Source organism: Schistocerca serialis, chromosome 5 (genome assembly GCF_023864345.2).
Source record: "Schistocerca serialis cubense isolate TAMUIC-IGC-003099 chromosome 5, iqSchSeri2.2, whole genome shotgun sequence".
Classification (NCBI taxonomy): domain Eukaryota; kingdom Metazoa; phylum Arthropoda; class Insecta; order Orthoptera; family Acrididae; genus Schistocerca; species Schistocerca serialis.
Genome location: NC_064642.1, coordinates 601,488,440 through 601,776,797, shown reverse-complemented (window position 1 = coordinate 601,776,797; position 288,358 = coordinate 601,488,440). Strand labels below are relative to the sequence as shown.

Sequence of the window (288,358 nt, the reverse complement as noted above, 5' to 3'; positions counted from 1 at the left end):
AAAGCCAGTAACAACTAAAAATATAAAATATAGAAATAGAAAAAAAAATGGTTCAAATGGCTCTGAGCACTATGGGACTTAACTTCTGAGGTCATCAGCCCCTAGAACTTAGAACTACTTAAACCTAACTAACCTAAGGACATCACACACATCGATGCCCGAGGCAGGATTCGAACCTGCGACCGTCGCGGTCACGCGGTTCCAGACTGTAGCGCCTAGAACCGCTCGGCCACTTAGGCCGGCAGAAATAGAAAACTAAAATTGCAACCAAGACTGTTTTTAACCAATACTCTTTATTTATTCTTTTCTCCTCTCTTTCTTTCAGATTCTGACAGAGGCAGCGAGCGTGTAAAGAGTGTACGGAGTTTCCGACCGTTGAGTGGCGCAGCAGCTGAGTGCAGCACGTGGAAGCTTGCTGGCCTTCCGGACCAAGCCGTAGCTGTCTGCCTTAAATTGGCCACCTTGAGCTCGAGAACGGGAAGTTCTGCACTGCTCGGCGGGGATTGATGACATATCCGTGAAGTGGTCTTCTGCTGTTATCAACCGCGGATGTAAAGCTGTAACTCTCTACATTGACTGATTCCAGCCAAAACAGCTCTCTAATACTGTGCTGCTCAAGGCCGTCTTTCGCCGTTCTGGCTGTTTGAATTCAATCAGCAGTTAAGCTCTTTGTGGTCTGTTTGGTGTCAGGCGTGTCGCTTTGGTTACCCGGTACTGGTTCAACCTCTCAATGTTAATGCTAAGTCACTTTTGTAAAGTTTGGGTTGTTATTGGTTACCAAATCATGGGCTATAGCCTCCCTTACTTAAGGGCGACATTTTATATTATGGGCAAGTCTATTTTTAATTGAGCTGTGATCAGAAATTTGTTTTAATCACAGAGCTGTGCGGTTGTTGCTTCCACTGTCTAAAAGTTAGTTGTGCATGTTTATCGTTATTCTCACGAATAGTTATAAAATAAGAGTGAGCAAGCTATCATTTACTTATAAGCACAGCACTTCAAAATATTTTCTCCTTGTGTGCGGAGATGTATGCATACACAGGTTGGTCCATTGATCGTGAGCGGGCCAAATATCTCACGAAATAAGCGTCAAACGAAAAAACTACAAAGAACGAAACTTGTCTAGCTTGAAGAGGGAAACCAGATGGCGCTATGGTCGGCCCGCCAGATGGCGCTGCCATAGGTCAAACAGATATCAACTGCGTTTTTTTTAAACAGAAACTCCCATTTTTATTACATATTCGTGTAGCACGTAAGAAATGTAGTCACAAACATATGGCTCACAATTTTAGACGAACAGTTGGTAACAGGTAGGTTTTTAAATTCAAATACAGAACTACGTACGTTTGAACATTTTATTTCGATTGTTCCAGTGTGATACTTGTACCTTTGTGAACATATCATTTCTGAGAACGCATTCTGTTACAGCGTGATTACCTGTAAACACCACACTAATGCTATAAATCCTCAAAATGATGTCCGTCAACCTCAATGCATTTGGCAATACGTGTAACGACATTCCTCTCAACAGCGAGTAGTTCGCATTCCGTAATGTACGCACATGCATTGTCAATGCACTGACGCATGTTGTCAGGCGTTGTCGGTGGATCACGGTAGCAAATGTCCTTTACCATTCCCCACAGAAAGAAATCCGGGGACATCATAACTGGTGAAAGTGCGGGCCATGGTATGGTGCTTCGACAACCAATCTACCTGTCATGAAATATGTTATTCAGTACCGTTTCAACCGCATCCGAGCTATGTGCCGGACATCCATCATGTTGGAAGTACATCGCCATTCTGTCATGCAGTGAAACATCTAGTAGTAACATCGGTAGAACATTACGTAGGAAATCAGCATAAATTGCACCATTTAGATTGCCATCGATAAAATGGGGGCCAATTATCCTTCCTCCCCTAATGCCGCACCATACATTAACCCGCCAAGGTCGCTGACGTTCCACTTGTGGCAGCCATCGTAGATTTTCCATTGCCCAATAGTGAATTATATGCCGGTTTACGTTACCGCTGTTGGTGAATGACGCTTCGCCGCTAAATAGAACGCGTGCTAAAAATCTGTCATTGTCCCGTAATTTCTCTTGTGCCCAGTGGCAGAACTGTACACGACGCTCAAAGTCGTCGCCAAGCAATTCCTGGTGCATAGAAATATGGTACGGGTGCAATCGATGTCGATGTAGCATTCTCAACACCGACGTTTTTGAGATTCCCGATTCTCGCGATATTTGTCTGCTACTGATGTGCGAATTAGCCGCGACAGCAGCTAAAACACCTACTTGGGCATCTTCATTTGCTGCAGATCGTGGTTGACGTTTCACATGTGGCTGAACAGTTCCTGTTTCCTTATATAACGTAACTATCCGGCGAACGGTCCGGACACTTGGATGATGTCGTCCAGGATACCGAGCAGCAAACATAGCACACGTCCGTTGGGCATTTTGATCAAAATAGCCATACATCAACACGATATCGACCTTTTCCGCAATTGGTAAACGGTCCATTTTAACACGGGTAATGTATCACGAAGCAAGTGCCGTCCGCACTGGCGGAATGTTACATGATACCACGTACATATACGATTATGACTATTACAGCACCATCTATCACAAAGCGAAAAAAGTGGTTCAACTAAAACATTCACATTTCTTTACGTACTACACGAATATTTAATAAAAATGGTGGTTCCTGTTTTAAAAAAACGCAGATGATATCTGAACCTACGGCAGCGCCGTCTAGCGGGCCAACCATAGCGCCATCTGGTTTCCCCCTTCAAGTTAGACGAGTTTCGTTCTTCGTAGTTTTGTCGTTTGATACTTATTTCGTGAGATATTTGGCCCGGTCACTATCAATGGACCACCCTGTACATACCTATCTATCTGCAGGCTGCTTTATTGCTAGCAAATTCTTCTAGGCTACCATTTACGTATATGCGGGTTATGGTACGTCACATGGTTATGCGTTCATCTGTGCGGTGAATCATCCTTATTATCATATGTACAGAGAGTAACTGGTGATGATTGTAGGTTTTAGTGTTCAACTGTAATTCGATTTGTGGCTGTTCTGGCTCGTTATTGATGTGCAGGTCCTAGTTGGGCTGGCCGTTAACCCTTGCCGGCAGGTCCACTGCGCTGGTGTGGTCCGGTGGTTGCAGCGGCGGTGGCGTCCGGGTCTACGTGGGTTGGCCGTTGAATTATCGCTTGTGGACGTATCTTTAAGCACAGCCTCGTTAGATTATTCTCTTGTTTTGCTTCCTTATTGTAGTCTTAACGTCTTTCTTGAGTATTAACTGCTGCATCTAGTGCAATTTTATTGTTTTGAATTTCGGCGTATGTCCAGTCCCACGTTTTCACTTTGATTTGCGGCCTTTTATTTATGGTAAATGTGGCTCCGATCAACAGGAAGCGATTACCTAGCTCCTGGTCCTTTTATGGATTCGTTTTACTGTTTTAATTTAAACTATTGTCTGATTTTTTTCCTCTGTTTATTACTTGTAACTCTTAAAACAAGAATTGTACTACACTTGAATGTTCACTACAGTTATATCTTCTAGTAATAAACTGTTGTGGTAAATTGTGTTCAATTAAACCATCTTGACTAGTCTTTCACGATTCCTGCTTCTCAGGCGCAACCATTTCTGGTTCTTGGAGAGGTTTTAATTACTATTGAGGATTGTTTGTTTTGGTTTGCAAGCCTCTATAGGAAAGCGGCACCACAGCGGTATCAACGCACAGTACTGTAAGTGCTTCGATATAAAAAGAAACATGCGACTGGTTATCATGGAAGAAAAATCAACAAATTCAATACAAGGAGCGCGCCGGCGCGCTCCTGCAGTCAGCGACGAAGGGCTTACCGGCGCGCTCCCCGTATCACTTGTCAGTGACTGAGAGCGTGCCCTGGCGCTCGCAGATCCTGAAAGGGATTTTGAACAGCGTTTCGGCTTTGCATTGTAAGAGTTGATGTCTGATTCTTCATCGAAAATACATAGTCCAACTGAAGTGTAGAAATTTCTGAATTAAAAGTTACCGTTGAGGCAGTTTTCAAGTATATGCCTTTTTCAATTTGAAATTATGGTTTTGATCAATAAAAGAGCAGTTCATATTTCAAGAATTATAATTTGAGTCATAATCAAATGTCAATAAATAATTGTTTTAACTTCTGAAAAACTCGATATGAAATATTAAATTGTCATATGTTTATAATACTGGAAACAGGTTGTTACGCATACCGCTGACATATGTAGGCAGATAGGACAATAATAACAAGTTTCCTGCCAACTCTTTGTTATTTTTCTATCTGTTCCTTCAGCCTTCCCTCATTCTATGGCGAAATGATCAGAGCGTCCTTTGATCCCAGTTCACTTTAAAGTAGGCTCATTATTGGCATCCGTGTAACAGGAGGAAGTAGGGATTTCATTACTGAATTACGAAAGTCGTAAAAAATTTTTTGGCCTATATTTGTTATATATTGTATACGCATTATATAGGCATAAATGGAGAAAGAAAGGTACAAAGCTCACGCCTACCACAGAAGCGCTAGTTTATATGCCAACTAGCTCCGCAGATGATGAAGATATAGAAGTGTAAGATGAGATTAAAGAAATTATTCAAATAGTTAAGGGAGAAGAAAATTTAATAGTCATGGGGGACTGAAATTCGATAGTAGGAAAGCGAAGAGAAAGAAAAGTAGTAGGTGAGTATGCACTGGGGATAAGGAATGAAAGAGGAAGCCTCCTGGTAGAATTTTGCACAGAGCATAACTTAATCATCGCTAACACTCGCTTTAAGAATCGTGAAAGAAGGTTGTATACGTGGAGGAGACCTGGAGAAACAGGAAGGTTTCACATTGATTATATAATGGTAAGACTTAAACTTAGGAACCAATTTTTAAATTGTAAGGTATTTCGATAGGCAGATGTTGACTCTGACCACAATTTATTGGCTATGAACTGTATATTAAAATTGAAGAAACTGAAGATAGGTAGGAATATGAGGAGATGAGACCTAAATAAACTGAAAGAACTAGAGGATGTAGAGATTTTCAGATGAATCATTAGGGAACGATTGACAAGAACAGGGAAAGGAATATAGTAGAAGAAGAATGGATAGCTTTGGGAGATTAAACAGTGAAGGCAGCAGAGGATCAAGTAGATGAAAAGACGAGGGCCAGTAGAAACCCTTGTGTAACACAAAAGATACTGAATTTAATTGATGAAAGGTAATCAGAATACCATATACGTTTAGATAAGGATGTTGTAAAAAAAACTATTTGTCCCAATAAAGTACTGAAATATATGACTGGTCATTGATTAGATACCAAGAGAAGAATTTTTTATTCAAGGATTCAACGATAATAATGGAATCTAAATGCCTAAAAAATGAGCTCTACTTACCTCAGATTTCAGAATTACTGTCGGCGAACTGCAACCGATACTGAAAACGAAGACCTTCTCGTGGTTCCTTAAGCTTACCAGAATCGCTGAAAAATCACATGGATTTTAGCAGGGGACTGTCTGGGAGCGAGGTAAGCGTAAAAGTGAAGGGCGACAAGCGGTAGGCACGCCCTCCAGTCTGGGAAGGGGTGTGAGGAAGTGCGCCGGTGCGGTCTTCGTCGCTGGCTGGGGAATGGAGGGGCGTGCCGGAACGCTCCTTGTATGGAATTGGTTAAGAAGTTTCGTGCAGACCGCTGTAAAAGAGTGTCTGCAGAGAAACTAAGACATAACGGGCGTGAAATCTTCTGTACGCTAAAATAAATAAAGGGCAGGTGGTGTACATAATACATTTCTTGCTAAGGCTGATGTTCAACTAAAGAAATTAGACAATCCAGACAGAATGCCCATTACACCAGACTATCGTATGGTGATTTAGTATTCTTTTGAGTTTCTGATGTTACAGCACATGAATTTTTGAAAAATGTTGCCAGATTTTGGATCAAATGTTGTGAACGCCAGTGCCAAACCTTATCTCCCGGACAGCGAAATAACATTTTAGCTGTGTCTCGGTCTCACTAATATCACAAATTAATTACTAGAAAAACAGTTTTTTGCAGTCCAGGCTTACGAAACGGATTGCGTCAGTGCAATTCCGTCACCTCTTCACGGAAGTGGTTGTCCTTGCTCCTAAAGTCCTGTCTGCGAGAGCACAGTGCCCTCGTCTCGCCCCAGGGCAGTCACGCTCCACAGTCGCACGTTAAGCCTTCCATTTATCGCCTTTCCCTCTCTTCTCTGTTTCTTTTCCCTTAAGACGCACGTATTTCTTTGTACAATAATATTATCTTGGAACTCCTCCACTTGATTCGTGTTTGCATAGAAAAATAGTAATATCACAAATTGAGTCCGCCTTGGTGGAAACACCGTGTTATTTGTTTATTTCTTTATTATCCCAAACTAGTTTCGGCGACAAATATCACCACCATCAGTTCCATAATTTTTTATTCAAGGATTCAACATAATAATGGAATCTAAATGCGTAAAAATTTCATAAACATCACACCATCATCAGTGTTTTTTTTTTTTAATCTAAAACATTCAGAAAATGGTATGGTTGTACAAACACAGTAAAACATATTTACATTTTTACAAATCGTCGTTTGAAATATAGTTTTATATTGATACTTTCATACACCTTATTTATTGTATGCTACAGTATGATTTAAGCTATTATTGGCGCTGTTTGTGACATATTTTCTGTGCTCTTTTTCTGTTGCCGTCTTTTTATACATAGCGAACGTCATGTCATCTGCAGCCTATTGAGCGGCTGTTAGTAAAGAGAGAGATGGTACACACTAACATACAATAACAAAATATCGCATAGAATAGGAAACATCTTAAAAAAGCAAGGGATCCCAATTAAATTCAGAACAACCAATACAGTTCAGAAAAACCTCAGACAAATTCAGCAACGCTGGAATATATCAACTCACTTGCAACTCTTGTCAGGCCCACTACATAGGACAAACAAGCAGAAATTTCCGAACGAGGTACACAGAGCACATGAGAGCTGTAAGAAGTGTCAGCACAAATTCAACTTTCGCAGAACATCTAATGAACAAAAACCATAACCCCACCAATATCGAAAACGATCTACGCATTCTGAGAAACAGCAACATTTTATTCCGACAACTAACGATAGTAGAAAATTACCACATACAGAAGGCTATAGTCGAAGGGGAAAATGTAATAAATGAAAACACAACACTCTGCAATAACACACTTTTTACCGCTCTGAGAGAACTGACCAAGGACACAGAACAGAAAGCACACACACGCAAAAGAACCACCTCCCCATCACAAACAGACACATAAATAATGAACAGAAGTCGTCGTAATTCGCGCTACAGTTTTTCATAGCATTTCTCGCCACTTGCGATACGCCTATCGCGACACACGCGAACAGCAAGATGGCGTAAGATTATGGATCAGAAACAAAGTGCAAAAGTTTTGTTTTTCAGTGTAAAAAGCGGCCACATTGCATCCAACGAACTGAGTACACAAATAGCTAAGCAATAGTTAAGTACACACCAAAATAACTGGTTTCCACAAACACTACCCCAACCACAAGTATATATACTGCTGACATACGAAGATCACCGTTGAGAATTTGTCTACTAACAGCCGCTCACATGGTTGCAGATGCATGATCTTCGCTAAGTATAGAAAGACGGCAACAGAAAAAGAACACAGAAAATATATCACAAACAGCGCCAACAATAGCTTAAAACATGCTGTAGCAGCCGCCCGAGTGGCCGAACGGTTCTAGGCGCTACAGCCTGGAATCGCGCGACCGCTGCGGTCGCAGGTTCAAATCCTGCATCGTGCATGGATGTGTCTGATGTCCTTCGGTTAGTTAGGTTTAAGCAGTTCTAAGTTCTAGGGGACTGATGACCATAGATGTTAAGTTCCATAGTGCTCAGAGCCATTTGAGCCATACATTAAAAAGGTAGTATAAAAGCATCAATATAAAACTACACTCCTGGAAATTGAAATAAGAACACCGTGAATTCATTGTCCGAGGAAGGGGAAACTTTATTGACACATTCCTGGGGTCAGATACATCACATGATCACACTGACAGAACCACAGGCACATAGACACAGGCAACAGAGCATGCACAATGTCGGCACTAGTACAGTGTATATCCACCTTTCGCAGCAATGCAGGCTGCTATTCTCCCATGGAGACGATCGTAGAGATGCTGGATGTAGTCCTGTGGAACGGCTTGCCATGCCATTTCCACCTGGCGCCTCAGTTGGACCAGCGTTTGTGCTGGACGTGCAGACCGCGTGAGACGACGCTTCATCCAGTCCCAAACATGCTCAATGGGGGACAGATCCGGAGATCTTGCTGACCAGGGTAGTTGACTTACACCTTTTAGAGCACGTTGGGTGGCACGGGATACATGCGGACGTGCATTGTCCTTTTGGAACAGCAAGTTCCCTTGCCGGTCTAGGAATGGTAGAACGATGGGTTCGATGACGGTTTGGATGTACCGTGCACTATTCAGTGTCCCCTCGACGATCACCAGTGGTGTACGGCCAGTGTAGGGGATCGCTCCCCACACCATGATGCCGGGTGTTGGCCCTGTGTGCCTCGGTCGTATGCAGTCCTGATTGTGGCGCTCACCTGCACGGCGCCAAACACGCATACGACCATCATTGGCACCAAGGCAGAAGCGACTCTCATCGCTGAAGACGACACGTCTCCATTCGTTCCTCCATTCACGCCTGTCGCGACACCACTGGAGGCGGGCTGCACGATGTTGGGGCGTGAGCGGAAGACGGCCTAACGGTGTGCGGGACCGTAGCCCAGCTTCATGGAGACGGTTGCGAATGGTCCTCGCCGATACCCCAGGAGCAACAGTGTCCCTAATTTGCTGGGAAGTGGCGGTGCGGTCCCCTACGGCACTGCGTAGGATCCTACGGTCTTGGCGTGCATCCGTGCGTCGCTGCGGTCCGGTCCCAGGTCGACGGGCACGTGCACCTTCCGCCGACCACTGGCGACAACATCGATGTACTGTGGAGACCTCACGCCACACGTGTTGAGCAATTCGGCGGTACGTCCACCCGGCCTCCCGCATGCCCACTATACGCCCTCGCTCAAAGTCCGTCAACTGCACATACGGTTCACGTCCACGCTGTCGCGGCATGCTACCAGTGTTAAAGACTGCGATGGAGCTCCGTATGCCACGGCAAACTGGCTGACACTGACGGCGGCGGTGCACAAATGCTGCGCAGCTAGCGCCATTCGACGGCCAACACCGCGGTTCCTGGTGTGTCCGCTGTGCCGTGCGTGTGATCATAGCTTGTACAGCCCTCTCGCAGTGTCCGGAGCAAGTATGGTGGGTCTGACACACCGGTGTCAATGTGTTCTTTTTTCCATTTCCAGGAGTGTATATTTCAAAAGATGATTTGTAAAAATGTAATTATGTTTTACTGTGTTTGTGCAATCATATCAATTTCTGAATGTTTTAGTTAAAAAAAACCACTGATAAGGGTCATATTTGTCGCCGAAACTAGTTTGGGATAGTAAAGAAATAAACAAATAACACGGTGTTTGCATCAAGGCGGACTCAGTTTGTGATATTACTATGTATTTCTTTGTGTCGACTAGAGTGTGTTACTTTATACAAATTGCTCTTATTACGTGAATGGACACTTCCTCTACCGAAACCTTTCATTGTTGTGCACGGAAGGACTACAGCCGTCTGAAATTGTAAACACGAGGTGTGCGCATAACATAAGGGGCTGCCACTGCAAAACAACTTATTTGGAAAACAGACCTAATTAGTTATTGTCACCATAAATTGACGCCCTTCCTCCTTCCTACAACGCTCCATTCGAGTTTTTCTTCCAATGCTTCAACGGACTGAAATTCGGATTGACTTTCCTCACGCTGAGAAATTAGAAGGTGTGATCTGTTTTACTTCGTAAGAACTTTCTACATCCAAGATTATATAAATATTCCTTCAATCACAAACAACCAGTTTCGACAGACTCTGCTGTCATCTTCACGTCTATAACATAGTGAATATACATGGAATGTATCTCTTATCAAAGGTTCTGACGTAATACTTGAAATACATTTTTTAGTTAGGCATTACGAGAAACGCAAATGGAATTTTACACTTACGTATTTTCGAAACTTTATGTAGTAAAATGTGTTCATTTTGAGCTGGACCTCAGGCTAAGTAGTCATGTAGACAAAATGTAGCGCTTAATACAATGGTTCGTCATAAATAGATCCTTTAAATCAAGAAGAAGCTTGTAGGTTCGTCATAAATTGATCATTTAAATCAAGAAGAAACTTGTGCACATGATCATGTCCATATACCTAGTGCTCACTGTTCTTTGTTAGGTCTTGGAAAACACAATTTACGATAAAATGAAAAGAACGTGTACAGATACGGTTAAGTGATGTGATACTGTCCATTTTACTGTATACTATGTTTTTCCTGACGTAACAGGCATCTGTGGGAGCTACATACATAGATTGACATGGCCTTGTGCCCAAGCTGCTTCTTGATTTTAAATGTTCTATTTATTATGAACCTTTATATTATGTGCTATACAGGGTTATTACAAATGATTGAAGCGATTTCACAGCTCTACAATAACTTTATTATTTGAGATATTTTCACAATGCTTTGCACACACATATAAAAACTCAAAAAGTTTTTTTAGGCATTCACAAATGTTCGATATGTGCCCCTTTAGTGATTCGGCAGACATAAAGCCGATAATCAAGCTCCTCCCACACTCGGCGCAGCATGTCCCCATCAATGAGTTCGAAAGCATCGTTGATGCGAGCTCGCAGTTCTGGCACGTTTCTTGGTAGAGAAGGTTTAAACACAGAATCTTTCACATAACCCCACAGAAAGAAATCGCATGGGGTTAAGTCGGGAGAGCGTGGAGGCCATGACATGAATTGCTGATCATGATCTCCACCACGACAGATCCATCAGTTTTCCTATCTCCTGTTTAAGAAATGCCGAACATCATGATGGAAGTGCGGTGGAGCACCATCCTGTTGAAAGATGAAGTCGGCGCTGTCGGTCTCCAGTTGTGGCATGAGCCAATTTTCCAGCATGTCCAGATACACGTGTCCTGTAACGCGTGAAACTTGCCAGCATGCGTTCAACCGTTTCTTCGCTCACTGCAGGCCGACCCGTTGATTTCCCCTTACAGAGGCATCCAGAAGCTTTAAACTGCGCATACCATCGCCGAATGGAGTTAGCAGTTGGTGGATCTTTGTTGAACTTCGTCCTGAAGTGTCGTTGCACTGTTATGACTGACTGATGTGAGTGCATTTCAAGCACGACATACGCTTTCTCGGCTCCTGTCGCCATTTTGTCTCACTGCGCTCTCGAGCGCTCTGGCGGCAGAAACCTGAAGTGCGGCTTCAGCCGAACAAAACTTTATGAGTTTTTCTACGTATCTGTAGTGTGTCGTGACAATATGTCAATGAATGGAGCTACAGTGAATTTATGAAATCGGTTCAATCATTTGTAATAGCCCTGTACTTATCTACATGACAACTTGGCGTGAGGTCCAACGCAAATTGAACTCATTTTATAACATAAATTTTAGAAGATGTGTAAACTTATAGTTCCATTTCTGTTTTTTGTAATGCCCAACTACAACTTTTATTTCAAATATTTCGTCATAATTCATGATACGAGATATATTCCACGTCTATACACTATGTTACAAACCTGAAGGTGACACGAAAGTCTGTCGAAACCGTATGTAAATAAAGGGATGTTTATGCGACACTGGCTTTAGAAAGGTTTTACCAAGAGCTGATGTTTTGTTCCTTTTAATGCAGATTTGACCTTGGTGCGATAGCTAAGTGTCAGTGATATGTTAGGCGAATAAGGTGGTTGGTCCAACACTGGGATGTTGTACTTCGCTAGAAACGTCCTATCAGTGTGAGAGGGTGTGTCGTGTTGATGTAAATCTCACGTCTTGTTCTCGCACAATTCGGGTCGTTTCCTTATTATTTTTTCAATGAATTGACAAAGAACCCCAAGAAAGCAATGTTGATTAATAGTATGACCTTCAGGAACTCAGTGACTATCGAAGAAACAACCACCATCGATTTGATCATAATTTGCTATTTCGCGCTTTTTCGGTCACGGTGGCGTTAGGCCCTTCCAGTGTGTGGATTGGCACCTGATTTCTGGATAACAAGTGAAAAACCAAGATTCGTCACATGTTATCAGTATTTACAAGTAATTACGATCAGTTTCAGTGATATTTAAAGTGTCAGTACAATTGATCTCACCAGCTTGTTTTTGATCGATTGATCTTTCGACACTAGTTTCGCACACACTTTTATCATGTTAATTGGTTATTTAAACTTTGCTTTCGCACTCTTTGTCATTTCTAACAGTATCAGCAATCAATCCAATACTCAACCGATGGTAAGACCCAAACAGTTTACCAACTTTCTCGACATTTTTATCCGTTTTTGATGTTAAATGACATCCCGGACGAGAGTCATCTTCAACGTCTTCTCGGTCATCTTGGAAACGCTTGAACCACTCAATAACAGTCGTACACGATAAACAGTCTTCGTCATATACTTCTTTTGGTAACAGATAGGTCCGGTTGCCGTTTTACCAAGTTTCATATGAAACTTCACAACAATTCGTTGCTCTGTTGTTTCCAATTTATTGGCTTTCGAGAGGTGCCCATTCAGTAATCTCACTAAAGCAATGTCAGTTATGGTGAAACGAACGTAAGGGTAACACAACGCGCAATTCCAGAAAATCTCCGACCTAGCCGGGAATAGAAAACGGGAGCGTTCGCTTCGCAACCCGTCGCTCTGATGGTGCAGCTACCGACGGGGACACTCTATTTTCCTGCAAAACTAAATAATAACTCCTACACAAACGAAGCCCAGGGCCGCAGAATTGTCTACGGGCACCAGAGATGCACCATTCATCTGATTAGGCTTCAAGCTTCACTGCTATTGGTCGTTCATCTTTGACGCATGTATGCTCTGTGTCAGCAACAGTCCCCGTAAATTACCGCTAGCTGCAAGCACGAGTTTTAATTTCAATAATGTATAATTTGTTTCGGGACTGCCAGCCTCATTTTCACAGGCAGCTTGAGCTATACACCTAATCGATGTTAGGTATTATTATTTTGGACAGTGTTCGCAGTATACTGTTGACCGCTTAGGTGTCGTTTTGTGTATTGCTATTGTTATGACGACGACGAACGAATCGTCGCCAGTGTGAATGTGGCCAATGCTAAATAGAAACATATAAATCTTTTCTTTGCATGTACAGCAGGTTTTTCAGTGAAGTCGATAAGGAGCTGGCTGCATGGTCTGAGTCTACAACGATTAAATTATTAGAAGTCGTTTGTAAAAAATAATATATTGTACTGAACTGGTGGTACAGGGGTCTTCATAGTCAGGAGGAATACAATTACAAAAAGAGAGCTATCAAGGCATCACATAGGCCATACTTTAACCCTAGGACTCACTCTGCTAAAATTTCCCTAGTACCCCATCTGGGGTCGTACATGATCCCAATCAATATACAATTGACTGTGTGTACTGATCATTCAGAGAACAACGTACTGTCGTTTAATACTGTTTGTTTACATTTTATTTATTATTTAGTCACATTTCACAGCTTTTTTAACAGGTATGAACGTAGTAGAATTAAGTTACATATGGCAGAGTAATTACATATCAGAGGTTACAATATTACTCTAAGTCATAATTTGTTTCACTCATAAATGTTTCACAATGGCTTCAAATTTACAGAAAATGTGATGAACAGCTCAACAGGAAACATAATTCTAACCGGAATCCGTACCATAGTCATCTGCACATATTTTGAAGTAGCAACTGTGGTGTCACCGCCAGACACCACACTTGCTAGGTGGTAGCCTTTAAATCGGCCGCGGTCCGTTAGTATAAGTCGGACCCGCGTGTCGCCACTGTCAGTGATTGCAGACCGAGCGCCACCACACGGCTGGTCTAGAGAGACTTACTAGTACTCGCCCCAGTTGTACAGCCGACTTTGCTAGTCATGCTACACTGACAAATACGCTCTCATTTGCCGAGACGATAGTTAGCATAGCCTTCAGCTACGTCATTGGCTACGATCTAGCAAGGCGCCATAGAATTTGATATTTATCTTATGAAGCATGTACAATCAAGAGCGATGTTCTACAATTGTGGATTAAAGTTAAGTATTACAGCAACTGCGTCCGTTTTTCTAAGTTCTCATTTCCTTGTAATGTTCCATACCTCACGCCAGTCTGCGTGTAATTAAACGCGTGCATTTCGGCCTCCTTTAGAAACACGGTGTAGGCACTTCTGCCAACACTTCATATGGCGACGAGCTAAATCGCGTTTGTACCAATTGATCTTGCCTAATTTACTTGTGTCATGGCTTCGCCACAATCTCCAGATGTACTGTCCGAATTTTATCGCTTGCAGAATCAGCAGACGCAGGCGTTATTGGATGCCCTTGGACAGCTCGTCCAGGGTCAACGTGCCATGCAAAACGATGCGGCAGCCGCCGCTCCAGCGCTACCGCAGCCACAACATGCTGTTGCACCACCTTTTCGTCCTTTTGATGCGGCACTGGAAAGCTGGACGGAGTGGTCACGCCAATTTGGATTCCATCTCGCCGCCTACAGAATTCAAGATAACGAGCGGCAGCCATTTTTATTGGCATCCGTCGGCGTCTAAACGTACCGAGTGATAGTGACATTATTTCCCCGACGCGACGTATCAACTCTGTCCTACGACGAAATTTTGTCTGCATTAGATGCATATTTCAAGGAATCAGTCAATGTAGTAGCAAAAAGGTATACTTTCTTTCATACAAAACGTACGGCCGGTCAGACTAATAGGGAGTGGTTTGCAACCTTGCAAGGCCTTACTAGGGATTGTGCTTTTGAGTGTGAATGTGGACTCCCTTATTCAGATACTATGGTGCGTGATGCAATTGCACAGAACGTTTCTGATGTTCGTATCCGGGAACAGATTTTGAAACTATTCAATCCCTCCCTTCAACAAGTGATAGACATATTGGATCCGCAAGACACACTTGACTTTGCTCAGGAATCATTTGAAACTTCGCCAGCCGTGTGTCACGTTAACCGGCCCGCCGGGCGAGCTGCACGGAACAGTAAATAGCCCTCGCGCTCGTCCGCACAGTTGCCGCCAAGCTCTCAGCCACGTGTCCCGCGGCAGCAAGCAAATGCAGTGCTAAAATCATGCCCGCCATGTGCAACCAGACATTCGCGTGAGAATTGCCCGTCACGCCAAGCTATTTACTTTTTCTGTAACAAAAAAGGACATGTTCAGAGTGTTTGCCAGGAAGAGCTTAGATCGGACGCTAACAACCATTCCAGGCCCTTTGCTTCGCGCCGGAATCGGAATGGAACCAAGAATACTCAGGCTCGTGAACCTTCGCCCATGGAAATTCATGTCGTTCATTCCACTCCGCCCAGTGCCACTGTCTCTAACAGTGACTGTGTTCGTCCCACAGCTGCTGTGCGTCGACATCGACGGTAATCGCGTCAAGTCGCAAGTGCTTCTGTACCAGTGTCAGTTCACGTTGCACGAGACAGTCGCTCTTGTCGTCAGCAGGACAATAAACTTTTTGTAGACTTGGACATTCATGGCAACGTGATCCCATTCCAGCTCGATACCGGGGCTGCAGTTTCATTGATCAATAAAGACACATACAAACAACTGGGCACACCTCCATTGCGTGCCGCAAATGTTAAGTTAAATAGTTATTCCGGTCAGAATATCACTGTGTTAGGACAGTGCAGCCTTCTTGCAACATAAAAGGGACAAACAAAACTTGTGTCATTTTACGTCCATCGTTCTTCTTCTGCTGTGAACTTGTTTGGTTTAGATTTATTTCAGTTGTTTAACTTGTCTATAGTCAATCAGGTCCTCTCAGTGAACCAGACTGTGCCTTCAGCCAGTGTTTCTCGTCTCTGTGAAGAGTTTGCAGACATTTTTGCTCCGGGCCTTGGTTGCGCTAAGAACTATAAAGCACATTTGGAACTGAAAGTAAACGCGCAACCGAAATTTTTCAGAGCGCGCAATGTTCCTCACGCATTGCGTGATAAGGTCGCTAGAACATTAAACGATTTAGAATCACCAAGGTGTAATTGAACGTGTGCAGGCTTCTCTCTGGGCATCACCATTAGTAATTTTACCAAAACCTTCCAGAAAATTGAGACTTTGTGCGGACTTCAAAGCTACAGTGAATCCACAACTAGTGATTGCAACTTTTCCTTTACCTCGCCCGGAAGATCTTTTTGACAAACTGTGCCCGGGTAAATATTTTTCGAAGTTGGACCTAGCAGATGCGTACTTGCAAATACCAGTGGACAACAAATCCCAGCGCGTCTTGGTGGTTAACAGGCATCTGGGTTTGTACCGATTCAAAAGACTGCCATTCGGGCGTGCATCCACCCCTGCATTGTTTCAGCAAAATCTACAAACTGTTTGAGCGTCGGTCCCTACTGCAGCAAACTATCTGGACGATATTGTGATCTCCGGAAAGTCGGAAGAAGAATATTTAGCCAATCTCAGAACATTATTTCAGGTCTTGCGACAAAATGGTCTTCGCTTGCGGAAGGACAAATCTATGTTTTTTGCTCGTGACTTACCATATTTGGGACATGTCATCAATGCCCAAAGCATACATCCCAGTCCATAGCACCTCCGTGCCATACAAGACTTGCCTTCGCCGCAGAATTTGAAGCAGCTACAGAGTGTGCTGGGAAAAATAACTTACTATAACAGATATGTGCGCCATGCCTCTTCCATTTCAGCTCCGCTTCATCGCTTACGTCGTAAAGGTGTTCCGTTCGTCTGGACGGCGGAATGCGAACGCGCCTTTCGCCAGTTGAAATCGGCGTTGCTTTCCACTACTTGCCTTACGCCATTCGATCCCCAGAAACCCCTTTTGTTGATGGTAGATGCATCGGATTTCGGGATTGGTGCTGTGCTTGCGCACAAAGATGGATCGCATGATCGCCCTATTGCCTTTGCGTCCAAATTGCTCTCGTCTGCGCAAAGAAATTATTCACAGATAGAGAAAGAAGCTTTGGCTCTCGTATTTGGTGTTACTAAGTTTCATGATTTCTTGTATGGTCGTCACTTTACCATCATCACAGACCACAAACCTTTGACATCGCTTTTTCATCCGATCAAGCCTGTACCTCCACGTACAGCGCAGAAATTCATTCGCTGGTCAATTTTCCTCTCGCAGTACCGTTACGATATCTTTTATCGGTCCACTGATAAGCACGGAAACGCCGATGCGTTGTCCCGTTTGCCTGTTGCTGAGGATAGAGCATTCGATTCTTCTGAACTTGCTTGCATGTTCATTGATGCGGAAACCGATGACGTGGTCGCATCGTTTCCGATTGATTTTCGTCGTGTCGCTACAGCCACTGCTGCTGACCCTGTCATTGCTACCGTTTTGTGTTTTGTTGCTACGCAATGGCCCTTGTCAAAGTCATGGATCGAGGATCCGTTGGTTCGCCGATTTTTTGCTCACAAGGAGAGACTTTTTGTTCGACGTGGTGTTTTGCTGTTGCATTCTGATAATGATCAGTCCAGGGTAGTGGTCCCACGTTCGTTACAGTCCTCTCTCTTACGGCTTCTCCACCAAGGAAATTGGGATATAGTGAGAACGAAACAACTTGCTCGTCAGCACTGTACTTGGTTCGGAATCGATGCTGCGATTACGAAAATGTGCTCTTCTTGCATGGCGTGTGCCGAACAACAATTCGCACCACCGCGGAAATTCTTTGCATGGCCAAAAGCCACTTCTCCTTGGCAACGCTTACACATAGATTTTGCTGGCCCATTCTGGAATGCTCGATGGTTGGTTGTGGTCGATTCATTCAGTAATTTTCCTTTTTTTGTCCGGATGTCTTCCACGACGTCATCTGCCACCATCCAAGCGTTATCTGGTATCTTTTGCATTGAAGGTCTTCCACAGACTATTGTTTCCGACAATGGCCCACAATTCATGTCCGCAGAATTTCAGTCATTCTGCAAGGCCAATGGTATTCACCATCTGACATCCGCGCCGTTTTCGCCTCAGTCAAACGGTGCCGCTGAACGATTGGTCCGCACTTTCAAGTCACAGATGTTGAAGTTGAAAGAGTCGCATTCTTGGGAGGACGCGTTATTGCTCTTCTTGTCCTCGTGTCGCTCTCAGGCCCGAGATGGTCGCTCGCCGGCTGAGTTGCTCCATGGTCGTCCTCATCGAACCTTGATGTCTTTGCTACATCCGCCGCATCAGGTTCCTGTGCAGCGGCAGCCACCTGCTTTTGCTCCAGGCGACGTTGTATATTATCGCTACTGTCGAGGTTCACGGCGCTGGCTCGCAGGGCGCATTCTTCGCTGCCTCGGCCGCGCTATGTATCTGGGTTTTAAGGCCTCTGGTGAGGTGCGTCGGCATCTCAATCAGCTGCGCCTCTGTCGTCGCACGGGTTCTGCCGCTCCCCGTCTGCTTTCAGCGACGGTGCCGTCCGGTCAGCGCCCTGGCTCGCCTCATCCCCAGGTGTTACCGACACTGCCTTCCATTTTGCCCCATGGCGACGCGCCGCCGCCGCCGCCGCCGCCGGTCCTCCCGCCGGCGCCGCCCGCAGTGGACGCGTCGCTGCTGCCGCCGGGCGCATCCCTGGGTCACGCGCAGCCGATCGTTTCCCGTGACCAGCTGTCCTCCGACATGGAACTCTTGCCCGCTCCGGACCAGATGACGTCTTCGCTCGTCGGGTGCCCCGACGCGATGGAGGTCGAATCCTCGGCCCCTCCTGTCTCTTTAGAGGCGCATACACCGCATGTTGGCGTGCACCCTGGACTAGGCTTTCAGGCGTTTCCTAGCTCCCCTCGGACCGAATGGCCGGGTGCGGGTGGCACAGCCTCGCCTGTTGTTAGGCTCCCCACCTCGTCGCATACGTCAACATGGGGTCCTCCCCACGGCGGGCGGAAGCCTTATAACACAACCGTTCGCCGATTTGCGGTGGAGGAATGTGGTGTCACCGCCAGACACCACACTTGCTAGGTGGTAGCCTTTATATCGGCCGCGGTCCGTTAGTATAAGTCGGACCCGCGTGTCGACACTGTCAGTGATTGCAGACCGAGCGCCGCCACACGGCAGGTCTAGAGAGACTTACTAGCACTCGCCCCAGTTGTACAGCCGACTTTGCTAGTCATGCTACACTGACAAATACGCTCTCATTTGCCGAGACGATAGTTAGCATAGCCTTCAGCTACGTCATTGGCTACGACCTAGCAAGGCGCCATAGCATTTGATATTTATCTTATGAAGCATGTACAATCAAGAGCGATGTTCTACAATTATGGATTAAAGTTAAGTATTACAGCAACTGCGTCCGTTTTTCTAAGTTCTCATTTCCTTGTAATGTTCCAGACCTCACGCCAGTCTGCGTGTAATTAAACGCGTGCATTTCGGCCTCCTTTAGCAACACGGTGTTGGCACTTCTGCCAACACTTCAGTAACTCTTTCAGAATGTTCCTTGCAAACAAATTTGTTACACTTTTTGCATGTTGAACTAAATTTTGTGTCCTTTGATCGGGGGCAAATGGAGCATCTGGCTCGCTTTCTCTTCTGATTGTCGGGTATTACGTCTGGATGTCCATTGTCTAACAGATCATCAAATCCACACCGTCTGATACTGCTAATAATATCCTTGTTCCTTGCTTGTGGTAAACTCAAACGACGTTCCACTTGGGGCTTTGCCATTTCTTTGGCCAACTTCATTAGAAAAAGACGTCTCTTTGTTTTTTCAACAGCAACACAGAAGAGTCTGTAGGCATTGAGTGCAGCTAGATCGACAAGATCATAAAATACTGCTAATGGCCAACGTTTTGTACCCTTTTTCACAGAATAGTAAGAGCTCATTTGATCTAGCGTATCAACACCTGATTTTGTTGAGTTGTAATACAACACTACTTTTGGTTTTCGTTTCAAGTTGTTTTCTTTGGGCACTTCAAATGATTGATGTTGTGTTGACAGGAGTAGCATAGGCTTATTTCTTTTTGGAACATACAAAACTAATAGGGTTCTACCACTGTATGCAAATCTGGTAGTGCATTCTTCCCTAGTTTTCGAAGGCAAAATCTCTTTTGGAATTTCTTTTCTTGTAGAACGTAGAGTACCTACAAGTATCAACTTCATTTTCAACAATTCTTGGCCAAGGTCATAGCTCGGGGAAAAATTGTCAGTGGTAATATTCCTACCACTGCCAGCCAGATGACGCACTAAATCTAAGACCACTCTCTCGCCTTGATTCACTTCTCTCACATCACCACCCCTTCCAGTGTACATTTGAAGATTTGTCAGATAACCATGGTCACAGTCTACTGCGCACCATATCTTGATGCCATACTTTCCTGGCTTTGAAGGAATGCAGACCTTGAAACTGCACCGACCTCTGTATACGCAAAGATGTTCATCAACAGTAATGTTGCTGGAAGGTATAAATGATGTTTGATACTGCACGGCAAACAAATCAAATATCTCCTGTACAGCTTCAGCCTTATTTCCAGTCCTCTCTTTCCTTTCAAGTCTTGTGATGCGGTCGTCAAAACGAAGTGAACGCAGAATATCCTGATATCGCCTCCTCGACATAGTAGCACGGAATAGAGGAGTGCCATATTCAGAGTCCCAAAATTCGTCAATAGGTTTCCCCCGGCTCTTCTGTACGGCATACAGAATCAGCAAGCCTAAAAATGAAAGAAACTCGCATCTGTCAACTAATTTTCCAGACACTTTCACTTCATTTCCTCGTTGATTTGTGAACTGAACTATTATATCCACCAATTCATTAGTAATAAACTGCCTGAAACAGTCAACAGCTGAGCTATCACTAACTGTACTAGGAATACCTGCTGAAAATCGTTGTATGTTGCGGATTGGAAATCTACGAATTGATGGTTCTTTTGTACTCCATGCAATATCCCGACCCCTGCTTACCAGTACTGCACTTTCATCTTCTCCACTGTCATCATATTCAGCAAGAATATCATTTTCTTCTAATTCATGTAAACAAGTTTCATCACTTTGGTCTACCTGTGTCTCTGTTCCAACATCTTCGGCGTCACTACCTTCTGAATCACTACTGCTACGAAATAAGTCTTCCACAGCTTGTTCTACACTATAGCCAGGAGCAAAACGTTTTCCATCCATGCTGAAATTACACTGCAACAACAAACGTACAACAAACGTACAAACGAACTTCCTGTTTGAGGTTAGTTCTGAGTAACACCTGAATAACACCTGAATTCAGTGTTAACAACTCAAAATACCTAAGAAAGGGATTGATAGTTGATAATCTATACATTCTATGAATGTTACATATAATCTATCTGGGGTCATAATTGACCCCAACAGTAATTTTTGTTAATTATTGATTTAAATGTTGCGTCAAGCACTCTAAAAATTTTTGTGAGAGAACTACAATACTGTGTGGTAAAAGTCATAAAATTCTGGATTTTTACAGGAAATAGAAATATTATTTTATCCATAGTAAAGATGATTGGGGTCACCTATGACCCCAGAGTGAGTCCTAGGGTTCACTAAGCGCCTTGTTAGAGGTTGCTTCCTATCACTTGAAGGCTATACTAGTTTCCTACTTGACGTCCAGAGCAAGAGTGGCCCAGCACAGGCTAGGGACTTGTTGCAAGCCGCGGAGCGGCGCTAGTCTCGACTTGCGGATCCAGCGATACTAGTACGGACCGCGGTCGATAACTACAAGCCCTAACAAGTGTGGTACCGAACGTTGATACCAAAGTTATGGACGCAGGTGCTGCGCGTTTGCTGATCGGTGATGACAGCTCCTTATGAATCTAAAAATGTAACACCTAACGTTGATTACATGTGTAAAATGTACATATGAAGACGGGGTTGGCAGTCCCGAAATCGATTATGCAAAAAAGAAATTAAAGACCTTTCTTGCCATTACAGGTTAATTTACTTGTAGTAGCGACTACTTTTTCGTCTGAACAGAGTTGGTTGAGCGAAATAATATTCTCAGTGAAATTCACGGTGACAGTGACGCCAGAGACATTTAATATGTCCAACAGAGTTTTTCACCAAGAACATACTGGTGCAGACTGCGACGGGGCGGTAAATAAAAGAAGTGCGATTGAAGCGTTCACACGAATGTGAATATACAAATGTTGGTTAAAAAATGTTATTCCAAATTATTGGCACTCACGTAAGTTTCAGGGAATGATTTCCACACTTGGTGCATTGTTCCATACCGCGCATTAGTTATAGTTTTTGAATTAATTATTCATTCAGACATGAGAACAGTTTATGCTAGGGAACAAAAAATAGGCGATTATTATAGCAAAATCAGTTTTTCACGACACCGTTCAACCTATTTATTGGCATTGTCCTTTTCTTCCACACAATGAAATTAGCACTGGTGAGACGGTTTACAGTTTTACTTTAATCATAATTTGACTCCGAGCCCCCAATAGCAGTAATGTAGGCTGCTATAAACGAAAATTAATTAATCAATTCGAACAGAACCACAAGTCCCACTGTCCTCTTTGTTCTAGCAGTTTTGGCTCGAAATCACAGATCACCACATGTTCGCTTACGCCGATGTGTACCTTGTAATTCCCACTCACACAAATAATTGTGGCACTCCCAGTTCACCAAATATATACTTGCACACTTGCACTATTAAACAGTACTCTTTGTCGAAATAAATCGGAGCAAAAAAGAATTCTCAAACGACCACACGGGCCACCCTCAAGTGGGGCTTGCTCGCCACCCACCCTCCAAAACGACTGACAAACGACTGACCTCTGGCCAAGATGGCCGCTCGCTTATATAGACTCGGACGTAAACCCCCTTGGTAATGCAAGTACGAATCTCACCACTTAAGGTTACAAATGTTGATACATACATCCCTCGAGAGAAATAAGTACACCATCGGAACTGCGCTAAAAAGCACATCTTATTTACTACGATGAATTAATTACTAGGATTATTCTATCGCCAGTAAATCAAGTTTTAGTTTTTGCAAAATTTCGCCACTTAGGAAAATTTGTTTGTTACATCTGGGCTGCAAAGTTTTATCGTAGAACTGCATATAGCAGCGTTTTTAGACGTAATGTATAGCGATTTACACATTGCGCCGCTCAAAATCTTCATATCTACAATAATTAGCTAATTATGGGCGATAAATGTTAATAATAATTTGCAAACAATGAAAACTATTGCAAGTTAAGTGTATAGTATAACCTAACTAGTTTAAAATACCTGTGATGCCTCCCAAAATATTATATACTGCCGTTCTTTACGTCAAGAATTTGATGTTGAATTTTATAAACTATTTTCCCTCAAACTTTGTTTATTGCTTTTTATAGGCTTCATTATTTATGAATCCTAACATATGACGATGGCACTCGATCCGCTATGACAAAACGTCTTTAATTAGTGCTCGCTCATCCCTGTAAGTTGTTATTTACTATTTTTATCAATCTTTCAGTACTCGTGATATTAACCGATTTTGAGGTTACTATAACTTTCGCTCCTCGTGACTAGAAATAAAGATCGATCTTTCAGAAGGTGCATATTGCTGACCACAATCCACTGCCGCGTCGCTCTTCACCGTAAGTTACATAGTTTTCGCGCAATGCGCGAAAAACCAAACAATGCCCCAAGCTGCAGGCCACGTGGCCGCCCGGCGGCAGAGACTTCACACTGACCATTGCAGATCTAGCGTGGGCGCGCCACGCGCTTCCGCGAATCGCGCACTATGTAGAGCACTCGCTCTCCACAAAGCAGTCCTTGCATACTAGAAATATTCATCTAGTAACGGGGATTTGTACTCACAACTATTTAAGACTGTTCTTTACAAATATTTCATATAGACCAATGACCGATGATGAACTCCTACAAGAAACGTAAACATAACCAGGAATAACACAATAAATATAATTCTTCATGCTTTCCCGGCGATCTGTTGTCATCTTGGATATTCGGGAATCCAGCCGGATGTTCGCGTCGTTCTCGCACGATATTTCAACAGCGTGCCTCGCTGTCTTCTTCAGGTGCTACCTGAGACTGGTCCTTGGCTCGATCGAGTCCAGTATTTATGCCTGGGAGGAGCTCGGCGTTCCCTAATCGGTCCGCGCCCGGTCGAGTGTTCCATCTGAGGACGGCCAGAACGGGCGCCGACGGCAGTCGGAACATCTGCGACTGGAGGGCTCCATTGAAGCTGAGTCTGGCGGGCGCGGACCACAGATGGAACACTCGACCCGGCGCGGACCGATTAGGGAACGCCCAGCTCCTCCCAGGCATAAATACTGGACTCGATCGAGCCAAGGACCAGTCTCAGGTAGCACCTGAAGAAGACAGCGAGGCACGCTGTTGAAATATCGTGCGAGAACGACGCGAACATCCGGCTGGATTCCCGAATATCCAAGATGACACAATAAATATATCTCACCGCTATCCGGTTTATTGACACAACACTGACAAAATAATTTTGTTACGAAGCACAAAGTTGTAGATGAACAACTTACAGAAATCATATGACGTTATATCAACGTCGAGGAAGTGCAAGTGAAATGCAGGATTCCGCCGGAAATCGCAAGTCCACTGACATACTAAGCCTACTGAACGTTGAAGTAAAAGTTTCAGTATAGCATTCGAATTCTATGTTCAGAGCACAGCAAAATTGACATCGAATAGCAGGTCCACCGCAGCGTAGTACCTCCTGGTTGTGGAGTAGAATACAGCACGATGAGGCCTGGCTTGTAAGCGTCAGTAGCGGCGTTAAATAAGGCTCCACAGTTAATTGAGCCGGCGGCTGTGGTCGCTGTATATTATCGGCTGCCAATAGCTGAGTGTTACAAGTGGCCACTCACTGTGTTTGAAGCGGGCGCACGTGAGGGTGGCCTGCGATGCGCACCGAAAAGGGCGGCCAACGATGCGTTTCTCGGCAGCGCGTAATAGCTCGCCGCTTCTCGGTGCGGAGATCTGATAGTGGAGGATACCACATCCCTTCCCCCTTGAGGGAGCGGGAAGCATCTGCTACGAATGAATGCCACATTGTGACGGTAGAAACCCTCATTACTAGATGGATGGTTCTAGTATGCAAGGATTGCTTTGTGGACAGCGAGCGCGCTACACGGCGCGCGATTCCCGGAAGCGCGAGATTTGCAACGGTCGGTCTACGCGGCCGGGAGACCACGTGGCCTGCAGCTTGGGGCATTGTTTGGTTTTCTGTGCATTACGCGAAAACTATGTAACTTACGGTGAAGCGCGATGCAGCAGTGGATTGTGGTCAGCAATATGCACCTTCTGAAAGATCGATCTTTATTTGAAGTCACGAGACGCAAAAGTTATAGTAACCTTAAAATCGGTTAATATCACGAATGCTGAAAGATTAATAAAAATAGTAAATACCGACTTACAGGGACGAGCGAGTACTCATTAAAAACGTTTCGTCATAGCGGACCTAATGCCGTAGTAATATGTTAAGATTCATAAATAATAAAGCCAGCAAAGAGCAGTAAACAAAGTTTGAGGGAAAATTGTTTATAAAATGCAATAGAAAGTTCATGACGTAAAGAACGGCACCATATAATATTTTGGGTGGCATCACACGTATTTTAAACTAATCAAGTTATACTATACATTTGACTTGCAATAGTTTTCATTGTTTGCAAATTATTATTAACATTTATCGCCTATAATTAATAAATTATTATAGATATGAAGATCTTGAGCTGCGCAATGTGTAGATCGCTATAGATGATGTCTAAAAACGATGCTATATGCAGACCTACGTTAAAATTTTGCAGCACAGATGTCAACACAGAAATTAGCGCTAAGTGGCGAAAGTTTGCCAAAACTATAACATGATTTATGGGCAATAGAATAATCCTAGAAACTAATTTAAATATAGTGAATCAGATGTACTTTTTAGCGCGGTTCCGATGGTGTACTTATTTCTGTCGAGGGATGTATGTATCAAAATTTGTAACCTTAACTGGTGAGATTCGTACTTGCATTACCAGGGGGGTTGACGTCAGAGTCCATATAAGCGAGTGGTCATCTTGGCCAGAGGTCAGTCGTTGGTCAGTCGTTTTGGAGGGTGGGTGGCCCATGTGGTCGTTTGAGAATTCTTTTTCGCGCCGATTTATTTCGACAAAGAGTATTGTTTAATAGTGCAAGTGTGCAAGCATATATTCGGTGAACTGGAAGTGCTACGATTATTAGTGTGAGTGCGATTTACGAGGTATACATCGTCGTATGTGAACATGTGGCGAACTGTGATTTCGCACCAAAACTGTTATAACAAAGAGGACAGTGGGACTTGTGGCTCTGTTCGAATTGATTGAATAACTTTAGATTATAGCAGCCTACATTACTGCTACTGGGGGCTCGGAGTCAAATTATTATTAAAGTAAAACTGTCAACCGTCTCGCCAGTGCTAATTTCATTGTGTGAACGCCAATAAATAGTGATTGAACTGTGTCATGAAAAACTGATTTTGCTGTAATAATCGCCTAATTTCTGTTCCCTAGCATAAACTGTACTTATGTCTAAGTGAATGATTAATTCAAAACTATAACAAATGCGCGGGTGTGGAAGTGTACTAATGCTCCATGTGTGGAAATCATCCCCTGAGACTTACGTGAGAGCCAAAATTTGCAATAACATATTTTTTAACCAACATTTGTATATGCAGTCGCACGTCTTCTTTATTATTTACCGGCCCGTTGCAACATCCATGGGGTCCTCCTCTCGGCGTCGTTCGTAAGTCAGGGCAAAGGATCGTATTGACGAAAATGCAGTGGCCGGGAGCGAATGTTTCATGTTGTGGGATTCGGAAGCGCGGCAGGTGGAGCCACAGTGCAAATTGGGACCCTCATCTAAGCCTTCAGAGCTCACCTTTCCAAATATTCGTCCGTTGAGTAAATATTACCAGCGGCACACCCATGTTATTTCCTCCCACGTAGCATTTTACTGATGCAAGAAACAGCCAAACCAGACTCATAGAGAATGAGCTGCAGAGGTGCAAGATTTAGAGAGGAAATGTCAGTTTTTTACCCCTAAAAGTAAGGAGTCCTATGAAGAAGAAATGATCAGATATATGATCTTCCGGGGTACTCCCGACAGGGATTTCCAGGACGAGGCACCGCAACTAGAAGAACCGTCAATAGTGCAAGTCTTGCACTTAGCACAAAGCTTCGAAGTAAACACCGCAGCAGGCAAGAAACTAGAGTCGTGGATCGACATAGCAGATGTTAACGTAAACACATCCGAGTCAGCATCCAAAGGCCAGACTAGTGGAAATTTCGACGTAGCAACAGTACAGGCAGGACGCATTAACCAACAGCGTCCTCCATCCCGTTCGAACCAATCAAACTGGTCTTGGGGACCGAAACGACTGCCCTCTTGTCCGGATTGTTTTAAGAAACATCGAGTTGAATACTGTTCTGACAGATGGACCTACTGCCAACACTGTTTTTCCAACGGCCATTTAGTCGAAAGTCCCATCAGGCAAGACAGCCAAAGATGCATGTTAATCTAGTAGCCACTGTACACCATCAACAGACCCCCAATAAGGTTTTCGTAGACGTGCAGATTGCAGAGGGATCAGTTCACTTACAAGTAGACACCGACGCACAGTTAGCATTCTGAATTACAGTACGTGTTTGAAACCTGGAGCTCCTCCCTTGCAAGAAATAAAGAGACGTCTAATGGCTTATGATGAACATACCGTCCCAATACGCGGTCAAGTCAAACTGCCAACGACATATCATAATGTCACACGCCACATTACCTACTTAGTCGTTAAAAGTGATTACGCTGAGATCTTGTTTGTACTGGAGTCCTTTTAGAAATTTAAATTTCCAATAGATGATTCTGTGAATTTGGTATCCAAAGACGTTCCGTACTAGTACATAGAGACACTTTATCGGGATTATGAGGACCTGTTCACCCCGTAACTCGGCACCGCAAAGGATTTTGAGGCGCATATCGCATATCGGTACTTTCGAGCCCGCGCCGTTCCGTTAGCTCTCAGAACACAATTAAAGAAAGAACTGGATTGCAGTTCTCAAACCCACTCCTTCTAGTCAACGGGCTACTCCAAAGTCATGGTGCAAAAGCCATCGTGGAAGATCCGCCTGTCCCGCGATTTTAAACTAACTGTCAACGTTCAATTAGAGATTAAGACATATCCTATTCGGAAGCCGGAAGAATTACTGTCAAAATTAAAAATGATAACTTCACTAAAATAGGCCTAGAATCTGAGTAGTTTCTTACACTTGACAAGGGTTTTGTCGTTTGAAACGCTTAATGTTTGGTATAGCAAAAGCCGCCGCCATTTTTCAACAGTACTCAATGTGGATGGATGCATTAACTATTTAGACGACGTCATTGTTACAGGGAGAACCATGGGGGAGCACCTTGGCAATCTGAAATATTTATTTAGCGTCTTAAGCAAAGCTGGCTTAAAATGCAGAAAAGAAAAGTGTCTGCTTTTACCAGCCGGAGATTGAGTACCTCGGACACATTATTTCCAGCTTAGGCATTCGTCCACTGGATAAAAATGTCGAAGCCATAATCAAATCTCCCAGAGCAACAAATCTTAAGCAGCTTCGTTCATTTCTGGGGAAGATATAGTATTACCGAAAGTTCTTATCTGCAGAAGTAAGAGAAATCGCACCCTTGTCCCAATTATGCAGGAAAGGTGTGCCTTTCCAGTGGACATCAGCTTGCGAGTGTGCCTTCCACAGGTTTAAATCCCAGTTGTTAACGGCCCTGTTCCGCGCACAATTTGATCCAACAAAGCAGACAGTTACTGCAACGGACGCATCTGATACAGGCATCGGAACGGTCCTGGCACACAGGGAGGCGGATGGCTCTGAGCACCCTGTGGCCTATGCATCGAAAACATTGGCTGACATGCAACGAAGGTAGTCTCAAACAGAAAAAGAAGCGCTGGCAATCACCTTTGCATTAAGGAAATTCCACGTTTTTCTTTGTGACACAAAGTTTCATCTCGTCACAGACCGCTGATATCCTTATTCAATTCAGCATCAAAGATGACTGCTCACCGCCTCCAGCCCGCCTCCAGCCCTTGTCTTTAATTTAGGCGCGCTACCAGTATGAGATTCACTTCCACAAAACGACTGAGCCTGCCAACAAGGATGCCATATCCCGCCTTCCGTGGGGACGAGATGCAGATTTTGACAAACAAGAAATTCTGTGTATTCACATCCACGAAGAAGAAGAAGCCACCGTAGATTCTTTTCCCGTTACTATCTCGCGGGTCGCAAGCTCAACCGGTAACGACGAGATCCTCTAAGTCGAGAGTCACATACTTCATGGATGGCCCGGACGACAATCTCCCGCCGTGCGGGATTAGCCGAGCGGTCTCAGGCGCTGCAGTCATGGACTGTGTGGCTGGTTCCGGCGGAGCCTCAAGTCCTCCCTCGGGCTTCGTTGTGTGTTTGTCCTTAGGATAATTTAGGCTAAGTAGTGTGTAAGCTTAGGGACTGATGACCTTAGCAGCTAAGTCCCATAAGATTTCACACACATTTGACCATTTGACAATCTCCCAATGCTTCCGCGTCATTCCGTCAGTTCTTCAGTGTCCGTCACAAGTTCATGCTGATCGACGGAGTAATTCTATCTGTTCCCTACGAGGTACGCCCCCGAGTAGTCATTCCTTATCTTTCATGTCAGCACATCCAGCAACTATTACATCTGGGTCATTGGGGGGGAGGGGGTAGCCCAACTAAACTCCTGGCTTGCATGTTCATTTATTCGAGATTGAACGACTGGCCCGAAAGTGTCAATCCTGCCAAAGCCAGCAGGCAGCCCCAAGGAATACGTTTGCTTCGTGGCCACCATGTTTTCGCCCTCAGGAGCGGGTATGAATTGATTTTGCCAGGCCATTGTTTTAACGCCAGTTTCTTGATAGGGGATGATGCTTACTCCAGAGTTCCGTTCACTGTCAGAGGCAAGTCCACCTCAACCACCAACACAATCACTGACTTAAAAGAAATTTTTGCGACTGAAGGTCTGCCGGAAGTGCTCGTAACTGACAAGGCTCCACGATTCCGTAGCGAAGAGTTTCGCACTTTCTGTGACAAGTATGGCATTCGCCACATTCAGACTGCCCCCTTCCATCCACAATCTAATGGAAAAGCCGAGATAATCTAGGGGTTTTCACCGAGATAAAAACAAAGATTTCATGAGGCTGGCATTAGTTACTTTGAATTCGTGGAAATGCTCCAGTAATCTTGATTCGTAGGCTTCCCAGCGCCGGTAAATCCTCATCAAAGGAAGCAAAAGCCGGCACTTGCTGAGTTGCTTGCGTCTGCAATAAGTCTTGAAGGAATGGTCGGAGGGCGTTCAGTAGCAGCTTCTGGTTCTAGTCCTGCTGATGAATAAGTTGCGTGAGTAGATCTTCCAGCGTAGATGGTCCCTAGCTCGTCGCCACTTTTGTTGTATTACAACCAGGAATAACGCAATAAAGGTATCACCGTTTTACGGTTTTTTGACAAAACACTGATACAAAATAATTCTGTATCCAAGCGCCAAGTTGTAGATGAACACTTTATGGAAACCATTGATGGTGGTTGTACTAACGTCCAGGAAGTGCAAGTGAAATGCAGAAATCCATCGGTAATCGCAAGCCTGTTGACATACTAAGCCTAGTGAACGTTGAAAACCAAGTTATTGGGATTCCAACGCCAGCACACAGCTAAATCAACATCGAAGTGCAAAACGTAGCACAATGAGAACTGGCTTGTAGATGTCAGTAGCGGCATTGAGTAAGACTCCGTAGTTAATGGACCCGGTGGCTAGGGGCGCTGTATATTCTGGGCGGCCAATAGCTGAGTGTTACGGGTGGCAAATCGTGTATTGAAGCGCGTGCGCATGAGGGCAGACTGCACGGAGAAGTGCGTCCAACAACGAATTTCTCTGCCGCACGTAATGGAGAGTGTCGCTGCTGGGTGAGGAGATTTAATAGTTACGTTATGTCATGTTAACCGGAGACCTACAAACGACGGAGAGGCTCCGTCCCCACCGCAGCCGCAGTGGTCCGCAACCCTACGACGACTATCGTAGTCCACTTCATCCCTCCGCCACCCTACACCGAACCTAGGGTTATTGTGCGGTTCGACCGCCGGTGGACCCCTCAAGGAACGTTTCACACCAGATGAGTGTATCCCCTATGTTTGCGTTGTAGAGTAATGGTGGAGCATGCGTACGTGGAGAACTGGTTTGCGCAGCAATCGCCGACATAGTGTAGCTGAGGCGGAATAAGGGGAACCAGCCCGCATTTGCCGAGGCAGATGGGAAACCACCTAAAAATCATCCAAAGACTGCAAAGACTGGCCGGCTCACCGGACCTCCACACAAATTCGCCAGGCGGATTCGTGCCGGGGACCGGCGCTCCTTCCCGCCCGGAAAGCCGTTCGTTAGACCGCACGGCCAACCGGACGACAAGATTTAATAGTGGTGGATATCACAAAACCGTAAAACATACCGCAATGAACAACGGATAAGATACGTAATTCATTACTGCAACATCACAACCGATAAACTGAACAATCAACAGCAAATTCGACTCACAACTCACGGCACACCAGCAGTTAAATATGTAAAAACGCCTTTTGTTGATATAACGTCTGACAAAACCAGCTATGTACGATGCATATTCACAAAATAAAACCGTCAGATACCGATCCTGACGCATCTAGCATTTACAAAACTACCTGCAGCTACTGAAACATATACACCGGTATGCAACAATGATGAAGCTTGGAAGTTTATATTAGCGGAGATGGAGGTTAGAGGTTTGAAGCGTTAGCGCAAGTGGACGATCTAGATGTGTGTCCGTCATGGAAATGTAATATTGTTGATGATTACATTATTTTTGGAACTGGTTTTCACCGTACGATTATATAATTATTGGAACTGTATGTGACATAATTAAGGTAAAATTTGCTAAATATGTTGTTTGCTCTGCAACAAAATCTTTCTTTTGCTAACCGCATGCCTATTAGAAGTTAGAGCCTACAGTAGTCAGAATCTTTTATTTAGCTGGCTGCATTTGTGCTTGCGGTATCGCTGTAGTTAGTCAAATGAAGATTTTCTGTGAGGGCTTATGAAATGTATAGGTTTTTGTTGGGATTTCTTCTAATTCAGTGCCATTCTTTTGTGTTAATTATTTGAGCAGTCAGACTGCGTTTGAGTTGTATTTGTCACGAATAATTCTGTTGGTCAGATATGAAATGATAAAAAAAATAGTAAAGTGCCACATGCATTCATTTTGACTCCACAGTTTAAGAACATTGAACAAGCATTCAGCAGTTTATGTAAAATCATATTAAGAACTTTCACCTGTCGACCTTTAGCCGAGGGTATCTCACTGGAATCTTTTGATTTTCTTGTAGTCTAAATAATCAGTGCATGATTAGAAATTAGTTATTGTTTACTGCTAGTGCGTAAGTGTATAGAGAATTTCCTTTGTAGTCGTAGTGTCTTATTGTTGTACTGCATTGTGATGAGCAACGCAGTTGTAGTATGGATGTGAATTTGCACCAAGTATCTCGCAGTCGAATTTACGACTAATTGGATATTAATTAGTTTCTGTGCTATTATGGTGAGTGTTTTTTTTTTCAAATTGTGTTTTTTGTGTGTTATCGCGTGAAACAGTGTGACAATTATAGCGTGTGACAAGCGCAACGCTAGACGGAAAGTAAATTGAGGAACGATGGTGACGACGAACCTAGCTTGTTAGTGTCACCTTGTAACAAACTGACTAATGTTTGAGCCAAGTACTTTGATAATTGTGCATACAGACATGGACCAGGCAGTAAATAACGGGGTGTAAATGGAAACTATCAGTGAGCTCGGAACTATTGTCGATCGATTGATCAGTAACTATTCGCCTCAGGAATGCGAAATGACAGAACAAAATCTTGAAAATTCCTTAGATTCAGGCTTTGCGTCATTACCCGCTTCTCAATTTACTCAAGACACACTTTCTGCTTTTCTGTATATAAGTATTGCCGGTGTGAATGCACTGCCGAAAAGCTCAATGGAACATGTTTCAGTCACTCATGCATTGTTATTGCTATTAATTCAAAAGGTTGATCAAATAAACCAGAAGCTTCAAAAGTGAGACACAATGGAACAAAATCAGAAACAAATTCTGATACATCCTCAAAAGCTAGATATAATTGAACAAACGACCATTGTATACGAAAATCATGACTCCTTGCAGGTTAAAATTGACTCTGTTGCATCTATCGATACTGTCACGCAACCTGCAAAAAAATCAGGAAAACTTAAAAGGACACAGTAGATACGATTTCGACACAAATAGACACTCTAAAATTTGTTTCAGAAAACACGTGGAGGAAATCACCACATTATCGGAAAAAGTTGCCGAACTTTCGGATCGGGTAACAAATTTATCTACGCAGGTAGATGATGATCTGAATGACACAGGACCGGTAGCTGTTACTGACATAGAAGAGTACGAAGAAATTATGAAATTCAAAGTCAGAAACAAATCAACACGCAACACAAAAGAGAAACGCTGGAAATACAAAATCAGTTGCCACACGTGATACAAGAGTTACATATTTCAGAGGATACTCGCGTTCCGACACGGGAAGAGAGATTTAGAAATACGGAAGGGTTACAAAGTAATAATTCATGGTATTTCTGAGATTTTGAAAGTTTCCTCTACCTTGATATAATTTCCCATACTTAGTACGTGGTTTGTTTAAAACAGCTTATACCGACAGCCAGAATGTAAATGAATTTGCTGAACTGAATCAATCCCTATGGAGGCTGTGACATTTTGACATGGCATAACATAAAAATGGTTCAAATGGTTCTGAGCACTATGGGACTTAACATCTGAGGTCATCAGTCCCTTAGAACATAGAACTACGTAAACCTAACTAATCTGAGGACATCACACTCATCCATGCCCAAGGCAGGATTCGAGCCTGCGACCGTAGCGGTCGCGCGGTTCCAGACTGAAGAGTCTAGAACCGCTCGGTCACATCGGCCGGCGCATAACATAATTTCGAGCACAATAGCAATACGTTTTACACAGAAAGTTGTAAGGCAAGTGAATACGACAACAGAAATTTGGAGTTTCACATCTAGTACCAAACATTTGCTGATGTCGGTTAAGAGTTAATATCTGTTCAATTTATCTTCGAAATATGAAGAACGTTTTCTATATTGTTACTGTCTGTTTATTAAAAGTAGCTATAGTTAAAACGAACTTTACGATTACTATTTGCCGCAATACTTCGTGTGAAAGATAATACAGGGGCAGGATAAAAATACGGAGATGCCGAGAGAAATGCTTGCTTGAACATAAATGCAGATGCCGCCCACGGCTGCAGTTTGCGCTGTGTTGTATGACCACGAGTGACACCTGTGCAATGTCCTCAATACATTGCGGCTGTCAGAACAGTGTTCTGCGTAACTTTGAGATCATTATGTCTGTCCTAAGTGAATTCTAATATGAGCAAATAGTTGGTGCTGGATTGGGGTCTGATTCCATAACCAAAGGACCCCAACTGCTTGGTGTTTCAAGAAGCACCACGTCGAAGGTTTGTAAAATGTATAGTGAAAGCGGAAAAATATCATCCGCTAAGTCACAAGATGCATGTCGTGTAGAATGATCGTGACAGACGATCATTGAAGAAATCTGTGACAAATAAATAGAAAGATCATAGCTGCAAAAGTCACTCAAGAACTGAATGCCGTATTCGTAAACCATGTCAGCACCAAAATAACACAGTGGGAGCTATATAAGCGAAGAACTGCAGGGTGAAGTGGTTTGCCAAGACCACTAATCAGAGATGGAAAAGATCGTAACAGGAAAGTGCGGTGCAAATGGAGCAATAGAAGAAAGTCATTTGTTGGGATGAGTCTTGTTTCATATGTTTCCGATTTCTCACCAAGTTTACGTCCTAAGAGTGAAACATAGTGCAGGTTCCGTGATGATGTGGCCGGCCATAGTGTGGTATTCCATGAACCACATGGCTACCCAGCAAGCTCACACAATTGCCAAGGATTATTTGGCCAGTTTTGCTGATCACGCCCACCCCACGGTACAATGTTTGTTCGCCAATTGCGATACTGCATTCCAGGACGAAAGGGCACCTGTGCCCACAGCTCACGTCGTCCTGGAATGGTTTAGTGAACGTGAGGATGAGTTATTGCTTCTCCCCTGGCCACTACAGCCACCAGTTCTCAACATTATTATGCGTTTGTGGTCAGCTTTGAGCAAAAGGGTAGGAGGTTGCTATCGACCTCCATCATCGTTACTTGAATTTGTCACAATTTTCCAGGAAGAATGGTACAGGATTGTCTTGAAAGCCATAGAGGAACTGATTCTATCCATTCAAAGACGACTGAAAGCTGTTCTGTAGGGCAATGGGTTTCCTACACCGTACTAGCCGTGGTAATGCGCTGTGTTTTCTGTGATTCCAAAGTTTGTCCATCCTCTACAGTCGTTCATACAGAAAACTGCGATACTAAGAAAAGAGAAAAGCGCGGAATTCATGACAACAATCTGAGAATAAAAGTGAAAATACTGTTGCTTCGTATCTGGTAAATGAACCACAATTTTGCACTGTTATAATGTATCGTTGTACAAGAAAAAAATAATAATGCTAGAAGCATATGTACACACAAGTCTGTACACACAGTCCTCGTAGTAATATCGGTCCCTAGCATTCAGCCAAAACGCAGTGTTGGCAGTTCTAGAAAGGCAGTTGTGCTGAACATCTGTAGAAAAGTTCGTCGTTTTCTCGATGAAAATGGTTAACTTAGTGTTAAATCATTTTCATTATACAAACAATGTGTAAAAAAAGAGTAGACGAGTAAATAATAAAATGAAAGTAGAATTAAGAGATTTAGTAGAGAGTATTTTATTTCAGTTTTTGACTACACGTAATCCTGTATAATATGTACAAGTGTTTCATAAAGTCGTCTTCCTGTCTTGCAAAACAGGGGTGTGTGTCAGTCCACGGACAATTTTTTAAATGAGTCTGCGATGCCGTAGATGCCATAGTGGTTATCGGCGGGGCGTTTGCTCTCGTCTGACATGTACTTGTCTTTCTCCAGCAGCCACTCACTGTTGACCATCTCCCTAACTTTGTCTGAAACACAGAGCACAGTTTAGCTTTCAACCTTACACAAGCAATCCGGGTTTCAGTAGCTTTCCTTTATGTTCGTAAAAAGTAATTTGAGACATTGCTATTATCAAAGTTGTTACGTAGCACTGTTTGTATTTTCTTGAGGAAACAATTCTTGATTTTCTTCCGTAATTATTACTAATGGTGAATATTTTGTGCAAAGCAGTTTCTGTTCTGAATCCAAATGTTAAATGAACAATGGCAATTTTGTAAGTCTGCCTAACGTTGTTATCTATTCGTTAGAAGTCCCTTAATAATTCTGTACGCACTAATTTAGAAATAACGTAATGATTAATCGTGGCAGAAGGGCTGTATTTTCACGAGAATTACCATGAAGATTACCTTTATACCTGATAGAAGCAGTGCTTGTCAGTTCACATTCAGTTGTTTAGTCTCTGTTGCCAGCTAAATGGCTCAATCATTCTTCTACTATATCTTCTTTGTGATTACGGTAGAACTACAAATGTTGAAGACCACAAATTTACAAGACAGAGGCTCTCTAACAAATGGTCATAGTAATTGTTGTTGAATAGTTACATTCATTTTGCACTTTGCAGTCTTCGAGTAGATAGCCAAATCAAGTGCAACGCACATGTGTTACATCGCTTTGGAAGTAGTCCCAAAGATCTAACACCACTCTAACAATCTGGCCACTCAAGCTTTTTTATTACGCGCTAAAATATTACTTTCAGATTTAAAGGATATTACTTTCATATTAAAACTAAGATAATGAATATCAACGTGTTGTGAGTGATGGGATTATGGAGACAATGTGAAAACTTCATGTTTCAATAATTTTGAAAAATTTTTTTTTTGTATGTTAACCGCTAGTGATATGATGGCATACCATTGTCAAAGAGAGAGAAGGAAAAATGGACAGCCCAACGGTCAGTCCGTGAGTAGTATTTATTATGGACTGACTGATTCCTAATTGTGGCAGGGGAGATGCAGTTAACATTAATATATTTTAACGACAGTTTGACAAGTATTAATGAGAGGTACATTGCCTATAATATTATCTGGAAAATATATTTCACTCTTAATTCAGTGATGAATGGTTTAATTTACAGAGTGAATTCGTATGACAGTCTCAGTATTTAATTTCAGTATCTCTGCCTAGTGTAGGGTTCTTAATTCACTGTGTGCAATTCAGTCAAACTTTTGCTCTCTGATTTTTGTGTTCAGTTGTTATATGAAAGATGACCGTAGCAGCGGAATATTTCTTTTTAAATTCACTGCTTTGATTTTTAGCCCCATTTGACTGGGATGCATTTAAAAAAATTGCCTTTTTCAAAACACAAATTGTGAGTAACACAGTCCAGGTCCCTAAAGTTACTAACGTGAAGTTTGAAGAATTTATTACGGCCTTGAAAGAGATACAAGGGAAGTTTCCTAAATTTTTTGAGTATGCTGTTTACGAAACCGTTTGCCATTTCAGTTGAAAACGCCCCTGTGCGTATCTGCATAGCTGATTGACCTTCAGTGTGATTCCCGATTTAAATACAAATCAGTTTACGTTCAAACTCTCCAGGGCGAGTACATTGTTTTACTCAGGTAGAATTTCCACGGTTCCATAATGGGGATGCAAAAAAAGAAAAAAAAATGGCTGTGAGCACCATGGGACTTAAATTCTGAGGTTATCAGTATCCTAGAACTGAGAACTACTTAAACCTGACTAACCTAAGGACATCACACACACCCATGCCCGAGGCAGGATTCGAACCTGCGACCGTAGCGGTCGCACGGTTCCAGACTGTAGCGCCTAGAACAGCTCGGCCACTCCGGCCGGCGGGGATGCAAAAGTGCTATAATACTTCAATCAGGATATGTGTGTGAAAGATTTTTTTTATTACAATAATATACAGGTCACGAATACGTGGAAAACAGAGTGCGAACATCTGTAAAATTGCTCACATCTGTTCGTACGGCGGCAGTTTGTCTATGATAAATACTGTATTACGCCTTCAGTGCGAAGAAAATAAATAAATAATAGTGAAATTCTATTTCGCTCGTAATGTGTGTTGTTGAGAAATATGTAATATGAATCAAAGCCGCATGCAGTGCGACTGCATTGCTGTCTAAATACGGCGCTTTCGTTGTTTCCCCGTCTTCCCCCTCCTCACACCCAGACAGCGTGGCGTGGATGTGTGGGAAGCATCGATCCACGCTGAGCTCTGTGGCCTACGAGCCAGGTACCCTAATAATTAGGGTAAGCAGCCAGATGGGCGTTAAACATAAGAGGATGTGTGGGAAGTCATGAATTTGTTCGCTGAACTATTAGAGGAGTTGCTTACAAGCAAAGTTGTCAGCAGGACCAGCAGTGCCACCCAGCTCGTCTGGCACGCAGTCAGGCTGCACATAGTCGAACAGAGTCGTCGATCCTGGAAGGTGCGCGAACACCTGCAACAGACAGGCGGTATGACACGAAATAGTCCCGACACCGGTATTTTTTTTCTAATGTTCTACTGAGTCAGTGCCACACACAGTCACCTCAACAAACATACATTTCGTGAAATTGAAGTAAATGAGCACTACAGTATGCAATTAGAAATCAAAATAATGATACTGTTCTTAAAAGCCTCATTTTAAGTAGCAGAAACCTGAAAATAGTATTGCGGAGACTAAGCTTAATAATGAATGGGGAAGCAGATGTTTCCACTTACGTCATATCAGTAGAAAAGTGCCTCATTCTAACCTCGAAATATCTGGAGTGTCTGATATATGTCTACATTATGTCTACCTTACATTATGTTATTACTCCGTCTCCAGGACGCGTACTTTTGTAAACTAGAAGTGTCGGCACACATACTTCTGTGGAAGATGCACAGCAATCTGCTGTTGTAGTAATCTCTTTCGTCAGTGGGTATGTATCTCACAGCCTTTATACTGTTCGAAGCAAGAACTTTTCGAGGTTTCTTTTGGGCTGTTGACAAGCCTGTCTCGTCCGCGTTGAATACTGGAGTAGCATCGAGCTTATTCTCGTCAAGAACCCACTCTCACACGTCAAAAAATGGTTAACGATATCTTTTCTAAATCCTCTGGCCTGCGCAAAGGATGTCGGTTCTGACTCACGCGAGTTGAAACCGGGATGTCTCATAAACAAATAACACCACTTCTTTCCATTGAACGAAGCTCTCTCGAAAGCTAGGATGTCCAACGCCCGAGGTGTTATCCCAAACAAATATTCTTCTACTCTAAGAACATGCGACACTAGCTCTTGTTCCAGGTCTTGGGTAGGCCACACGTGCTGTCTGTTCTTTTTTTCTGCTCCACTGCAAAACAGTTTATTCCGTTTAAAGTCTGTGCAGCGCAGCCCTTGGAACATCATACGACCTGGCATCCTCATTCAACCCCATGTCGCATTTCGCGCTGATTCAAGTGGACGACTCACATTATCTTCCTCTCATTTACGAGATTTCGTTCCTAGCGGATTCTAGAACAACACATGAACGGTATACAGTGCAATAACAATGGTTTTCAGTCTACGTATTGACCAAGTACACTTTTAAAGCTACAAGTAGGTGAAAATCACCAATGAAATAATAGGAACATAATTTCAATAAAATATTCGTTACGTTAAAATTAGATTCAAATAATTATTTTTCTGATAAAGGAAGTGAGAAAATTGTGGAATTACTTCAGTTGTCACCTACAAGGTGACGTGTGGCTGCGTAAGAGTGTATATAGGCGCTACGGGAAGGACTGTTAAGGATCGAAGTGTGGAATAGGTGGCAGCGGAGCGAGAACTGTGGACTTGACATTGATTTCAATAACGTATGTGTGCTCTACAAGGAAACCAACATTTATAGAAGAAAAGTCCGAGAGGCGATTGAAATTTCTAACAACATATGTAACTTCATTAGGGAGGACGGCTATTGCCTTTCGAAATCGTGTCTCCCAGCCATCACGGAAGTGAATAGAAGGCCGGGGTGTGCGAGCAATGGAAAGAACGCCCCTGCAGCCACCTCTGCGGGCGATAATATTTTGAATAAAAATTTTCCATCTCTTGATCTGGCGCGTTCGCTTCTATCCCGTGATCATGACCCACCAGAAACATTGTTTCATCCGACATGCATCTCGCCAAATGATAACAACAGGAATACCCCAGAAATTTGAGCTAATGCAAAAGCTTACCGGCTGTCATTCTTCCTACTCGCCATTCAAGAATGGGAAAGGGAAGGTGGCATCAGACGGTGGTATCAGAAATACTCTCGGCCACACACTATCCGTTGGCTAGCATAGAACTGATGCAGAAGTTGAAGGTCTGAAATCGACATTACAGGGTATTGCACGAACAAATGGCTCTGAGCACTATGGGACTTATCTTCTGAGGTCATGAGTATCCTAGAACTGAGAACTACTTAAACCTAACTAACCTAAGAACATCACACACAGTCATGCCCGAGGCAGGATTCGAACCTGCGACCATAACGGTCACGCGGTTCTCGACTGTATCGCCCAGAACCGCTCGGCTACACCGGCCGGCTATTGCACGAACACGCAAGGGAATGAGTTACTAATCCTCTTTGAACTAATAACTAGGTAGGCTAGTGCGGTCATATTTCGGACAGTGACTGAAATGTGACGCTGTTAAATTTGTAGTTCATACAATGGAATGTGAGGGGAAAATCCGTCAGGTTTATATATATATATATATATATATATATATATATATATATATATATATATATCAGGAATTATCTGACAGTGGTCACACGACGGACTTTGTCCGAGGTTTTGGACGCTTTTGAATACTACCGTCCAATATAATGTGAAAATTTAAGGTGTCTGCCCCCAGTGACACAACGTGGACATGACGGCTGAGATTGGTGGTTAATTGGGAAGTAGCATTACAATGAAGGCAGATGCTGCCAGGAGTCTACTCGAAATAATAGTGATGTGTGGAACAGCTCCCATGTACACGCGGGAAGGATGTTTGTTACGATAGCAGCACGTACAAATAAGACAGTATCGTGGCTGGTCAAGTGAAGACGTCCATAGGACCGAACGTCTCTAACACGATGTCAAAGTTGTTTCATGGCGAAGTTTATGTCAGAAATTTTGCCGGATAAGAAAAACCATTTATATCAAAGTAAATTATATGTCATAGACAAAGAGAAAAAAACAATGAGAGATACGCATGACTTACCCTCTTTTGCAACTTTTCAGATAGCGCCATCTTCACTATTTTCATGACTGAATGTATGATCTTCGATGCATTCAGCAAGTGAAGTCCTTTCAATCGCCGGCGGTAAGCAGTCTATACATACCAAATTTATTGATTAGATGAGCACTAATCTCTTTTTAAGGCTGAACACTTAAGTATAAAATGATATGGAAGAATTTGCTTCAGTCATACATAACTAAACTGGATTTAAACGTTAAAATAATTGGATAAAATATTTTAATTCCACATTCGTTTCGTAATTTAATAACTAAACTACTAATGACAATTCGAATAAGATGATTGGTACTTCTTTATAAACCATGAAAGCATTCCACTATTCATAATATACATCTACATCTACATCTATACTCCGCGAGCCACCTTACGGTGTGTGGCGGAGGGTACTTATTGTACCACTATCTGATCCCCCCTTCCCTGTTCCATTCACGAATTGTGCGTGGAAAGAACGACTGCTTGTAAGTCTCCGTATTTGCTCTAATTTCTCGGATCTTGTCGTTGTGATCATTACGCGAGATATATGTGGGCGGTAGTAATATGTTGCCCATCTCTTCCCGGAATGTGCTCTCTCGTAATTTCGATAATAAACCTCTCCGTATTGCGTAACGCCTTTCTTGAAGTGTCCGCCACTGGAGCTTGTTCAGCATCTCCGTAACGCTCTCGCGCTGACTAAATGTCCCCATGACGAATCGCGCTGCTTTTCGCTGGATCATGTCTATCTCTTCTATTAATCCAACCTGGTAAGGGTCCCATACTGATGAGCAATACTCAAGAATCGGACGAACAAGCGTTTTGTAAGCTACTTCTTTCGTCGATGAGTCACATTTTCTTAGAATTCTTCCTATGAATCTCAACCTGGCGCCTGCTTTTCCCACTATTTGTTTTATGTGATCATTCCACTTCAGATCGCTCCGGATAGTAACTCCTAAGTATTTTACGGTCGTTACCGCTTCCAATGATTTACCACCTATGGCATAATCGTACTGGAATGGATTTCTGCCCCTATGTATGCGCATTATATTACATTTATCTACGTTTAGGGAAAGCTGCCAGCTGTCGCACCATGCATTAATCCTCTGCAGGTCCTCCTGGAGTACGTACGAGTCTTCTGATGTTGCTACTTTCTTGTAGACAACCGTGTCATCTGCAAATAGCCTCACGGAGCTACCGATGTTGTCAACTAAGTCATTTATGTATATTGTAAACAATAAAGCTCCTATCACGCTTCCCTGCGGTACTCCCGAAATTACCTCTACATCTGAAGATTTTGAACCGTTAAGAATGACATGTTGTGTTCTTTCTGCTAGGAAATCCTGAATCCAATCACAAACCTGGTCCGATATTCCGTAAGCTCGTATTTTTTTCACTAAACGTAAGTGCGGAACCGTATCAAATGCCTTCCTGAAGTCCAGGAATACGGCATCAATCTGCTCGCCAGTGTCTACGGCACTGTGAATTTCTTGGACAAATAGGGCGAGCTGAGTTTCACATGATCTCTGTTTGCGGAATCCATGTTGGTTATGATGAAGGAGATTTGTATTATCTAAGAACGTCATAATACGAGAACACAAAACATGTTCCATTATTCTACAACAGATTGACGTAAGCGAAATAGGCCTATAATTATTCGCATCTGATTTATGACCCTTCTTGAAAATGGGAACGACCTGCGCTTTCTTCCAGTCGCTAGGTACTTTACGTTCTTCCAGCGATCTACGATAAATTGCTGATGGAAAGGGGGCAAGTTCTTTAGCATAATCACTGTAGAATCTTAAGGGTATCTCGTCTGGTCCGGATGCTTTTCCGCTACTAAGTGATAGCAGTTGTTTTTCAATTCCGATATCGTTTATTTCAATATTTTCCATTTTGGCGTCCGTGCGACGGCTGAAGTCAGGGACCGTGTTACGATTTTCCGCAGTGAAACAGTTTCGGAACACTGAATTCAGTATTTCTGCCTTTCTTCGGTCGTCCTCTGTTTCGGTGCCATCGTGGTCAACGAGTGACTGAATGGGGGATTTAGATCCGCTTACCGATTTTACATATGACCAAAACTTTATAGGGTTCTTGTTTAGATTGTTTGCCAATGTTTTATGTTCGAATTCGTTGAATGCTTCTCTCATTGCTCTCTTTACGCTCTTTTTCGCTTCGTTCAGCTTTTCTTTATCAGCTATGATTCGACTGCTCTTAAACCTATGATGAAGCTTTCTTTGTTTCCGTAGTACCTTTCGTACATGATTGTTATACCACGGTGGATCTTTCCCCTCGCTTTGGACCTTAGTCGGTACGAACTTATCTAAGGCGTACTGGACGATGTTTCTGAATTTTTTCCATTTTTGTTCCACATCCTCTTCCTCAGAAATGAACGTTTGATGGTGGTCACTCAGATATTCTGCGATTTGTGCCCTATCACTCTTGTTAAGCAAATATATTTTCCTTCCTTTCTTGGCATTTCTTATTACACTTGTAGTCATTGATGCAACCACTGACTTATGATCACTGATACCCTCTTCTACATTCACGGAGTCGAAAAGTTCCGGTCTATTTGTTGCTATGAGGTCTAAAACGTTAGCTTCACGAGTTGGTTCTCTAACTATCTGCTCGAAGTAATTCTCGGACAAGGCAGTCAGGATAATGTCACAAGAGTCTCTGTCCCTGGCTCCAGTTCTGATTGTGTGACTATCCCATTCTATACCTGGTAGATTGAAGTCTCCCCCTATTACAATAGTATGATCACGAAACTTCTTCACGACGTTCTGCAGGTTCTCTCTGAGGCGCTCAACTACTACGGTTGCTGATGCAGGTGGTCTATAGAAGCATCCGACTATCATATCTGACCCACCTTTGATACTTAACTTAACCCAGATTATTTCACATTCGCATTCGCTAATAACTTCACTGGATATTATTGAATTCTTTACTGCTATAAATACTCCTCCACCATTGGCGTTTATCCTATCCTTGCGGTATATATTCCATTCTGTGTCTAGGATTTCGTTACTGTTCACTTCCGGTTTTAACCAACTTTCCGTTCCTAATACTATATGCGCACTATTTCCTTCAATAAGAGATACTAATTCAGGAACCTTGCCCTGGATACTCCTGCAGTTTACCAATATTACGTTAACTTTTCCTGTTTTTGGTCTCTGAGGACGGACATTCTTTATCAACGATGATAATGTCCTCTCTGGTAAGCCGTCAGGTATTTTATCGTTTCGCCCAAGGGGGGGTCCCTCTAACCTAAAAAACCCCCGTGTGCACGCCACACGTACTCTGCTACCCTAGTAGCTGCTTCCGGTGTGTAGTGCACGCCTGACCTGTCTAGGGGGGCCCTACAGTTCTCCACCCAATAACGGAGGTCGATGAATTTGCAACCATTATAGTCGCAGAGTCGTCTGAGCCTCTGGTTTAGACCCTCCACACGGCTCCAAACCAGAGGACCGCGATCGACTCTGGGCACTATGCTGCAGATATTAAGCTCAGCTTGCACTCCGCGTGCGATGCTGGTTGTCTTCACCAAATCAGCCAGCCGCCGGAAGGAACCAAGGATGGCCTCAGAACCCAAGCGGCAGGCGTCATTCGTTCCGACATGTGCTACTATCTGCAGCCGGTCACACCCAGTGCGTTCAATAGCTGCCGGAAGGGCCTCCTCCACATTACGGACGAGACCCCCCGGCAAGCACACCGAGTGCACACTGGCATTCTTCCCCGACCTACCCGCTATTTTCCTGAGGGGCTCCACAACCCGCCTAACGTTGGAGCTCCCTATAACTAATAGGCCCGCCCTCTGTGACTGTCGGGACCTTGCCGGAGAATCGGCCACAAGCCCAACAGGCGAGGCAGCCTGTGGTGGCTCGGAAACGATGTCATCACCACTAGGAAGCACCCCGTACCTGTTGGAAAGGGGTAAGGCAGCTGCCACGCGGCCAGATCCCACCTTCGCCTTTCGGCCAGGCACGCGCGAGCCCACCACTGTCCGCCATTCACCCTGGAGTGATGGCTGACCGGTAAGATGCTCACTGCCGGAAGACGCAGCGACATCAGGGGTTCCATGTGATTCCAAGGCCACCGAAGTAGGCATAGGTCTCACCACAGTAGCCCCAACGCCACTACGAGCCGACGCCTGCGCCTCGAGCTCGATGAGCCTAACAGACAAAGCCTCCACCTGCCCCCGAAGAGTGGCCAATTCTCCTTGCGTCCGCTCACAACAACCACAGCCCCTACACATGACTATGTTTACCCTACTCTATACGGTGACAAATTCCCAAGATAATCTTCTGATGAGCTACTCTGATAATCAAGAAACACTCACTGAAATACGAGACGCGAAAACTACGCTAGGTTTTCCCAGAAAAACTATTTAAAAGCTAAGCGCAGCAAATAAGTACAAAAACGCTTTATACAAACAGTACTCGCTGCTGCTGGTGCTGTCGCTCTGGCTGTCACAAGACAACTGCTGATTCAGGTGACTAGTGGCTAACGGCCGCGAAACAAACAAAAGACGGTTTTAGGGCGCTTTCTGTTCTAAACGATCAAGAAAACACTAAGAAATCTAACACGAAAACTACGTAAAGTTTTATCAAGAACTGTTAGTTACTATGCAGAGCAGATAAACACAAATAGAACCCCTTCCTTAGTGGAAGGTCGTAAACAAAATGTAAAATAAACGCTTTATACAAACAGTACTCGCTGCTGCTGGTGCTGTCGCTCTGGCTGTCACAAGACAACTGCTGATTCAGGTGACTAGTGGCTAACGGCCGCGAAACAAACAAAAGACGGTTTTAGGGCGCTTTCTGTTCTAAACGATCAAGAAAACACTAAGAAATCTAACACGAAAACTACGTAAAGTTTTATCAAGAACTGTTAGTTACTATGCAGAGCAGATAAACACAAATAGAACCCCTTCCTTAGTGGAAGGTCGTAAACAAAATGTAAAATAAACGCTTTATACAAACAGTACTCGCTGCTGCTGGTGCTGTCGCTCTGGCTGTCACAAGACAACTGCTGATTCAGGTGACTAGTGGCTAACGGCCGCGAAACAAACAAAAGACGGTTTTAGGGCGCTTTCTGTTCTAAACGATCAAGAAAACACTAAGAAATCTAACACGAAAACTACGTAAAGTTTTATCAAGAACTGTTAGTTACTATGCAGAGCAGATAAACACAAATAGAACCCCTTCCTTAGTGGAAGGTCGTAAACAAAATGCAAAATAAACGCTTTATACAAACAGTACTCGCTGCTGCTGGTGCTGTCGCTCTGGCTGTCACAAGACAACTTACTGCATGAAACGAAGGTAGCACCAAATCGTTGAGGAAATATGTATGAAGAGAAGTGGTAACAGACGAGTTCAAGGTAATACGAGATCCAGGCAACATATGTATACATATACAATTCTTAAGTTAGCTTTGAGGAATATTATTATTATTATTATTATTACAGATGCTGAATAGCAAAAATAATTTCTGGGGTTACTACTAAATGAAAGCAATGAATGGTTAACGCAGATGATGAAACTAACAGCTAAATACACAGGCGATGTAGAAGAAGTGCAATATTGACTGGTATCTGAATATTAGTATAAAATATTAAGTATGAAATATTAGTACTAAATTTGGAAGAAACTCAGGTAATAGTCGAACACTTGAAAATGGGTTGGTGAAAGTACACAGGACAGACCAATTCATTTATTTAACAGCATTGTTTGATAAAAAAAGCTGTATTACATAAAGGGATATATCGAGGATGGATCACGAAGCTACAACAGTATCAAGGTACATTTGCGTCAGGAAAAAGTTCTAGCGAGATGACGTAAAGAGCTCACTGAGATAGAATTAAGAGCTTATAAGACTATATACAAGTGTAACAGAGCACAACTACGAGAGGCGTGGACAACTGAGAACAGTACAAGACAAAGTATAGCTGAAGCAATGTCATCTGCGCTAGGCGTGTAGATAATGTGGATTGGTAAATGAAAGGAGGGAGTATACTTAAAACGACTATTTTTATCAGAAATAAATTCTGAAACACTTAGTAAAAAAACACAGTACAGCAGATTACTTTGAACTTAAGATGACTGTAACTTCTTATGCCGTGATACTGAATACAAACTCGCAATAAAAGAGCGGCAAAAGAATCATTTACTTTAAAGTTTTTTCTTGACGAACGAACGTTGGCCACTCTGATTTGATTGTCACTTAGAAAAAATAAGTTGTCAAACTAATTTTCTGTTTATTGCATGCCCGTGTTGTGGTACACAGTGAAACTCCGCACCACACCTCCGCAGCCTACCCCAGGAGTAGCCTATTTCAGCCATTCTCTTTGTCACCTCTATCGGAGTGCTGCGGTACTTTGAGGAGGGAATTGCACTGTTTATTCGAACTTTAGACATGTAACTATAAGCAAACACGAAATTAGTTACGTAATTTCATTTTTGCGATATTATAATTAAAACTTGATGACTAGCCCTCGTACGTTGACTGTAAGTTTTGCGGCACTGTCGGAAATTTACACTGTGCTCGTTGCACCGGTGCTATCGTTGGGTCTGATTTTTTTCCCACCTTTTACTGCGGATAGGAATTAGTTTCGTCAAGTTTTTAATAAAATGTCGAATAATAATTCGACGATTGACAACGGCTTGAGAAAATGTTAGCAAGAGAGACGGTAGTGTGCACGTCATTGACAACCTTCTTATGTTCTCATTTATGATGAGTAAGCCACAAACTGTGACTCATATGACTGATGAGTCCTGAGTTTTCTGTCTCGATTAACAATAATCGAGCGTGTAAAGAGAGTAATGATCTGCCATTAGCAAAAGCAAACTCAAATGAACGGAAGAAACTATTGTAACAATTTATTTTGAAGAGTAGTCCTATAACACCCCCCTGTTACCCTGGATTTGCGAAATTACAAGTTGACAATGACCGTGGATTATGAATTTTGACCCGCGTTGTGATATGGCATCCGAATCTGAAGTAAATAATGATTATTCCGCGGGAAACAGGAGACGTTACAACTTGATCGTTGTTGAATGAGTAATTTCATTCAATAACGATCGATAAATGAAGTAATGGAAATAATTTGGAAACAAATTTTGCCAGTGGAAATTTTGCCGAAAGAAATGATTAAGTTGTAAAAGCAATTGAAAAATCGGTCACCAGCTCAACTGATGAGCGACAGTACTGTTAAGTACGTAAATAATTGTTAAAAAAAAAAGTTTACCTGTTTGTAGCGCAGCAGGTGGAACGGGAACTTTTACGTAAGTGGTGTGTCAAACAACGTCATAACAATCTAACTACACTTATTTTGTTCATAACTTGTCAGCTAAGTGCAATGCTGACAACACATCTATCGAGATTTTGGATAATGGACTGTCATTCTCTCTTTAAAATTAGGTACTTTGCACAGTTTAATCTACTGATAATGAAATATATTACCAATAATTGATTAACTATGTTTTGACTGATAATAAATCATTAATTAGGGGATTGTCAGGTGGAATAAGCTTTATAGTTTCATGAAATATCAGCTGAATATGCAATGAAATAAATTTTAATAATCAAATTTATTACTTCAGTCTATCATTATGTTACTACGGTTGGCGTAAGCTTGTTAAGTGCAACAATTAACTACGATAACCAGTCTGAAATTTGCTCTTCACCGCCTATGCAAATAATTTGATAATTAACGTATTTTCTCTTGATAATGGCGTGAAACACTCGGTTCAATAAGGTAAGGATTCGAAGGAACCTACTTGGTGTTATTGTCGGGAGGAATGTAACTGCAACACTTCGATTATAAAGTGCTTGTTATTAACTGTTCAACTTCAGAGAAAAACACAGTCACTGGCAAGCCTTCTACAATTTTATCCTACGAAAATTACGTAGATCTTACTTCCGTCGTTGTCTGTGGATCGATGGAAGTCCACGGCAGCGACACAATGTGGCACCGGGCTTTTACTGTTGCGACTTGGGCCCACAGTGCGCTTCACATGTATGTCCTCGTTTCTTCAGCACTATGCCCATTAATCCATAATAACTTGCCCGGCCATGCTTCCAGATATGCCGACCATTACTTTCCCGTCGTACTTAGATCCACACTCTAGCCGTTAGATGTAACACAGCTAGGACTAGCAGCACTCGACTGTACTTCTTACTTCGAGCACAGCGTCACTGCTACTACTACCCGCTGGCGCGCTCCCGCGCCCAGAGGCGCGACAAAACAATCTCTTCTGACTTCAGCGTTAACTAAATATGTCCTGACTTGCCAGTGTTAAATATTACATAATTTAAACATAGTATTTACAATACTTATTTACACTAGACAATACATCGTATACAAACAGTTTCATATGTTAAGCAAGCGAAAAAATTCATAGCAAGGCCTGCGTTGTAGCGTCACAGTCCCAAATACCGCTACTGATTATATACGAAGAGAAATGATAAATTTTACGTACCATATACTCGATCATATTGTTCGACCCAAGATGAACGACAAATAACGAAAAAAGGTACGTGGAAAATCTTATTATTATGTAATTCTACAGTTTCTCTTGATGTATTTTCTGATCGAACAGCCCACTAGTATACTGTCGATCCATAGTGTCCACAGGGCCTTATATTTTGGCGATCAGACATGTTGCTTTTATCAGGAGCACTGATAACTGAGCTCGCAGCTGGCTTACATCTCCTCCCACAGCAAACCGTTCCCGTGCCCTCCGTGGTCCGCGCACGAGGACGCGCGTTCGCAATCACGGAGAAACCATCGTCGGCTCCAGTACTGGCGTCGATGCAGTTGCTCTGTCTGCCCTGGTCGCTACTGCTTAATTATAGCCAGTGCTGAGTGCCAAGCAAGTGGAGGAGTCGCTCAGCGGACACGCTCCACTGGGTCCGCCGGATCCTGCACGAGCACTGTCGGTGTCTGAAGGAAACTAAAATTCCGTTGCCGAGTAAAAGATGCCCATGGGGTGGTATCGATAGATGATACCACGGAAACACACATTACCTCAGTTTTGATATTTTTTTTAACTGTAGTATGCATCAAAGATATTGGTGTAGCTACCCAAGAGGCAAAGATTAAGTCATGTCCAGACGAACAAGATTCAAAGCCGTTCATAACAGGGCGAACTCAGGTATTCGAAAAAATGAAGGAGGGTTGTTAGGAGCAATATACAAATGATAAGGAACGAGACCATTAAAGTCTTTTCTTCAATTTGAAATGTATGCCATCTTGTGTGCTTCTGCTATATATCTGTGTCTTTAACGCGTTATTTATTATAACAGGCGGTGGTCGTGCGGTTCTAGGTCTGCAGTCCGGAACCGCGGGACTGCTACGGTCGCAGGTTCGAATCCTGCCTCGGGCATGGATGTGTGTGATGTCCTTAGGTTAGTTAGGTTTAAGTAGTTCTAAGTTCTAGGGGACTGATGACCTAAGATGTTAAGTCCCATAGTGCTCAGAGCCATTTGAACCATATTATAACAGGAGTTATGTTTTTCTACACACATCGAAGTTGTTTGCTTCATATGTTGTACTGACAAGCTGGTTATGCTTTGCTTCGATTTTATAATGGTCTACTGATCGAAACCGATAGCACCGAGCTTAAAACTAAACAGCTGATGGTCATCTACAATGAAGTTTCACAGTTTTTAAGGAATACAGACGAAAGTATGGCGGATGCACCAAAAGTAAAACAAGGATATTAATGGACACATTTAGGCACAGTATATTAGCAAATGTCCGTAGTAAAAGTTTTTAAATTGTAATATGAAGACTTAACAAAACTGAAAATTGAAAGTACACACCAACACACACAAAACGACTACGAAATAGACTACTCGATGGAAGAAACTTACACTTCAGAAAGTTGGCTTAAAAATGAAAGTCTCTGGGGTCAGAGGGAATATAAATTGAGGGGGGAGGGAGTATTACATCAAAAGCTTAATACTTTATTTACCAATTTTATGGAGGATGGTGGGATACAAAGAGGATGGCGACCTACACAGAGGGCGTCACACGCCATGTGGTCTTCAGCATGGCATCACACGGGATCGCTCGTCACATAACATTAACCACTTTGTGTTTCCATCACAAGGCATTAAAATAGTCCGGCCCATCTGCCAATAGTTCTGTAGTCCGCTATAGAATGCGCTGAATGCAGGCCCTTCGTTCTGCTTTCGAGTAATTTCAGACAAATCGTTGCCATATTCGTAGTTATAAGTGGCTGCCTGGCTTCACTCGGCCAGTTATCGTTCTGGTTGTCAGCAAGCCACCACCAGTCATCGCAATCATAGCCGAGTGTCGCAAAATTTATATAGTAACTGCGTGTGCTGAAACCAGCGGTAGTCGGTACTGAACTGGAATTATACTAGATAGCCATAGTTCACTGAGCGAGATGCAGACTAGAGCTCAGAACTTTTGTCACTTCCACGCTCTCTCGTCAAACTGTAGCTGAAAATTTGTGTACTATTATTTTAATAAATGCCTTCCACAGTCGTACTCCACTGCCCACCGAACCTACACAATATCAACAAAATTTTGAAAAACACAGCCCTCAGTGGCGAACACAATTAATTTGTAACCTAGGTTTCGGTGTCACAAGGGACACCTTCTTCGGACAAAGTTAAAACTAAATGTCACAGCATAACGTACCAAAAAATACGAAAGCTATGGTGATACCTGACAGCTTCAGATAGTTAGTTTTTGTGTTGACTGTAGCAGAGGACGCATGGCAGCCCCTAGTGGCTTGCACCTCTGTTGCATTTTATTTTAATTCTGACTATGTGACGCTGTCAGATTTGACCGCAGCTTTCGTATTTTTTGGTACGTTATGCTGTAAGATTTAGTTTTAACTTTGTTCGAAGAAGGTGTCCCTTGAGACACCGAAACCTAGGTTACAAATTAATTGTGTTCGCGACTGAGGGCTGTGTTTTTCAAAATTTTGTATTATACAACAGTCGCTGATTGACAGCCATGTTAAAACCCCTACACAATATCCTCGTCCATTCCTACACAACTCCTGCTCCCTTCCCAGCCTTATGGCTCATATCCCTGTAACAGAAACAGATGCAAGACTTGTCCGATACATCCTCCACCAAATACTCCAGTCCGGTCACAAGCATCACGTATACCATCGAAGGTAGGGTTACTATTGTAATCAGTCATGTGATCTAGAAGCTAAGCTGCAGCTACTGGCCGACCGGGGTAGCCGAGCGGTTCTAGGCGCTACAGTCTGGAACCGCGCGACCATTGCGGTCGCAGCTTCGAATCCTGCATCGGCAACGGACGTGTGTGATGTCCTTAGGTTAGTTAGGTTTAAGCAGTTCTAAGTTCTAGGGGAGTGATGACCTCAGAATTTAAGTCCCATAGTGCTCAGAGCCAACTGAACCATTTTGCAATTACTGTGCTGCATTTCACATGGGCATGGCAACCAACAAGCTGTCTGTCCACGTAAATTGCCTCTGACAAACTGTAACCAAGAAGCAGCTTTATGACCCCACTGCTGAGCACGCTACCCAACATGACGTTCTTCATTCAATGACTCCTTCACAGCCGATGCCACCTAAATCTTTCCCACCTACGTCAGATTTTCTGAACTGTGCAGATGGGAACTATCCCAGCAACACATCCTGTTTTCCCCTATCCCTTCTGGCCTCAACCTGCGTTAGTCGTCGTAATTATGCACGCGCTAATCGTCCACGAGACTCAGAGGGCCATAGACACGGGTTCCCAGGTAGATGCCGTGTTTCTCGACTTCCGCAAGGCGTTCCATACAGTTCCCCACAGTCGTTTAATGAACAAAGTAAGAGCATATGGACTATCAGACAATTGTGTGATTGGATTGAAGAGTTCCTAGATAACAGAACGTAGCATGTCATTCTCAATGGAGAGAAGTCTTCCGAAGTAACAGTGATTCCAGGTGTGCGACAAGGGAGTGTCGTAGGACCGTTGCTATTCACAATATACATAAATGACCTTGTGGATGACATCGAAGTTTCACTGAGGCTTTTTGCGGCTGATGCTATGGTATATCGAGAGGTTGTAACAATGGAAAATTGTACTGAAATGCAGGAGGATCTGCAGCGAATTGACGCATGGTGAAGGGAACGGCTATTGAATCTCAATGTAGACAAGTGTAATGTGCTGCGAATACATAGAAAGAAAGATCCCTTATCATTTAGCTACAATATAGCAGGTCAGCAACTGGAAGCAGTTAATTCCGTAAATTATCTGGGATTTTGCATTAGGAATGATTTAAAATGGAATGATTAATAAAGTTCATCGTCGGTAAAGCAGATGCCAGATTGAGATTCATTGGAAGAATCTTAAGGAAATGCAATTCGAAAACAAAGGAAGTTGGTTACAGTACGCTTGTTCGCCTACTGCTTGAATACTGCTCAGCAGTGTGGGATCCGTACCAGATAGGGTTCATAGAAGAGATGGAGGAGATCCAACTGAGAGCAGCGCGCTTCGTTGCAGGATCATATACTAATCGCGAAAGCGTTACGGAGATGATAGACAAACTCCAGTGGAAGACTATGCAGCAGAGGCGCTCAGTAGCTCGGAACGGGCTTTTGTTGAAGTTTCGAGAACATACCTTCACCGAGGAGTCAAGCAGTATATTTCTCCCTCCTACGTATATCTCGCGAAGAGGCCACGAGGATAAAATCACAGAGATTAGAAGTCACACAGAGGCATACCGACAATCCTTCTTTCCCCGAACAACACGAGACTGGAATAGAAGGGAGAACCGATAGAGGTACTCAAGGTACCCTCCGCCACACACTGTCAGGTGGCTTGCGGAGTATGGATGTAGATGTAGTCTCTTCCCTGTTCCCCTGTTCTATCAGCCCTCTGTTCTATCAATGCACCTTCAGTCTTCTTATTTCTCTTCTTCTTATTTTCTCCTTTTGCGCTACCCCCTTCTCCTCGCCCTCCTTGTAGCCTCCAAACTGCACCTAGCTGCCCTACCCCACTCTTCATCTCGTCCCTGTATGCTCCCATAAGCAGCTCTTTACCGTCCCCACCCCTACCGTGGTATGCCTCCCCCTCCCTGCCCCAGCCTCCTCCTTACCCTCTCAAACAGCTGACACTCTCATCATGGACTTATGGTTTCACTCTGGCTTCAGCTGCCGGTGACTGTAGTCATGTGTGCGTGAGCTGCGTTGTCTATTTTCGACGAAGGCCTTGTTGGCCGAATGCTCAGTTTCTGACAGTCTTTTTGTTGTGCCTATCTGGGACTCAGTATCTCCCCTACATGGTGAGTAGTAACTATCTTTTTCATAATATTGTCAATGATTGTTATTTGTTATTCATCTTGTTGCCCACTTTCTTGTTACTATTGTAATATATTGTCTTGTGATCAGACAGTTACAGGCTGTAAGAACGCCACCTCAACACAGCAACTAATTTCTGTGGTAAAGGGTTCGCTTCCTGCCACTGTTACGATGGGGCCGAATTTATTTGGAGATCACATAAGGCCACTTTCTACCCATGTTCGATTCCAAGTCTGGTAAATAGTTTTAATGCCGGAAAGTTCCATATGTGTCATTCTTTTAATCAATTAGACCAGTATGGAGTAGGTTTTCAAAATTACCTGATAGCAGACTTCAATATTGCGGACGAGGTTGATATCTGCACGTACGATGTGTCCAGCATTCACGTTGGCCAAGTCGATGATGCCCACATCACCAAGAGAGTATTCTTCAAGCAACATAATTTCCAATCTGGTGGTCAATATCTTACCATAAAGGGGCCAAATTACATTGGTCGGGTCTTCGTCCACTGCGGTCAAGACGTGCACACGATATGCATCCTTTGTGAGTCGTGGCATCACCATCATTTTTCTGTAGGAGACATTATACTCCTGTTAACACATGATTATGAGAAAGAGGATAATACATGCAGTAGTCAGGAAGTTACAATTTACAAAATACAGGAACACACAATAACGTATCCATCCAGAATGAATCCTATGCCCTACCGTAGGGTATACAATCTTTGGAAATATCCCGGTAAGTTAAGGCTGTGACTCTGATCGGGGGTACAGACTCGAAACTTTACGGGTGGCGCTCTGCTAATGTAAATAAGTCCCAATCATGAGCCGTCCTCACAACTGCTCCCCTGTCAGTATGCGAGTCTAGGAATTCCTTCTGAAGTATCACACCAGCAAGGTATGAAGCAGAGCTTCTGTGACGCAGTAATCGTAAAACACCTGTGAGTAGAGGTCAGTGTTGTACCACGTAACACTAACCCACCCTGAAATAGAAGTTTAATAAATATTGTGATCCCATTTTGAAATGATGGCGTACACTTTATGTGGACTGCAGATGGCAGTGGTTTTCTCAAATTGAAAAAATTACTCCACAGCTGTAGGATTCACAACAAATGTGAAAAATTGTTCCAAGGAAGTAACATTCTATTGTGATTGAAAAATGTTCGAATTCGAGATAATTTTTTCAATATTTTATTTAATGTCTATGTCTTACAGTATTACTTTACTGCATGGTAATAATTACTAAGTTAAATCAAACCAAGGATAACTTCTATCAGATAGCAGTAACAGGATTAAAAATTTTTCACAGAGACGCTGTTGGCAACTAATAAAAATGTCCACTCTCGAAACAGGTAAAGTTCTTGAAACATTACAGAGACTCATTTAACTTGCAAATATCACATTTGCACATATTTCATGGTAAAAAGGTCTTTAGTATCAAGCTACAAGATGGTGCACGCCTGACGAACTATGGTTTAACCATTCATGTTGTTGTTGTGGTCTTCAGTCCTGAGACTGGTTTGATGCAGCTCTCCACGCTACTCCATCTGTACAAACTTCTTCATCTCCTAGTACTTACGGCAACCTACATCCTTCTGAATCTGCTTAGTGTATTCAACTCCGGGTCTCCCTCTACAATTTTTACCCCCCACACTGTACTCCAATGCTAAATTTGTGATCCCTTGATGCCTCAGAATATGTCCTACCAACCAGTCCTTTCTTCTTGTCAAGTTGTGCCACAAACTCCTCTTCTCCCCAATTCTATTCAATACCTCCTCATTAGTTATCTGATCTACCCATCTAATCTTCAGCATTTTTCTGTAGCACCACATTTCGAAAGCTTCTATTCTCTTCTTGTACAAACTATTTATCGTCCATGTTTCACTTCCATACATGGCTTCACTCCATACAAATACTTTCACAAACGACCTCCTGACACTTAAAAATGTACTCGATGTTAACAAATTTCTCTTCTTCTGAAACGCATTCCTTGCCATTGCCAGTCTACATTTTATTTCCTCTCTACTTCACCATCAGTTATTTTGCTCCCTAAATAGCAAAACTCCTTTACTCCCTTTAAGTGTCTCATTTCCTAATCTAATTCCCTCAGCATCAACCAACTTAATTCGACTACATTCCATTATCCTCGTTTTGCTTTTGTTGATGTTCATCTTATATCCTCCTTTCAAGACACTATCCATTCCGTGCAGCTGCTCTTCTATGTCCTTTGCTGTCTCTGACAGAATTACAATGTCATCATCGAAACACAACGTTTTTATTTCTTCTCCATGGATTTAATTCCTACTCGGAATTTTTCTTTCCTTTCCTTTACTGCTTGCTCAATATATAGACTGAATAACATCTGGGAGAGGCTACACCCCTGTCTCACTCCCTTCCCAACCACTGCTTCCCTTTCATTCCTCCCGACTCTTATAACTACCATCTGGTTTCTGTACAAACTGTAAATAGCCTTTCGCTCCCTGTATTTGAACCCTGCCATCTTCAGAATTGGAAAGAGAGTATTCCAGTCAACATTGTCAAAAGCTTTCTCTAAGTCTACAAATGCTAGAAACGTAGGTTTTCCTTTCCTTAATCTTTCTTTCTAAGATAAGTCGTAAGGTCAGTATTGCCTCAAGTGTTCCAACATTTCTACGGAATCCAAACTGATCTTCCCCGAGGTCGGCTTCTACCAGTTTTTCCATTCGTTTGTAAAGAATTCGCGTTAGTATTTTGCAGCTGTGACTAATTAAACTGCTTTCTATGGGATTGGAATTATTATATTATTCCTGAAGTCTGATGGTATTTCGCCTGTCTCATACATCCTGCTCACCAGATGGTAGAGTTTTGTCAGCACTGGCTCTCCCAAGGCCGTCAGTAGTTCTAATGGAATGTTGTCTACTCCCGGGGCCTTGTTTCGACTCATGTCTTTCAGTGCTCTGTCAAACTCTTCACGCAGTGTCGTATCTCCCATTTCATCATCATCTACATCCTCTTCCATTTCCACAATATTATCCTCAAGTACATAGCCCTTGTATAGAACCTCTATATACTCCTTCCACCTTTCTGCTTTCCCCTTCTTTGCTTAGAACTGGGTTACCATCTGAGCTCTTGATATTCATACAAGTGGTTCTCTTTTCTCCAAAGGTCCCTTTAATTTTCCTGTAGGCAGTATCTATCTTACCCCTAGTGAGATAAGCCTCTACATCCTTACATTTGTCCTCTAGCCATCCCTGCTTAGCCACTTTACTTTTCCTATCGATCTCATTTTTGAGACGATTGTATCCCTTTTTGGCTGCTTCATTTACTGCATTTTTATATTTTCTCTTTTCATCAATTAAATTCAATATTTCTTCTGTTACCCAAGGAGTTCTACTAGCCCTCGTCTTTTTACCTACTTGATCCTTTGCTGCCTTCACTATTTCATTCCTCAAAGCTACCCATTCTTCTTCTACTGTATTTCTTTCGTCAATTGTTCCCTTATGCCCTCCCTGAAACTCTGTACAACCTCTGATTTAGTCAGTTTATCCAGGTCCCATCTCCTTAATTTCCCACCTTTTTGCAGTTTCTTCAGTTTTAATCTACAGTTCATAACCAATAGATTGTGGTCAGAGTCCACATCTGCCCTTGGAAATGTCTTGCAATTTAAAACCTGGTTCCTAAATCTCTGTCTCACCATTATATAATACATCTGAAACCGTTCACTATCTCCAGGCTTCTTCCATGTATACAACCTTCGTTCATGATTTTTGAACCAAGTGTTAGCTATGATTACCCCCAATCCATATTCACCTACTACGTTTCCTTCTCTCCCTTCTCCTACTCTCGAATTCCAATCACCAATGACTATTAAATTTTCGTCTCCATTCACTACCTGAATAATTTCTTTTATCTCATCATACATTTCATCAATTTCTGCATCATCTGCAGAGCTAGTTGGCATATAAACTTGTACTACTGTAGTAGGCGTGGGCTTCGTGTCTATCTTGGCCACAATAATGCGTTCACTATGCAGTTTGTAGTAGCTTACACGCACTCCTATTTTCCTATTCATTATTAAACCTAGTCCTGCATTACCCCTATTTGATTTTGTATTTATAACCCAACATTCACCTGACCAAAAGTCTTGTTCCTCCTGCCAACGAACTTCACTAATTCCCACTATATCTAATTTTAACCTATCCATTTGCCTCTTTAAATTTTCTAACCTACCTGCCGGATTAAGGGATCTGACTTTTTACGCTCCTATCCGTAGAACGCCAGTTTTCTTTCTCCCGATAACGATGTCCTCTTGAGTAGTTCCCGCCCAGAGATCCGAATGGGGGACTATTTTAGGAACCATACGACTGTCTGGCCTCTCAACAGATATCCCTCCGTTGTGCTTGCACCTACGGTACGGCCATCTGTATCGCTGAGGCGCGCAAGCCTCCCCACCAATGGCAAGGTCCATGGTTCATTGGGGGGGGGGGGGGGGGGGGGGGAGGGGGGGGGGACCATTCATAAATTATATAATTTTCTTTGAAAAATATGATGAATCTTACACCTTGTAAAACTCATTATCTGAGGAATTTACACTACCTCCAAAATAGCTTTTATGTATTATACAGTACTTAGACATATAGAACTCGAAACATTTAGAAACACTGGGCAAAACAAAAACAGTAGAAAAGTCCTTATGGCACGGTCCTTCAGGTGATTCCAAAATCTGTCACTAAAACGAAGCACAGACCAGGAAACATCATGTGTTCCTAGATACACAATCCTCCAGGTCCAACACTTTACCCGTCGCGTCAGTTGCAATGTAACGTAGAAAAACTATAAAAATATTTGAGCTGTGTCTGGCTCATGTTATGCTTTGCATTAAACTTTTATTGCTATTCTGTGATTAGTCTCCCACGGTTATTGCGATCATGCTATTATCCTCTCTCTCTGCGAGTCGCAGCAGCAGTGTGTATCGATATTCGCACCCTTGTACTATCTTTTGCCTCGCGCTTATAGTTTCTGGCTGTGCCGTGTGCGGGCGGTTGGTTGGATGGCGTGTAGCAGCGAGTAAGTCTCCATGGAGCGTGTCTGTCTGGGCCCACTGACGGCGCCCACGTGCGGTCGGAGTGTGAGGTATTGTTCCAATTGCTACGAGTCCTTATTGTCCTTATTGTTTGTTTGTGTATGGTTTCTAGCCGATTTTAAATTAAAGTTGTTTTGCCCTTAAGGCCTGAGATTGTTTGGGCCTTCGGCCTGATTTAAAGATATTTTTAGAATAAGGCCTTCTGCCTTGTGAATTCAAATTCCTGTTTTTGAGTCTTAAGGTATTAGCCTTCAGCCGATTTTAAATTAATTTTGCCCTTAAAGCGTGAGATTGAATGGCGGATTAAGCCGGGAATTAAATTCAAAAATTGATGTTTGGCTTGCTTTCTTTTTAATTTTTTCTCTACTCTAGTAATGTTCGTCAAATGAATAAAGTAGTATGTTCGAGTGCAACTGACAGCCACTCATTTTGGCCCCTTTCCACAAACTAAACTATCTGTCCTGTCCTGCAGGTATAGCAGGGGATCTCAATATTGTTGCAGGTAAAGGAGGAACCAAGCAGAACTAATTGGAAAAACTTGAAGCAAATGTAATTCGTTCACTAAAGAAGCGTCTCAGTCGCAACTCTGACCAATTCCTGAGTATTATTCTTCCGTTTGGGACCATCACCACTTCGAAAAAAAAACGAAGTGAAAGAAAAGACCAAACATACAGCGGCATATTTTCTCACAGTTTCGATTAGAGAGCGACAGAATGTTACGCCTCAAACAGAATGTTACCTCATCAAACTCCACTGGCAGACGCTACAAGCGATACGTTCCACCAGGAGTCGAGTAACACATTAATGTCTCCCACAAACGCCTCCCGAAATAGTAGAAAATCAGATGAATTAGAGGTCACATTGAGATTTCAGTTAAGTTACATCATGGTCAGGCAGAGATTCCGAATTCATAATCTGGAATGTAAGGCGTACCCAGGAGCACAAACAGACTCAGATCACAATTTAGTAGTGGTGAAGAGTAGGCGTAAGTTTAAAGAGACTACTCAGGTAGACTCACTGCGTAAGTAGTGGGATACTAAAATACTAAGAAATGAAGAGACAAACTTGAAGTTCTCTGGTGCTAGAGATACTGCGATAATGAATAGCTCAGTACACCGTCCAGCTAGAAAGGAGAAAATGGAATTCACAGAAGTAGGAAAGAAAGCCATACGAACAGGGAAGGCAACAATGTATGACAAACGAAATACATCGGCTCATCTACAAAAGATGGAAGTACAAAAATGTTCAAGGTCATTCACGAGCACAGAAATACATGTCTTTAAGAAACGAAGTCAGTAGCAAATGCAGGGAAGGTAAGACAAAATGGCTGTATTAAATATATGAAGAAATCGGCAAAGAAATGATTGTCGATAAGACTGACTCAGCATATAGGAAAGCCAAAACAACCTTCAGGTCAAAACAACCTTCGGTGCAATTAAAAGCAAGAGTGGTAACATTAAGAGTCCAATGGGAATTCCACTGCTAAATGCAGAGGAGAGAGGGGAGACCACACTAAAGGCCTCTATGAAAAGGCAGACTTGTCTGATGAAGTGATAGAAGAAGAAACAGGAGTTGACAGTGAAGAGATAGAAGATGCACTATTTGAATCAAAATTTCAAAGTGTATTGGAAAGCTTAACATCATATAAGGTAGAAGGGATAGATAAAATTACATCGGAATCTCTAAATTCATCGACTGGGGGGGGGGGGGGGGCGCAAGTGGCAACAAAGTGATTATCCACGTTGGGGTGCAGAATGTGTGAGTCTAGCGATATACCCCCTGACTTTCGCAAAACTATCATCCATACAATTCCGAAAATTACAAGAGCCAACAGATGCAAGAATTATCACTCAATTCAGCTTAAACGCTCATGCATTCAAGTTACTGACAAAACCAATGTAAGGAAGAATCTAAAATAAAATTGAGGATGTTTTAGAAGACCATCAGTTTGACTTTAAGAAACGTAAAGGCACAAGAGGCTGTTTTGACATTGTAGTTGATGGTGGAAGAAAGACTAAAGGATTTGTCGAATCAGAAAAAGAGTTCGACAATGTAAAATTGAGCAAGACGTTAGAATTTCTGAGAAAAATAGGGGTAAGCTATATGGAGAGACTGGTAATAAACAATATGTACAATAGCCAAGGAGGAACAATAAGACTGGAAGACCAATATCGATGTGCTTGGATAAACAAGAGTGTGACACAGGGACGTAGTCTTCCGCCCCTACTGTTCAATCTATACATAGAAGAAGCAATGAAAAAACAAGAGATTCTTGAACAGGGTCAGAATTCAGGGTGAAAATATATCACTGTTATTCTCAGTAAAAGAGTAGCAGAAGTGCCGGATTTGTTGAATGGAATGAATAGTCTAATGAGTACAGAATAGCGATTGAGACGAAAGCAATGAGAAGTACCAGAAATGATAACTGCATAGCAAAATAACACATGACAAACAGACCACTGATTGCCTACCAAAACCGATGTAGCACTGAAAAAAGGGCATTCCTGGTCAAGAAAGTCTACTAATATCAAACATAGTCCTTTAGTAGATAAAAATTTCTGAGCAAAACATCGTGTGCTAGCGAAACATGCACTGGGAAAACCAGAAGAGAATCGAAGCATTTGAGGATTGAAGCTAGAGAAGAAAGTTAAAATTTAGGTAGACTGACAATATAAGGAATATGGAGGTTCTCTGCTGAATCGACAAGCAGAGCAATCTATGGAAGACACTGTCAAGAAAAAGGGACAGTTTGATAGCATGACAGCACATCTGTTAAGACGTCAGGGAATAAATTACATCATACTAGAGGGAACTTTAGAAGGTAAAAACTAAGGAGGAAGAGATGGGATACATCGAGCAAGTAATTGAGGATATAGTTTGCAAGTACTACTCTGAGTGGATACGTTTGGCACACGAGAGGAACTTGTGGTGGATCGCCTCAAGCCAGTGGTAAATTTTAGCTATTTTACATTGTTTGAAATACGTCTTAGTTTCACTATTACCATTGAAAATCACATTAGCCTTAACGTTAACTGTATAGTGGGTAACAAGTGATACTGCAGCGTTTCAGGTAAGTGAAGATTCACCATGAAGGATGTGAAGAAGCTGATGATGTAAGATATCTTTGAATTCTCAGTATGTAACAGGTATGATAAAGATGAATATGTTCAGAGTTAAACAGCACAATATTGCTGCGAGATGATCAATAAATCCCATGAGAAATGCACCCTGCATCACTTTGAAGCTTGATTTTAGAGTTACAAGAACCTGACATTTAATCCATTGGATTAGATCATCAGACACTCTTTCGTCTGACTAGATTAGAACGTAGTTTACAGGACACATTAGATTCGATTTTTTGAATCCTACGTGAGTAAATCATACATGGAAGCTAAACTGGAAACGACTAAAGAAGATCATAATGCACTCTTACAACTATGTGGCTTAAGACGACAATAGCGTTAACCACAGTGAAAATTTGGTCACTCGTTGAAGTGGTTGGTCAGCACTCCTTTAGCGTAAGAAGGAAACAGGAGTGTCTAGTTCTCTCCAAACCCTATATTAGTATTTGGCGTGAGAGTACGAGCACAGTGGAAAAATTTGTATTTGGGGACAGCAATATCCCTTAGCATCTCAATACACTTAACGTGGAGTGTACAATTCGGTATTTTTGTAATACTGGCCTAATGTCAAAGGATTCCTTCAGTAATCTAGGCAATGACAACAGTCTGAGGGTAACGCCGAGGATCATATAGAAAAGCACTTGACGGTGAAAAAATTACGAGTCATGAACCATCTTCTTCAAAAATAACGTACATTTGATGGAACAAAATTTTGGAAACAAAACCTCTGACCTGAACACAATTATAATTAGAAAACAGTTGCACAGAACGACATTTTTTTCAGCGCCAGCATAACAATAAATTTTGAGTTTTATACAAGACATGTAATTGAAAAATGAAACTAAAAATGATATTTCATTGTACATTAGGGTTCACTATTAAGTGACTTCGCATAGTTGTCAGATTGTTTTACACAACAGTGACGACCTAGGCACTCAAATCAGCTAAAAGGAGGGCTGTGTGTCACTTTGTTGGTTGTTGCCAATGTTGAATAATAAATATACGAATAATGGAAGTGTTGGTCATGTTGTTAAGATATTTAGTAGCAGCAAAACCGTTGACAAGCTAGGGTACAGGAATAAAGTCTTCTGCGTTGAAATGATGATACAACTACTCGTTTATAAAGGGCGTTTCACTCAACGAGTTTTTAAAAAGGCATACCATTTCAAGCAACCTACAACATTATCGAACGCTATGAGATCGAAACATTCATTAAAAGAACTCTCGAATTATAATGCATTACGACTAATAAAACTCACAACTGATCTTTCAAGGACATAATAAATTTGCGTAACCTGTTACTGTACTATGGACATTATTTTTTATTTGAACTATAAGCCTATTTCAGCTATACAATAATCATCATGTTATGTGCAATAGAAAATTTCATATATTTTGGTAAATTTGCTGTATAGTATGGGAGTTACGAATAATAAGATTTTACATGCGTTTATAAGATATGGCTTGCACGCAACATTGTTGTTTCTTTCGTTGTCTATTTGTTTGTGATTATATTTTACGTTATTGTAGCAGTAATACTCATTTTCGTAGTTTGGTCTGACTCTTCGTTTATTAGTGGTCAGAAATTAATCTCAATCTATAGTTAACATTTAGTGAGGCCAATTGTGACAGATTTCAATGACATTCTGAAATTTATTTCTGACCAATACTAAATGAAAAGTCAGAACAAACTGCAAAACTGATATTCTTGTTACATTAATCCAAAACATAATCAGGAACAAATAGACAGCAACAGAAATAACGACACTGCATGGAAGGCTGGATTGGAAACGTATATAAAATCAAATTATTCATAATTCACATGTAATACAAGAAATGTACCAAACTTCATAAAATGTTCAATTGCAAATAATCTGATGATGGTTGTGTAGCTGAAATAGGCCCATAGTTCAAATAAAATGCAATACTCATAACAGCATAACTGGTTATACAAATTTATTATGTCCTTGAAAGACATTTATTACGCAGCATTTCAAGAAGGTTCAAATATAATTTTTAATTTTATGGTAAATTGAAATGCTTAAATACTGTTTTAGTGGCGCAAAAGTCACCAGTGTTTTTCCGAAAACGTACTATTATCAGTTCACGAAGAAATGACAAGATAACATACTCCTACACTTGGCTAGAGTCCAAACATTGGTACATGTGCTCTGCAGAGCTATACGTCCATTACAATAGAGCATTAAAACCGTCTGAAATAATAATAACTCATTATGAATTTAAAAAGCTAAAGACAGGTCAGAACTCACAAGTGCCTCTTTGCAAACTGGAAGTCGCTTACTCCGAAACCTCTGTTCATTAGTAACTCGGGAAATCTGTGATTGAGGGAGAAGTATGCGTCTAATCTCAGTTTCACCTTCTCCATGCTGCACTTGTAGTTGATATACATTCGCTCAATGAGGGAGTCGTCTGGAACACAGAATTCCCGTAGAGAATACGAAGGTAGATTTTTACAAGAATATTAATGACACAGAAAGGATTCTCTTATCAACAGCAATTTTACTATGTACAATTTCCTAAAATAGAAGTAACACGACATGAAATTTTTTTCTGCTACATATCTGTCCTCAAAACGGTTATATGGTCCCATAATCAATGTATTACACTGTACATACGCGTATGAATTCACATTGATAATAAACGTAGTATGCATAATATTAAAGAGAGTAATAGCATTCCGAAGGATTCCTAATCAGTGAACAGATACCAAAGATAACGAGCTGGAAGAGGTCCACAAAATTTGAGAATAAGGTGTGAAGCTGGTCATAGTAATTCCGTATTTGCCATAAGCTAAGATAGAGGCAGTTAAGTAGTAATACAGAATTTAAAACGACCGTAGGTAGTGTTTATTTCCTTCTTAAGTTGCAATCGCAAATAAGTAGAAGAGATTATAACTCTTTGTTTCACAGTGATCATTAAAAAAACCTAAACATCCGTAACGACATATAGTTGAGTTATTTCTGCACTTGTTAAATGTGTAATAAATTGGAGCGATTTTTAGATACAATAATGATAAGACAATGCTGCTACAGACATACTAATGAAAGACACAAATAATATATAGATGTAAGAAGCATTACATCTATGTAATTACACCAATAATGTTGATTGTATGCACATTACTTGGGCGTAATATACGGCCTATAGCGTGACAAACGTACTGACCTACGGCGTCAGGTAAGTGTGGCTGCATCCTGAGCCACTCTCGCAGTGGCTTCACAGCCACCTTGATGTCCTCCTCGTTGGTACCCAGCTGCTTCCTGACGTACGCCACCTCCTCAGGTGTGATCACCAAGTATTTGCCGGTGTCTGCCATTGCTGTAAAGCAGAAAGTAGACACAATCGCTTGAACCAGAACACCAGTTCACTAATAGAAAAACCTGAAGGCGTATGTGACACCCAGCCACTGATTGCTTAACAGAAATCGAAGAAGGCCGATTAGAGTTTATATAGTGGCATCAACAAGGTTGGATTGTTTCCAGGATCTGGAAGGAAATTGGCCGATAGCTTTCAAAGGCATTTGCCTGGAGTGATTTAAGAAAAACACAGGAAACCTAAATAAGGATGGCCAGGCTGCTTTACGTTGCTTTTGAACGAATGTACACTACGGTATTATTATCCATAGATCTCATTGTGAGGTCGGCGTCTTGGGAAGACGGCTCTGTATTCCTACTGAATCTCTTCACTTTAGGTCCGGTAGACCTTTATTGGAGTAAGATTACATTCAGGAAACGTAACAGGTCGAAAATAACCGATTGAATCACTGTCAGAGACGATATACAATACTGTGGCGGGGCCGAGAGCAGGTCAGTTCCTGCATAGGACCGTGAATATGGAAATTAAAAGAAATCTATCCTAAGGATATAAGGTAACATCAGCAACAGCAGAAAATACTAGAGTAACTAGGTTGACTAATTTGGGGGAGGGTACCAAACAGCGACGTCATCGGTCCCATCGGATTATGGACATTTCAAAGGAACCACCCCGGAATTTGCCTGAAGCGTATAGAGAAATCACGGGAAACCTCAATCAAGATGGCCGGACACGGGCTTCAACCGTCGTCCTCTAAAATACGAGTCCAGTGTGCTAACTACTCTGCCACCTCGCTCGCTACGGGAGAAGGATTCCTCATAAATAGGAAGGTGGGGCAGAGAGTAAGTTATTCTGAATGGTTAGTGACAGGATTTTCCTCATCAGAATCGACATGAAACGAACGCCAATAATGGAGAGCAAACTGAAGAGGAATATCCCTAAGAATCCATGTGGAAAGAAGCAGGTAGTGAAGTACTGTGGAATGATGAGACAATATCTCTAAGTGTGTAATATAGCGGTAATGAATACGACAGTAGGATGTTTAGTTGAAGAGGCATTTACACATCTAAAAAAGGAAACCACAGTAATTGATTAGTCAGATTTGGGTAAAAGGAACGTAACTGTGAAGACACCTTGGGTAACAACAGATGTATTTCAGTTGACCAATAAAAGAAGAAGGTACAGAAATCTCAGATTACGACAGAAGTTCAGCAATCAGAGTCGCTAAGGCTTAAGATACGTAGGAAGAGCAGAGGAGCCAAAATGAAATGGCTACACGAAAAATGCGAATAAATCGAGAGAAGAACAGATTCAGCATGCACCTTCGGTGAAATTAAATGCAAGGGCGCCAACATTGAGAGTGCTATGCGAATCCCATTTTTAAACGAAGGGAAGGGAGCGGATACGTGGGATAAGTACACTGATGATGACCTCTACGAGGGGAGGAATTGTATGGTGATACGGTAGAAGAAGAAATGGGAGACGACATGAAAGACAATGGATTAAGTAGCCGAGTTCAACAGAGCTTTGGATGAACTGAGATCTAATCAGGTGAAAGGCACAGATAATATCCCTATGGAGTTTCTAAATTTTTAGGGACGTGTCGCCAAAATGACAATTCAAGTTGCTAAAATCTCTGAGTCTGGAGACGTACCATCAGATATTGAAAGTAAAGCGAAGAAAGACGAGTAGTACAAGTGAGACCGACGTTAAACAATACCGGAACTGGCAGACCAAGAAGTAGATAAGGCTTCTGTTTCCTTAGAAGCAAAATGGTATATGACGATGAAGCAAGGTGGACGCAAAGAAGTAGAGTAGGAGATGCAAGGATTACATCCCTGCTTAAAGAATTCTACTAGTATCAAACGTAAGATTTATTTTAAAGGAGAAAATTTTGAGAACTAGTTTCGCAGCACAGCATTGTATAGAACTAAATCATAAATTGTTTCAAAGACAGAAATGAAGAGAATCGAAACGTTTGAGTTATGGTGCTTTAGAAGCAAGTTGAAAATTAGGTGGACTGATAAGGAAAGAGGAGTTTTCACACAGAATAAACGAGGAGAGAAATATGTGGATATCATGAACAAGAAGAAGAGACAGGGAGATAGGACATCAAGGAATAGCTTCCATAGTAGATAAAGAAGATGTAGAGGGTATAAAAAACAAAGGAATATATGGACTGTCATACACCACAACACAAAAAAAAATGGAAAGCGAAGGTGTGATGTGCTTATACAGGCAAGCAAATGATTACAACTTCAGAAAAGCTGAAATATTTATTCAAAACTGAGTAAACCAAAATCGTTTTGGTCCACCTCTTTGCTTGCCTGTACATGCACATCACATCTACCGATTTCCGTCCCACTCGGATGATTCCTTCGTGGTTCGTCGTATTTTCTTTTTTTTTCCATTTTGTCGTAGTGAGTAATTCGGAGAAATACTTGCGGCTGCCGATTCTGTTACTCTGTGATGAAGAGTTTGACGCAGGAGAGGAATTCGTGATGGGCTGCGTCAGACCATGTAGAAGACTAACGACAAAGAAAAAATCTTAAGGAAATTAAATTTTCCTCTACCAATATATTTTGACTAAATTTCATCGACAACTTCAGAGATGGTACGTAAACTCAACGGAAGGTGAATTGAGATAAGAATTTTGTGTTTAACAATGAGCGGTAATTTTTTCGTAAATCACCTCCAAACGTTGCAAAAATTATAAGTTTTCGTGTAACTAACTGAACGAAATGTAAGGAATAATTTTATGTCTAATGTAGAGATAAGTTGTTTTTTTAAGAGTCAATCTCTGCCAAAAATATTATGAAAAGTCTCAAATTTCTGCCATCAGGGCTCATCATTTATTTTCTGCGTACGGGTTTGGCGACTGCGGAGTTCCTGAGCAGGAGACTGGCAATCATCTGTAGACCTCTGTCACCATAACCTCTGGGAGTGCTAGAACGACTACAGTGCGACGAGACAGTCAAACATTGTGTAGCACAGGGAAGTGAAATCTTCGCTTGAACACCCGGATCGCGAGGATGGTGTAAACATCTTTAAGAATCCCTCCAGTCTTAAGGTATGCTGCAAGCTGTTGAGATGCTTGGCTGTTGAATTGGAACTGTCGTTAACTGACAAACTGAGTTAACTGCCCACATCAGTTGTATAGCTTATTCAGGCAAGTGGAACGGATCTATCTGTTGGCTAGCAGAATACTGATGTAGATGTAGAATGTCCTAAATCATTATTACAGGGTATTGCACGAAAACCCAAGGAAATGGGTTACTAATCCTCTTTGAACTAATCCCTAGGTAGGCTATTACGCTCTTAATTCAGACAGTGAGTGAAATGTGACGCTGTTGGTTTTGTAGTTCATTCAATGGAAAGTGAGTGGAAAATCCGTCACTTTTTTTACACCACTGCCCATAAAATTGCTACACCAAGAAGAAATGCAGATGATAAACGGATATTCATTTGACAAATATCATATACTAGAACTGCATGTGATTACATTTTCACGCAATTTGAGTACATGGATCCTGAGAAATCAGTACCCAGAACGACCACCTCTGGCCGTAATAACGGCCTTGACACGCCTGGGCTTTGAGTCAAACAGAGCTTGGATGGCGTGTACAGGTACAGCTGCCCATGCAGCTTCAACACGATATCACAGTTCATCAAGAGTAGTGACTAGAGTATTGTGACGATCCAGTTGCTCGGTGACCATTGACCAGACGTTTTCTGTTGGTGAGAGATTTGGAGAATGTGCTGACCACGGCAGCAGTCGAACATTTTCTGTATCCAGAAAGGGACGTACAGGACCTGCAACATGCGGTCGTGCATTATCCTGCTGAAATGTAGGAGACGTGTAACCAATGGCACCCCATACCATCACGCCGGGTGATACGCCAGTACGACGATCACGAATACGCGCTTCAAATGTGCGTTCAACGCGATGTCGCTAAACACGGATGTGACCATCATGATGCTGTAAACAGAACCTGGATTCATCCGAAAAAATGATGTTTTGCCATTCGTGCACCCAGGTTCGTCGTTGAGTACACCATCGCAGACGCTCCTGTCTGTGATGCAGCGTCAAGGGTAACCGCAGCCATGGTCTCCGAGCCGATAGTCCATGCTGCTGCAAACGTCGTCGAACTGTTCGTGCTGATGGTTGGTGTCCTGCAAACGTCCCCATCTGTTGACCCAGGGATCGAGACGTGGATGCACTATCCGTACAGCCATGCGGATAAGATGCCTGTCGTCTCAGCTGCTAGTGATTCGAGGCCGTTGTGATCCCGCACGGTGTTCCGTATTACCCTCCTGAACCCACCGATTACATATTCTGCTAACAGTCATTGGATCTCGACCAACGCGAGCAGCAATGTCGCGATACGATAAATCGCAATCGCGATAGGCAACAATCCGACCTTTATCAAAGCCGGAAACGTGATGGTACGCATTTCTCCTCCTTATACGAGGCATAACAACAACGTTTTACAAGGTAACACCGGTCAACTGCTGTTTGTGTATGAGAAATCGGTTGGAAGCTTTCCTCATGTCAGCACGTTGTAGCCGTCGCCACCGGCACCAACCTTCTGTGAATGCTCTGAAAAGCTAATCATTTGCATATCAGAGCATCTTATTCCTGTCGGTTAAATTTCGCGTGTGTAGCACGTCATCTTCGTGGTGTAGCAATTTTAATGGCCAGTAGTGTATTTTAGTTTCGTCCCTTCGTAACGGTTACTGATTCCAAAATCATACCTAAACTTCGGACGACGTATCATGTAACTTAAATACAGATATTTAACATAAGTTGCTATCTGATGGGCACATCACAAAAAAGAACAAAAAAATTAGACGTTACTTAAACCATGATAGTTGATCACTCCATGCTCTTAACCTCACATTTAGATTGTCCGCAGGTCGTGGCATAGTGGCTAGCGTTTCTGCCTCTGGATCACGGGGTCCCGGGTTCGACTCCGTCCGGGTTGGGATTTTCTCTGCCAGGGGACTAGGTGTTCGTATTGTCCTCATCATTTTATCATCATCATCATCTTCATCATCCATGAAAATGGCAAAATTAGACTGTATAAAGTTGGTACATTGTACGTGCGCTGATAACCACGCAGTTGAGCGCCCCACAAACTAATCATCAACCTCATCATCATAATCACATTTAAATTCTTGCACAGCCACACAACGATCACAATGCGTGGTTCCAACAGTTACAAAAGAAATTAATTTATCAACTTAAGCACCTACACACAGATACTTGGTTACTTGTACCTTGTCTGTTTAGGCACACGTTACGATCAGATAGTACATGGCTCACGTAACCCAAGAAGAAGGAAAGCAATGAACTTTGAGGAGCAGGCAGAAACCTTCCGACGATGCCAAAGCCGCCGCTCACCATCAAGATTTGCACGGATTTGAGAAAGGAAGATAATTCCATGCTGCGGTTAGCACCGCAAAGATGTCAAGTGCCAGGCTGGTCGAGTCCACATTGCTGACTGACAACAACGAATATTAGACCAGGTCGCCACTTCTTCCACACTCAGCTGTCCACCGCCAGGGGCGCCTCCAGGTAGTCAATTCAGCTGCCTCCACCATCCAGCCAGCACATAACCTTATGCTTCGGGCATGGACGTCTGTGATGTCCTTAGGTTAGTTAGGTTTAATTAGTTCTAAGGTCTAGGCGACTGATGACCTCAGAAGTTAAGTCGCATAGTGCTCAGAGCCATTTGAACTATTTGAACATAACCTTTGTGGTGTCACCGCCAGACATCACACTTGCTAGGTGGTAGCTTAAATCGGCCGCGGTCCATTTAGTACATGTCGGACCCGCGTGTCGCCACTGTGTAATCGCAGACCTAGCGCCACCACCAAGGCAGGTCTCGTGATACGAGAGAGCACTCGCCCCAGTTGTACGAGAACCTAGCTACCGACCAGATGTACGAAGCCTTTCTCTCTCATTAGCCGAGAGACAGAATAGCCATCAGCTAAGTTAATGGCTACGAACTAGCAAGGCGCCATTAACCATACAGTGATTGTACTTAAAGTCTCCTGTGTATCCTCAAGATCGATGTACCTAAATGATTGAGTAAAGTTAAGTATTAAACCTGCTCCGTACTTTTCTTCCTAACATTAATTACGTATCCTGTTCCAGTACTTCACGCCCGTCTGCGTTAGTCTAGCTTGCCTTTTCAGCCATCTCAACTTCACGGTGTCGGCCCAGATACCGACACAACAACCTTAATAGCCTTAAATCGGAGGCAACCGTCCACCGGCCTGCCACCTCGCGGGACGGAATGGTCTCCCTCCTACGCAACGGCAGAAGACATTCCAAGCAGCGCCGCGACTATCGATATTCGATGGGCACGACAGAATATATAGTTTGATAGAAGGGTCTGCGAGTTTAAAGTACGCAGACTGCGTGCAGTCTTCCTCTCCGCAGTTATAAAAAATCAGTACATCAATCATTACCACGTTAAATGTATGGGAGCTTATAACTAACCACTATAAAATAACCTTAAACTTAACGATATGGTGTTACCTCAAACTTTGAGTTCGATCTTCAGGGAGGAGGGGGGGGGGGGGGGCGTTCTTCTCATTAAGAGTTTTTAAACAATAGTTAATGTTAATAAATTTCATATACTGCATGCATAAATTGTCAAGAAAAGTGTTTTATTTACGGTGATCAAAGGTAAAAGATAGCAGGTTGAACCGCTTGTGTTTTTCCTGCACACAGTTTTGAAAAATCATTTCTGGAGAAAAACTTGTTTAAAGTTTAGGGAAAACTTTCATATGTATGATTAGTTAAGTATGCTTAAAAACATCATATCATTACCTAGTACTGATGTCGCTGAACACAAATCTGAAGATAAGATTTTCAAAACTCAAAATAGCTAATCCAATATGGCGGACCAAAAATTATGCTTTGACCAATTTTGACTGAAATTAGACCAAAAAGAAAAGTGTTTTCGTTACTTGTGTTTATTCTGAAATTTCAGGACCGTACATCACCCTTACTCTATTTCGAAATTTTCCTGGACGGCAATTCGCTCATTCTTCTTGGTGAGAAAAGCCGATCTGGCTGAGCTGGATATACTACGTTTGGCAGCCTGCACACGATGTTCGTTAGGTGTTTCGACGAATATGTATGCATGCATACAGCATGCATAAATCATTCTGTGAAAGCGTATCACGACACGACAAGTTTCCTACATGAGCCAGGCGTCTGCGGCTGAGATCGTTGCACGGCAGAAGTGACACTGCTTCGAACTATGGCCCGTAGAAACTTTTATAACGCAGGGTTTAAAAAACCTTTTCGTCTCAACACTCTAGACAGAGATACAAAATACAATAAAAATTCGAATTTTCAACTATTTTGAATGAGAACGTTGCCTTAAATAAATTGAGAATAGCTCAACTTTTCCTGTTCGCAACAAGATGTCGGAAGGTTTCCCTTGATTGTAAAGCAACTCTTGCAACCAGAATTCCTCTGCATATTATTCCGAAGTGGGATGCCATCTGCCTCACTGCCCATAATCTTTACACATACGGTGGATAAAATAATCATCCGGAAAATCTCTACAATAAGACTGACGTTGTTGTTGGAGCTCTGGTCGGATAGTTAGCGTTTTTATTCACTACGGGACACGTCTGGCGCATGACAAAAGAAGTGAAGCACCCAGTAGATATGGTCGGAAATCACTGTAACATGGCACACGTACACACCATCGACAAGTACTTAAATGATGGGAGTTGCAATTCTCAGAGGCAGGTCGAACGCCTACCAGGGTGCATTAGCTATGTTTCCGTTTAGTATTATTACAAGTCCTGGTAGACTTACGAGAGACATTTGCAGCATCAGATATTCAGTGATCACTGTGAGGGAGGCAGGGAGGCACGGTACCCGCGGAAGACAGCGGTATAAGCACGTGACAAGTCCGAAAAAGGGCCTCATTGTGGGTCAGCATTTGACTGGCTGGTCGGATCGGGCAATATCGAGATCTGGGAGGGGGGAGGGGGGGGGTTAGAGTTGACAGTGTCCAGATGTCGCACTGCATGTGAAAGTGTGGGAATACGTAGTCATCGTCAAGGATAGGGTCGGCCGCGACTAACCGCCACAAGGAAGGGTCGGCGCATTGTGCAGCAAGCACTTCATTAACCCTTTCACACCTGAAACATCTTAGTTTCTCGATTGCACCGTATTCAGAAATGATTACGATTTTAACACGGTAAGCGTAACATGCAGCTTGCCTGGAGCCCCCGGTAAATTATCACATTCATGAATGTAGACAGCTGTTTTGGTAACAGTCTCAGCCAGAGTAACCAGTGGTAAGAGCCTTGAATTTCTTTGTTCCATCTAGTGTTTACATACAGTTATTTACTTACGGCATGTGTACTGGTGTCGTGCCACGATTAATCACTGCTTTGTTGTGGTTAGCTTTGCGCTCTCAGTTGTCATCCGATGCAAGTTCCATGAGTGCTAGATAATTTAATTTACTTGTTAAGTAGGTAATAAAAAGAAATTAAATGTCGTACCTACTTCGTGCAATCTATAATCAAATGGTTCAAATGGCTCTGAGCACTATAGGACTCAACATCTGTGGTCATCAGTCCCCTAGAACTTAGAAGTACTTAAACCTAACTAACCTAAGGACATCACACACATCCATGCCCGAGGCAGGATTCGAACCTGCGACCGTAGCAGTCGCGCTGCTCCGGACTGAGCGCCTAGAACCGCTAGACCACCGCGGCCGGCAATCTATAATCACACTGTTTCTTTGTGACAGATGTTGTTCTTTGTAGTGAAAGAAGGAAGCTGGCAGAATACAATGTAAGTAGAGGTTGTTCTTTCTGGCCCAACCTTGATACATATTCACACGCGGCAAACTGCCATCTTGTTCTCAAGACAAGTGTCACACAATCTAACAGCACAAGTGCCGAAGGGCACATAGGCCGCAAGCTCTTTCGCAAGAACACCTAGACCCTTGAGCCTAAAGGTTCTGAGTTCAACTCCCAGCATGAGCGAGTATCCGAAATTTTAAATCCCGCAGCGTCAGGCCCAAGGTTCGAGCGCTAGCTTGTGTTACCATAAAATAATTTAGTGCTACTGTGATAGCTTAGTTTGCATGTAAATATTGCAACAAGAGCCTAAAGGCTCTGGGCTCAACCCCCACATGTGTAAGTATATTAATTAACCGAATTTTCACTTACAATCAATTGAGTCACGTACGGAAGCTCGAATAGCTTTAAAATCCCGTAAAAAATTAATTTTTTTACGTCTAGTGTTATGCGGTAAGTTTCAGAGCGAACACCTCAAAGCCGGCCGCAGTGGCTGAGCGGTTCTAGGCGCTACAGTCTGGAACCGCGCGACCGGTACGGTCGCAGGTTCGAATCCTGCATAGGGCATGGATGTCTGTGATGTCCTTAGGTTAGTTAAGTTTAAGTAGCTCTAAGTTCTAGGGGACTGATGACCTGAGAAGTTAAGTCCCATAGTGCTCAGAGCCATTTGAACCATTTTTTTAACACCTCAAGCATAGCGTAAATAGTTAAATTTTCATTGCGTTAAACTCCAGAGCTCGTTGAGAGATGCAGTCTCGTGCATATATCATGTGTATGAGACTGTTCTAAAACAGGTTTTATAATTTTCTTTACATCTTCAATACACATGTTAAATCCGCTAAATTCGTCGTGTTCTAATTGTTTCCACATGCGAACACATGCGGAGCGATAAGCGTACGCCCATGTAATCTGTTTATAAACAACTACATACTGTTGAGCGAACCGAACTTCTTCTTCAGTGGGAGAAGCCGTCGTGCCGACTCAACAACACGGTATGGGAAATCGCGTGTCCGCAGTTTCTGATCCAAGCAGTTGGAATACCTTCAAAAGTAAGTCCTGTTTCAGATTTCCGGAGACGGGAATGCTCACCCTCCTGCCCCCAGTTCTTGTGATCAATGTTTCCACACTTCCGACGTTTGACATGTTTCACATAATGTTCAAGGTAAAACAAATCACATGTAATACCGAAATCAAAGTAATGAGCTATACATTGAATTGTTAACATGGAGAGATCTTCATGTCAGTAGTGAAAGTGATATATGCAGTCTAGTAATGTGTAAGTTTATATGGCTGTGAAACAACGATTTTTGTATGTAACATCTATTATTCTTGCAGGTGGTCTCATGGAATACCCGCTAATAATAACAAGAATCCCTCAAGTTATACCAATTTCACTGTACACTGTGACATACAGTTTGGACAGCAATGAAACTAAAACACCGTTTTCTTCAACTATGTACGGTTTAAACAGCAACGATGCAAAATATGTGGTTATAAGAGTGCCTTAAAACTACAGTTTCAGTCCGGTGATTGTCTGAAAACCCTTCATACATGCGGAAGTATACTTTTCAACATATGAAGTACTGTTCTACTGCAATTGAAAGATCTATGGCGCTTAAAAGAGGTTGATAACCGTACGTAAAATATGTATGTGGGAAGTTATATCAAATTTAACTGAATGATATGAATTTAGATCAAGTAGTGACGCGGGTTCCAATCAGGTCACGGAAGTTAAGCGCTGTCGGGCTTGACTAGCACTTGGATGGGCTGCCACGCGCTTTTGTCAAGCAGGGTGCACTCAGTCATTTTCAGGCCAACTGAGGAGCTACTTGATTAAGAAGTAGAGGCACGAAAACTGACAACGGCCGAGAAAGCCGTACGCTGATCATATCTGGCGACTCCTAACGGCTAAGAGTGACACGACAACCGGTCGGAAACGTTACACCTTCAAGGCCTGTCCGGCCGGTGTTCCTTTTGTCTGAATAATCCGTCTCTAAATATTACGACGGTTGCTGGGTGTTTATACGTAACACACCTCACGATTCATACATACAAGTTACAGCGACTAAATCGATATCATACAGGACCGGTCATTAAAATTGCTGCTCCACGAAGATGCTGTGGTACAGACGCGAAATTTAACCGACAGGAAGAAGATGCTGTGATATGCTAATGATTAGATTTTCAGAGCAGTCACACAAGGTTGGCGCCGTTGGCGATAGCTACAACATGGTGACATGAGGAAAGTTTCCAACCGATTTCTCATACACAAACACCAGTTGACCGGCGTTGCCTGGTGAAACGTTCTTGTGATGCCGCGTGTGAGGAGGAGAAATGCGTACCATCACGTTTCCGACTTTGATAAAGGTTGGATTGTACCCTATCACGATTGCGGTTTATCGTATTGTGACGTTACTTGCTCGCGCTGTAGGTCCTGGACGGGCCTTTCTGGATACAGAAAATATTCGACTGCTGCCCTGGCCAGCACATTCTCCAGATCTCTCACCAATTGAAAACGTCTTGAAATGATGGCCGAGCAACTGGCTCGTCGCAATACGCCAGTCACTACTCTTGATGAACTGTGGTATCGTGTTGAAGGTGCATGGGCACTGTATCTGTACACGCCATTCAAGCTCTGTTTGACTCAATGCCCAGGCGTATCAAGGCAGTTATTACGGCCATAGGTGGTTGTTCTGGGTACTGATTTCTCAGGATCTATGCACCTAAAGTGCGTGAAATTGGGTGAAAATGTAATCACATGTCAGTTCTAGTATAATATATTTGTCCAACGAATACCTGTTTATCATCTGCATTTCCTCTTGTTGTAGCAATTTTAATGGCCAGTAGTGTATGTTTAGAAGTACATGTACCCTATCGTTTTTAGAAGACTTCTAAATGTTAAGAGCGACGTGTCTACAGTGCTATCGGTCTCATGAATGAAAAGAGACGAGCTGATTTTCGGAAGCTCTCTGTTTGGTGAATCCATGTTAAGTGCTACAGAGATTTTAATTCTCCAGGAAGGTCATAATTCTCGAGCGTAAGACGTCTTCCATAATTCTTCAAGAGACTGTCAACGATACAGGCCTACATATCTGCGCATCTGTCCCACGGCCCTTACTGAAAACGGGAGTGACTTCTGCTTTTTCTCAGTCGCAAGATAGCCTCCGTTGTTCCAGCGATCTACGATAAACTGCTGCTAGAAAGGGAACAAGTTCTTTCGCATAATTTTTGCGCATCTTACAGGTATCTCATCTGATACTGACGCTCTTCCGCTGATAAGCGACTGTCGTTGCTTATCTCAATATCTGCCATTTAGACTTTCGTACGATCATTGAAAGGATGGACCGTATTACGAACCTCCGCTCTGAAACAATTTCGGGCGACCGAAATCAGTATTTCAGCCGCCTCCTTGTTATCTTCCGTTTCGATCCCAGTATGGTCACTGAGTGACCGAATAGATGATTTTGAATCACTTACTGATTTTACATAAAACCAAAGCGCTTTAGGGTTCGTAATGAGATCGGTTGACATAATTTTTTTCAGAGTCACAGAACGCTTGTCTCATTGCCCTCCTCACTCACATTTTCGCTTCGTTCGACGTTTATGAGTTACGTCCTGACTTCTCTTGAAGCTGTGCTGAAACTACCTTTGTTTACGTAGCATTTCCTAACACGGCTATTAAGCCACTGTAAAGCTTTTCTGTCCATTAAGATCTTGCTCTGAACGTACTTGTGTAAGGCATATGAAGAAAAAGTACTAGCCAATCTGTGCATTTTATCAATTAAAAGAAAAGTGTCAGCTTAAACAGATTTCAACAACATTATTAAGAACGTCAGTAAAATAAAGGCACGAAAACATGAATTATAAAAATATCAATGACAACTACCCTATCGTAACTTTAGTTAGGAAAGTAACTGATATTACAATTGTAAAAGCTTTGTTCACAGACATTTAAAATAAAGACAACTGTCTTTATTACAACCTTGCACTATATCTGATGGTTGCTATGCTTAATAATGATTCGTGTTCTTATATTCTCACCTCTATCTTTCAATATACACACAGTGAATCACCTAAAACCTGCACCGCAAATATTGTACAAATGGAAAGTGCTATTGATGTACACTTTTCACAGATTGGTTTGGTAGTCATGGACTCGTAATACTTAGAAACAGCAATTTTAGTGCAAACAAACTTTTTTATTTGGAACAACGCCTAATAATATTAACAAACTAAAAGTAATACGTTGTTGCATGCCGTCGGGTGTACCTTTTATGTCCTTGTAGACAGCGTGTTTCAGCCTTCCCCACAGAAAGATGTCTACGACGTCAAATCCGGGGATCGGGCTGGCCTAGGTAGAGGTCCTCTGCGGCCAGTACAACGACTTGGAAACAAATTGTGAAGACACGCTGTAGTGCTTCGTGCATTTTTGGGCCGACAGCCACCACGTTTATACCAAATGTTCAACTTAGTCTGTAGAGCACCTTCTTCTGGCACCCTATGGAAATGGTCTGTTACAAGGATGCAATACGTTTGCTTCTTCAGTTTATTGTTTATGAAAAACGATTCTATGAGCTTATGGTTCACTGTCCCGCACAGCAGTTTACACTCCTTGGACGCTGACGCTCCGCCTAACGAAACCAACTGGGTTGTCACAGACCAATAATGCAAAATTCTGTGGTTTGCCTGGTCATGATTGGTAAGTGTGGCTTCATCACTAAACTAGATACATGATACACGTGGAGTACCCTGTCTTAATGCTCACGCACACAAGTTGGCAATATTCTCATAATCGTTCCGATGCAGCTCTTGATGGAGAGAGATGTGATAGGGAGGGAGCCAATGTCGATGGAGAATGAGTACGACGCCTGCCTGACTCAAGCCACTCCCTCGTGCGATTGCGCAGGAGCTAACGTGCGCATCAGCTCCGATAGCAACAAGGATATTATTTAATTCTTTTGTCGTTACTTGTTTTCCTTCTGTTGTCTAGGTGTTACAGTACCAGTTTCGTGTAACAGGCTGATGAGACTGATAAATAATTGCCAAGGATGTTCACGTCTATTGGGATATCTTGCCGCATACACCGTACAAGGACGAAAACTTCATTCTCCCTACACTCTCCATACACCACGATCATGTCGGCTTTTTCTGCATTGTTGAATCCCATCGTGCACTCACGACCTACTGCTCGGACAGTCACACACTAACTAACCAGCAAGTCGCAGTGCACTCAAGGATCACACAAGCACACTGTAAGCAAACATAACAACACCATAAAATGGCTCTGAGCACTATGGGACTTAACATCTATGGTCATCAGTCCCCTAGAACTGAGAACTACTTAAACCTAACTAACCTAAGGACAGCACACAACACCCAGCCATCACGAGGCAGAGAAAATCCCTGACCCCGCCGGGAATCGAACCCGGGAACCCGGGCGTGCGAAGCGAGAACGCTACCGCACGACCACGAGATGCGGGCAACAACACCATATTTCACAACTACGCAGATTGATTGGCACAACGCGTGTCGATGCGTTAATATTTAAAAATGCGGTATCTCGTAAATGATGACCGCTAGAATTCAGCAACAAATACCACTGGCATCCTTATCTACTTTACCTACTTTAAGTTTTGTTGATGTCAAAATGCATTGTTCCATATAAAAATACACTTTCCAGTTTCTATTACAATGTGTTTATTGGCTAACAATACGAGCCATTGACTACCAATTCATTCTGTGAAAACTGCACATCACTAGCACTTCCCATTTACGCAATATCTGCGATGCAAGTTTTAGGTGATTCAATGTATGTCTTACAATTACTATCGCCTAGAAACACATATATTATAAATAGTTTTTTTTATTGGCCATTATGCTTATAATACTTTTTTACGAAATCTGCACTACAAATATATTAGTTTCCAAGCAGATCAGGGGCCTCATTTAGCTTTGCCACCCCGTGCCTCCATTGACCATACTCCATCGCTGGCCACAGTGTCTGTCTAATCACTGAAAGAAAGTCAGTGTTCGGGCCGTACTTCAGGATTTATGCGAGAAATCACGTGAGAATTTATGGTCTGACCTTGTTGAAATGACGACTCATCTGGTGAACAGCGTGATTACAAGCAAGACTTCCTACATTGTTGAATAAACCAAATGCAACAGTTTTTGCAGCTCCACCACAGAGATGTAGTTAAGGGACTGCTGTTGATCAGTAATTCGTAAAAAAAAAGAGCACCAGAAACGTAATTCATCAAAAAATTATTATTATATAGGTAAAATGTTGGATACTTCATGAGCGTCATCTGCAGACCTCTTATCTCATACACACAATAGAGTTGATAATTCATGTTGTCGTTTTAACACAATTTTCTTCTTAATAATGCGACAGGGTTGTCACCATAATTTGGGACATATCTTATCAAATGACGGGGCAAAATCGTGGATTTCTCAACAAGAAAATTAAGTTACTGACAGCAACAACTGTATACATGAACAGCAAACTCAGTTACTGATAATGTTACATACGCTGCAAATGGTATGAATACAGCAGGTTATATGTAAGACTCGTCAAACAATTTGACTTGTTGCAGCTACTTCACTTACACTGAAATTCTCAAGAGCGTCAATAACTGCTTCCTCTAGTTGCTGTGTCTTCGTCGAAGTAAACGTATGATCACAGATTTCCAAGTAACATCAGCTTCTTCAAATACCTCCCCTTTCGGGCCATATCCCTCCTCCCAATCTCTCTAGATACAAACGTTGAATGTTACAGCCTTTACCGTAAGCTAATCCATTTATAAAATGGGCGTCTGCCAACTTCACATGTTTGTATGCTTCAGTTGTACTGTTACGAGAAATACTCTTGCAATGAAACCCAAGGATTACAATCAAAATAGACTTAAACATGTTAGTCTACAAAAGCAAAACAAGGATAATGGAATGTAGTCGAGTTAAGTCGGGTGATGCTGAGGGAATTAGATTAGGAAATGAGGCACTTAAAGTAGTAAAGGAGTTTTGCTATTTGGGGAGCAAAATAACTGATGATGGTCGAAGTAGAGAGGATATAAAATGTAGGCTGGCAATGGCAAGGAAAGCGTTTCTGAAGAAGAGAAATTTGTTAACATCCAGTATTGATTTAAGTGTCAGGAAGTCATTTCTGAAAGTATTCGTATGGAGTGTAGCCATGTATGGAAGTGAAACATGGACGATAAATAGTTTGGACAAGAAGAGAATAGAAGCTTTCGAAATGTGGTGCTACAGAAGAATGTTGAAGATTAGATGGGTAGATCACATAACTAATGAGGAAGTATTGAATAGGATTGGGGAGAAGAGAAGTTTGTGGCACAACTTGACCAGAAGAAGGGATCGGTTGGTAGGACATGTTCTGAGGCATCGAGGGATCACCAATTTAGTATTGGAGGGCAGTGTGGAGGGTAAAAATCGTAGAGGGAAACCAAGAGATGAATACACTAAGCAGATTCAGAAGGATGTAGGTTGCAGTAGGTACTGGGAGATGAAAAAGCTTGCACAGGATAGAGTAACATGGAGAGCTGCATCAAACCAGTCTCAGGACTGAAGACCACAACAACAACATGTTAGTCTATTGAACATTTCACATAAAAAAGACCTTAATGTGGTATTCTGGTACTTCTAAATCTACATCTACATCTACATCCATACTCGGCAAGCCACCTGACGGTGTGTGGCGGAGGGTACTTTGAGTACCTCTATTGGTTCTCCCTTCTATTCCAGTCCCGTATTGTTCGTGGAATGAAAGTTTGCTGGTATGCCTCTGTGTGGGCTCTAATCTCTCTGATTTTATCCTCATGGTCTCTTCGCGAGATATACGTAGGAGGAAGCAATATACTGCTTGACTCCTCGGTGAAGGTATGTTCTCGAAACTTCAACAAAAGCCCGTACCGAGCTACTGGCCGTCTCTCCTGCAGAGTCTTCCACTGGAATTTATCTATCATCTCCGTAACGCTTTCGCGATTACTAAATGATCCTGTAACAAAGCGCTCTGCTCTCCGTTGGATCTTCTCTATCTATTCTCTCAAACCTGTCTGGTACGGATCCCACATTGGTCAGCAATATTCAAGCAGTGGGCGAATAAGTGTACTGTAACCTACTTCCTTTATTTTCGGATTGCATTTCCTTAGGATTCTTCCAATGAATCTCAGTCTGGCATCTGCTTTACCGACGATCAATTTCATATGATAATTCCATTTTAAATCACTCCTAATGCCTACTCCCCTATAATTTATGGAATTAACTGCTTCCAGTTGCTGACCTGCTATATTGTAGCTAAATGATAAAGGATCTCTCTTTCTGCGTATTCGCAGCACATTACATTTGTCTACATTGAGATTCAATTGCCATTCCCTGCACCATGCGTCAATTCGTAGCAGATCATCCTGCATTTCAGTACAATTTTCCATTGTTACAACCTCTCGATATACTACAGTATCATCCGCAAAAAGCCTCAGTAAACTTCCGAAGTTATCCACAAGGTCATTTATGTATATTGTGAATAGCAATGGTCCTACGACACCCCCCTGTGGCATTCCTGAAATCACTCTTACTTCGTAAGACTTCTCTCCATTGAGAATGACATGCTGCGTTCTGTTATCTAGGAACTCTGCAATCCAATCACACAATTGGTCTGGTAGTCCAAATGCTCTTCCTTTGTTCATTAGATGACTGTGGGGAACTGTATGGAACGCCTTGCGGAAGTCAGGAAACACGGCATCTACCTAGGAACCCGTGTCCATGGCCCTCTGAGCCTCGTGGACAAGTAGCGGGAGATGGGTTTCACACGACCGTCTTTTTCGAAACCCATGCTGATTCCTATAGAGTAGATTTCTAAAGTCATTATACTCGAACGTAATACGTGTTCCAAAATTCTACAACTGATCGACGTTAGAGATATAAGTCTATAGTTCTGCACATCTGTTCGACGTCCCTTCTTGAAAACGGGGATGACCTGTGCCCTTTTCCAATCCTTTGGAACGCTACGCTCATCTACGATACACCGCTGCAAGAGGGGGAGGGGGGGGGGGGGCGGGGGGCAAGTTCCTTCGCGTACTCTGTGTAAAATCGAACTGGTATCCCATCAGGTCCAGCGGCCTTTCCTCTTTTGAGTGATTTTAATTGTTTTTCTATCCCTCTGTCATCTACGTATTTCGGTATCTACCATTTTGTCATCTGTGCGACAATCTGGAGAAGGAACTGTTCTTATTTTTATTATTTTTTTTTATTTTTTCATGGTTATGCACTCAGAAGAATTGTAAGAACTGAGTTTTACATGGTGATAAATTATATATGGACGCATATGCCTTCTCATTTCTTATGAGTGAAGAACTTGTTTTGTTGGTTTGACGGTCCACAACATGCTGCACTTCCCACATAGATCTGCAGCTTCTTCGTCAGAACCCTTGCCCAGGAACAGGCTTATTATGACACAGCCATGATCCCTTGTATACGACGGTTTTAACGAAAAATTACTGACAGTTGTGAGAGCTAATAGTTTGGTAACAATTAAGGGCACAAAACCTCACTTCGAGTCGACATAAAAGATTAGAAGGAGTAGTCGTGACTGTGTGGTCTTCGCCATTGGAACAATCGACATTGCAGAACGACAGCATGAAATCTGATCATCTCACAATGCCAGCCCAGGAACTGGAGCAGAGATCAATCCGAAGTGGGAAGTAACGTAATCACACCGGAAAGAATGTCAATCGTTGACTAAGCGTCATTTTGTTTAGTTTAGGACACACCACTAACAGGACAGGTGATACTATAAATCCATCGAATACATAAACTGAACTGCTGTCAAACACAGCACAGTTAAGAAAATATCGCAGAACTCAAGTAACATCCACCCAGTTGGTGAGATACAGACGCTGTTGCGACAAGAAATAGTACCTTAACAAAATTCCAGGCAGCTAAGTAACTTAAGAAATTTTTAAATTACGAGAAGCATTTCATATTAACCTGTTTACAATTTCACGATTACACGAAGAACATTTAAATAAGGTTATCGAGAACTATTGAAATACCAAATTACAATCTGTGAAAACAGGAACACACAGGACTTCTGTTTTAATAATATCGGAATTGAGAAGACAGCTACGACAGTCACAGATACAGCTAATACTGGGGTAATGGAAATTATCTGAACTACTGAAGAAAAAAAGATATCGAAATTGGTGAAGGAACGTAGGGAGTTAAGAAATTAAGTAGAGTTAATGAATGACGAGCACGGGCGGTCGGGGACATTAGATGGAAAAGCAAGATTACAGTGCGAAGACGAACATAACCCACTGCAGAGCAGTAAAGCAAAATATTGCGTCCAAATACATGTGACCATTCTTTCGTTGCCATTCGACACAATTAACGTAAGGACTAAAAGTCGCATACTATTCAGTCATGGATGATATTCCAGTCTTCTACAACGAATACACTTCTTACTGTAAACGTATGTACCGAGTGATCAAAAAGTCAGTATAAATTTGAAACCTGAATAAATCACGGAATAGCGTAGATAGAGAGATACAAATTGACATACATGCTTGGAATGACATGGGGTTTTATTAGAACCAAAAAATCCAAAAGTTCAAAAAATGCCCGACAGGTGGCGCTTCATCTGATCAGAATAGCAATAATTAGCATAACAAAGTAAGACAAAGCAAAGATGATGTTCTTTACAGGAAATGCCCAATATGTCCACCATCATTCCTCAACAATAGCTGCAGTCGAGGAATAATGTTGTGAACAGCTCTGTAAAGCACTTCCGAAGCTATGGTGAGGCATTGGCGTCGGATGTTGTCTTTCAGCATCCCTAGGGATGTCGGTCGATCACGACACACTTGCGACTTCAAGTAACCCCAAACCCAATAATCGCACGGACTGAGGTCTGGGGACCTGGGAGGCGAAGCATGACGAAAGTGGTGGTTGAGCACACGATCATCACCAAACGAAGCGCAAGAGATCTTTCACGCGTCTAGCAATATGGGGTGGAGCGCAGTCCTGCATAAACATCGTACGTTCCAGCAAGTGTTTATCAGCCAGGCTGGGGATGATGCAATTCTGTAGCATATCGGCGTACCTCTCACCCGTCACGGTAGCAGTTTTGCTGTCCAGCGCCATCTGTCGGACATTTTGTGAAATTTGATTTTTTTTTTTTTTTGTTCTAATAAAACCCCATGTCATTCAAAGCATGTGTGTCAATTTTTACCTCTCTATCTACATTATTCCGTTGTTTATTAAGTTTTCAAATTTATACTGACTTTTTGATCACCCGGTATGTTATCCAAAAGTGATTTTCAGCAGTTGATGAGATAAAAACAACAGTACTTCAGTGACACCACTAAAGTTATCAAACAAACACCACTTCGTACTGCAGCACTCTACGAAATCTCCTCTACACAGAGAGATTCAGAGTTGTCGGCAGTATGGGTTCTGTACGACCACTCTGGTTTGTGATTCACACTGCCGAGCTTCCTCATACCGCCATACCGAACAGAATTAATTATCATTAGTGTGTCTCTGTATGTATTCGGTTAGTCTATATCCTTTAAAAGATACAGCAGTGACGCCCAATATGTAAGATGTCACAGTAATGCCGTCTATGGAGAGTAGGTGGCAGCCAAAGACGGTGTAATGCTTCATCTCGTGGTCCAGTGACTGATATTGTACCGTTACGTGTGTGTAGGGGAGCCAGTCGGCCGCCCTGTACTGAGGGCAGATGAGACTACTGTGTGGCTGAACGCTAGCGCGTCCATGGCTCAGGGCGCGCTGGGGCAGGTTCGGCTACGTGACCGGTACGCGCGAGTCCAGGCAGAAAGACAGGCAGCGTCGTTGTATTGTGTGTGTTAATTTGTAAATCATCACGTTGAACTCTCACCTGTTTTGAGCTGGTGAATATTTCATGTTCTGTGATCACGAAATGGACTTAGTTTTCACATAGTTTGGGGATTTCGCTACCATTTGTAATGTCCCCACAGAAAATACCCTCTACTACGCACCAATTAATCATTGTCAATCAAATCATCCACATTCATTCACTTTGGAAAAGTTATCTGATCTGATTTTCTCGTAACATATGCGGCGACAGCTCGACGAGGCCAAAGTATTTTCTGGTGCGTTTATTCTTTGAAATAACAGAAATGCATATATGCATTCTCCATGGTTGTTAGAGTGGTAACTAGGACAGCTTCTGGAGTATTTGTTGAGGGGCTGACGAGTTTCTGAGAGATACATATTCTGCTTCTCTTCTCGCTAAAGCGAGCCAATTAACATTTGTGCCGCTAGCGGTTGTTTGAAGAGAAAGAGACTGTAAACGGAAAATAATTAAGACGTGGAAACACGGGAGATCTGGACATGTAATGGAGATGGACTGAATACACTATTTCCTTCATAAATAAGGTTTGTGACTTTTTTGTTCTGGAGTGAATGAACGAATGAGTTTTTTTCTGAATCATTTGATGATCACGTTGGCCCTGTAATTAGTGGGGAAGTTTCAGCTGTGTCGAAGAGAGCCTGCAATCACTGAGTCTGTGTTAAATCGTCCAAAAAGGCTTCGTACACATCTGGAATTCGCAATCTTTCGTAAAAGGAACGAATTGTACACACGATTGATTCTCCCGACTGAATACAGTGTTTAACAGAAATAATAAATGTAAAGATCTCTTACAGCAAGTCATCCAACAAATGGGAGGCCCTTACTTTACTGTATAGATTTATGTGTGAAGGTGAAGGGATCTTAAAGCCGGCCGCAGTGGCCGAGCGGTTAAAGGCGCTACAGTCTGGAACCGCACGACCGCTACGGTCGCAGGTTCGAATCCTGCCTCGGGCATGGATGTGTGTGATGTCCTTAGGTTAGTTAGGTTTAAGTAGTTCTAAGTTCTAGGGGACTTATGACCACAGCAGTTGAGTCCCATAGTGCTCAGAGCCATTTTTGGATCTTAAAGGCAACAGATACACGTCTATACAGACAAGACATTACACAAAGTTAGCGGTTAGCTGCATTCATCATCTATTCTTAGATGAAGAGATGGCAACTTATTATCCTTAACATTTAAAAAAATGTTAAACATTCTCATAATGCTCTCAACATAGCTTTATTGCATTTGTGAAGGGTATTTTGTTTTTGTGCGTGGTCTGAATACCGTAGCACCACTTCCAGTTTATCTGAGATTCCTTTCTTGATTAAACATTATTCGACATAATTCTCTGTAGTCAGCATCAGTCACAGAATTTAGAATAGACCCCTAGTTATTAAATTATTCATTTAAGTTTTACGTTGTGTGTGTTGTATTAACTGGCTATTCTATACAATTCATGGTCTATTTAACTGGAGCTATTATATGCAGAGGATTATTTACGGGCCATGAAAGCAGACGTGCACAGAGATACTGCGAATACATTTAGCAATTCTCTTGAAACAGGGGCAGGTATAGCCCAAGTACTTGAGTACGAGTAACTCCAGGTAAAGAGGAAACTAGTTTCCTCCTATGGGATGTTGTCTGGAAGAGCAACTACACTAACAGTAACCGTTAGGCATCGTCTCAGAATGTACCGGGAAATGAGGTCTATTAATACGGATCCACAAGTCATCCCAAGAATCGACCATTGCTCCTTACCGTCTGCTTACAATGTTAAAAGTGGACTATATGACCTACGCTAGACTTCAGACAGTGCGTATACAGACCATGCTGCCACAGATCTTTTCCTATGAGCAGACAAGGTGAACTCAATCTACTAATGGCCACTGGCGAATATTGGAACTTGATAGCGCTATCCGCGTCTTGTCACCTTCGTGCTGCTCTCGTTTCCATCAACCCTGACAGTGCCTTCGACAGAGCCCAACACAAGTTTCTCCGCCCCCGGCAGCTGAATGGTCAATGTGACGGATTGTCAAACCTCCGGGGCTGGGTTCGATTCCCGGCTCGGTTGGGAAATTTTCTCCGCCCAGGGACTGGGTGTTGTGCTATCCGCATCATCATCCTATCATCCTCATCGACTGCAGGTCACCGAAGTGGCGTCAAATGGAAAGACCGGCACCCGGCGAACGGTCTGCCCGACGGGGGCACTAGCCATACGATGAAATAAAAAATAAATAAGTTTCTCCTGTCAGCAGTGGCCTGTCTGGGTTTCCCGCTGCCTTTCATCCACGTTCTACGACGAGTATTAACTGATGCGGTCTCCCAAGTGCAAGTTAACATTAGGGTGGCGGTACCGGTGCCTATCCGGTGCTCCCTACGGCAATGATTCCCCCTCTCTACAGTTTTTTGCTCAGTTGCTTTGGAACCGCTCATAGGATGTCTGATAGCACATTTTTAACATCTGACACTACTTGCTCATACCTTTCGCTGTGTAGCATACGCCGACGACCTGCTGCTACTTGTCCAGTTCTGAGATATGCGTAGCGCTGGAGTGGATCTGCCCTACATTGGAGTGTCGCAGGTAGTCTTCGGAACGTTGCCGTCAGTAATGAACATCGGACATGGTCTTCAGGATTGGCCCCTGCTTCAAGTCGATGAACTTTGATACTTGGGCATCACCTTTACAAATAACGGTGTCGTACGGTGTCGACGAACAACCACAGATTACTACAATCAGTCCAGTGCCTCCTACGCAGCCTGGTCTTCCTCCAACGTGAGAACCCATCAATGTTCATGTGGAGTCAAACTTGGTTCACGTAACACAGTTCCACCCGATCTCGGCGGTTCTGGGGCACCTATTACAAGCAGACTTTGGATATTATATCTCTGCGGGGTCTGTATTCAAGGTCCGCTACGACACCCGCTATTTCCCTCCACGTGGGGTTGGTCTCGGCCTCATCAAAGCACTGGCGAAAGCAATGACCTTATACATGAGCACAATGGTGAAACTAGGGACGATACCACAGGACTTCTCACACTGTCCCCTGAACATCCTCATGCCAACTTCTACTTCACTGCCACTAACATTTGCACACGTTGCTGCCTTGTACTCCTACTCCAGAATAGAATACAGCTGTGTATGTGCTGCACTCCCAACCACATTCTCACCGAGGGCGAAGGGTTTTTCCCATCTGCTACTGTGACGTGTTCCCAAAATGTCATGGAAGCTAAGCGTACGGAAGTTCGATGGACAAGAGCATGACGGTTGATCGACATACCCTTTCTTCCCACCGCATCAGGTGTCAATCTCAAATTTGTAACGAAGATCCACCTCCTCGATATTGCAGTAACCAATTCCGGTTTGTACCCGGGATGTCTTAGTCCGGACACTGACGAACACCGATTCACATGCGCAACGTACAGCGAGCTATGGGAATTGTTGACACACATTCTTGCATCTTACTTCCTCGCCCCGCCAGTCGTTTTTGAACCATGGATGCTTCTTTATCCAGCAGACTCACTTTCCACTTGGCAAATAGATTGCACTGTCGTGGTTTAAGGGCTTATGAATATGTTCCAGGATGAGGAGAAAACGAAACTTCGTTACTGGCAATACGTTCTGTACATCCAAGGCATCCTCGAACGCACACGTGGATACCGAGGATACTTCGTCAGCTACCTGCGAGAGGTGCTTTCCAAATCTCACTCCCCATAGTTGGCGGCGCGGGGATCGCAGCGGATCTTTGCACCATGGACCGGGGTGCTCGGGGTGGAAGATCACTAATTTGCGAAGTAGAACATCTTCCACGAATGGGAGGCACGCTAGAAGAATGGCGCCTCAGTGTTTTCCGTATTGCAACTGTCTTTCTTTTCTGGTTCAGTCAGTGTAACACGCCCACCAGTGGCATGCACACAGAGTTCAGAACAGTTCTATAGTTCCACAGCGCTTTCCTAAAAATAAAATAAGACCATATCGGCGTACCTTACTGTTTTTCGGCGTATCCGGCTACACCATATCGGCATATCTTACCGTTTTTTGGTGTATCCTACTGTTTCATTTCCTACTTCCTTTTTTTAATTGGCTTTCCGGGCCATGCCCAATCAGCCATCTCAACAGTCGATTATGACGATACGAATGTAAGGACAACGTAACACCCAGACCCCGAGTGGAGAAAATCTCCGATCCGGCCGGAAATCGAACGTGGGACCCTTCGCTTAGCAAATCGTCACTCCGACAACGTATCTGCTGAGGCAGACTTATTTCAAACTCCATCAACGCGGCTCGTTGGTGGTGACGGGGACACGGTGGCCAAGCCTCGCGTTTTCCACCTCTGCCCACCTAGTAACCAAACTCCTGGACGACCGGTTTTCTCCATTTCGTGAAAAAAACCTGGTTACCATCACCACTTATAGATCGTCGGATTACGTGTTCGATTCTCGGCTGAGTCGCAGATTTTCTTTCCTCGTGTAGTGGTTGCTTGTGTTGTGCTCATCGAAGTGCAAGCTACCAAAATGGCTTCACATTGAAAGACTTGCACGAAACAGTGGAACTACACCAGAAGGGGTCTTCCAGCCAATAACGCCATAGGGCGTTTCATTTTACTACAGGGCAGTTTCATGAACGCGTCACATTCATATCTGCATATTGGTTCTTCGATACGCGTTCTTTCTGGCTTGGATTTATTGTAAGAGGGCTAAGTTTGGAAAAAGGCGGTATCCTATTGTTAAATATGGATTTGGAGGTCTTCTGGTATTGGTATGAATCTGTCATTTTCGCAACCTATGTGAGAGGCATCTGCCAGATTATTTCTTTCCGCCCAGGATGCACAACAGAAAAAAAGGATCGCTGCAGATATGTTGACGACATTATCGTGGTTGTAGAGCCGTTCGAATGCGTTCGAGAATCACGCGAGAGCTGCTAAGAAAGCCAGATTGCCGGATAAACAACATATCGACAGAATAAATACAAAATTGTTGATTGTAAGTAAGAACGGTAGTATTCAGGAAGACTGCCTCCAAACGGGACCTTCAATACAACTCCACGCTGTCACTTAGTCCACAAAAAATGTTCTGTTGCAGTGTCGCAACAAGTGCGCAATAGAATTTAAGAGTACTTACTATACAGCATTCATTATGTCATTGGTGATGGAGAGATGTTACCACAAGCTAAGGTAAACGCCACAAACGAACTATTATGAATGGCGATGGACCAGGGTAAAATGCGATGTTCTACCCCAACATGCATTAACGGATTTCCAATTGAAGAAGAAGAAACTTTGAGGACGAATTATAATTTTGGACACTGTTTAGGATCTACAGTCGTACTTGGTGAGCTATCTTCACGGTGACTATATAAGACCTGTATACTTATCACACGCTCATTCTCAGAATTGTACGCCTAGCAGTCTGGACAATCTGGCGAAATTGTAGGATACGGCGGTTAGTAAAACAATGGGCTATTCTGCTGAGGCTGAAACTGTTCTTGGACCTAAACAAAAGAAAAAAACGGGATATAGGACAGACTTCTTGGTTTTTAATCCGTCTTGTAATGTAAAAGTAAGAGGAAACTTGCGAGTTGTAGGTATGAGGAATGAATGCATCTCCCGAGGCAGTGTGACATATGCTTCCATAATTTTTTTTTTTATGTGACTTAACTTCTGAGGTCATTATGTAGGGAAGCAGCCTACTCATGCCGTAATAAATTCACATCAGTCTTTCCATTTTGTGCCAGGCAGTCCGCTGTAACTAGCTCTGACGTCATAAATGTTGCGCAATACTTTAAACATCAAGTAAATAACCTAAAATGTTTCTAGCATGTCAGGAGTAATACTAAATTAATATGTGTTGAATATCAGTTCGATAACTTTAACCATTTTCGAAATTTGGACGTTTTTCTGTAAAAATCATTGGCGCAACAGAAAAGAGATACACTCAAAAATCTATATTTAGATTCCTTTTTCATAATTATTTAATAGAAACAGTCTTCTGGATCTCACAAATTAAGATTTTAGTTGAAATTCATGATTTTCTGGCTTTTCTCTTACAAATTAAGGAAGCAAGATAGATTAAGTAGGCTAATAAATAAGGCTAGGATGTTTATATTTAAGTAGAATCGAGATCCGCTACAATCATAAAGATGTAAGAAGTTTCATTTGAATAACTATAAAACTATAGCGATAGCGTATCTCCAAAGGGCAAGTTCAGAGCTCGTCTACTGCGTGCAGTGTAATTAAATTAATTCTCTCGCCCAAAATATTTTACTTAGCCTCGTCAAACTTTTATTATGATTACTTACCTGTGTGCTGAATGCACATTTAAATTGAGAGCTTCATCGGCCCTCAGCAAAAGAAGCTATGATTGATTCAATAACTTAAAGTGGTGCATTACTAGCCCAGCGGCTAGTCGGGAGAGCCGATTTGATCAGGCGTTCCCTTAGCCGTCCGCACCGCGGCTTTCTATATAAGAACGCTGCATGAGGAAGCAAGGCCCCAGTTTTCTCCAGACACTGAATAGCACGCCATCTGTGTCGGGAGTCGCGTCACATCGGTATCATTGCTATAAACAGCCTCGGATGCCGTATTAAGTTACTCGGGATGCGCGTAACCATGAAATCATTTTCGAGTGAAGTGTTAATTCTGGGATGATTTTAATTACCTATCTTCAGTTTGCGTATGACGTATTTTCACGTGCCGCCGCGGGACAGACATTCTACCATTATTTAGCGTGGCGTTTGATTCAGGATACGCGTAACCATGAAATCATTTTCGAGTTAAGTGTTAATTCTGGGATGATTTTAATTATCTATCTTCAGTTTGCGTATGTAGTATTTTCACGTGCCGCCGTGGGACAGACATTCTACCATTATTTAGCGTGGCGTTTGATGAACATTATCATCAAATTATGGCGAACATTCATTTAAACATTTAATTTGGACAGTTATAGTTGCATCAGCGCATTAGATTCTGAACTGCTCTGTTAGTTAGATTGTGTGGATACTTTTTTTTTTTCATTTGTGACTTTCAGAATATAGAGAAAGTTTTTTTTTCACGATCGTTTTTGATTATAAATCCCAGGTAATATCCTAATTCCTCAGAGCTATAAGCTGTAGCTATAAGTGTATTTCTCAGATGAAGTGGGCACTAGGAATTCTAATTACAGGCTTCACGTTTTGCTAATCACTTTCTGGTTGCCAACATTGTAGTTAGAGAGCCAGTGTTGAGAACGGCAAACAACAGCATAAATAATAGAAACATTTAACAACAATAATTCCACCCGCCGCCGCACATATGGTTAATCGGCCGGGAAATGAAGTGTTTTTACATTCTACAAACATTTTATATAACAGCAATTAAATATTCGTATCAGCCGCCCCACATATGGTGCATCGGCCGGAGATAAACTGAGTAAAAGTGAAAGTGATTTTTAAATATTCGGATTCGCGAGTGAAATGCGACACGCAACTGAGTAATAGAACAGTGAAAGTGTTACGTGTGTATGTGGACGACGCAATTGGATTAACAACGCATCTGGATTAACGGAGCTGGCACTGAGTCTAGCGGCGCTGCCGGCATCGCGAGAAGCCTGTTCCGCCTCACCGCAGTCATCTGCCCCGCCGGAGCAGCCGGAGCCGCGCCTGCATTTGCGTGCCACGCAAACACACCACAGCTGTCGGAGTGCCGTCTGCAGTTCAGCGTGCTGCGTCGCATCAGTAATCCTGGTACGCCGCGCCGGCAACGCCATACGTCGTGCAGAAGGAACTAAGTTAAGTGAAAAGCTGTTAAAAATTTTACTAACCTGCACTAAAAGACTGTCGGCGATGGAACCGCCAAAAGAAACTGAGGTTTAACTTAAATCAGAACCTATGTCTGTTGAAGGAACTGTAAATCCAGACAACGGTTCAAGTGTAAATATGCATGAAAGTAGTAATGTTAAAGTGAAATATGAAGTATTGTCTCCTGACAGTAGTGTGGGAAGGGGCAATTATTCAGTAATAGAGACCCCTGTAGTAAAGCAGAAAGCAGAAATTGTTAATTTATTGGATGATAGTTCATCTGATGAGTTAAAAACGAAACAGTCATCAGAGGTGGTAGAGTTTAAACAGGAGAAGTTAGATACGACTAATCAATCAGAAGTTTCATTGAGTTTTCATGATTCTGGTGTTGGAGCTAGTTTTTCGTCACCTGAGTGTGATAAAAAGCCAGCTAGTGAGCAACCCAAAGATACTGGGGCTATTGCTTTAAATGTTATATTACAAGCAATAGCTGCCAGTAATCCAAAATTGTCAGCTAGTAATGCCAGAATAACAGCTGAATTAAAGTCTGAAATAACTGAGGTCAAAAGCAGTAATGCTGAATTAAAGTATGAGATTGTGGCCAGCCAAGCTAATTTTAATAAACGGTTGGAGGAAATGGACAATACCTTCAAGGCTGGTTGTAATAAGTTGAAAGAGGATCTGGACAGTTTGAATTATAAAATTGATTACAACCATGAGGATATTAAGAAAAAGGTTGCTCAACTATTTTCTGAAATGTATAAAACAGTAAAATCCGAAGTTGCTGAAGTTCTCAGAGACTTCCAAATGGAAGATGCAAAGCTGGAGCACAAGTTAACAGAAAAGATCGAGGCAGAATCTGAACTGTGCTCAGATAGGTTTAAAGATGTTAATATAAAAATAAACGTATGTCAAGCAGAAGTAGACGCAATCAAAACTGATACTACTCATATTGTGCAAAGAGTAGATAATGTTGAAATGAGAGTAGAAAATATCAGTACTAACATTGCTAACATTGAGAGTAAAGTAGCTTCAGTAACTTCTGGTAATGGTAGTATGCAACAAGTTGTAGCTGCAAACGCCGCTTTTATCGGGTGTCGGCAGTTCTTGCGGTTCGATCCAGATAAAAATATCCACCCGTTAGATTTCTGGAACGATTTTGAAGATGTGATTCCACCAACTTGGTCTGAACGAGAAAAAATCTCATTTATTAGAAGCCATTTAGCAGGTGAGGTCATGCGTTGGTCAGCTGATGTTATGTTGAAGTGTAAAACATTAGCGGAATTTAAAACAGCTTTCATTAATGAGTATTGGTCTAGCAATAAGCAAAATGAAGTGTTGAGAGAATTTTGGAGTGGAAAACGCTTCAATGCAGGCAAGGAATCTATTAAAGAGTTTGCTAGGTCATGGATTTCACGTTTGTCACATTTGGCCGAAAAGCTGAAACCTGAAATGATAATACTAGGTCTTGAAGCCAAACTGCCATGGTATTGGCAAACTAGAATTATATCTGCCCCTAGAGACAATCTGGATCGTTTCATTGAATATTTGGAACGTGTAGAACGTGCTGCTACCAATGAGGAGCAAGCATGTAATAACAGAAATGCTAATAACAATAGTAGTAATTTTAAGAACGAGCAGAATGGCAATGTAAACATCAGAACAATAGGTGTTCGCCATCCTAAGAGAGGTAGGAATTGGAGAAATAATTATCAGAACCACCAATGGCATCCAAATGACAGTAATTTTGTTCCAAACAAAATTATGCAGGTAAACAACAGTACGGTAAGCAATGCTGTGCCAGTTAACTATAATGGAAATAAAGGAAACAGTAGTAGGCCGAGGCAGGAAAAATAGTTCCCGTCTATGAGGACACTGGCGCTCACCAGGCGGTTACTTTTCCAAAGCCAGTTGTTACGGTAATTGGTAAGACAGATCAGAATACTCAAACTGAACATGTGGATGAAGTGTCGGTAGCATCTAAGGATACAACAGAAATAGTAGATCACTCACAGTACCTGATAGACACCGTGTTAGAGACGCTTTCTAAGTGGGAAGAGAAAGATTCATGCTTATATTTACAATGAGGACGATGTGCTCTTATCTAAAGTGCCTGTGCAGGATGTTGATACTGTACTAATAGATTTAGGACAGGAGGTAAGTGAGAATGTAGAGGGTAGCCTGTTGGGGGTCGATGAACCCAGTAGCTGTGACCAGTTGTCACTTGAGAAGGAACCCGACGATAATAGAGAAAGTGGTTTAGCTGTAAGTAGTATTATGCCCGGTCTGGAGGAGCAGAATCGCTCAGACTACAGTAATTTGGGTCATGTTCAGCAAACTAAATGTAATGAAGTCGTCAGGTGTTTCGATTTGAAATTAATAGATAGACTGGAAAAGGCAGCTGAAATGTAATTCAGGAAACCCCTACACACTTCGACCTAAATGTAATGAAGACAGATGTCGATCACTTTAGTTGGAGACAAATAAAAATGGAACTATTGGATGAGTTTGAGGAACCACCTGTACAAACTAGAATAAGCCACCCTATAATAATAGTGAATATGTTGGGTATCAATGTACGTTGTCTCTTAGACAGTGGAAGTCAGGTGAGTGTAATATCTCAGTCCTTCTTTGATGCATTGCCTGGTAAAGACAAGCTTACAGTAATGAGGGTATCAGGACTAAGAATAATTGGTGCTACTGGCAAGGTGTCAAAAACAGTAGAGCAAGAAACTTTGCTGCCCTTTAACATTAATGATAATTTAATTGATCATCCATGTTTAATTGTAAACAATCTCAGTATTGAGGTTTTAATTGGCATAGATTTCTTGTCAAAATATCCGAGTGTTGTTGACTTTGAAAGAAGCCAGATAAAGATGGTCTTGCCAATAACCGGAGTAATTACAGTACCTTTTAGTGATAAACATGTAGTAGCTAATGATGAAACTCGGTAGCTGCCTATACGAGTTCTGAAAAATAGGAGATATTGGGACGAAGGTGTTAATCTTAGTACAAGTAAGCTAAACACAGAAGAAGAAGAAGAAGCAATTATTTTGGACAAAATAGAAGCTAAATTGCAGGAAATCGATAAAATTTCAGCTAATCAGAAGGAAGAACTGAGACAGGTTTTAAAAAGGCATCATAAGGTATTTTCAGATAGACGTGGCGTGGTCAAAGGTTATGAATGAATGCTGTAGGGAGGAGGTTGTTCTGTAACCTCTACGCAGTGTGGCAGCTGTGCAGTCCCAGCTGTGTGAGATCTTCTTTCCTTTTCAGGTCTCACTCATTCTTCATCTTTCCTATCCACCAAAATTTCGACCTCTTCTTTCCAACACATTAAATTTTCCGTAATGGTTCTCAAATCAATAATAAACTAATGAATCCTGTAGGGAGGAGGTTGTTCTGTAACCTCTACACAGTGTGGCAGCTGTGCAGTCCCAGCTGTGTGAGATCTTCTTTCCCATTTCAGATCTCACTCACTCTCTTCATCTTTCCTATCTACAAAAATTTTGACCCCTTCTTTCCAATATGAAAATTTTCCGTCATGGCTATCAAGCCATGAGTTCTGTAACCATTCTATCCACCGATTAGTGAAAAAAAATACCTAATGTGACAAACCTAATAGTGACAAACAATAGAGAAGTATGATGTAATTAAGATACAAATGTATTTGAGTAACTATTATGTATAGAACCCTGGTTATATTGTAAGTACAAAGTGTTGTGTTATTGGAAATGGTCCACCAACAATATTTAATAAAGATGTACAAATTCGTGTACAAGCAGGATCTGAAGTGGCAGTGAAACCTATGGTATGCTGTAGAGCTAAGAGATTGCGTAGTGTTATGAAAAAATATGCAGATAAGTTGTAAGAATGAACTCACCTTGTGTAGCAAGGAATGGCAGTGTAATAGAATTGAACAGCGTTTGTGGTTGAGACGTGGAGGACACGTCCCTGAAGTATTTATAAGGTTGGAGCTGGCCGTTATTTGGTGTAGTGTGTGACAGGACACACCTACACGTATTGAGATTATGACTTGGAGACGTGAATGCGACCATAGGTACCCTTATGTTAGATGAGACAGAGCAGTTCATGGTGTCCTGTAGGTTTAAGGAATTTAGCATTACGCTCGTCCATAATTACTTGATGCATTTTTAGTGGTAGGTCGAGAGAGACTACCTGTGGTTTCAGCGTTCGATCGAGTGGAAATGGATTGCCACGTGAGCAAACTGATCAGCTGCAGTACACTATAGATATGAAATAAATGTGCTATCCTATGCGTTAAATATTAATAGACTGAGTATTACATAAGTACATAAACTAGCAACATAATTGAGTAACACAATGGCAGACATGAAACATTGTTTACAGCTCAGCATAAATACACTTCGATGAAGTAAGTACATAATTGCAGAGGTGGAACTGACACAGCAGCAGAGGACCAATAAATGGGTTTAGTAGGCAGCTAAACGTAGTGTTTTGAACACTTAGAACTGTACTATTACCACAAGTTACTCACATGTACAAAGAAGCTGAGAAAACAACTACTAATCAAATATACTCATACTATCTCTAAGAATAAGGTAATCGAAGATGAGTCAGCTAAGTAAATAAAATACAAATGTATCAGGAATGTACCGAGCATTGGTTCAGTGTTCCGGACCAGAAATAATAAATTCAGATTAATTAGGATTTATGATTGTATGCCTTGAGCATAAATTTTCTCTAGTACGTCACTAACGGCGTTTTTAAGCCATTTGTTTACCGATTTTATGACAATTAAGTACCCACGAGAGTAATATTGAAAAAGTTCTGTTAACTTTGTTCCAGCAAAATATTGAAGGATAAAATGTATATATCCCCATTTCATTGTGACCCACCCATAGATATTAAGTGAACAGAGTCTGAGGCACTCTTTTTGTTGGTTCTACAGGACAAATCAGATAATGGCAGCCTGGTAGCTGCGTGAAAACGTGGAGTGACTTGGACACAACTCACAGTGACCCCTCCCTTTTCCCATGTAATTTAGAGTGAACGTGAAGGACGCACACCATAGCAACATCCCCTCCTCTACCCTTGTGTCCGCAGCTCGAGATCGTGCGGTAGCGTTCTCGCTTCCCACGCCCGAGTTCCCGGGCTCGATTCCCGGCGGGGTCAGGGATTTTCTCTGCCTCGTGATGACTGGGTGTTGTGTGATGTCCTTAGATTAGTTAGGTTTAAGTAGTTCTAGGTTCTAGGGGACTGATGACCATTGCTGTTAAGTCCCATAGTGCTCAGAGCCATTTGCACCATTTTTCTACCCTTGTGAATGGAAGTGTAGAACGTCAGCCAAAGCGGCTACAGCCGCGTGTGTAAAAATGATTTGTGAAATTTTCTTTCAGGTTTAGAAAAGACTGCTAAGATATAATCATCTGTTGTTGTATCATCAATAACTGTGTTATTTTCTGTGAATTTGTGTATGTAAAAATGTATTTAATGGATTTAAGATTTTCATAATTTTACATATTTTTATGTGTTTGTTTGTCTAAGGCAATATGTATGCCAAAGTGTTTCATTGATTTTTCTTAAATTTTGAGAGATAATATTGATTAAGAGGCAGTGATCATGCCAGTAATTTAAATAATTAAAGTAGGTAACCAGTTTTCCATTTAATATTTTTATATGTTTACATTTCAATTTTAATTTTCATAGGGAGTTAAACTGTACTCTTGCTTCCCTTTTAGAAATTAAATTTTTTTTTCATTCATTAACATTCAAAAACCAAAAAATTTAAGTAGAGGGTGATGTAGGGAAGAAGCCTACTCATGCCGTAATAAATTCACATCAGCCTTTCCGTTGTGTGCCAGGCAGTCCGCTGTAACTAGCTCTGACGTCATAAATGTTGCGCAATACTTTAAACATCAAGTAAATAACCTAAAATGTTTCTAGCATGTCAGGAGTAATACTAAATTAATATGTGTTGAATATCAGTTCGATAACTTTAACCATTTTCGAAATTTGGACGTTTTTCTGTAAAAATCATTGGCGCAACAGAAAAGAGATACACTCAAAAATCTATATTTAGATTCCTTTTTCATAATTATTTAATAGAAACAGTCTTCTGGATCTCACAAATTAAGATTTTAGTTGAAATTCATGATTTTCTGGTTTTTCTCTTAAAAATTAAGGAAGCAAGATAGATTAAGTAGGCTAATAAATAAGGCTAGGATGTTTATATTTAAGTAGAATGGAGATCCGCTATAATCATAAAGATGTAAGAAGTTTCATTTGAATAACTATAAAACTATAGCGATAGCGTATCTGCAAAGGGCAAGTTCAGAGCACGTCTACTGCGTGCAGTGTAATTAAATTAATTCTCTCGCCCAAAATATTTTACTTAGCCTCGTCAAACTTTTATTATGATTACTTACCTGTGTGCTGAATGCTCATTTAAATTGAGAGCTTCATCGGCCATCAGCAAAAGAAGCTATGATTTATTCAGTTACTTAAAGTCGTGCATTACTAGCCCAGCGGCTAGTCGGGAGAGCCGATTTGATCAGGCGTTCCCTTAGCCGTCCGCACCGCGGCTTTCTATATAAGAACGCTGCGTGAGGAAGCAAGGCCCCAGTTTTCTCCAGACGCTGAATAGCACGCCATCTGTGTCCGGAGTCGCGTCGCATCGGTATCATTGCTATAAACAGCCTTGGATGCCGTATTAAGTTATTCGGGATACGCGTAACCATGAAATCATTTTCGAGTGAAGTGTTAATTCTGGGATGATTTTAATTATCTATCTTCAGTTTGCGTATGACGTATTTTCACTTGCTGCTGCGGGACAGACATTCTACCATTATTTAGCGTGGCGTTTGATGAACATTATCATCAAATTATGGCGAGCATTCATTTAAACTTTTAATTTGGACAGTTATAGTTGCATCAGCGCATTAGATTCTGAAGTGCTCTGTTACTTAGATTGTGTGGATTCTTCATTTTTTTTTTCATTTGTGACTTTCAGAATATAGAGAGAGTTTTTTTTTTCACGATCGTTTTTGATTATAAATCCCAGACAGTCTCCTAATTCCTCAGAGCTATAAGCTGTAGCTGTAAGTGCATTTCTCAGATGAAATGGGCACTAGGAATTCTAATTACAGGCTTCATGTTTTGCTAATCACTTTCTGGTTGCCAACATTGTAGTTAGAGAGCCAGTGTTGAGAACGGCAAACAACAGCATAAATAATAGAAACATTTAACAACAATAATTCCACCCGCCGCCGCACATATGGTTAATCGGCCGGGAAATGAAGTGTTTCTACATTCTACAAACATTTTAAATAACAGCAATTAAATATTCCTATCAGCCGCCCCACAATCAGTCACCTAGAATTTAGAACTACTTAAACCTAACTAACCTAAGGACATCACACACATCCACGCCCGAGGCAGGATTCGAACCTGCGACCGTAGCGGTCGCTCGGTTCCAGACTGTAGCGCCTAGAACCGCACGGCCACTCCGGCCGGCATAAAATGTTTACTCCTGTTTTATTGTCAATCGAGACTTTGGTCATGAGTGTAAGGGATGCCTGTGTCTGAGACGTTGTTGATAAAAACCTGTAATTAAGAAGCAGATAAATGCCACCTTAAAAGTCGTCTAAGCAAGTACACAGCAACAAAAAATGGCTCAAATGGCTCTGAGCACTATGGGACTTAACATCTGAGGTCATCAGTCCCCTAGAACTTAGAACTACTTAAACCTAACTAACCTAAGGACATCACACACATCCATGCCCGAGGCAGGATTCGAACCTGCGACCGTAGCAGTCGCGCGGTTCCGGACTGAAGTGCCTACAACCGCTCGTCCACCGCTGGCGGCACACAGCAACACATGAATGCTTTGTTGTCGAGAGTCAGTCAACGGAGCGTTAGGGTTTCCCTTTCAGGGAACGTGTATCCAGCGTCAGTTATTTTTCTCGCATTCATATAAATAATTTATTGTTGCTTTGCGAGTTCCCAAGAAAAATCTGTACTTTAAAGAGAATGAATAATATCAGTGTACTGCCGTTGGAAACGTGTGTACTGCAAACAGAGATAATAATTTGCAATTGTGGTAATACCGGTTCCCGTGCGATCCCCAAAGTTAAACACTGTAGGACTTGGCTAAAGCTTGGTTGGGTGACCGCCCGGTCTGTGGAGCGCTATTGGCAGGCAGGGTGAAGCTAACCCTTGTGAGGCAAATTGAGGAGCTACTTGACTCAGAAGTAGCGGCTCCAGTTACGAAACTGACTACAGCCGGGAGAGCGGAATTGTGACCTCACCCCCCCCCCCTCCCCCCCTCCGTATGGGCATCCAGTGATGTTCATCTTGAGGCAAGGCGGTCGGTCAGTCCCGCTGGGTCTTCCGAGACGTGGTCGGGCAGACTCTGGTTTTAGCTTGCTTTACTAAGGTAGGTCCTCTAATTTTGGATTCAATTAATAGAGCCTTGTGTCATACAAGCTGAATGAAAGCGAGCTGATGCGTACTTACACTGTGTGATCAAAAGTATCCGGCCACCGCAAAAAACATACGTGTTTCAAGCTAGGTGCATTGTGCTGCCACCTACTGCCAGGTACTCTATATCAATGACATCACTAGTCATTTGACAGAGCAGAATGGGGCGCTCCGCGGAACTCACGGACTTCGAACGTGGTCAGGTGACTGGGCGTCACTTGTGTCATACGTCTGTACGCGACATTTTCACACTCCTAAACATCCCTAGGTCCACTGTTTCCGATGTGATAGTGAAGTGGAAACGTGAAGGGACACGTACAGCACAAAAGCGTACAGGCCGACTTCGTCTGTTGACTGACAGAGACCGCCGACAGTTGAAGAGAGTCGTAATGTGTAATAGGCAGACTTCTATCCAGACCATGTCACAGGAATTCTAAACTGGAGCAGGTTCCGCACCAAGTACTATGAAAGTTAGGTGGCAGGTGAGAAAACTTGGATTTCATGGTCGGGTGGCTTGCTCATAAGCCACACATCACGCCGGTTAATGCCAAACGACGCCTCGCTTGGTGTAAGGAGCGTAAACATTGGACGACTGAACAGTGGAAAAATGTTGTGTTGAGTGACGAATCACGGCACACAATGTGGCGATCCGATGGGAGGGTGTAGGTATGGCGAATGCCCGGTGAACGTCATCTGCCAGTGTGTGTAGTGCCAACAGTAAAATCGGGAGGCGGTGGTGTTATAGTGTGGTCTCGCTTATCATGGATGGACTTGCATTCCATGTTATGCGTTTCACTATCACAGCACAGGCCTACACTGGTGTTTTAAGAACCTTCTTGCGTCCCACTGCTGAAGAGCAATTCGGGAATGGCGATTGCATCTTTCAACACCATCGATCACCTGTTCATAATGCACGGTCTGTGGCGGAGTGGTTACACGACAATTAAATCCCTGTAATCGACTGGCCTGCACAGAGTCCTGACCTGAATCCTGTAGAAAACGTTTGGGATGTTGTGTATCGCCGAATTCGTGCCAGGCCTCACTGACCGATATCGGTACCTCTTCTCAGTGCAGTGCTCCGTGATGAATGGGCTGCCACTCCCTAAGAAATCTTCCAGCACCTGATTGAACGTATGCCTGCGAGAGTGAAAGCTGTCATCAAGGCTAACGGTGGGCCAACACAACATTGAGTTCCAGCATTACCGATGGAGATTGCCACGAACTTGTAAGTCATTTTCAGCCAGGTGTCCGGATACTTTTGATCATATAGTGTAGCTATGTTTTATTAATAATTACCAAATTTTAAATACCTACAGCAAAAGGGTTCGAATGAAGTGCAAATTAATGAGAGATTATTTATGTGCAAAACGCATTGATTCGTAACATCAGCAGGCAGTAATTTTAGAAAATGTAACTAACTACATATTCGTGTGTTTCAGTTATGATGGCGTTATCTCTTGTGATCCTTTACACGTCGCAACATTTTTTTACAAGTATTTTCTCTAACACCACGACATCCGTAACAGGAGTGCCTATTACTACTGCAACTGATTTTTGCCGTTAAATAACTTTTACACTACTGAACGTCCAATAACAGAGTGATTGTGTATCTAGGCGATCACAGGATTCGCTCTCGCGTGGAGAGCTTTATATATAATTAGTGACTACGTTGAATACTTACTAATAGCTAATCAGTTGACTCTAACTGTGCGATTCAGTCGCTTTCAATCTAAAGAGCATCTAATCGCAACTTGTACGAACTTGTTATCACTGCATTTATAACTGCTGTCGTAGCACGTCGAGTTTGAAAACAAAACACTGCTCAAGGCGTTACACTCACCGTACAAAGCGTATTCAGCAGCAAACCGAGAGCTTCTCTCTCCAAAACCGACGCGAGCAGACTGGCGGCTCTGTCCAGTGAACTACCAGACGCCGGAGGTCAGCATCGGTCGCACAGGTTTTACACGAAACTGGCGGCTGTGCCCGTTACCGTGTGCGTGGCCTTCACGGTAGACCCAAATTGGCATCACACGAATTTTCCGGTTTTCCTGCTGTAAAATATGCGGTGGGTGAAGCAAAGCTCTATCAACTCGTGTGTTTAGTTATTCGGTAGAAGTTCTCTTGTTCCTTACATAATTGGAAAAAAAGCTGCTTTCCGATCCGTGCGTTTCTTCTCCGCGTAATACTTTTCATTCGATTTTTAAGACACTAAATGAATTTTTTCGTGCCTTGCAGTTTCATATCACACTTTATGTTGAAGTTAATGTTTTTTCACAAGTGCATGAGTTAAGAGGAAATGTGAAGTTATTTCAGCCATTACGATACCGAATCAAATTTACAATGAAGTTGGCAAAACGACAAGACACCGACTTTGGTATGGACACATGTACGTGTTGGATAAGGGTGCCACAAAGTGCTTGTATCCTCTCCTGCGTCACGCAACTCATGTGACTGATGCTTGTATCCTGGATAATGGCAGAGTTGACGTCCGAGCGAGCTGCACACAAATTCTGTCAAATGGCTCTGAGCACTATGCGACTTAACTTCTGAGGTCATCAGTCGCCTAGAACTTAGAACTAATTAAACCTAACTAACCTAAGGACATCACATACATCCATGCCCGAGGCAGGATTCATACCTGCGACCGTAGCGGTCGCTCGGCTCCAGACTGTAGCGCCTAGAACCGCACGGCCACTCCAGCCGCACACATTCTGTCGCTGACAGACAGGATATCTTGCTGACCTTGGAAGTACCTCATCATCAGTCGATCGTTTCGACAGACGCATGCCGCGTGTGGATGAGCGTTGTCCAACTGAAAAATGGCACCAAACTACTACCGCCTGAGAGGTAACACAGGCGCGCGTACGTCAGTTGCTCCTAACGAGGGCGTTGTTACCCCCTGAGGTTAAAATGAAATTTTCTGAGGGGTAAAAACTAGGCGATTCGATTCTGCTTCAGTCACAAAACTAAATTATTTTCAAAAGATCATTATTATTGTTACAATTTTGTAAGAGTAGTACTGATTATCTAAGTTAACAGTAATTACTTCCGCTCAATTAGTAACATTAATGCGGTGGAGCTTAAGGGATCATCGTATAGTCTGTCAATTACATACATATGTTGTGCTTAGTCCTGTACATCGGTGATGACAAAACTGAGACAAATTCGTACGAGATGTTAAATATCTTAAGATAATGTCTTCTCTAAGTTGTAGACAGTAATTGCAGTAGTCCAGAAATTGGTTCATTACTTGCTTAGAGACGGATAAGTGAATGAACTGACAGTACGAGAGAGCAGTAACTGCAGCCGCACGGGATTAGCCGATCGGTCTCGGGCGCTGCAGTCATGGACTGTGCGGCTGGTCCCTGCGGAGGTTTGAGTCCTCCGTCTGGCATGGGTGTGTGTCTTTGTCCTTAGGATAATTTAGGTTAAGTAGTGTGTAAGATTATGGACTGATGACCTTAGGTTTTAAGTCCCATAGCATTTCACACATATTTGAACACTTTTAGCAGTAACTGCATAAGGGCTGCCACGGTTTTATGGGTGCGTGGTCAGCGTGACAGATTGTCAATCCTAAGGGCCCGGGTTCGATTCCCGGCTGGGTCGGAAATTTTCTCCGCTCAGGGACTGGGTGTTGTGTTGTCCTAATCATCATCATTTCATCCCCATCGACGCTCAGGTCGCCGAAGTGGCGTCAAATCGAAAGACCTGCACCAGGCGAACGGTCTATCCGACGGGAGGCCCTAGCCACACGACATTTCCATTTATGGGCAGTATTAATATTATTAGTATTATTGTTAATGTAATTATTAGCGACTGTGGTCAGACACGAAGTGTTGACAGCCTGAAGACTTACAACTTTTGGCTGTTCAGAAGTATGGAGTGTAGCAATCAAGTGATTTACGCATAGGGCAAGCAAGTGCAGAATGGAGAGGAGTAACACAGGGGAAGCATGTTTTGTAACAAGTGTCTGTCCTCGCTGTGGATAGTTGTCTTTCTTATCTGAAGGTGTGAAACGTCCCCTTTGGAAAATTATGTAATGAGTGTACTGGTAAATTTCTACGTTATTTTATTTTCAAACAGCTGAGCCAAACTGAAGGTACGCATACGTTTCTCTCTTTACTTATTCTGATCAAAACATTCATGGAAAATGCAATTAAAATATTCACTGTACTAATGTAAATTAAATTCAACTTACAACAGAACCATCGCGACGGCAGTCTATCTTAATAAAGCATTAAGTGTCTGTAAGACGATTGAGCCTATTTTAACACGAATTAGTAGGATATCACCGACTTTTGACTTCATTTCCTGTATCATTCGCAAGTATTATGGAAATGTAGCATTTCTGATCAACACATCATATATATCAGTTCATGACATCCAGTCTTACAAATTTCCTTTTTCTGACGGACACACGTCCAGATCGTCCGCTTTCAAAACTCTGCCATCTCTCTCCCCACATCCACCACTGCTGGATGCTCACATCCAACTGCACAACGCTACGCGCTGTTCACATCCAACTGCCCTACACTACAATAGCAAATATTCCAACAATGAAAATCAGCCACAGACTGCACACAGCACAGTCTGTGATTTTCATACAGTGCGCTACGTGGCGTTACCAGCATAAAAACCTAAACAGCCTACTTAGTGCGTAGTACTTACGATGCACCACGATTTCCTGCGCCATTGACTCTTCCCCTCCCCCCTCCCCCAAACACGCACAAAATAGAGATTATTTACCTTTGATCATTTTAAAAATAGAAGTATTCCATTCTACACTTTATTAGGTGCTGAGGTTGGTATTAATATGGAGGAGGAGGAGGGGGGCGGGGCAAAGACCGGGGTACTAGATAACGTCTGATTGCACTCAGGGGAAACTGTCTAAGATAAGTTGGGTACCACTGGCTTAGGATGTCCGTGACTTTTCGTTGTACCGTCAGAGTTTCCTCAACCACTACCAGGCGTGACCTGGAGTCGAAACCGACGGCCCCCCACACCATAACGCGAGGAATAACAATGGTGTGCCTCTCCAAGTCTTTCGATGAATGGGACCTTTCCCAAGGTTACCTACACATTCGCTGACGGTGGTCACCCGGAGCACTGAATCCGTGACTCATCGCGGAAAACTATTTGAAGCAGTCCGTCAGGAGTCCACGTTCCCCAGTCACGACACCACTCCAAAAGCCACCATTTGTACAGACTGTCTTCGAAAAGTCAGCCAACGCGTCGTACGGTAACTCCCTAGTCCTGCTGCCGCCAGTTTCCTCCCTATGCGACGGGACACATAATTTTGCAGAGAGTCCGTTACTCGTTCTCGGATTGCAGTCGCAGATGTGAAGGTGTTACTGTGTACTTGATGTACAATATGGCGATCTGGTGAAACTTTGAAAATCCTATAAGAAGAACGGAAAATTATGGTCATACGAATTTGTGTATGACTAGTTACGTACAAAAGCGTGGTTGTGAAAATCATTCATATTTGGTGAACTGGAAGCTGGACGAAGATCGTTACGATTTTCCAAACTGAAGTATAATTACAATGACATCATTTCCGCTTCTTTGAAAGTATATACTTTTAACATGAAGAATACGGTTTTATTCTTACTTGATCTCTGGACAATTCGTGCAGTCCACCAGGCAACATGTTTCGAGTCATCAACAGTCCAATGTCAGTGTTCATGGGCCCAAGCGAGGAATAAAGCTTTCTGTCGTGCAGTCACCAAGGAAACACGAGTGGGCCCTCGGCTTCAAAAGCCCATACCAATGAAGTTTCGTTGAATGGTTTGCACGCTGACACTTTTAAATCGCCCAGCATTGAAAGCTGCAGATATCTGCAGAATGGTTGTGAGCCGTACGCAGCTCACGTTTTGCCGTTATAACTTGACGGCCTGTAATAGCGGTAGTTTCGTTTCGATTCATTCTTGTGTTAATGGTGTCACTGAGCTGCCAGTTTTGTTTGTCCACGAGTGGCAGCAGCAGCGGTTATTGATAGCCAGTACTGTGCAACTATCTTTGGTGCCACGGCTAGTATTCCGGGTCGTCGTATTTGTCAGGCAGTTCAACTTCGGACGGAGCGGCGAAGAGGTCCGCAGCGAGGGGTCAGACCGGGACTGCTGGCGGTGTGCAGCTACTGTAGCCGACAACCGAACCCAGGACGTTTGAAGTTGAGTGAACCGTGTCGAGTACTGAAACCTCCACTGTTTGAGATGTCGCTGTTGTTTGCGTTTTGTTCCTCACAGGGTTGGTAAGACCAACCGCAACAAACTGGGTCTGTCAGGTTGGCGGAAGCCATTAGCCGCCTTCTACTCCTGGATGTTAGTTTGGATTTAGTATTTTTCTTATTAGTGAAGAGCAACCAGTGGTATTTTCTGCCTTGTGGCCGCTAACGCCCCAGCGAACTGCTCTGGAAGTTAGTGTACATTTCCGGCAGTGTACCTTTCCTCGTCGTGTTGATGCTGTACGACACGGCGTGTAGTTCGACAGTCTCTTGAATTGTACTGTGCATATGTTTTTGGAAAGTCTACCTTTATTCTTGTGTTTCCTTCGGCCTTAGGTGTTCCTTAAGACGTGGTGCTGTCTGTCTCTTTGCCCTTGCCTAAAAATATTCCATCGTTGTACCGGTGATCGGACGTTAGGCGGGTTAGTTAGTCGGTAGGTCGGCGCTTAAGCTACACCTAGTGTGAGTTGCCATCGTGTTACGTGAGTACAACTCTTGACTGTCTGTCTCACCTCTTACACAGCTGTAGTCACCTTCCACAGGTCGATCCAGGGAGCGCTGTCTGTGGATCACTCCGTCTTATTTGGCCAATTTGTCATAACTGTTAAAAATTTACCCTAATGTTTTAACATGTTATTGCCTTCCCCACTTGCAATTCAGGCCTCCAGCTGTTAATTGTTTGTAACACTGCTTGTGGCCTTGAGATGGCAATTTATTTTCAATTTTCTCTTAATAAGGCCTGCAGGCGTCACTATAGCCTGTTAGAATTCGTTAAGATGCAACTGCCTTCCTTACTTGTAATTAAGGCCCTCAGCCGTTGAGCATTCTGAAAATTCAGCCGTTGATTGTGTGTAACATTGTTTGTGGCCTTCAGTCGATCAATATTTGCAATTTTTTCTTTATAAGGCCTTCAGCAGTTACTATTCCTTGTTACCGTTTTGATTGTTAAGAAGAAAATATCTTAGTATTTGTTAATGTGTAACTGCCTTCCTCACTTGTAATTCAGGCCTTCAGCCGTTGTGTATTCTGAAGTTGCTGCTGGCCTTCAGCCGTTAATTGTATGTAACAGTGCTTGTGGCTTCCAGCTGACAAATAGTTTAAGTTCTGTCTTGCTAAGGCCTTAAGCCGTCACTATAACTTGTTAAAGTTATTAAGATTGTTATAAGGGTTTATGGTATATTTAACGTGTAATTGTCCACATTATTGGTAATTCAGGCCTTCAGCCGTTGTGTATTTTTGAAATTGCTTCTGGCCTTCAGCCAACGAATAATTTTGAGCCTTCTTAATCAGGCCTTCAGCCGTTGATTGTGTCTAAAATTCCTTGTGGTCTTCAGCCGACAATAACTCGCAATTCTTCTAATAAGGCTTTCAGCGCCAGCGTAGTAAAATCTATTAAAAGTGATTGTTGAGAGTTTTGTTTTTTAAAAATAAAGTGAATGTGTTTTCTGTGCAACCAACGGTAACTGATTAGGCCCGGTTCACGCCTTTCCTGCTTTCCCTAAGTCCCACGTTTTAGGTTACACTTATGTCACGTTGAACGAGTCTCTTCAGTCGTCGTTGATTCTGTTCTTGAAGGATCTTTTTCCGGTCGCAGCTATGTTGGCGATCTGAAATTTTACCGGAATACGGATATTCATGGTGCACTCGTGAAATGGTCCTATGGGAAAATCTTCATCTCTTCCTCGGCGGTGCTATGTCCCATCACTCGTATGCCGACTATAACACCACGTTCAGAATCTTGATAACCTGCATTGAAGCAGCAGTAACAGATCTAACAACTGCGCCAAACACTTGTTGTCTTATATAAGCGTTGTTGGTCGCAGCGCCGTATTCTGCCTGTGTACATATACCTGTATTTGAATACGCGTGATTTTACCAGTTTCTGTTGCGCATCAGAGTAGGTGACTACGGCTGCAATAGCGATAAGAAATTACCAATAACTCACCAAGTGAGGTAATTATATGCTATAATAAAGTAGTTAAAAGGATGAGACACGTCATCATTTATACACGGAAACAGTGTTGCGCAGGGACCAATTACCCGATCCATTCTGTACTGTCTCCAGCCTGATAATACCATGTTCTTTAGCTAAGGGGTGGGGGTGGGGGGGGGGGAGCGGCGTAAAATTGCCTGTAGACACATATCTTGATACTTTATAAAAACGATGCAGTCTACGCTATAATTGGAGGTCATCAGAGTGGCCGAGTGGTTCTAGGCGCTACAGTCTGGAACCGCGCAACCGCTACGGTCGCATGTTCGAATCCTGCCTCCGGCATGGATGTGTGTGATGTCCTTAGGTTAGTTAGGTTTAAGTAGTTCTAAGTTCTAGGGGACTGATGACCTCAGAAGTTAAGTCTCATAGTGCTCAGAGCCATTTGAACCATTTTTGGAGGTCATCCCTGGTAAACAGTGAACCCCAACTCTCCTATCTTACAGTTGTAACCGTAGGTGTAGCTGTATATGGGAGATGACACTTCCAAGTGGACGTTACGCTCCACCAAGGAAAAACTTTATAAAATTGCCGAAACAGGTTGGTTTCGTTCAAGCAAGTGTATGTCCTTATTGTTTGTTGAGAATAATCGTCTTTATTAACCTCCAAAGCCTTTAAACACATAAACATATATATTTTACTACTGTTTCAACACCACACCCTTGTACTAACGTTGCATACCCCCTGCGTCGCTGTTTCCCCAGATTTGAAGCAAAACTTCATGTTAAAGTGTTGCTCCAATTTGCCCTCCGTTTTGCAATGACGGATAGTGGCGGATAGTTGAGTCGGATGATTGGTGGCTATATTTGAGAGAATTACTGCAGATCAGCTGAAGGTAAGCAAAGACAGTGTAGGCACTATTGATCAGGAACTTTTGTGGACGTTGCATGCCATGGGACTTCTGGTGACTCTGCAAGAAGCAATAGCTGACAGTCTCCAGAAGAAGAGTGTTGTAACAAATGCTGATTACTTTGAAGGCCAATATACACACTTCATTTGCTCCTCTGTTTTTTTATTTTCTGTGAGCATTCATTGAACTTTCTACGTACATTGTACATTATCTTGTATTGTTAATTTGTATAATAAAACCTACACATAAACAGAAGTTTGCAAATATCGCACGTGTGATAATATCGAATTCTATCATTTTGTCAAAACGCACCGGGAAGGGCCTATGGGGCCTATGACATCGTCACTGTGCCTATTGGAATCTCCAAAAGGGAGCTGTACTGAACACCTGTCGTGGTCTTGAATGACGTAGCTGTCGTAGCCGTGTCTAGTTGCTTATGCTATTTCGTTATATAAATGAGATCCAAGTGTGAGTAAAGCAATAAATAATAAAACTAGAATTACAAGATTTGTTGGAAAACCGTTTATTTTAATTTTAATTTTAATATCTACAGAATAAACTGTACAATATATACATGTGTACAAAACTTTCATCTCTGTCTGTAACAGAAGAGTTGTGTCAGTCCACGGACAATTTTTTAAATGAGCCTGCAATGCCGTAGATGTTGTCGGCGTAGCGGTTCTCGGTGGGGCGTCTGCTCTCGTCTGACGTGTACTTGTCCTTCTCCAGCAGCCACTCACGGTTGGCTCCCGTAATAAGCTGGTCTGGAATAGGGACAATAGTTTAGTTTTCGAACGTACACAACTACTGGGGGCTTCATTAGCTGCCACTATCAGTCCTTAACTATCACTGTGCTGGCTAATCTCTACAAAACATTTTTAAGTTACTTCCGTGCTTTGTGCTACATAAACAATGTGAATTTTGTAAGTCTATCTAACAACGTAATCTATTCGTTAGTTGTATATTCCCTTGTACATTTTTCTTTCCACCCAGATCTTTCCCATTTCCAGTATTCTTAGCTGGCGCAGCCTGCATAATTTCCCGTTCCCCAGAACTGGCTGTATCAGAAAACATCTATATTGTACACCCATAAATCCTTTACTTATCTGTCTCTGTAATTATTATTATTATTGTTATTATTGTTATGACTATTATCGTTATTTGCCGCAGCAGCAGGACAAGTACTGCTAATAGCAACTTTATGTCCATAGTCAGTATTACACTAAAGCGCCAAAGAAAGTGGTATACGCTTGCGTATTTAAGTAAGAGATATTTAAACAGGCACAAGACGGCGTGCTGTCGGCAACGCCTATGTAAGACAACAAGTGTCTGGCACAGTTGTTAGATCGGTTACTACTGCTACGATGAAGGTTATCAAGATTTAAGTGATTTTGAACGTGGTGTTATAGCCGGCGCACGAGTGATGGGACACAGCATCTCCCAGGTTGGGGCGAAGTTAGGTTTTTTCTATAAGTCCATTACAGGAGTGTACCGTGAATATCAGGAATGAGGTAAAACATCAAAACTCTGACATCGCTGCGCCGGAGAAAGATCCTACAAAACGGAACCAACGAAGACTGACGAGAATCGTTCAACATGACAGAAGTGCAACCCTTCCGAAAATTGCTGCAGATTTCAATGCTGGGCCATCAGCAACTGTCAGCGTGCGAACCATTCACCGAAACATCATCGATATGGGCTTTCGGAGCCGAAGGCCCACTCGTGTACCATTGAGTACTGCACGAAACAAAGCTTTACGCCTCGCCTCAGCCCATCAACATCCACTTTGCACTGTTGGTGACTGGAAACATGTTGCCTGGTCGGATGAGTCTCGTTTCAAATTGTATCGAGAGGATGCACTTATACGGGTATGGAGACACCCTCATGAATCCATGAGCCCTGCATGTAAGCAGGTGACTGTTCAAGCTGGTGCAGACTCTGTAATAGTGTGGGGCGTGTGCAGTTAAAGTTATATTGGACGACTGATACTTCTAGAAATGATTCTGATAGGTGACACGTAAGTAAGCATCCTGTATGATCACCTGCGTCCATTCACGTGCACTGCGCATTCTGACGAACTTCGGCTAATCTGACAGGACAAGCCAGCCGCTGTGACCGAGCGTTTCTACACGCTTCAATTTGGAACCACGCGGCTGCTACGGTCGCAGGTTCGAATCCTGCCTCTGGCATGGATGGGTGTGATGTCCTTAGGTTAGTTAGGTTTAAATAGCTCTAAGTCTAGGGGACTGGTGACCTCAGATGTTCAGTCCAGTAGTGCTCAGAGCCATTTCAACCATTTAATAGTACAATGCGACGCCCCACGTCAGAGTGTCCTTAGGACTACACTTCCGCTGGCCACCGAACTTCATAGCCATGAATATTACTGAGCATATCTGGGATGCCTTGCAACGTGATGTCCAGAAGAGGTCTCTACCCCTCGTACTCTTACGGATTTATGGGCAGCCCTGCAGCATTCATGGAGTCAGTTCCCTCCAGCACTACCTCAGACTTAAGTCCATTCCATGCCACCTCGTGTTGCCGCTCTTCTCGAGGCCATACACGACATTAGACAGCTTGTACCAGTTCCTTTGGCTCTTCAGTGTATTTACTTCCATTACCACTATAACATTCAAATCATTCTAATACTGCTTGTCATACCGTAATTGTTATTTGTTAAGCAACTATGATGGAAGAAAGGTACTGCATGAGTGAAATCTTGACCTGACGTAAGACATTAAATAGATAAATAACAGTTCTTTGCACACGATTTATAGCTAATGTAGTGCCTATATGTGGTAGAGCTGTATTTGCGTAAGCATTACCTTTAAGCTGACCTTTATACTTGTTTCAAGCAGCGTTTCTCAGTTCACATTTCTTTATTAGGCTTTTGTGGCTCGTAAAGGAGCGCAGTCGTTCTTCAATCTTCTCTGTGACCTAGACCAAGAAATACAGACGTATACAAACTAACAATCATGCGGCTGTCCAACAGAGGGCTGCAGTAGTTGTTCTTGAATAGTTATATGTATTTTGCCTTTTGGAGTCTTGGAGTAGATGCTGAACTGAAGTGCAACGAAGACGTGTGATATCGAATTTGGAAATAGTCTCGTTGACTTAATACAACTGTAAAAGTCCAGCTACAAATGTTTTTTTTTTTTATTCTCCGCTAAAACATTAATCTCAGTCTTAAAACTTGGCTAATGTTTGCCAAACTGTTACTGAATGATGGTAGAGGTAAGACTCCTTTCACTAATAACGTTGAAACGCTTCTCGTCGGGGGAAACGGATAACAATGCAATGGAGTCGCCGAACAGTGACCTAAGAAGCACGGGGAGTACGACTCGCCTTTATCACAGAAAAAGGAAGGAAAAGAAGTTGTAATACTCATCGTTGAATTGCTTTCGTTCTGGACTGCCTGGTTCCTCATTGTGCGAGGACTTTTGCAGTTGTCATTAATGTGTTTTGAAGACTGCTAGGCAGCTGTGTCTACGAGGTACAGTGCCTGCAGTATTGCGATAACTGAAAAAATATATTCGGCTTTTAGTTCATTGATAAAAGGTAGAGCGTAATTCGTATGGTAGTGTCAGTATTTAATGTCGGTAGGTAGTGTGCAATTTTTAAATCACTGTGTAAAGCTGAGACAAATTTTTAACCTTCTCTTTATCGTTTTATTTCAGTTGTTTTACGAGAGGCGCCCATAGGGGAGATACACGTTTTTTAATTCATTCAGATTCTAAATCTAGGGCCTCCATTATGCATTTTTACTAGTAACTAAAATTTTTCCAGGGGATTCTCATTTAAGTCCTTTTATTTCAGTTGTCCGCCCGAGACAAACTGTAAGAAATAAATTATTATTGAACGTACCGCTTGGTATTCAACCACATTTAATTAATTTCGCGCCTAAATTTTAGGAGAAGGAGGTGTCACACCATCCGCAGCAACTATACAATGCTGTAGATGTTCTGTCAGGTGCGCTGGGTAAAATGATATTTTCTACGTTGTGGAAAAATAAAAATAATGCCTCCTGTACTTTTACATGTATTATACGGGGTATTAGAGACCAGGGCAGGGAATATTTTGTTATAAGAAATCCAAAACCCTTATGTACTGTGTTTCGTAATCTGAAACTATTTCAGGATTAGCTGAAATAATTAAGGTAAGCAGCAGGTAGTTTTTAAATACAGTTGTTAGGCAGCCGCTGACGAATTTGCTGAGCAGTTAGAGGAGTTTCTTACAAGCTAGTTTGTCAACAGGTCCAGCAGTGCCTCCCAGCTCGTCTGGTAAGCAGTCACGCTGCACATGATCGAACAGAGATGTCGATCCTGGAAGGTGCACGAACACCTGCAACAAACACGCAGTATGGCATAAAACAGTCCAAAAACTTTCTAGAATACCACTGAGACATTGCCACACAGCCATGAACCACCTGAATACTCGAACATGTCTTAAAATTGAAATGAATGAACACGAATATATACTATTGAAAAAAGATATGAAAATAATGACAGTGTCCTGAATAACGCATTAGTAGCAGCAATAAATTATCCACGTAAGACGTTGTGTGATATCATTTTAAGGATTTATTGCGGAAACTAAGCTAAGTGGATGTTGTTTCTCATATCCCGTCAATAGAAAAATATGTGCCATTACTCTACAAAAGTCTGGTAAACCTGATATTCTATGTGTATGTCAGTTCAAATGGTTCAAATGGCTCTGAGCACTATGGGACTTAACTTCTGAGGTGATCAGTCCCCTGGCGTACATCAGTTAGAAGTCCAATGGTTTATTACAAAAACAACACTTCCCTAGTACGTCAAATTCGACCTGAAAGTATCCGGTAGATGTCATTAGCTGCCATCAATGCTAATTAACTGCCATCAATGATATTTACGTGCTAACTCGTTCCTTTTCAGTCTGCTATCGAAAACCCAACATATACACAAACCGGGACTACAAATTCGAAACAGAAATCATTCCAAGCATCTAACACTGACTATAACAGCATCAAGTCTTCATAACGGTAGCAGTTCGCTGAGTAAAGGACTCCACGAGATTCTTCAGGTATTCCATGTGCAGCCGAATTCACTACTTAATGACCTTACGCTTTGTTACCTAACTATGGGTATGATGTTTGTTACGTTTCATTTGCTGTTGTAGCCGGCCGTTGTGGCCGAGCGGTTCTAGGCACTACAGTCTGGAACCGCGCGACCGCTACGGTCGCAGGTTCGAATCCTGCCTCGGGCATGGATGTGTGTGATGTCCTTAGGTTAGTTAGCTTTAAGTAGTTCCAAGTTCTAGGGGACTGATGACCTCAGAAGTTAAGTCCCATAGTGCTCAGAGTCATTTGAACCATTTCCTGTTGTAGATAGTTCTGACACCTTTAATGGGAATAACATTGAGTTATACAGTTTTGCAGGCTAGTATAAAAATATAATTATTAATAAAAAAGATCCCATCAATCATCTAAATACGTCAGCTGTGTGGTGACCATGATAAACATCATAGAATTATAAAATGTATTACAAAAGTTTGTAAGTGAAACTGTGAAAAGCAACACAAATTATAGGAAAGAGGGTGTGAGAGTTATACTTAATTGACATTTTATATTTTCATGCTTCTTATATTTTACACTTTTATTACATTAAGAAAGTTGAATTTAAGTTACTTCACGTGATTGTAATTTTATGATTTTACTAATTACGTTTTACAGTTTACACATCCATTGTTCTAAACTATTAATATTTTAAGGACAGCTCTCAACTGTTTTACTCATTACAATTTCAGTTTAAGTCCTTCTCTTTTTTTATCCTAGTAACTAGAGTGTTTTACAAACTGTAAATTCGTCATGACGTCCTTCCCCATTGTTTCCACAGTCTTAATATCTTAGCTATAACTTTGACATAATTTAATCTTTTAAAATTTAGAGTAATGCTCTCTCTATTTATGCAGATTACTACAATGTTTTATCAGATATAAATCTGGTATGCTCATAACACCCTTCTCCATTGTTCAACACTCTTAATATTTTAACAAAAATGTTACATAATTTTACTTTTTAATTATTTTAGGTTAAGATTCTGACTTTTTACATGAGTTACTACAATTTTTTACCGGGTGTAAATACAGTATGCTCATAACATCCCTCCCACTCCCCCTTCCTGAATTTCTACCCCTCCCCCAATTCCCCTCTCCCACGTTTTCTCCCCTCCCACTTTCCACTTTTGCCCCTCTTCCGTCATTCTATCAGTTACCGACTTAAAACATGGACCACAGTTGGGCGTAAAACAGTATCCTGGTGCGTACTTCCGATACAGACGTTTCGGGTTGCTGATGCAACTACATTGATAAATTCAAGAACTATGCACAATGTTTGGCTACATTTTGTCAAATAATCGCTAATACATAGTCAGCTTTACTTTATTTTCAGATCTGAACATGATCCAGGGCGATCGAAACTAGTCATATTATATAAAGATGTGAAACTGCGCCGGGAAATGTATGAAATTTAAAAATGTTTTTAAAATTACTGTTCTTCACTCGACTTTAATTTTCCTGATAGGTGTGATACATTTTCTGCTAGGAATGTTTCTGGATAAGTAAACATTTTAGAGTCTCAGATCCTGCGCCAGCGCGGTAATTTATCTGGATTTTTTTGTTTTCTAGTTATCGGTTTCTCTACCGACACTTCGGATTGTATCTGAATGTGTGTTGTTATCATTAATTTGTGAAGCTTACGAGATTTCCTAGACTGACACTATTTGGAAATAATTTGTAAACATAAGTATTTCATCGCAAGCTTTCACGCAGTCGTATTGCGCAGTTATTTACTCGGACACGGTAGATTAATACAACTCTGTATATCGTATATTGTAAAATGAAATATTGTAACTTGCACTGCTGCGTGTGAGTCATGAGGCTAAACATAGAGGAAAATCTGTGCGCAGCCCAATTGTAGATTGTTAGAATTTCTATGGATTGATCCAAAGACACTCCCTTATATTAAGCAGAAGTAGAAAACAAATATGGATATATATGACTTACCCTCTTTTGCAACTTCTCAGACAGCGCCATCTTAACAATTTTCATGGCTGAATCCATAATCTTGGATGCATTCACGAAGTGAAGTCCTTTCAGCCTTCGGCAGTAGGCAGTCTATATATATCAGATTTATTAGTCAGTTCACAAAGTCTTTTGAAGGCTGAAGTCTTAACCTTAATATGATATAAAAGAATGCTTATTAGTTACAAATAAATAGAAAAACCGAATTTGAACGTTAACATAAGTAGTAGAAAGCTAAAATTCTCTCGAGTTCAAGGTTTTAATGATTAAACTAGTAATACGCAAAAACTCCAGTGTTGTGATGAAGACCTCTTCGCAGCGGATAACATGCAACGACAAAACTTACACATTCTACTGTACGTGGTGAAAATACAACCAAGGGGACGAGGAAATACGTACGAAGCGTACTAAGGTGAAAGTTAGTTTCAGGAGAAGAGTCACAGTCGCATTACAGGTAATTCGAATGGCAGGTATGATAATTTTAACTAGTTTTGTAAAAACATGTTAAGGAGGTAGATAGACAAAAATAGTTTCAAGGATTGCTACTGAGTGGAAGCAGTAAATAGTTTACAAATATAATGTACTAGTAACAGCAAAAAATAAATGAGATACAGAAGAAATGGTCAGGGAGTTGAGAGGAATTCATTGTTGGTTGGTCTCAATATTAGTAGGGCAAAGACGGAGGTGATGAAATTATCTACAATGACAGACAATACTGGAAAAACAAACTGCGTTGGTAAGGTTACCCATATCAGAAAATTCAAGTATTAGGGGAAATATTTGACAAGGAAGAAAAGTCTAAAATGATATCAATGGATGGATTTAGGCAAGACATCTATATGGCGCGAAAAATGGAAATTGACCCTTAATAATGAAAAACATGAGATCATACACTGAGTACGAAACGGAATCTGCTACATTTCGGTTACACAATAAATCACACAAATCTGAAGGCTTTCAATTCAACCAGATAACTAGGAACTACAGTTGGGAACAACTTAAATTGAATCGATTTAATAGACAATGTTGTGTGGAAGGCAAACCAAAGACTGCGTTTTATTAGCACAACACTTAGAAGATGCGACAGCTCTACTAAGGAGACTGCCTACACAACGCCTGTCCGTCCTCTGCAAGTGTATTTCTGTCCAGTATGGGATCTTTGACAGACTGGACTGCTGGAGACCACCTAAGAATTTCAAAGAAAGACAGCTGTTTTTTACTATGGCGAAATAAGGAAGAGAGCGTCACGAATATAATATGCGAGTTCGGATGACAATCATTAAAACAAAGGGGTTTTCGTTGGGGCGAAAACTTTGTCACAAAATTTCAATACCCAATATTTTCCTCCAAAATGCGAAAATATTTTTTTTACCCACCTACGTAGGAAGAAATGATCATTGTAATAAAGTAATAGAAATCAGAGCTCTCACTGAATGATAATTATGTTCGTTTCTCTCGCGCGCTGCTAGAGAGCGGAACAGTAGAGAAATAGTGTGAAATTTGTTTGATGAACGGTGTACCAGGTAATTGAGTGTGAATTGCAGAGCATTCATGTAGATGTATATGTAGGATAAAGATGCATGATGAAGCTATTGCAGTTTAAAGATATGATTACGCCAAGAAACACCTCTGCTAAGATAAAATTAATAGTTTATAAAACTGTATACGTCAAAAACGTTGATCACAACTACGAAAGAGGGGAAAGTGAGAACATGCGATCAGTTCACAATGAGAAATATAAAAAGGCAAAACTACAGAATTTGTTACAGTCAAAAGATTCACAAGTTGCATGGTGATGATGTTGTTTGGTTTGTGAGGGCTCAACTGCGCGGTTATCAGCGCCCGTACAAATCCCCAGCATTTACTCAGTCCAATCGCACGACTTTCATCAGTGATGATGAAAAGATGAGGACAACACAAATACCCATTCATCTCGAGGCTGGTGGAAATCCCTGACCCCGCCGGGAGTCGAATCCGGGACCACGTGTTCGGGAAGCAAGAACGCGACTGGGAGACGACGAACTGGGGACTTGATGCAAGAAACAGACATTGTTCACAAGACGAAGGTCGGAGCGATGACCGTGGAATCAAACTCGGTTGGCGAAATCATTTCGAACAACCAAGAAACAGGAGACTTGATGACGAAAGATTGGACGGAACTAGAAATAGATAACGCAGCGTGGGGAGAAGCATCATTAGACAAATTAAAGCGGTAGCTACTTACGAAGTCGGAACATGATCTACATTATCCTTGATTGTCGAAGTGAAGAAGTGATGGTAAGAGGCTTGTGCAGATACAAGGAGCTAGTGATCTGACGAGTACTGTCTGTCATCTGTGCTAGGCATGTAAGTAATGAGGTCTCGACGATTGGTAAAGGGAAGAACGCTGTACGTTGACGAGAGCGTCGTCAAGGAATAATTTTACAATGCTGAAACATGTAGTCAACCATCGTATAGTAAATACCTTGGACTTAAGAAGATACTAACTTCTTATCCTGCGATATTAACTGTAAACTCGCAATACAAGAGAGGCAAGAGAACCATTTACACCATTGTCTTCCCCCGACATGCACGATGTAGACATAAAGTTATAAATATCAGCTCGAAAAAATAAATTTACCTAAATTTTTTTTTTTTTTTTTTTTTTGTGAAGCAGGTGACAGTCAAACGATTATAGAAGCTGGTTTGTGCAGCCTACGAACTGGAGACACAGCATCAAACTTTCGGAAAAATATCGGCCACACAATCCCGAGAATTGCATGGTCAGGCGTGTGCGAGAACTATCACACAATCAATTTAACAGAACGTGCATTAAAGTTACTGATAAGAATAACATACAGAAGAACAGAAAACAATATTAACGAACTGGCTTTAGGAAAGGTACAGTTTCCAGAGAGTCTGTTCTGAAGCTCCGCTTGATAACGGAAACACAACTTAAGAAAAATCAAGACACTTCTGTGGTGTCACCGCCAGACACCACACTTGCTAGGTGGTAGCCTTTAAATCGGCCACGGTCCACTAGTATACGTCGGACCCGCGTGTCGCCACTGTCAATGATTGCAGACCGAGCGCCGCCACACGGCAGGTCTAGTGAGACGTCCTAGCACTCGCCCCAGTTGTACAGCCGACGTTCATAGTAATGGTTCACTGACAAATTACGCTCTCATTTGCAGAGACGATAGTTAGCATAGCCATCAGCTACGTCATTTGCTACGACCTAGCAAGGCGCCATTATCAATAGATATTTAACTTGTGATGCCTGTACCGTCAGACCGATGTACACCACTTATGAATTAAAGTTAAGTATTACAGCAACTGCGTCCGTTTTTCTAAGTTCTCATTTCCTTGTAATGTTCCAGACCTCACGCCAGCCTGCGTGAGCTTAAACGCGTGCCTTTCGGCTTCCTCCAAACCCCGTGAATTGGCTCCTGCCAATTCACAACAACTTCCATTGATTTTATGGACCTAGAGAAACAATTTGTTGACGGTGCGGAATGTTGCAAGATGTTTGCCAATTTGAAAAAAAGAGTAATCAATAGTAAATTGGAGTAAAATTCTATATGTGCGCCAAGATGAACGATAAGAATGGTAGATCAAGAACTAAATGTTAGTTTTAAAGTCTGTAAGACAGGGATGCTGTCTGTTGCAGCCACTGTTTAATCCATACATCGAACAGGCAGTGATAGGAATCAAAGAAAATTTCAGAAGTGGAGCTAAAACTCAGGGTGAAAGGATGTCAGTGTTAAGATTCGCTGATTATATTGTTATCCTGAATGCAAGTGAGGTAGAATTACAGGACGTGTTGAATGGCTCTGGCTCTAAGCACTATGCGACTCAACTTCTGAGGTCATCAGTCGCTTAGAACTTAGAACTAATTAAACCTAACTAACCTAAGGACATCACACACATCCATGCCCGAGGCAGGATTCGAACCTGCGACCTTAGCGGTCGCTCGGCTCCAGACTGTAGCGCCCAGAACCGCACAGCCACTCCTGCCGGCTTGTTGAATGGAATGAACAGTCTAATGAGTACTGCGTATGGATTGATAGTAAACAGAAGACGAAAATAATGAGGAGTAGCAGATTTGAGATTAGCAAAAAACGTAACACCAGACTTGAGGATCAAGAAGTAAACGAAGTTAAGAAATTCTCCTATCTTGGGAGCGCTATACGTATGACGAATTAAACAAGGTGTACAAAAAAGAAGCAAACTACCTCAGACAAACAGAGAATTCCTGACCAAATCTATTAGTATCAAACAAAAACATTTTGAAGAAGAAATGTCTGGAAATGTACGATTGGAACATCTTATTGTGTCGCATCATGGACTGTAGGAAAACAGGAAAACGACTAAACTGAAACTTCTCTGATGTGGTGCTACAGAAGACTGTTAAAAAATAAATGAAACTACTAGAATGGGAAATGAGAAGGTGCACCGCAGACTCAGCGAAGAAAGGAACATTCGGAATACACCGAAAAGAAGAGGGGCAGGATGACAGAACATGAGTTAAGAGAATGACTTCCATGGTTAGAGTGAATTAAGAGTGAATGACTGTAGAAGAAGACAGAGGTTATAACACATCCAGTAAATAATTACTGCCGACTTCTGTTGCATGTACTACTCGGGAATGAAGAGATTGCTGGGCCGCATCAATCCAGTCCGAACACTGACACCAACAACAACAAAAGGAAAAACACTCTGACGACAGTGAGGTGGAAGTTACTTCAACATTACATTTGTACAAGAGCAATTTTTGGCCTCTCAAACAGTAATTATTCGACCGTTAGAGAAGCTAAGTGATTTGCCAGGAGCGTAGGGGCAATTTCCTGTAACTGGTAGACAAGGCCAGTCAGGTATTGGCAAGCTGACACGGTTGGAGAATTCTCTTATAATTCGCTCGTCAGGCGTGAGGAACTGGGGAGTAGGCGAGGTGTAACACAACAACAACCTCTTTCTCTCTATGAATCTAAGACAACATGCTATGCTCGTCTTTGGCATTCTCTATGCCCTTGTGATATAATTGAAATTATCCGCTATCTTCCTTGTTTTGAAGACCAGTTGTGTATTAAAAGGGTAACTGTCCCCCTATTGCAGGCTTAATTGTCATTTGGACTTAAATTAACCTAATGATTCAGTTAGATTTCGACTACATGCAACAAAACTGTGATAACACTTTAACTGTGTACATAATTTTCTGATTTCTTTGACACATGACACTCTAAAGATACATGTGAATATTTGTGAGAGTATCCCATATAAATGCTCAGTTTTTGTATAAACGCCACATAATACTAACGTTTACTGGAACACAAGACACACCTTCACTGGTACTTCAAACCTGATACGTGGTGACCTGCATAGGTCGTAAAGTTTTAGTTGGTTTACATGTTGTGTTAGGCTGTTAGTGCTAGTGCAGATGTTGCAGGATATCACGTTTCCTCGACCCAAGCAATTGAACACGAGTAAAAAGCTCTAGTTGAAATTAATAATGAATTAATAACTATCATCATATTAAATCATTGTCATCTCATAAATATACACTGCAGGAAGCCTTCAACGCTAGAATAAGGCTAAACAAAGATTTAAAATTTATTTTTGTGATTCATGACAAAGTATTTATCTGTATTTTTAAATATCATTTATACTGCCTTTTATAGTAGATGGAGTTCAGCTGGATCAATGCAAATAGTGATTACAAACGAAAAGGAAACTATGAAATTTTCCATCTATTAATTCATGCTTGAATACGGTCAGTTGTGATCCTCTGCACTAAGTGTCGATTCTCTGATACCAACTTTTGCCTACACACCTCCTCCATATACAAGACGGGCAAAATATGAGTAGAAATGGCCTGGAAAATATTTAGTGCACCTTAAGATAGGCAACCCAAGTTACATCATCTGTCATAGGCAAGGATGATCTAAATTGGGTTACCTGTCTTGAAGTGCATGAAATATTTTTTGGGACAGGCTTAGTTTGCCCACCCCATATAAACACATCGCCCACAGACAGAATGTTACAGAGCTCCCAGCGTAAATTCGCCAGATCATTTACTGAGTGTGCCCCCAAAACTTGGCGATCCAAATTGCGCAATCGTAAACCATTTAATCGAAAATGGGAATTCTAAGCAAATGACTGCTGGAATGAGCAAAATGTGTGTGGCATGATCACATAATTTCGCTTATTGGGCAATGGACAACAGAATGACATTATTGGAAAACTTTGGCACTCCTCCACCCCCCACCCAAACAATTCAGTCCTTCTCTAAGGACATCCAAGATGAAACCTCACTGAACATCAAACCATCCTTTTGGTTTGTACTGTTACTGCAATTTCTGGTCTTGTGTGCTGGGTGGAACCACAAGGGACTGTTCAAAACCATTCGGTGGATTATATATGTGATCCAAAGCAGCAGAGTGTGCTTATGGCTTTTCAGCCCGCCTGTTTCGCTTCTTCCTGTGACATGATCACAGAGATGTGTGAACTTCACATATGTATAAATAAAATGGCAAAGGATCCCTCTTAGACCCCTCAACTCGGCAACACCCTCGCTGCCAATAGTACACCTTTGTTGAGCACTTTAGAGATATACCAATAGACATGCAAACTCTGACTGAGTCCTAGGCGCCTGCAGGCAGACAACCACCTGACACCCTTCCGATTTCATATCCCCAGTAGTAGGGGCAAGAGCAGCAGCGTAGTCTTACACCTCTCGTGAACCTTTCAGCTCTGTCTGTTTTGCAGCAGATGTCGACACTTCTGGTTTAACGACTCGTCGAGCCCAAATGTGACGTCCCAGATCACCACACTTTTGTGTCAGTAAAGAGGATGATTTTAGTGTTCCAAAATTCTTCGTTTAAATGGAACACAATTATGGGGTTTGGAAAAAGTGACCCTAAAATTATGTTATTCAGCGTATTTCTTTCATTTGGAGACCGCAGATTTAAGCAGCTGCACTGCTTCCCTCGGCCAGTCATCATTTCTCCTTGATGTAATAATTTACCAACAGCCGTATGTATGGTAGAAATGTATTTTCTTTTATGAACTTCTATGTGCTACCAGACTGTGTCGCCACGCCACCAAGAGCTGTTGCAGGACGATTGATTCACGGATCCAGCTATATGGCTCCTTCCATGTATAGCGATTTTACGACTATGACGAGTGGTGCCTGAAGATGGCATCAATGTAATGCCAAAACTGGTAGCACATAGAAGTTCATAAAATAAAATAAATTTCTACAACACATACAGCTGATGGTAAATTATTGCATCAGGAAGTTCATGCCAGCCGTCGTCCCACGATCCATAATGGATCTAGAAAGATTAGTCATCTTCTCAGTTGCCAACAACTCCAGTTCCAGAATGAGATTTCCACTCTGCAGCGGAGTGTGCGCTGATATGAAACTTCCTGGCAGATTAAAACCGTGTGCCCGACCGAGGCTCGAACTCGGGACCTTTGCCTTTCGCGGGCAAGTGCTCTACCATCTGAGCTACCGAAGCACGACTCACACCCGATACTCACAGCTTTACTTCTGCCAGTATCTCGTCTCCTACCTTCCAAACTTTACAGAAGCTCTACTGCGAACCTTGCAGAAATAGCACTCCTGAAAGAAAGGATACTGCGGAGACATGGCTTAGCCACAGCCTGGGGGATGTTTCTAGAATGAAATTTCCACTCTGCAGCGGAGTGTGCGCTGATATGAAACTTCCTGGCAGATTAAAACTGTGTGCCCGAGCGAGACTCGAACTCGGGACCTTTGCCTTTCGCGGGCAAGTGCTCTACCATCTGAGCTACCGAAGCACGACTCACACCCGGTACTCACAGCTTTACTTCTGCCCGTATCTCGTCTCCTACCTTCCACACTTTACAGAAGCCCTCCTGCGAACCTTGCAGAACTAGCATTCCTGAAAGAAAGGATAATTCGGAGACATGGCTTAGCCACAGCCAGGGGGATGTTTCCAGAATGAGATTTCCACTCTGCAGCGGAGTGTGCGCTGATGTGAAACTTCCTGGCAGATTAAAACTGTCTCATTCTACACATTTATGTACCCCTTCTATTGTCATTCAGTTACAATGCATCTGATACTGGCAGAAGTAAAGCTGTGAGTACCGGGTCTGAGTCGTGCTTCGGTAGCTCATATGGTAGAGCACTTGCCTGCGAAAGGCAAAGGTCCCGAGTTCGAGTCTCGGTCGGGCACACAGTTTTAATCTGCCAGGAAGTTTCATATCAGCGCACACTCTGCTGCAGAGTGAAAATCTCATTCTGGAAACATCCCCCAGGCTGTGGCTAAGCCATGTCTCCGCAGTATCCTTTGTTTCAGGAGTGCTAGTTCTGCAAGGTTCGCAGGAAAGCTTCTGTAAAGTCTGGAGGGTAGGAGACGAGATTCTGGCAGAAGTAAAGCTGTGAGTACCGGGTGTGAGTCCTGCTTCGGTAGCTCAGATGGTAGTGCACTTGCCCGCGAAAGGCAAAGGTCCCGAGTTCGAGTCTCGGTCGGGCTCACAGTTTTAATTTGCCAGGAAGTTTCAACTCCAGTTCCATTTGGCACACAGTTCTAATTAAGCCATCAGCGACTCACCAGGAGTTATGAAGAAGTATCGTCATATTTTTGCAATCATCACCAAGTATCGAGAAATTTATCCATTAACTGAGCCTGCTGCCAGCAACACCAGTAGAGGCTAAACTACAATTAGATTGGATAGCCATCATCCACTGAGCTAGACTGAGACTTATGTTCTGAACTTCTACATCACTGCCACACCTTCCCCTCGAACTGGCGCCGAATATTTATTTGTGTACATATTACTTTAATAAATGGTTGTTATTTGTTATTCAGTGTGTTTCATTCTTTTTGGTGTAGTTATAAAAGGGTCAAATGGCTCTGAGCACTATGGGACTTAACATCTGAGGTCATCAGTCCACTAGAACTTAGAGCTAATTAAACCTAACTAACCTAAGGACATCAGACACATCCATGCCCGAAGCAGGATTCGAACCTTCGACCGTAGCGGTCGAGCGGTTCCAAACTGTAGCGCCTAGAACCGCTCGGCCACACCGGCCGGCTGTTGTAGTTATACTTTGCATTCCGATCATACAGTTGCAAGTGCAAGTGCGCACCTTAATATAGTAACTAAATTCTGTGGCAGTAGGTTCACTTACTGCTATATTTCTGCTGGGCATCAAACTTATTTGGTGAACATACATGATCCTTTATACCTGCGTTCGATTTACAGTCTGGTAAACGGTTTTAAGGCCCGAAAGTTCCATACATATTACACTTTCAGTCTGTTAGGTATGAATGTAATAGGCTACTGAAATTACCTTGTAGCAGAGTTCGAGATTGCGGATGATGTTGATGTCCGCCCGGACTACGTGCCCAGCATTTACGTTCGCCATGTCGATGATGCAAACATCTCCAATAGAATAGTCCTCGACGAACATAACTTCCATAGCAATGGACAGGATCTTACCATATGGGGCCCAAATTATATTCATTGAGTCTTCGTCCACTGCGGTGATGACGTGGACGCGGTACGCGTCCTTTGTGAGTCGTGGCATCGTCATCATTTTGCTGTAGGAGACATTATACTTCGATTAATACATGCATACGGGAAAGAGGATAATACATGCAGTCAACATGAAGTAACAGTTTACGAAATACAGCAACAAACAAGGAATGAAGACTGGGTTTGACGTCCTGTCGGCACTGAAGTCAATATAGACGTAGCATACGCTAGGATTGTGTTAAGGATAGTGAGGAAAATCGGCCGGCGCCTTTGAAAGGAACCATCGCGACTATTGGCTGGAACGATTTAGGGAAATATCGGAAAACCTAAGTCTGGAAACCGGACACGGGTTTGAGGCGTCGTCCTCCCGAATGGGATTGCAGTGTGCTAACCGCTGCGCCACCTCATTCGGCAACAAACAATTTAGTACGCATCCAGAGCGAATCCTTCGGCCACAATGTATTGTGCACTCTTCTGAAATTTGTTGGTGGGATAAAACTGTGACTCGGACCATCACACAAACTGAGTGAGCCCAAAAAGTGAGCGTGAGCTGTCAACAATGGTGAAGAATAAATGTACGAACGAAGGAGGAGGCGCTGGCCATATTAAGATATTTAGAGGCACGTAAACAGTGTAAATTCTACGTCACGGCAGTAAAGTATTCGTTACTACTTATCTGTGTTGAACGGATAATACGATTAATCTTTAAAAATACTTGTTTCGCTCTACGAGTTTTTAAATGTGCGTACCATTTCAAGCAACCTAACCAAACTACCGAACACTGACACCGAAATACACATTTAAAAAATCCGACGAATTAGAAGGCTGAACTGTATATAAAATGTAGAACTCATTTTTCATTTGATTTTAACTGTTTTGGTTGTACAAAAGACTTTACTGCTCTCGACTAAAGTGTAATATCATGATTTCGTTGAGAATTTACAAAATAACATACCCTTACACATGATTACAGTCTAAACATTGGCACAAGTTCTCTGTAGTATTATAAATCCATTCCAGCAAAGAGCAAAAAATTCCTGAATCAATTAGTAATAACTAAATCATGAAATTAAACTGATGAAGACAAGTCGGGACTCACATGTGCTCCATTGCAAACTGGATGTCGGTTTCTCTTGCATCTCTGTTCATTAGAAACTCGGGCATTCTGTTTTTCAGGGAAAAATAAGCGTCTAATCCCAGTTTGACCCTCTCCATGCTGCACTTGCAGTTGATGTACATGCGCTCGATGAGGGAGTCGTCTGGAACACAGATTATCCGATAGCCAACATGAGCAAGGACATTAACGACACAGGAAACAGAACACGTAAGCGCTCATATGGAAGGAATTTAGCTCATCACAGTTAGCCTAAAGCACTCAAATTTATGGCCTTAAGTAACGGAATGATTTCGTCCATGTGTCATGTCTTACTGAAGCAACTAATAAATACAAAATGCGAAAAACCCTAGACTAAATGTACTTAGCAACACTCAATACACTGGGTCAAGTGTACTGCGTTAATCATTTATTATCAGATCGGCAGAAGTTTTTTTAGTTTTGGCTGATATATGAGTCATTAAGTTGGTTACATGGACTCAAAATCAGAATACTGTGTTCTACATAGGAGTTGCTGCTAAACGTAGTACGCACAACAGAAGATAAAATTGAGCAATAGCACATTAGAGCATTCTCAGTCATTGAACAGATAACCTAAGGAAATGGAAACATAAGGTTTGGGTATAAAATTTAAAGCTGAAGACTGTAACTCAATATTTCTCGTAAACTAAAATGGAGACGGTGATGTAGTAACACAGAAGTAAATTTGAAACGAACATAGTTTCTTGTCAAGCTGTGCATGAAACTATATCCTTCTTTTCCATAGTTAACAACAAAAAACTTTATTAGACATCTTTAATCTGCCGGGAAGTTTCATATTAGCGCATACTCACTACGCTGCAGAGTGAATATTTCATTCTGGAAACTTCGTTCACATCAATTACAGTTCAGTTACGTTTACACTTGCAAAATGTGAAGAAACATGGAGGGAAAGTCAATAAAACTATAGTAAATCAGTGCTGTTCCAGATATGGAAATGGAAGGGAGAAATAATATTTGCATGAACAAAGGCATTACATCTGACTAGTTACATCAGCTACGATGACGGTACGTACATTACGAAGGCATTACGTACGACCTCATGGGTACTGACCTACGGCGTCAGGTAAGTGTGGCTGCAACCTGAGCCACTCTCGCAGTGACGTCACAGCCGTCTTGATGTCCTCCTCGTTGGTGCCCAGCTGCTTCCTGACGTACGCCACCTCCTCAGCCGTGATAGCAAAGTACTTGCCCGTGTCTGTCATTGCTGTAAATCAGAAAGTAGCACAGTCGCTTCAACCACCAACACCGGTTTACTAACAGTAAAACACGAAGGAGTATGCAATACACAACCAGTAACTGCTTAAAAAAAAGTAAAGAAGGAAGATTTGTGTTTATCAAGTCTCGTCGACAATCTCTGATAGTTTCAAGGACAGGTAAGGAACTCGACCGGCCCTTTCGAAGATAACTGCCTAGAACGATTTGGGGCAATCACGAAAAACCTAAATATGAATGGCTGGGCTGCTTGGTGTTTGTTTTGAATGAATCTAGATTACTGAATTACTACCCACAGATCTCAAGTTGGAGAAGGGCGTAGTATTCTTCGTGAACTCCTTAAATGAGAATGAAATACGCTACTGGCCATTAAAATTGTTACACCACGAAGATGATGTGCTATGTGTTTCAATCGTGTATTGCAGCTGAACATGACACAACGCTGAAATTAGGGATGCTAAAGATTTTGCACTTACTAAGAATGTTGCTTGGCTGTGTAAAAGGTCTTCAGGCGAAGTGCCCACAGATGAATCAAGATGTTGGTGAAATAAGCAGGCTATAGTCTGTATGGCTTTCCACGACGGTATGGGCGATGTCCATACGAAATGGTTGCCTGCAACACGAATTTTAGGAACAAAAATTAAACCCTAAGCACTTTGTCAAAAACATAGTTTTGTTCTAGCTGTTGGTTTCAATTTGTTACGCCCGTTGAACTCAGACCATTACAAGATTCGACCTAATTTGAAATGCTTATCAGATTACTTTTTTAGTTAATAAAGCAACAATATAAGTGATTAACAATCGTCACAAGTTGTGTGGTGGAAAGTCATGACGTTGAACGATTTTGGCATTGTCGATCTTCTTTGTTTAAAGCATTAACTTGTTGAAACCTGACCTTTACTCGAAACTGCACATAGGACAATCATTTACAAGTGCAGCACTGAGATACAAAAGGTATCTTTACGCTATAAGTCAGTAAATCTGTTGTTGAAAATCTTATTGTTCCAAGAAAACTGTGAGTAGAAAGTGTCATAAATTGATTACAGATCTTTCTACAAACTGATTAGAAGACTTAAAGAACATGGAATGCGTTAATATTTAAATTCATATTTATTCATTAATATTTGAATTCATTGGTACACACAGGTAGAAATCATACTTACTTAACAGAGATAGATAACACGTGCTACCTTACCATAGTATGCTATCTTTCTTGAAAACGTGCCGAAATAACCGGCATTACGCAATGTAACTGCATAGGTCAGTAATAACTAGTAAAATGCAGAAATGGGAAAGAGAAAATAATAGCTAGTAGGAATAACATGCTACACGAGGCAAGCCCTTTCGCTCAATGTTTTTCTGTCCCGAATCGCCGTTGAGGAGTGGGACAATCTGGACCAACAGGCCTTGATGGACTTGTGGGTAGTATGGCACGACGAATACAGTCATGCATCAATGCAAGAGGACGTGCCACTGGGTATTAGAGGTACCAATATGTACAGCAATCTGAACCACCACATCTGAAGATCTCGCTGCATCTACATATACATCTAAATGCAAACTCTCAAATCAAGTGCCTGGCAGAGTGTTCATCGAACCACTCTCACAATTTTCTATTATTCCAATCCCGTATAGCACGTGGAAAGAACGGACACCTATATCCCTTATTGTGTCGTGGTGATAGTTTCTCCCTATGTAGGTCGGTGTCAACTAAATATTTCCACCTTCGGAGGAGAAAGTTGGTGATAGTAATTTCGTGGGAAGATTCCGTCGCAACGAAAAACGCCATTCTTTTAATGATGTACAGCCCAAATCCTGTATCAATTGAGTGACACTCTCTCCCATATGTCACGATAACACAAAACGTGCTGCTCTTCTTAGAACTTTTCCGATGTACTCCGTCAGTCCCGTCTGGTAAGGACCCCACACCGTGCAGCAGTATTATAAAAGAGGACAGACAAACGCAGTGTAGACAATCTCCTTAGTAGATCTCTTACATTTTCTACGTGTCCAGCCAATAAAACGCCGTTTTTGGTTAGCCTTTACCACAACATTTTCTGTGTGTTCCTTCCAATTTAAGGTGTTCGTAATTGTAATTCCTAGGGATTTAGTTGAATTGACGGTGTTTCGATATGGCCAAGTTCTACGAATTCCTTTTAGCACTCATGTGAATGACCTCACACTTTTCGTTATTTAGGGTCAACTGTCAATTTTAGTACCTTTCAGATATCTTTTATGAACCGTTCAGCAATTTGTTCTGATCAATCTGAAATCCCTTGTCAGTAGCACTCAACACTTCATGCGGATAAAGAGCTAGCTGTGTTTCACAAGAACGGTGCTTTCTAAGCCCATGTTGACTGTGTGTCAACAGACAGTTTTCTTCGAGGTAATTCATAATGTTCGAACACAATATTTGTTCCAAAATCCTGTTGCATATCGACGTTAATGATATGGGCCTGTAATTAAGTCCATTACTCCTACCACGTTTCTTGAATATTGTGCAACTTTCCACTCTTTGTGTGTGTGTGAATTCGTAAGGGACCGAACTGCTGAGGTCATTGGTCCCTAACTTACACACTTAGTAAACTAACTTAAATCAACTTACGCTAAGGACAACCCACACATCCGTGCCCGAGGGAGGACTCGAACCTCCAGCAGGAGGAGTCGCGTAATCCGTGACACGGCGCCTCAAACAGCGCGGCCACTCCACGCGACCCAGTCTTTGGGAACGGATCTTCCGTTGAGCAAACCGTTGTATATGATCGTTAAGTATGGAGCTAATGCATCAGCGTACTCTGAAAGTTACCTAATTGGTATACAGTCTGGATCAGAAGACTTGCTGTTATTAAGTGATTTTAGTTGCGTCACTGCTCCGAGGATATTTACTTCTACCGTTACTCATGTTGGAAGCTTTTCTTGATTCGAATTCTGGAATATTTACTTCATCTTCTTTCGTGAAGGCATGTCGGAAGTCTGTGTTTAGTATCTTCTTTGCTGTCGCGCAGAGAAGGCGTAGATTGTTTCTTGCCGCTAATATACTTCACATATGACCAGAATCTCTTTGGATTATCTGCCAAGTTTCTAGACAAATTTTCGTTGTGGAAACTGTTATAAGCATCTCACATTGTATTCCGCGTTAATTTTCGAGCTTCTGTAAAAGATAGCTTATCTTTGGGATAATGTGTCTGTTTAAATTTTGCATGTTTGTTTCGTTGTTTCTGCAATGCTGTTCTCTCCCGTTTTGTGTACCAATGAGGATCAGCTCCGTCCTTTGTTAATTTATATGCTATAAATTTCTCAACTGCTGCCGATACTATTTTTTGAGTTCAAGCCACATCTGGTCTACACTTATGTTATTAATTTGGAAGGAGTGGAGATTGTCTCTCAGGAAGGCGCCGAGGGAATTTTTATCTACTTTTTTTGTGGTACAACATGCAATGTGTGGTTTTCATGAGCAATAAAAATGGCGGAAGTGATGTTTACGTTGACCTCATTTCCAAATTTCTGTACAATTTCCGGAACTCTCGGAACCGAGGTGACGCAAAACATTTTATGATGTGTGCATTATATCTTGAACTAGATGTTACTTTATAGTATATGCGTCATGCCACTCAATCTATTTTCGTAGCTATGCCATGTTCATTAGTGCTCTATGTAACAATAATTGTTCTAGTGAAATATAAATGAGGATCTTGAATCTTGTTTTTTCAAAAAGCCGGAGCCGAAGATAGTTACCCGAATACTCCCGTCTTGCTACGATAAATTATCGCGCTATTGTTGTTAGTTTTCCGCCTTCAGTTGCCATCCTATGTAACTCTCATAATGGCAGATAAAAACAGCTACAAGTTAAGTCATTAAAAGAACAGAAATATGAACCTATTTCATGGAGTCGCTGCTCCTCTGTAACATGTATTGTTTTTAGTGATGGAAGAAGAAACTTGGCAGAATATAACATATTCTCGTGTTGATTGGGTAGATAATAAAAAATCGGACTCCTTAACATCAATCTGGAGAGGGGGGGGGGGGTTACGCAATGCTGGTGAGTGAGTGACCTCAACTCTACGGCTGGTTTGGTCAGCAATGTGCCTTACAATAGGTAGCATGACCTTGCTTAGTTCCCCCTTTCCACTCACAAACTAGCTATAGGAGCACCCACTGTTTAAGATGTAACCCTAATGTGGTGCAGCTTGATATCTTTCACCTGACTAAATTATAGCCCGAGTGGAAAGGAGCGATAAGTGGCAGAAAAACAACTGTGATCAATTGAACGTTGAAGTCCAAACTTTTGGACTCTTACTCCGCCATACACTTAACTGTAGATCTTCAAATCCCAGTTCCCTTTGTGAAATTTGGTATAGTTTCGTAAGGAAATCGAAAAGTAATCTTTACATTAATTATTACTATCAAAACTGGCAGGATATAAAACAGTGTACGAATTTAATCAGCAAGAATTCCATGATACAGTGAGTTCTTAATTTCTTCCAGCATCGGCTAGTTAACCATGAAGTACTGATGTGCTGCTCGAAGTATTAGTCATAGCGTTGCAGTGTGTGATACATTTACCATCATTAGGCAGTTACCGCCTCCACCGTACCGCAGTTATTGGTTGGTGAATGTAAGAAATGTAGCTTGGAAGACACCAGGGTAAACTTGGCCATGCCTGTATCCATTTCCAGGAATGCCATTAAGCTGTGTCGAAGCCTCCGCAACAAATAATTTAGTTGACGAAAGTTGTCGAGCCGGCCGGTGCGGCCGAGCGGTTCCAGGCGCTTCAGTCTGGAACCGCGCGACCGCTACGGTTGCAGGTTCGAATCCTGCCTCGGACATGGATGTGTGTGATGTCCTTAGGATAGTTAGATTTAAGTTGTTATAAGTTATAGGGGACTGATGACTTCAGATGTTAAGTGCCATAGTGCTCAGAGCCATTTGAACCATTTGAAAGTTGTCGAAGGATCTACACCAAACGGACTGCGACTGCTATTATCGCCTGTGAGATACATGACTTGGAAGCCAGTCTCAAGACAAGGAAATATTCAAGTAGCTATCATGCAAGAAGCAAATGTAGGGTCGCCTTTAGAGCCTATAACGTGATAGTCCTGGGAGAGAACCGACAGTGCGAGCAACCAAATCATATCATACACAACAGATGTTGGTGAATGATGAATGCTATCTCGAAGTTGATAAAAATAATACATTAGGGCTCGTTCGCACTGCAAGTTGAAAAATTCTACATTAATATTGGAAGACGCTTTTCCCACGTCCACAACTAACTTGCTGTGTCCTCGTATGAAGGAGTGATCGAAGACACTTTAAAAGAATTCAGATGTAACGTCCTTGGATGAATATCCACATAACTACATAGAATAGGGGTGTCTCTCCTACTTGTATGACGTTGTCCACGATATTCCTACAATACGAAACGTAGAGTCGTAGTAGGCGGCGGCGTGAAGACCTAGGTAGTTACTGGGCCTGTACTCCCGGCGTGTTACGGCTGACGCGCTGTTGGTGTAGATCAAGGCAACTGAGATCAGGTCTGCCGACGTCAAGCGCTGACACGATACCTGCTGGTATTGTCAACTAGTTGCTCCAGAACTGGACTGTTGATGCTACTGGAAGGAGCTGCTGGCAGTGTAGACGCGAGTCGTAGTGCGTAACTGACTTCGCACAGTCCGACGGCGGCCTCAATAAACGGGAGCGGATGGATATGTTCGTAGCGCAGCGAAGGCACGTGACATGGCGTAGGTAAATAGTGCACTATCGACAACGATCTCAGCTGCGAAATGTACGCTGCCTGTCGGCGAGGTTGGCGCCCCCAGACACTGTGTTACTCCATCGTAAACAGCCGAGGCCGTACAAGAAAATATCGCAGTGTTCATGACAACTGTTGAAGCGCGTACTCCTGGCGTTGCGCCTGCCCGCACGACCGCCTGGTGTGCAGAGAAAATGACTACCAGGCGGATGAAACACAACTTACTCAAACCTCAGAGACACTATAATGAAATTATAAGCAACCAGTTGCATAAAAGAAATTTAATTTCTTTACCAGTTTCGAGCACCTAGTGCGCTTCTTCATAAGACAGGTACAGGAAAATATACCACAAATAAGCAGAAGTTAGATAAGAATATTAAAATTAGGAACAAAATTTTAAAAATAATTTAAAAATTTAAAGATAAAAATCGTACATATCCTTGCCTGTAGCATTATTTTCGAGCTTTAATAGTAAAGAGCTTACAGCACAATATCATGGTCCTAAAAATATATGCGAGAGCAATAAGTAATACAATACTAACATCTCGTGGAAATCGGGTTTTGTGCCGGATATCAGCGTCTTCCAAACACGATATTTCGGCGTCATTACTTGACGTCGAAATATCGTGTTTGGAAGACGCTGATATCCGGCACAAAACCCGATTTCCACGAGATGTCATCAAATCGCCGGGAAAGTCTAAGATAATACAATACTAAATCGACTAATACAACAACAGCGCTTAGATGCCTACATTTAGTTCACAGTGTCTGCATAAAATTAGCATAAAGAAGCGAAACCAAAAGTGCAAACATTACGACAGAACATGAGCCCATCAGCCAATGACATTTTGAAGTTGATATCAGAGAGAGGGTGAAAGTACGGTAAAATAATAAAACAAAGTAACTATAGTTGTCGTAAGGCATAAGCAAAATTGTATGTGGATATAAGCGGCGTAGTAAGTAATATTAAAAAACCTATTGATAATAAAATAAGTTAATATCGACAACAAGTGAAGCTGTGGATGGCAAATTTGGGACATAATCTCTATACAGCTGCAGCGAGGTCAGTAGCATGCTTGTTGAGAATCTGTCAACAAAATCAGGAACTGAAGCGCATCAAGGGACTGGAATATGTGACTGGAGTAAGCGGAGAGTGTTCTCAACCATTAGCTAAGATTAAGAATCAGAAAGTGACTGTACAGGGAACGAAGCGAGGGCACGTTTATAAAATAAAGAAACAACTAGCTCTGGAATATATCCTGGTCGCAAGTAGTTACGTGAAACAAATGTATCTAGTGGCTTTAATATCATTTGTTTGATGCTGTAAGTTTTAAAATACGTCGGTGTAGGGGTGTCAAGATCGCGGGCATATACCATGCTGCCACAGGTGTTTTCTAATATATCAGTGGATCATAAAATATGAAGGAAAAATACAGTGGGCAACTCACATATCTCATAATCATCTAATGATAAGATCATCATTTAAAACCAAACAGAAATGTCTGTGAACATATCAGTAGTACCTGGACGCAACGAAATTTCCTATACGGCCAGCAACCTGTTACATACATGATGCCGCTCTACTGCAGTACATCAATCGTCCGATGCGACGCGCTACTTTATGCTATTAGTGCCACGGTGTTGCAGAGTTGTACAGCTAACGGCGGCAGATTTCTTCCTCTGAAGACTAGGGATAACGCGGTCCAGGAAATAAAGCTGAGAGTCACTTAGTGCATTCCGAGGTACAATAACAGGAAAACAAACACGGAAACTCCGCAACGAGCGAACATCATGAATTAGGGCGCACGGTCCGTCCCAGTGATTGTCACAGCTAATGGTTCCAAATCTTTATGCAGCACTACTTCAAAGTCTAATCGCCGATGAAATACAAAGTAGAGAGGACAACGGTTTATTGGGAGGACTCGAATTTTATACTCGATGTATTAGTGTTTGAGAAAATGAAGTCCTTGTGAAATCAAGTAAATACTGCCCTCGAATACAGCAATTCTTGGACATCGTATTGTCTGGAGTTCTGGGTCGATGACAGGCGAAGAGTAGCAGCTCCCATTAAGGAAAATAAAAATGACACTGTGGAACATATTAACACGAGCTTCTGATGAACTCTTAAACAGGTACAGTCACTCGACTTTACAGACACAATGAAGGAGAAAATATCTTAATCATACGTATGTCGGTGAAGGTTTGTTTTCATGTTATATTTTCTACAGCGCTTCATAATACACTAATCGTGGGAAATACCTAGAACCAGAAAATACAGTTTTACCCTGTTAAACATCTTATTACTTAGCTGTGCGAAATGTCCAGTTGCACTTCAATAGTTGCAGAATAATTCACGTCAGTTCATATGGGCTGACTGGAAATTTACTATCTGACCCCGTGTGAAAAATACTCCATCCCTGAACAGAGTATCCCCAATAAACGAAGGCTTGATACAATGTTGAATAAATCACTTGCCTTAGCGTACACATGCAGGAAATTTAGCTGCAGATAGTGTTATGTACGCTGTGAACGGTCAGGAAGCAGAAATTTCCTATGTCTTACTCCTCAAACAGCAATGTGGGTAATATTACTTGTTGCACCTACTTGCCTTACATCGACATACATTCTCGTCAACAGCATCAGTATTTACATCCTTTAGTTGTAGCGTCTTAGTCGAAGCAATCTTAAACATCATATGCTTCAAGATGAAATGAACTGCTTCAAATGTCGTTTTATCGGTACGTCCCCCTTATGCCAATATCTCCAGGTACTAAAGCTGAATGACATGGTCATTACCGTAGGATAACCGATATACACTGAAGTTCCAAAGAAACTGGTAAAGGCATGCTTAGTCAGATACAGAGATATGTAAACAGGCAGAATACGGCGCTGCGGTCGGCAACGCCTATGTAAGGTAAGTGTCTGGCGCAATTGTTAGATAGTTTACTACTGTTACAACGGCAGGTTATTCAAGACACAGTGAATTTCAACGTGGTGTTATAGTCAGCGCACGAACGCTGGGGCACAGCATCTCCGACGTACCTATGAAGTGGAGATTATCCCGTAGAACGACTTCACGAGTGTACCGTGAATATCAGGAATCTGGTAAAACATCAAATCTGCGACATCGTTGTGGGCGGAAAAAGATCATGCATGAACGGGATCAAAAAAGACTGAAGAGAATCGCCCAGCGCTACAGAAGTGCAACCATTAGGCAAACTGCTACAGTTTCAGTCCTGGGCCACCAACTAACCATTCAAGCAAACATCATTGATATGCGGTTTCGGAGCCGGAGACCCACTCGTGTACCCTGGATGACTGTACAACACAAGGGTTTAGGTCTGACCTGGACCCGTCAACACCGACATTGGACTGTCGATGACTGGACACATGCTGCCTGGTCGGAAGAGCCTCGTTTCAAGTTGTATACCCTGCATGTTAGCGGGGGACTGTTCAAGCTGCTGGAGTCTCTGTAATGGTGTCAGGAGTATGCACTTAAAGTGATATAGGACCCCTGATAACGTCTAGATACGACTCTCACAGATGACACGTATGTAAGCATCCTGTCTCATCAGTTTATCCATTCATGTCCATTGTGCATTCCGATGGGTTTGGGCAATTCCAGCAGGACAGTGCGATACCACACACCTCCAGTAATGCTACATAGTGGCTACAGGAACACTTTTCCGAGTTTAAACACTTCCACTGGTCACCAAACTCCACAGAAATGAACATTATTGAGCATTTCTCGGGTGCCTTGCTATATGCTGTTCAGAAGAGATCTCCACCCCCTCGTACTTTTACGGATTTATGGACAGCCCTGCACGACTCGTGGCGCCACTTCCCTCTAGCACTACTTCAGATATCAATAGAGTCCATGCCACGTCGTGTTGCGCACTTCTACAAGGTCATGGGACCCTGCAAGGTATTAGGCAGGTGCGACAGTATCTTTGGCTCTTCAGTCTATAAAACGGGAGTCTGCCGACTCTACCGGTGTTAACATTCCAACTACACTGTTACGGCAACGTTGTAAGTCTGAAATGAAACCTAAGCATTACAACCTAAACAGACGTAACCATGTCCGTCTAATGAACATTTTATTTCAAAAAGACTTTCGCATGTTGTTCTGGTACGTTCCGCTACTGGTTTCTTATGGCTGATACACTATAAAGAAATGTCCTGTGCTGTATCTGATGTTAACAGGGCACCTTGTTCATCTACAAAAATTTGCCCGCAACTCTTCAAAAGTCTACTTTTGAACTTGTATTACTAAATAGACTCATGTGAGATTTTTCGGGAGGACTGGATTATATAGATAACCGTGCAAGTTCTGTCACAAAGAAAACAACCAAGGTCTAACTCTTTCTGTAGCTGTCTTTTCATGCATTGCCACATTTTAGAATGAATAATAAAATTAAGTTATGATGCAGCACTTAAACGGCATATTTTCGTAACACACTACGAGAACTTCTGCTATTTTTACATTCATCACAACATGACAAAAGAATCAAAACGTTAGATAACATTACTGAGAGACAGCGATGAGACAGTTAGATAAAATTAGTAAGAAACAGTCCCGGTCGCACAATCATTTAAAAAAAAAGACCGACTTCGGTCTGTAGCAGTAGACCATCTTCAGATAATGCACTGTAAAGATAAATACTGGCACTGCTGATTTACATAGGGCAGTATGGAAATATTAAAAAAAATATATGTTAAAATGATATATCGTTACCCATGCGGCCGATGACGACGACACTTGGAACAGCTGTGCTGACCCCATACACAAAACTGCTGCTAATGGCTGAATAGTCACACGTTAGATACAGGGAAAGGGGGCGAACGTGAGCAGCATGAAGTCAGTGTCAGCCAATGGGAAGCGATTTACGTGTCACATGATAAGATTTAAACATCCATTTTTAAAAATGTACGCAAATTCAATTCTGAACAGCTAGAAAACGGGAATTACTGTACAACACCCTATAGTATCCTAGAGGTTAAAACCAGTTTAATAACATTAAATAATAAGCCATTGTGATAGGCTAAACTGTAATCCAGAACGCAGTCTGGAGCAATAGCATTACGAAGATGCTGTTTCCGTAGCAACTGCTATTAAGTCATCAATTATAGACTCATAACAGATTAAAATAAAAGAAGCACCTACGTAACCATTAAATACACCAGTATTAACATTAGCATAATCTCTTTATTATAATACATCAGAGTAATAAGGCAAACTAGAAGCTGTTTGTTACATGAACGCCATCTTGTGGCATCGGTTAGGGTGTCTAACGAAGCCGTTTCCATGGAGACATCGTCGTACAAATGACTATCTTGTGCCAAAGATGTATTCAATGGACGCCGCGTGTTGCCTCGACGACAGAGGTCCATAGTCATCGTCAAAGATGAAAGAGAATGGTGTCGCTTACAGAAGTGGTGCCAATGTGCTGAAATTTTGTAGCCAATAGCAAGACGTTGGTCGATGTTTCCAACAAAAAGACAAGTGATTAAATCTAACCTGCAGCCGAAATTGGAAGTCACAAAAGTCGAAGTATAAAATTGCGCTAGAAACTTATAAACAGTCACCTAAAAATAGAATATAAAGTAATAATCATTATTTGATATAGTGATAATTTTAAGCAAACCTGTGTCTTACACAGAAGAGATAATTACTTCTAAAATAACGAGATACTTTTGTCAGATTTGTTGTCATTTTACCATTAAAAGATGAAAATCGGCTATGTTATGCAAATAAGATTTCTAGTTATACCTAATCTCGCGTTTCTTTTTCTCTTTTAAGGAATGCGTTTTAGCAGCTTACAGTTAACTTTATCCTCTTGGCGCTATTTAACGCGTGGCTGGTCAGCTATCAGCAGCAGTTTTGTGACTGGGGTCAGTACAGCTATTCCAAGTCTCATCATCGTCAGCGGTTTTATGACTTACCTACGTAAATCAGCACTTTGAATTTTTATCTGTACAGTGCATTATCTGAAGATGGCCTGCTGTTAAGAGTCCGAAACCAGTCGCAGTTTAAATAAATGACTGTGCGATCGAGATTGTGCTTTACTAATTTTACACGACCAAAGACGGTGCTCGAACAAAAAGATATGAAATATAGCCAAACACGACGGTACAAGAGAGAGATGAAAAGTCAGTATCTCAAAAATAAAATCGAGCAGACTCGAAAGAAATTATTTATCATAATCAAAATAATTTCGCGTACAAAACACATGCAGGCTGTTTATCACAATGTGCAAGTATAGTTGCCGATCTCTTACTATGAATGAAAATTCTACCTTTAGAACAAAATAAATGTGTATCATTTCTCTAAAGATGCAAGATTTAGAGTACAAAATACACTTGGCACTAGCCGGCCGGTGTGGCCGAGCGTTTCTAGGCGCTTCAGTCAGGAACTGTGCGACCGCTACGGTCGCAGGTTCGAATCCTGCCTTGGGCATGGATGTGTGTGTGTCCTTAGGTTAGTTAAGTTTAAGTAGTTCTAAGTTCTAGGCGACTGATGACCTCAGCAGTTAAGTCCCATAGTGCTCAGAGCCATTTGAACCATTTGAAACACTTGGCACTCCTGCCATAATTTAATTGTTGCATAAGATTAATGAAGAAGTACATAAAGCGTTTATCTCGGCACTATTGGTAAAACTAATAGGTTAGGTAACACTTGGTAATGACCAAAGTTACTTATTGTGCTACAGTTTGCAAGTACAATGGGCATACAGTTTCATATTTCTACATCTAAATTATCTGCATAACTTACCAAAATTCATGCAGCTCACCTATTGGCACCACTGAAGCGAATTAAGGGTTAGGAGAACACCATAGTTACGTTTTTGTAGCATGCATCAAATTCATCTAAGTACGTAAAAATTCGTTCTATTGCACTGCAAAACACTCATAGGCACTACGGTTGACTTAAACTAAAGCTTAAAGTGCACCTGCCGCCGAGAATTACGCAAGTAAACAATGTAATTCCTATATCTAGGTTCGTTAAACACTACAATGAACCCTTGGTAGGTTATTAACTTCATATTGCAGTTCTGATTGTTATCTTCTACCGTTACGCATCGGAAACTTGGGGCAAACTGTATTCCTTTCACTCCCTCTGGAAGTATTACTCGTACAATGTTGTTGCCTCATATAAGTAACCTTGCAGATTACATTACCTCTGTAATATACCAAAATGATTGTTGCACCATCAAACGTAAGCATTACAGAGCGAGAGGAAATTCGGTGTGGTCTGTTCGTCAGCGGGATGAAGTCACTTGCTGGGCATGTCAGCTACTAGGAGAGGTGTCAGCTCCTGGGGAAAACTGTATTCCTTTCATTCACTCTGTGATGTTGTTACATCATTAAAGTAAGCATTACAGAGAGACAGAGAGGAAATTTACTGTGGTGTATAAATCAGAGAGATGACGTTAGCAGCTGGGGACGTAAGTTACAGGGAGAGGTGTCAGCTACCGAGAAAAAGTGTGTTTCTTTGATTCCGTTTGTAATACATTATAATGTTGCATTCTCATTTAAGTATGCATTAAAGGCGTTACATAAGGAGAAAAAATTTACCGTTGTGTATACAATATCAGAAAGACGATATGGTTGACTGCTGATGTCAGCTGCTTGGGGAGGTATAGGCAGCCCCTTCGTAATGTATTATAATATTGTTGTTGCTTTGTTACAGTAAGCGTCATAGAGAGAGAGGAAATTTACTGTGATATATCAGTGTATAAATCAAATAAATGAAATTCACTATTTATGATGATAAGGTCCAAGTGTAAATACTGTACGTAATTTTTTGATTTTCTGCACACACATGTGACATGAAAATTAATGACGAGGCAGTACAGCATTTGCAGATGAGAAACGCTATGCGTATTGTGCGTGTGTGTGTGTGTGTGTGTGTGTGTGTGTGTGTGTGTGTGTGTGTGCTGTGCTGTTCATAAGCAGACCACACATAACATAAATTATGCTGGTTATTTTAGTTTTTTGGTAGTGTATTACTGATTTTGGAGCACATCACCGTATGGTAGTGATAAGGTAAGAAGTTCAAATGGTTCAAATGGCTCTGAGCACTATGGGACTTAACATCTATGGTCATCAGTCCCCTAGAACTTAGAACAACTTAAACCTAACTAACCTAAGGACATCACACAACACCCAGTCGAGGTAGAGAAAATCCCTGAACCCACCGGGAATCGAACCTGGGAACCCGGGCGCGGGAAGCGAGAACGCTACCGCACGACCACGAGCTGCGGACAGGTAAGGAGTGAGCAGGTTTCTCCGCAAAATAGAGAAGTGAGGGATATATGGAAAACACTCATAAGGAGGAGGGACAGAATTGTAGTGTATCTGTTAAGATATCAAAGAATAACTTCGATGAAAGTAGAGGAAGATAGAAATTGGGATAAATCCAGCAAATAACTGAGAATGTAGGTTGCAGGCGCTACCAAAAAAATACTGCTTTATGTGAGCTTTTCTACGTCGTAGAATCTATGAGTTAAGGCGATTTCTCGAGATTGAATTGTGTAGTGGTGTCCGTTTGTGGATCATGCGTATGTAAAGTACGGAGCACTATTAAGCAGCAGTGTTGCAGTTTCACTAGCAAGTATTTGGGCCACTCACAGCTGCAGAGATCGAGTACGACCATGATTCGGTGAATGACACGTCACACACATATTTCAGGTGCTCTATAAGAGGCTACTCTAAAACAACCATGGTGCCTGCATTCATCATCGTGTGGAACTGTACGCTTTCATAAGTTCTCCGGCTACTGTTAATTCCTTCACTCCTTTCAGCGCCTTGTATTTCTTGTGCCTTTGTCCCAAATCGGCGTAGAGTCAGCGTGATTATCTCCGGATTTTGTGGACGGATGCACTTCCTGTCGCCACCCCGTTACACCCCCGTGACGTAATACTGCTACTACAGCTGTTTGCGTGTCGTGGTCGAAAGTTTTCTAAATGTTTGTGAATCGTGTAACGGAGACGTGAGTTGGATACTAATGCTGCTTTCACCGAGTGGGATGTGGGAAACCGCCTAAAAGTCACATCGGGACTGGCAGGCAGAATGTGGTACATTCGATCCGGGGTCAGTACACCTCCCCGTCCCGGAAGTGGCGCTTTAACACGCACGGCTGACTGCGCGGGTTGGCGTTTGTCCATCCTTTGCTGAAACTTCCAATCACTTTCCCATAGAACGATGCTATCAAATTTGTCTATTGGCTGACTATTTATGGAGATAGGACGAGAGAGACGTTTCCCCCTCCCTCCCCCCCCCCCCCCCCACGAGATCATTGCGTAGGAATGGGCAAAGAAACAGGCCGTTCAAAATGGTTCAAACGGCTCTGAGCACTATGGGACTCAACTGCTGAGGTCATTAGTCCCCTAGAACTTAGAACTAGTTAAACCTAACTAACCTAAGGACATCACAAACATCCATGCCCGAGGCAGGATTCGAACCTGCGACCGTAGCGGTCTTGCGGTGGCAGACTGCAGCGCCTTTAACCGCATTTTCAGTCATCATCCCCACAATTATGTCAAGCGGTTAGGGGAAACACAAACTTTTAGGGCACTATTTGTTTTTTTTATTTCTGACTCATTCACTTTTTCTTTATTACTATAATATATACTATATGATCACTTGTTCAACATATCTCACACACTGCATTTGAATAACGCCTTTGTAACATGAAACCGGTTGAGATTGCATCATAAAATAGTAACTTAATCAAAAATAAAAGGTAATACCTTACAATAAGTTAATCACCGGTCCCGCAAACGGAATGTCGTTTTTTTCCCAAAAACAGAAATCTGGACTGGGCTTTAAATGTCGTTCTCCCAGTGTCTTAACCGTTGCGCCGTCTCCATCTACATTTTTATGATTTTTCGAAATGTGGTTTGATAATTCTAAATACTCATTGATGAACATATGACTGTTACTGAGCTTATGTTTCTGTCACAGTGGGTACTTTATTGTGTCGGCAAGATTCAACAATTCTGCCGCAAAGTTCACTTTGATAATGGCGACCCTATTCACTACAATTATTGCAGTTCCCAAAACTTTTCTAGGACTACCTTAACTACTTCACCTACCGATGGTCCTGTTTACACAAGTTAGGCCACGTGAACTTTTCATTCATAGATTGTTTAGAGAGATAGAAATACATCGAGCTCCAGTTCGTGTACTATGGAAGGGTGAGAGCGACAATGCAAGGAGAGAGAAGACACAACTAAATTCAAAGTTTAACGCAAACACTTAAACACTAAACACTTTGTTCCTCGTAGTACTACAACCGAAGTGTTCCCTATCGTTGGAGAGTGGAGGGGTCACCATAAAAAATAAATAAATAAATAAAAAAATAAAAATGAAATAGACGAGTAGACTGATAAAGAAATCCTTTTCGATCCCTTACATCTTGCAACATGTTACTTGTTTTTCCTCAAACTGCATGACATCTGGAACAAGAGGACCTATTAGTATAGCAGTTTACTTATCCTCTTAAATAAATTTTATAATGTTAATCCTGGAATAAGTGATAATGATTTGGTAATCAGGAGGCGCTTAACGTATTATCCAATGCGTTCTCGCAGGTTGGTCCGGACTTACTTCGTGACGACTTTGAATAGTGCATAGTGTGCGTAGAATGTTGAGTCACTTAGCCTGTAGATCGCCTGATACAAGTTATACTAAGTTGGTGTCACTGCATTTATAATTTGTAGACGTCGAGTTTTAAAACAAAACACTGCTGAAGGCGCTAGACTCACCGCACTTAACGTGTTCAGCAGCGGCCTCGCACTTGCTCGCTCCAGAGCGACCAGAGGTAGACTGCAGGCTCTCTGTTAGCAAAGCAAAACACTGCATTAGCTTACGCCACAGGTCACACCTGATCGCGAAAGCTGCAAATGTTCTTATGATGCAGGTGGCGCCTGCGTCATCGCACTGGGAACACGGAGCTGGTGCAGTACCGTAGCATGTGAGGAAAAGAAGTTTTCTGATCTTCTTGCTGTAAAAAGTACAGTATGCAAATGAAGCAAAGCTACATCAAATCCGAAGGTTAATTTTTCCGGTGCAATTTCTCTTTTTCGTTTGAAATATTGATAACCACCTCTTTCGGATCTGAGCGCTTCGTTCGAGGTATGATACGTCTCATTCGATTTTGAGGCACTCGTAATTCGCACACAAAACTGAATTCCTCTTTGCTTATAGTTCACATCACAGGCTGATGATGAATATCTTTTCTATGCTCCATCGATTAAGAAGGTATGTGAGGATATTCCAGAGATCATAACATCGACTCACACTTAAAGAGAACTTGGTAGTGTGAGCCGACTTATCCGTAGCGTGTTACACTCCCTCTGGTGTGGATACTTGCATCTGTTCGGTGGGGAAGGGTATCATAAGGCCTGTGCATCCTCTCCTGAGACACTCAACTGTTGTAACTGCTCCCTGACATCCTGAATGCTGATACCGAAACGGAGTTAATGTCCAAGCTGGTCCTCAAATGTTCTATCGCGGACAGATTGAGGCGCAGTGCCTCTACATCATACTTATTTATATGGGACATTACAACAGTTATCAGCCGGCCGGAGTGGCCGAGCGGTTCTAGGCGCTGCAGTTGGGAACCACGAGACCGCTACGGTCGCAGGTTCGAATCCTGCCTCGGGCATGGATGTGTGTGATGTCCTTAGGTTAGTTAGGTTTAATTAGTTCTAAGTTCTTGGCGACTGATGACCTCAGAAGTTAAGTCGCATAGTGCTCAGAGCCATTTGAACAGTTATCAGACGTGCAATATGTGTCACTCGCAAGTCAGGTGGCGTCAGATTGTTCCTGTATGTAATTTCTATTCGATCTGATAGAGATCACTAGCTGACCGACACTGTATGAGTTGCAGTCAAAATACTGTCAATTTTAGTTGCGGTTCTGTTGGTGTATTTTCTAATTGTTTATTGATTACTACTACTATTATGCTTAGTTATGAGAGTTAATCAGTGTGTGAATATAAAATAACGTTTCATGTAAAATTTTTGTATTATACTTTGAGGCAACTGGTCACGTGAGGAACTTCCTAGTAAGACGTGTTTGTTAGTCATTCGTACAGGGGAATTCGTTGTAAACTATTTCGTCACTTAATGGTAGTGGAAAAATGAGATTACGATTTCGGAAAGGCAGTTTTGTTGAGAGGGAATTAATTTTGTATTTTTGGGTTTTCTAAACTTATTTAGAGCAATTTACTGTTCTCATTCAGTGGCAAATTTTGATGCAGTCGGTATATACGCGCGGGACTGAGCGGATTGGATGCTGCTTTCCGACTGACTGCGAAGTTTCTCCGCTAATCAGAAATTAACATATTCGCACTTTCTTTGGGGAACTAGAAACTTCTTTCGTGTAGAGAGAGGAAAGTCGGAGCTTGGATCTCATAGTCATCGGACCTATTGATATGTGCTCTGTTGGAAATTATTAATATTGCGAAATTTCGGTACCAAAATGTTTTGAGAAGTGCCGTAAAGCGTGGAAGAGAGCTCTAGTTAATGTACGGCACGAAATTCTGAACTATTTGGTGGCGTTTAAAGTAATTAAATTCACAGTGGCGTGTTGCTTACTCGCGAACGTGAACGTTGAGTTGTGTGAGACTGTTTAGAGCAACATTTGAGGGCCGCACGGGGTACCCACGCGTTCTTGGTCGATTAGTCACGGTCCGTGCGGCTCCCCCCGTCGGAGGTTCGAATCCTCCCTCGGGCATGTATGTATGTGTGTGTGTGTGTGTGTGTGTGTGTGTGTGTGTGTGTGTGTGTGTGTGTGTGTGTTGTCCTTAGCGTAAGTTAGTTTAAGTTACATTAAGTAGTGCGTAAGCTTATGGACCGATGACTTCGGCAGATTGGTCCCATAAGACCTTACCACAAACTCCAAATTTCCATCGTTTGAGAAAGCTATTCTAAAATAAACCGTTACTACTAGGTCTACAACTTTGCTTCCGCCGGTTTTTTTTTTATGTGGGGGCTTTATTGGGAAAAATTTACAAAAAAAATTATGACTTATAGTATTGCCATCGCTGGTCACTGCATTCTCCCATCTTTCGGACAGCATACGAATCCCGTAACGGAAGAAGTGGGCGTCTTTTATGGAGATCTATGAATTGATTCAATTTTGCACTTTTTCATATGATCAGAAGTGCTGGTCAGCCAGACTGTATGTCACTGATCGAAAAAAGTGGTAGTCAGAGAGAGCAACGTATTAAGAATACGGTGGGAGGGATAGGACTTCTCATTTCAACGTTCCCATGTATATTTTGACGGGTTTTGCGACATGGGGTCGAGCAATGCCATGCTACAAAATTACGTGTCTATCACTGTATTGTGGCCGTTTGTGTTTCTGTGCTGTGTTCTAACGCATCAGTTGCCTTCGATAACGATACCCCCTCACTGTCTACGTCTGTTTCAGTAGCTACGAAAACGTTTCGTCTTCCACCGCCATGCCGGTCTTCGACATCAAAATCACCGTTCTTAAGGCGTTGAAAACATTCTCTGCACGTTCTTACACTAACAGTTCCCTCACAATTGGTCTTACCCAGCATTTTAAGAGCCACAGACGCAGATTTCTTCATGTTAAAGCATAAAATTAAAACTTCCTGCAAATGATGAGAAATGGATACGTAATTTGATGTAGTTAATCGAGAATAACCTGATGATGCAATAACAAATCGACTAATATTTTTATGGCATTATGTTTACAGATGCCTAAGCTTATTGTATTACACCTATGACCAACCACCTGAACCCCACTTGCCGCTACTGCCGTCTATTGCAAAACGGCTGAAGCTAAGGTGTAGACCTAATAACTTTTTTAGGAAAATATCATTGAGAATTACCATAAACTGGGTACAGTTACGAATGATGTGTGCTTGCGGACTTTTCAGACTTTTTACAATTTATAGTAAGGCTTGTTAGTGACTGGAGTATGCAAGCTTATCGTAACAGAGTGAAGTAATACCTTTATTTAACTATTCCTTCCACGTACAAAACAATTTTAGAGCGACTTGTAGTTGCTATATCTACAGATGTTTTTTCTATAGATTTCTGTGAATGATAAATGCGTGTCGGTAACTTGAAGGAGCCGTGCTTGTTGGAAGAGACTTAGCATGAGGTCAGTGGAACTTTATGCATTTTGCAACGAATAGCGCCACCGCAATATATGTTGAATTAGCCACACGGGTACATCGAGACACATGCTGTGTGTAGACTAGCATGGTCGAGTTGCAAAATAGCGCAGTCGTAGTATTGTGTGAAAGGTAACCCATGTCGACGCAAAAGTCCATGAGATACAGTTATACATTGAAGCGCTGGACGGAGTGGCCGTGCGGTTCTAGGCGCTACAGTCTGGAACCGATTGACCGATACGGTGGCAGGTTTGAATCCTGCCTCGGGCATGGATGTGTGTGATGTCCTTAGGTTAGTTAGGTTTTATTAGTTCTAAGTTCTAGGCAACTGATGGCCTCAGAAGTTAAGCCGCATAGTGCTCACAGCCATTTGCGCCATACATTGAAGCGCCAAAGGAAGTGGTATAGGCACGCGTATTCAAATACAAAGATATGTAAACAGGCAGAATACGGCGCTGTGATCGGCAACGCCTATATAAGACAACAAGTGACTGGTACAGTTGTTAGATCGGTACTGCTACTACAGTGGCAGTTTGAACGTGGTGTCATAGTCGCTGCTCGAGCGATGGGACTCATCATCTCCGAAGCAGCGATGAAGTAGGGATTTTCCAGTACGACCATTTCACGAGTGTGCCGTGAATGCCAGGAATCCAGTGAAACATCAAATCTCCGACATCGCTGCAGTCGGAAAAAGATCTTGTAAGAACAGGACCAACGACGACTGAAGAGAATCGTTCAACGTGACAGAAGTGCAATCCTTCCGCAAACTGCTGTAGATTTCAGTGGTGGGCCACCAACAAATGTCAGCGTGAGAACCATTGAATGAAATATTACCAATATGGGCTTTCGGAGCCGAAGGCTCAATCGTGTACCAATGATGACTGCACGACACAAAGCTTCACGCCTCGCCTTGGCCCATCAACACCGACATCGGTCTCTTAATCACTGGAAACATGTTACTTCTTCGGACGAGTCTCGCTTCCAACTGTATCGAGCGGATGGACGTGTACTGGTATGGAGGCAAACTCATGAATCATGACAGCAGGGGACTTTTCAAGTTGGTGGAGGCTGTGTTATTGTGTGGGGCGTGTGCAGCTGGAGTGATGTGGAACCCCTGATACGCTTAGATACCATTCTGACAGGCGACAAGTACGTAAGCATCCTGTCTGGTCACCTGTATCCATTCATGTCCATTCTGCATTCCAACGGACTTGGGCAATTCCAGCAGGACAATGCGACACCCCACACGTCCAGCATTGCTACAGTGTGGCTCCAGGAACACTCTTCTGAGGTTAAAAACTTACGCTGGTTACCAGTCTCCCTAGACATGAACATTATTGAGCTTACCTTGGATGCTTTGCAGAGTACTATTCAAAAGAGATCTCCACCCCCCCTCGTACTCTTACAGATTTATGGAGAACCCTCCAGGATTCGAGGTGTCAATTCCCTCCAGCACTACTCCAGACATTAGTCGACTCCATGCCTCGTCCTCTTGCGGCATTTCTGCGTGCTCACGGGGGCCCTACATGATAATAGACAGGTGTACCTGTTTCTTTGGCTCTTCAGTGTGGTAGTCTTTACCCATGACTCACCCGCCATAACTTCAGGAGTTTGCAGTGCATATTCGAAACTTTGGAACAATGGAACCTCTCCCCAGGTCACCGCCACGGTGGCCGACACACTCTGAAGACACAGTGGCGCAAATCATCAGAAATCTATGCTTTCTGCTCAGGGCATTACTCCAGACGCAGCCATTTGTATAAATCCTCCAGGTCTATAACCATCATGTAGCAACCGTGATATATTTTCAGTAGGAAAAACAGGATAAGCTTGATTGACGCGTTTCGCCTTTTTGTAGGCAGCTTCAGAAATTGTTTCTACATACTGCAGCAGTTTGTGCTGTGCTATCGATGTAGTATAGGCATGTAATAGTAATTTTCTACTCCACCTGCTTCTAAAGTCCAACAGAATGTTGCATGGAGTCCATTACTTGTTCTCGTAAGGCAGGCATAAATGTAAAGGGTTACGACGTGCTTGGTGCACGGTACAGCTATCCTACTTTTGGATAATCTGTTGTGTCTGACCTGAACATTTACGACATGCATGCCTGCCCTCACCTTCCCATGCAGTCCAGCATCAGACCACTATTACATCCGAATTACCCACAAATCTTAACACTGAACTATTCGACCACGCTCCTTTCAAACTCCGTCAGGTGCTTATAACGCTGTCTAAGACGAGTGCGTGGCATCTCCGTATCCTTAATAGTGATCACCAATCATACGAAGTCTTTTCAAAAAATTCAGGAACATTCGTAATTTCGCGCCAATGGTGCGTTGGAGCGAAATGCGATTGGCATCCCGGCGTACGCCTGCGTTTAACGTGTGACTGCCGGAAAGTTCACCGTTGTGTGTCTCTTAGTTACTGTTCAGTGCTGTACTGAGTAGAACGTTGTGTCCCACTGTTTGAGAAAATTCGAGATGGCAGAGTTAGAGGAGCAACGCGTCTGCATTAAATTTTGCGTGAAACTCAAGAAAACCTTTACAGAGACAAACCAAATGATGCAGAAAGCCTACGGTGATGAGTGCTTCGGCCGTAATCGTTGTTACAAAATGGTTCACACGGCCTAAAAATCGCCAGACGGAAGTAAAAGATGTCCGTCGTTCAGGACGCCCTTCGGCGTCTACCGACGACGCTCATGTCAGGAGCGTCAACGAAATTGAGCGTGCGAATTTAAGACTGAATGAACGAGAGATTGCATTTCAGTTGGATAAGGTCATGAAATCCTGACACAGCATCTATGAACGCAAGTTCGTCCCAAGGATCGTGAGTCAACACCAGAGGGACCTTCACCTCGCAGTCTGTGAAGAGCTTTGGGATCACGCAAATGAGATGTTCCTGAAGAGAATCATAGCTGGTGATGAGACGTGGGTCTACGGTTATGAGACCAAGGTTCAATCTTCATAACGGACCGGGAAAGGTACCCCAAGACCAAAAGAAGCCTGTCAGATCAGGTCAAATGTCAAAGTCATGCTGACAGTCTTCTTTGACTTTGAATAACTAGTTAGCTATTAATTCGTGCCACAGGGCCAAACTGTCAATGGATGGTAGTATCGGGACGTGTTGCGAAGCCTGCAAGAAAAAAGCGATATCACTCTGCTGCCTCATGCTCTGTACTCTCCAGACCTGGACCTGCGGACTTTTTTGGATTTCCGAAGTTGAAAATTCCATTTCAAGGACGAAGATTTGCAACGATAAACGAGAGGAAACAAAATTCGCAGGCGGCACTTCGCGCGATCCCTCAAGAGACGTACCAAGACTGCTTCCGGAAGTGGAAACGGCATTGCGAGCGGTGTATTATTTGTGGAGGGGACTATTTCGAAAAAGTCGGTGCTAAAGGTAAGCGAAGAAAAATTTTGTGGACAATGTCCCGGAATTTTTTGAACATACCTCTTAAGACACAGTTCTCACCTCTTACATTACTAGGTCTGGTAAGAACGTGAAACACCAACGACACTATTGCGCTCTGACGGCCGTTCTGTAACTCTATTCATTTATATCCACCAGTGATGTGAAGGTGTGCGAAATGGCATTGACATCCGACCACGCTTTCTGGGTGCTTCACTTTTTTTGTCAGGCAGTGTAGAAGTTGAACAATTTAATTTGAGGGCGCCACGGGCAAGTAGCCTTCTGTTGTTCTTAGCTTCTGTCTTGAGCAGTTGGTGGCAGTAGATGCATGTTTCTCAGAACGACTAATAGCGATTTATTGCTGTGTTTCCTGCTGGAAGAAAAAGAAGATAATGACTCTGCTCCAACAGTTACATAACGGAATAGATGAACGCATCCCATATCGAAGACAACGTTCGATGTAGGTTCCTTTACGATACATTTCATCGTTAATTATTAAAAGTTTCTTGAGTTATTCACCGGCCGCTGTGACCGAGCGGTACTAGGCGCTTCAGTCTGGATCCGCACTGCTGCTACGGTCGCGGGTTCGAATCCTGCCTTGTGCATGCATGCGTGTGATGTCCTTAGCTTATTTAGGTTTAAGTAGTTCGAAGTCTCAGGGACTGATGACCTCAGATGTTAAGTCCCATAGTGCTTAGAGCCATTTAAACCATTTTGAGTGATTAAGGTTAAATATTGCCCAGTTTAACTATATCCTAGATGTGATCAAAAAAAGTTCTCAGGAATGGCTCATCAAATAGATGTTTCCCTCTAGTAACACCTTAGGGAAAATTAACCGTAATATTGAGGTACCAGAATACAAAACAGTTTTAAGAGGGCACAGTATTTTGAACATTTATTTTGCAATGAAGTTCATACAAAAATGATCTGAAAATTGTTGCCCTGTGAGGTTGTGCATGAGCGGTTAAGTTCAACAACATGGCTGTGAGTTAGATACACAACTGGTGGCAATAAGGCAGTGTCCGTATTAATAGTTGGGTGTGCTGAACGTACTCGTTGCAAACTCTGAGGAAGTTCGTTAAGATTGAAAACCATCCGCCATGACATCATATTCTCTATTTTTTCCACATAGGGTGAACACAATATTATTAATACCTGATCTCTCGACAAATTCCCCTCTTTCCAAACTCTCTTTCACGTTTCCATCTTAACACACAGGAGTGGCTACGTCAAAGGTACATGGAAAAATCGACGTTGGCCATGTCCTGGCGACCTGCAACCAGTGCTCAGTGGCCAGCAACTGGGAAAGTCTTTCTTCGTTCGCCCCGTAGGCAACCTCTTGCCGCAGTGGATACACAGGTTGCCGTCAGATCACCGAAGTTAAGCACTGTCGGTCGTCGTGGTCTGTACTTGGATGGGTGACTATCCGGGCCTCCATGCGGTGTTGCCATTTTTCGGGGTGCACTCAGCCTCGTGATGCCAATTCAGGAGCTACTCGACCAAATAGTAGCGGCTCCGGTCAAAGAAAACCATCGTAGCGGCCGGGAGAGCCGTGTACTGACCACACGTCCCTCCCACCCGCATCCTCAGTGAGGATGACACGGCGCTCGGATGGTACCGATGGGCCACATGTGGCCTGAAGACTTAGTGACTGCATCGCCCCGTACTTCTCGTTGGGTGGATGTGCTGTAGTAATTGTCTCTGTGGAATGTACGTGACCTCAATGGTGTGTGTAGCAGAGTGGTGTTTGTGTTGTATGTCGATGTTGAGAAGCGAGATGTTGTGAAACCTTGTGCTAGCACACAGCCTAGTCTACTCGAGTGACACCAAGGGGGCCGCCGAGGACACCGCCATTCCTGAACGTTGACGCAAAATCTGATGTTTGTGATATTTACGTCATCACCTTTCCACCTTCTTCTGGCCTAAAATTTCTTCCAACATCAGTATTCGAACTGGATGCATGGTGTCCTTTGGTAACCTGGGCTTCGAAGGCGAGTTACGGCTGCGTCAAATTGACAAGTTCTTAGTTGAAAAGTGCAGCAGGTCACATATTGTAAAATCAAGCACAGAGCCATTAAAACGTCTATCAGTTCTCAGTACTCAGTGCTTGATTGTGCAATATGAGGCGTGTTACGCCCTTCGACGATATTTTCTGATTTGAAAATGACTGCAATCACAATCGAAACCGGTCATGTTATTTCAGCAACTCGATTCTTGACAAAGTTTACAATAAAAATGTTGTCTAGGAAATTCCACGGGACTTCTCTGTCGGAAAGGCTGAATTTGCTCCAAACGCAACGATCCTTTTCGTTGCGTATGTGTTAGAGTTGTGTCGTGTGCTGATTTGTAGAGTGTAGGCGAATGTAATGGATCCGTGTATCGTGTCATGCTATTTTTGTGCTGATGATGAGAGAAGAGGGAGAAAGAAACCCGGTGCGTCCATCTAGAATTTCTACTGACAAACTGCACGAATGGATGCCGCCGTTATTAATGTCCCAATCAGATAGACTTCTTTCATAAGTATGGGAAGGTCTGTAATTAATCCATGCTATTGGTACAAAGACGTGATAAGAACGTTACGACACCACGCTCCTCCCGTCGCAGTAAAAATTTCAGCCATCATCGTGATTCGAGTCGAGCGCCACCGCGCACAATTGCGTTACCTATCTCGGCTATTGATCACGAAGATGTAATGGAGATGACGACACTTGTTCACTCAGAATGTTGAAACAAATAGTTTGGTTTATGTTAATGGCTGTCTGAATGCGTGGGTACAAGTCGAGGTATACAAAACTTCCCCAAAACAGCACAGAGCTCCGGCCTGAGCTTCGTCCTTAATATATTGCACTCAGTCTTGCATATTTGAGAAGAGGTGACATTGCGACTTTTCGGACCACATAACAAAGCAACAGGCAGGTACTGCACAGTTTCTGTGTTCCTTAGTCGTCTGACGTTGAGCAGTTTTGTATGCCTTGTGGACTATGGTCGTTTGCGAAGCATCTGACTCCGAATGTTTATTGCATGTAGTTACCTACGATAATGTTTGGCTCGTCCAGGACCTGTCTGAGGACGATCTAAAAGGCCAAACGCTAGTTGAATACGAACTGTGAAATATATATTACTGTGGAACATCAGTGTTATTTATTTTAGTTTTTGGGACTATTTGTTGATGAAATTATATATATATATATAAAATTTAATTAACAATTAAATTATATATATATATATATATATATATATATATATATATATTAATATTCAACAAATAGTCCCAAAAACTAAAATAGTTTTTGGGACTATTTGTTGATGAAATTATATATATATATATATATATATATATATATATATATATATATATATAAAATTTAATTAACAATTTTATATATATATATATATATTCAACAAATAGTCCCAAAAACTAAAATGTTATAAACGAGAGTTGGTTTTTGTTCACTTTAAAGAGAATAGTTAACTGAAATTTATGGAGGATATTAGCTAACAAGTGACTTCATTCATGCGTAACGGTATCGGGAATTTCGGTAATCACTGAAGTGGAGATCGTTGCAATTCGATAAATACTTCATGGCGTCCCGCGTGACCGCTACAGTCGCAGGTTCGAATCATGCCTCGGGCATGGATGTGTGTCATGTCCCTAGGGTAGTTACGTTTAAGTAGTTCTAAGTTCTAGGGGACTGATGACCTCAGATGTTAAGTCCTATAGTGCTCAGAGCCATTTGAACCATTTGAACTATGGCGTCCTGGAAGTAAGATTTGCTCTTGAGTCGTGTCATGAAGCAGGTGTTGTCCATCGCGTGCGTCACATAAAGATTATTCTTTTGTTGCAGAATATGCGGCATTTACGCGACAGCTGTATGCGAGTCGTGACTGGTCACAGTAAGATGAAAAATGATCGAAACAGCAAACGGTCGTGAGATCATTGCCACGTTTTCAACGTTATGCGGTAACAAGGTGCAATAACTGTCCCGGGAAACCCGCAGTAAAATACCGTGTCGTGTTTTCCAACGGGGATTTACTGTCTCGCGATAATTCCCGACCGCAACACGAGGATGAGAAACGATTTGGCCACGACTCTTCTTACACTTTGACCTGTTTCCAACCGAGAGTAACCTGTGTCCATATCTAAGTTTAGCTCTTACTTGATAGCTCTCCCATAATGACCAAGTAAAAGTAACACACATTGCGGCTTAAAGTAAAATTATTAAGTTTTGAAAATATTATAGAGTAATAGTGGGTTCGAAACATTAGAGCAAATGCTGAAAACTGTGTAATTTAGACCGACTCGCCTGTTCAGTAACTCCAGATTTCCAGAGGTGCTATCTCAGTAACAGAAGATGCAACGTAGCGACAAGTACTTTTCTATCTCTTATTCAGTCACGTTCATATTCTGGTTAATTTGGAAGAATTGCGTTAAGTTCCTATGGGACCAAACTGCTGAAGTCATCGGTCACTAGTCTTGCACATTACTTAATCTAACTTAAACGAACTTATGCTAAGGACAACACACAAACCCATGCCCGAGGGAGGAATCGAACCTCCGACGGCGGGAGCAGCACGAACCGTGCCAAGGCGCCCTAGACCGTGCGGCTACGCCGAACAGCTCCGTTTATATAAAGTGAAAAATACATGCTGAAAGCAGTAATGATGATAGCTGTAATTATTAATAATAGATATACTGTCACACATCTTATATATTATTGATTAATGAGGTAAATTACTACTTTCACTCCTGTATCATTTTTCTCTTCTAGCCGCTCCAATCATAACTATAAAACTAATGTCTTGTGCAGGCTGTGAAGTGGTGGGCTGCTGTGCCATGAACGCAAGAGGTATGTGAACGTAACAAATAATACCACTTCATGATGCGACATAGCACTTCTCTTTTACACTGAAGCGCCAAAGAAGATGGTATAGGCCTGCGTAATCAAATAGAGAGAGAATAAAACAGGCAGAATACAGTGCTGTGGTCAGCAACGCTTATATAAGAAAACAACGGTCTGGCGCAGTTGTTAGGTCGGTTACTGCTGTTGCAATGGAACGTTATCAAGATTTTAGTGAGTTTGAACGTCGTGTTACAGTCGGAGCACGAGCGATAGGACACAGCATCTCCGAGGCAGGGATGAAGTGAGGATTTTCGCGTACGACCATTTCACGAGTGTATTGTGAATATCAGGAATCCGGTAAAACATCAAATCTCCGATCGCTGCGGCCGGAAAAAGGCGACGACTGAAGAGAACCGTTCAGCGGGACACAATATTAAACAATCACCAAATATCAGCGTGCGAACCATTTCACGAAACATCATCGATATGGGCTTTCGGAGCTAAAGACTCACTCCAGTATCGTTGATGACTGCAGGACACAAAGAGTTAAGCTTCTGCTGGTTCCATCAACACCGACATTGGGCTGTTGATGACTGGAAACATGTTGCTTGTTCGGACGAGTCTCGCTTCAAATTGTATCGAGCGGATGGACGTGTACGGGTATGGAGACAACCTCATAAACCCATGAACTCTGCATGTCAGCAGGGGACTGTCAAAGCAGGTGGAGGCTGTGTAATGGTGTGGGGCGCGTGCAGTTGGAGTGATATGGGACCCCTGATACGTCTAGAAACGATTCTGACATGTGACAAGTACGTAAGCATCCTGCCTGATCACCTGTATTCAGTTATGTCCACTATGCATACCGACGAACGTGGGCAATTCCAGCAGGATAATGCGACACCCCACACGTCCAGAATTGATACCGAGTGACTCCAGGAACTACTTACGCTGGCCATCGCACTCCCCAGACATGAACATTATTGCCTTGCAACGTGCTGTTCGGAAGAGTTCTCCATCCCGTCGTACTCTTATGGATTTATGGACAGCTTAAGCCAGAGATAAATTCTGCCGAAATTTTTACAAAGGTACAGACGGTGTTTAGAAAGGATGGATTGCATGCAACCGGTGGTGGAGTGTTCGTCGCTGTTAGTAGTAGTTTATCCTGTAGTGAAGTAGAAGTGGATAGATCCTGTGAATTATTATGGGTGGAGGTTACACTCAACAACCGAACTAGGTTAATAATTGGCTCCTTTTACCGACCTCCCGACTTAGCAGCATTAGTGGCAGAACAACTGAGAGAAAATTTGGAATACATTTCACATAAATTTTCTCAGCATGTTATAGTCTTAGGTGGAGATTTCAATTTACCAGATATAGACTGGGACACTCAGATGTTTAGGACGGGTGGTAGGGACAGAGCATCGAGTGACATTATACTGAGTGCACTATCCGAAAATTACCTCGAGCAATTAAACAGAGAACCGACTCGAGGTGATAACATCTTGGACCTACTGATAACAAACAGACCCAAACTTTTCGACTCTGTATATACAGAACAGGGAATCAGTGATCATAAGACCGTTGCAGCATCCCTGAATATGGAAGTTAATAGGAATACAAAAAAAGGGAGGAAGGTTTACCTGTTTAGCAAGAGTAATAGAAGGCAGATTTCAGACTACCTAACAAATCAAAACGAAAATTTCTGTTCCGACACTGACAATGTTGAGTGTTTATGGAAAAAGTTCAAGGCAATCGTAAAATGCGTTTTAGACAGGTACGTGCCGAGTAAAACTGTGAGGGACAGGAAAAACCCACCGTGGTACAACAACAAAGTTAGGAAACTACTGCGAAAGCAAAGAGAGCTCCACTCCAAGTTTAAACGCAGCCAAAACCTCTCAGACAAACAGAAGCTAAACGATGTCAAAGTTAGCGTAAGGAGGGCTATGCGTGAAGCGTTCAGTGAATTCGAAAGTAAAATTCTATGTACCGACTTGACAGAAAATCCTAGGAAGTTCTGGTCTTACGTTAAATCAGTAAGTGGCTCGAAACAGTATATCCAGACACTACGGGATGATGATGGCATTGAAACAGAGGATGACACGCGTAAAGCTGAAATACTAAACACCTTTTTCCAAAGCTGTTTCACAGAGGAAGACCGCACTGCAGATCCTTCTCTAAATCCTCGCACAAACGAAAAAATGGCTGACATCGAAATAAGTGTCCAAGGAATAGAAAAACAACTGGAATCACTCATTAGAGGAAAGTCCACTGGACCTGACGGGATACCAATTCGATTCTACACAGAGTACGCGAAAGAACTTGCCCCCCTTCTAACAGCCGTGTACCGCAAGTCTCTAGAGGAACGGAAGGTTCCAAATGATTGGAAAAGAGCACAGATTGTCCCAGTCTTCAAGAAGGGTCGTCGAGCAGATGCGCAAAACTATAGACCTATATCTCTGACGTCGATATGTTGTAGAATTTTAGAACATGTTTTTTGCTCGAGTATCATGTCGTTTTTGGAAACCCAGAATCTACTATGTAGGAATCAACATGGATTCCGGAAACAGCGATCGTGTGAGACCCAACTCGCTTTATTTGTTCATGAGACCCAGAAAATATTAGATACAGGCTCCCAGGTAGATGCTATTTTTCTTGACTTCCGGAAGGCGTTCGATACAGTTCCGCACTGTCGCCTGATAAACAAAGTAAGAGCCTACGGAATATCAGACCAGCTGTGTGGCTGGATTGAAGAGTTTTTAGCAAACAGAACACAGCATGTTGTTATCAATGGAGAGACGTCTACAGACGTTAAAGTAGCCTCTGGCGTGCCACAGGGGAGTGTTATGGGACCATTGCTTTTCACAATATATATAAATGACCTAGTAGATAGTGTCGGAAGTTCCATGCGGCTTTTCGCGGATGATGCTGTAGTATACAGAGAAGTTGCAGCATTAGAAAATTGTAGTGAAATGCAGGAAGATCTGCAGCGGATAGGCACTTGGTGCAGGGAGTGGCAACTGACCCTTAACATAGACAAATGAAATGTATTGCGAATACATAGACAGAAGGATCCTTTATTGTATGATTATATGATAGCGGAACAAACACTGGTAGCAGTTACTTCTGTAAAATATCTGAGAGTATGCGTGCGGAACGATTTGAAGTGGAATGATCATATAAAATTAATTGCCAGGTTGAGATTCGTTGGGAGAGTGCTTAGAAAATGTAGTGCATCAACAAAGGAGGTGGCTTACAAAACACTCGTTCGACCTATACTTGAGTATTGCTCATCAGTGTGGGATCCGTACCAGATCGGTTTGACGGAGGAGATAGAGAAGATCCAAAGAAGAGCGGCGCGTTTCGTCACAGGGTTATTTGGTAACCGTGATAGCGTTATGGAGATGTTTAATAAACTCAAGTGGCAGACTCTGCAAGAGAGGCGCTCTGCATCGTGGTGTAGCTTGCTCGCCAGGTTTCGAGAGGGTGCGTTTCTGGATGAGGTATCGAATATATTGCTTCCCCCTACTTATACCTCCCGAGGAGATCACGAATGTAAAATTTGAGAGATTAGAGCGCGCACGGAGGCTTTCAGACAGTTGTTCTTCCCGCGAACCATACGCGACTGGAACAGGAAAGGGAGGTAATGACAGTGGCACGTGGGGTGCCCTCCGCCACACACCGTTGGGTGGCTTGCGGAGTGTAGATGTAGATGTAGATTCATGGTGTCAGTTCCCTCCAGCGCTACTTCACACATTAGTCGAGTTCTTGCCAAGACGTTTTGCGGCACTGCTCCGTGCTCCCGCGAGCCCTACACGATATTAGGCAGGTGTACCGGTTTCTTTGCCTCTTCAGTGTATTATGTAAATTGAAGGTGGAGGGGAGAGAAGTGATAGAGGATGGAACGAACTATTGATTTCAGCTGGGTCGGTCCCCCTTTTTTTCGCGGAATCAGTGAAAAATGTGTGCTGGATTGGGTTCTAAACCAGGATCTTCGTCTTACTAGGCAGTTCGTTAGCCACTGCGCGACCCGGTCACAGTAGCCGTCGGAATTGCGTGAACTGTCACGCCATGCTACCCAGCGATCCATATTCCCACCGTGTCCTTCATGCTTGCTACGTTGAGATTCCCTCAGGAGGCCGACCATAATTGTGTATCCGCATCAAGCTGATGGTTCCATTACCCAACGAGACGAATGCGTGGTGTTTGTTTTTCTTTCGGACATGCCCACATTCATATAATCTTTCCTTTTAGTTTCATGATTTTGTGTAGAATTTTCGTCTATATTTTTCGCTGCAAGATCCATTATAATCTATTAGGCGTTCTCTTGAGCAGTTTTACCTCTATCGGAGTCTGGTTTTCAGTTGTCTTGAAATAAGTGAAAAGCTGGAGATACTAACGCTACTTGCCTTCTCCTGCTAAGCTGGACAGATGCAAAGAGACACGTTCTTATTTTTGTAATAAATATGTGGTAAAAATAATGGTGAGTCTGAAAATACGTTGACATGGACCCATTTAACAGTTTTGTATTTATGTTTAGAAAGGACAAAGAAACAGACTGCACCCAACAAAGTGAGGAACAGATTTCTTCCGCCAGCCTCAGTAGTAGTAGTAGTGGAAAAAAGTTGTTTGGAAGCCTCCACGCTGCCTTAAATGAGAAAGAAAATAGAGTTCCTTTACGGAAGGGAGCAGCGGCGCATAGCAAGCCTGGGCTAGGACGAGAGTTTGCCTTTACGGAGCGCCAGCAGAAGTAACAGTGGAGTCTCCAGCTGGCAGATTCCTTTCTTACCCACAGGGAATCTGTTTCACTGGTTACTACTGACATGGTGTAACACTGTCCAAGCATGTAGCTGAGGCTGAGAAAGTACTATATTTTGTTGAGAATCATTGAAACAGAGCATATGCCTGGCTAAAACTTTGTACGACCGTGTTCTGTATTAGGCTCGGTGGCAGTATTGAAGATCACAACTCCAAAAGCTTGAAGTCAAGGAGTATTTGGGACACTTTTTTTCTTAATTCAACTTCGTTAATGATTATTATACGTGAAAAATGACAAGTTTCACCGTCTTTCGAAGTTCATGTTAAAATTTAGGTACTATAAATGAGTGAGTATTCATTGTTTGGGTGAAGAGAATATCATGCGGAAAGGAACTATTCGGTTGTTTTCTATTGATATCATATTAGATATTAGTGTCTGTATGTTCGTCGCACAGCTAATGATTCATTGATTGCAATTTCTGTTCTGAGAAAATATATGGCAGACAAAATTATCACAAAATGTACTCGCAGAACTGCGAGTACGGTCCTACAGCATCTGTAGAAGTTACTGGAAACATGTGAAAATTTGAGCAGGGCTGGGACTAGAACCCAGATTTCCCGCTTGTCTCGAGCGATCGTCATAACAACTTCGGCTATCCGAACACTCTTCCAGGGTATATCCAAATCTCCAGATGGCCCAGTGTCTGCTTCCAAAAGTATCGCACAGTAACGTCATTCCCACACAGGAAGTGTATTCACTTTTCCCATCATGTTTCGTTGGTTTTGGCATGAAACACATTAGTGAACTGTCTCCATTTCACAGTGTGTATATAGGTCAGTGCAATGATCTATTGGTCAAACATTCATTGAGGCAATCGTAAATGTTTGATTATGCTGTGGCTATTAGTTGACTGAGTGGCATAATATCAAATTTAAAATCGCAAAACTAGCGACAGGATAGGGATTATTACCGGCAGTCGTTGTTTGTTTCGGAGGAAGCCAAAGAGCCTGCATATGAGTAGCGAAGCCCCTTCTTGTGGTTCCACAGCGGCTAAATCAACGTATCTGATGGAGGAGATACTGACCTCCCCCTGTGTGGACGAAATCACGACACCGAGATTCCGAAATTTAATAAGGACTGAGTTGTCATGGACCATAAGCAATCAATTATCACTATCTAAAGCGGCTGACAAACCACCAACGTTGTTGTAGACGTCGTACCTACGAAGCATGTTCTGGTACATATTGCGCATCCTACCCGCTCTCTTCAGTTTCTAGTGCAGCGTTCACAATTCGTGCCAGCGGAACTTCTTCTGTCTCTAAAGAAATCTCGTATATTAAACTTTGCACACAATCGTACAAGACGTAATCCTTAGGAGTTAAATCCAGCGATCGCGGCGGCCATGCGGTTGGATCACCTCGGCCTATCCTGTAATGCCGCTCATGGACGTTTCGATTGCTCGTCACGAACGAGCCGCTATGATTATCGTTATTATTGTTGCCCCTTTTCAAAGAAACTTGATTCGTTGTAGCGGCACAAGTGTTCGCGGAATATTTGAAACAAATAAGGAAATAACTACGGTCGAATTCAATACGGGCGGACGTCTAGACTACCGTCTCTTAGCCAACTGGTCTAATGGCGCTGCTAGACAGCTGCCGCTCTCGTATGTTATTGAGCAGCCTTGATAGGTGACACACTGGGCGTATGCTTCTAATGTTAAGTGAATTGGCACAACGGTAGTGAGAAACTTCAACGGTGAACCGAACGAGTGCATCACCAGTTGAAGTGGCGTACCATAGCGGATACTGGGGAACACAGATCTATGTCCGAAAAAGTAAATGACATCGGGAAAACCATTAGGCAGAAGTTACGACGTGTAGTAAAGACAGCACCAAACAGTATCACACTAGCAGACGCTTGCATCCGGATGGAGTTGCACATCCCCGTACGAATGAAATCTCGTGAAATAACTTGAGGAGCTTAAGACCCATTACACCCTGACTGAAGACACCAAATGCAAGAAAAACTTTTGGCTACATCTTATCACATAGCTTCACAATGCAATCTTGAAAAGGAAATATAAGGGGATTTCTATGACTTTTTAAAACATGTTGTTGTTGTTGTTGTTGCAGCCTTCAGTCCAGAGACTGGTTTGATGCAGCTCTCCATGCTACTCTATCCTGTGCAAGCTTCTTCATCACCCCGTACCGACTGGAGCCCACATCCTTCTTAATCTGTTTAGTGTATTCATTTCTTGGGCTCTCTCTACAATTTTTACCCTCCATGCTGCCCTCCAATACTAAATTGCTGATCACTTGATGCCTCAGAATATGCCCCACGAACCGATCCCTTCTTCTAGTCAAGGTGTGCCACAAATTTCTCTTTTCCCCAATTCTGTTCAATACCTCATTAGTTATGTGATCTACCCATCTAATATTCAGCATTATTCTGTAGCACCACATTTCGAAAATTTATATTCTCTTTTTGTCCAAACTATTTATCGTCCGCGTTTCACTTCCATACCTGGCTACACTCCATACAAATACTTTGAGAAAAGGCTTCCTGACACTTAAATCTATACTCGACGTTAACAAATTTCTCTTCTTCAGAAACTCTTTCCTTGCCATTGCCAGTCTACATTTTATATCCTCTCTACTTCGACCATATCAGTTATTTTGCTCCCCATGCAGCAAAACTCATTTACTACTTTAAGTGTCTCATTTCCTAATCTAATTCCTCAGCATCACCCGACTTAATACGACTACATTCCATTATCCTCGTTTTGCTTTTGTTGATGTTCATCTTATATCATCTTTTCAAGAACTGTCCATTCCGTTCAACTACTTTTCCAAGTCCTTTGCTGTCTCTGACAGAATTACAATGTCATTAGCGAACCTCAAGGTTTTTATTTCTTCTCCATGGATTTTAATTCCTACTCTGAATTTTTCTTTTGTTTCGCTTTACTGCTTGCTCAATATACAGATTGAATAACATCGGGCATAGCCTATAACCCTGTCTCACTCCCTTCCCAACCACTGCTTCCATTTCGTGCCCCTCTACTCTTATAATTGCCATCTGGTTTCTGTACAAATTGTAAATAGCCTTTCGCTCCCTGTATTTTACCCCTGCCACCTTCAGAATTTGAAAGAGAGTATTCCAGTCAACATTGTCAAAAGGTTTCTCCAAGTCTACGAATGCTATAAACGTAGGTTTGCCTTTCCTTAATCTTTCTTCTAAGATAAGTCGTAGTGTCAGTATTGCCTCACGTGTTGCATCATTTCTACGGAATCAGAACTGATCTTCCCCAAGGTCGGCTTCTAGCAGTTTTTCGATTCGTCTGTAAAGAATTCGTGTTAATATTTTGCAGCCGTGGCTTATTAAACTTATAGTCCGGTAATTTTCACATCTGTCAACACCTGCTTTCTCTGTGATTGGAAATATTATACTCTTCTTGAAGTCTGAGGGTATATCGCCTGTCCCATATATCTTGCTTACCAGATGGTAGAGTTTTGTCAGGGCTGGCTCTCACAAGGCTATCAGTAGTTCTAATGGAATGTTGTGTACTCCCGGGGCCTTGTTTCGACTTAGGTCGACTTACGTCGACGTACTATTGTTTGAAAGCGTAATGTCAAATGCTGACTCAACATACGTGGGGAACTAAGTGAGCAATGTGATTATTGACTTTTTCGTTAATTTCGGATTCATTGTAGCGTCTAGAAAGAATGCCGACAAGAAAATGATAACATAGCCGAAGTAACTTAGTTTGGTGTTACATCACACAAAAGTAAATAAGAGAAGATAATGGAGGCACCACAGGCAGTAACGTGAAACTATTACATTTACAACTAACAATTGATTTTTAAATTTTTTAATCAAGAAGCTATTTTGAGGTTTTGTGGTAAAAACTTCGTAACTAGAATTGATTTGTTTCTTATAATTGTTTTCCGTTTTCTAATTTTTACATGTATTAGAAAGATAACGACGAAAGACACAAAGCCTAATGGATTGCGTACATGAACATTTATATGTCAGGAAACATAGAGGAAAATAATTTCTTATCCACAGCAACTGAAACCGATTACGAAGAACGTGAACGTATAGAGTTGAAAGAAGGGCTGAGGGAGAGGAAGAGGGCCCTTAAAGAAAAAAGTGGTGTAGTGGTTGACTATGGGACTCTCATTCAGGAGAGTGTAGTTTAAATCCCTTTTGGGCATCTATATTAATGTTTTCCTTCAGAAACTCGAAGTGAGCGGCGATGATAGTTCCCTAATAAACACCGCTGACCTTGTCCCTATACTTGGAGTTATACGCTGTGCTCCCAAATATTTCTAAGCAACAGGATGTTAAACTCTACGTCCTATCAATTTGTTGCTGAAACACTGATACTTTACTTTTTGTTTGCTACCGAGGATAAGTTTTAATTAATCAGTATTAGACAATGGAATGATTTTGTTAAATGTATTATAATATTCTTCCTATTAACACGCTTTTCTACGTTGCTCTCTCACTTCAACATCAGCATCTACACTTGTAGGTCCTACTCCTTTAACGACAGTAATACACACATTAGGGATTTTTTGCGCTATTCCATTTGCGTGTTGTGAGAGGGATAATTTATGGTCCTTGTACCTCTCTAACCGTCCCAAGATCCCCAAGCATCTTAGCTCCAAAGATTCTCATTTAAAATCTTGTGCCAGGAGGCCACAAACTAAATTCAGTTATCAAAGAGTCCAATGAGAATAGAACAGTTTTGCCAGGTTAGTTGGTTGTGACAGCTGAAAGGTTAGAAGGAAAGTTGGGTTGCCTAGCATCTATTGCAATCAGTTTCGATAGTAATATTGCTCCGCCACAGGCATCGTCATAATCTCTGTTGGCTTAAAGAAGTTGCATGTCTTCATAATGTGTCCATGACGTAATTCGGCCCACGGTATATGGGAGTAGCATACCCCTCGGTCTATCAGTATGACATTACCACCTGAAAATAATGGAGAAATCAGACGCTTGTAAGAAAACCAAGAAAAAAATTATTCAAGAATGTCACTGCGAGAAACTATCGAGTCAGTTTCTCTAATTCTTCTTTATCGTACCCAATGACTCTATTTCAACATTAATTCCTTTGAGTGTATTGAGTTTCAAGAGCTGCGTTATGAGCTTTGACTAATATTTGTCGCCTGTTCCTAAACAAATGCTTCGTGTTGCAGTTTCTACTCTCTTATCCGATGGAGACTGACGAATATCCCCTGTCATTTGGAAACGCGTCTGATAGGTCCTACCTCGAACAGAACCATGTGACACAGCTGGTCATTGTTTTAATTCACTATGGACAGAGTTGTTGTAGTGCCTTCAGCACAGCGATTCCGTTTCGCCAAGGGATGGGGAAAATTTGAATATCCTTTTTCAGGTACTTTGTTTTACACGCTGCGGAGACGCCGTAAATGGCGTCGTTTCTCGTCAGAAGGCCACTTTCAGTTCCTCCGATGTAAACAACCACTACCAATATCTACATACATCTCTTCAAGCCACTGTACGCTGCACTGCAGAGGGTAGCACGTACCTCTGTTAGTCTTTTCCATTCTTGTTCAGCTCGCAAACAGCGTGAATGAAAGTGCATTAGCCACCGATAAGCCTCAATTCAATTTCCCTCGACTTATCTTCGCCGTCCTTACACGAAAAGTACATTGGCGGCAGTATAATAGTTCTGCAACGGCCTCATATACCGATTCTCTAAATTTCTGCAGTAATCGTCATCCTTCCATGGATTACCGTTTGAGTTCACGAAGCATTTTCGTAGTATCTGTGTGCTGGTTGAACGTATTGGTAACGGATCTAGCGGCAAGTCTCTGAATTGCTTTGACGACTTCCTTTAATCCGATCTGGCGAGGATCACAGACACTCGATCAGCACTCAAGAATGGGTCACACTAGCATTTTATAAGCCGTCTCCTACATAGATGAGCTACACTTGCCCGAAATTCTCCCAATCAAACGACGTCGAGCAATCGCCTGACGTGCTCATTCCAAAAAAATGGTTCAAATGGCCCTGAGCACTATGGGACTTAACTTCTGAGGTCATCAGTCCCCTAGAACTTAGAACTACTTAAACTTAACTAACCTAAGGACATCACAGACATCCATGCCCGAGACAGGATTCTAACCTGCGACCGTAGCGGTCGCGCGGTTCCAGACTGTAGTGCCTAGAACCGCTCGGCCACCCCGGACGGCTGCTCATTCTATTTCACATCGCTTCGCAATGTTACGCTTAGATATTTAATGTACGTGACTGTGCGAAACAGCACACTACTAATTCTGTGTTCGAACACTGGGGGAATGTTTTTTTTTCATTTATCCTCATTAACATGATTATTTATACATTCAGAGCTACCTTCCATTTATCCCACCAGGTAGATATTCTATCTAGATGACCTTGTAACCACCTACAGTCACTCAATGATGACATCTTTCCGTACACCAAAGCGTCATGATCAAACAGCCGTAAATTGCTGCTGACACTGTCCGTCAGATCATTTATGTGTATGTATAATAATAGCGGGCCCATCACACTTCCCTGGGGCACTCCTGACGATACCCTTTCTCGCCGTCTAGGACAACGTACTGGTTTCTATTACTTAAAAAGACTTCGAGCCAGTCACAGATCTAGGAACGTATTCCGTATGCTCGGAACTTCGTCAACAGTCTCCAATGGCACACCGGGTGTAATGCTTTGAAACCTAGAAATGTAGAATCTGCCCTTGTTCTCCATACATGGTTTGTAGTAGGTCATGTGAGGTAAGCGAAAGCTCAGTACCGCACGAACAATGCTTTCTGAATGTGAATAGCTTTAGAGATACGAAAGTTGATAATGTGCCATAACGTCCACTGATAGCCAATTCACAAACACATGGTCATCTAAGATATGCCATCGACTCTATGGTTGCTTGACTAATAGAACACTGTGTTGAACGGCAGATGTTGAAGAGACATGAGAAGTAGGAGAATGGGCACACCGAGGAAACCTCTCTCGTGGCAAGTTGCTTTCTTCCTAGTAGCTTATTTCCTTCTAAGAGTTCATACAGCTCTCTTCAAAACTGTTATGCATATTACTTAGTAACGACTAAATGTTGCAATTCAGGTGACTGCATAGAAAATCAGCACGAGGTGACAAACCGTGAGGTACCTCCTAATATTGTGTCGGATCCGTTATTGCCCGGCATAGCGCAGCAATTCGACGTGGTATGGAGCCAACAAGTCGATGGAAGTCACTGCATAAATACTCAGCCCTGTTGCTTCTATAACTGTCCACAAATGCGAAATTGCTCGTGCAGGAATTGTCTTCTCGATTACATCCCATAAATGTTCGATTCATGTCGGACGATCTGGGTGGCAAAATCATTCGCCGAAACTGTTCAGAATTTTCTTCAAATCAGTCGCGAATAACTGCGTTCTGGTGAGATAGCACATTGCATTCCGTAATAATGGCATCGCTGTTTGGGAACATAAAATCCATGAATCGCTGCAAATGTCCTCCAAGTAGCCAGACGTCCCATTTACAATGGTCGGTTTAGTTGGACCAGAGGACACATCCGTTATCTGTAAACACAGCCCACACCATTGTGGAGTCACCACCAGCTCTCACAGTGTCTTGTTGCCAGCTAGGGTCCATGGCTTCGTGGGGTCTGTGCCCTACTCCAACCCTACCAGCAGCTCTTACCAACTGAAATTGGGAATCGGCTAGGCCACGGTTTTCCAGTCTAGGGTCCAACCGATATGGTCACGAGCCCAGAAAAAAGGCTGCAGACTATGTTGTGGTGTTAGCAAAGACACTTGCGTCCATCGTTTGCTGTTATAGCACACCAAATTTCACCGCCATGCCCTAACCAACACATCTCACATTGATTTCCGTGGTTACTCCAGGCATGTTTCGGTATTGGTTGTTCGTTAGCGCTGAGAACTCCACACAAACGCCACCGCTCTCGATCGTTAAGTGAAGGCCGTCATACACTACTTTGCGCTTGCTGAGAGGTAATACCTGCAATTTCATATTCTCGGCATACCCATCACACTGTGTATCTCGGAACAGTGAATTCCGAAATGAAATTTCCCATGCGTATAGCTCCAACTACTGTTCCGAGTTAAAAGTCTGTTGTTTCCCGTCATGCGACGATAATCTGGTTGGAAAATTTTTAACGCGAATCAAATGGTTCTGAGCACTATGGGACTTAACATCTGAGGTAATCAGTCCCCTAGAACTTAGAACTACTTAAACCTAACTAACCTAAGGACATCACACACATCGATGCCCGGGGCAGCATTCGAACCTGCTACCGTAGCAGCCGCGTGGTTCCCGACTGAAGATCTTAGAACCTCTCGGCCACCGCGGCTGGCAGTTTTCCTCCCCCACAACATGTTCTATGTGTTCCTTCCAATATACGTTGTTCGTAATTGTAGTTCCTAGGTATTTTGTTGAATTTACTGCCTTTATATTTGACTTATTTACCGTATAACCGCGTTTATGGGGGGTAGGACATCAAACGGGACGACTTGGAGCAGAAGAGGCATTACAGGACTCTATAATTTCCTCTGTCTATACTTTTACAGATAAATTCATAAAACTTTGTCAGCATGTCCAGGAAGGATTCAGAATTCACACTCATAGCAGTGGAAGTTCGAAAACATAACGAAGTAATTTTTTTACACGTGAAATTTCATCATTTTTTTCACTTACTAATGGCAGCATTTGTTGCTATAGGTACACTTTTCTTCATAAGTAAGAGAGATGGTTCGATGAATTTTGCATAGCATACAAACCATACTTAAAAGTGTGCGAAACTCTAGAATTTTCCAAATATATTAAAAACTGTGGTAAAAATTGAGGTAATTAACTACAAAATTTGTGTTTTTTCTAAACATGAAGTTTAAAATACAGCAGATGATTCGTTTTTTCATAAATTAAATAAATTCTAGAGTTTCATGTACCTGTAAGTATGATATGTTTGCTGTGCAAAATTCATCGAAGAATCTCTCTAACTTATGAAGAAAAGTTTACCTATAGCAACAAATGCAGCCATTAGTGAGTGAAAAAATGATGAAATTTCACACGTAAAAAAAATTTATTTTGTTATGTTTTCGAACTTCCACTGCAATTAGTGTGAATCCTGAATCCTTTCCGGTGATTCTGACAAAGTTTTATGAATTTGTTTGTAAAAGTATAGACACTGGAAATTAAAATGTCCTGTGGTGCCTCTTCCGCTGCAAGTCGGCCCGTTTGACTTCCTACCCCCCTTAACGGCTTCGTTTCAGCACTCATGTGGATGACCTCACGCTTTTCGTTACTTAGGGTCAACTGTCAATTTTCGCACCTTTCAGATACGCTTTCTAAATCGTTTCGTAATTCTTTTCATCTTCTGATGACTTTAATAGTCGATAAAGGACGGCGTCATCTGCAAACAACCTAAGAGGACTGCTCAGATTGTCTCCCAAATCGTTTATATAGATAAGGAACTGCAAAGGGCCTATAACACTACCTTTGACAACGCCAGAAATCACTTCTGTTTTGCCGGCCGCGGTGGTCTAGAGGTTCTAGGCGCTCAGTCCGGAACCGCGCGACTGCTACGGTCGCAGGTTCGAATCCTGCCTCGGGCATGGATGTGTGTGATGTCATTAGGTTAGTTAGGTTTAAGTAGTTCTCAGTTCTAGGGGACTGATGACCACAGATGTTAAGTCCCATAGTGCTCAGAGCCATTTGAACTACTTCTGTTTTACTCGATGACTTTCCGTCAGTTACTACGAACTGTGACCTCTCTGAGAGGTAATCGCAAATTCAGTCACGTAACTGAGACGGTATTCCACAAGCACGCAATTTCACTACAAGTCGCTTGTGTGGTACAGTGTCAAAAGCCTTCCGGAAATCCAGAAATACGGAATCTATCTGAAATGGCTTGTCAATAGCACTCAACCCTTCATGCGAATTGAGAGCCAGTTGTGTGTCACAAGAACGGTGTTTTCTAAACCTAAGCTCGTGTGCCGCTGCGCCTGCCAGTGCTTGCGACTCACCCGCGCACAGTGGTTCCGCCGTCCCGCGCTGCGTCTCGTGCCTGCCGGCGTCTCTGTGGCGGTGGCTGCCTCCGTGGACGGAGCGTCTAGCGGACGGCACGGGCGGCTTGGCACGGACGCGGTATGAGCTGGCGGCGGCGACCACAGCGTGGCTGGTATCCGCCGACGTCCCGCGCCTGTGAAATACTCGCCGCTGCTCAAGGTCGCGCGGAGCGGGTTCTGGGGTGGCTGCCGCTGCCGCGACTGCTCGCAGAATGCTCACCAGCCCCTCGACCGGTTTACAGCGACACAGCTACATTTTCTGGTGTTTCGCAACAGGACCTTGCCGTTTACCCGAAAAACCCGATTCGCACGCCTTAGTGATCCGCGTCACGATCGGTACCCGATACCTGTTACCTCTTTCCTGTATTGTGTCAATACAGTTGAAGCACGCTGGCTGGTCACCTTGGAGCGTGGTGGCAGTTTTGCAGCGTGCTGTTAGTAGGTTGTCTTTATTTCAATAATTTTATTTATTTAATTTAAGCGTGTTGCTATGGCCCTCTGTCGGGCATGGCGTTCGCCGGGTGCCGGTCTTTCAATTTGGCGCCACTTCGGCGACCTGCATTCAATCAGGACGAGAGGGTGATGATGAGGACAGCACAACACCCAGTCCCTTGGCGGAGAAAGTACCCGGACCCAGCCGGGAATAGAACCTGAGCCCAGAGTATTGACAGTTCGTCACGTTGACCATTCAACTACCGGGGGCGAACATTTTTACTAATAACTGGACGGATCTTTTTTTCAGCCTGTTTGACGTAAATTTCCACAGGCGGGAATCCACAGTTCAGGTTTTGCGGAAACTGTCATCAGACCAACTTCATCGTTTTCAACGGTTTCCTCTGTCGTCATCGGGATAACTATCGTACTAATGGATAGGGATGGGAAAAATAGATCGGTTAAAACCGGTACCGGTGCTTTAGTATCGAATAACAGTAATTTTTCTGTATTTCTTTTGTCTCGGATATAACACGAGTTTCTTTATTTTCTACTAACATCCGAACAAAACAAAAAAGAGTCAGAAATATCAATCAGCCACAGCAGCACTGCTAAGATTTTTAGTTTTCAAATGAGTACCAGATCGGTTTGACGGAGAAGATGGAGAAGATTCAAAGAAGAGCGGCGCGTTTCGACACAGGGTTATTTGGTAACCGTGATAGCGTTACGGAGATGTTTAATAAACTCAAGTGGCAGACTCTGCAAGAGAGGCGCTCTGCATCGCGGTGTAGCTTGCTCGTCAGGTCTCGAGACGGTGCGTTTCTGGATGAGGTATCGAATATATTGCTTCCCTCTACTTATACCTCCCGAGGAGATCACGAATGTAAAATTAGAGAGATTAGAGCGCGCACGGAGGCTTTCAGACAGTCGTTCTTCCCGCGAACCATACGCGACTGGAACAGGAAAGGGAGGTAATGACAGTGGCACGTAAAGCGCCCTCCGCCACACACCGTTGGGTGGCTTGCGGATTATAAATGTAGATGTAGATGTAGAGTCTTTTTTTTTTAAAAAAAAAAAAAAAAGGAGGAAGTAATTTTTCTTCATAAAATTTCCATTCGTTAGCAATATTCTGTTATTATGCAAAATGGCAAAACTGACCAGTCATAACAGTTCCAAGCGAAACGAGCAATAAACATATGGCATAATAATTGTTACAGCACTACTGTGACAGAAATACCTCTATGTATATACAGGGAGGTCCATTGACGGTGACCGGGCCAAATATCTCTCGAAATACGCATCAAACGAAAAAACTTCAGAGTACGAAACGCGACTAGTTTGAAGTGGGGAACCTCATGGCGGTATGGTTGGCCCACAAGATGGCGCTGCCATAGGTCAAACGGATATCAACTGCCTTTTTAAAAATAGGAATCCTCATTTTCTATTACATATTCGTGTAGTACGTAAAGAAATATGAATGTTTTGGTTGCACCACTTTCTTCGCTTTGTGATAGATGGCGCTCTAATAGTCACAAACATATGGCACACAATTTTAGACGAACAGTTGGTAACAGGTAGGTTTTTTAAATTAAAATACAGAACGTACGTACGTTTGAACATTTTATTTCGGTTGTTCCAATGTGATACATGTACCTTTGTAAACTTATCATTTCTGAGAACGCATGCTGTTACAGCGTGTTTACCTGTAAATACCACATTAATGCAATAAATGCTCAAAATGATGTCCGTCAACCTCAATGCATTTGTCAATACGTGTAACGACACTTCTCTCAACATCGAGTAGTTCGTCTTCCGTAATGGTCGCACATGCTTTGACAATGCGCTGACGCATGTTGTCAGGCGTTGTCGATAGCAAATATCCTTCAACTTTCTCCACAGAAAGAAATCCGGTAACGTCAGATCCGGTGAACGTCCGGGCCATGGTATGATGGTTCGACGACCAATCCACCTGCCATGAAATATGCTATTCAATACCGCTTCAAACACACGCGAGCAATGTGCCGGACATCCATCATGTTGGAAGTACGTTGACATTCTGTCATGCAGTGAAACATCTTGTAGTAACGCCGGTTTACGTTACCACTGTTGGTGAATTATGCTTCGTCGCTAAATAGAACGCGTGCATGAAATCTGTCATCGTCCCGTAATTTCTCTTCTGCCCAGTGGCAGAACTGTACACGACGTTCAGAGTCGTCGCCATGCAATTCCTGGTACATAGAAATATCGTACGGGTGCAATCGATGTTGATGTAGCATTCCCAACACCGACGTTTTTGAGATTCCCGATTTCCGCGCAATTTGTCTGCTACTGATGTGCGGATTGGCCGCGACAGCAGCTAAAATACCTACTTGGGCATCATCATTTGTTGGAGGTCGTGGTTGACGATTCACATGTGGCTGAACACTTCCAGTTTCCTTAAATAACATAACTATCCGAACAGCAGGATACCGAGCAGCATACATAGCACACGCCCGTTGGGTTCGAAATGGTTCATATGGCTCTGAGCACTATGGAAATTAACTGCTGAGGTCATCAGTCCCCTAGAACTACTTAAACCTAACTAACCTAAGGACATCACACACATCCATGTCCGAGGCAGGATTCGAACCTTCGACTGTTGCGGTCACGCGTTTCCAGACTGAAGTGCCTAGAACCGCTCGGCCACACCGGCCGGCACATCCGTTACCGCTAACTGATATTCCCCCAACCCTGTTCCACTCGAGATCATTGCGCGAGTTGTATGCGGGACGAAGTAATACTTTGTCTATCTCTACCCCAAACTTTCTCACTGAAAATTTCAATGCTAAACCTCTCCTTGATGCAGAACGCTTCGATTGTATCATCTGTCAATGGAGATTGTTTCTCATGTCGGTAACGCTCTCGCGACGACTAAACGATCCAATGACGAAGTGCGCCGCTCTTCGTTGGATGTTCTCTACCACGTCAAGAATCACTCGAAAAAGCGGCTTGTAATCCACTTTCTTCATAGGTGGGTTACATTTCTTTAAGATTCTCCCTATGAACCTCATTATGGAATCTGCTTTTCCTTCTATTAGTTTTACGTAGTCATGAAACTTAGGGTTGCTCTGGATATTAACCCCTAGTTGTTTTACAGTAGATACTGTTTCCAGCAGTTTCTCATCAATACAGTACTTGTTCAGCAGTGGCTTTCTTTTTCTACACTCATACAAAGTTTTGCATCACATCGGATCCGAGAGTTCCGGACCCTGTACAGAAAATTGGAGTAGAGATCAACGTAAACATCATTTCCTCCCTTTTCAATGCTCATGAAAACCTCACATTGCATTTTGTACCACCAGACAGCGAGACCATCAGAGGCGGTGGTTGAGGTGGTGGTCCAGATTGCTGTACACACTGGTACCTCTAATACCCAGTAGCCCGTACTCTTGCACTGATGACCTGTATTCGGCGTGGCATACTATACACAAGTTCATCAAGGCACTGTTGGTCCAGATTATCCCATTCCTCAACGGCGATTCGGCGGAGATCCCTCAGAGTGGTTGATGGGTCAAGTCGTCCACAAACAGCCCTTTTCAATCTATCCGAGGCATGTTTGAAAAGGTTCATGTCTGGAGAACATGCTGGCCACTGTACTCGAGCGATGTCTTTATCCTAAAGGAAGTCATTGAAAGGTGTGCACGATGGGGGCGCGAATTGTCGTCCGTGAAGACGAATGCATCGCCAATATGCTGTCGATATGGTGGCATTGTCGGTCGGAGGCTGGCATTCACGTGTCGTGCAGCCGTTACGGCGCCTTCCATGACCACCAGCGGCGCACGTCGGCCACACACAATACCACCCCAAAACATCAGGGAACAACCACCTTGATGCACTTGCTGGACAGTGTGTTTAAGGCGTTTATCCTGACCGTGTTGCCTTCAAACACGTCTCCGATGATTGTCTGCTTGAAGGCATATGGGACCCTTATCGGTGGAGAGAACGTGATGCCAATCCTGAGCGGTCCATTCGGCATGTTGTTGGGCCCATCTGTACCAGGCTGCATGATGTCGTCGTTGCAAAGAGGACCTCACCCTGGACGTCGGCAGTGAAGTTGCGCATCATGGAGCCTATGGCGCACAGTTTGAGTTGTAACACGACGTCCTGAGGTTGCACGAAATGCTTATTTAACATTGTGGCGTTACTGTCAGGATTTCTCCGAGCCATAATCCGTAGGTAGGGGTCATTCACTGCAGTAGTAGCACTTGGGAGGCCTGAGCGAGGCATGCCATCGACAGTTCCTATCTCTCTGTATCTCCTCCATGTCCGAACAGCATCGCTTTGGTTAACGCCTCGATATTTCTCTTGTTGAGAGCCCTTCCTGGCACAAGGTAAAAATAAGGACACGATCGAACAGTGGTATTGACCGTCTAGGCATGGTTGAACTACAAACAACACGAACGCTGTACCTCCTTCCTGGTGGAATGACTGGAGCTGAACGGCTGTCGGACCCCGTCCGTGTAATAGGCGCTGCTCATGCATGGTTGTTTACATTTTTGGGCGGGTTTAGTGACATCTCTGAACAGTCAAAGGGACTGTTTCTGTGATGCAATATCCACAGTCAACGTATATCTTCAGGACTTCTGGGAAGCGGGGCGATGCAAAATTTTTTTGATGTGTGTATATATATGGACAATATTTTACGTTTTTGTACTTCAACTACGTGAGCCTGTATCGTTCATTAGTCCTCTGCAGGTGATTCTGCAAATCGATAGTGTCATCTGGCGTTGCTACTTTGTTACGGACAACCGCATCACCTACGAACAGTCTTAAACAGCTCATTTTCCTAGATCATTTATGTTGACTGTAAACAGAAACGGTTATAACACACCTCCTTGGGGTACTCCGGAGATCACATTTTCACCTATAGACTTTTTTCCGTTAACAGTGACTTGTTGAATTGTATCTGCAAGGAATTCTTGAATCAGTTCACACGTCTGGACCAGTACTGGATATGCTCGTATTAGTTTCAGTATTAGTTCGAAGTGCGGCACAGTGTCATGTCTTCCTGAAGTCAATGAACACGGCATCAACCTGAGCGCCTACTGTACAGCTCTATGCATCTCATGGAGGAACAGACCGACCTGAGTTTCGAAAAATCTCTGTTCGGGAATTCATGTTGATTTTCTTGGAGCATCTGCCTGACTCCCATTTATTAACTAAAACTTTATGACACCAACTCGAAAACACACACACACACACACACACACACACATTCTCCGCTCTCGTACCCCACAAAAGAACATTTGTGGCTGTCTCTGTGTCTGCATCCATACGAAAGCTTACTTTGAACATTTTAGTTAATTAGAACAGCAGTAACAGCACATACGGTCGTTCAGCAGAGGTCAGTGACGTCGAAGTTGGGCTAGTATTGTATGTCAACTGAGTAGTGAGTGAGTGGGAGAGAGAGCTTTCATTTGGTCCCGGTATACACACCATTGTCTTCAAAAGAATACAAATAACCATTTTGCGTTGGTTCTTTCACCCACAAAGAAATAAAATGCTACTATGCGAAATTTTATTTCAGGCTACTATTGCTGAATTAATGTGACGCTGTAAAAACAATAAGATATTATCAAGAGCACAAAATGATATTCCTGAATAAAGAGCAAACGTCCCCCTTATGCCAGGTACACCACAAATGGTTCAAATGGCTCTGAGCACTACGAGACAACATTTGAGGTCATCAGTCCCCTAGAACTTAGAACTATTTTAATCTAACTAACCTGAGGACATCACACACACTCATGTCCGAGGCAAGATTCGAACCTGAGACCGCAGCGGTCGGGCGGTTCCAGACTGAAGGACGCTGAAGGACGAGTGCATCTACTTCTGAAATCTCTATTTCTCCACTCTCGTACCCCACGAACGAATATTTGTAGCTGTCTCTGTGTCTGCATCCATGCAAAAGCTGACTTTGAAACATGTTAGTTCATTAGAGAAGCACTAACAGCACATGTGGTCGGTGAGGAGAGGTCAGTGACGTCGAAGTTTGGCTAGTATTGGATGTCACCTGAGTAGTGAGTCTGTCAAGGACACTTCAACCATTCTAGAGCTGCCCGACTGTTCATTATGTGGAGTGGGTGGGAGGGGGGGCAGGTGGGGGAACCACTTCAGCTAAGCCATGACAGGGAGACCTCACGTACTGACGGACAGAGAGAGATCTTAGAGCATGCCAGAGGGTGGTTGTAAAAATCGCATTAAATCAGCGAAAGGAATCAATCGTGAGTTGCAGTAGAGAAAGATCACAGAAAGTGTGTCTAAGTGGTATCCAAGAAGCGCTGGAGAGAAGAGGAATGAAAGAGGATGATGAAGAATGGCGAGATCGAGGCATTTGGCAACAGAGATGCAAGATGCGGCGACAGCTCTAGGATCTCCGCAGCAGGCAGGTAAGGAGCAAACAAATTAAGAATAACTTCTCTCTCTCTCTCTCTCTCTCTCTCTCTCTCTCTCTCTCTCTGTGTGTGTGTGTGTGTGTGTGTGTGTGTGTGTGTGTGTGTGTTTCAGTGAGACAGAGGGAGAGGGGGAGGGGGAGAAGTGGGAAATACAGCAGGTATACCGACTTGATTAGCTCGATATGTCACCTGGTGGGGATGGACTGAGATCTTTTACAAGTGGTCAGAATGTCAGAAAAGGCATCTTAAGTGCTCGAGTTTTTTGAGTCGTATTCTGTATGACTCCCATTTTAAAGAGGGTCACGTCAATCCGTTGCGCTTTACATTATAACTGAAATTTAATAAGCCGGCCGGATGGCCATGCGGTTCTAGGCGCTACAGTCTGGAACCGAGAGACCGCTACGGTCGCAGGTTCGAATCCTGCCTCGGGCATGGATGTGTTTGATGTCCTTAGGTTAGTTAGGTTTAATTAGTTCTAAGTTCTAGGCGACTGATGACCTCAGAAGTTAAGTCGCATAGTGCTCAGAGCCATTTGAACCAATTTTTGAGATTTAATAAATGTATTTACACCAAATCGTCTAAGAAACTGGTATAGCCATGCGTATTCTAATACAGAGAGAAGTGCAACCCTTCCGAAAATTGCTCCAGATTTCAATGCTGGGTGATGAAGAAGTGTCAGTGTGTGAACCATTGGTTTGGTTGATGGGTTTGGTTGGTTGGGGGAAGAGACCTAACAGCGAGGTCATCGGTCTCATCGGATTAGGTAAGGACGGGAATGGAAGTCGGCCGTGCCCTTTCAAAGGAACCATCCCGGCTTTTGCCTGGAGCGATTTAGGGACATCACGGAAAACCTAAATCAGGATGGCCGGACACGGGATTGAACCGTCGTCCTCCCGAATGCGAGTCCAGTGTGCTAACCACTGCGCCACCTCGCTCGGTTGTGTGAACCATTCAACGAAACATCATGGACATGGGCTTTCAGAGCCGAAGATCCACTCGTGTACCCTTGATGACTGCATGATATAAAGCTTTGCTTCTCGCCTGGGACCATCAACACCGACATTGGACTGTTAGCAGAAAGACTGTCGTTAGGGAATTAAAATTGCTGTGCGCGATGGGGTAGCAGCCCCTCGTAAGCCACACATTTCTGTAGTCAGCCCTAAGCGACGCTTGATGTGCTGTACGAAGCGACAACATTGGACATTGCCTGGCAGGAAAGGAGTGATTTGGAGCGATAAATCACGTTCTGAAATTTTTCAATCGAATGGAAGGATTTAGGTTTATATATTCCAGGAGAATATTACCTGCTACCATGTGTACCGCCAACTGTGAAGTACAGAGTACTTGTGCTACGGTATGGGGGTGTTTTTCATGGTTGTGCTTTTGTAGAAACACGAAATGTGCAGGATGTGTTCACATTTTATAGGAATGTTTACCACGTACAATAGAGGAACAGTCGAAGCAGCATCTGTGAGCCAATGGTTTGTGGACAATAAAATAATGAACTGATTTGCCTGCTCAGTCTCCCAATCTAAACCCAATGGAACACCTTTGGGATGAGTTACATCAGCTTCTTCCAGACACCAGCGTTCAGCGTTACTACCTTACTAGTTTCAGCTCTTGAAGTATAATGTGGTGCCATTCCTCCAAACACATTCAGATACCGCACTGAAAGTGTCCCCAACAGAGGTCAAGCCACCACGAACGCGAAGGGTGTACGCACCCCTTGGTAATGTCCTCTGATAGTTATCTGGAAACGTTTGATCAGATTATGTGTATGTTCCAGCCATTCTCTTTGAATCTCTTAGAAGATTGTGTAAAGGTGACGACACTGCATCGGATGTTTGTTAATTTTAATTAAATTGCTGTAAAACAAATTTTAAACTCACGGAGATTTTCTAAAAAATTATTTCAATAAGTGCTGAATGAGAAACCCAGCCGCTGCATAGCAGCTATCGTCATGCCACCGTTGAGGAACCTTCCACTAACATGACTAATCTCGTCCTTGGTTTCTGTTCAGCTCCGACCGCAAGTTGTTAGATCTGAAGCATTACATGTTAGACTCTGGAAAGTACGTGCTCAGCTCACTATGTTTATTGTGGTCTACCTAACACGTGACGTCACTCGCTGTTGTTGGCTGGAAACTTTGAACTGTGTATTGCTCTTTCTGAGTGGCTCAGTCATCACTTTTCTTGTCAGTCTCTAGTAACGGCCTGCGATAGGAATGGTGGATGCTGTTTATTAACTAATTAGCAAGTTCCTGTAAATCGCCGCGAGTGTTAGCCGCGCAGTCTAAGGCGTCATGTCACGGTCCGCGTGGCTGCCCCCGTCGGAGGTTCGAGTCCTCCCTCGGGCATGGGTGTTTGTGTTGTTCATAGTGTAAGTTAGTTTAAGTTAGTGTAAGTTAGATTAAGTAGCGTGTAAGCTTAGGAACCGATGACCTAAGCGGTTTGGTCACCTAAGTTCTTACCACAAATATTATTATCCTATACATCGTCTTTTGGTTTTAAGGTTGGTTATGGATAGCGAATGTCACTATTTACCAAAAGGGATACAGTTTTATTGCTATTGTATGTGAATTTTCATCCATTAAAATATTCTAAATATGTTCATTAAATCTCAGTTATAATGAAAAGTGTGGCGGACTGACCCTCTTTAAAATCACAGTACGTTTTTTAGCCATGGGAGTCATATGACAAAAAACTCTAGCAGCTTAAGCTACCTCTTCTGACATTCTGACGTAAAAGAGCTGAGTACATCACAATCACGTTACATATCGAACTATTCCACTCGACATACCTGCTGGATTTCCAACTCCTCCTCTCTCCCCCTTTCTCAGAAACTCAGACACACACACACACACACACACACACACACACACACACACACACAGAGCAGATACTCTTAATTTATTTTCTCCTTCTTTCCATGCTTCGGGGGTCCTACACCTGTCGCCGCACCCTGCATCTCTGTTGCCAAATGCCTCGATCTCGCGTTTCTTCCCCATCCTCTTTCATTCCTCTTCTCTCCAGCCCTTCTTGGATACCACTTAGCTACACTTCCCGTAATCTTCCTCTACCTCTCCTTCCAGGAGTTGGCCATAAAATTACTCTCTTTAGCCATCTGTCTTCATCCATTTTTTTGACATACCCACACTACCTTAGCGACCTTTCTTCTTTTTATCTGTAATAGTATAATCAGTTTGTGTCCTTACTCTTGTTTTCCTCATTTATTACGCAATCGAGTCGGGAAATTCTTCTCAGGTCGTCCATTTCTGAAGCTATAAGTGTCTTTTTGTTTCTTTCTGTCAGTTCCTAGCACTCACTCCCATACGTTATTATCGGTTCCGTGATGGATCTGTATAAATGAATTTTAACCTCTAAATTCCATTTTGAGGACCAAGGCACAGGGTTTAAGTTTTGGATAACCTCCCTTCCCCGCCTGATCTTTTGTTGGATATCTTTGTGACATATACCATCACGTGATAGCATACTATCCAGATACTTAAACTCTTTACACACTATAATAAGATGTCCATCAATGTCCAGGTTACTTACTTCTCCTCCGCAACAAAGATATTTCATTTCTAAAAATTAAACCTCACTTTTTCTACTCTTCCAACAACCTCTAGATATATCCCCTTTATGTTTGCCATAGCGATATGATCCGTAGTGTAGAAAAGTGTACATACACTTGTTCCCTACTACAACCGCCATGCCCGAGGATCCCTGCTGCGGTCATTTAGTTACTCTGAAGGTCACTCTAGAAGTTTCGTTCCCTACTTTCTGCTGACTTGTAGAGGTTTATGATACTTCTTACAAAAATTTTTGGTTGTCTCCAGACCACAGCACCTCGAACAATATCTTTAGTAACGCTGTGTCATATGTCTTTTCAAAATCTACGGAAACCCAATGACTTCTTAAATACCTTTTCAGTCTCTTCCTCACTATCTGTCTTACTGTAAAGATGTTATCTACACATGACCTGCCTCTTCTAAAGCCGCTTTGTTTTTCCACTTCATTTGCAACCTTCTCCAATCTTGATTCTAAAATCCTCGTATAAAACCTGTTAATTGCACTTGTGACACTCACGCCACGATAATTGCTACATACTTTCTTGTTTCCCTTTTTATGTATGGAGCTTAGTTACACCAAGTTCCACTCTTCTCGAATTTCCTCCTCATCCCACGCACATATTTAGTAAATAACTTACATATTCACACAAAGAGATATTGACCAATTCTATTCGTACTTTTCTGCCTCTGGTGATTTTCCAGTTTCCATTTGAGTAGCCGCCTTCTGTAACTCTTTTGCAGTTATTTTCTCTACCTGTTCACACTCCTGGGCCTCCCGTATCTCCTACTTCGTTTCCTTGTACTCTGTCCTTCCTTCTGTTACCAGTCCTTTAAAATGCTTCTCCCACTCTACCGAACTGATAATCGGCCGATTGGCATTTGTGCTCCTTCTTTTACTTCTTTTTCTAACTCTCCTATCATTTTCCATGCTGCCCCACTCAACCAGCTTCTTCGTACTTATACTTCCACATTTAACTTTTGCTTTTGCAGATGTCCTTTTTTACTTCTCTATTCATTATAACATGCGAGCTTCTATCATATCTGCCCCGTGCAGTCATCAAGGGGGTGCACGAGTGGGCCTTGGGCTCCGAAAGCCCATATCGATGATGTTTCGTTTAATGGTTCGCTCGCTTACACTTGTTAATAGTCCCACAATTGAAATATGCAGCAATTTGCGGAAGGGTTGCACTTCTGTCAAATTGAACGATTCTCTCCAGTTGTCGGTGGTCGAGTTCTTGCTGGTTCTTTCTCTGACCGCAGCGTTGTGGATCCGGTAAAACAGCAACTGATGTTGACGGAACACTTGTGAAATGGTCGTACGGGAAAACCCCCGCTTCATCGCTACCTCGGAGATGCCGTGTCCCATCGCTCGTATGCCAACTATAACACTATGTTCAAACACACTTAAATCTTCCTAACCTACCATTCTAGCAGCAGTAACCGTTCTAACAACTGCTCCAGATACTTGTCTTGGCGTTGCCGACCGCAGCGCCGTATTCTGCCAGCTTACACATTTCTATATTTTAATACTCGTGTCTATACCAGTTTCTTTGGTGCTTCAGTGTACTGTCAACTGTCCCCCTGAAAATATTTGTCCCTTTAATTGGTCTTTGGCCCTTCGATGTTACTGTCATCTTTGCACCTAACAGGAGGTGGTTCAAATGGCTCTGAACACTATGGGAGTTAACATCTAAGGTCATGAGTCGCCTAGAACTTAGAACTACTTAAACCTAACAAACCTAAGGACATCACACACATCCATGCATCAGGTAGGATTCGAACCTGCGACCGTGGTGGTCGCGCGTTTCCACACTGAGGCGCCTAGACCCGGTCGGCCTTAGCGGCCGGCGAGGATGTGGTCTGGCTCACGTTCGGCACCCCTGGAGACTCTAACATCATTTATTCATATGTTGAAATTTTTATTTTGAATGATATAATCTGTTAATGACCTGATATTTCTGGAGGAACTCACCCATACACACTTGTGGATCGGTTTGTGACGGAAAGAAAGGTTTAAAACCTTCGAGGACAATGTCTCACACATATACACTAACCTTTCTCCACGGTCATTTACTGTGTCACCTCCATATCTTTGCACTACTCCACTATCAGTGGCCACCCTACTTTTTCATTAAAATCGCCCATTACAATTATTTCTTTGTGAACACTTATGCTCTCTGGCACACTCGTTAACTGTCGGCCGCGGTGTCCGATCGGTTCTAGGCATTCCAGTCCGGAACTGCGCTGCTGCTACGGTCACAGGTTCGAATCCTGCCTCGGGCATGGATGTGTGTGATGTCCTTAGGCTTAAGTAGTTTAGGTCTAGGGGACTGATGACCTCAGAGTGCAGAGAGCCATTTGAACCATTTGAACCATACTCGTTAACTTCTCATAAACTCATCTTTGGCTTTGTTTCAGCGTCATTTTTAGATGCACTAGTCCCAAGAATAATCAGTTTGTGGGCGTAGTTTGTGATTTCTCCGTCATTATCCCCTCATCATTGCTTTCCCAGTATTTGATATCTCGTCTCTGATTCTTATCGACTGCTATTAAAATCTCTCTTTGGCACTTTTCTTCCTACCTAACGGCACTGTAAAGATGAGTGTAATCTGCTACATTTTCATTTCCCTTCCCCTTCACCGAGGACACACACATCTACCTTCAGCCTTCCTAGTTCCTGGAATACTTCTCTCTTCTTTGCTCTATTTTTTTTTTATCCATGCTCTGCACATTCCACAGAGCCATCTTCGTCTCCGTGACGATCCAGTGCTGTTATTTTTCCAAGGCTTTTTTGACATCTCATGCCGAGAAATAGTTTTTACAAATGCTGGGGAGCTATCGCAAAGATTCAACCCCCATCCGGAGAACTGGGCAATACCTTGGGTTACCATTCCTTATACAGACCGCCTTCGCAGGACTTCGAACTCTGCCCACCCGACAAATCAAGGAAAGGTAACGTCAAGACGTGATGTAGGAAAGATTGACATCGTGAGACACTCTTCGTCTGGTTCCTCCACAGAGGCCTGCCCGGCTTGGGATACCCTGCCAGTGGCTAAGCTGCCACCGGTATAGCCGTTCACATGATTGCAACACGCCGACAGTGTTACGGTAAGGCCGAGTCTCCTGAGAGGGATTTTTTTGCTGCTTTGAGATAATACCAAATAGGTAAAGTTGTTTGACAAAATATGGAAACACCATGAGAAACGCGTGCTTGAACATAAATGCAGGTTGAGCTGCTGTATTTGACCAGCACTTGTGCAATGTCCTCAAAAATTGCAAGTGTAAGTAGTGAACAAAACCTTGTTCTATGTTGTTGTGAGCGTATTATGTCGGAGCTAACTGAATTGTTGCTGCGGTCGTGCTGGATGCTCCCATAAGCAAGGTAGCCGAATGATCTGGTGTTTCAAGAGGTACTACATCGAATATTTCCATCGCATACGGGGAAAACGGGAAAACATCATGCGATAAGCCACATAATGGACGAAAGCGTATGTTGAGTGATCATAACAGACGGTCATTCAATAGTGTGACGACGAATGAGGGGACGACAGTTGCAAAAGTCACTGCAGAGCTGAACTTCGCACTTCCGAACGCTGTCAGCACCAAAACACTCCAGTAATATGGAACTGCATTGTGAGCTGGATTCCCAAAACTGCTCACCAAGCATGCAAATGTCCAGATTACGAAAACACGGTGACGAAGCCACCTAGACTATGGAGCAATGGAAGAAAGTCATTCGGTCGGCTGAGCCTAACTTCTGACCGAGTTTACGTCTCAAGAATGGAACATGGCAGGGGTCGGCGACTATTTAGGCGATCATATCGAGATTTCTCATGGCCACACTGTTACTCTACACTACAAGATCACCTTACTGCCTAGTAGAACATTTCGGCTCATCAGGTCCGTCCCATAATATAATCTTTGTTCGCCTATGGTGGTGATGTGTTCCAATATGACAGAGCCTCTGTTCACAAAATTCGCATCGTTTATAACGAGGATGAATTATCGCGCCTAACCTGGCCACCACTATCTGTAGACTTCGGCCGGCCGTGGTGGCCGAGCGGTTCTAGGCGCTACAGTCTGGAACCACGCGACCGCTACGACCGCAGGTTCGAATCCTGACTCGGGCATGGATGTGTGTGATGTCCTTAGGTTTCGAATCCTGACTCGGGCATGGATGTGTGTGATGTCCTTAGGTTAGTTAGGTTAAAGTAGTTCTAAGTTCTATGGCATTGATGACTTTAGAAGTCAAGTCCCATAGTGCTCAGAGCCATTTGAACCATTTTTGAGCCATCACCAGACCTCAATATTACTGAGCCTTTGTAGCCTACTCTGGAGAGAGGGGTGTGTGGTTGCTGTCCACCTCCATCTTTGTTACCTGTAACGACCACTATTCTGCAAGAAGAATGAAATAAAATTCCCTTGAAAACCATACATGACCGATTTTTCTCACATCACTTGTGATAGCTTAGGAGAGGCCGTCGAAAGTTTTCTGGAAATCTCTACACACGTAATCAAATTCAGTTCTCCTGTCGACAGCACATACTATTTCGAGTACATAAAGAGGTAGCTGTACTTCACAAGAACAATATTTTCTGAAGTCTTGCTGCTTTTGTGTCAGCAGGTTATTTTGTTCTGGACATTTCGTATGATTCGTGATTCGAACACAGCATATCTTTTACTAGACCACCGCATATCGATGTCAGTGCTATGAGTCTACAGTTTTGAGGATTACGTCTATTTCCTTTTTTGTGCATTAGTGTGACGTGTCCTACTTTACAGTATTTCGTTTAGGAACTTCCGTTGAGCAAGTGATCATATATGACTGGTAAAAATGAAGCAATTACATGAGCTTAATCCGAAACAAACTTAACTGATCTACAGTCTGAAGCGGAAAACTCGCCTTTACTGAACAACTTAACTTACCTAACTACACCAAAGGTATATACTCATAAATTACTCACGTTTGCAGCTGTTCTTGATTTGAATTGTGAATTATTTGTTGCATCTACTTAGGTGAAGGATTTTCGTAGACATATGTTCAGTAACATTCCTTTAGTGGACTGTCGTCGGTATCATTACCATTGCCATCGTGCAGTGAATGCATTGATTGTGTTTTATCACTGGGGCGGCCGGTGAGGCCGAGCGGTTCTAGGCGCTTCAGTCTGGAACCGCGCGACCGCTACGGTCGCAGGTTCGAATTCTTCCTCGGGCATGGATGTGTGTGATGTCGTTAGGTTAGTTAGGTTTAAGTAGTTCTACGTTCTAGGGGACTGATGACCTCAGAAGTTAAGTCCCGTAGTGCTCAGAGCCATTTGAACCATTTTTTTCTGTCACTGGTATGCTTTGGCATACCACCGAAATATCTTCGGATTATTCATTGTGGAAACTACTGAAAACTTCTCGCATTGAAGTCAGTACTAAATTTCGATCTTCTGTAAGAGATCGGCAATCTTGGAGATAAATTGTAGTAACATTCATGACTTTGATAATCAGCTCTTGTCAATTGTAAATGAGAATGACATACAACAGTTTATTGATTTTTATATATATATATATATATATATATATATATATATATATATATATATATATATATATATATACTGTGGTGTCACCGCCAGACACCACACTTGCTAGGTGGTAGCTTAAATCGGCCGCGGTCCATTTAGTACATGTCGGACCCGCGTGTCGCCACTGTGTGATCGCAGACCTAGCGCCACCACAAGGCAGGTCTCGATATACGATAGAGCACTCGCCCCAGTTGTACGACGACATTGCTAGCGACAATACGGACGAAGCCTTCCTCTCATTTGCCGAGAGACAGTTAGAATAGCCTTCTGCTAAGTCCATGGCTACGACCTAGCAAGGCGCCATTAGCCTTACCTAGTTTGAGAGTTATCGTATAAATGTCTCAAGAAGAAAGCTGTATTCATCAAAGAATAAAAGTTAAGTACAAAGCAGCTACGTACTTTTCTTACTACCATTCAATAGTTATCCTGTTCCAGACTTGACGCCAGTCGGCGTGTGTGTACGCGTGCCTTCTTTCGGCTCCCTTCCCAGTGTGGCGTAGCAAGCTTGTTACGCCACAACATATACCTTCGCTTTCTTGCAGTAGTACATGCCTATGTATTATGTAAGTGATTCTTGGCCTGTGTTCTTTTGTGACATATTGTTTGACGTCCGTTTCTCTGTTATTTTTTCAGCAGTCAATCAAGCGATTTTATGGTGTCTCCCTTTCCTTCCTAGCCTTAGATAATGCTCGTCCTTGTCTAAGATGTGACAATCAAGGCCATTGGTACGCTGCTCTTTCTCATTCCCTTGTTGCTCACACTAAAATATCTACAGATTTCACAGTTGTCTATGAAAGCAACAGAACATATTTTAAAATGTTTCGTACGATACATGCCAATGCTTCGTACGATACATGACAATCTTCTTTTCCTATGTCAACATAGATGAAAGTTTAAACAGGAAATAATATCTGCCTTAAGCTATATCCAGTACTCATTCATCTACTTACGTTTTTCAGTCCTCTCTTTCACTGTACGTGTACCTTGCCAACCCAATTACACCGCATATAATTTTCTAACCGTTCAACAATTTCGCGAGTTTCTGTGTTCGACTTGCCACATTTTATAACGATCGGCAGTGTTACGTTACGTCCATGTTCATCCTGACGGAGATGAGAAAATGGAAAATGGGAGACTATAGCTTAACACTGTTGCACAGATAAATAAAAATGTAAATGTCGTGGGACTAGGGCCTCCCGTTGGGTAGACCGTTCGCCGGGTGCAAGTCTTTCGATCCGACGCCACTTCAGCGACTTGTGCGTCGATGGGGATGAAATGATGATGATTAGGGCAACACAACCCCCACTCCCTGAGCGCAGAAAATCTCCGAACCATCCGGGAATCGAACCCGGGGCCTTAGGATTGACATTATGTCACACTGACCACTTTTTTTTAATTTTTAAATCTCATTTTGTTCGTTTTCGTTGGTTGTTCTGCTCGTGGCGGACGTCGCAAGACACCGGTTTCAGTTCGTCGTTGATCCATTAACTCAGTTTTTTTTTTATTACAGAGGGCAGCTACCCTCTGACCGAACACGCTGAGTTACCGTGCCGGCTACTCAGCTATCGGGGGGCCGGACGTTGTACGGGTTATAATCTGATAACAATCTTTAACGATAACTATGTTTACGTTTTTAAAATAAGACTATAAGCTGTATTTTTAAGTGATGCGTACAATGTATTTACTAATGAAATTCGAGCATTGTCATTGCCTTGAATCACGTCCCCTCTACTTCTCATATTTCGCTCTCTACGTGGATTCAAATAAATTCATCGTTTCGCAAACCGTTATGCGTTATTACCCTGGAATGCCCTTACGAACGACTGACAGAAGTCGTATATTACTTCTTCTGCAATGTCAAATAGTGCATAAAAACGTATTTTGATGAAGTTTTCGTTTTCCACTATGACTACCAATTATAAACAGCATTCAACAATCTTCTTTATTAATAACCACATCTTTTGGTTTTACCAACTTTTTTATTGGAAATGAGAATCTCTAACCAGATATCGTTAGGAAGGTTGCGGTGTTCATCTTACTACACTGGCTATAACTTCAATTCTGATAAACTTCTATGAAGGATTACATTGCAAAATGCTATAAAAATATCTGATGAACCATTCGTCACCTAGGCGTTGATTAAATCGATCAGATCCGATTCGAATACAGGGATTAGAGTTAATCGTCAGTACCTTGGAACCAAGCTGTCATGAGTGTTGCTCCTCTGAATGACTGGGTCTCAGCATCTTTGTAAGTGTATAATCTACTTTAATATAAAATACATGTTATTCAGATTATTTCACAAGGAGACGCACCGAAAATAAATTGAGGCGTCAAAAATCATCCGATAACAATATGCAGGCATACAGGTGGCAGTAGTAGCGTGTACACAAAACAAAATAGGGCAGTGCTTTAGCGGAGCAGTCATTTGTACGCATGTAATTCTCATGAACGGAAATCATTAGGGAATTCAGTATTCAGGGGTCCACGGTGCAAGAGCTAGAGGGGGAGGGGGTGAAACGGGTTGGCGATAGAAAATGAACGGATGTACTTTCCACCCTTAAATTAATCATGCCAAATCCGTTAACAGCCCTGCAGTTCCTGTACCGATGAAGGACAAAGGCACAAGAAAAAGAAATAGAGCGTCGATACATGTATATCTGCTTTTTCCTGGTAAGCTTCCGCTGATGACAGGCTCTCAACTTCCCAGCCCGGTGGTCGTATGGTTGTACTGCAACAGTCAGAGGCCATACACGTAATTTTCGCCAAAAGACACTCGTCGAAACGTTCCGGTACGTCAACACTGCCACCTAACTGAAAGGTCGAGAATTTTCATCTGTAGTATACGCTGGACAACTTCATATTCACACATCGTTACTGTTAGTTTTTGAGAGTGTGATATAGTTACGTCCATGTAACTGCGTGTTGTGTTCCCCGTTTCTTTCTTTGTGACTGAAGTACACTACTGGCCATTAAAATTGCTACACCACGAAGATGACGTTCTACAGACGCGAAATTTAAACGACAGGAAGAAGATGCTGTGAGATGCAAATGATTAGCTTTTCAGAGCATTCACACAGGGTTGGCGCCGGTGGCGACACTTACAACGTGCTGACATGAGGAAAGTTTCCAACCGATTTCTCATACACAAACAGCAGTTGACCAGCGTTGCCTGGTGAAACGTTGTTGTGATGCCTCGTGTAAAGAGGAGAAATGCGTACCATCACGTTTCCGACTTTGATAAAGGTCGGATTGTAGCCTATCGCGATTGCGGCTTACCGTATCGTGACATTGCTGCTTGCGTTGGTCGAGATCCAATGACTGTTAGCAGAATATGCAGTCGGTGGATTCAGGAGGGTAATATGGAACGTCTTGCTGGATCCCAACGCCCTCGTATCACTAGCAGTCGAGATGACAGGCATCTTATCCGCATGGCTGTAGCGGATCGTGCAGACACGTCTCGATCCCTGAGTCAACAGGTGTGGTGTTTGAAAGACAACAACCATCTGCACGAACAGTTCGACGATGTTTGGAGCAGCATGGACTATCAGCTCGCAGACCATGGCTGCGGTTACCCGTGACGCTGCATCACAGACAGGAGCGCCTGCGATGGTGTATTCAACGACGACCCTGGGTGCACGAATGGCAAAACGTAATTTTTTCTGATGAATCCAGGTTCTGTTTACAGCATCATGATGGTCGTAGCCGTGTTTGGCGACATCGCGGTGAACGCAGATCGGAGGCGTGTATTCGTCATCGCCATACTGGCGTATCACCCGGCGTGATGGTATGGGGTGCCATTGGTTACACGTCACGATCACTTCTTGTTCGCATTGACGGCACTTTGAACAGTGGACGTTACGTTTCAGATGTGTTACGACCCGTGGCTCTACCCTTCATTCTATCTCTGCTAAACCCTACATTTCAGTAGGATAATGCACGACCGCATGTTGCAGGCCCTGTACGGCCCTTTCTGGATACAGAATATGTTCGACTGCTGCCCTGGCCAGCACATTCTCCAGATCTCTCACCAACTGAAAACGTCTGGTCAATGGTGGCTGAACAACTGGCTCGTCACAATACGCCAGTCACTGCTCTTGATGAATTGTGGTATCGTGTTGAAGCTGCAATGGCAGCTGTACCTGATCACTCCATCCAAGCTCGGTTTGACTCAATGCCCAGGCGTATCAAGGCCGTTATTACTGCCAGAGGTGGTTGTTCTGGGTACTGATTTCTCAGGATCTATGCACCCAAATCGCGTGAAAATGAAATCACATGTCAGCTCTAGTGTAAAATATTTGTCCAATGAATACCCGTTTATCATCTGCATTTCTTCTTGGTGTAGCAATTATAATAGCCAATAGTGGACTTGAATATCGAATACATGTTGTTCAGATTATTTCACAAGAAGACGCATTGAAAATACATTTAGGCGTAAAAAGTCATCCGATAACGATATGCACGCAAACAGATGGCGGTAGTACCGTGTACACAAAGCAACATAGGTCAGTGCTTTAGCGGAGCAGTCATTTGTACGAAGATATTTCTTGCGAACAGAAATCATTAGGAACTTCAGTATTCGGGAAGACGACGGTTCAATCCCGCGTCCGGCCATCCTGATTTAGGTTTTCCGTGATTTCCCCATATCGCTCCAGGCAAATACCGGGATGGTTCCTTTGAAAGTGCATGGCCGACTTCCTTCCCCTCCTTCCCCAATCCGATGAGACCTATGACCTTGCTGTTTGGTCTCTTCCCCCAAACAACCCAACTTCAGTGTTCAGTGGTTCATGGCGCAAGAGCTGGGGGGGCGGGGGGGGGGGGGGGCTGTAACGGGTTGGCGATAGTAAATGAACGGATGCACTTTCTGTCCACCCTTATATTAATCATGCCAAATCCGTTAATAGCCCTGCAGTTACTGTACCGATGAGGAACAAAGGCACAAGAAAAAGAAGAAGACCGTCGATACATGTATATCTTATTCCTCGTGGTAATCTTCCGTTGATGAGAGGCTCTCGACTTCCCAGCCCGGTGGTCGTATGGTTGTACTGCAACATTCAGAGGCCATACACGTCATTTTCGCCAAAAGGCACTCGTTGAAACGTTCCGGTACGTCAACACTGTCACCCGACTGAAAGTTCGAGAATTTTCATCTGTAGTACACGCTGGACAACTTCATATTCACACCTCATTGCTGTCAGTTTTTGAGAATGTGATACAGTTATGTCCATGTAACTGCGTGTTCTGTTCCCCATTTGTTTCTTTGTGACTGAAGTACTTTTCTTCGTCGTCATTATCACCCACAATGTTTCCAAATCTTTTTAGATATCTTTGAGCACGCTGCAATGAAAGAAATGGACAGTACTGAGTAACTCCCACATTGTGTTGCCACAAAATATACATAATGGTCCGCCTGCTTTGCTGAGTCTTTACGTGCTTGCCTCCCATGCAGCGGGCACGGGTTCGATTCCCGGCAGGGTTGGAGATTTTCTGCTTCCTTGGACTGGGTGTTGTGTTGTCTTCGTTATCATTTCACTCTCACAACCGGCACATGAGTCGCCCAATGTTGGATCGACTGAAATAAGCCTCGCACTAGGGAGCCGAACTTCCCAGGATGGGGCCTCCCTGCCGGCAATGCCATACGATCGTTTCATCTCATTTTTGTACATAATGTATAGCGTCATCGGTGGGTCATGTGACCTTACTTACCGTTAAGGCCGTTATAAAATATTCTGTTGTGTTCGCTGAAGAGCCAACACCTTGTTACTAGAGGACGCCGAAATGCACGCGTTTTAGCTCACCCAGGCTGGCGTGAGGAGGGAAGGACTATACTGACGTGAGGTCTGGAACATGACAAGGAATTAGAATCAGAAAGCGGACGTAGCTAGTTTGATACTTAACTTTAATCCATTAATGATGAACGTCGCTCTTGGCGGTACATGAGTCACAACATTATCGATTCAGAAGATATAGTAACTGAATATGGCGCCTTCCTAGGTCGTAGCAAATGACGTAGCTGAAGGCTATGCTAAACTGTCGTCTCTGCAAATGAGAGCGTATGTAGTCAGTGAACCATTGCTAGCAAAGTCGGCTGTACAACTGGTGCGAGTGCTAGGGAAGCTCTCTAGACCTGCCGTGTGGTGGCGCTCGGTCTGCAATCACTGATAGTGGCGACACGCGGGTCCGACGTATACTAACGGACCGCGGCCGATTTAAACGCTACCACCTAGCAAGTGTGGTGTCTGGCGATGACACCACATATTCATGAACTACATTCTGCCAAAAGTATGCAGCACAGCCATAGTATGCTAGAAGGGTGACCATATGGAACGGATTATCTGTTAAAGATTCGTGTTAACGTGTATGTGAAGTAATTTCCTAAAGATGTTGTAGGGAAAATCAGTAGATCTCGAAATGGAGTTGCTTCATCAAAATGGAGAGTAAAAGAATGTTTTTAAGGGGAGTACATAAGTCCTATACCCACAGTGTTAAATTTGAAATATTGATGACCCAGTACCTCAGAACCTGTTACAGATAGAGATCTGAAATTTTTGGGATGTATAGTATCACGCCTTTTCTGATTACTCAACCAGAATCAAAATGTACGGAGAATTAATTAGCTAGTTATGATTTTTTAAAAATTTTGTTCAATATTTTCCTTTGAAAGCCCACTTTGTCTTCCGTAAGTAAAAAACCGTTGGCGGTAGAGATGTTTTGGGAGGTTCAGTAGCTGCAGTATACTAAGTGGTAAGATAGTGTAAAATTAGAGATATGTATCTGTAATAGTTCCTGAGATAACGGGTCAAATAATTTTAAAAATGTAATTTCCGGCAAATCAAGTTCAAACATTTTATTTGATATAAACTTACACATGGAGGCATGCCAGCTTCTAGAAACAGCTAGGCCCATAATCAGCATTATCTGGATCCTGTTCTTGACTATCCTGCAAACCTAGAAGCTTCCTTCTTTTCCTGCCTCTTGTTTCTTTAGTCATTTCCTCTGCTGCACGCTGGGTTTTCATGATCGTTTAAGTCGAGCCATTCGCCGAAAAGGCTTGCAGTGTGTTGTCACCCAAAGTGATACCAAGTTCCTCTAGTACCCTAATTCTTCCCTTTACACCATCATTAAACGTTATCACAGCATCACAAACACCCAAGCATAGAGTTTTCCTTCCTACAAAGACATTTTTGGTATGCGGGTCCAAATTACATTATTGAAAGACTCATTCGGGTTTTGTGGTCGACCATGGAGACATATGGAAAGAAGGTCAGGATGATCTAATTCTCTATATATTGGTTTAATAGCTCCCGTCACTGCAGATGGTGTGCTATTTTTGTGCCTAAATTGTCCCTCGCTACCCGCTGCCTGAGCTTTGCTGTACTTGCACCATGAATCAGCACCAGGTGGACAAAGACCATGTATAGATGTGTCATCAGTGGAAGATTTGTGGAAGAATGTAGCCCACACTGCTCGTTTCATCCCATGTAGGTCATGTGTATTGTTTCTTATTGCCATTCCATAATAATGCTGGAGTTCATCAATGTTTTTGTCTGTAAGATTTCCCTTACCATTTAGAGTCTTTCGATCTGATAACATCTCGTTTCCTTTTGTCTGCTTCAATTTTCGGAGACGTGTTCCCATCCGTTTTCAATCGTGGCCCACACATTCAATGTTAACAATCTGCTTATTACCATAAGGTTGGCTTTCCACTATTGATTTGTAATCTTTTGAATCACCATCCCCCAAGTACTCAGTGTAACACACACCTCTCCTCTGTTGTGAACGTCTGAACATAGAAACAACTGCAGTAGCCTCCATACCCCCACTAGGTCCCTCATAATTCTTAGCACAATTTGTTTCATGGCTTTCACTTGTTTCATCAACTGATTTACACTGATGACAGTATTTAGTTAGCACTCCAATGTCTAAAACTCTCTTCTGCCATTTGCCATCAACTGTCACAGATAAGACTGTTGTGTTATTTAATTCCACAGCTTCTTTAGCAGCAGCTTTCATAGAAGCAACAGCAACAGATTTGACACATTCACCAATTACTTCTGTGTACTTACTTGATCTGGTTGGTGGGTTTGGCAAGTTCAGCGTTGCACATAATGCTTCAGCTGCAGTCAATCCTTTCCCAATGCACCTCATTCCATACAGGAATCTAACATTGCTCTCAAACAAGTCATCTTGCACTTTTCAGAAGTCCAAAATGATGTCGAGAGCCTGCAAACTTCGCACTGACTATCAAATTTTTTAGCCCGTCCAGTCCTTGCACATGTGTCCTCAGAGATGCCCACCACAAACCTTACATGAAACAGCATCTTGCAAAACGTGTCCTAACACACTCAAATCTAAAAGAACATAACCTCAACTATTTTGATCTTTGCCAATAAATAAATCCTTATGGTCTTCAAGTTTCTCCTTCGAAGCACTAGTAGGCGTGTCTTTATCACGGGTCTGTGAAAAATCTATTTCAAGATCAACACTGGATTCAGATTTTGTGATATGCTGATTTCCATGGAAACGTCGCTTCTTAAAACAACCCTTTCTTTTCGTCATGTTGAAAAGAGGTATAAGAGCGTATAATAACACACCAAACCACTATGTTTTCAGTTCAAAACTTATGAAACACGACAACCACAAAGTAAATAAACAAAATGCATGTGCTATACCGCCATTTCTGTTCACACAGTGCATCCAACCTCTTAACACGAACATTAACATGATTTCAAGGAATAAATATCTGAAAACCACAGAATTCTAGATTGAATAGTTCAAGAGATAGAGATACTTAGGCAATTCAGTGCAGAACGACCGGATAATTTTACACACGCACTATTAACTTGAAATGATAAAAACTACACTTCCAATTGGAATTTTTCGGCAAATAATGCATCAAATTATTCAGGAGAGATCAAATATTAATGAGAGATAATAATCCGAAAATGTCACTTTTTGACCAATTCCGCCATACGTACTTCCCTTACAAATTAGGTTAGTAACCAATATCTTTCTTGGATTAGGACAATGAATACTAGGCAAATATTGTGCGCTAGGTAACTTATAATTAGATTTTTTTGATTTTTCAGTTGAAAGGATAGCCCCCATAAAATAGTTAAAATGTTTTCATGAAAAGTACACCAAAAAACAAAAGGGAAAGCACTCGGAATACATAACAAGGTGCCATTTCACAGTTTTTTCTCTTTGCCTATATGACATCAATAACCTATCATTTTAGACTCACCTAGCGTGTCGAAACGATATTGGGTTCATTTGAGCTCCGATGCTGAAGCAGAGATTCATAGTACAACTCAAGAGGTGTGTTCTTAACAGCTGTACGATGGCATGTAGTTCGTCAGTATGTATGAACGTTTTGATTTTTTATTACGCCCCTTAAGACCTTGAACTGTTGTATTATTTGCTTGCTGTATGGTACGAAACCAACAATAAATACTAAAGAAACCGTTCAAGGCATTATTATTGAAACCAGTCCGGCATTCTCGAGGAAAGGTTTAGACGGGTGGCAAATAAAATAAATCTTGGGTCTGATATCAGAGCTTAATCCGATATTTTAGAATACACTGTCCCTCTGTATATTACGGTTACAGCTCTCTGTTTACATCGTCGTCAATCCCTTTACTTACATAAAGGATGGGGACCCTCCTCATCCACACCAACATGGTGACCAAACCAAAAGTTCTACTGTCACCGGCGTATAACACGTTAGTTTTCAAATCGTGAGTCACAGGATGCGGGCTGTGATGTTATCCATGCGTCTGGGCGGGAGTACTCATTGACATGGTCCACCAGGAGACAGAAAGTGGACGGAAGCGATCGAAGGGTAGCAGTTTGTAAGGGCAGAGGGAAAAAAGCGCCAAGGCAAGGGCCAAGGGAAAAAAAACCTCTGCGACAGAAGGACGGGTAGTAATGACAGTAGCGGCTTGCTAGCTGCGACAGTGCACGCAAGGTGCGGTTATGTTAGTGCGTGGTATCGTGCATCGTTACCTTAGTCGCTGCGGAAGCTCGTTGTAGGGCTTGCTGCAGCTGCTGCGTCCCTGTAACAATTCAAGCTCGTCATACATTAGTGGGCGATCGGTCATAGATCAGCTCACTGTGTAGGGCGGAGGAGGGGGGGGGGGGGCTGGTTTGCATGCTGTGTACAGTAAGGTTTTTCGGCGAGTCGAGCATCTGGGATTGCCAGTAGAAGCTGTGTTCCGGGGGCTCGCCAGTACTGTCGTGGACCATAGATGTTTAGTTTCTTGCTAATAGTGTCTTTGGTCTATTATGTTTCCATCTATGGTTGTGGTCGTAGTTACCAAGAGAGAGGATAAACGGGTTACGCAAGTACCTCGTGTTTCTGCACAGTCGTGTGGAGAGTTTTTGGAATACCTGCAAGATGGTATCTAGCCGATATTACCGGTGAAGATCTGCGGTGCGTGTGTAGCACGGAGCGTTGCTTATGATTCCGAGTACTTTGCTCTGGATGAGCTGCAGACGGCGCAGGCGTGTGGGCGCAGCGTATCCCCAGGCAGGGGCTGCGTAAGTCATCAGGGGTCGAATAAGTGTCATGTACATGGACCTGGACACCCTCCTATTCAGTGTGCTACGCCTTTTAAGCATAGTATAGAGTTGTTTGAGCCTCGCGTTTGCTTTGTTGGTCACGTGTTGAATTTGGTCCCCCCCAGAGTAGTTTCCGGCCCAGCGAGACACCGAGGTATTTGACCTTCTCGAGGAAACGTATTGGGTGTGCATGTAGTGTTATTGGGCTGCAGTGCTGATGTTTGCGCAGTAGCTTCGGTCTTCTAGTGAACAGAACGGCTTCGCACTTGTCGACGTTTACTCTAATACACCATTTCAACAGCCAAGGCTCTGCCGCTCTGAGTGCAGTCTGTAGTCGTGAGTTAATGTTAGACGGCTTCCAATCTTGCGCAAGGATGGCAGTGTCATCCGCGTAGATTACCACCGTCGTGTTGCGTGTAGCTGAGAGGTCGTTAATGTAGAGATTGAACAATAAGGGTCAACACGACGTGGTATCCAGGCAGGAGTACCCCAAGGAAGCATCCTAGTGGATGCTTCCTTGGGGTACTCCTGCCTGGATACCACGTCGTGTTAATTGTTTGCCCTGCACGTCGGTGTTGAAACTCATGTCCGTGAGATATGAGTGTAGGAGACGTACGAGCCCATCGGGGAAGCCTGCGTCGCTGAGTTTACGTATGAGACCGTTGTGCCATAGACGATCGAAGGCCTTTACGATGTTCAGGAACACCGCCCCAGTTACTTTTTTTGTGTTTTATCCGTGTGTTATGTATTCAACGACGCGGAGTAGATGTTGTGTTGTTGAGTGGTGATTCCTGAAGCCGAATTGCTCCGGTCTCAGGGTGTCGTTTGTGATGAAGTCCCTAGTGAGTCGATTTAGTATTACCTTGTTAACGATCTTGCTGAGCCCGCTCAGCAGACCGATGGGTCGGTAATTTTCTGGGAGGAAGTGGTCTTTCCCCGGCTTCCTGAACATCAGGACCTGGGCCGTCTTCCAAAAGGCGGGGAAGTGTTGGTGTTTAAGTATGGCATTCGTGATGTGTGTGAGGTATTCTACTGCTTTATCCGTGAACTCCTGGAGGACACGGTTTTGAATGCCATCGTGACCAGGGGCATTCCTAGCTGTGGTATGCATGATGGCCCATTTGACTTCAGCTCTGCTAACATGTCGGATGACGATGGGCGCTGGTTGGGGCAGGATGCGTGTAACCTCCTGATCGGTCGCAAATGTGAACGCTGGGTCTGAGGGATCCAGGTTCGGTGTGAATGACGCTGCAAGTGTGAGGGCCATCACTTCCGCCTTTTCTTCCGCAGAATATTTGGTCCGTCGGGCCCTTGGAGCGTGGGTGTGTGCAGTTTCTCCCTGGCGAATTGTCGGGCCATCTGCCATACGCCAGGTCGCGTGGTGTCCAGCCCTTCGAGTTTCTGGTTCCACTGTTGTGTTTTAAATGTTTGTATTTTGTCCCGGATTATTCCCTGGAGCCTGTTCATGTGCTGTTTGAAGTGCTGGCGCCTAGTACGCTGCCAGTGTCTCCTGAGGCGGTTCCTCATTGAGCTAAGGCCCAGGATCTCCTGGGCAGGGCAGCACTGTGTTGCTGTGGTGTGCGTCTTGTACGGCGCTGGTGAGTGTTTCAACGGCCTCATCAATTTGAGTTGTCTCGTTAATCAAGTAGGTGGGTGGGATGAGACTGTCAAGCATTTCCTTGAACAAAGTCCAATTCGCGCGCCTGTAGTCTAACATCCAGCGTTGATCCATGTGCTGCATTGTTTCTTCAATGTACGGTATAACGGGTTGGTGATTTGAGGGCAGACCGTTTCCCACGGCAACGTTGAGTGTCGTTGTTATGCCCTTGACGAGGGCCATGTCTAACACGTCTGGCCTGTGACCCCTCCGGTAGGGGATGTGCGTCGGTTCGGTCGGCGCTAGTATGATGTAGTTTCGTCCTAGTGCGTGTTCGTATAGTTTCTTGCCGTTGGTGTTTCGTATTCGTGAGATCCAGTCCGGGTGTTTTGCGTTAAGATCTCCAGCGGCGATTACACGAGGTGATATTTTGAGTATTGAGCTGATGTCTCGTGTTTTGATGTTCTTAGGGCTGTTGTAACTGACACCAGTGTAGTATAGGCTACGTTAAACATGACCCTGACGTCGATTGCCTCTACTTTTTCAAGTTCAGGGAGTACAATGTTTGTGTGTTCTATGTCTTTGTGTATGATGATGGCCGGTCCACCGTGACCAGAGTCGTCCGGTCGGTCGGTACGATAGACGCGTTAGCCGGTGAAGCTTAGGTGGTTGCGTGGTTTGAGCTTAGTTTCGCTCAGTAGTGCGATACGGGTACCATTACGTTCCATATGCGCGGCAAGTTCCACCCTTTCGTCGTCAATCTCAAGACACAGTTCCGCTATTGACCACATTCTCTTGCAAATAGGGTAGATTTACTGTATACGCTGGCCTGGTATCAGCTTGTCTTTTCTCTTCGTGATCTTTCCGTTCCGGACTGTAGTCGCGTTTAATATGTATTCTCAGGCAGATGATGAAAAGAAAAGATACTACACTACTGGCCATTAAAATTGCTACACCAAGAAGAAATGCAGATGATAAACGGGTATTAATTTGACAAATATATTATACTAGAACTGATATGTGATTACATTTTCACGCAATTTGGGTGAATACATCCTGACAAATCAGTATCCAGAACAACTACCTCTGGCCGTAATAACGGCCTTCATACGCCTGGGCATTGAGTCAAACAGAGCTTGTATTGCGTATACAGGTACAGCTGCCCATGCAGCTTCAACACGATACCACAGTTCATCAAGAGTAGTGACTGGCGTATTGCGACGAGCCACTTGCTCGGTCAACATTGACCAGACGTTTTCAGTTAGTGAGAGATCTGCAGAATGTGCTGGTCAGGGCAGCAGTCAAACATTTTCTGTATCCAGAAAGGCCCGTACAAGGACCTGCAACATGCGGTCGTGCATTATCCTGCTGAAATGTAAGGTTTCGCAGGGATCCAATGAAGGATAGAGCCAAGGATCGTAACACATCTGAAATGTAACGTCCACTGTTCAAAGTGCCGTCAATGCGAACAAGAGGTGACCGAGACGTGTAACCAATGGTACCCCGTACCATCACGCCGGGTGATATGCCAGTATGGCGATGACGAATACACGCTTCCAATAGCGTTCACCGCGATGTCGTCAAACACGGATGCTACCATCATGATGCGGTAAACAGAACCTAAATTCATCCAAAAAAAAAGACGTTTTGCCATTCGTGCACCCAGGTTCGTCGTTGAGTACACCATCGCAGGCGCTGCTGCCTGTGATGTAGCGTCAAGGGTAACCGCAGCCATGGTCTCCGAGCTGATAGTCCCTGCTGTTGCAGACGTCGTCGAACTGTTGGTGCCGGCCCATGTGGCCGAGCGGTTCTAGGCGCTGCAGTCTGGAACCGCGCGACCGCCACGGTCGCAGGTTCGAATCCTGCCTCGGACATGGATTTGTGTGATGTCCTTAAGGTTAGTTAGGTTTAGTTAGTTCTAAGTTCTAGGGGACTGATGACCTCAGATGTTAAGTCCCATAGTGTTCAGAGCCATTTGAACTGTTGGTGCAGATTGTTGTTGTCTTGCAAACGTCCCGATCTGTTGACTCAGGGATCGAGACGTGGCTGCACGATCCGTTACAGCCATGCAGGTAAGATGCCTGTCATCTCGGCTGCTGGTGATACGAGGCCGTTGGGATCCAGCACGACGTTCCGTATTACCCTCCTGAACCCACCGATTGCATATTCTGCTAACAGTCATTGGATCTCGAGCAACTCAATCAGCAATGTCACGATACCATAAACCGCAATCGCGATAGGCTACAATCCAACCTTTATCAAAGTCGGAAACGTGATGATACGCATTTCTCCTCCTTACACGAGGCATCACAACAACGTTTCACCAGGCAACGCTGGTCAACTGCTGTTTGTGTATGAGAAATCGGTTGGAATCTTTCCTCATGTCAGCACGTTGTAGGTGTCGCCACCGGCACCAACCCTGTGTGAATGCTCTGATAAGCTAATCATTTGCATATCACAGCATCTTCTTCCTGTCGGTTAAATTTCGCGTTTGTAGCACGTCATCTTCGTGGTGTAGCAATTTTAATGGCCAGTTGTGTATTTTCATCCAGGTCCTTCAGTCGCAGTCGTTATTAAACTTAATTTTTAGTGAAATGTGTAACAGTTTTAAAATTTAATTAACTTGATTGATATTGTTTTATTGGAAGTGCAATTAACACTTTAATTACTTAATCGAAAATGAACACTTCAAGCAGATGCATGTTTACAGTGTTGTGGGAATCGGAATTAACACTTAGAAAAAATGGTTCAAATGGCTCTGAACACTATGGGACTTAGCAGCGGAGGTCATCAGTCCCCTAGAACTTAGAACTACTTAAACCTAGCTAACCTAAGGACATCACACACATTCATGCCCGAGGCAGGATTCGACCGTAGCGGTCGCATGGTTCCAGACTGAAGTGCCTAGAACCGCTCGGCCACTCCGGCCGGCATTAACACTTACATTAGTTACTCGGAAAAGAGCATGTTCACCTAAGGGTTGATGATATAACAGCATAACATTTGTAAAAAGACCTCATATATGGTATCTGCGGGAAACTACGACGGCGGGATGCAAAATAATGATTCAAAATTATTTTATGTGAAAACTCTTAAGGCATTTCAAATATTGCAAACGTTATACGTCTTTATTCTTCATATCTGCATATTTATTTTTAACATAGTCACCCTGGCGACACATTTCACCGAAAGAGAGGCCAGTTTAATTGTGTAGGCTTTCTCGGCCAGAGTCAGACCCAGAAGAAGGCCGCTGCAACCGTTGCCGAAACGTTGGTTTTTCCACAGCAGCAGTAGTTCTATACATTATGACGCGGCACCATAGCGAGAAAATTTCTATGTCGAGAGACCAGTTTGTTGGAACCGTCACTGTAGAATGTTTAACTTTGTTGACGGGTCGGCCTCGGTGGCCGTTCGGTTCTAGGCGCTTCAGTCCGGAACCGCGTGATTGCTACGGTCGCAGTTTCGAATCCTGCCTCGGGCATGGATGTGTGTGGTGTCCTTAGGTTAGTTAGGTTTCAGTAGTTCTAAGTTCTAGGGGACTGATGATCTCAGATGCTGAGTCCCATAGTGCTCAGAGCCATTTGAACCATTTCTTTGTTGACGGAGCCGCAACCCTACCTCTTCTTGTACCGCTTCATCACAATCAAACTAAAGTCCTCGAAGTTATTCATTAACTTTTGAAAACAGTTGAAAATCGGAAGGGGCCTAGTTGAGGTAAGCATCACCGTTTCCTACATTACGAGCACGAACAACCCTACGCAGCACATTACTGATGTCGATACAACCATCACTGTACAAAGATTTTACAAAGATTTCATTTTTCTATGGATTTCAGCTGGAGGCACTTTCCTGTCTTTAGAAACTCGATTACAGCCCTATGTTTCTCACACACCGTCAGGATTACGTAACACACAGTTAATGCTACAACACGGAGCCCTCTAGCGGCAGGGAGTTGTAACTTGCGTCATCGTAGCAGGAAAGTCAGCCGACTAATATGCGCGGCATGTAATACGTCAACTATTATTGAGAACATTAACAAAAATCCGGCTACATTACTATTCACCACGCCTGCGTATATTCTTAGCTCTGTACACTCTTACGAGACATGTATCTACACTATGTGATCATAAGCAATAAGGTGCTTAAAACGTCAATGTAGGCCTGTGCTGTGGTAGTGCCACGCAAAACAACAAGGGGTGCAAACCCCCTCCATGAAAAACACGACCACACCATAGCACCACAAACACCGAATTTTACTGTTGGCACTATACATGCTGGCAGATGACGTTCACCTGGCATTCGCCATACCCACACCCTGCCATAGGACTGTGTACTGAGATTCGTCACTCCACACAACGTTTTTCCACGGTTCAGTTGTCCAATGTTTACGCTCCTTACACCAATCGAGGCGTCGTTTGGCATTTACAGGCGTGATGTGTGGCTTATGAGCAGCCACTCGACGAAGAAATCCAAGTTTTCTCGCCACGCATGGTAGCCGCGAGGTATTAGGCGCCATGTCACGGTCCACGCAGCTTCCTCCCCCCCTCTCCCCCCTCAGAGGTTCGAGTACTCCTTCGAGCAAGGGTGTGTGTGTTTTCCTAAACGTAAGTTGTTTTAAGCTAGATTAAGTTGTGTGTAAGCTTCGGGATCGATGACCTCAGCAGTTTGGTTCCATAAGATCTTACCAAAAAATTTCCAAGTTTTCTCACCTCCCGCCTAACTGTCGTAGTACTTGCAGTGGACCCTGATGCAGTTTGGAATTCCTGTGGGTAGATGTCTGCCTATTTCACATTACGATTCTCTTCAACCGTCTGCGGTCTCTGTCAGTCAACAGACGAGGTCGGCATGTACGATTTCGTGCTGTACGTGTCCCTTGATGTTTCCACGTCACTATCACATCGGAAACAGTGGACATAGGGACGTTCAGGAGTGTGGAAATCTCGCTTACACACGTATGACACAAGTGACTCCTAATCACCTGACCACGTTCGAAGTCCGTGACTTCCGCGGAGCGCCCCATTCTGATCTCTCACGGTATATAATGACTATTGAGGTCGCTGATGTGGATTACCTGGCAGTAGGTGGCAGTACAATGCACCTAATATGAAAAACGTATGTTTTTGGTGTGTTCAAATGTTCAAATGTGTGTGAAATCTTATGGGACTTAATTGCTAAGGTCATCAGTCGCTAACCTTGAAAGGTGGCTACACTGAGCCACTGCGCCAGAGATTGCGCCAAAGAGTATTATTAAGCCGCCTCCACAGTGCTTGTTAAGAACTCGTAGAAGTCAGTGCCTGTTAAGAACTCGTAGCGGTCAGTGCCTGTTAAGAACTCGTAGCAGACAGTGCTTGGGGAGAGCTCGTACTAGTGAGTGCCTGTCGAGGTCTCGTGGTAGTCTGTGCTGAGATGTTGTAGCAGAGAGTGTTTGTTGAGATGTGCTATTAGGCAGTGCTTGCTGAGATGTGATATTGGAGAGTTCTGGTTGAGATATAATGTAAGGATTAGAATGATTTTCATCAATGTAAATGAGGTAATTAACGCAGTTTGTTTTTATTTTAGTGTCCTAAATAATGCGTCAGTACAGGTTCAGTGAACAAAGCATCTGGCGTGTGTTCTTGTATTAGAGTGTAATTCTACTTTCCTTACGCAATTATCGTATTTCTTATTTTCTTTTATCACGTCAGTATATTTGGTATTTAAAAATGCTTGTCTTGTTGAAGAAGAACCGTGCCAGATGTGTACGTTGAGTCACACTCCCACATACAGAACAGTTATACTTGTGCTTTGGTTTAGTAGGTTTTATAGTTGCTGGGGACTTAATTAATTTACTGTTTTAACGAAAAATTTCATTTCATTCTTGTTGTTGTTTTTTGCAGTCAGATGGCGTAATAATACTAGTCAGAGCCAACCGATTACGAGACACAGCGTAATCGGACATTACAGCTACCAAAAAAAAAAAGTATTTTCAATAATATTTAATTAAGCCCCCATGCACGTGGCGACCGCTGCTTCGGATCGTCCCTTGGAATTCTTCTGATTGTAAAAATAGTAGACAGTAGTATTGTTGTAGTAATTTCTAGTTTAGTAATTGTAGCCTATTTTGCATGTGTAGATTTGGTAATTGGCATTCTTCTAATGGTATTTTTCAAAAGTTATTTTTTTTGTTGTCTTGTCTACGGGTTTGACAATTTAGTGCAATTATTTCAATTGTTCGATTGATCGTGTTTGAGGGAGACATTGCATGTAAATGGTATTGTTGGAGATAAGGAGGCATTGTGTGTAATTTTCGCACAGTGACGAGTTTTGTATGTCTTGCAAATGATTACGCGATCGATGAAAAAGGCAAAAATGATGGATAGTGAGAATGACGAAATTGTTGACATGGCGAACTCGCCAACACAGGACAACAGTATGATGAATAATGGAATTGAAAATAATTTAATAAGTCGGGAAAATAGTCCGGAACCATTTCAAAATTTTTCTCAATCAGAAAATTCACAGAATCCGAGATTAACGATAGAAGATTCGGAAATAGTATCGAACACAGATAGCTTTACAGCTATGACAAAGGAAGCTGGTTTTGCGGGAAATGTTAGGGGCGAAAAGAATTTTGAAACAGTTAATATGGAGCAGTTGATGGTTGCAATATTAAATTTGGGATCACAAATGGGAATAATTAAAACAGAGATAGGAACAATTAAAACAGAGATGGGAACTTTACGATCTGAATTAAAAACTGATATGGGAACAATGGAAACTCGGTTAGGATCTGAATTTAAAACAGAGATGGGAACTTTGGAAACATGGTTAGACTTACGAATAGGGACATGTTTCAAAAATATGAAAGATGAATTAAAGAAAGAAATCAGAGAAGAAGTACAACCAATTTTGATGCTCACAATAATAGCTTAATTTCAACAGAAATCAGACAAGAGGAACAGGGCAGGGAACAGGAAGAAAAAGATCGCGTGATAGTACAAAAATTTTCAGAGTTAAATTTACAACGTGCACACGATAAGGAAGAAATATTTGAGAGAATCGAGGAATCCGTGCCAAATGACAGTTTAAATAACCTAACACAACAGTATGAACAGTTAACTACTAAATGTGTTAATACTGAAACCCGAGTCGCGACACTTACGGAAGAAGTAAATAAACAGAAAGAACAAATAGGTGATTTATCGGAAAGAGTTGAGGAGATTTCAGATAAATTGACAAGTCTTAGTTTAAATGGGGACAGAGATTCAGATATACAGCACCATTGCCATTTTCAGAAACCGAAGAGTACCAGAACATAAATAAGCATGTTGAAAATCAAGGAAAATTTAATGAACGCGTGAATAGGGAATTTGAGGTATTAAAAAAGCAAGTCAAACAAATTCAAGGCGAAATCGTAGGAAAAGACAGCAAAGGAAATTTAGAATCACAGATACCAGAAGGGTTTGAAGAATATAATTTATTTCATTTACGGGATGCAACAAGAGAGCGCCAGGCGCGCGAACTTTACAATAATCGACATTCGGACTGGGACAGACGCGGTAGGTCTTTGTCGCCACGAGGCGAAAACTTTGACTATAAACACTTTTTGACTGTTCGGAAATTTAAGATCTTCCGCAATTCTAAGAATGACATACATCCATGTTCATGGTTAGATCAATTTACGTACGCACTTCCGCCAGATGTGCCACAAAGTCACAAACTGGAAATTATGTGCGGCTACTAAAGTCCTCAGGGGATTCACTACTCTAAGTGAATATGTGCCGTAGCGAGCATAGGGCCCCGAGCTGTAGTGGTGCTATTTCTCTTTTAGTTTTCTGCACCGCTGCCTACTCTTTTACTATTCTTTGCATCTGTCAGACCAACTCTTCGACTATCAATCTATCTAGAGAGTAAGTAAACAATAACCTGATATGACTAATTTACCCAAAAGTGACTTCGGAAACTACCGTTTGGACTTACTGTATCTTCATCAGCATTCATTCCTAGTTTAAACGAAATTTTACCTGTTTATCTTCGTGACAATATTACTTCATATGTTGACGACATTCTTATTGCTAAACGTTCTTGGAGTGAGCACAACAAAATTTTGGATTCATTATTACGTATTTTTGCAAGAGTTGGCATTACAGTGAACTTAGAAAAATCTGAATTTGGTCGTTCTCAGGTGAAATTTCTCGGTCACTTTATTTCTACAGAGGGTATTCTTCCTGATCCAGAAAAATTAGACGCCATTCGTAATTATGCTGTTCCTACTACAAAACGTGATGTTCGTAGTTTCCTTGGTGTCTGTAATTTTCTTCGACGCTTTGTTAAATTAGACGATTTGGCCACACCTCGTTTATGTGAACTATCTGGAAAGAAATCTAATTGGTGTTGGGATGAGGAAGCTCAGTCAGAATTTGAACAGCTTCGTGATGCTTTAGTTGCTGCTCCACTTCTTTCACATCCGGATTTATCTAAAGAATTTTGTTTGGCAACGGACTCATCATACAGGGGCCTAGGGGCACACTTATTTCAAGAGATAGAAGAAAACGGCGTTGTAGTACAGAAGACTATTGCATTTGGAAGTCGTGTTCTCTCTAAATCAGAAAAGAATTATTCGATTACGGAACTTGAAGCTTTGGCTGTTGTATGGGCTTTCACAAAATTTCGCACATCTTTGTTTGGCAGACATACTAAGGTTTACACCGATCATCGAGCTCTGGAATTTCTTATGTCAACAAAATTAACTCACGGCAGATTGTCACGATGGGCGTTGTACCTACAGGAGTTTGATTTTAGTATTGTTTACACACAGGGTTCTTCAAATATTGTTGCCGATGCTTTATCACGTGCACCTATGGGTTTGAAACAAAGTGCTGAAGAGGACTGCATAGAAAACAATTATTGTTTGATGTATATTCAAGGTGTTGCGTTTGAGAACTTTATTTCGTCTTCGCTCCAGGACATCGCTAAGGAGCAAAATAAGGATCCAATCTGGAAGGACATTAAGCAGAAGTGGAGGAGAAAGGAAAGCGTAGCGATTAGACAGCATTATTTAGTTCGCAATGACATTCTTTTTAAACGAAAATCGGTCGACAACTCTGTTTGGTTAGTTTGTATTCCTGATGAGTGGGTCAATAAATTGATTTGGTATACGCATTTCAGTTATGCACACTTTGGTCCCAGAAAATGCTTTCACAAATTACGAGAAAATTGTTATTTCAGTAATATGGAAAAACGTATTCGATCTGTTCTGGCCAAATGCAAATTATGTCATAGGGCTAAGCCGCCAACAGTTTCTCACAGAGCACCGTTGTTTCCTATCATTCCAGCGAAATTAAAGGAGATGGCTGCAGTCGATTTGTTCGGTCCAGTGGTTCGTTCTACTAATGGTTTTGCGTACATTTTCGTAGCGGTGGAGTTGACATCAAAATATGTATGTTTTACACCTTTACGCAAAGCAACAGTTCGTTCAGTATCTAACGCTTTCATCAAAAATTTTCTTAAAGAAGTTGGTCGTGTTGATAAGGTTATATCAGATAATGGATCACAGTTTCGTTCTAAAATTTGGCTTCGTACTCTACAGCGTCGTAAAATTAAACCAATCTTCATTTCACTTTTTCACCCTCAATCTAACGTTTCAGAGAGATGGATGAAGGAAATCAATAAATTGTGTCGTCTTTATTGTCATCAAAATCACAGAACGTGGGATCAGTATCTTCATATTTTTCAAAACATTCTGAATGAACTTCCTAATGACTCAACTTCTTTACCGCCTATATTGACATTAAAAAATAAAGCACCGACAAATCGCATTTCTGAAATAGTTCCTTTTCCGCCTTCACGGAAACTGCGGCATTCTGAAGTTGTCAACCTGGCTCTGCAAAATATTGCATCTGCGGCTGCTAGAAGAGAGAAATCAGCTAAGCGTCCTGGTCGTTCAAAAATCTTGTCAGTTGGTTAAAAAGTGTTAATTAAGTCCCACCGTTTGTCTCACAAAGGAAAAGGGTTGTGTCGCAAATTTTTTCTGCTTTATAACGGTCCATATAGAATTCGTAAAATTATTCATGATAACACTGTCGAAGTAGAAACTCTTAAATCTCGACGCTCTAAAGGAATACATCATATATCTAACGTAAAATTTTTTGTGGAATGACATACTTTTGAGAAACCAACAGCTAGATGTAAACATACGGAGAGTACAAGGATACCGCGCTGTGTTTTGGCGGCGGCACATACTCAAAGAAACAGTCAAGTCTGCGCGCCGCACAAGGCAGTCGTTGACCGCGAACAATTGCTTCCTACGTCACGCGCCTACAGCTGATCGAGCGCTCAGTGCGAATGCACTGACAGCCGTAAACAAATACACAGTTTAATTTCTCCGATTAAATTCAGTATAAAGCTATAGTGACTTGATGAATTATGTTATTAACGTTCAGTATTTTTCAGGATACGGTTCTATAAAATATTTAAGAACTTCAGGTAAATTCTGTGTGTCTCCGAAGTTAAGAGGACTTACTATCGAGAAATTTTCAGGAAGAATGTAATTTCCAAGAAGAAACTAATAAACTAAAAAGGTAACTATTAATTGAGTTTATTTTTCAGGTAACATATTTCCACTTAGGTACGTACTTTAGACGTAATTTGCTGCTCGCGATTACGTGATTCATACTTTGTGCTAATTTCATGTTCTATGAATTTACGTGTGAAGCGACGTGCTTGCGTACATTTGCTGATTTTTGACAATGATTATTAATGAACTGGGTTGTTATTTGTATATATTATGCATCGCTTGGCTGCACTGCTTTTTCACTGATGTCATATTTTTTTTTAATTATGTGCCTGCTGTACTTATTTATTTAAATTATAATTGTAACCTGATTTATTGTGCTGATGTGTTTAGGTATGTAGGTTATACTTTGTGATTTATCTGCTTGCGCCTTCATGTTTACTTATTAAGATTACATATGAACACTTATTTGCTTATGCTGATATGATGCTAATGACCTTTTTGCTGCTATGCGTGTGGATTGCATATTTATACATTTCTGTTGTTGTCATAACTACTCTTTAATTTGGTGTATAGAAATACTGATATACTGTGTACAAACAGAGAGTTTATGTCACACTATTGGATTAATTATAGACTGTTCGCTTGGCAGAGCCTCGTTGTAAGGATTGTGCTGCATCCACTTTTTGACATTCTGTTCTCTACTGGTATATTTACTCGCTATTGCTTGTTTTGCTTACGCTCAGTGCCTTATATTTTTAAGATAAGAAAATGAACTGCTATAATTCGACGAACGACATTAGTACAAGAAACTTCATAGAAGTCACATGAGCTGGAGGTTTTATGGAAACTGTATAACTTTATGCTAATAGGAAGGAAGCTAACGACATGACATACCATTACTAGGTTTAGACCATTAACAGTTATTACACTGCATTTTTCGTGAGCAATTGAAATAGGAAGTGACACTTGATACAAGAAATACTCCACATGTTTGCTTCTGCCATAATTCTTGAAGTGGTGTACACACTGTGAAATATTATGATTATTCACACTCCGTAATCGTACTTAATTACTGAGAGTTATTCGAACTAAGTCTGTTAGAGGTCATGTATGCATTTCTTTGTTTATAATTCATAATGAGCAGAAGATTTGTGTCAGATGGATTACACAGAGGTTGTGTGTTGGCAATGTGTCTTCAGATTGTATGGGATGATGAACTGAAGTTTGCATTAGGATTTTATCTGTACTTGTTCGAGGAGACTGACTAGAGGAAAGAGTTGTTATGGAAGTGAAGTGATATTGGTAATAAGGTTTATATGTATCGACGCATTGAAGAGGTATTATTGAGGTATTATTGAGATTGTGTGAAGTTGATGATTATTGGAGTTTTGGTGGACAAGAGGTAAGGTAAATGCTATTAATGATAAGGTTTATATGTATCGATGTATTGAAGAGGTATTATTGAGGTATTATTGAGATTGTGTGAAGTTGATGATTATTGGAGTTTTGGTGGATAAGAGGCAAAGTAAGTGAGATGCATTTTTTTTTGTTGGTTTTATGGAACAAGGAGGATGAAGATAGCAGACTAGAACACTAAAGTAGAAGGAAGATAGTCTATACACACACTTTGTTAAATCACTAAGCAGTATATACTTTTTTTTTTTGAAGAGAGAAAGTATTTGCATATCTTGGCTCACTGACAGTTGTTCAACAACAGTACCTTTGATTGGAGGGCAGCGTGGAGGGTAAAAATCGTAGAGGGAGACCAAGAGATGAATACACTAAGCAAATTCAGAAGGATGTAGGTTGCAGTAGGTACTGGGAGATGAAAAAGCTTGCACAGGATAGAGTAGCATGGAGAGCTGCATCAAACCAGTCTCAGGACTGAAGACCACAACAACAACAACAACCTTTGATCTGGCTTGGCAAACATTGGTCTTGACATGATGACTATGACGTTGACCTAACTATTATTGACTGTTATACATTGCTGCCACTACTACTTGATACACATGATGAACATCAGATTTTGACAGAATTACATTTACACAGTTAACACCATTCAATTACATGGTAGTACTTAATGTGGATGAAAGATGAATGAGTGTGTTTTGTGTGTTTTCCTTTCCTAATCCTACCCACCTATCTCGTAAATATTATTTTATTTGTTTGTAGTGGCTTGCACTGACACCCATAAATATTATAGGTTTACTGATATTTGAGTATTTGTAATAGTTAATATGAAAATTATCTGACATCATTTGTGTGTTTGTTATGATTTGTATGTTTAGTGTAAAAGCATTTGTATGTGCATTCAAACTATTGTTCATGACTGAACTGTCTGATTAGTGAGGGTAAATATTATGAACTGTTACCCGCACTTTTTCAACATAATGTGTGACACTTAGGAATGATTAATTTCTGCTGATGAACTGTGTGATCAGTGATAGTGAATATTATGGACTGCTCTCTGGACCTATTCAGCATTGCTGGGTGCAACTGATGGACTGCTTCTACTGAAATGATGTCACTTGTTGGTGTCTGCACCTGCTCAACATTGCTGGGTGCAACTGATGGACTGCTTCTACTGAAATGAAGTCACTTGTTGCTGTCTGCACCTGCTCAACATTACTGGGTGCATAGATGAAGCTACTTCTATGGAAATGATGTCACTTGCCGGTGTCTGCACCTACTCAACATTGCTGGGTGCCACTGATGGACTGCTTCTACTGAAATGATGTCACTTGTTGGTGTCTGCACCTGCTCAACATTGCTGGGTGCAACTGATGGACTGCTTCTACTGAAATGATGTCACTTGTTGGTGTCTGCACCTGCTCAACATTGCTGGGTGCAACTGATGGACTGCTTCTACTGAAATGATGTCACTTGTTGGTGTCTGCACCTGCTCAACATTGCTGGGTGCAACTGATGGACTGCTTCTACTAAAATGATGTCACTTGTTGGTGTCTGCACCTGCTCAACATTGCTGGGTGCAACTGATGGACTGCTTCTACTGAAATGATGTCACTTGTCGGTGTCTGCACCTGCTCAACATTGCTGGGTGCAACTGATGGACTGCTTCTGCTGAAATGATGTCACTTGTTGGTGTTTGCACCTGTTGACCATTGCTGGGCTGGAATTATCAACTATTTGTTTTTTTTTTTTTTGAATAATTAAAAGTGTTTTATGTGAACATCTGTATAAACTGATTTTTTGTGTATTGTGTAAACTATTATGTAAAGCCACATGTATGAAAAGAATTTGTATTGCCTACTGTATTTTATATATTAGGTTATTGAAAGGTCAGTGCAAAGCCAAAATTTTAACTAATTATGTGATATTTAGGTATTAATATTATCTTTTATTTTTGTCTGTATTTTTCTGGACGAATTTGGTGGTATTTTCACCACTAATGCTGGCAAAAATACCATCAAATTCTGGCCTGTGGAGGAGGGGCATATGAAACGTGGCTACACTGAGCCACTGCGCCAGAGATTGCGCCAAAGAGTAATATTAAGCCGCCTCCACAGTGCTTGTTAAGAACTCGTAGAAGTCAGTGCCTGTTAAGACCTCGTAGCGGTCAGTGCCTGTTAAGAACTCTTAGCAGACAGTGCTTGGGGAGAGCTCGTACTAGTGAGTGCCTGTCGAGGTCTCGTGGTAGTCTGTGCTGAGATGTTGTAGCAGAGAGTGTTTGTTGAGATGTGCTATTAGGCAGTGCTTGCTGAGATGTGATATTGGAGAGTTCTGGTTGAGATATAATGTAAGGATTAGAATGATTTTCATCAATATAAATGAGGTAATTAACTCAGTTTGTTTTTATTTTAGTGTCCTAAATAATGCGTCAGTACAGGTTCAGTGAACAAAGCATCTGGCGTGTGTTCTTGTATTAGAGTGTAATTCTACTTTCCTTACGCAATTATCGTATTTCTAATTTTCTTTTATCACGTCAGTATATTTGGTATTTAAAAATGCTTGTCTTGTTGAAGAAGAACCGTGCCAGATGTGTACGTTGAGTCACACTCCCACATACAGAACAGTTATACTTGTGCTTTGGTTTAGTAGGTTTTATAGTTGCTGGGGACTTAATTAATTTACTGTGTTAACGAAAAATTTCATTTCATTCTTGTTGTTGTTTTTTGCAGTCAGATGGCGTAATAATACTAGTCAGGGCCAACCGATTACGAGACACAGCGTAATCGGACATTACAGCTACAAAAACTAAAAAAGTATTTTCAATCATATTTAATTAAGCCCCCATGCAAGCTTACACACTGCTTAACCTAAATTATCCTAAGGACCAACACACACACACCCATGCCCGAGGGAGGACTCGAACCTCCACCGGGACCAGCCGCACAGTCCATGACTGCAGCGCCTGAGACCGCTCGGCTAATCCCGCGCGGCTTTGGGGGTGTGTCGGATACTTTTAATCACATTGTATTGACAGTGAGAGTTATCGTCGTAATAAACACAGCACTCTGCATTGGTGCTGCACTGGAAATGCCATTGTTCACACGGTAAACGTTTCAGAGAAAAAAGTCGACCTTCGTTCAGTCTTCCTGATCTAGTTGGTTGAACCGGCTTTGCAGGTTTCTGCAACATGTTACCAATTGGGAAAGTGGACAAGGGACTCGACGGAGGCAGCTTGTATGACATTGGACTTCTTAACAGCGTTCCAGATCACTGTTGCGTTTCTTCCTGATTCGTGAGTCGTAATCGTTATGGAATGAGATCCGGTACGGCTTCTCGCAGAAGGCTCCGTGACTTTGATGGCATAAGGCAGCCGCCGCTGCGCTGATTACGTGTACGCCGCCGTAGACGCAGAACTTGTCAGCTAAGTTGACAGGTAGGGCATCACGGAACGTCGAGTGTTTCGTCCTTAGGTTCACGTACCCCAGTTAAGTTCACGTATCGCAGCTTTTCTGTAACATTGTCCTAGTCCTGACGGTCAGGCTTTTACCAGGCCGTAACCAAGGAGTAGTGATGGTGCGAGCGCCATGCTCCGTGCATGCAATTAACAACGACTCAAGGAAGAACAGTTGTACACCTAAAATTATTCAGCAAATTTGAAAGTGAGTATTTTCACCCATCGTATTCGACTCTCATAAGATATGAACATATCATTATATGCTTTTCTTTTAAGAAATGAGTTTTTCCTGTTTGTAGGACATGTGCCTAATGGCTGTGATACAGGGTTTCTCATGAAATGAGGGTGTAAAAACTGATACATTCTTTCTAGTGCCATGACTTTTAACCATTTAATAGGCTACACGAACTTGTACAAACATTTCCTGTGTGGTTTATGTTAAGAGGAAGTCGTCTACTTTCTGGATTTTAAGCGGGTAGCGAGTATAGCTTCGACGGTATAAAATGCATAACTATTAAAATGGTTCAAATGGCTCTGAGCACTATGGGACTTAACTTCTGAGGTCATCAGTCCCCTAGAACTTAGAACTACTTAAACCTAACTAACCTAAGGACATCACACACATCCATGCCCGAGGCAGAATTCGAACCTGCGACCGTAGCGGTCGCGCGGTTCCAGATTGAAGCGCCTAGAACCGCTCGGCCACTCCGGCCGGCCATAACTATTAAATCAGGATAACTAAGTCCAATTTTTTGGGGGCATTATCGTGTGGGCTGTAATTTCCATACGTTTCGGTGCTGAATTTTTTATTCGCTAACAAGAAGATCGCAGATGTATCTACGAATAATCGGAGAAAACTTATTTTTGTTTGTCTGATTTCATCTTGATTTCTCTGGCTGATTTCGAATGCACCTGTGTTCCTGCGTTCAAAGGGTGTAAAGAGTTCCCAGCACTAATTACTGCAACAGAAAAAAAGGGCCGAGTTTGTTGCGGAGACGTTGAAAGATTCAATGGTTTAGCGCAATGGAAGTACAGGGCTACTCAAGAAGAGGGAACACAATTCAAACATTTATTTCTTCCGAACTGCAGGAGACAGAAACACAATTCCAACGTTCCTGGAAAAGGAAAAGTTCAAACTTTTAAGCGTTCAGTGTGAGCACGATGTGTTACACTACAAATACGAGGGTTGGAAGATAAATATTGACAACTATTTATTCATAACCGATACAAAAGGGTTACATGTTTGCACCTGGTACTGTCCTTCAAAGTAGTCACCAGTGTTGTGTAGAACCCGTTGCCATCGATGTGGAAGGCGTAGTACACCGTTAGCAGAGCCTGTTGTGTTGACGGTGCCTGTCGAATCTCTGGAACAGTTCTGAAGTGAATGCCACGAAGTGGTTCCTTCGTCTTCGGAATCAAATCAAAGTCACAAGGACTTAAATCCGGGGAGTATGGTGGGTGGTACAATAATTCCCAGTCCGATCGACCGCACAGAGCAGCCACAGCTTGCGCTGTATGCGGCAGCGCATTGTCGTGCAAAATGATGGGTGGGTTGCGCAGAAAGTGTCGCCGCTTCTTTCGCAAAGTTGGTCGCAGCTGATGCTCCAAAAACGAACAGTAACACTGTGCATTGACGGTCTGCCGTGGAGGAACGTAATGCGTTAGGATATCACCATCACAGTCGTACACGAGAATCACCATAACTTTAGACCTCTCCATTCTCACCATCAACAGAAGAGGCCCTGCTAACGGTATACTACGCCTTCCACATCGCTGGAGACGGTTTCTACACTACGCTGGTGACTACTTTGAAGGACAGTAGCAGGTGCAAACATGTAAATCTTTTGTGTCGGTTGTGAATAAATAGTTTCCACTATTTAAGTTCCAACCCTCGTATCAAAACGGTGGCTCATTTCCCGCCACACACGAAGCAAGTGGTCTCGTTACCGAATCCACAGCTTCAACAATGCAATGTCACAGAATTTCTTTTAATTAACCCCGAAGGTAAAAGACACAAGGTGTGAGGTCTGGAAAGATCGGGGACGAGGGAGGACAGGTGACACCGTAAATGAAGTTCATATCCTGCCCCTCCCCCCCCCCCCCCCCCTATAATCCAATCCAACGTCCCGGACCTCCCACGTTGTGACTTTTATCTGTGGCGTTATTATCCACCCTTTGCCTGACACTCGCGAAATTTTGCGACAACGCGTTTAGAAGCTGTGAATCTGATAACAAGAGACCAGCTGCTTCTTGTGTGGCAGGAAACGAGCCACCGCTTTGTTATTTGTCGTGTAACACATGGTGCTCACATTGAATACATAAAAAATTTTACTTTCCTTTTTCCAGGAACGTTAGGATTGTGGTTCTGCCTTTTGTAGTTTGGAAGCAATAAATATTTGAAATCTGTTCCTTCTTTTTCAATAGCCGTGTATATTCTGGATCACAGCCTGCCGGTACGACAGTTTTTTTCATATTTCTGAAGCTTAATCAAATCAGTGAACTTTAATTATAAAGTATGAAATCATTGCAGGCTGAGGTAAAGTTATATGACGAGTTACTCTTTACAGAATGCATAGATCACTGATCATAAGAATGGATGGTTTCTAGCCTAAGTGTAGCTTATTCGCAGTAGGCTAGTCGTTCACTTTTGTAAGAACTAGTCAGTACCAACGAAGTAGAACAACGACACTGACAAACTGCCTATTGGCTTGTGTCTCGTGTTCTTCGGCCGACGTTCATGAAATGATTTTACTGACGTTTCGCCAGCACGACTGGCTGGCATTGTCAAAGCTTCACCCTCCATTGCCGGTGGAGAACTGGAGCCAAGCTCGCGGCCGCTGTTTATACATTACTGGCCATTAAAATTGCTACACCAAGAAGAAATGCAGATGATAAACGGGTATTCGTTGGACAAATATATTGTACTAGAACTGACATATGATTACATTTTCGCGCAATTTGGGTGCATAGATCCTGAGAAATCAGTACCCACAACAACCACCTCTGGCCGTAATAACGGCCTTGACACGCTTGGGCATTGAGTCAGAAAGAGCTTGGATGGCGTATATAGCTACAGATGCCCATGCAGCTTCAACACGATACCACAGTTCATCAAGAGTAGTGACTGGCGTATTGTGACGAGCCAGTTGCTCGGCCACCATTGACCAGACGTTTTCAGTTGGTGAGGGAGTTGGAGAATGTGCTGGCCAGGGCAGCAGTCGAACATTTTCTGTATCCAGAAAGGCCCGTACAGGACCTGCAACATGTGGTCGTGCATTATCCTGCTGAAATGTAGGGTTTCGCAGGGATAGAATGAAGGGTAGAGCCACGGGTCGTAAAACATCTGAAATGTAACGTCCACTGTTCAAAGTGCCGCCAATGCGAACAAGAGGTGACCGAGACGTGTAACCAATGGCACCCCATTCCATCACGCTGGGTGATACGCCAGTATCGCGATGACGAATACACGCTTCCAATGTACGTTCACCGCGATGTCGCCAAACACGGATGCGACTATCATCATGCTGTAAACAGACGTTTTGCCATTCGTGCACCCAGGTTCGTCGTTGAGTACACCATCGCAGGTGCTCCTGTCTGTGATGCAGCGTCAAGGATAACCGCAGCCATGGTCTGCGAGCTGATAGTCCACGCTGCAGCAAACGTCGTCGAACTGTTCGTGCAGATGGTTGTGGTCTTACAAATGTCCCCATGTGTCGACTCAGGGATCGAGACGTGGCTGCACGATCCGTTACAGCCATGCTGATAAGATGCTTGTCATCTCGACTGCTAGTGATACGAAGCCGTGGGAATCCAGCACGGCGTTCCGTATTATCCTCCTGAACCCACCGATTCCATATTGTGATAACAGTGATTGGATCTCGACCAACGCGAGCAGCAATGTCGCGATACGATAAACCGCAATCGCGATAGGCTACAATCCGACCTTTATCGAAGTCGGAAACGTGATGGTACGCATTTATCATCCTTACACGAGGCATCACAACAACATTTCACCAGGAACCGCCTGTCAACTGCTGTTTGTGTATGAGAAATTGGTTGGAATCTTTCCTCATGTCAGCACGTTGTAGGTGTCGCCACCGGCGCCCACCTTGTGTGAATGCTCTGAAAAGCTAATCATTTGCATATCACAGCATCTTCTCCCTGTCGGTTAAATTTCGCTTCTGTAGCACGTCATCCTCGCTGTGTAGCAATTTTAATGGCCAGTGGTGTATGTACCTGGCGCGCCAACGCCGAGGACTTCTTCGTGGTCATTTCCGGTGCTGTTCTCCTCTTGCTACCTGCGACGGTCGTTCGCTGCAGTACGGGATACCTGTATCCGTTTACCTTAAGGCTTTCCTCTTTCTTGTTGAAGCCGTTCGCGTGTTTTTGTATTTTTACAGCTTCTCTGAACAAGCGCGTGTGATAGTGCTTCTCTGCAGCCAGAACTTCCGTGTCGGCGAATTTTATTACGTGGTCGTTCTCACTCTGTGCGTGCTCTGCCACGACCTATTTCTCCACTTGCCTCAGCCGACACAGAAGTTTTGGCTGTAGAGAAGCACTATCACACGCGCTTGATCAGAGAAGCTGTAGAAATACAATAACACGCGAACATCTTCAACAAGAAAGAGGAAAGCCTTAAGGTAAACGGATCCTGGCTTCCCGTACTGCTGTGAACGACCGTCGCAGGTAGCAAGAGGAGAACCGCACCGGAAATGACCACGCAGAAGCCCTGGGACGTTGGCGCGCCAGGTACATACAAACTGCGGCCTCGAGCTCGCCTCCAGTTCATCACCGGTAATGGAGGGTGAAGCTTTGACAGTACCAGCCACTCGTGCTGGCGATACGTCAGTAAAATCATTACATGAAGTACGGCCAAAGAACTCGTGACAGGAGCCAATAGGCAATTTGTCAACAAGTGGCCCCGAAATCCTTAACAATTCTGAACGACACTGACGTTGATAGCTAATCGGTGTGATATGGTATGGCTCAAAATAAGACATCGAATCGAATCACTGTAGGATGATATATGGTATTCGTTGAGACAGATCCCGTGTATTTATGCAGTCGCTTGAAATTTTAGCAGACCAATGCAGTTAAGTTTCAGACGATCCGTCATTTATTTGAAAGTGGGACCGTGGGTGGTCATGAACTCGTAGAAATTAGACATATCAATAGCCGTACTTTTTATGTAATATATTAACTGACGTGACCAGTTTCGACACTGCAGCAGTGTCATCTTCAACCCCTATGCAAACTAAATGGTGATATACACACGTCCGTGCATTAGGACACATACCATGTTTATTCTGTGGTCTCATGGATTTCTGTTTACAAGATGTATGCGCTGCAGCCACCTTATCAGTTGTTGTTGAGACCAATGAATACACACGGTACTTGTCCTAATACACCAATGATTGGATGTCACCAGTCGGCTTGCATTTGGGCCTGAAGATGACACTAATGCATTGTCGAAACTGGTCACGTAATTAATATATTTTTATAAAGTTTGGCTGTTGGTAATCCTTATTTCTACAACACAGTTAAGAATACGACAGGTCGGCAGTTTTTTAATAGATTAACTCAATAACGAAACGAAAGAATGCTCGATATTTCACTTTATAGTCGCGCTGAGGTCATCTGTGGGACGAAGGACCCTGGCTCTTGCTAAAGTTTTCTGGGTAACTGTACAGAATTGAATTCAGGAAATGAGGATGAAGATTTGAATCCCGCTCTTTCCCGATAAGTGGCACTGAGTCTAGAACTGTGTCCACTCTCGCGTCGGGCCACAGTCTTGAACGCATCCACAAAGCATTTAATGTGAACTGTAAATAGTATTTTGATTATGAAGCAGATGTTTTACGATGTCATTTGACGTAGGCTCTTGATAGTTCTCAGTTTCATGCTTCCTTGCATTTGCAAATGTGGACGCTGATCAATGACGAACGCACACTGATGCTCTGCGAAATCATGTAAAATTACGTGCTAACTACATTGCGGCAATGCGCAGTACATATCATCTCGATTCACAGCTACTGGAAAACAAACTGTAGTATCTTTCCTGAGGTAGTGCAGACCCCACCACTGCGTGCAGAATGGCTAAAATCATTGTGGACGGAGAAAGCCATATGTGACTGGTCACGTGTCCGTAGGTGACACCCTTTTCGTCATTGACAACAATACGCTAAATACAGGGTGAAAAGTGTTTAAACTGACAAACTCTGGGAGGTTGTAGGGGGCATCAAAGCAAAGATTTTCTCTAAACTCATTTTTTCCTATGAGGAGTATTTAAACCTGTAGAGGAAAATTTCTCTGGCGGCAAATCAATTAAACCAACAAACACTTTTCCGTATTTTTATGACCAAGAGACAACATATTAACACAACCCAATTTCAATTACATTAGATTTTCAAAAATGCCTCCATTGACACGTAAACAAAGGTTATACCGTCGGATCATGTTCTGTCTGACACGGGCCAAAACCCCAGGAGTATCCTGAAATCTTCCTGCTGCTGCTACTATCCGGGCAACCAGATCCTTTTCTGATGCAACAGGAGTTGCGTAAACAGGATTGCGCATCTAGCCCCACATAAAAAAGTCCAGAGGGGTCATATGTGGGGATCGAGCAGGCCATGGTACAGGACCACCTCTGCCAATCGACGTTTCTGGGAACCGTCGGTCCAGGAATCGATGCAAATGAAGAATGAAATGAGCCGGTGCCCCGTCATGTTGGAACCACATGCGTTGTCTTGTTGGGAGCGGGACGTCTTCCAGCAATTCTGGCACTGCTCTGGCGAGAAAATTGTAATAGTGCCTGCCATTTAATGTTCTAGGTAGCAGATACGGCCTAATTAAACAGTCCCCAACAACACCGACCCACACATTAACGAAGAACCGCACTTGATGAGCGCTAGTAACTGTGGCGTGTCGGTTATCCTCACTCCAAACATGTGAACTGTGCCTGTTGAAGACTCCATCACGCCTAAACATTGCTTCATCGGTAAACAACACAGTGGATGGAATTGTAGGATGCAGTTCACACTGTTCCAGGTACCACTCCGAAAACTGCGCTCTGGGTGGATAATCAACTGGTTCCAGGTTGTGGACACGCTGTAAATGAAATGGACGTAACAACTGATCTCGAACGACTGTTTTACATTCGTCTGATTCCTCCTCATGTTACGTGCAATTGCACGAGTGCTGATTGGAGGATCCCTCTCCACATGCTGCAAGACAGCTTCCTCAAATTGCAGCGTTCTTACCGTGCGACGGCGTCCTTGTCCAGGTAACCTGCTAAATGACCCGGTCTCACGCAGACGTTGGTACACAGCAACAAAGGTCGTATGATGCGGGATACGACGATTAGGATATTGTTGTTGATAAACCCGCTGTGAAGCTCGTCCGTTGTGGTGCTCTACGTAGTACGCACCAACCATATCATTGTACTCACTCCAGGTGTATCGCTCCATTAGTAAACAGAGACAATGCACTACTACACTGGTTGACAGCAGCTGCCAACAACTGAAGATCGTAATACGGCCTCCACCGGTTTAAATAATCCTCATAAGAAAAAATGACATTAGGGAAAAATATTTGATTTGATGTCCCCCCTACAAACTCCCAGAGTTTGTCGGTTTGAATACTTTTCACCTTGTATGAGTACAAAAGCATGTACTGAAGTGGATGTAAAAACTATTCTCAAGATTTGTCAATAAATGCGATTTATTTCATTTGGAAAATGCCGATGGAATGATTTTGGTATACACTATTGTCCCCACAGTGCACCGTGGCGCAAACACACAGGAGTCGTACTCAGGAGGACGACGGTTCGAATCCAGATTTAGATGTATCGCCATTTCCATAAATCCCTTAAGACATCTGCCAGTATGGTTCCTTCAATAACGGTACGGCAGATTTCCTTCACAATCCACTCCTAATACGAGCCTGTGCTCCGTCTCGTTGACGGGACGCTATACTTCCTTCCTTTTTATTGTCATCTTCGCGTGATCAGCAGTGCCGGAGGTTGTGGCCGAGCGGTTCTAGGTCCTTCAGTCCGGAACCGCGCTGCTGCTACGGTCGCAGGTTAGAATCCTGCCTCGGACATAGATGTGTGTCATTTGCTTAGGTTAGCTAGGTTTAAGCAGTTCTAAGTCTAGGCGACTGATGACCTCAGATGTTAAGTTCCATAGTGCTTAGAGCCATTTGAGCCATTTGATCAGCAGTCGTTGATGTGCACTTCAGTCTACGTTGGTTCGATGCAGCCCTCTGCACTGGTTTATCATGTGTAAATCTCTTCATCTCTACATAAATATAATAATCTTGGTCCCTTCATTACCAAGTTAGCTACCCCTTACTACCTCATGACGTATGCTTTCACGGGATTCGCTCTTTCAGTTAACTTTTTGTATAAAGCTCTTTCTTCTCCAGTCAGATTCAGCAGCAATTCATGAGTTACTCCATTACGCATCTAGTCTTCAGAAATCTTCAGTATCACCACAATTCAAAATCTCTACTCTCTTACTGTATTGTTTATGTTCTAGTTCAGGTTCCACATAAAAACAAACTCCAGATCAATACTTTCAGAAAATAGTTCCTGTTACTCATATTTATATTCAATGTTAGTTCACTGCTTTTTAGAAACGCTTATCTTGGTATTGCCTGTTTGCATTTTATAAGCCCATTTAGATCCTCTGTTATTTTATATGAGCCGTTACGATTGTCTTTTTCATCAACAGGTCATGTACATGGACAGTTTGCTTCTCATTGCATACGAATTTTCGGTTTTCTTTCTGCATATACGACATTGTTTGGCAGATTCCAAAAGCAGTACATTTCAAATTCACGTGTAAAATAAGAAAATGGCTCTCAGCACTATGGGACTTAACTTCTAAGGTCATCATCCCCTACAACTTAGAACTAGTTAAACCTAACTAAACTAAGGACATCACACACATCCATGCCCAAGGCAGAATTCGAACCTGCGACCGTAGCGTTCGCGCGGTTCCAGATCGTAGCGCCTAGAACCGCTCGGCTGTAAAATAAAAATGTTCAGTGTTGAGCCGAAACAATGTGGTTAACTATAACTGCGAAGACTTCAGCGGCTAGAGTCACTTCACATACATGTTTTCTGGATATGGTGCAGCGTCATACCAAAAAAGCTATTTCTTGTGAAATCAACGTTTCGTCCTCCGTTACAGTGACCAAAACCATTGGTTTCACCAGTAACAGTTTGTTTTATGATACATGGCGCCCATAAAATATCTTTATAAGACTTTAATGACATTAAAACTGTACTAGATATTAACAAATGGTTTTTAACATGTGATAGTTCATAAAGTATTTTTTACCTTCTAGGTGACGCAATTTTCACCAAAAATTGTACTTGAAAACCCGATAAAATGTGGATGCATTGGTCATACACACGACGTCCGACATCTAACTACAACGAAACTTTGTAACCCGCTAGGGAAGGCAACCGCCGTCCCAACCAACTATTTGTGCTTGGCGTACGTCATCTATGGAAACAGGTAGCTTTCTCTAGGTAAAGTGGGCGGGTCACCCATATGTTTCAGAAGACTATGTGGACAAGGTATGGCAGACCTCTTCAGGGAGCCCGACAAAATTAGTGCGTACGACGGCCAGAGAGTTCGATATCAGACGATCAATAGTGAACAATGTCTTGCATAAGAGGTTACAGCTATATGCCTACAAGGTACAGTTGTATCAGGCATTAAAACCTACGGACATACCTCAGTGCGAACAGTTTGTAGTCGATCTGCTAGGCAAGAATGACGAAAACAGTAACTTTTTGGCGAAGATTTGTTTCTCCCATGAGGCAACGTTCTTTATTTGGAAAACTGAATCGTCATAACGTTCGCATACGGAGTTCACAGCATCCTCATGTTCCACGTGGAATGGAAAGAAACAATCTCAAGGTCAGTGTTTGGTGCGGACTGATGCACAGTTTCATTACTAGTGAATTCTTCTTCATCGAGTCTGCCGTCATCGGTGGTGTTTAGCTGGACATGTTACAAGAGTTTTCTGTGCCACAATTCGCCTGCAACCTACTGTCATATTCCAGCAGGATGCATTGCTCGTATCAGTCAGTGTCTGGATAAAAAGTTTCCGGATAGATGTACTGTACGACGTGGTCCAATTCGATGACCACCACGATCCCCTGACTTCACACAACTTGACTTCCTCCTGTGGGCTTTTATAAATGATCTAGTGTTACCGACCAATCGCTAGAGGCAGGACTTGCAGAACTTGCAGGCACGCATTCGAAATGAGTTTGAACATGTCACCGTGGAGTCTTGAATCGTACTTGAAGAGAATTTAAATTCCAACTAGACATTGTCCGTGGCGCTAAGAGCGCCCCCGTTGATGTGTATGAATGAGTATGAGTAAACAACATTTCATGAATTATATTATCACATGTTGAAAACCACTTGTTAATTATCTAGCATAGTTTCAAAGGTATTTGAGTCTAAGTCTGTACGATCTTTTTCTTTTCCTTGACTTATGAGTCGTAAGACCAGTTGCATGCGACACGCCAAGATTTGCTCTTCTGTGCCGACCACTTCATCTCAGAGTAGCAATTGCAACCTATGCCCTCAATTATTTGCTGCATGTATTCAAAGCTCTATCTCCCTTTACAGGTTTTACCCTCTACAGCTCCCTTCATTATCATGGAACTTATTCTGGGATGAAACGTCCTGACAGATTAAAGCTGTGTGCCGGACCGAGACTCGAACTTGTGACCTTTGCCTTCCTCGGGCAAGTGCTAGTGTGGCGGATTTTGTGTATAATCAACATCGACAAGTGCAATGAATATGGATGATACGATACTCTATGGTATTCTGCGGTTTGAATTCACTCTGTTTTTTAGCAGTTGCATTGATTTAATTTTGTAAATGATACTGACAATATTATATAATGCATTATTCAAACTACAACTTCTGTCGGATAATTATTTTGTTCAAATTGCACAAGAATTCCACCTGGCGTAGCGTAATAATGTTGACTGTAAGCTATGTTCATATCACTAAAATTACAGATCGTACATCAGAGCTTTTGTAATTTTTTTGTCTTCGATGGATTTAATTATTCTTAGCAAGTTGATCATGAAAAGGAACCACAGAATACCACCCGCACACAACACTGACGTATGCTACGAAAAAACATTTTTCTCCGTGATTCGTCCGTAGTTTAATTTTGGCCTCATACATCAGCAATGAAATCTTGTTCAACAATAAATATCATCAGCACTGTTCTTAGAAAATGCACCCTGATTCAATTAATTTCTTTTTATTTTATAAATAGAATTCAGTACCACCGGTGCACATTTATTTCTTCCACATCGTAATATTGTTTGCAGTTTCAAGTAATTTAAATTTGCGGCTGTAATAAAAGTTAAGATGGTGGCCAACAAAAGACAGAGGATTTCTTTTTTAATTAAGATTTTCCTTTCCCCAATAAATTGTTTTGAAAACTAGTTTAACACAAACCCATGCTATTTTCAACTAGAAGTACAGACGAAGTTGCTATATAATCGCAACTAAAAATGGCTGCGCTTCTTGCAGCTATGGTAAAACAATGAATACAAAATTATAATTAAAAGAGGAAGTGAATTTTCAATAATTAATCACAAATAGTTTTAACGCATTTGGCTGTATTTGTTTTTACCAGCAAATGAACATGAAAGTACAATAACTTTACATTAAATGTTTTTCATTTAACAGACCTCAAACCCATTGGCGTCTTGCGTTGGCGATGTACATCAGAAGAAGACGACAAAAGGGTACAAAGCAAAAGAAAAGAATGACACAGATTAACAAAGAATGTGAGACAAATATTGTCTCTATTTTACATAATCATCATCTTTTTAAGAAATAATTACATAATTGAATGGATGTTATATTGCCCCTTGGGCTGATAAAAAAATAGTTTATTCACCGTGTTTATTTCTCATCGCCCTTTTCTTATCAGTCCACATAATCCACGAAGATTCATTTTTTTTAATGTCCGAATATTTGACTTCATTGTAACTTAATCACACAAATTGTATTTGAATTGAGCAATTAAAAAAAAAAATCCGAGACTGTATTGACTCGGAAATTGCTTCGAATACTTCCCAGATTATTTTATTCCCCCCCCCCATTCGGGTTAGCTGGAATCGGAAAACCGGGATCACAACCATCCAAGGGGCTTCAAGACAATACACTCACCTACTATTTACAGTCAGGTTTGACATAGTTGAGAGTGTACCAACTGGAACACGAATTTATGTTTCTGTCGTAAGTGCGAAATACATTGAAGTTTTATGATGTTTTTTTAACAGTTTTAATATATTTTCTGTGTATGACAAAAATTTCTTCCACGTCGACCCGTCGGAACAAAGTCAGTTAGTGACTGCCGCCGGTCCGCCCCTGGCCGCGTCGGCGTAATGTCAACTGCCGTCGGCTGCGTCGTGATTGCGATCTGCTGTCGGCCGGAAATATCCCTGCAGCAGCTCTGGATTCTCTTGTGCCTCGTCATTCAGTTCAAGACGTGTATATGAAATTTTAAAATACATGTGTCAGTGACAAGATAAACACTCTTACCATCCTGTGGAGAAAATTTGTTGGTTTCCATATCACTCGCATTCACACAGTAGGAATTAATTCTGTCCTGTATCTTGACACTGTTCAATACAATGTAGTGATTCATTTAGGAATTCATCACAATATGCGCATTTCAATCACGGCACTGTTAATCACACACGTGTCCGTAGCGTGCTTTGTGTATACTCGGAGAATGTGATTACACTTCTCCCTCGCGACGCGCTGCGAAGGCAACGTTCCATTGTTTTTTTTCGGCGCGGCTGGCTCTACAGACAGTCACATAATATTTTACCCGCAAAGACGCTCCGAGTCGAATTATTATAGGTCACGAGTTCCTTTTAACTGTTAACATTGGCAACAGAACTTAACGTCCATACCGTTGCTGTTACCTTCGGCACTACATGAGTCTCCTTAAGGTTTCTTGATCACAGTTTATCACTGTTCACATTTTTCACTAAACAAATCCGTGTCCACTAGACTTTTGTGCAGTTCTTGTAAGACACAGATCAAGTTTCTGATTGCTGTGAGTACATGTCCATAATACTATATGCGAACGACACCTTTCATGAAAAGCGGTCTGGTACCTATGCACATATTTTCGCACTACAATGACTTAATAACAAGATCAAAATTTTATCCGGTTACGTAAACATCATACACTATAAAACTTTAGGAGTCTGCTACATTGTTGTGATCATTAGATCATTCTCTAACAATCGAGATAACAGTACATTTCCATGTTCATGGCAAATACACGTATTTTATCATTTCTTGGGACAGAGATCCATGTTTGACTTCTTTTAACCGTAATGTCCCTGATAGGTCATTTTATATGACTTCATATTGAAATGTGTACATTAATTAGTACACAGTCAGATACTATTCCAGAGGTGGCTGACAGAATCACACAGCTCACACATGACCAACACTCCTTGCATGTATGGGACTATATGACTCAATCTCCTTTAAAATATTTTATGCATTTCATTGATATGTACGCTACAAAAAAATAATAAAATTTGTTACATCTAATACAATAATATTTAAGTGAAGTTTTATGCAGATACTGATTTATTTTATTAAAATGTGTTTATCATGGAGATTCTTTACTCCTCGCACAAACAATTCAAGAATATTATATTGTGACACTTGACATGTAAATCTACGAACTAACAAACATATAATATCATTGCATTACTAAAACTAAACATCACATTTATTAATGTTCAGTACATTAGCACCTCTTATTAGTCCTTTCTAAATATAAACATTTTATTGCGAATATTTTTTCATGTCTTTATGACAATATAGCCCCTAGTCCAGGGAACCGAGTAAGCTGCTCTACAATAGGTCTTGTGCGGGAATACATTCACTTTATACTGATAATCTTTCATGATACCAGGTTGTTCAACGAATACTTCATGATATTCAGACAATAATTCGGTCATTTGCTTAGCCTCAGAAGTATTAAGGCAAGTTGTCTCCTTTATTTTTTCTTGTATTGTTGCCACGATGTCATTCGCATCGCTGGGTACATCGTTATTTCGCTTTTGACTACGTATCTGCGGGTGCTCTTGGTTCAACATTAACATCTTCTGTTTACTGACAGAAAGGTGTACCTTTTGCATTAATGGGAGGTTTGCACCGAACTCCCGATTCAGCATCAAAGTTATCGGTCGCTGTTGGTGATTAAGATCACACGTCCCCAGGGCAAGATTAATTATACCTTCCTTTTCACGAAGGAACTCAAATCCAAGTACCAATGGTACGGATAAGTTATCTATCAATAAAAACGTGCATGTCAAGCGATCATTTCCTAAGGTAACTTCCGCCTGTGTCTGGAGTTTTATGGTTTGTGTCTTATTTCCCAATGCTCCAATAACCTTGCAATTTGCGACGGGTAAGCTCGGTAATTTTCCTAGTTGCGAAACCTTCTTGAAAAACTGCATATTCTTACGGATACATTTGCACCTGTATCGAGCAGAACTGTAGTTGGTATCCCATTTATACTCCCGTTGACATTTGCTTGAATTATTTCCTTTCCTATCTTATCAGAAATGACAGGTTCTTGATATAGGTCATCTTCTAATTTATTTCCATCCTGATATAGAATCATGTTTATATTGTGCTTCGTCGACCTATTGCCTTCCTTGTTGCCCTCGGTCGCCTGGTGAAGGCCTAAAGGGATCGCAATTCGATTGTCGGCTTCTGTGAATTTTGTTTGGTGTGAGAAGGTACCTCTGTTATTTTCACATTTTCTGAATTTTCTGCTGTAATTGGAGGTGGCCTGCTTGTATCCCACCACGGTGGATATTGGCTGTTTGACATTAGAATAGCTTGGACATAGTTTACCGGCTGGCCTGTATTAAAAGAACCTTGCGACCGTTGCCAATGGCTTGGTCCTCGTTGCCGCCAATATTCGTTATCTCCGCGCATAATCTTTGGCTTATCTTTGTACGGACCGTTTGGTCTGTGGTCATTCCGTCTTTTTCGTTTGTTAACGTCACTATGAGAATTTGAATTCTGATTGTGATGCTGCCTTGGGTTACCATTCGGCTGCTGGTATTCTTCGGTTTTCCTATAATCCTTGTTATTATTATTGCTGTAACCACAGTCTTGGCTGTACTGGTTTCTATTGCTGTTATTGTTGTAATTGCTGTTTCCATAAGATTTATTTTTATTTTGTTTAGGACTAGCATCGCCCCTATTTCCCTTGTTTGAATTCCATGAATTCTTTCCGTTCGGACTGTTTGTATTGCTGGTGACATCAGAAGTTTTTCTGGCGTCCTCCTGCACAAGATCCAAGGAACCGATTACTGCCGGCCGCGGTGGTCTAGCGGTTCTAGGTGCGCAGTCTGGAACCGTGCGACTGCTACGGTCGCAGGTTCGAATCCTGCCTCGGGCATGGATGTGTGTGATGTCCTTAGGTTAGTTAGGTATAAGTAGTTCTAAGTTCTAGGGGACTGATGACCTCAGTAGTTAAGTCCCATAGTGTTCAGAGCCATTTGAACCATTTTGAACCGATTACAGACAGAAATTCTTTTAAGTCGGTGTCTGTAACATTGAACAGTTTCTCTGTAATGTGGATTGGTAGTCTGGCTTTTAGTACTCGTAACAAATCTCTAGTGGTAACTGGCTCATCTCAGTATCTAGTCATGTTAACATATTTTTCAAAATACTTCCTTAATTAACCTGATTTCGGATTATAGACTTCGGCATTGTATACTATTTTGCGAAGTCGCTCTTGAATAGATGCCGACCAAAATTGATCTAAAAACGCCTTTTCGAAGTCATGAAAGGTTTTACAAGTTCCTGCGGCATTCAGTGCCCATAATGACGCATCACCAGAGATATGTGGTACCACAAATTGTATCTTTTGTTCTTCTGACCATGATTTTGGGAGAACACTTTTGAAATTGCGGATAAATACAGCCGGGTGTATGTTTCTTTTGCTTTCTGCATTGAAGATCTGAAACTGCCGATGCTTGATGAGACTCTCCTCATGCATCAGAGTGGTTAGTTGCATTGAAATGCTATCATTTGCAGGTGTTGTATTAACCTTTTTACAAGTACACTCTGTTTCGTTATCACGATTGTTTCTTGTCGTCACGCATTGCTGCGGCAAAATCATTTTATTACCAAAGTCTGGTTTTCTTTGCGGTACAACAAGATTCGGTGTAGGAAGTTCTGTGTACGTTTGCCTGTCAGCATCAGAGTTGTTATTGCTGCATACTGACAGATTTTGTGGGTTACGGTTTTCTGGATACATCGTTCTGGCTATCTCGGTTTTGACTTGCCTATGCATTTCGGAAGGAATATCTTCCTGCAATGATTCGACAGCTGTGGCTAGAGCTTTGAATCGATTTTCAAGTTTATCCACATCAGTTTGAAGGCTGCTAACCTGAACTGGAATATTCACTAATGGTTCGATCGTGGATTTCACTGCATCGATCTATTGTTTCACATGATTAGTAATTGCACTATCCCGTCCGTTTAAAGTTTGATTGATCTGGCGGACAATTTACCCATCTCTTTTAAGAAATATGTTGTTGATATTTCCAACTAATTTCTTTTCTCTTTCTTGGTCTTTAATTTCTTGTCCCTGTCTCTCTCTAGCCCTTTCTTCCCTCTGCTGGGTAGTAAATTTTTCGAATACATCTACATCTATACTCCGCGAGCCACCTTACGGTGTGTGGCGGAGGGTACTTATTGTACCACTATCTGATCCCCCCTTCCCTGTTCCATTCACGAATGTGCTCTCTCGTAATTTCGATAATAAACCTCTCCGTATTGCGTAACGCCTTTCTTGAAGTGTCCGCCACTGGAGCTTGTTCAGCATCTCCGTAACGCTCTCGCGCTGACTAAATGTCCCCATGACGAATCGCGCTGCTTTTCGCTGGATCATGTCTATCTCTTCTATTAATCCAACCTGGTAAGGGTCCCATACTGATGAGCAATACTCAAGAATCGGACGAACAAGCGTTTTGTAAGCTACTTCTTTCGTCGATGAGTCACATTTTCTTAGAATTCTTCCTATGAATCTCAACCTGGCGCCTGCTTTTCCCACTATTTGTTTTATGTGATCATTCCACTTCAGATCGGATAGTAACTCCTAAGTATTTTACGGTCGTTACCGCTTCCAATGATTTACCACCTATGGCATAATCGTACTGGAATGGATTTCTGCCCCTATGTATGCGCATTATATTACATTTATCTACGTTTAGGGAAAGCTGCCAGCTGTCGCACCATGCATTAATCCTCTGCAGGTCCTCCTGGAGTACGTACGAGTCTTCTGATGTTGCTACTTTCTTGTAGACAACCGTGTCATCTGCAAATAGCCTCACGGAGCTACCGATGTTGTCAACTAAGTCATTTATGTATATTGTAAACAATAAAGGTCCTATCACGCTTCCCTGCGGTACTCCCGAAATTACCTCTACATCTGCAGATTTTGAACCGTTAAGAATGACATGTTGTGTTCTTTCTTCTAGGAAATCCTGAATCCAATCACAAACCTGGTCCGATATTCCGTAAGCTCGTATTTTTTTCACTAAACGTAAGTGCGGAACCGTATCAAATGCCTTCCTGAAGTTCAGGAATACGGCATCAATCTGCTCGCCAGTGTCTACGGCACTGTGAATTTCTTGGGCAAATAGGGCGAGCTGAGTTTCACATGATCTCTGTTTGCGGAATCCATGTTGGTTATGATGAAGGAGATTTGTATTATCTAAGAACGTCATAATACGAGAACACAAGACATGTTCCATTATTCTACAACAGATTGACGTAAGCGAAATAGGCCTATAATTATTCGCATCTGATTTATGACCCTTCTTGAAAATGGGAACGACCTGCGCTTTCTTCCAGTCGCTAGGTACTTTACGTTCTTCCAGCGATCTACGATAAATTGCGGATAGAAAGGGGGCAAGTTCTTTAGCATAATCACTGTAGAATCTTAAGGGTATCTCGTCTGGCCGGATGCTTTTCCGCTACTAAGTGATAGCAGTTGTTTTTCAATTCCGATATCGTTTATTTCAATATTTTCCATTTTGGCGTCCGTGCGACGGCTGAAGTCAGGGACCGTGTTACGATTTTCCGCAGTGAAACAGTTTCGGAACACTGAATTCAGTATTTCTGCCTTTCTTCGGTCGTCCTCTGTTTCGGTGCCATCGTGGTCAACGAGTGACTGAATAGAGGATTTAGATCCGCTTACCGATTTTACATATGACCAAAACTTTTTAGGGTTCTTGTTTAGATTGTTTGCCAATGTTTTATGTTCGAATTCGTTGAATGCTTCTCTCATTGCTCTCTTTACGCTCTTTTTCGCTTCGTTCAGCTTTTCCTTATCAGCTATGATTCGACTACTCTTAAACCTATGATGAAGCTTTCTTTGTTTCCGTAGTACCTTTCGTACATGATTGTTATACCACGGTGGATATTTCCCCTCGCTTTGGACCTTAGTCGGTACGAACTTATCTAAGGCGTACTGGACGATGTTTCTGAATTTTTTCCATTTTTGTTCCACATCCTCTTCCTCAGAAATGAACGTTTGATGGTGGTCACTCAGATATTCTGCGATTTGTGCCCTATCACTCTTGTTAAGCAAATATATTTTCCTTCCTTTCTTGGCATTTCTTATTACACTTGTAGTCATTGATGCAACCACTGACTTATGGTCACTGATACCCTCTTCTACATTCACGGAGTCGAAAAGTTCCGGTCTATTTGTTGCTATGAGGTCTAAAACGTTAGCTTCACGAGTTGGTTCTCTAACTATCTGCTCGAAGTAATTCTCGGACAAGGCAGTCAGGATAATGTCACAAGAGTCTCTGTCCCTCGCTCCAGTTCTGATTGTGTGACTATCCCATTCTATACCTGGTAGATTGAAGTCTCCCCCTATTACAATAGTATGATCACGAAACTTCTTCACGACGTTCTGCAGGTTCTCTCTGAGGCGCTCAACTACTACGGTTGCTGATGCAGGTGGTCTATAGAAGCATCCGACTATCATATCTGACCCACCTTTGATACTTAACTTAACCCAGATTATTTCACATTCGCATTCGCTAATAACTTCACTGGATATTATTGAATTCTTTACTGCTATAAATACTCCTCCACCATTGGCGTTTATCCTATCCTTGCGGTATATATTCCATTCTGTGTCTAGGATTTCGTTACTGTTCACTTCCGGTTTTAACCAACTTTCCGTTCCTAATACTATATGCGCACTATTTCCTTCAATGAGAGATACTAATTCAGGAACCTTGCCCTGGATACTCCTGCAGTTTACCAATATTACGTTGACTTTTCCTGTTTTTGGTCTCTGAGGACGGACGTTCTTTATCAACGATGGTAATGTCCTCTCTGGTAAGCCGTCAGGTATTTTATCGTTTCGCCCAAGGGGGGGTCCCTCTAACCTAAAAAACCCCCGTGTGCACGCCACACGTACTCTGCTACCCTAGTAGCTGCTTCCGGTGTGTAGTGCACGCCTGACCTGTCTAGGGGGGCCCTACAGTTCTCCACCCAATAACGGAGGTCGATGAATTTGCAACCATTATAGTCGCAGAGTCGTCTGAGCCTCTGGTTTAGACCCTCCACACGGCTCCAAACCAGAGGACCGCGATCGACTCTGGGCACTATGCTGCAGATATTAAGCTCAGCTTGCACTCCGCGTGCGATGCTGGTTGTCTTCACCAAATCAGCCAGCCGCCGGAAGGAACCAAGGATGGCCTCAGAACCCAAGCGGCAGGCGTCATTCGTTCCGACATGTGCTACTATCTGCAGCCGGTCACACCCAGTGCGTTCAATAGCTGCCGGAAGGGCCTCCTCCACATTACGGACGAGACCCCCCGGCAAGCACACCGAGTGCACACTGGCATTCTTCCCCGACCTACCCGCTATTTTCCTAAGGGGCTCCATAACCCGCCTAACGTTGGAGCTCCCTATAACTAATAGGCCCGCCCTCTGTGACTGTCGGGACCTTGCCGGAGAATCGGCCACTGGCCCAACAGGCGAGGCATCCTGTGGTGGCTCGGAAACGATGTCATCACCACTAGGAAGCACCCCGTACCTGTTGGAAAGGGGTAAGGCAGCTGCCACGCGGCCAGATCCCACCTTCGCCTTTCGGCCAGGCACGCGCGAGCCCACCACTGTCCGCCATTCACCCTGGAGTGATGGCTGACCGGTAAGATGCTCACTGCCGGAAGACGCAACGACATCAGGGGTTCCATGCGATTCCAAGGCCACCGAAGTAGGCATAGGTCTCACCACAGTTGCCCCAACGCCACTACGAGCCGACGCCTGCGCCTCGAGCTCGATGAGCCTAACAGACAAAGCCTCCACCTGCCCCCGAAGAGTGGCCAATTCTCCTTGCGTCCGCTCACAACAACCACAGTCCCTACACATGACTATGTTTACCCTACAAGCGAACGGTGTACTCGCCTTATTAGCAGCAGCAAATCGAAGTGCTCTCTCACTGACGGTCTAACCGACACTGAGCTGTTCTAACCAAACAAACAAAAGCCTGTACGATACGAGGGTCGATAGCAACGGCGATACTGTACACTACACTGTTATTAAAATAAACGGTTGTGTCTAGTAGGCACTCAAACACGCAAGAAATTACAAAAATAAAATAGTAACTACCCAGATAACTGAAAATAAGTTGTACCTGTTTGAAGCTCGCAAAAATGTGTAACAAGCGAACGGTGTACTCGCCTTATTAGCAGCAGGAAATCGAAGTGCTCTCTCACTGACGGTCTAACCGACACTGAGCTGTTCTAACCAAACAAACAAAAGCCTGTACGATACGAGGGTCGACAGCAACGGCGATACTGTACACTACACTGTTATTAAAATAAAAGGTTGTGTCTAGTAGGCACTCAAACACGCAAGAAATTACAAAAATAAAATAGTAACTACCCAGATAACTGAAAATAAGTTGTACCTGTTTGAAGCTCGCAAAAATGTGTAACAAGCGAACGGTGTACTCGCCTTATTAGCAGCAGGAAATCGAAGTGCTCTCTCACTGACGGTCTAACCGACACTGTTAACATATCCTGCAACGGCATAGTTTGTGCGTTGTGCACTTGTGCCCCTGGATCGGTACAAATAGTGTCTCTATTTTCTAACTGATTGACAGGTGGAGTGCCAGTTGCTTCGGCAGCTTTGTCGGAACATCATCTGCAAAACTGTCATCAGTAATTAAATTCTCTAATAACTCAGTAGGAGTGTGAACAGATTGTTCTACAGGAGGACCTGATATCATTTCTGCCTCCGTATCCCCACTAGGTTTAATCAGTTTCCCTGGCCTAACCATTTTATACACAATATAACACGTATATATATATATATATATATATATATATATATATATATATATATAACACTGAAAACTCTTTAGATCTGTGTGGAGAAGCACTAACTCTCTCGCAGCCGGTTTATTGAATCTCTACTATTTATGGCTGCTGGTGTTGAATTTTAATAGAATGGAACGATTGTCGCCCATGTGTGATTGCAACACAATAGTAATTGATTCCCGTTCCTACCTCTGCAGTACTCCACTGAAGTGGTCAGCAGCGCCCCATTTGATTCGCTTGCCGCGCGAGCTCTAGTATTAGTAGTAACAGCAGCTCGGTGGACAGGTGTCAATGATCGTGAAAAACAATACGTGTTGTATTTGTTGTTGTTGTGGTCTTCAATCCTGAGACTGGTTTGATGCAGCTCTCCATGCTGCTCTATCCTGTGCAAGCTTCTTTATCTCCCAGTACCTACTGCAACCTACATCCCTCTGAATCTTCTTAATGTATTCATCTCTTGGTCTCCCTCTACGATTTTTACCCTCCACGCTGCCCTCCAATGCTAAATTTGTGATCCCTTGATGCCCCAAAACATGTCCTACCAACCGATCCCCTCTTCTAGTCAAGTTGTGTCACAAACCTCTCTTCTCCCCAATCCTATTCAATACCTCCTCATTAGTTACGTGATCTACCCACCTTATCTTCAGCATTCTTCTGTAGCACCACATTTCGAAAGTTTCTATTCTCTTCTTGTCCAAACTAGTTATCGTCCATGTTTCACTTCCATACATGGCTACACTCCATACAAATACTTTCAGAAACGACTTCCTGACACTTAAATCTATACTCGATGTTAACAAATTTCTCTTCTTCAGAAACGATTTCCTTGCCATTGCCAGTCTACATTTTATATCCTCTCTACTTCGACCATAGTCAGTTATTTTACTCCCTAAATAGCAAAACTCCTTTACTACTTTAAGTGTCTCATTTCCTAATCTAATTCCCTCAGCATCACCCGATTTAATTTGACTACATTCCATTATCCTCGTTTTGCTTTTGTTGATGTTCATCTTATATCCTCCTCTCAAGACACTGTCCATTCCGTTCAACTGCTCTTCCAAGTCCTTTGCTATCTCTGACAGAATTACAATGCCATCGGCGAAGCTCAAAGTTTTTACTTCTTCTCCATGAATTTTAATACCTACTCCGAATTTTTCTTTTGTTTCCTTTACTGCTTGCTCAATATACAGATTGAAAAACATCGGGGAGAGGCTACAACCCTGTCTCACTCCCTTCCCAACCACTGCTTCCCTTTCATGCCCCTCGACTCTTATAACTGCCATCTGGTTTCTGTACAAATTGTAAATAGCCTTTCGCTCCCTGTATTTTACCCCTGCCACCTTCATAATTTGAAAGAGAGTATTCCAGTTAACACTGTCAAAAGCTTTCTCTAAGTCTACAAAAGCTAGAAACGTAGGTTTGCCTTTTCTTTATTGAATATTTCTTTATTGAATCTCTACTACTTGTGGCTGCTGGTGTTGAATTTTAATTGAATGGAACGATTGTTGCCCATGTGTGATTGCAACACAATAGAGATTGATACCTGTTCCTACCTCTGTAGTACTCCACTGAAGTGGTCAGCAGCGCTCCATTTGATTCGTCTGTCGCGCCAGCTCTAGTATTAGTAGTAACAGCAACTCGGTGGACAGGTGTCAATGATCGTGAAAAACAATACGTACGAATAATTAATAAGTTGTTGTCGCAGTTTATACCTGTAATAAATTACGAATTTTTTTGTGTTATTATTTCATTTAAATGAACAAATGTGCATTGGTGGGCCCTGTTCGGGCGCCAGTGCGGCGGATTTTGTGTATAATCAACATCGACAAGTGCAATGAATATGGATGATACGATATTCTATGGTATTCTGCGGTTTGAATTCACTCTGCTTTTTTTAGCAGTTGCATTGATTTGATTTTTTAAATGATACTGAAAATATTATATAATGCATTATTCAAACTACAACTTCTGCCGGATAATTATTTTGTTCAAATTGCACAAGAATTCCACCTGGCGTAGCGTAATAATGTTGACTGTAAGCTGTGTTCATATCACTAAAATTACAGATCGTACATCATAGCTTTTATAATTTTTTTGTTTTCCATGGATTTAATCATTCTTAGCACATTGATCTTGAAAAGGAACCACAGAATACCACCCGCGCACAACACTGACGTATGCTACGAAAAAACATTTTTCTCCGTGATTCGTCCGTAGTTTAATTTTGGCCTCATACATCAGCAATGAAATCTTGTTCAACAATAAATACCATCAGCACTGTTCTTAGAAAATGCACTCTGATTCGATTAATTTTTTTTTCTTTTATAAATAGAATTCAGTACCACCGGTGCACATTTATTTCTTCCACATCGTAATATTGTTTGCAGTTTCAAGTAATTTAAATTTGCCGCTGTAATAAAAGTTAAGATGGCGGCCAACAAAAGACAGAGGATTTCTTTTTTAATTAAGATTTTCCTTTTCCCAGTAAATAGTTAATCATTTAAATTGATGCCACTAATAAAAAATTATTAAATTTGTTTTGAAAATTAGTTTAACACAAACCCATGCTATTTTCAACTAGAAGTACAGACGAAGTTGCTATATAATCGCAACTAAAAATGGCTGCGCTTCTTGCAGCTATGATAAAACAATTAATACAAAATTATAATTAAAAGAGGAAGGGAATTTTCAATAATGTATCATAAATAGTTTTAACGCATTTGGCTGTATTTGTTTTTACCAGCAAACGAACATAAAAGTACAATAATTTTACATTCAATGTTTTTCATTTAACAGACAGATCGATTCGCGTCTTGCGTCGGCGATATACATCAGAAGAAGACGACAAAAGGGTACAAAACAAAAGAAAAGAATGACATAGATTAATAAAGAATGTGAGACAAATATTGTCTCTGTTTTACATAACCATCATCTTTTTAAGAAATAATTACATAATTGAATGAATATTATCCACACGTTCATATTCCACTCGTTATATATATATATATATATATATATATATATATATATATATATATATATATATATATATATATATCGTGGATGTTATATGCTCTACCAACTGAGCCACCCAAGCACGACTCACAACCCGTCCTCACAGGTCAATTCTTCCAGTACCTCGCCTCCTACCTTCCAAACTTCACAGAATCTCTTCTGCTCACCTCTGCAGAAGAGCCTCTGTGAAGTTTTAAAGGTAGGAGACGAGGTACTGGCAGAATTGAAGCTGTGAGGACGGGCTGTGAGTCGTGCTTGGGTAGCTCAGTTGGTAGAGCACTTGCTCGCGGAAGGCAAAGGTCACAAATTCGAGTCTCTGTCCGGCACACAGTTTTAATCTGTCAGGAAGTTTCATATCAGCGCACACTCCACTGCAGAGTGAAAATCTCGTTCTGGTATTCTGGGATGTCTTAACAGATGTCCTACCATCCTGTCCCTTCTCCTTGTCAGTGTTTCCCATATAGACGTTTCTTCGCTGATTCTGAGAAGAACCTCATTCTTTACCTTATCAGTTTCGGGTTTTCGCATAGTCCGTGTCTCACTGCTTACTGCCCTACAATGGTGTGCTCCTAAAGTACGTTTTCACTAACTTCCTCTTCATACTCAGGCCTGTGTCTGATAATAGTAGGCTTCTGTTGGCCATGAATGCCCTTTTTGCCAGTGCTAGTCTGCTTTTTATGTCCTTCTTGCTCCATCCTTCATGGGATGTTTTGCTGTCTACTAAGTAGAATTCCGGAACAACATCTACCTCGTGATCTACAACTCCAACGTTAAGTTTCTTATTGTTCTCATATCTGCTGCTTCTCATTACTTTCGTCTTTATTCGATTTACTCTCAGTCCACATTCTGTACTCATTAGATTGCACGTTCCTTTCAGCATATCATGTAAATTCTTCTTCACTTTCATTGAGGATAGCCATGTCATTAACGAATTTTATCGCTGACATCCTTTCACCTTGAATTCCTCTCTTTTATCAACCGCAACATCAGAATTGCCTCTCCGATGCCTTTACCTTTCCTAAGGCGAAACTGATCATCACCTAACAACACAACCACAATTTTCTTTTTCATTCTTCAGTTTGTTGTACTTGTCACCAACTTGAATGCATAAAGTGTTAAGCTGATTGTGCGAAAATTCTCGCAGTTGTCTACTCTTGTGATCTTCGGAAATGACTGGATAATGCTTTTGCGAAAATCTGAAGTATATGGCCAGTCACATACATTCTAAAGACCAACTTGAATAATCTTTTTGTTGCCACTTCTCCCAATGATTTTAAAAATTCTGATGGATGTTATGTATCTTTTTTGCCTTATTTGATCTTCAGTCTTCCAAAGCTATTTTAAATTCTGATTCTAATACTGGATCTTCCATCTATTCTATATCGACTCGTGTTTATCCTTCTATCAGACAACTCTTCCCCCTCATAGAGACCTTTAATGTACTATTTCGACCTATCCGCTCTCTCGTCTGCACTTGACTGTGGAAGCTCCATAACGCTCTTAGTATTACCGCCGTTGCTTATAACTCTACCAAAGGCTGTTCTGACTTTTCTGTATCGTGAGTCAGTCCTTCCGACACTCATTTCATTCTAGTTTTCTTCACATGTTTCATGTAGCAATTTCTCCTCAGTTTACTGACACTTTCTGTTTATTTGATTCCTAAGTGATTCGTATTTCTGTATTCCTGAAGAGGGAATGTTTTTGTAGTTCTCACTTTCATTGATCAACTGAAGCATTCCTTTTGTTACATATGGTTTCTTCGCTGTTATTTTCTTTGTACCTAGGTTTTTCTTTCCGGTTTCTGTGAGTGCTGTGCTCAGGGACGTTTCCTTCGATTACTGCAACAGGTCTCGTGGGAAACCTGCGACCGGAGAATCGTGCAAGTTTCCAGTAACCTTTCACCTGTATAAAGTCGTATGTGGAGACGACCATCGACATGGTGTAGCAAGCAGGCGACAAGTTTCCATTGATCCACGGTCTAATCTCGGAGATCGCTGCCCGCTCCGGATCCACTTCCAAAACGTGTACTGAACAATGTGCTCCGAAACAGCAGTGCCTGAACCTGCGTTGTACTTTATCGTCAGATCTGCCACAGACCGCCACCTAGCTTGATTTAAGAGTACGTGAGTCTCCGACATCCACCTTCTACGTTAAGTCGTGAATTTTCAATGCCTTACCGCGTACTAGTATTTTCACCGTTCTTAAAACGCTTTCCCTAGACACAAAAAGTCAAATAAAAACAGTCTCAATCAGATTTCGTTGGCAACCGGTTTCAGCCCTTTACTCACACCATCTTCGGGCTTTTCCCTGCGGCAATAAGGTAATAATACATATTTAGTATAGAGGGATGAAAATATTGCAAAACAGTGTCTAAAATATGAGCTACAATAATTTAAAAATTCGATATTATACCCACTATGGCTGGTGGTGGTGGCAGACGGAGCGAGATCCGTAGAAGTAAATATGTGTCTGCTGAATGAGACACTTTTAGTCGCGATTATGTACTGCAAGCTCCACCCATCGGCTGCAGCATTACATCATTGGCAACCAGTCATGCGTGAGATATGCTACACTGTTTGGCTTAGTCGAATTAATAAGAAATAGATACAGAAATATACACAAAAATTACATACATAAAATTTTACATGCCTAATCCTACAGTAACTAATTTAAATAAAAGAAACAAAATGACAGGTATGCAGTAGTCACTGTTGTGTGCAGTATACGTACAAATGCCCCTGCAGCAGCCGCAACTGAATTTGGTTGCTATAGCAATGGCTTGCCAATATCGATTGTTGCCCTGCAGCGAGGCCCACCACAGATACCACGTCAGAGGACGGAAACCTGAGGATGCTGTCGATGTCTTCTGGTTTCGTGCTATAGCAACCAAATATAGCTGTTTTTGCTGCAGCGGGTACATACAATTACCCACCGGGGGCAGCCCGCACACAATGGTGATTACAGTATACCTGTCATTTTGTTTGTTTTACTTAAATTAATTATGATAGTGTGGGTGTTGGAGAAAACAATTCCTTTATTCCCACATATATTTAGCAATAACTTAACACTACACACATGAATGAATTGTGTAGACATGAAGAGCACGGAATAACTAACAAAAGCTAAGTCAAAGAATAACTATATCACTGCACGTAAATTAACACTTCACGGAATGTTTATGAAGCCCTGTACACTTGTAGCGATCGATTGTCAGAAATTGGTCACTACATGACTCCCCCCTTTATTGCTAACGATACCGCAGATTAAATTTCACACGCCGTCCAGCTCTTGTAACTACTTCTTTCTTGTAACCGGGCGGTGCGTCACGTGTGTAAGTGGTTGTGTCAGGGAGTGGTGTAGTAGTCTTCGACGTCGGTCTTGGTGTTGCAGTGAGTGGTGTTCGCTGAGCGTTGTGGTGTTCATGGGGTACAGGAACACATCTTGTAGCTTCTCCTGTCTTCTCTGGTTTGTGTTCACTGGTAGCTGTGGTGTCTGTTGCGTCCAGAAATGCAGGCTTGATACGGTCCACTGCAACTGTGGTGGGTGTACCGCTAATCATTATGCGGAAAGTATTGGTATCCCTACTGACTACCAGATATGGTCCGTCATATTGTGGCTGCAGTGGTTTACGCAAAGTATCATTTCGTAAGAATACATGCATGCACTTGTCTAGCTCCGCAAAAGCAAACGAGTGTCTTCGAAGCTGGTTTCTAGGCGTTGTTGGTCTCAGTTGGCATATACGCTCTCTTAATCTTGTGGCGAATTCTGAGGCTGTGATTGTATCATCTGCCATGCTGTACAGAAATTCTTCAGGTAGGCGTAACGTTTGTCCATACACCAGTTCTGCTACTGTTGCTTTCAGATCACTTTTGAATTACGTTCGTAGACCCAAAAGTACGATAGGTAGTGTCTCTGTCCAATTCGGTGATGTGTGGCATCTCCGTGCTGTCTTTAACTCTCGATGAAGACGCTCAATCATGCCATCTGATGCGGGGTGGTATGCCGTGGTGCGTATGCGTTTCGTACCTAATAACGTAGCCAATGCTTTGAAAACGTAGGCTTCAAATTGTCGTCCTTGATCAGTTATAATTCTCAGTGGACCTCCAAACCGGGCAATCCAACCACGAAAAAATGTTTGAGCTATAGTTTCTGCAGTGGTGTCCTTCATTGGAAATGCCTCAGGCCACCTAGTAAATCTGTCAATCACCGTTATGCGATAACTGTATCCTTCTGATGTCGGGAATGGGGCGATGATGTCAACATGCACAGGTCAACACGCTGATTTGGTGGAAGAAATGTGCCTAATGGTGCCCTGACGTGCTGTGTGATTTTATTCCTCTGGCACGCCAAGCATTTCTTCACAAATGTTTTACAGTCTGTGTGCATAAATGGCCATACAAATTTTTGTTTGACCAATCTGAGTGTGGCTCTTACTCCTGGGTGTGACAGATTGTGCATTGATGCAGTTGCCTGTGTTCTGAATTGCTGTGGCACAAATGGACGTACCTTTCCTCTTGCTACGTCACAGTACAACTCAATGCTTGCTTCAGGAAATGTCACGAGCTGTAACTTCAATCCTTTCTCTTGGATTGGATTGGATTGTTTTGGGAGAAGAGACCAAACAGCGAGGTCATCGGTCTCATCGGATTAGGGAAGGACGCGGAAGGAAGTCGGCCGTGCCCTTTCAAAGGAACCATCCCGGCATTTGCCTGTAGCGATTTAGGGAAATCACCCTTTCTCTTGTTGCAATAGATCACGCAACTCACTATCACATTGTTGCGCATGCGCGACGACGTCGTAATCAATGGCCCTTGTCACTGCTCCCACCTGTGCGATGTCATCTGCTACTGTGGACACTGCTTCTATGCGAGAAAGTGCATCAGCTGGAACATTTAGCTTCCCTTCCACATACACAATGCTGGCCGTGAACTGGCTGATATAATCTAAGTGTCGCAGCTGCCTGGGCGATGCTTTCTCTGGCTTTACCTTAAAGGCATAGGTAAGCGGTTTATGATGTGTGTATATCGTGAACTGTCGCCCTTCTAATGCGTGTCTGAATTTTTTTACTGCCACATAAGTGGCGTACAACTCACGGTCATATGTTGCCCAACGTTCCTGAGATGGTGACAACTTATGACTATAAAATGCAATGGGCTGCCATAACTGATCAATTTGTTGCTGAAGTACGGCACCAATGGCAGTGGACGAAGCATCAACCATGAGAGCGAGTGGAGCATGCGCGACCGGGTGTGCTAATAGCGCGGCCTCTACTATAGCTTCTTTTATAGCGTGAAACGCGTTGTCCGCCTCGATAGTCCAATGCACACTGTGGTTAGGTTTAGGTGCGCCTTTAAGTAGTTCATTCAATGGTGCAGTTATCAGTGCATGTTTGCGAATGAAGCGTTTGGTAGAAATTCACTACTCCAATGAATCGTCGTAATTCTCTGACTGTGACAGGGCGGCGCTATTTGTTTGTGGCCGCTACTTTACTGTGTGGCGGTCGGATACCCTGTGCATTCACCAAATATCCTAGAAAGTGGACCTCTTTCTCACCAAAAACACTCTTGGCAGGATTAATTACTAGTCCATGTGTGCGTAGGCGGTCAAACACTTGTGCCAAATGCTGTAAATGCTCCTCTTCCGATGTAAACATCACCAATAAATCATCTATATACACATAGCAAAAATCTAAATCTCTTGTAACCTCATCCATAAAACGTTGGAAGGTCTGGGCGGCATTACATAGTCCGAATGGCATTCGGGTGAATTCAGATAGACCGAATGGTGTTGTCACTGCTGTTTTAGGAATGTCTTCTGCAGCTATAGGGATCTGATAGCAAGCTCGAACTAGATCAATGGTAGAAAATATAGTCTCACCGTGAACATTTGCAGAAAAGTTTTCTATATGTGGAACTGGGTACCGGTCTGGAATGGCCCTTGCATTGAGTTGGCGATTGTCACCGCAGGGGCGCCATCCATTCTTCTTTTTAGGCACGATGTGAATTGGGGATGCCCAACTGCTGCTAGAAACTCAGCAGATACCTTGTGACATCATGCTGCGATATTCCTGCCTTACCACTTTTAGCTTTAAACGTCTAGGCCGAGCGTGAGTTGGCGGCCCTGGCGTGGTCAAAATGTGGTGGACGGTTGCATGCTTGACTGATGGGAGAGTAGGCGATAGCTGTGTGATCTCGGGGTACCCTTTCAGTAATCGTATATATGGTGTGTCGCCTGTGACTGTGCGTACCTCTAGTGGTGTGATACAACGGACTTTTCCTGTTGTATGCAGACTAGTAGTCAAATCTATTAATCGCTGACGTCGCAGATCTGGCAGTAAGTCGTTGAAGGACAAAAAATCTGCTCCGATATTAGGCTGTGATATATCTGCCACTGTAATTTGCCATTAAAACACACGGCGTAGCCCCAAGTTAAGGAATAATGTTACTCGACCGCATGTTCTAATTTTGGAGTCATTGGCGGCGAATTAGATAACAGTCGTCGCAGCTCCAGTGTGGTAGGCTGTTTGCTGGATATACGGACACTTCTGCGCCTGTATCGACGAGAAACTAGTTTTGTTTCGCGGTCTGTCACAAAAAGTCGGCGAGTGTTTGCACTGGAAGTTATCGCTGCTACGGTGTCTGCTTCATGTTTCCACTTGCAAGGTGGCGTACACTTTCGTGCATCATTACCATATGTCTTGTGGTACCAGCATGTTCTGTAGTGATGGTGATCGACTGCGACTTCGTGACCGTCGGCGGCATGGCCGCTGGCGGTTGTGCGTTATTTGTAATGCAGCTACCTGTGCGGTCAACTCTGCCAGTTGTGATTGTAGGGAGACTACCGTCACTGTGGGCGAATTTTCTTGTTGTGGCGTTAATGTTGAGACACTCGATGTGGGATGCATTTCAATTAACCTGTCGGCCGTTTGTGCCAGTGCGTTTAAATCGCCTGTACATACCGTGAGAATTGTTTGAGTATCTGACGGCAACCGAGACAACCATGTATTTCGTAGCGCATCATCAGTTACAGTGTTGCTTGCCAGTGTGCGCAAACGTCGTAAGAGTTGTGATGGAGGGCGATCTCCGAGTTCTTCAGTGCGAAGTACCTTCTCTAGCCGTTTTGCCTCTGATTGTGACAAACATTATCGTGCTGAAACGAGCGTGACGCGGATGGCGCGGAAGTTACAAACGTGAACGTTGCGGAACTTCGTTAAACGCTGAAGCCGACGCGGATGTTAACGTAGTTCGTCGGGGTCACCAAATGTGGGTGTTGGAGAAAACAATTCCTTTATTCCCACATATATTTAGCAATAACTTAACACTACACACATGAATGAATTGTGTAGACATGAAGAGCACGGAATAACTAACAAAAGCTAAGGCAAAGAATAACTATATCACTGCACGTAAATTAACACTTCACGGAATGTTTATGAAACACTGTACACTTGTAGGGATCGATTGTCAAAAATAGGTCACTACAATAGGATTAGTAACGTAAACTTTTATGTAGGTAATTTTTGTATTTATTTCTGTATCTACGTCTTATAAATTCGACTAAACCAATCAGTGTAGCATATCTCACGGAAGACTGGTTGTCGGTGCTGTATTGCTGTAGGCGATGGGTGGAGCTTACAGTGTATAATCTCGACTAAAGCTGCCTTATTCAGCAGTGACATCTTTACTGCTACGGATCTCGCTCCGTCAGCCGCCACCAGCAGCCATAATGGTTATATTATCGTACTTTTTAATTATTGTAGCTCATATTTTAGACAGGTTTAGCTATATTTTCAATCCTCTACACTGAATATGTAGTATTACTGTATTTCAGCGTGGAAAAGCCTGAAGATAGTCGGAAGACAGGACCGAAACCGGTTTCTGACGAATAAAAATCTCAAAACGCGATCGAGACTGATTTTATTTGGTTTTCAACATTATACGCCGATCGCTACTTTGCTCCAATTACAGAATGCTTTCTAAAATTTTACTTTTCCTATGTGCTCATGACAGTCGCATGCAAACAGCCGATTAACTTCGCCATTTCCGAGACGTCGGGCCATAACAACCAGCCCGTTCTAAAAGTCGATGATGTCAATGAATTTCCCCATTTGCGGATCGTTCGTAGGTAGAATGTTTCCCCAACCTTACTTACATACAATCCTTATTGCGTAACGCGCTCGCAGAGCTAGCAGGCGTAATTCAGCTTCGGTGTGGGTAGTGGTCGCCATGTTTTCATCTACATCGAGTCTACATCTACATCTCCACGGATACTCTGCAAACTACACTTAAGTGCCTGACAAAGGGTTCATCGAACCACCTTCACAATAGTTCTCTATTATTCCAATCTTGAACAGCTCATGGAAAAAACGAACACCTATATGTTTACGTGCGAGCTCCGATTTCAATTATTTTACTACGATCATCATTTCTTCCTTTGCAGATTGGCGTTAGCAAAATATTTTCGCATTCGGAGGAGAAAGTGGTGATTGAAATTTGCTGAGAAAATCCACCAGCAGCGAAAATCGCCTTTATTTTAATGATGTCCACCCCAAATACTGTATCATGTCCGTGACACTCTCTCCCCTTTTTCTTGATAGGTTCCCGCATGGCGCAGCAGTACTCCAAAAGTGGATGGACAAGCGTAGTGTAGACAGTCTCTTTAGTACATTTGTTACATTTTGTAAGTTTTCTGACTATGGAAGACTGTCTTTGGTTTGCCTTCCACACAACATTTGCTAAGCGTTCTTCCCATTTTAAGTTGTTCATAATTGTACTTCCAAGGTATTTAGTTGAATTTATGGCCTTTACATTTGACTGATTTATCGTGTAACTGACGTTTAACGGATCCTTTATAGCACTAATATGGATGACCTGAAATTTTCATTATTTAGGGTCAACTGCCAACTGTCGCAACAGTCTGATACCTTTTCTAAATCGTTTTGCAATTTGTTCTGATCTTCTGAAGAGTTTACTAGATGATAGACTACAGCATCATGCGAAAACAAGCTAAGATGCTACTGAAATTGCTTTCTAAGTTTACATGCTTCCTAAGTCGTTTATATAGATGAGGAAAAGCAGAGGGCCTATCACTACCTTGGTGAACGCCAGAAATCACTTCCTTTCTATTCGATAACTTTCCATCAATTGCTACAAACTGTGACCCTCTGACAGGACATCACAAATACCATTACATAACTGAGACGATATTCCATAAGCACTCATTTTCACTACAAACCGCTTGAGTGGTACGGTGCCAAAGCTATCTGGAAATATATACATACGGAATCCACTGTCAATAGCACTCAATCATTCGTGTGAGTAAAGAGCTAGTTACATTTCACAATAACGTTGTTTCCTAAATCCCTGTTGGCTATGTGTCAATAGACCATTCTCTTCGAGGTAATTAATAGTGTTCGAACACAATATAGGTTCCAAGACCCTACAGCATATCGACGTTAATGATATGGACTTGCAATTATTGGATTACTACTAATCGACTTCCTTGTATATTGGTGTGACCTGTGCAACTTTCCAGTCTTTCGGTTGGGATCTTTCGTCGAGCGAGCGATTGAAGATGATTGTTAACTATGGAACCAATGCATCGCCGTACTCTGGAAGGAACCTGACTAGTATACAGTCTGAACCGGTTTCGGTTCATCGATATCGTCTACATCAACTTCTACAGTATACTCCGCAAGCCACAAAACGGTGAGGTTACGTCTGGTACCACTAACTGTCCCCCCTTCCCTGTTCCTCAAGCCAATGCGCGTGGACAAAATGATTGTCGGTAAGCCTCCACCTTAGCTCTAATTTATCGAATTTTCACGACGTAGTCATTTCGCGAGATGTATGTGGGGACAATATTTAGAACTTATTGTTTCTTGTGGCTGCACGTTATGTAATTTGTACTCGAATACACACTTGAAATCGAGGTGACATACCTGACAGAGTACTAGATGTCACGTAAGTTACTGTCCTCCAGAGAGTAAGACAAATTTCTTGCCCCCTTTTTATGTGTGTATTTGTCAATTTTAATGTAAAATTATTAGCTACTAACTGAGTGCGACGATAGCGATGTGGCGCTGTTGTAAGACACGGTGTGGAATGGTGTTGCGAATATACGTCCCTCTTTATATGTTCATATTCTCTAGATGTTCCTAAATCACTATTGCACAAAAGTTGCAGCTGTTCTGACAGGTTATTTTCCCAACTTTCCCACTTAGCTTGAGTTCCGTCTCGTAGTGAATGCGTTATCTATTACTGTTTAAATCATAAGAAATCAATCTTTTTTTTTTCGTTATGAAGAAGAAGTTAGGGGTCATAGCGAAGTTCAGTGTTGTCAGTGTAGAAATACAAGCTATGTCGAAGCGGAGATCAATGTTACTTGCAGTCCAAAGTCAACCAAGGCATTTCCTAAACGAACGCTTCTAGCGTAAGGATCGCCTTCTTAACGTCTTCAGGTTTTACTTCTCCGTTGCTCAATGTGTTTTGCGCTTCCTACCAGAGACTCATTTAAAGGGCTTTAGTAACTGGAGTGATGTTTATTCAGTGATGCTCTGTACTTCCCGTAGTGATTGTTGGTTTGTGATTACGCTCTGAGTTACAAACAACGGCATTTTGCGATAACGCCTGGTATATAACGAACCGGAAACCTCCAGTTTTGACATCTCCAAACATCATCCGTCTCTTTTCTCAATTTTACTATTGTTTTCATTGAGTTACAAAAATATGTATTCGCATGAAGATATACAATATTTTAGTTGCTATCACTGGACAGCTTCGACTAGTAATAGAATTTGTTCCTTCAAACGGTTCAAATGGCTCTGAGTAATATGGGACTCAACATCTGAGGTCATCAGTCCCCTAGAACTTAAAACTACTTAAACCTAACTAACCTAAGGATAACACACTCATCCATGCCCGAGGCAGGATTCGAACCTGCGACCGTAGCGGTCGCGCGGTTACAGACTGAAGCGCCTAGAACCGCTCGGCCACACCGGCCGGAATTTGTTCCTTTTCATATCATCAGAGGATAAAGTAGTAATTATAGGATTTTTCATATTATTGTTGCAAAATATTAATGTTCATATCGAACACTCTGAAACGTTACGTAAAGTTGTTCATTAAGTTAACCATTGACCTGCGGTAATGTTATATGTATGTCTTATAACAAACACATTGTTCCTTTCTATTGCTGCGTTATTGTTAATGTGATGTTACTGTAATCATTAAAGTTGTGGATTTATTTCATTTCCTTACTTAACTGATTAATAAATTGTTGGATAATTTATGGCTAATATTACAATATTATTGCAAAAATTCCTGTAATGTCTTTGGAATTTCAACAGATTATTCAGTCTGATGTCTAAGAATTTTTGATGATATGAATTGGCCAGCCTTCTCCATACATTTGATTTGAACAAGTTTTACACTGTTCGTTCTAAACGTAATCAAACCTTCATTTGTCATAAGGGAGAAACAGGTCTTATATTTAGTTTAGATTTTCATTGAGCGTCTTATTAAAAATTACTGCCTTTTTCAGCATGTTGACTGACATTCACACTTTAGATTCTTTATTAACTCCTGTGTCTAAATTCTTCTACATTTCTTGTCAAGTAATTCGTTACTTTGTAAACTCTTGGAACATGAATCTGTTATTTCCCTGTCATACTCAAATTCCATTTATTCCTATATATAGTCAGCTGCTATTTGACTGCTCTCGCTAAATTTTTGCGCTTCATATTGCATCACAGCTTACAAAATTAGGTTAGCTTTTTGAATCCTTTTTGTATTCTCGAAGCTATCTCGAAATCAACAGCGCTGATTTTCATGCTCTATCTTACTTCAGAACAAGGATTGATCTGCTTTTGCACAATAAAATTTTCCACACTCCTAAATTCACACATGTAATATTGGATTTTTGTAAAATGTGCTACTTTTTGAGCACATATCTTCTGATTTCATCATCAAAGCTCAAGTTTTGTCTAGAGAGGAAGTCCATAATATAAAAATCCGAATTTCTGGCTGTGTATGTTTGCGTACCTCTATACGAATTTAAACTTCCTTAATATCAACTTTTTAAAAAAAACTTTTAAAAACCACTGAATGGTACTGAAAATATATGTATTGTCGCATGGCAATGACGTTCTACTTTGGTACATTGCTTAAGAAAGCCGCTAGCTGTTGTTTTAGTAACAAGAAACCCCTCCGCAGTGACGACCGACATTGTATTGTAAAATAATTTCAATTTACTAATTTATATTTTGACATTTCCAGTGTCTGGGCCCTCGAGAATGCAGGCTATGTTACACTATATCCACCTTCCAGGACAAAAATATAGGGAAATATTACTTCGTATTGGCGAGATTTAATCTATCAGCCTTAACGACTGTTATTTCAGTTTATCATTGAAGTGCTAACACTCTGCTCTTTGTTAACTCATACGCTGTTGCGTTCATTTAACGTATGAGATTGATGCCAGTAGCGACATTGGAGGTAAGATCAGCGGGTGTTCTGCCGCACCCAGCGCTCTTTGTGGTGGCCGACTTTTGAAGTGTTACGTCAACGTTTATTGCTCTACCTGCGAATCTGGAATGTGGGCTTTTCACGGCAAGTGTCGGTTACCATAACCAAAGGTTACTTAATCTCGTCCTCGAAACCGGTCGACCGTCATAAAACCTGTCAGTCTGCTGCGCCACAGTTGCAGAAAGCACTCAGAAAACGGATGTGCACAGCTGATTCGACCCTGCCGCTGGTCGTAGTGTTGTTTTACCTTGTCATACAGGTATTTTCCAGATTCCACTGGCAATAATGGTTGTTTAAAAAATGTTAATCATATTTTAGGTTTTATAAGCAAATGGAAAGTATGGAAGGAGAATTTCAGGTGCTGATGTGTTCTTGTATAAAGTCCGACGGCAACCACTGGTTTTAATACTAGTTGCATTGCGACGTGCCATCATTCCATTATGGCTTTTGTGCCCGCCGTATAATAGGTCGTTATCTTTTCACAGCTTTCCTGGGGATCGAAAAACCATAAAGACCCTCAACGCGCTTGGATGTCTTAGTCCTAGAATCAATACAGTAACTATTTTGCTGGTATATATATTATCTTTGCATACATGTGTTAACAAAACTGGGCTAGTGATGTTTTTCTCCTCCAATGAAGTTTAGTTGTTTGTCATCAACAACCTATGCACGAAACTGTTAGTATTTTAGCTGCAAAGACTGAAGTACTTTCCTAACGGCGTCTGAAAGCTTGTGGAACGAGGACTGTAGCGAGGAAGAACGTTTCAGAAGGAAAGAAAGTACTTTACAGGAGAAACATATCTCTCTCTTTCCTTCTTTCGCGAGCGCTCGCACACACACACACACACACACACACACACACACACACACACACACACACACACACACGAAAACAAACGAAGATTAACAACCTACCTAAAAATGTATTAATAACAGAAGTAGATTAATAAAAATAAATTAACTAAATTAAATAAATTAAAAAAGTAACCTCTCTCTGTTTCACACGCACACACATACATACACACACACACACACACACACACACACACATATATACACACACACACACACATATACACACACACACACACACACACACACACACACACACACACACACACACTATCGCCTCTCTCTCTCACTCTCGCTCTCTTCCTAATTGGAAAATATGAAGATTAACAAACAGAGTGACAGCAGATGCCTTCATCACTATCAAAACAAACAAAACACGAACGCATTCCAAAATAGCAAAACAAAACACGCAAAACGACGATAGGGCAGTGCACAGAAGTGTAAATGAGTCAAGTGCAGTGAAAATGCTTTGTGCAAATGAAGACACTCAACACGTGCACGCGGAAGACGAAGAAGAATGGAACAAACACCAAAAAAACCATTACTAACTAAAGAATGAAAACTGTTTCTGATAGCAAGTAAAGGATGCGCAATGTTAAAGATCAAAACAAACGAAATTGTAAGAGAAAAACCATATTTTCACAATGGCAATTGCAGATGCTTTAAAATAAAGCTAGGCGCATCTGGTCCGAACGAGACTTTTATTACAGTTGCTAAAGACGGCGGTTAACCTACACAGCTTGTATTTCAGCAGACGTTTGCGAGGATGTAAACGATGTCAGTAATGCTTTCATAAAAAGTTTATTATTATGGACTCAAGAAACGTTTTTAGTCATTTTTATAGTGGCTCTATTTGGGGAACCCCAGTCTCCCTCCTCTTCGAAATGTTCAAAATAGAGTAGTCGTTTAGCTGTATATGTAACGATTTTACTGAACGGAGAGGGGTTCCATGCTTGAACCGCAGTCGTTCCTGCTTGATTGTCCTCGAAATACACTGTCTGACATTGGTTTGAAGTAGTGTAACTACACTTCTATTTACCTATTTACATTTTTTGTTTCATTCAGCTCACTGCATCTATTTTTAAAGCAGTAGCATGTATCACTCCCAATGGAAAACTGTTTCCGTGGTTGTTTTCTGGAGCATCGTCAAAGTCCTATGATTTCTGCAGAGTGGTAACAATGATGTGATGATCCTCAAGTTCACTCAGTACTGTTGGCACAGATGTCATTATTATCTCTCTGACAGCCGAAAGGGGATGTCCCTCTCCTACACACCATATCCAGTTCTGCTATATGAATTCAAAGGACGACGGCTCCACGTTTTAGAATCTTACAAGTCAAACAAAGGAATTTTATACACCCTGTGCTACCGTCATGCGTCTTCCGCTATGCGGTATTTCACTCGCGGTCGGAATTCGTCGATGATTGTAACGCACTCAGACTGGATCCAAATTCAATAGTACCACGTTAATATCACTATCATCGTTTTCGTCGTTATTAAAATCTAAATGTTATGTTGTTTCTGGGAGACTCGAAGACGTTTCGATCGTGTTAAAGTCTTACGTTTTGTCTGAATGATAAGATTGCACGCTTCTTCGAAATTCGTTCCATGCCCCATCATACACTCGTTAGTATGTAGTATGAAATTGCGGTACATAAAACGTAGTTTGTGTACAGTGTCTGAACTGTGTTTCACCACGAAAATGAATCAAATGAAAATCTGAATTATATAATATTGAGCGGTTGAGGAGTTCAAATGGCTCTGAGCACTATGGGACTTAACTTCTAAGGTCATCAGTCCCCTAGAACGTAGAACTACTTAAACCTAACTAACCGAAGGACATCACACAAATCCATGCCCGAGGCAGGATTCGAACCCGTGACCGTAGCGGTCACGCAATTCCAGGCTGTAGCGCCTAGAACCGCTCGGCCACCGGGCCCGGCTGCGCGGCTGAGAAGACAGTGATATTACAGATATATCATTTTTCTACGTAGTCCCCATGGCTTGTAACGCGACTTCATCGCTTCTGGAATGTTTGCCTCCCAGGTCTTCATACATCGGCCCGAAGACATAAAAGTCACTCAGAGCGAAGTTGTTTAGTAACATTGGTTTTCGAAACCAACATATTTCATGTTCCTTATTGATGCTGCTCTTTAACGGGCAGAATGAGGCCGAACAATTACACGTTTCAACAAAATATCTGCAGTGAGACGTGTTTGGCGTTACCTCCTCATTGGAGGCTGAAGGTGACGTCGTAGGACATACGCATATGAGTAAGTGGTCGCGGTCAATCCCCTTTTCATACCACTCAATGCTGGGCGACTTTCAATAGAAGCAGGATAAAAGGCCACATACGGTGTGTGTCATACCCAGCCACCTCCTGCAGACATGGACATGTATGTTAACTAGGTTTCTCCAGTGTTTTAGGATCATAACAAACTGTTTATCGAAGTTACCGTTCTTAAATTATTCTGAAGAACTGTTGCACTGATGATAACTTCTTACAGCAATGGCTGGCAATAAGAAGGGGCCTGACAGGGGCATGTGTCTATATATACTAAACTTATTCTGAAGAACTGATCCTCTGACAATAACTTCTTACAGCCGTGGCCACCAGTAAGAAGAGGCGTAACACGGCAGTGTGTCTATATACACTCAGTATACACTCAGGTTACTCTGAAGAATTGCAACACTCATCATAACTTCTTACAGCCGTGGCTAGCAATAAGAAGAGGGCAGACACAGGTGTGTGCCTTTATAGAATCAACTTAGCCGGAAAAACTGCTACACTGATAGTAACTTGTTACAGCCATGGCTAACGTTAAGAAGAGTTCTGACATGGGCGTGCGTCTATACAGCGTGAAAAGTATTTAAACCGACAAACTGTGGGAGGTTGTAGTGGACATCAAAACAAATATTTTTCCATAATGTCATTTTTTCTTATGAGGAGTATTTAAACCGGTAGAGGAAGATTTCTCTGGTCGCAAATTAGTTAAACCAATAAACACTTCTCCATTTTTATGACCAAGAGACAACACATTAACACAACCCAATTTCAATTACATTAGATTTTCAAAAATGCCTCCATTGACACGTAAACAAAGGTTACACCGTCGGATCATGTTCTGTCTGACACGGGCCAAAACCCCAGGAGTATCCTGAAATCTTCCTGCTGCTGCTACTATCCGGGCAACGAGATCCTTTTCTGATACAACAGGAGTTGCGTAAACAGGATTGCGCATCTAGCCCCACATAAAAAAGTCCAGAGGGGACATATCTGGGGATCGAGCAGGCCATGGTACAGGACCACCTCTGCCAGTTCACGTTTCTGGCAACCGTCGGTCCAGGAATCGACGCAGACGACGACCGAAATGTGCCGGCGCCTCGTCATGTTGAAACCACATGCGTTGTCTTGTAGGGTGCGGGACGTCTTCCAGCAATTCTGGCAACACTCTGGCGAGAAAATTGTAATAGTGCCTGCCATTTAATGGCCTAGGTAGCAGGTAATCTGCTAAATGACCCGGTCTCGCGCAGACGTCGTGCAGACGTTACACAGCAGCAAAAGTCGTATGATGCGGGATACGGCGATTAGGAAATTGTTGTTGATAAACCCGCTGTGCAGCTCGTCCGTTGTGGTGCGTTACGTAGTACGCACCAACCATATCAGTGTACTCACTCCAGGTGTATCGCTCCATTAGTAAACAGAGACAATGCACTACTACGCTGGTGGACGGCAGTTGCCTACAGCTGAAGAGCGTAATACGCTCTCTAACAACTGAAGATGGTAATACGGCCTCTAGCAACTGACGAGCGTAATACGGGCTCCACCGGTTTCAATAATCCTCATAGGAAAAAATGACATTAGCGAAAAATATTTGTTCTGATGTCCGCTACAACCTCCCAGAGTTTGTCGGTTTAGCCGGCCGCGGTGGTCTAGCGGTTCTAGGCGCGCAGTCCGGAACCGCGCGACTGCTACGGTCGCAGGTTCGAATCCTGCCTCGGGCATGGATGTGTGTGATGTCCTTAGGTTAGTTAGGTTTAAGTAGTTCTAAGTTCTAGGAGACTGATGACCTAATATGTTAAGTCCCATAGTGCTCAGAGCCGTTTGAACCAAATAAGATGAAATTAGAATAACTGGGTAAATACAAAATTACTTTACAATCCAGGAAAATGTAAGAGTAGTGAGACTTCTCCTTGTCATGAAAGAAGTAGTGGAAAATGTGCCCGATATACTGCGGGTGACATGCAGTTACGCAGAGCATGTGGTCTTGAAATCGGATCAGTTTTTCGAAACGGCCCGTCTTCAGGACTCCAGACCTGCTGGTATACAACTTGATGAGCCGATAGGACGCTCAGAATAGCCTTGATGCAGGCGGCGTAAATAAAAACGCAGTCGCAGCAGACGGCGCAATTTGAGATCAGGGACAGGTTGGAACAATAACTTTACGTAATTTTCGCGCCGCGATGCAGCCCATAGTAGGACCCAATAAAATTCGTTTCAATTTCCTTATGAGTACGAGCACTTGCAAATACTACAAATATGTTGGAAATGAAAAACTCGTCTTGATATACAGAGGTAGTTGGCGTACACACTGCTTTCTGGTGCAATTTTATTTAAGCCATGGTATTCTTTATACACTCCTGGCCATTAAAATTGCTACACCACGAAGATGACGTGCTACAGATGCGAAATTTAACCGACACGAAGAAGATGCTGTGATATGAAAATGATTAGCTTTTCAGAGCATTCACACAAGGTTGGCGCCGGTGGCGACACCTACTACATGCTGTCATGAGGAAAGTTTCCAACCGATTTCTCATACAGAAACAGCAGTTGACCGGTGTTGCCTGGTGAAGCGTTGTTGTGATGTCTCGTGTAAGGAGGAGAAATGCGTAGCGTCACGTTTCCGACTTTGATTAAGATCAGATTGTATCCTATCGCGATCGCGGTTTATCGTATCGCGACATTGCTGCTCGCGTTAATCGAGATTCAATGACTGTTGGCACAAAACACAATCAGTGGTTTCAGGAGGGTAATACGGAACGCCGTGCTGGATCCCAACGGCCTCGTATCACTAGCAGTCGAGATGACAGGCACCTTATCAGCATGGCTGTAACGGATCGTGCAGCCACGTCTCGATCCCTGAGTCAACAGATGGGGACGTTTGAAAGACAACAACCATTTGCACGAACAGTTCGACGACGTTTGCAGCAGCATTGACTATCAGCTCGCAGACCATGGCTGCGGTTACCCTTGACGCTGCATCACAGACAGGAGCGCCGGTGATGGTGTACTCAACGACGAACCTGGGTTCACGAATGGCAAAAAGCCATTTTTTCGGATGAATCCAGGTTCTGTTTACAGCATCATGATGGTCGCATCTGTGTTTGGTGACATCGCGGTGAACGCACATTGGAAGCGTGTATTCGTCATCGCCATACTAGCGTATCACCGGGCGTGATGGTATGGAGTGCCATTGGTTACACGTCTCGGTCACCTATTGTTCGCATTGACGGCACTTTGAACAGTCGACGTTACATTTCAGATGTGTTACCACCCGTGGTTCTACCCTTCATTCGATCCCTGCGAGCGGCGCTGACTTCGGTCGCGCAGCTTGAGGCTGTTGCCAATGGGCACCACTGTGGGGAGCCGGACTTGGTTATCACGGGGATGTCAACCTCGTCCCGACTGTCTCCAGATCGGTCTAACGCTGTGGTTGCCCCGGTTTCTGCCCGCAGTGTGGATGAGCTCTCGCCTGTGGTTGATTGGAGGTCGTTCCAAGGCGTGGCAGGCAGCGAAAGACGTCCCCGGAGGCTGATCAGAAAGCTTCCCCGGTGCGTCTGACAAACAGGTTTTGGGTACTGTCTCTGGCTGAGCCAGATGCAGCTGCCTGCCCTGTTTCAGAGGATGATTCTCAGCCTGCAAGGTCCGGGAAATCGCAGAGTGTGGGCTTATTGGGAGCTCCAATGTCAGGCGCGTAATGGGGCACCTTAGGGATATGGCGGCTAAGGAGGGGAAGCAATCCAGTGTGCACTCCGTGTGCATTCCGGGTGGAGTCATTCCTGATGTGGAATGGGTCCTTCCGGATGACATGAAGAGCACACTGTGCTGCCAGCTGCAGGTGGTGGCACATGTCGGCACTAATGACGTCTGTCGCTTTGGATCTGAGGAAATCCTCTCTGGATTCCAGCGGCTATCTGATTTGGTAAAGGCTGCCGGTCTTGCTTACGAGATGAAGGCAGAGCTCACCATCTCCAGCATCGTTGACAGAACCGACTGCGGACCTTTGGTGCAGAGCCGGGTGGAGGGTCTGAATCAGAGGCATAGACGGTTTTGCGACCGTGTTGGCTGTAGATTCCTTGACTTGCGCCATAGGGTGGGGGGTTTTTCGGGTTCCGCTGAATATGTCAGGAGTTCACTACACTCAGGTGGCGGCTACACGGGTAGCGGAGACTGTGTGGCGTGGACTGGGCGGTTTTTTAGGTTAGAAGGCCTCGGGAAAGTACGGGGTGGGCTGCAATCTCAAAGGGCGCATGGCAAATACAGGACCTGCTTGGATCAAGGAAAAGTCGGACTTGTAGTTGTAAATTGTTGTAGTTGTGCTGGGAAAGTCCCTGAGCTTCAAGCGCTAATAGAAAGCACAGACGCTGAAATCGTTATAGGTACAGAAAGGTGGCTAAAGCCTGAAATAAGTTCTGCAGAAATTTGACGAAGTCTCAGATGGTGTTCAGGAAAGATAGATTAAGCAGAATTGATGGTGGAGTGTTTGCGTCTGTCAGTAGTGGTTCATCTCGTAGTGAAGTCGAAGTAGATACTACGTGCGAATTGGTATGGGTGGAGGTTATACTTAACAACCGAACTAAGTTAATAATTGGCTCCTTCTAACGGACCCCAGACTCCAATGATATAGTTGCTGAACAGTTCAGAGAAAATTTGAGTCTCGTAACAAATAAATACTCCACTCATACGGTTATAGTTGGTGGGGACTTCAACCTTCCCTCGATATGTTGGCAAAAATACTTGTTCAAAACAGGTGGTAGGCAGAAAACATCTTCCGAGATTGACCTAAATGTTTCTCCGAAAATTATTTCGAGCAGTTAGTCCACGAACCCACGCGAATTGTAAATGGTTGCGAAAACACACTTGACATCTTAGCCACAAACAATCCAGAGCTAATAGAGAGCATCATGACTGATACAGGGATTAGTGATCTCAAGGTCGTTGTAGCTAGGCTCAATACCGTTTCTTCCAAATCCACCAGAAACAAACGCAAGATAATTTTATTTAAAAAAGCGGATGAAGTGTCACTAGAAGCCTTCCTTAGAGACTATCTCAATTCCTTCCGAGCTGACTATGCAAATGTAGACGAGATATCGCTCAAATTCAAAGATATAGTAGCAACAGCAATTGAGAGATTCATACATCATAAATTGGTAAGAGATGGAACTGATCCTCCATTGTACACAAAACAGGACCGAACGCTGTTGCAGAGGCAACGGAAAAAGCATGAGAAGTTCAGAAGAACGCGAAATCCCGAAGATTGGCTAAAATTTACAGACGCGCGAAATTTGGCCCGGACTTCAATGCGAGATGCCTTTAATAGGTTCCACAACGAAACATTGTCTCGAAATTTGGTAGAAAATCCGAAGAAATTCTGGTCGTATGTAAAGTGCACAAGCGGCAAGACGCAGTCAATACCTTCGCTGCGCAGTGCCGATGGTACTGTTACCGACGACTGTGCCGCTAAAGCGGAGTTATTGAACGCAGTTTTCCGAAATTCCTTCACCAGGGAAGACGAATGGAATATTACTGAATTTGAAACACGAACAGCTGCTAGCATGAGTTTCTTAGGAGCAGATACCTTAGGGGTTGCGAAGCAACTCAAATCGCTTGATACAGGCAAGTCTTCAGGTCCAGATTGTATACCGATTAGGTTCCTTTCAGATTACGCTGATACAATAGCTCCCTACTTAGCAATCATATACAACCTCTCGCTCACCGATAGATCTGTACCTACAGATTGGAAAATTGCGCAGGTCGCACCAGTGTTTAAGAAGGGTAGTAGGAGTAATCCATCGAACTACAGACCTATATCATTGACGTCGGTTTGCAGTAGGGTTTTGGAGCATATACTGTATTCAAACATTATGAATCACCTCGAAGGGAACGATCTATTGATATGTAATCAGCTTGGTTTCAGAAAACATCGTTCTTGTGCAACGCAGCTAGCTCTTTATTCGCACGAAGTAATGGTCGCTATCGACAGGGGATCTCAAGTTGATTCCGTATTTCTAAATTTCCGGAAAGCTTTTGACACTGTTCCTCACAAGCGACTTCTAATCGAGCTGCGGGCCTATGGGGTATCGTCTCAGTTGTGCGACTGGATCGTGATTTCCTGTCAGGAAGGTCGCTGTTCGTAGTAATAGACGGCAAACCATCGAGTAAAACTAAAGTGATATCAGGTGTTCCCCAGGGAAGCGTCCTGGGACCTCTGCTGGTCCTGATCTATATGAATGACCTGGGTGACAATCTGAGCAGTTCTCTTAATTTGTTCGCAGATGATGCTGTAATTTACCGTCTAGTAAGGTCATCTGAAGACCAGTATCAGTTGCAAAGCGATTTAGAAAAGATTGCTGTATGGTGTGGCAGGTCGCAGTTGACACTAAATAACGAAAAGTGTGAGGTGATCCACATGAGTTCCAAAAGAAATCCGTTGGAATTCGATTACTCGATAAATAGCACAATTCTCAAGGCTGTCAATTCAACTAAGTACCAGGGTGTTAAAATTACGAACAACTTCAGTTGGAAAGACCACATATATAATATTGTGGGGAAGGCGAGCCAAAGGTTGCGTTTCATTGGCAGGACGTTTAGAAGATGCAACAAGTCCACTAAAGAGACAGCTTACACTACACTCGTTCGTCCTCTGTTAGAATATTGCTGCGCGGTGTGGGATCCTTACCAGGTGGGATTGACGGAGGACATCGAAAGGGCGCAAAAAAGGGCAGCTCGTTTTCTATCATCACGTAATAAGGGAGAGAGTGTGGCAGATATGATACGCGAGTTGGGATGGAAGTCATTAAAGCAAAGACGTTTATCGTCGCGGCGAGATGTATTTACGAAATGTCAGTCACCAACTTTCTCTTCCGAATGCGAAAATGTTTTGTTGAGCCCAACCTACTTAGGTAGGAACAATCATCAAATTAAAATAAGAGAAATCAGCGCTCGATCAGAAAGGTTTAGGTGTTCGTTTTTCCCGCGCGCTGTTCGGGAGTGGAATGGTAGAGAGATAGTATGATTGTGGTTCGATGATTCCTCTGCCAAGCACTTAAATGTGAATTTCGGAGTAGTCATGTAGATGGAGATGTAGATGTAGATGTAGAAACCCTACATTTCAGCAGGATAATGCACGACCGGCTATTGCAGGTCCTGTACGGGCCTTTCTCGATACAGAAAATGTTCGACTGCTGCCCTGGCCAGCACATTCACCATATCTCTCACCAACTGAAAACGTCTGATCAATGGTGGCCGAGCAACTGGCTCATCGCAATACATCAGTCACTACTCTTGATGAGCTGTGGTATCGTGTTGAAGCTGCATTGGGCAGCTGTACCTGTACACGCCATCCAAGCTCTGTTTGACTCAATGCACAGGCGTATCAAGGCCGTTATTACGGCCAGAGGTGGTTGTTCTGGGTACTGATTTCTCAGGATCTATGCACCTAAATTGCGTGAAAATGTAATCACATGTAAGTTCAAGTATAATATATTTGTCCAATGAATACCTGTTTATGATCTGCATTTCTTCTTGGTGTAGCAATTTTAGTAGCTAGTAGTGTATATAAAATTTAGCCTGCGAATGTTTGGGTTCGCAAAACTCGAAAAGCAGTCGGGTGATTGACTTGAAATTTTGACACAAAGTTATTCACATACAAGCGTGTTTTTATACACCTGTTGTTAAATATGTGTAATATATATGTAAATATGTAATTTTCAGTGAAGCGTCAAAGCAATTGGTACACCTGTCAAATATGGTGTAGGGCCCGGAGAGCACGCAGAAGTCCCGCAACACTACATGGTATGGAGTCGATTAATGTCTGAAATAGTGCTGGAGGGAACGGACTCCATAAATCCTGCAGGGCTGTCCATAAATCCATAATGGTACTAGTGGGTGGAAATCTCTTCTGAACAGCTCGTTGCAAAGCATTCCAGAAATGCTCAACAATGTTCATGTCTGACGAATTTTGTGGGCAGAGGAAGCGCTTAAACTCAGACGAGTGTTCCTGGGGCCACTCTGTAGCAGTTCTGGACGTGTGGGGTGTCGAATTGTTCTGCTAGAGTTGCCCAAGTCCGTAGGAATACAGAGTGGACATTAATGGATGGAGATGATCAGATAGGATGCTTACGTACATGTCACTTGTCAGAGTCGTATCTGAAAGTATCGGGGGGTCGCATCACACCAACTAAACACGCCCACACCATTACAGAGCCTCCTCCAGATTGAACATTCCCCTGCTGATTTCAGGGACCATGGATACATGAGGTCCTCCACATACCCGTACATGTCCATCTGCTCAGTATGCTCTGAAACGAGACTCGTCAGATCAGGCAACATGTTCCCAGTGAATTTCGGTGTTGATGGGCCTAGGTGAGGCATAAAGATTTTTGTCGTGTAGTGCCCAAAAAAATGGTTCAAATGACTCTGAGCACTATGGGACTTAACAGCTGTGGTCATCAGTCCCCTAGAACTTAGAACTACTTAAACCTAACTAACCTAAGGACATCACACACATCCATGCCCGAGGCAGGATTCGAACCTGCGACCGTAGCAGTCGCGCGGTTCCGGACTGCGCGCCTAGAACCGCGAGACCACCGCGGCCGACGTGTAGTGCCCAAGGGTAGACGAGTGGACCTATAGCTCCGATAGCCCATATCGATGATGTCTCATTGAGCGGTTCGCACGCTGAAACTTGTTGATGTCCCAGAACTGAAATCTGCAGCAATTTGTGGAAGGGCTGCACTTCTGTCACGTTGGACGTTTCTCTTCAGTCGTTGTTGGTCCCATTCTCGCAGGATCTTTTTACGGCTCAGCGATGAAGGAGATTTGATGATGTACGGGATTACTGATATTCACGGTACACTCGTGAAATGGTCGTACGGGAAAATCCCTGATTCATCGCTATCTCAAAGAAGCTATGTCCCATCGCTCGTGCTCCGACTACAACACCACTTTCGGACTCACCTAAATCTTGATAACCTGTCATTGTAGCAGTAGTAACCGATCTAACAACTGCGCCAGATACTTATTGTTTTATATAGGGGTTGCGACCGCAGCGCCGTGTTCTGCCTGTTTACATAACTCTGCATTTGAGTACGCTTGCCTATACTAGTTTCTTTGGTTCTTCAGTGAGTATTCAAGTGATTAACATTGCAAAATAATAAGTTAATGTAAGCGTGACCAAAAAATCTGAAAAAACTCTCCAGTCATTTTCTTAAAACTTTTAGACACTACTGTGATAAATGTTTTGACACATACGTAAAATCTATATCAGTGAAGCGTTGTTAACAGAAACCTCAGAAAGTTCTTGATCGATTTACCTAATTTTTGCATGATATTTTGTTACACATTCAGACGGTAGTATCTTAATTTGCTATAACGATATAGAAGAGTCAAGGTTAAAGAGAATTTGGAAGAAGAGCTGGACAGGTGGACAGGAGGAAATAGACACACAGAGAGAGTAAACGAAGAGATCGACAGAGAGGGGGCGTAAGAGGAGATGGAGAGAGAGGGGCTGAAGAGAAGAGGACAGAGAAAGGCGGGAGAAGGTGTTGTTGGTCAGAGGAAGAGGAGACAGGAGATAAAGGGAGGGAGGAGATGTGACAAGTGCGAAAGGTGATAGCCATAGGGGGGGAGTGGGGGGGGGGGGAGTAGGAGGAGATGGAGAAAGAGTGTGGGTGGGGGAGATGAACAAAGACAGGAGTAGAAGGAAATGGACACGGAGACGGAGGGGGAGGAGATTAAGACGTATATCCACTTCCTATACATATTTACCAATTTCCCGTACAACCAGACTGATGTGTGGACCACCACAGCTAGGTAGTCACAATATTGTTCACATACAATAGAAGAGCAATAAGGAGCTAAGTGTATTATGATTTCTGGGGAAAACTGTAAGGTTACTACCTCCCATGCTGCTCTCGGCTTTAGTATTGTTCAAAGTACTACTAAAAAACTCAGTTCGCACATAGTAACATTGGAACATAAACCTAATAAATCAAGCAAGACAAATACACTATGAGGAGTTTTCAGACTACACAGAATTGATTTCCGTAAGTATGTGTCCTCTTTTGTTTACCGTTTGGATGTCAGAGCTTTGGTAATTTACATTGCTGGCCATTAAACTTTCAGTACGATAAATGCAGCACGCCTCTAATGCCTAACTGATAAGGAACGCACTACATGTTTAGGTATGCTAGTAGTTAGTAACTCAGCATAACTGCATTAAAGTAGGTGGACATAAGGAGGATTTGTCACTGAGCATTCGCATTTCAACGGGATTGTTTATGGGAATATTGGATTGCCTGGTGTTAAAAGTAGAAGCATCTACTAGAGATTGTCGGCACTTGAAAGCATCAAGACCGTGACTTATCGAACTGCATTTTATCATTCTGCGATATTGGTTTGGTTGGGATCATATACCTCTTAAGCTAATATGGACTGTATATGTGTACTCACACTATCCATAATGTCAATAGCCATAGACGACATGCGCCCGAGAGGAGAGACAATTTTTTTATTGGTCCATGTAGGAGCATACAGCCACCAAAGATACCTTGCGTCGTAAAAAGAGTTTGTCTGCAGCAAGAAGAGAATCCACACCAATAGCACGACAGCGTTTGGAGCACAGTACGCACTCAAAATGGCCACTATCTTGTATCTTTCCTAGGAGCAGAAGTCTGTCAACGGTGATGGGCCAAAGACGACACAGTACACCAAATTATATTTTAAAATGAGTCTCGGTTCTCCGCATTACATTCCAATGGGTGTATCTGTGTATGGAGCTTTGAGAAGAACGAACAATGTCAGACTGTGTCATATTATACGAACGTGAGATATTTATCTTGAGTATAAAAGATCAAAACACCTTCAGGGGTAGATTTATATTCCTTTATTGAGTTCCGATTCCCCCTGAAGGAGGCGGCGGGGGAGGGGTGGGGGCGCTGGCAGTAGCTTCGTATGCCGCTCTTCATCCAACATAATTTTTAAGACATAAGAAGATAATAAACAATTAAAAACAGGTGATAAAAACGGTGATTTAAATTGTAAAACGGCGGAAAGTAGTGGAAGTTAAAACATAAAACAAAGGGTTGGCGAAGCTAATAAAATACACAGGAAGCAGGCAGGTAAAATAGTAAACAGACGATTAAAAAAGCATGGCGACAGTCGGGTTTCTGTTCGTAAGAGATATAAAGGATTCACACACAGGGACAGTATTATTTTTGTTCGCAACACTTCAGAATGGATGCACAACACTTAACACTCATTTAAACCACTGCACTAAAAAGTTGGCATGAAGATGACCCAGTACAGCCCAGGGCAGATGGGGGGGGGGGGGGGACCTGGACAGATGAGGGGAAAAAAGGGGGGAGGAGAGGAAAAACGAAGTGGGGGAGGGAGGAGGAGCCAATGGAGGGATAGGACTCATACGGGGGAACAGGGCAGATGCGAGAGGGAGTCGGGAAAAGCTGTGAAGGGGAATGCAAAAGGACTCTGTGGGGAGAAGGGAGTCAAAGAGAGTGTACGTGGGGAAGAGGAAAAAGAAACAGGGTTGGAGGGGGGGGGAGAGGGAGCCCAGGAAAAGGACAGAGGAAGGGAGGGGGAGATGACGATCAGAGTTGATAGGAGGGATAAAAGGAGGGAGAGGGCATTATCTGGGAGGAGGAGACCATGGAAGCGACCTAGGGAGAGGAGATGAAGGATGTAGAGGTGGAGGGTGGGGGGGACACAACGGTGAAGACGCGGCAGAGGGTGGGGGTTGGAGAGGAGAGAAGCAACCAAAGGATGAGGGGGATCAAGTTAGGAGGGAGGTGTAGAGGATGCGGGTATGTTCGAGGAAAAAGAGCAGATGGGGGAAAGGAGTCAGGTCGTAGAGGATCTGCATGGGGGATGGGAATCGTATATGAAAGGCGAGGTGGAGTGCATGGCGCTCGAGGACGAGCAATCAAAATTTCCAGCTTTATTTTACTTATGCTGCCAGTTTCAGCATTATGTTACACTATCATAATGCCCTCTGACCAAGGTGTAGTACGAATCCCACCTCTTGGACAATCAAAATAGGGTCCAGCATGTAGCCACTGGTATCCTATAGATGTCTTTTAACAAAGCGATCCCTTTGATCATCACCTGCTACTTGGAATTTTTAAATTCCAGCCATCACTAGAGGAAACATGGCCATGACTGTACTACCACGACTGCAGCTCCGACTAACGGGGGATGTGTGCAATATGATCTGGAGCGCCAAACCGCACTATTTGTATTTCGGAGTCACGTTTCTCGCTCTTTCCAAATGCAGCAAGACATCGAAACCACAGACAAACATATTAGGTGTTCAATCCACAGTATGTCTAGTGTTTATCTAGGTTTGATTCTGTGTATTTTGGATGTTTTTTCGTACGTCTTGGACCTACACACTCACGTTATCATGAAAATGCATGAGGACTTTTATTTCAGCATTATCGGTGATCAAGTGTTGCCCTGTTTTCTACATTTTGTGGATGATCATGTTGTGTATAGTATCACTTTGACACTAACCATGTAGACAGTGCTCCACACAAATGTTCCTTGTTTGACGAAATGTTAGTCGCCTATCCCACATCTACTGCTCCGTCAACTTACTCGATCTCAGTCTTGCAGAAAATATTTGGGACAGTTCGGAAGAGGGTCCGCTTCATAGTAATCATCAATCTCCGTGTTTCTGTTCATCAGTAAGTAGCTTGAACTGGATGTGACATAACTGAAGAATCTTGGACACTTTGCCTCGCCGCTATGAAGGCTAGAGTCGGTGAAGCATCCCGTCTGGGAAATTTTTTTTTACCCAGAATGCTTGTCATCAGTACACACAGCTTTATTCAAATCAGCAGGCGATTAACGTCGTGTGTTAGCAGCTGCAACGATTACTCAACAAGGACTCTATGCTTTGGTAGAGCAAACGCTTCTAAGAATGATTTCCCTTTCCCTTAAAGGCTGGACCAGATGGAGACCACAACAACATCTCTTCTGTGTGAATGATGATAGAAACGTAGTGCAAATTAGCACTTACGAGAAGGACTACAAAGTTTTTATTTTCAAGAACACCATTTGATTTCACATAAGTATAACAGATAAAGTAAAGTAAAGGGAAGGAACTAATGATATCAATTGACATGGAAGTTTCTGCGGAATCAGCGATCGACAGCAGCATCTCCATACACTCTTTTCAACCTCTTGTGGATGTTTCACAGTGTCTCGTTTTCACAGCACAGGAATTCTATGACAGCACGTTGCTTCAGACGAACGTCAAGTGTAGCAGCAATCTTGAAGACATGCTGTGACGGCGCCACTCACGGAAACAGGTTGAACTAATTTGAAAATAAGCGAGGAGGATGTAGCTACATACTCTAAAGCTTTCATACATACAAAATGAAAACTGTAAAAATAGTGTACATTTCTTTTGGAGTGACCCTCGTATGTATATTTTTTACATATATGCACACAATACTTTGTGTACTTTTGAAAATTACCTTTTTTTATTTTTCATCATTGTCTATTATACCTTCCATCAGGCATACGACAAATAGCCAGTCAATAGAGTAAGTTGACTCATATGCTTCGATGTACAATCATCTGGATTTATTATTGTATTCACTGCTGTTACTATGTGGCTTGCCAGTTCGTTGTTGGAAGGGAAGATACACGGAGTCTTTCAGCAAACCCCACAAACAGAAAAACACACCGTGAGATAAGGCTACCTTGAAGGCAAGTGGGCCAGTGCGAGATCCATATTCACCTTAAGGGCAATCCACCATTGAGGCAAATCGCTGTTAAGAAAATGACACCGCCCTGTGGTAAATCAATTGCACCTGTTGGAACGTAGATCTTAAAACTCCTGTTGAACACGTGTTCACGGAGCTCCACGCATATATTCTTTGTTCAGCGAAGTCTCAGGCACCTTGATGTGTTATTGCCATGTCGACTTAGCGCATGTAGGTCATTAGACGAGCGAGCGAAAGCGCGAGAGACCTAGCTGTGGCAGTCACCACGTGAACCAGCAACATAAATATGTCGTCAGGGTTAGGATCCAACCCAGGACATGTTATTATATTCTTCTGCGTCCAGTACATGATATATTTTTAAATTAGTTACGGGCCCTAACAGTTTAATGAGCATTGAGTTAATTTCTTCAGTTGTATTTTTCACTAGACATGGCCTCCTTCACAATGATTTTGTGTATAAAGTTTTCTGGCAACAATTTTTTTTAAAAATAATTCACTTTCATCATTTCTGAAAAGTTTTTATTCCCCTTTCTCTACATATCACCAAGGTTACTGTTGTGACAGTGCCGGCTGGTGTGGCCGAGCGATTCTAGGCGCACCAGTCTGGAACCACGCTACCAGTACGGTCGCAGGCTCGAATCCTGCCTCGGTCATGGATGTGTGTGATGTCCTTAGGTTAGTTAGGTTTAGTAGTTCTAAGTTCCAGGGGACTGATGACCTCAAATGTTAAGTCCCATAGTGCTCAGAGCCAGTTTGTTGTTGTTGTGACATTGAAAAGGGTTTTACCAGGGGGAAGCTAAGGGCCAGCACAACGACTGTGCTGTGGAAGGGGAGCCCAAGGGTAGCACAACAGCAAGATCATTCACAGATAAATAAATTTCCTCTTAACAATTTTTGTAAGTTGGTGAGCTTAATTTGACATATCAACCTTAACTGCTTGTATTTATGATAATAAAATCCTAAGGAAATTTTTTTTCCCGAACTCACTCAGAATGAACAATCTTAGAGATATTTAAAATAAGGATCACTTAAAAAAAGGTAAAAACAGTGATTTCCTTCAGGAAGACAAATATTTTCTTAAGAACTCTGTATTATAAAACATCTTCAACAAATGCCAGGGAAAACATAATAATGGTATTTTAAGTAACATGTTTGCTTTACATATTTAGCAATTATCAAGGCAAACAACACCTCGAACTATTAGCCACTCCCTGAATTCGTGCCAAAACCTAAAAAGTACTGACGTTAAGAAAACTACAAACATTAAAACGTGATTAAATGAATTTCGTGCACTTGAATGCAATATAAGAAAATACTCCTAGCCACAAACTTAAATACAATTCAACTGCCAGGTGGCAAGCAATTTAAGCAAGACACTTTAACAGAAATCTTGAAACGTAATAAATTCAACACACTCTTATGTACATAACTCAGTCCATAATACCGAGCTGAGTTGCCTTGCCACGGTTCCTGCGGCTCTCCCTGTCGAAAGTTCGAGTCCTCCCTCGGTCACGGGTGTGTGTGTGGTCCGTAGCGTAAGTCAGTGTAAGTTCATTCTACCTCGTTACTGAGGGCAAGGTTCGAAGGCTTACTGATCTCCTGATAGAGGGTAAATCACCTCAAGATCAACGAGGTAAAAATCTCAAGAAGAGCACGATTTCTGCCGAAGTTTGTTCTTAAAAACATGAGCATACTTCATCATTCCCCACCAAGATTACCCACTATGTCACCAAAGATATCAGTTATCATGACTCCCGCCTTGATTTTTTTTAGAAATGCATTCTTTGTTTACATAAAAGAACGCACATTTGCATGTAAATTATGAGTTTTATCTTACATGTTTTCATAACAACTTTTCATTACGTTTCGGACGTCCGTAGGCAGATACCTGCATAAAATGTGAAGAAGTTGATGTAAAAATCAAGAACTCTTCTATTGGTGATGCAGCTAAAAGGGCTGCTCTTGCTGAACTTACATTACACAAAAGACGAGCCAAGAAATTTTACAATAAACTTAAAAGCGTGACAAGTTATGTGAAGAGACAGTCGTACTTTCATTTGATTTTACGCAAAATCTCCCCCTTCCAGCGATCCCAGTTTAGGGTATATTTTACTTGAGGCAACTTTGGGTGAACTGTTTTCGGACAAAAAACCTAGAAACTATGAAATCTGAAATATTCCGGTAGCCCACGAAGGAGCCAATGAGATATGCAGCATGCTACTGAAATACAGTGACACTAATATTCCACCAAATGTTAAAAATCTGTATTTTCAGTTGCCACCTGCGGACCGAATCGGAATCACACCACGATAAGAATCTGCCTTGCTCTTACAGATACAGGACGTTTTGAACTAATTTTCCATTCCTTTCCGGTTCGAGGGCATTCATATCTTCCAAATGATCGAGATTTTGGTACTATTAAGAGGATGATACGTAGAAATGATCGGATATATACACCTGATGAATGTGAAGAGTTGTGTGCTCAGTCCAGTAACAACTTTCATGTCACCAAGCAACTCACCACTGACGTAAAAGATTTTGATGGTTGGTGGAAGGAATATTACACAAAAAACACATTAGCCAGAGAATGTCGAGGGAGGAGTGTGCCAAAAGAAGCAAAATTCAAGTTTGCTCCCACTCGATATACAGAGTTGCGTTATAACTCTACAGAAAAAGGTGTAATCGCAGCATACACTTCCACTGATGGATTACAAAAGCACAACTATCAGGTGCTGAAACAGGCTTCCCGGAATGTAGATATTCGGTTTCCTCCAAGTATTGCTGCCTACCAATCAGGGAAAGTTCCAGTCAACATCAAGGAAATGTTCGACATCAAGAAGATGATAATTCATGTTCCTGAAAACTTCAAAGTTTTTTTTATGATGAACTATTTACCTGGTCAACCACTGCACATGCCAATGATATAATGGTCGAGAATGAGCTACACTCATGCTCATAAATTAAGGGTAATGCTTATACATGGTGAAACAACGTTCTGTTGAGCGGTTTGAGAGCTTAAATCACCTCGGGGTATGACCATGCGATGCATTTGACCTGCGGTCGTCGCACGATGGCACTGGCAGCAGTCCACATACGCAGAGGTGTGTTGGTGCATGTGAGAGTACGTTGTAGGGAGTAAGCGTGCAAAAGTTTTCAGACATGCTAATGGCGACTGTGTGTTGAAGATGGCTCAAAGAACCCATATGGATGACGTTATGAGGGGTAGAATAACAGGGCGACTTAAGGCTGGTCAAATACAGCAGGTCGTAGCATGGGCCCTCCGTCTGCCACAAAGTGTGATCTCAGGATTAAAGCAACGATTCCAGCAGAAAGGAAACGTGTCCAGGGGATACAGTACGGGACGTCCACAGTGAACAACACCACAAGAAGACCGATATGTCACCATCAGTGCCCGCAGACGGACACGGGGTACTGCAGGTAGCCTTGCTCGGGACCTTACCGCAGCCACACAGAGTCTACAGACGACTGAACAGACATGGTTTATTCGCCCGAGGACCTGCAAGGTGCATTCCACTGACCCCTGGTCGCAGGAGAGCCCGTAAAGCCTGGTGTCAAGAACACAGTACATGGTCATTGGAACAGTGGTCCCAGGTTATGTTCACGGACGAGCCCAGGTATAGTCTGAAGCTGGTTTTCATCTGGCGTGAACCAGCAACTACATATCAACCTCTTAATGTCCTTGAAAGGGCCCTGTATGGAGGTTGTGGTTTGATGGTGTGGCGTGGGATTACGATTGGTGCACGTACACCTCTGCATGTCTTTGACAGAGGAACTGTAACAGGTCAGGTGTCTCGGGACGTGATTATGCACCAGTATGTCCGCCTTTTCAGGGGTGCAGTAGGTCGCACCTTCCTCCTGATGGATGATAACGCATACCCCCACCGAACTGCCATCGTGGCGGAGTAGCTTGAAACAGAAAATATCAGGCGAATGGAGTGGTCTGCCTATTCTCCAGATCCAAACCTCATCGAGCACGTCTGGGATGCTCTCGGTTGACGTATCACTGCACGTCTTCAAGCCCCAACGACACTTCAGGAGGTCCGACAGTCACTGGTGCAAGAATGGGAGGCTATACCCCAGCAGCTGCTCGACCACCTGATCCAGAGTATGCCAACCAGTTGTGCGGCCTCTGTACGTGTGCAGGGTGGTCATACCCCATATTGATGTCGGGATCCATGCGCAGGAAACAGTGGCGTTTTGTAGCACATGTGTTTCGGGACGGTTTTCTCAAGTTTCCACCAATACCGTGGACTTACAGATCTGTGTCCCTATGTGCCTAGGCTATTAGCGCCAGTTTTGTGTAGTGCCACGCTGTGTGGCTCTACATTCTGCAATTATCCTTAATTGATGAGCATGAGTATATTTTAAGAGCGTTTTACTTTGTTACATTCGTGTCTTCTGGTAACTTTGCAATACTGTAACTTCATTTTTGATATAATATGAAAAAAAAATAGAAACTTTAAATGAATGATTTCCTTTGTCAAAGTTTTCAGCTGTCTGTAAAAATCAGAAACAGCATACGTCTGGGTCAAATTTAAAATTTTACTTAGTCTAATTTACGTCGAAATTAGGAAATTTTTGCATTACAGCAACATAAATGCATGACAGAGGAAAAAAACATTAAATTTTTTGATAATTTGAAGGGGTTATGACGTTTTCTCTCTTTTGAAAAATTTACAATTTGTGACTGAAGTGGTTTCTGCGCTCACTGATTCAGTTTTCATAACATGCTAATTTCACGTCTACCAGAAAATGTTTTGGCTAACGCGGTCAGCGGCTGTGGCCCTTTTCTGATAGAGATTTTGGGATCCCTATAGGGGTGAATGGCCCTTATCATTTCTCGTTTATATCTTTAGCAAGCTGTTTCGTCGATTGTTTTCTCTGTTATATGTAGGGGAAAAAGGGATCCTCGTTTAGACATGTGTTTTTTCCCTTTAGTTCTTTGTTGCCGCATTTTTATTTAAAACAGGCGGTAAAGCGTGTGTCTCTGAAGCGAAAGACTGCATGAAAAAAAAAAAGTCTGCCGGTAAACAGGGAGGTCGTAACAAAAAGAAAAAGTGGTGAGGGCTGCTTACTGTTACGCGAAGGACCCAGGTTCGAGTTCCGGGACCACCAACAATTTTCCTTGGTGGGAGCTACTAGAGCGGGTTTTACTCAGCCTCGTGATACCAATGGAAGACCTACTTGAGCATGTAGTAGTGATTCCTGGTCACAAAAACTCACAACCGCCAGGGGAGCGGTATGCTCACTGCACGTCGCTTCGTACTGCATCCAATGACACCTTTGACAGAGGATGACGCGGCTGTCGGTCGGTACGGGATGAGCCCTCTGGGGCTTGTGAATGGAGTTAACATATAGGAAAATTAAAGAAACTTTCGAAGAAATAAAAAGCAGCTGTACAACAATCACGAGATCACATGTCAAGTAAGTGTTGAGCAAAGCCTGGAGATACATAACTGTTAAGTCTTTCGAGGCCACTTGTTGACAAATTGCCTATTGTCTTCTGTCTCGGGTTCTTCGGTCGACCTTCGTTTGATAATGTTTCTGACATTTCGCAAGCACGAGTGGCTAGCATTGTCAAAGCTTGAACTGGAGTCGCGCTCGTGGACACAAATTATATGTACCTGGCGCGCCAACGTCCTTGAGCTTTCCGATGGACGATGGCGCGCGAATTACAAATAGTCTGCGGCGGCGGGCGCGACTCGATTCCACCAGCAGCAGTGGAGGGTGAAGCTCGTGCTGGCGAAGTGTCAGAAAAATTATCAAAAAATGTCAGCCGAAGAAACCGAGACGGAAGCCAACAGGCAATTTGTCAAAGAAAGGAAGGTCGGTGGACGGAATAGATAAGCTCACTGGACACCATATTTGACATTCCTTTAAAAATGATCATTAAGTGGCTTCAGCTCGATCTAGCCCTCTTGAGGGCTCTGTTAGTCGCTGAGCTCAGGTCATTATCTACATTAGTGGCAACGGTACACGCTGTTCGAGTCATGTCTTTGGAGAATTAACATCTCTCTGTGGTGTTGTTATTTGTTATACGGTTGCTTTTGGGAAACTGTCACACAGTGCAGAAGGGCAACCTGTTGGCAGGGCATGAGCACAGTCGAAGGGCTGTAATTACGTATGTTACTCGGTAGGTGCAGTTGCATCTCGAGCCACTCGCTTAGCTTCTTCTCCGCCAACTGAATGTCTTCCACCGTGACGCCCAGGCGCTTGCTGGTGAATGCAACCTCCCCTGAAGTGGCAGGTTGGAAGCTGCAGGTGGTAGCTATCATGCAGTCACTCTGTAAAGTACAAAGGATGATCAAACATCGCCAGAAGAAGGTGTTAATAGCTACATTTGTCAAAGAAACTGAAAGATGGAAGAACTTCTGGGAAGAGAGCCGTGTCTCTAATAATTGGGAGAACAAACATATTTCTGCAGCAATTAGAACGGGGTGTCCTATTTAAATGTCGTGTCAGCGTCAGTTAGTGACCGGACGGATACAAATGGCATTGTGCAACAATAGTGACTGCAATAGTTACTCTTCCTGACAGTCCGCAGCTTGTGGTCTCACGGACGCGTTCTCGCTTTCGGAGCTCGGGGTCACGGGTTCGATTCCCGGCAGGGTCACGAATTTTCAGTCAGGAATTTTCACCTGACTCGAGATGACTGAGTTTTTGTGTTGTCCTCATCATTTCATCAGCATTCCTGAAAGTGGATAGTTTGGACCGAGTAAAGGTTGGGAATTTCTACGGGTGCTGATAACCGCGCAGTTGAACGCCCCACAAACCAAACATCTTCTTCTTCTTCTTGACACGAGAACAGGTGGTACAGTACTTCAGAAATGTGACGTACTCCAATCAGTACCACAGTGAGCCATCAGTTGTATGTGTAGAAACTGAGCACAGGGGTGGTTTAGGAGCCAAGCCACACAGGCGACTGGTTGGGATGCCGAGCTGACAAGGAGTCCAGAAGTCAGATTAGTTTTGGAGAGTGGACCAAACAGCGAGGTCATCGGTCCTATAGGATTAGGGAAGGAGGGAGAAGCAAATCGTCCGTGCTTTTCCAAAGGAACCATACCGGCATTTTGCCGAAGCGATTTAGGGATCTCACGGAAAACCTAAATAAGGATGATCGGACGCGGGTTTGAACCGTCAACCTTCTGAATGCGACTCCAGTGCGCTAACCACTGCGCCCCTTCGTTCGGTCAGAATTGAGGGTTAGTATTTGTATTGGAGTCCAATTGTGCGAGAACGGGATGCAGAGGAACTTGCTGGTAAATTAAGGTGTCATTCAGACTTCGAAAAAAAAAATTCGTTTCAGAAGAGTGAAGAAACAACTTACGAGTGAGTCTAGCAATATTTATCAATTTTCAGGTACCCTCGTGGCAAATTTATATAGTTTCAATGCTTACTGATGAGTCGTCTTCATATACTACAGCTTATCTATTTAAACAGTGTCTTTTCTTTAACATGCCAGTATAAATCTAGTTGTTTTTATTTATGACCCATGTTTGGCGATGGAAAGTGAAATAATTTGTAAGTTAAAAACTTCCATTATTAGAATTATAAAAAAATATTGGCATTTTCTCCACTCAGTTTCACAAAAGGGATATTTTTTATCCTGCCTCTGATCGATCTTGAAGTTAAAGCCATTATGGAAATCAGTTGAAGTTTTGCTTGGATCTGTTTCCGAATGTTTCTAGTAGGCCCGTCTATCACGTACAACGCATTTTCCGGTTCTACGCTCACAGCGAGCAATTAAAGATCCCAAGAAAATGTCGTGCTGTTACCAAAGACCTATTAATGCCAAATTTGGCCGTCCTGTCCTAACGGATACGTCCGTCGTACATCCCAGTTTGATTTCTGCTGTTATTTTATGCAGTGTTGCTTGTCTGTTGGCACCGACAACTCTAGGCAAATGTCGCTGGTCTTGGTCGTTAAGTGCAGGCCGTCGGCCACTGGGTTGTCCATGGTGAGAGGTAATGTCTGAAATTTGGTATTCCCGGCACGCTATGGTTCTTGGAATACTGAATTCTCTAACGATTTCCGAAATGGGATGCCTCATGCATACATCTCCAACTACCATTCCACACTCTCCTTGTGTTAATTTCCGTTGTCAGACCATAATCATATCGGAATCTTTTCACATGAAGTTAAGTGACAACTCCACCAATGCACTGTCCTTTAGGTATGCGATACTACCGCCATCTGTGTATGGGCATGTCGCTATCCGATGATTTTTCTCACCTCAGCGTATATCAAGCGTCCCTGTAGTATAAAAAGAGGAAATGGTTCAAATGGCTCTGAGCACAATGGGACTTAATATCTATGGTCATCAGTCCCCTTGAACTTAGAACTACTTAAACCTAACTAACCTAAGGACATCACACAACACCCAGTCATCACGAGACAGAGAAAATCCCTGACCCCGCCGGGAATCGAACCCGGGAACCCGGGCGTGGGAAGCGAGAACGCTACCGCACGACCACGAGCTGCGGAAAAAAAGAGGAAATACGAGATGTAGTTGGAGAAATGAATGACATTTGTATGTTGGAATCATTTTTTACACTTTGGTTCTCGTCAAATGAAAGGCGCACATACCCATGCCAAAGGGTGGGGGGAGGGGGGCGGGGAGGGGCGCTCCCCTTCCCCTAGCTCTAAGAGAAAGGAAGAAATGTGGTGACAGCAGGTGTTTTTCTACACTCAGGTTTTTAAAAGTATTGTGTTTGGAACTTTTTTGTGGCTACTTACAAGTCGCTATTTGTCTTCCAGAAATTACAAAGACTCCATATCCCCAGCCCCCCGCCCCCTCGCTCAATCCTACAAACTGTCATATGGGCGCCTTTGCTTCTACAAATTGTAACAGCAGTTAATAGACACTGCTAGCAACTCGTCACATTCCCGCCAATTTGTAAAGGATTTAAACTCTGTATATCTGGTTCTGTGAACATACTGGAGACGTTGAATTTATACAGACAATGCCGCTTATATCTTCGGCTTAATGTAATGTTGACATCTATGATTCGACTTATTGCAAGCTCTTTGCACTGTTAGTTTTGCGACGGTAAATAAAGAGCTGTGTTACACTGGAGTCATTGCATCCTACTGGCATCACGACATAGGACTTGGTGCCGAATCTCGAGAGCTTTCCACGACTACTATTGTGAAATCACGGCTTTGAATGCATTTCATAGGTGGCACTAGTGGAGTTAGTAGAGCAACAAGGTCTTTCGATGTCGACAGGAGATTTTTTGTAGTACCATTACTAAACACAATTGATTTCATTTTGGTGCACCATTCTACCACTGTTGCTGTTCTGTTGATGCTTTAACTGGTTAACTGATTATCGTAATCAGATGTTTACGCTACACCTACCGCTTGTTTATGACTCGCACTGCCACCTTTTAATTGTTTATCTAAATACGTACTGCAATGGCCCACACACAACGGCTGAAAATCGCCTCACAGTCAGCTACAGCGCCTAAAAATGGTGCGGACGAGAGCAATAGCAAATATTACACTCATTTTTGAACGAGCTACACCAGTTAAATGACATAGCCCCCAATGAAGATTACTGATATTATAAAGATCAGCTACACGAATCATTATCTACACTGACGTCAAAATCCACATTCTTCTCGCTGACTGTGATTGGGCTACTGACACGCCCAAATGTAACGAATATACAGATGAAACCAATCGTCCTGTTTTATTCACGCCACAGGGAATAAAAGAGAAACTGATGAACTCCGTAGCTCACACTACCATTAACGATACACAATCTGCTTTGAGCGTCTCTTCTGTTGTTCCAGCAGCTGATATGCGACTGTTCGCCATAAAACTTGAGACGATTTCTGAGGACGTCGAGACCTGGACTCGTTTTTGGTAACAGTTCCAGGTGTCAGTAGCTCAGGATCCCACGATATCTGCCATTCATAAAAAGAAATTTTTTTCTAACTTCTTAGAAGTGGAGCCAAACCGTTTAGCTGGTGGTATTGCTGTGATCTCTGACACATGTGAACAAACCAAGAGACTTCTCGTAGCACGCTGTGGCGGTACAAATAGTATTATACACACTCACCTGGATTATACTCACCTGGATTGCTTGGAATCTATTGAACCAACACAATTCCCGAATCCAGAATCAAATATTTCTTCATTTATCGATTTTAATGGCCACATCCAAGCTTTCCGCGCGGTCGGTAAGGACGTGAAAGCTTATGATCGTGTACTAGCACCAAACGATCTCTCAACTTTTCTTAGCGATTTTTGCCGAATCTAGCTTATTCATGTCAAGTAAACCGGCCCTTCGGGAGGCGACGAATCTCGGTTGATGGAATTTATAGAAGTGGAAGATCCACTGTGCTTCGCATAAGATCCAATGTGACAAAGAAACGGCGACTTACACTACCATGACAGCAGCCCTTCATATCCATTCTAATCAGAAACAAGCATTATCCAAACGCAATAACAGTTATGGTCCACTTTGCGTCTTTTACGAGGAACGTGGCGATTGGGCCCAAGAATGTAATAAAATTACTGACTTTCCTGAACGAAAACAGAAAATGAGACTTGATAACCAGTGTTTTCCATGCCTAAACAAAGGATATGTGATAAATTGCGAGATGAAGGGTAGGACATTTTGTGCTAACTCTAAAAACCGAGCTAGGTGGCGCAGTGGTTAGCACACTGGACTCGCATTCGGGAGGACGACGGTTCAATTCCGTCTCCGGCCATCCTGATTTAGGTTTTCCGTGATTTCCCTAAATCCTTTCAGCCAAATGCTGGGATGGTTCCTTTCAAAGGGCACGGCCGATTTCCTTCCCCGTCCTTCCCTAACCCGAGCTTGCGCTCCGTCTCTAATGACCTCGTTGTCGACGGGACGTTAAACACTAATCTCCTCCTCCTCTAACTCTAAAAAGCTGCGGCGCAAGTTGACATGTGTCGAAATCTCAGCAGCACAGAGCAACGTTTCTTGTTTTAGTAAAATAGATGCAACTACATCAACTTCTTATTCTTGCAAACAGCTCACGTGCGCCTCATAGGACCAACAGGACGAAGGAAAAATTACTCGATGTATGCTAGACAACGGAAGCCAAGCATCCACAATAGCAGTCGTTAACAAAAGATTCGAAACTGCCGGCCTCCGACCAACGACAGCTTAATGTTTGCACGTTCGAATCTCTTACTAGTTCCTCGCGACGGCGTTTGAAATAATCTTATATTCCGTCAGACTACAAATTCAGACCATTTTGGGAATACAGCGCATCATGATCCAGTGAAGACGAATGAAGATTCTGCCTTACTTCAAGAACTTCAGGCGTTTTGTCCTGTGAATGACCACTTGAGAGTCGTTCGTCTTCCTGAGAAACAAAACATTGTTCTATATAGATTGCAACATATGGGCAACAAAAGTTCGATTTCCTTATCTTGCGTGGTTATTGACCAAATTTAAAATGCTCTCGTAATCAACTCACTAAGAGGTATTATTGTCTGTTAAAAGTTTAAAACATTAACGTAAGTATTAAGTTTGAAAGCTGTGTTTGTCTTGAGGAGCACAAAAGCCGATACTTCATTCATACAGACAGCAGACTCTCGACTATCCTCAATTATTCAAAATGCCAGTCATAATCGCATTATTTATTTTGCCGCCAACCGGTTTCAACTCGCGATGGGTCACCTTCAGGGCAATTTACAGCATTTTGTCGCTCGCTGGAGTCGTGACGCGCTAAACCGGTTAGCGGCAAAATATATAACGCGATTATGACAGTCATTTTGAATAATTGATTATAAGTAAATTAATCGCTGTTTACCTCCATACAACTATGTTGTCTAAAAATCGCGACTATCCGGCCTAACGTGGCGGAAAGTCAAAGCGGATAACAAAAAAACCGGATAGTCCGGAGTGCTATAAAGTTTCTCCTGCGGTCCCGGCAGTCCCATTCGAAACACTCTTTCTTAGTAGCAAAACCAAATTTTGTTAATATTTTCTGACCCATTACATAATACTTACTAGTTATAACTGTTTGTCATCAACATACTGCAACCTTCAAAAATTACTGCATGGAACATAAAGCGATCTGATGTGAAAATCAGGCCTGACAAAAAAGGTGAAACTTACAGGTTTGGGTTTTAAAAATATTGAGGGATGATTATTTTCCCTCCTTTAGCCATGTTCCACGCTACAGCGTTCAAATGTGCGTGAGATCTTATGGGACTTAACTACTAAGGTCATCAGTCCTTAAGCTTACACACTACTTAACCTAAGTTATCCTAAGGACAAATACACACACCTATGCCCGAGGGAGGACTCGAACCTCCGCCGGGACCAGCCGAACGCTACAGTGTCCTTGCACTTAACGCTAAGAGGTAAAATCATCGGCCGTTGCTTTCTTCCGCTCACTAATACTCGTATACTGCAGCACTGCTTCAGTCATCTTGAACGCTTCCGAATGTGGGATGAGATTTCTCTAGTCATCTAAATTTACCTGCTCCTCTTGTGTTACATCTTCCTTCGTTGTCATTTCCTCAATATCGTTGTCAGTTAGTTAATCAACTTCATCATTTGCCATACAGTCTTTGACCCCTTCTGTGTCGACACACACAGAGCAGTACATTTGTGAGCGACGAAACAATATCATCTTTTCAATCTCTAACTTCGGTTTTACTACATGGATTCAAAGTTCAAATCTCCTCTTTCGTGGTCTAAGAGAAATTTCCAAGACCTTAGAAGTGATATGTTCTGAATCTCTCTCTACACTTCGGCGAACCATCTTATGACATCTAGCAAGTCTGTCCTCTTCAGAATTGTTACACATTCTCCTTTATTACCAATCATTGATGCCAAAGGGCTGAGAAAACGTCGACGATATTTCTACTTTAGGCTTTCAAGGATTCCTCTTGGCCTATCGGCTGACAAAGAGCAGTCTTATTTGGTGGTGAACGCTTTGGTGTCTTCATCTGTGAGTTCACCACTGGCAGGGTGTGAAGGCACGTTGTCGGCAGAGCTTTCATCGGTAAACTGTTGTCTTTGAAATATTTCTCTACAGCTGATGAGAATTCATTTTGGAACTAGGTATTAAGGATTTCTGAATTCATACGTGCTTTCTTTCAATGAGTGAAATGTAGGGGTGGTGATACCCGATTTTTAGCGTTTTGAAAGATCTAGGTTTCCGTGGTTTCTCTGTTAATGTATGCCCAAGGTTGAGCTTGCCAGTTATATTACTGCAAGCCAATATGGTAAATCGTTCCTTACTTTCCTTGTACCCAGCTGCCTCAGCTCCTTTTCTGAGGCAAGCGCTTTCAGAGGCAGCATCTTGTACTTTAAACACCTGTCATCGCAACCCTCCAGCTCCTCGCCAGAAATTCCCACCTGGTCAATCAACTTCGAAAGATAGACTTTAAACAACGGAACAGCCTTTTTGTCAGCGCTAAGGCCTCTCCACTAACGGTGATCTGGCGAATACTGAATCGTTATTTCCATCGAACCGACCGTCCGTCACTGGCAGTCAGTTTTGAATCTATTCCTGTATCTGAGCTTTCCTCCTATGTGGGCCCAGTAACGGGCAAATCTTTTCCTCTTAAATGTTCTTGACTCAAAAATAAAGCTTCTCAACTTCTTCGTGCTTACCTTTCAGCATTGTCGCATTTATTTTTATTCCACTTCTTCCACTAGCTCGGACAGCATACAACTTTTCAGTTTCTGCTCGATTTTTTTCTAGTTTCCTACAGTACTTTTTAGTGCTTCTAATCCAAATCAAAGGTTTTGGTTGCTGCCCCATAATCAATTCGAATTATAGTACGTAGATTCATAGTCACAGCAAGCTTTTTCCATTTATCTCCCTGTTCCGGACTTTTTAATTAAAACACAACAATTTAACAACGCACTCGTTTTGGACGTTTGATATGCAACAGAAGAAACAAAGAACACAGGAATTCCAACATAACTTCTCTGCACATGTTTTCATTATTACTTGTGAGCCCTAGAAGAGGGCACTAATTATCGTTTGTTGAAGAGTGGTTCGCGTAATTTGATCAAAACTAACTATACAGTATGTACCTCACAACTGCGACTCCAGATGTGCTAAAGCATAAAACAATCGGAAAGGGCACACGAAATAATAAAGAACGCCCGTTAGCTAAAGCTTTGGAGAAGTACAGTACACACTTTAAATTAATCCTGTTGGTGACCGAATTGTGTTATCTTCATCTACATCTACATCAATACTATTCACATCAACTGACGTCGTGTGGCTGAGAGAACATCTGACACCACTAATTGATCCCCCTTCACTGTTCCATTCACGGATGGCACGTGGGAGAAATGACTGTCGGCAAGCCTCTGTATTAGCTACAATTTCTTGAATTTTTTGTTTATGGTCGTTTCACGAGACCATCCAAGCTCTTCACTACTAATGGCGTACACTTTGCAGGTCGTCACATTGTATTTCCTCTATACAGGGTGAATCACGGAAAACTTGCACCTCAAATACTGCAGAAATGGGAAGTTATATTGATGTGTAGTTTTCACAGAATGGATCAGTAGTCAGAGCTCGAACTGTTAGCCAATCAACAGATTGTAATAATATTTAGAACGTGTGCTTTTTGCGCAAACATACGAGTACACTTTTTTAAATGGAACACATCGTATTGATATTAACAAACTAAAAGCAGGATGCAGGATTCTAGTGCGAGTTGTTTACGAGATACTGTATTATGAAAACTTTCCACACCAACACTTGTACATACCTGTGGTAGCACACACTACAGAATAACACAAGTGCATATACTAGTTATATGGATTCTGATCAGTAATGAACCAATTGACCATCAGAGGTTGTGTTGAAAATGATCACACGCTTCCAGTCTGGAACGACTGTTGGACACGTGCTAGCATTTCATCGGAGATGTCCGAGCAGGTTACAGTCATACGTCATTGGTCTCTAGAAGAGTGTAGCGTTCCAAAAGATTGGAAAAGGGCACAGGTCATTCCTGTTATCAAGAAGGGACGTCGAACAGATGAGCAGAACTATAGACCTATATCTCTAACGTCTATCAGTTGTAGAATTTTGGAACACGTATTATGTTCGAATATAACGACTTTTCTGGAGACTAGTAATCTACTCTGTAGGAACCAGCATGGATTTCGAAAAAGACGATCGTGTGAAACCCACCTCGCGCTATTCGTCTATGAGACTCAGAAGGCCATAGACACGGTTTCCCAGGTAGATGCCATGTTTCTTGACTTCCGCAAGGCGTTTGATACAGTTCCCCACAGTCGTTTAATGAACAAAGTAAGAGCATATGGACTATGAGACCAATTGTGTGGTTGAAGAGTTCCTAGATAACAGTAGATAACAGAACGCAGCATGTCATTCTCAGTGGAGAGAAGTCATCCGAAGTAAGAGTGATTTCTGATGTGCCGCAGGGGAGTGTCGTATGACCGTTTCTATTCACAATATATATAAATTACTTTGTGGATAACATCGGAATTTCACTGAGGCTTTTTGCGGATGATTATGTAGTATATCGAGAGGTTGTAACAATGGAAAACTGTACTGAAGTACAGGAGTATCTGCAACGAATTGACGCATGGTGCAGGGAATGGCAAATGAATCTCAATGTAGACAAGTGTACTGTGCTGCGAATACATAGAAAGAAAGATTCTTTATCATTTAGCTGCAATATAGCAGGTCAGCAACTGTAAGCAGTTAATTCCATAAATTATGTGGGAGTAGGCATTAGGAGTGATTTAAAGTTGAATGACCATATAAAATTAATCGTCGGTAAAGCAGCTGCCAGACTGACATTCATTGGAAGAATTCTAAGGAAATGCAGTCCAAAAACAAAGGAAGTAGTTTACATACACTTGTTCGCCCGCTGCTTGAATACTGCTCACCGGTGTGAGATCCGTACCAGATAAGGTTGATAGAAGAGAAAGAGAAGAGCCAAAGGAGAGCAGCGCGCTTCGTTACTGGATCATTTAGTAACCGCGAAAGCCTTACGGAGATGATAGATAAACTCCAGTGGAAGACTCTGCAAGAGAGATGCTCAGTGGCTCGGTACGGGCTTTTGTTGAAGTTTCGAGAACATACCTTCACCGAGGAGTCAATCAGAATATTGTTCCCTCCTACGTATATCTCGCGAAGAGACCATGAGGATAAAATCAGAGAGATTAGAGCCCACACAGAGGCATACCGACAATCTTTCTTTCCACGAACAATACGAGACTGGAATAGAAGGGAGAACCAATAGAGGTACTCAAGGTATCCTCCGTCACACACCGTCAGGTGCCTTGCGGATGGTGGGTGTAGATGTACATGTAGATTGCATATTATCGGGTGTTGTTGGTATGTCCTTGTAGACAGCGTCTTTCAGCTTCCCCACGGAAAAAGTCCACAGGCGTCAAATCCGGGTAATGGGCTGGCCAAGGTACAGGTTCTCTGCGTCCAGAGCAACGATTTGTAAACAGTTTGTGAAGATAAGGTGTAGTACTTCGTGCTATATGGTGTGGACAGCAATCATGTTGGTACCATAGATACGTCCTAGTCTGCAGAAGAACGTCTTCTAATATCAGTTGCAGATGGTATGTTAGAAGGCTGCGATACTTGTGTGCGTTCAGTGTTTCGTCTATGAAAGAACTATTATTAAGCTGATGTTTCACTATCCTGCGCCACACATTTCCACTCCATAGCCGCTGACGTTCCACCTGATGAATCAAACGGGG

General features: G+C 42.6%; 2 protein-coding genes and 1 non-coding gene across 3 annotated transcripts; 1 reads left to right on the top strand and 2 right to left on the bottom strand.

Moving 5' to 3' along the window:
* Nucleotides 1–36,041: 36,041 nt before the first annotated feature.
* Nucleotides 36,042–66,248, bottom strand: LOC126482128 (clavesin-1-like). Its single transcript, XM_050106105.1, has 6 exons — nucleotides 66,098–66,248; nucleotides 65,182–65,341; nucleotides 55,049–55,298; nucleotides 41,427–41,537; nucleotides 38,572–38,677; nucleotides 36,042–36,241 (listed from the first exon to the last, which is right to left on the bottom strand). The coding sequence occupies exons 1-6, from the start codon at nucleotides 66,246–66,248 to the stop codon at nucleotides 36,102–36,104; spliced, it is 918 nt and encodes a 305-aa protein (XP_049962062.1). The 3' UTR covers nucleotides 36,042–36,101.
* Nucleotides 66,249–112,775: 46,527 nt separating this feature from the next.
* LOC126482127 (clavesin-1-like) lies at nucleotides 112,776–284,156 on the bottom strand. The gene is made up of 9 exons (XM_050106104.1): nucleotides 284,121–284,156; nucleotides 277,769–277,931; nucleotides 174,166–174,408; nucleotides 131,044–131,196; nucleotides 129,936–130,095; nucleotides 128,652–128,901; nucleotides 119,315–119,425; nucleotides 116,509–116,614; nucleotides 112,776–113,040 (listed from the first exon to the last, which is right to left on the bottom strand). Exons 1-9 carry the CDS (start codon nucleotides 284,154–284,156, stop codon nucleotides 112,895–112,897), a joined length of 1,368 nt encoding a protein of 455 aa, XP_049962061.1. The 3' UTR covers nucleotides 112,776–112,894.
* Trnaa-cgc (transfer RNA alanine (anticodon CGC)) lies at nucleotides 282,296–282,368 on the top strand. Its single transcript has one exon. It is a non-coding gene; the product is annotated as a tRNA-Ala (tRNA).
* Nucleotides 284,157–288,358: the final 4,202 nt, after the last annotated feature.

Coding starts and splice junctions, on each gene's coding strand:
- LOC126482128 (XM_050106105.1), bottom strand. CDS start 66,248: ATGGCAGACACCGGCAAATACTTGGTGATCACACCTGAGGAGGTGGCG. Junction 38,678..41,426: donor CTGAAAAGTTGCAAAAGAGG/GTAAGTCATGCG, acceptor TGTCTGTTGCAG/GTGTTCGCGCACCTTCCAGG. Junction 36,242..38,571: donor TCCTGCTGACAACTTTGCTT/GTAAGCAACTCC, acceptor TCTGTGTTTCAG/ACAAAGTTAGGGAGATGGTC.
- LOC126482127 (XM_050106104.1), bottom strand. CDS start 284,156: ATGACAACGAAGGAAGATGTAACACAAGAGGAGCAG. Junction 174,409..277,768: donor GCACCTACCGAGTAACATAC/GTAATTACAGCC, acceptor TTCTGCGAGCAG/TCGCGGCAGCGGCAGCCACC. Junction 116,615..119,314: donor CTGAGAAGTTGCAAAAGAGG/GTAAGTCATATA, acceptor TGTTTGTTGCAG/GTGTTCGTGCACCTTCCAGG.